This window comes from Ursus americanus, chromosome 37 (genome assembly GCF_024610735.1).
Source record: "Ursus americanus isolate L20-20 chromosome 37, mUrsAme1.1.p, whole genome shotgun sequence".
In the NCBI taxonomy this organism is placed as follows: Eukaryota; Metazoa; Chordata; class Mammalia; order Carnivora; family Ursidae; genus Ursus; species Ursus americanus.
In genome coordinates, this window is record NC_142163.1 from 10109528 (window position 1) to 10381694 (window position 272167).

General features: G+C 39.3%; 1 protein-coding gene across 3 annotated transcripts; it reads right to left on the reverse strand.

Moving 5' to 3' along the window:
* Nucleotides 1-30391: 30391 nt before the first annotated feature.
* On the reverse strand, nt 30392-213437 carry LOC123780130 (protein WWC3-like). 3 transcript variants are annotated; one of them, XM_087859330.1, is made up of 24 exons: nt 212787-213437; nt 196152-196238; nt 140255-140364; nt 133230-133433; nt 112835-112911; nt 111570-111649; nt 104808-104937; nt 94485-94634; nt 91807-91880; nt 89961-90203; nt 80680-80769; nt 77580-78145; nt 73509-73629; nt 72667-72741; nt 72136-72222; nt 70987-71179; nt 69595-69768; nt 69132-69283; nt 67685-67850; nt 53567-53722; nt 50776-50868; nt 34998-35225; nt 34408-34535; nt 30392-33353 (listed from the first exon to the last, which is right to left on the reverse strand). In XM_087859330.1, exons 1-24 carry the CDS (start codon nt 213038-213040, stop codon nt 33287-33289), a joined length of 3705 nt encoding a protein of 1234 aa, XP_087715456.1. In that variant the 5' UTR covers nt 213041-213437; the 3' UTR covers nt 30392-33286. The 3 variants fall into 3 exon arrangements, with proteins under 3 accessions (XP_087715456.1, XP_087715455.1, XP_087715457.1); XM_087859329.1 differs by having other exon boundaries at nt 53567-53731; nt 212787-213435; XM_087859331.1 differs by lacking the exon at nt 196152-196238 and having other exon boundaries at nt 53567-53731; nt 212787-213435.
* Between the last annotated feature and the right edge of the window lie 58730 nt (nt 213438-272167).

The following is a 272167-nucleotide window of genomic DNA, read 5'->3' on the forward strand; positions in this document are numbered from 1 at the left end:
ACTGAGACCGGTGAGCCGGGAGCTCGCGCCACCAGGCTTCTCATGGAACTCCGGAATCCCGGTGTGCTCACCAGAAATAGACTGAGACCGGGAGATCTCGGAGTGCGCGGGGGCGGCTGGCAGCTGGCGGTGTTAGAAACGCAAAGGACAGAGACACGCCAGCCCTGGAAGTGAGGGCTGGGACACCGGGTGTGGGGCGCACATCCCAGGACGCGGCAGAGTTGAGCAGCACCAACAGAAACAGAGTTAAAGTGGCCAGAACATCAGTGGAGAATGGGCCGCAATCCCTCTGTTCTGTGACAGAGGCTGAAATTCGGCCGCTGCTGCTCTGACTCTCAGAAGAGGCATAGTAGACTGCCAGGGAAAGCTGCCAGAGGACAAAAGCCTGGAAACACCGGCTCACAGGGTGCCCATCCCCATCCCCTCTCGCAGGGGACATGGAGACTCTACCCAAACAGGGTTGCCTAAGTATCGGCGCAGCAGGCCCCTCCCCCAGAACACAGAAGGCAGGCTGAAAATTCAAGAAGCCCACAACCCGGGTGCCTGGGTGGTGCAGTCATTGAGCGCTGTCTTCGGCTTAGGGCGTGATCCCGGTATTCCAGAAAGGAGTCCCTCATCGGGCTCCTCCGATGGGAGCCTGCTTCTTCCTCTCCCACTCCCCTGCTTCTGTTCCCATTCTTGCTGACTGTCTCTCTCTGTCTCTCTCAGATAAGTAAATAAATAAAATCTAAAGAAGAAGCCCACATCCCTAAGATCCCTATAAAACAAGGGGCACGGCCTGGGACCCAGTTAATAATTTCGGCTCTGGACAACCCCGCAACCTCTCCTCATCAGAATGACAAGAAGGAAAAGCCCCCTCCGCCCACCAAAAAAAAGACAGTGAGTCTGTGGCCTCTGCCACAGAAATAATGGATATGGATGTAACCAAAGTATCAGAAATGGAATTCAGAGTAATGATGGTCAAAATGATGAGTAGAATTGAAAAAACTATTAACGAAAAGGTTACTGAGAATATAGAATCCCTAAGGACAGAAATGAGAGCGAATCTCACAGAAATTAAAAATTCTATGAGCCAAATGCAGGCAAAACTAGAGGCTCTGACGGCCAGGGTCATCGAAGCAGAGGAAAGGGTTAGTGAATTGGAGGATGGGTTAATAGAGGAAAAAACCAAAATAGAAGCTCTCTTAAAAAAATCCAAGCCCACGAATGTAGGTTATGGGAGATTACTGACTCAGTGAAACAATCCAATGTTAAAATCATCGCCATCCCCGAGGGGGTGGAGGAAAACAGAGGTCTAGAAGAGATATTTGAACAAATTGTAGCTGAAAACTTCCCTAATCTAGCAAGGGAAACAAACATTTGTGTCCAAGAGGCAGAGAGGACCCCTCCCAAGCTCAACCACGACAAACCTACGCCATGTCACGTCATAGTGCAACTCGCAAATATTAGATCCAAGGATACAGTATTGAAAGTGGCCAGGGCAAAGAAATTTCTCACGTACCAAGGCAAAGGCATCAGAATTACGTCAGACCTGTCTACACAGACCTGGAATGAGAGAAAGGGTTGGGGGAGCATATTTAAAGCTCTTTCAGAGAAAAACATGCAGCCAAGGATCCTTTATCCAGCAAGGCTGCCATTCAGAATTGATGGAGAAATAAAGACATTTCAGAATTGCCAGTCACTAACCAATTTTGTAACCACAAAACCAGCCCTACAGGAGATTTTAGGGGTTCTATAAAAGTAAAAAGGCCCCAAAAGTGATACAGAACAGAAAGTCACAGCCAATACAAACAAAGACTTTACTGGCAACATGGCATCATTAAAATCATATCTCTCAGTACTCAGTCTTAATGTTAGTGACTCAAATTCTCCCATAAAATGACACAGGGTTGCAGATTGGATAAAAAGAAATGACCCATCAATTTGCTGTCTACAAGAGACTCATTTTGAACCCAAAGATGCATTCAGACTGAGAGTAAGGGGATGGAGTACCATCTTTCACGCAAATGGATCTCAAAAGAAAGCTGGGGTAGAAATTCTCTATCAGATAGCTGGATTTTAAACTAGAGACTACAGTTAGAGACGCAAAAGGGCACTATATTATTCTTAAAGGAAGTATTCAACAAGTGGATATGACAATTATAAATATATATGCCCCCAACAGGGGAGCAGCAAGATACACAAGCCAACTCTTAACCACAATAAAGAGACATATAGATAAAAATACACTAATAGTAGGGGACCTCAACACTCCACTATCAGAAATAGACAGAACACCCTGGCAAAGACTAAGCAAAGAATCAAAGGCTTTGAATGCCATACTCGATGAGTTGGACCTCATAGATATATATAGAACACTACACCCCAGAACCAAAGAATACTCATTCTATTCTAATGCCCATGGAACATTCTCAAGAATAGACCATGTTCTGGGACACAAAACAGGTCTCAACCGATACCAAAAGATTGAAATTATCCCCTGCATATTCTCAGACCACAACGCTCTGAAATTGGAACTCAACCACAAGGAAAAATTTGGAAGAAACTCAAACACTTGGAGACTAAAAACCATCCTGCTCACTAATGACTCGATAAGCCAGGAAATCAAAAATCAAATTAAACAATTTATGGAGACCAACGAGAATGAAAACACAACAGTCCAAAACCTATGGGATACTGCAAAGGCAGTCCTAAGGGGGAAATACATAGCCATTCAAGCCTCACTCAAAAGAATAGAAAAATCTAAAATGCAGTTTTTATATTCTCACCTCAAGAAGCTGGAACAGCAACAGAAGGAGAAGACTAATCCACGCACGAGGAAGCAGTTGACCAAAATTAGAGCTGAAATCAATCAAGCAGAAACCAGAAGTACAGTAGAACAGATCAACAGGACTAGAAGCTGGTTCTTGGAGAGAATCAATAAAATTGACAGACCACTACCAAGACTTATCCAAAAGAAAAGAGAAAGGACCCAAATTATTAAAATTAATAATGAAAAAGGAGAGTCACGACCAATACCATTGAAATTGGAAGGACTATTAGAAATTTTTATCCACAGCTATATGCCAATAAACTAAGCAATCTGGAAGAGATGGAATCCTTCCTGGAAACTATAAACTACCAAGAAGTAAACAGGAAGAAATTGATTTCTTAAACAGACCAATTAATAATGAAGATATTGAAACAGTGATAAACAACCTTCCAAATAACAAAACCCCAGGCCCGGACGGTTTTCCTGGGGAATTCTACCAAACATTCAAAGAAGAAATAATACCTATTCTCCTAAAGCTATTTCAAAAAATAGAAAAGAAGGAAAGCTACCAAACTCATTCTATGAGGCCAATATTACCTTGATCCCCAAACGAGGCAAAGACCCCCTCAAAAAGGAGAATTACGACCGATTTCCCTAATGAATATGGATGCCAAAATCCTCAACAAGATACTTGCTAATAGAATCCAACAGTACATTAAAAGGATTATCCATCATGATCAAGTGGGATTCATACCTGGGATGCAAGCTTGGTTCAACATTCGCAAATCAATCAGCGTGATACATCATATCAACAAGAAAAGACTCAGGAACCATATGATCCTCTCAATTGATGCAGAAAAAGCATTTGACAAAATACAGCATCCTCTCCTGATTAAACCCTTCAGAGTGTAGGAATAGAAGGTACATTTCTCAGTCTCATAAAAGCCATCTCTGAAAAGCCTACTGCAAATATTATTCTCAATGGGGAAAAGCTGGAAGCCTTTCCCTTAAGATCAGAAACACGACAAGGATGCCCACTCTCACCACTATTATTCAACATAGTACTAGAAGTCCTTGCAACAGCAATCAGACAACAAAAAGGGATCAAAGGTATTCAAATCGGCAAAGAAGAAGTAAAAATGTCTCTCTTCGCAGATGACATGATACTCTATATGGAAACCCCAAAAGAAGCCACTCCCAAACTGTTAGAAGTTATAGAGCAATTCAGTAATGTGGCGGGATACAAAATCAATGCTCAGAAATCAGTTGCATTTCTGTACACGAATAACGAGAACGAAGAAAGAGAAATTAGGGAATCCATCCCATTTACAATAGCACCAAAAACCATACGTTACCTTGGAATTAACTTAACCAGAGACGTAAAGGACCTTTATTCTAGAAACTATAAATCACTCTTAAAAGACATTGAGAAAGACATAAAAAGATGGAAAGATATTCCATGGTCATGGATCGGAAGAATTAACATAGTTAAAATGTCCCTGCTACCCAGAGCAATCTACACTTTCAATGCTATCCCGATCAAAATACCGAGAACGTTTTTCAAAGAACTGGAACAAATTAGTCCTTAAATTTGTATGGAACCAGAAAAGACCCCGAATCTCCAAGGAACTGTTGAAAAGGAAAAACAAAGCTGGGGGCATCACAATGCCGGATTTCGAGCTGTACTACAAAGCTGTGATCACAAAGACAGCATGGTACTGGCACAAAAACAGACACATAGACCAATGGAACAGAATAGAGAGCCCAGAAATGGACCCTCAGCTCTTTGGGCAACTAATATTTGATAAAGCAGGAAAAAACATCCGGTGGGAAAAAGACAGTCTCTTCAATAAATGGTCCTGGGAAAATTGGACAGCTACATGCAAAAGAATGAAACTTGACCACTATCTCACACCATACACAAAAATAAACTCCAAATGGATGAAAGACCTCGATGTGAGACAGGAATCAATCAAAATTCTAGAGGAGAACATAGGCAGCAACCTCTACGACATCGGCCAAAGCAACCTTTTTCATGATACATCCCCAAAGGCAAGAGAAACAAAAGATAAAATGAATTTATGGGACTTCATCAAGATTAAAAGTTTCTGCACAGCCAAGGAAACAGTCAAAAAAACTAAGAGGCAGCCCACGGAATGGGAGAAGATATTTGCAAATGACACTACAGATAAAGGACTGGTATCCAAGATCTACAAAGAACTTCTCAGACTCAATAAACGAGAAACAAATAAACAAATCAAAAAATGGGCAGAAGATATGAACAGACACTTTTCCAATGAAGACATACAAATGGCTAACAGACACATGAAAAAATGTTCAAAATCATTAGCCATCAAGGAAATTCAAATCAAAACCACACTGAGATACCACCTTACGCCAGTTAGAATGGCAAAAATAGACAAGGCAAGAAACAACAATTGTTGGAGAGGATGTGGAGAAAGGGGATCCCTCCTACATTGTTGGTGGGAATGCAAGTTGGTACAGCCACTCTGGAAAACAGTGTGGGGGTCCCTTAAAAAGTTAAAAATTGAGCTACCCTATGATCCAGCCATTGCACTACTGGGTGTTTACCCCAAAGATACAGACGTAGTGAAGAGAAGGGCCATATGCACCCCAATGTTCATAGCAGCAATGTCCACAATAGCTAAATCGTGGAAGGAGCCGAGATGCCCTGCAACAGATGACTGGATTAAGAAGTTGTGGTCCATATATACAATGGAATATTACTCAGCAATCAGAAAGAATGAGTTCTCAACATTTGCTACAACATGGACGGCACTGGAGGAGATAATGCTTAGTGAAATAAGTCAAGCAGAGAAAGACAACTATCATATGATTTCTCTCATCTATGGAACATAAGAACTAGAATGATCAGTAGGGGAAGAAAGGGTTAAAGAAAGGGGGGGTAATCAGAAAGGGGAATGGAGCATGAGAGACTATGGACTATGAGAAACAAACTGAGGGCTACAGAGGGGAGGGGGGTGGGGGAATGGGATAGACCGGTGATGGGTAGTAAGGAGGGCACATATTGCATGGTGCACTGGGTGTTATACACAACTAATGAATCATCGAGCCTTACATTGAAAACCGGGGATGTACTGTATGGTGACTAACATAATATAATAAAAAATCATTATTAAAAAAAAACAGATGAATACGTGGATAGGAAGAAAAATGAGTGGCTGGCTGGATGGGTGGTTGGATGGATGAATGGATAACTTGATGAACGGGAGGACGGACATCAACAATTCTTAACTGCAGATAGAACAGAAATTCTGTATAGTGCCAACTTCACAATAAAATTTCAATAAAACTCACTATGCTCTTAAGTTGGACTCTGGGCTATGAATTCAATCCCAAATATAAGAAAAAAAGTGCGGGGAGGATGAACGGGAAAAATGGAAAGAAAAGAGTTCCCATTCACTTCTGAACCACCCAGTATTTAGAAACACAAACACAACAGTTCTTGTGTTCTCTTCTCCCAAGATCACCAGGAAGGAAATGACCTCTCTAAGCTTGGCCACCATATTTGGACTCAAGCTGCTTCACAAGCAGAATTTATCAAAGAATCGAGAGTCGAGAGTTTGGTACAGGCTGAGGAGAGCACAGCTATCATCACAGTGGTGCAGAAAATGATTGCAAATTATGAAGTTCATGGCAGGTGGCCCTTCTTTAGGAAAACATCCTGGGGAATTGCCTATCACTTACCACATGGTGGCTTAATGAAGCTCAAGCAGACTATCTTCTTGTCTGACTTCTTTGGAAGGTAGGCAGTCTCAGTAGGAATAGAAATTTCAATACACTGGAGTTTATTAGAATTATGTGACTCCACTCTTCCACAAACATACCAAGATTATAAATTCCATTTTCTTGTCTCCTAAACAATGATCACTTTTTGGAGTCATTTAATTATTCATATAGCAGTGTGCTTGCTCAAAATATTGAAGAAATCCTTCAAAAGGGATTATATCTGTGACCCTCATGTACTCTCATAAGCATACTCAGGCCAGGCATCTCCTCTAGAGTCAATATTGACATTTTATGTTCTGCATAAAGCTTTATGCATTTTTCTTGCATTCTTTCCATGTTACTTTTCATGTTATTTTTCTGTCCCTTCAAGCCAATGAACTTGATCTTTTTACTGATATTTACCTTATTTGACATTACATGATAGTCATTAAGACAAATTCCTCTAATAGACTGAAAGCATATTTGAAACAAAAGCTCAGCCCTTATACGGTCCTCTGTGTATCCTTGTTAACTTCTTGAAGGGCCTTTGCCTGTCAGGTATGCAATATTTTTTTGTTTGTGTTGAAGTACTAGTGCCTGGTTTCCTAGGTAACACTGTATGACTTGATCCAGCTTCATTTGAAATATCAGAACGAATTAGAACAACTCTCCTCTAATTCTTTTCACTACCCAAACTGCATGTCAAAATCTTCAGAAACTCTCTATGTTCACTTCTCCATTTCTCCTGTCAGTTGGCAAACACGGCAAATCCTATCTATATAGAATATTTGAACCTTCTGTGACTTCATGCACTAGGAGGACGACTGGTTCCTTTCCTTGGTTTTCTTAATATCCCATCTATATTGGTCAAATGTCTTGCATTAGATTTATTTTCATATTAGTGTTACATCAACTAGTGTTTGTAAATTTGAGAATTAGTGATTTAGAATCCTTACTCTGTCCTACATACGTGGTAATAATCAACTCAGTATTCAATAAGTAACATTTTCAGTTTCTATGAAATAGACAAAATAATCACCATTCACAGTGCGGCTACCAGAGTGGTCTGACATGTGAAATCTTTGTATCAACAGTACAATTCTAACAACAGTTAATTAATAGCTACATTAGTACGAACATAAGCAACCTCAAATTTAAGTGCTTCAACACAACAATCAAAAATGTCTCCTCAGGGGCTCCTGGGTGGCACAGCGGTTGAGCTTCTGCCTTCAGCTCAGGGCGTGATCCCGGCATTATGGGATCGAGCCCCACATCAGGCTTCTCCGCTATGAGCCTGCTTCTTCCTCTCCCACTCCCCCTGCTTGTGTTCCCTCTCTTGCTGGCTGTCTCTATCTCTGTCGAATAAATAAATAAAATCTTTTAAAAAAAATGTCTCCTTGACATACAATCAATGGTGAGTGAACAGCCTTCTTGGTCCTGATTAAGGATCTTATCTTGCACCTTGAGGAACTGCTGTTGTGATTTTCTAGATCAAACCTAGAAAGAGAATCCACTGCTCAAGTCTTATTAGCCAGAATTCAACCACAGAGAGGCTGGGGAATGTATTCGTCCTGGATGCCTGGAGAGAAGAAAATGAATTTACCACAGGAAAAATTTCACTGAAATGCAGCCATGTTTTCCTTCTGTCTGCGAAGTTGTGTCTGTGTGTTGCATAGAACATGCTCTCAAGAAATGTTGATTTAACTCTAAAATTTTCCTAATTCGGACAAAAGCTTCATGGGTGACTCTGAACTTCTCAAAATTTTAATCAAGTTTTCAGTCACATATCATTTTGTGAAGTAGTCTTGACATTATTTCATGCTTTCTCACCTTTTAGCAACAAAAGTAACTGTCCGTTTGTGATTCTGTTCTCAAATTCTGTGTTCTAAGTACTCCTGTGTATGCAACTACAAGTCACCAGGCACACCTTTTCACCTCTGATACTAACCATTTTTCTCTGCTTTCTACAAAGTACAGCTGCCACCATCTTAGTTGTGACATTCTTCTTTCCATTTCTACTACCTAGATCACTAAGAATATCTGTAGGACATCAGTTTTCCTACTTCACCACAGAGGCCCAGCAGGGACCTAAAATTTTTGTGAGTATTTTAACATTGTTCATTTCCTGATGTTGAGTTGCCTCTCCCAAGTGGGTCAGTATTTGAGTTAATGGAAATGGACAGAAAAGAGCTTGCGTGATGTTCAGAAGAGGTAATTAGATTCGTAGTCTGACACAGAGTAGAAGAGTCTGGATCACATAGCTTTTTATATTGCTTTTTTGCATTTATTGTTTGCTTTTCAGGCATGGGTTTGGAGACCCTAGAACTGAAAATCTATCATAATAACAGCCATTTGTGATCACTGTATTGAAAAATCAGACAGCAGATTATAATAGTCATTCTCAAACTTGAGGTTACAGCAAAGTTGCAAGGAAATTTGTCAGACATTCAAATTGTGACAAATGGTGGCAGGGCGGGTGGCGGTGAGGGCATAGTCAATACAATAAGACTGAGGAGCACTGGCATGGGGTCTAAGAATCTTACTTTGTAATGAACATTTCCTGGGCTTTCTGGTAGTTTGCTAACTGGTGGCAGAAAAAGGAACAAAGGTAGGAGTTTGCTGCATCTTGTAGGCAGGCTTCCTAAGGCAAACAGATTGTATCAACTCCTATAGCTCTCTCAAGGACTTCCTTTAATGTTTTACCACTATAGCTTTGCTCTGATTACTGTTATCTCATTCCTTGATATAAAAATGAGCCTTCTTAAAGTTTCTTTGCACACAAAGTCAAAAGAAGTCAAGCAGTAACCCTTGTCATCAAAGAAAATACCACTCCTACCAACCTATCCAGATAATTAGACATGATTTCCGTTTCCTTTTTTATATAGTAAAATTATCCACTATTACATGCTGGTTGTTGGGATAGTAATCACATATATCAACAGCTTATGTCAAATTCATCACTGGTTCAAGAGGACCAAACTGTATTCCTTTGCCCCAGGAATGCAGCAATTCAGTCTATTAGTTTTACAGTGTGATGATTTCCCACTCAAAAGAAAAGGCACTTCTGTGTGGCATTTCAGATACAGAGTCAGGGAGAAACAAAGACAAGAATTATTTAGCCAGTCTGAAAGTGAGGAACAAAGGAGTCATTTGACCATGTAATCCCTGCTGATTAATCATAGCACCAATCTGAGTGATTTTAAGGCCAGCAGATAGGTGCAAGAGCCTGATGGCGCTTGCTCACACCAATTCTATCTGTAATGGAATGTGTGTAGTTGACATCATACACAGGTAAAGGGGAGAGGAAGCATATTATACTTCAGCCATTTGCACTTCCTTTTTCCGAGGTTACTGAAAAAATACTACTACTTTCTTTATTTTCCTTACCTGAGTCATCTCCAAACATATCTCCAACAGCCCTGGCCTTACAACTTCTTCTCAGTATTGCCCCCATTGCTAAAAATATCACTTGGCATGTACTTCAACTATTTAATGCATCTTGAACTTAACGCATCTTGGCGCTCCAAATTCAAGTGGACCCCTTTAAATTATTAAGCACTCATCAAAACAGAGGCACTCCTACAAAAATTTCTGGTCTGGGCCTGCCCTTTTTTGAACTTTAACTTCCATGAACAGTAAAAGTTATTTCTTTCAGTGTCTGTGTAATCTTAAAAATATCAGCATGACTTCCAGTGATATTTACTTATCCTAAAGCGTTAGAGTTTTAAATGCCAAAAATCAGTATGCTTAGTAAAATGTGGAGGACTAGTTTGCAATACTCAATGGCAGATACTGGCACTGCTACATGTGTGAATTGGTATTCAAGAAGCTCTTAATTGCTTGTTACAGCAATAACTTTGTATTTCCCTCTATGTGTTTTGTGTAATAACTCCATTGTAGCACTTACTATCTTAGGCAATCATTAAATCTTCTCTAAATTTAAAAGAATGTATTGAAATTGTGACAGTTGTAGTTTTCATAAAAACTGTTTATATATGTATATGTTATATATTTTTATGCACACACACACACATATATATGTATATATATATATACAGTAACAAATATATATATAACATTATATATATATATATATATATATATATATATATATATATATATACACACACAGTAGAACAGAACATTATTCTTTTGAAACAGCATTATGCTTTCAAGAAACACACTGAAATGTATAGAGTTAAGTATATAGATATATCATCCATAAATTGTGTCCTTCAAAAACATCTAAAATTATGCAATTGCTGCCAAGTCCCAGTGTATACATTGATGTGAAAAATTCAACTTTAGCAAAGTAGACTTTGGGCTGCGTTTAACATGTGGAATTACTTCTTGGAAAGTAGTACTAAATGACATCACAAAGATGGCAGACTCAGAAGATCGAAGCTATATTCCCTATGTATAGTCATATAAATTAAATATATATATTTTACACACACACACACACACACACACACACACACACACACAGGAGTTTCTTGTGATTTAGTCACCCTTCTTTTCCTGGAACAGAGAGTACAAATGGAGATTTCCTTTTAAATGTAAATATTCCTTAAAAAAGGGTAACTTCTACTCTGTTTTTACAGCTTCTGCTGTCTGAAGTTTCTTAAAAATAAGTTTAAATAAACCTTATGTAAAACAGGTGTATTTTGAGATGTGTGTTCTCATACTGTTCACTTAAAATTTATAAATAAGCCTATACATGTAAGGTCAGTTGATTTTTGACAAGGTGCAATGACCATTTAATGAAGTAAGAGAGTCTCTTCATAGACAATGTTGGGAAATGGGCTCTTCACATTTTAAAAAAATCAATTTGGAGCTTGCTGTCACATCATATACAAATTAAGCCATCCTATTGGATGGCTATAATTTCTAAAAAGATAATGGCAAGTGTTGGTAAGGATATGGATAAATTGGAACATTGCTGTTGGGAACAGAAGATAGTACAGCAACTATGAAAATACTTTGGCAGTTAAACAAATATTTAAACATAAAAATACCATATGACTCAAAAATTACCCTCCTAGGTAAACATTTCATATAAGGAAACACATGTTCAAACCAATGTTTACATAGGAATGTTCATGGCATTTTCAGACTAGCAAAAGGATGAAAATAATTCAAATGCTCATTAACAGATGAGTAGATAAACAAAATGTGGTACATCTATACAATGGAGTATTATTTAGTCATAAAAAGGAATGTGTACTGATAAATACCACAGTGTGAATGAACCATGAAAACATTATTCTAAGAGAAATAAGTCAGATTAAAAAGCCACATATCTCATGATTCCATTTGTATGAAATATTGAGAAGAGGAAACTCCCTGGGGTCAAAAAGCAGATGAATGGTTGTCAGAGGCTACAGAAAAGAGAGAAGGAGACAGACTGTTTAATGAGCACTGGGTGTCCTCTGGGGTGATAAAAATATATTAGAATTAGAAAGGTAATGGTCACACAATATTACAAATACACTAAGGACCACTGAATTGTTCACATTTTAAAAATAAGTAGGTTCCAGGGGTCGTTACAAATTTCCTACCCTAATTTGCCCACTAGCCCCAATTTCCTGAAGCATTGCTTCACTTGCAAAAAAAGGGTGGAAGGTAAGGAAAAATAAAATAAGGTGAAACCAGAGAGGGAGACAGACCATGAGAGACTCTTTAAGTCTAGGAAACAAACTGAGGGTTGCTGGAGTGCAGGATGCTAGGGGGTAGGGGTAACCGGGTGACGGGTATTAAGGAAGGCACGGGATGGGATGAGCACTGGGTGTGATATGCAGTTGATGGGTCATTGAACTCTACCTCTGAAACTAATAATACTCTATATGTTAATTAATTGATTTTAAGTTTAAAAAATTAGGGCTACAGGTGGGCTGATGAAGGGGAAAGAAGAGAGAAAAAGGAAAAACCAGTTTTATGATAAAGTTTTTTTAAAAATTGGGTGTAGTTGACACACAATGTTACATTAGTTTCAGCTGTACAATTCACAGATTTGACAAGTATTACAGGTACTTGCTCACCACAGCAGTACCTACCACCTGTTACCATGAAATACTATTACAATACTATTGACTATATTCCTTATGCTGTGCCTTTTTTTTGCACTATTTTATTTATTTTAATGTTTTTTTATTATATTATGTTAGTCACCATACAGTACATCCCTGGTTTCTGATGTAAAGATCAATGATTCATTACTTGCGAGTAACACCCAGTGAACCATGCAATACGTGCCCTCCTTACTATCCATCACCGGTCTATCCCATTCCCCCCCCCCCAAAGCCCTCAGTTTGTTTCTCAGAGTCCATAGTCTCTCATGCTTCATTTCCCCTTCTGATTACCCCCCTTTCTTTATCACTTTCTTCCCTTACCAATCTTCCTAGTTCTTATGTTCCATAGATGAGAGAAATCATATGATAGTTGTCTTTCTCTGCTTGACTTATTTCACTTAGCATTATCTCCTCCAGTGCCGTCCATGTTGCAGCAAATGTTGAGAACTCGTTCTTTCTGATAGCTGAGTAATATTCCATTGTATATATGGACCACAGCTTCTTAATCCAGTCATCTGTTGCAGGGCATCTCGGCTCCTTCCATGATTTAGCTATTGTGGAGATTGCTGCTATGAACATTGGGGTGCATATGGCCCTTCTCTTCACTACGTCTGTATCTTTGGGGTAAATACCCAATAGTGCACTGGCTGGATCATAGGGTAGCTCAAATTTTAGCTTTAAGGGACCTCAACACTGTTTTCCAGAGTGGCTGTACTAACTTGCATTCCCACCAACAATGTAGGAGGGATCCCCTTTCTCCACATCCTCTCCAGCAATTGTTGTCTCTTGCCTTGTCTATTTTTGCCATTCTAACTGGCGTATGGTGGTATCCCAGTGTGGTTTTGATTTGAATTTCCCTGATGGCTAATGATTTTGAACATTTTTTCATGTGTCTGTTAGCCATTTGTATGTCTTCATTGGAAAAGTGTCTGTTCATATCTTCTGCTCATTATATGATTTATTTGTTTCTCATGTATTGAGTTTGAGAAGTTCTTTGTACATCTTGGATACCAGTCTTTTATCTGTAGCATCATTTGCAAATATCTACTCCAATTCCATGGGCTGCCTCTTAGTTTTTTGATTCTTTCCTTGGCCGCGCAGAAGATTTTTCTCTTGATGAAGTCCCACAAGTTCATTTTATCTTTTGTTTCTCTTGCCTCTGGAGATGTGTCATTAAAAGATTGCTTTGGCCGATGTCATAGAGGTTGCTGACTATGTTCTTCTCTAGAATTTTCATGGATTCCTGTCTCACATTGAGGTCTTTCATCCATTTGGAGTTTATCTTTGTGTATGGTGTGAGAGAGTGGTCAAGTTTCATTCTTTTGCATGTAGCTGTCCAATTTTCCCAGCACTATTTATTGAAGAGACTATCTTTTTTCCACTGGAAGTTTTGTCCTGCTTTATCAAAGATTAGTTGCCCAAAGGGCCGAGGGTCCATTTCTGGGCTCTCTATTCTGTTCCATTGGTCTATGTGTCTGCTTTTGTGCCAGTACCATGCTGTCTTTGTGATCACAGCTTTTTAGTACAGCTCGAAATCCGGCACTGTGATGCCCCCAGCTTTGTTTTTCCTTTTCAACAATTCCTTGGCGATTTGGGGCCTTTTCTGGTTCCATACAAATTTAAGAACTACTTGTTCCAATTCTTTGAAAACTGTCATCGGTATTTTGACTGGGGTAGCATTGAAAGTGTAGATTGCTCTGGGTGGCATGGACATTTTAACTATGTTAATTCTTCCGATCCATGAGCATGGAATATTTTTCCATCTTTTTGTGTCTTCCTCAATGTCTTTCAAGAGTGATTTATAGTTTCTAGAATATAGGTCCTTTACATCTCTGGTTAAGTTAATTCCAAGGTAACATATGGTTTTTGGTGCTATTGTAAATGGGATGGATTCCCTAATTTCTCTTTCTTCAGTCTCATTATTCGCGTATAGAAATGCAACTAATTTCTGAGCATTGATTTTGTATCCCGCCACCTTACTGAATTGCTCTATAACTTCTAATAGTTTGGGAGTGGCTTCTTTTGGGTTTTCCATATAGAGTATCATGTCATCTGCAAAGAGAGACATTTTGACTTCTTCTTTGCCAATTTGGATACCTTTTATCCCTTTTTGTCATCTGATTGCTGTTGCAAGGACTTCTAGTTCTATGTTGAATATTAGTGGCAAGAGTGGGCGTCCTTGTCGTGTTCCTGATCTTGAGGGAAAGACTTCCAGCTTCTCCCCATTGAGAATGGTATTTGCTGTAGGCTTTTCATACATGGTTTTTATGAGATTGAGAAATGTACCCTCTATCCCTGCACTCTGAAGGGTTTTAATCAGGAAAGGATGCTGTATTTTGTCAAATGCTTTTTCTGCATCAATTGAGAGAATCATATGGTTCCTGAGTCTTTTCTTGTTGATATGATGTATCACGCTGATCGATATGCGAATGTTGAACCATGCTCGCATCCCAGGTATGAATCCCACTTGGTCATGATGGATAATCCTTTAATGTACTGTTGAATTCTATTAGCCAGGATCTTGCTGAGGATTTCGGCATCCATATTAATTAGGAAAATCGGACTGTAATTCTCCTTTTTGAGGGGGTCTTTGCCTCGTTTGGGGATCAAGGTAATAATGGCCTCATCTATGAGTTTGGTAGCTTTCCTTCTGTTTCTATTTTTTGAAATAGCTTTAGGAGAATAGTATTATTTCTTTTTTGAATGTTTCGTAGAATTCCCCAGGAAAACCGTCCGGGCCTGGAGTTTTGTTATTTGGAAGGTTGTTTATCACTGACTCAATCTCTTCATAATTAATTGGTCTGTTTAAAAAATCAATTTCTTCCTGTTTCAGTTGGTAATTTATAGGTTTCCAGGAACACCTCCATCTCTTCCAGATTGTTTAGTTTATTGGCATATAGCTGTTGATAAAAGTTTCTAATGAACCTTCCAATTTCATTGGTGTTGGTTGTGACCTCTCCTGTTTCATTTATAATTTTATTAATTTGGGTCCTTTCTCTATTCTTTTGGTTAAGTCTTGCCAGCGATTTGTCAATTTTGTTGATTCTCTCAAACAACCAGCTTCTAGTTCTGTTGTTCTGCTCTACTGTACTTCTGGTTTCTAATTCATTGATTTCTGCTCTAATCTGGTCAACTGCTTCCTTGTGCATGGATTAGGCCTGTCCCTCTGTTGCTGCTCCAGCTTCTTGAGGTGAGAATATAAAAACTGCATTTTAGATTTTTCTGTTTTTTTGAGTGAGGCTACCCCAGCTTTCTTTTCAGGTCCATTGGTGTGAAAGTTGTTGTTCTATCCCTTTACGTTCGGTCTGGATGTATCTTTAGGTTCAAAATGAGTCTCTTGTAGACAGCAAATGGATGGGTCATGTCTTTTTATCTATCTGCAACCCTGTGGCATATTATGGGAGCATTTAGGCCATTTACATTGAGACTTAATATTGAGAGATATGGTCTTAATGATGCCATGTTGCCAGTAAATCTTTGTTTCTACCGATTGTGACTTTCTGCTCTATAAAACTCTTGGGGCCCTTTTACCTTTATAGAACCTCCCCCTTAATATCTCCTGTAGGCCTGATTTCATGGTTATGAAGTTGGACAATGACCGGCGATTCTGGAAGGTCTTTATTTCTCCATCCATTCTGAATGACAGTCTTGCTGGATAAAGGATCCTTGGCTGCATGTTTTTCTCTGAAAGAGCTTTCAAAATGCCCCCCTACCCTTTTCTCTCATTCCAGGTCTGTGTAGAGAGGTCTGACGTAATTCTGATACCCTTGCCTTGGTACGTGAGAAATTTCTTTGCCCTGGCCGCTTTCAATACTGTATCCTTGGATCTAATATTTGCGAATTGCACTATGACGTGAGATGGCGTAGGTTTGTCATGGTTGAGCTTGGGAGGGGTCCTCTCTGCCTCTTGGACACGAATGTTTGTTTCCCTTGCTAGATTAGGTAAGTTTTCAGTTACAATTGGTTCAAATATCTCTTCTAGACCTCTCTTTTTCTCCACCCCCTCGGGGATGCTGATGATTCTGACATTGGAACGTTTCATTGAATCAGTAATCTCCCATAACCTACATTCCTGAGCATGGATTTTTTTGAGTCCAGATTCTATTTTTGCTTTCTTTTCTACTAACCCATCCTCCAAAATCTGATACGTCTTCTGCCTCATTCACTCTGGCCGTCAGAGCCTCTAGTTTTGACTGCATTTGGCTCATAGAATTTTTAATTTTGCCAGATTCACTCTCCTTTCCGCCCTTAGAGATTCTATATTCTCATTAATGTTTTTGTTAATACTTTTTTCAAGTCTACACATCATCTTGACCATTGTTACTCTGAATTCCATTTCTGATAATTTGGTTACATCCATATCCATTAGTTCTGTGGCAGAGGCCACAGACTCATTGTCTTTTCTTTGCTGGGGGGGGGGGGCTTTCTCCTTCTTGTCATCCTGATGAGGAGAGGTTGCGGGGTTGTCCAGAACCCAAATTATTGACCAGGACCCAGGCCATGTGCCCTTGTTTTATAGGGATCTTAGGGATGTGGGCTTCTTGATTTTCCAGCCTGCCTTATGGGGGAGGGGCCTGCCGCACCGATACTCGGGCAACCCTGTTTGTGTCCCCTGCGAGTGGGGATGGGGATGGGCACACTGTGAGCCGGTGTTTCTAGGCTTTTGTTCTCTGGCAGCCTTCCCTGGTAGTTTGCTGTGCCTCTTCTGAGAGTCAGAGCAGCAGTGGCCGAATCTCAGCCTCCTTCTCAGAACAGAGTGATCGCGGACCGTTCTCCACTGATGTTCTGGCCACTTTAACTCTGTTACTGTTGGTGCTACTCAACCCTGCAGCCTCCCGGGATGTGCGCCCCACACCCAGCGTCCCAGCCCTCACTTCCAGGGCTGGCGCATCTCTGTCCTTTGTGTTTCTAATATCACCAGCCGCCAGAGGTCAGCCACCCCCGTGCTCCAAAGCTCCGGCCCTCAGTCTGGTCAGGCGTGTTCCCCGGCTCAGGGTCTCAGTCTGCTCTCTCGCAGGTGCAGGTCCATGAGTCCGCCCGCTCCCCCGTACAGGTGGCTACCGCTTCCCGGTGCCTGAACGTGGCGGCTCCCCCCTTCCGTTTATCTTCTGATATCTGTGCATGGTTTCAGGGCTCCCCGCTTCGTACCTCAATACTCAGCACTGGAGATGTTCATTTGTAGAGATCCAGATGTATCTTCCTGGGTCTCAGGCTCATTCCTTGGATGTTCAGGCTGGTCTGGTACCTATCCAGCTCGACTCAGGGGACCGACTGAAAAAGGGGTCCCCTACTCCTCCGCCTTAACTCTATGCTGTGCCTTTTATCCCCATGGCTTACTCATTCCAAAACTAAAAGGCTGTACTTCCCACTCCCTTCACCCCTTTTCCCCAAGCCCCTACCTCCCTTCCGTCAGCGTGTTCTCTGTATTTATAGGTGTATTGCTGCTTTTCAGTTTTGTTTTTTAGATTTCACCTATGAGTGAAATCACATGGTATTTGTCTTTCTCTGTCTGATCTATTTCACATTGCATAATGCCCTCTAGGTCCATACATGCCCATGCATGTTGTCACAAATGGCAAGATCTCATTCTCTTTTTTTTTTTATAAACATATATACCAAGGTACACATCTTCTCTATCCATTCACATGGACACTTAGCACAGATGTCAGATGGTTCTTACATTTCCATATGATACTTTCAGATGTACATCAATAAATCAGATATACAATTTAATAAGCTAAAATACGACTTCTTGAATATCTGTTATATGGTCCAACCAGGAAGTGGAAAACCGTGGTTCATAGGCCAAATCCAGACCTCTGTCCATTTTTTTTGTGACCTGCAGACATTGCTGGAGCACGCTGGCACTGTGAGCCAGGAAACAAGCCAGAGCCTCATACCACCATACCACTCTCTGTGCCCAGGAACTTTCCTCTAGGGCCAGTATTGTTGTTCAGGGCTGCTACTGATCACCACCTACACACTGGGGCCTCCGCTACTGGCATCTGCTGGCCAGGGAACAGCGTGGAACCCTCCATCTGCCCAGATGGCTTCACTCTTCAGGAGGAGAGGGAGTGGTCTAAGATGTGGGGGTCACTGAAGCAGGGAGTGAAACTGACCAAGGTAGCATGACTCTCTCACCACAACTCCACCCCTGCTCCACGTGGTACCAGGCCCCACCCCTAAAGGGAAAAGGTCTGCAACAGGTGAGGAGTGCGCACTAGGTTGCCCACCACCCTAGCCCAGTCACCCAGGACAAATGGGACAAGGTACAGCATGAGTTCTTCCTCTTGTTATTTCAGAACCCACATAATATCCTCAATTTCACCTCCTGCCTTGAAAAACCTAAAATATTTACTATCTAGCCCTTTACAAATTAAGTTTGAGGTCTCTGGTATAAATTCTCGTAAATACTTTCTCCAGGAGCTGAATCATAAAGGTGAAGAGGGGGTTGGAGAAGGGTGAAGCCTCCTGTAGAGCCTATGTTGGGAAATCAGAAGTTCTTACCATGCATTCAAAAGACAGACACAAACCGTATCTTCACGTACTGAGTACACACATTTCAGAGTATTTCATTTATTTCTTAGGTTGTGTGTCATTTGCTCACCAACCGTGGAATTTGAATGCCACCTACTGGTCATGAATTGCCTCTACTCATTGAAAACAAGCAATCACATTCCACACCAGGCAGTGATACAGTGCTGGGTCTCACTGTATGTGACAGCTGGCAGAGGATTTGAAGTACACCGAAGGATATTATGTGCCACAATTCATTTTCTCACTCACAGCAGATCAGAATTTCTCAACTAGTTTGGGGTTGCAGCTGTCCTGTGCACTTTAGAATGTTTCTTGGCATCCCTCTGGCCTCAACACACATTAAGTGGCAGTACTTACTACTTCCCAGTCACCAAAAACATCTTCAAGTATTGCCAAATGTCCCCCGAGGAGCACAATCATGCCTGGTTGAGAATCACTGTGTTAGCATCACACCCCCTAAAATCTGTAGAAAAGGAACCTTCCAATCCAAAAGGAAAGAATTCCTGAGTCCATAAATGCTATCCTATAAACTGAACCTAGGTTAGGAGCATTGACATGTTAGTCAAATGGGGGAAGCAGTTGAATTGAGGAAGCTGAAGTGCAGAAATAACCAGTACCTTTCTTTTTGTTGGGTAGACATCTTCTCTGAACTTCCATTGGACACAAGCAGGAACTCTTTCTAATGCATTTTGATCCCTAAAACAGTAAGAGAGCTATCATCTGCAGTTCTTTGTGAGATGGGAGTGAATCCAGCATCCTGGAAACAGAGAGGAGGCCAGCATCCACCACTCACCCAAAGACTCTCCCTTCCCAGAAGACTGTTTCCAGGAAAAAGTACGACAGTTCACAGATGGACTGTTTTTGTGAAAAAGAGTTCTCAACTCTTGCCTTTTCCACTAGCAGTAGAAGGGAAATGGTGACTTCATCTCTGTTTCTGGAAACAAACTTGGGCCATTTCCAAAAAGAAAGTGAGCATCATTACCGGTGAGAAGCATGGGCTCAAGAATCAGGCATCGTGTTTTCAGAGTAGAGCTCTGTGGTGCACTAGCTCGGTGAACTCCCTCAAACTGTCAGCCCTCCGCAACCCTCCTGGCCTCATGTGTACAATCTGTATGTGGTATACTCAGCTCACAGTGAGTATCCAAAAGCATAATGAACTTAGAGAGTGCTCACTTGCAGTTTGACTGTCATAGTAAAGTATTCAGGAAGTATTTGCTATTATTATCCAGATTGAAGCAGGTTCTTGAATAAACAAACCAATTTCCTGGGAACATAAAAATTTATCCATGCATTGAAGGCAGTACCAGAGGTGCAGAGCTGCAAAACCTTCACGTTCTGAATGGTCCAAAACAGAGTGCGCTCAGGCAGAGGCTTTTCAATTATCTGGGTGGGGCATTATCTGCAAATAGCATGAATAATCAAAAGCAGCAATATCTTGAGAGTTAAGATGGCGGAGGAGTAGGGGACCCCTTTTACAGCCGATCCCCTGAGTCGAGCTGGATAGGTACCAGACCAGCCTAAACAACCACAGAATCAGCCTGAGACACAGGAAGATGCATCTGGATCTCTACAAATGAACATCTCCAGCACTGAGTATTGAGATACTAAGCAGGGAGCCATGAAACCGCGCATAAATAGCGGAAGATAAACGGAAGGAGGAGGGAGCCGCTGCCTTCGGGCGCCGGGAAGCGGTAGACACCTGCACGAGGGAGCGGGCAGACTCACGGAAAGCACCCACGAGAGAGTGGACTGAGACCAGTGAGCCGGTGAGCCGGGAGCTCGCGCCACCGGGTATCTTGGGGAACAACGGAATCCCGGTGTGCTCACCAGAAATAGACTGAGACCCGGAGATCCGGAGATCTGGGAGCACGCGGGGGCAGCTGGCGGTATTAGAAACACAAAGGACAGAGATGCGCCGGCCCTGGAAGTGAGGGCTGGGACCCCGGGTGTGGGGCACACATCCCAGAACGCTGCAGGGTTGAGCAGCACCAACAGTAACGGAGTTAAAGTGGCCAGAACATCAGTGGAGAATAGGCCACAATCCCTCTGTTCTGTGACAGAGGCTGAGATTCGGCCACTGCTGCTCTGACTCTCAGAAGAGGCACAGCAGACCACCAAGGAAAGCCACCAGAGAACAAAAGCCTGGAAATACTGGTTCACAGCGTGCCCATCCCCATCCCCCCTCACAGGGGACAGGGAGACACTACCCAAACAGGGTTGCCTGAGTTTCGGCGCGGCAGGCCTCTCCCCACAAACACAGAAGGCAGGCTGAAAAATCAGAAGCCCAAAACCTGGGGGGCCTGGGTGGCGCAGTCACTGAGCGCCTGTCTTCGGCTTAGGGCATGATCCTGGCGTTCCAGAAAGGAGTCCCTCATCAGGCTCCTCTGCTGGGAGCCTGCTTCTTCCTCTCCCACTCCCCTGCTTCTGTTCCCGTTCTTGCTGACTGTCTGTCTCTCTCTCATAAATAAATAAATAAATAAATAAATAAATAAATAAATAAATAAATAAAATCTTTAAAGAAGAGGCCCACATCCCCAGGATCCCTATAAAACAAGGGCACGGCCTGGGACCCAGTCAATATTTGGGCTCTGGACAACCCTGCAACTTCTCCTCATCAGAATGACAAGAAGGAGAAGCCCCCTCCGCCCAGCAAAGAAAAGACAGTGAATCAGAAATAATGGATATGGATGTAACCAAATTACCAGAAATGGAATTCAGAGTAACGATGGTCAAAATGATGAGTAGAATTGAAAAATGTATTAAAAAAAGGTTACTGAGAATATAGAATCCCTAAGGACAGAAATGAGAGCGAATCTGACAGAAATTAAGAATTCTATGAGCCAAATGCAGGCAAAACTAGAGGCTCTGACGGCCAGGGTAACAGAAGCAGAGGAACGGGTTAGTGAATAGGAGGATGGGTTAATACAAGAAAAAAATAAAATAGAAGATGGTCTTAAAAAAATACAAGCCCACGAATGTAGGTTACGGGACTGACTCAATGAAACGATCCAATGTCAGAATCATCGGCATCCCCGAGGGGGTGGAGAAAAAGAGAGGTCTAGAAGAGATATTTGAACCAAAGTAGCTGAGAACTTCCCTAATCTAGTGAGGGAAACAAACATTTGTGTCCAAGAGGCAGAGAGGACACCTCCCAAGCTCAACCACGACAAGCCTACACCACGTCACGTCATAGTGCAATTCGCAAATATTAGATCCAAGGATACAGTATTGAAAGCGGCCAGGGCAAAGAAATTTCTCACGTACCAAGGCAAAGGTATCAGAATTACGTCAGACCTGTCTACACAGACCTGGAATGAGAGAAAGGGTTGGGGGAGCATTTTGAAAGTTCTTTCAGAGAAAAACATGCAGCCAAGGATCCTTTATCCAGCAAGGCCGTCATTCAGAATTGATGGAGAAATAAAGACATTTCAGAATCGCCAGTCATTAACCAATTTCGTAACCATGAAACCAGCGCTACAGGAGATATTACGGGGGCTTCTATAGAAGTAAAAAACCCCAAGAGTGATACAGAACAGAAAATCACAGCCAATACAAACAAAGACTTTACTGGCAACATGGCATCATTAAAACCATATCTCTCAATATTCAGTCTCAATGTGAATGGCTTAAATGCTCCCATAAAGTACCACAGGGTTGCAGATTGGATAAAAAGAAATGACCCATCCATTTGCTGTCTACAAGAGACTCATTTCGAACCCAAAGATGCGTTCAGACTGAGAGTAAGGGGATGGAGTACCATCTTTCACGCAAATGGACCTCAAAAGAAAGCTGGGGTAGAAATTCTCATATCAGATAGATTGGATTTTAAACTACAGACTATAGTTAGAGACGCAGAAGGGCACTATATTATTCTTAAAGGAAGTATTCAACAAGTGGATATGACAATTATAAATATATATGCCCCCAACAGGGGAGCAGCAAGATACACAAGCCAACTCTTAACCAGAATAAAGAGACATATAGATAAAAATACACTAATAGTAGGGGACCTCAACACTCCACTCTCAGAAATAGACAGAACACCGTGGCAAAAACTAAGCAAAGAATCAAAGGCTTTGAATGCCATACTCAACGAGTTGGACCTCTTAGATATATATAGAACACTACACCCCAGAACCAAAGAATACTCATTCTATTCTAATGCCCATGGAATTCTCAAGAATAGACCATGTTCTGGGACACAAAACAGGTCTCAACCGATACCAAAAGATTGAAATTATCCCCTGCATTTTCTCAGACCACAACACTTTGAAATTGGAACTCAACCACAAGGAAAAATTTGGAAGAAACTCAAACACTTGGAGACTAAGAACCATCCTGCTCAGGATTGACTCGATAAACCAGGAAATCAAAAATCAAATTAAACAATTTATGGAGACCAATGAGCATGAAAATACAACAGTCCAAAACCTATGGGATACTGCAAAGGCAGTCCTAAGGGGGAAATACATAGCCATTCAAGCCTCACTCAAAAGAATAGAAAAATCTAAAATGCAGTTTTTATATTCTCACCTCAAGAAGCTGGAACAGCAACAGAGGGACAGGCCTAATCCACGCACGAGGAAGCAGTTGACCAAAATTAGAGCTGAAATCAATCAATCAGAAACCAGAAGTACCGTAGAGCAGATCAACAGGACTAGAAGCTGGTTCTTTGAGAGAATCAATAAAATTGACAGACCACTACCAAGACTTATCCAAAAGAAAAGAGAAAGGACCCAAATTATTAAAATTATGAATGAAAAAGGTGAGGTCATGACCAACACCATTGAAATTGGAAGGACTATTAGAAATTTTTATCCACAGCTATATGCCAATAAACTAAGCAATCTGGAAGAGATGGAATCCTTCCTGGAAACCTATAAACTACCAAGAAGGAAACAGGAAGAAATTGATTTCTTAAACAGGGCAATTAATTATGATGATATTGAAACAGTGATAAAAAACCTTCCAAAAACCAAAACTCCAGGACTGGCTGGCTTCCCGGGGAATTCTACCAAACATTCAAAGAAGAAATAATACCTATTCTCCTAAAGCTATTTCAAAAAATAGAAAAGAAGGAAAGCTACCAAACTCAATCTATGAGGCCAATATTACCTTGATCCCCAAACCAGGCAAAGACCCCATCAAAAAGGAGAACTACAGACCGATTTCCCTAATGAATATGGACGCAAAATTCTCAACACCATCCTGGCTAATAGAATCCAACAGTACATTAAAAGGATTATCCATCACGATCAAGTGGGATTCATACCTGGGATGCAAGCGTGGTTCAATATTCACAAATCAATCAGCGTGATACATCATATCAACAAGAAAATACTCAGGACCCATAAGATCCTCTCAATCGATGAAGAAAAAGCATTTGACTAAATACAGCATCCTTTCCTGATTAAAACCCTTCAGAATGTAGGAATAGAGGGTACATTTCTCAATCTCATAAAAGCCATCTCTGAAAAGCCTACTGCAAATATTATTCTCAATGGGGAAAAGTTGGAAGCCTTTCCCTTAAGATCAGGAACTCGACAAGGATGCCCACTCTCACCACTATTATTCAACATAGTACTAGAAGTCCTTGCAACAGCAATCAGACAACAAAAAGGGATCAAAGGTATTCAAATCGGCAAAGAAGAAGTCATAATGTCTCTCTTCGCAGATGCCATGATACTCTGTATGGAAACCCAAAAGAATCCACTCCCAAACTATTAGAAGTTATAGAGCAATTCAGTAAGGTAGCGGGATACAAAATCAATGCTCAGAAATCAGTTGCATTTCTGTACACGAATAACGAGACTGAAGAAAGAGAAATTAGGGAATCCATCCCATTTACAATAGCACCAAAAACCATACGTTACCTTGGAATTAACATAACCAGAGACGTAAAGACCTATATTCTAGAAACTATAAATCACTCTTGAAAGACATTGAGGAAGACATAAAAAGATGGAAAGATATTCCATGCTCATGGATCGGGAGAATTAACATAGTTAAAATGTCCATGCTACACAGAGCAATCTACACTTTCAATGCTATCCCGATCAAAATACCGAGGACAGTTTTCAAATAACCAGAACAGATAGTCCTTAAATTTGTATGGAACCAGAAAAGGCCCCGAATTGCCAAGGAACTGTTGAAAAGGAAGAAAAAAAAAAAAAAAAAAAACACTGGAGGCATCACAATACTGGATTTCAAGCTGTACTACAAAGCTGTGATCACAAAGACAGCATGGTACTGGCACAAAAGCAGACACATAGACCAATGGAACAGAATAGAGAGCCCAGAAATGGACCCTCAGCTCTTTGGGCAACTACTCTTTGATAAAGCAGGAAAAAACATCCGGTGGAAAAAAGACAGTCTCTTCAATAAATGGTCCTGGGAAAATTGGACAGCTACATGCAAAAGATGAAACTTGACCACTCTCTCACACCATACACAAAGATAAACTCCAAATGGATGAAAGACCTCGATGTGAGACAGGAATCCATCAAAATCCTAGAGGAGAACATAGGCAGCAACCTCTTCGACATCGGCCACATCAACATTTTTCATGACACATCTCCAAAGGCAAGAGAAACAAAAGATAAAATGAACTTGTGGGATTTCATCAAGATAAAAAGCTTCTGCACAGCCAAGGAAATAGTCAAAAAAACTAAGAGGCAGCCCACGGAATGGGAGAATATATTTGTAAAGGACACTACAGATAAAGGACTGGTATCCAAGATCTACAAAGAACTTCTCAAACTCAATACGCAAGAAACAAATAAACAAATCATAAAATGGGCACAAGATATGAACAGACACGTTTCCAATGAAGAGATACAAATGGCTAATAGACACATGAAAAAATGTTCAAAATCATTAGCCATCAGAGAAATTCAAATCAAAACCACACTGAGATACCACCTTACGCCAGTTAGAATGGCACAAATAGACAAGGCAAGAAACAACAAATGTTGGAGAGGATGTGGAGAAAGGGGATCCCTCCTACTTGTTGGTGGGAATGCAAGTTGGTACAGCCACTCTGGAAAACAGCGTGGAGGTCCCTTAAAAAGTTAAAAATTGAGCTACCCTATGATCCAGCCATTGCACTACTGGGTATTTACCCCAAAGATACAGACGTAGTGAAGAGAAGGGCCATATGCACCGCAATGTTCATAGCAGCAATGTCCACAATAGCTAAATCGTGGAAGGAGCCGAATTGCCCTTCAACAGATGACTGGATTAAGAAGCTGTGGTCCATGTATAAAATGGAATATTACTCAGCTATCAGAACAAACGAGTTCTCAACATTTGCTGCAACGTGGACAGCACTGGAGGAGATAATGCTAAGTGAAATAAGTCAAGCAGAGAAAGACAATTATCATATGATTTCTCTCATCTATGGATCATAAGAACTAGGATGATCAGTAGGGGAAGAAAGGGATAAAGAAAGGGGGGGTAATCAGAAGGGGGAATGTAGCACGAGAGACTATGGACTATGAGAAACAAACTGAGGGGCTCAGAGGGGTGGGGGGTGGTGGATTGGGATAGACTGGTGATGGGTAGTAAGGAGGGCACATATTGCATGGTGCACTGGGTGTTATACGCAACTAATGAAGCATCGAACTTTACATCGGAATCTGGGGATGTACTATATGGTGACTAACACAATATAATAAAAAATCATTAAAAAATAAAAATAAAAAAGAATATTTAAAGGAAAAAAGGACATCTATGTAAACCAGAAGAAAACAGAAAAAAACAGTATTTCACAAACTATAAAATAGAGTACAGTTAAAACCAAATGCTGATTATCTTTAATAAGAACACTAATTGAATATATAATACCTAGTTTAATGAAGAAAAAGGAAAGGGAGAAAAGTAAATGTACACAGTTAAATTAAAAAGGAGAAAATAATCATGAAAATGAAATTATAAAAGATGTTAACCTGTGTGACTCTATACAAATAAATTTTAAGACACAGATGAAATAGTTTTAAAACAAATGAACTACCAAAAAAACCTTAAGACACAAGTATAAAAAGATCAATTTCCACACAAGAAATATAGTAGAAAAGAACTCCTTTTAATTTTATAACACTTAATAAAATAGAAATTGATGGATTGTTTCCTGAACATCATGAATCTATTTGTAATTCACTCCTAAATCCAACACCTGGCTTAATGTGAAACCCTAGCATTTTCACTGAAGTCAGGAAATGGTAAAATAGCTTTGCAGGTATATGGTGTTTATGTATATCTTTGTTTTCTAGCTTACATGTACAAATGTAATACATATTACATATATAAATATACACATATGTGTATAAAGGTAGAAAATAAAACAGGAATAAATCTACAAAGAAATATCCAAAGCTCTTATGAATCTGCAAAACATTCTAGAAAGACATGAAATTTGACTTGAACAAATAGGAAGGCATAATCCTAAACGTATCCGTTCACCTGAATGAAGCTGAACCCCCTACTTTACATCACAAACAAAAATTAACTTTAAAGGGACAAAAGACCTAAATATAAAGGTAAAACCACAAAATCCATAGAAGCAGTAAAATCTTCATGACCTTGATTTCCCATGATTTCTTAGTAGAAAACTATCAAAAGCATAAGCAACAAAAGAAAAATACATAAAATGAACTTTGTCTAAATAAAAAAACCTTTCATGCATCAAAGGCCACCTATATGAGTAAAAAGAGAACCCAAGGAATGAGAAAAAATATTTGCAAATCATATATTTGGTGTTTAATATTCAAAAGATATAAAACACATATGTACAAATGGCAGCTTAATCACACATAAAAAATACTCCTTAAGAACTTTAAAATTCAGCAATATTACTACACATTCCTGGTGGCATTTACCTTAAACACTAAAATAGGAAACTATTATGTATATGTGTGATGAGGAATTAAGGAAATTAGTAATTACGTCATATTGTATCATTCAACTTTAATTCTAGAAGAGCCAAAGGTTTATAGTAGTCAACCTAACCCTTCATCAGGAGTAATGTGATGTGAAAGTGGATTAGTTACGATTCTCTGAAGAAATAGAATCAATAACATCTGTATTTATTATTATTTATTATTTGGTATTAGATCATGTGATTGTGTAGGCTGAACAGTCTCAAAATCTGCAGCCATCAAGCTAGAGGTCCAGGAGAAACAGTTGGTGTCTTAGTCCAAAAGCTGGCCAGCTTGAGATCCAAGAAAGCCAATATTTCGATTGTAGTTGGAAGGGTGGAAGAGACCAAAGTTCCAGGTCAAGTGATCAAGCAAGAGGAGTTCCCAGATTTGCAGAAGGATGAGACTTTTTCTTTCATTTAGCCTTCAACAATTGGAAGCCCACCACATGGGGGAGGGCTATCACTTAGTGTCCAAGTCAGATGTCAATCTTATTCAGAAATACCAATAGACACATTCAGAACATTGTTTGCCCAAATGTCTGGGCACCCTGTGTCCCAGTCAAGCTGACATACAAAATTAACCACCACAAATACACATTGAACATGACATCCATAAGACTCTTCTTAAACCATACTAAATTTCCAAAAAAAAAAAAAAAACAATAATGAGGGTGTAATTCTAACTAACTACCCAATGTGCAACTGGAAAAACACTAATGCCTTCCCCTGAAAAGAAAGTAAAGTCTTGAGTGGTATTTACTCTTCTTGAAATCCCATTAACTTAAATAAATATGATGTAAAATTAATAGTACTTAAACATTATGTTAAAAGTGAATAATACATCTAATGTTAGATGATAAGAGATAGAGGAAAACACAACACATACTTATTTCACCAGGAAAGGCCACGTGGCACACAGCTAGAAAGCAGGCAGCTACAGAAAGAAAGAGCCCTCATCCAAATTCTATTACACTGGTCTCCAGAACTGTGAAAAAATAAATTTCTGTTTAAGCCACCCAGTCTGTGGTGTTTTGTTACAGCAGCCTGAACTGAGCCAGCTTCCTAAAAGCAAGGGTTCCTGAAGTCCCCAAAATGAGGAAAATAAGAACAACACTGGAACTTTCATATTTCCCAATTTCAAAATTTACTACAAAGCTACAGTTATCAAAATAGTGTGCTTATGTCATAAAGGTAAGTATGGAATAGAGAGCCTAGAACTAAACCCATTCAACTATGTTAATTGATTTTCAACAAGGATGCCATTTGGAAAAATATGAATAACCTCTTCAAGAAATGGTGGATGGACAACTGGATATCTATATGCATAAGGATAAAGTTAGATTCCTATTACACATTATATGCAAAAACTACCTCAAAATGGATTACCAATAAACTAAACCACAACACTCATGGAAGAAAAGGGTATAAATCTTCATGACTTTGGGTTTGCAAATGGTCTCTTCATAGCAAAAGCAAGAACCACATACACACACAAAAAAGATAAATTGGACTCAAAGAAAATTGAAACTTTTGTGCAATAAAGAATACAATTAAGAGAAATAAAAAAGAGTGCATAAAAGGGGAGAAAATATTTGCAATCACATACCCAGTGTCTAATACACCGTATATATAAAGAACTCATACAATTCAATGACAATTAAAATAACTCAGTTAAAAAGTTGCCAAAGGACTTTATGACATTTCTATTTATATTAAGAAATATATTGGTGCTTGTTCAAGGTTCTTCCTGACACAGAATTCCAATAAGAACTATAGAAGCATCTTTTGTTCTAACACATACCTTTTATTAATGATGACTTTTTTTTAAAGATTTTATTTATTTTTGTGAGAGAGAGGGAGGGAGAGAAGGAGGGAAAGAGCATGAGCAGGGGGAGGACAGAGGCAGAGGGAGAAGCAGGCTCCTCGCTGAGCAGGGAAACCGATGTGGGTGTCAATCCCAGGACCCTGAGATCATGACCTGAGGTGAAGACAGACGCTTAAGTAACTGAGTCACGCAGGCACCCTGCTGCTGACTTCTGAAATACTTCAAGAAAAAAAATGAAACCAGTATCTTTTGCTTTTCAAAAGTTTGTCGTGAAGTTTCTTTAAGTTTCTGTTAATGATGGCAACCTTAGAAAGCCCTAGATAACCACAGGATGGAAAGCAGAAATATTTACAGATGAAATATCATGTAGGGACTGCTTCAAATATGAGAAATGGATGGAAGTGCAGGTGAAAGAAGGTTGGCTATGATTGATTCATGTTGATATTGGTTTAGAGGACCACAGGGATTGATTTTGGTACTGTATTTTTAGACATTAGTCTCCATAACTTAAAAAAAATAATAAACATATTTCCACTCTGTTCTTAGAACTATAGTGTTTAATTTTAAGAATTTCAAGCAATACAAATGACACAGAGAAAATGGTGACAAAAACAGAAATACTGATGATAACTTATTCCTACAACACAGAGATATTTAAGACAGAGGCAGCTGTAGATGCCTGCTTTCTAGCTCTGTTTTTTTTAAGCATATTTATTTAACCAAAGTTTCACAATGCAGTGATCAGGTGAAGTAAAAAACAAATTTTCTTCTACATGAAGTATTATTTTTGGAGAAGCTCGGGGTAGAACTGTGACAGTTTCTTGAAAAGGGATATAAACATTAGCAATTTCACGTCCGCTCACCTTGAGTAGAACTGCTAATAAGGCACTTTTACTTCAGAAAGCACAGCATATGAGCACATTATAAGTCATATAATTTATGACACTTCCATGAGGGCAGCAATTTGTGTTTTATAGTGTTTAGAATACTGCCTCGTATGTAGAAGGTACTCAGCGAATACTTGTTTTATGCATAAAATTAATTTACGTAAAAATATATGAATGACTGGTTTTAAATCATAACTGAAGATATTTTATGCCACCTTATGACGGCATCATTAAACTTAAGGGCATATAAAAAATAAACATAAAGAAATAGGACTTTACTTTTCTGACAGTGTAAGATAAACTCTTGGTAGTTTTAACTGTTCAGAAGCTGCAAGATGATGAGCTCCTATCTATCAAAGCTTCTTAACAACAACTACCTCTCTTTTCCAGCATGGATAATGAACACTCAAGGTGGGGACCCTTCATGGGTAACATAAAAGTTATCTTCACTTGTCTTAAGTTTACTTCCTTAGTATGATGCCATTTGGCTACAAAAGCAATCATACGTAGGTTATAGTAGGGTGAAATAAAACAGGGGTGGTAAATCTGAGAGGTCACTGAACTGCCACTGAAGTGGGCCTTTATTTATGTTTGGTAAAGGTGGGGTTAAAGACAACAACAACAAAAGAGCCTGAAGTCTACAAAACAAAAACACTTTCAAATAAAACTCTGTGGGAATCTGGGATGGATAGGGAGGGATTTTGTAAGCAGTGAAATTTACTGAGGAACGGTTGTTTTGAGGATTTTTATATTGGTACAGATGCTAAAAAGGAGCTGATAGACAATGCATCCCAATTAGTCTCTCTGCATTAAGGGCCATGCACCTAAGACATAATTTGGCAACTTCATGCTCTAGCAACCAATAGCAAAGTTTTTTGTTACATTTTAAAGTTTTAGCAGTTGTGGGGAGTTAGAGAGCGTGTTACCATCTTCAACTAATTAATCATGTTGTCTGCTTAGCTTCTAGTTGTGATAAAATTGCTTTTTGAGTGTGTACATACATTATGAGTACATGTACAAAGAAACTGACCTCAAAGAAGGGGGTGGGGGGAGAAGAGCAGACATACAAAGAGATAGCAATAGATTCAACTGTTAAAAGGATGAACCTTTGGTCATAGTATTACTGCAAACTACATTGTTATGATAACTCAATTATTAATGAAATGCTTTCACAAAATTTATTTTTAATGCAATTTAAAAGGAAGGTAGGTTATACAGAGATTCTAGACCAATGAAAGAGATGTGCAGGGATTAGAAGAGACATTTCCAAGGGAAAAGAGAAGGAAGAAAAGTATACACGATGAGTTGTATTTTCTTCTACATTTTGTATGACTCCAGCTTGTTTAGTCATGCAGAGCCTCACAAAGGAGAGTGTATTTCATATATAATAAATATGCAATCGACAAAATAGATCATTTGACATTTTAAAGGAATATTGGTATATTTTTATTACATAAAAATTTTTTGTCCTCATGAACTACTTCTAAGATTTCTTAAAAAATACTGGGTAGACTCCAGTATAGGGGGAGGGGGGATTCCGATTTAAATCAAATACTCTCCTGTAAGTGACTCACTGGGTACCGGTCGTTACCCACGCACGCTTGCTTCCTTCCGCAAACAAGCGCCTTCCGAGGCCGTCCCGCCTGCGTCCTCACCGCCGTGTCCATCCGTGCACTCACGGATTCTCTGCAAACTCGCGCGCCTCGTGCTCGTCACTTCCCTTCATGACAGTCGTCGTGCCGGAGTTCCACGCCGCCTCGTTGGTCAAGGTCGGGTGCAGCCGCCTCGGGGGGCTGCGTGTGGTCGGCTGAGGGCAGGCAGTGCGGACAGCATCCCGGCCAGGCAGGCGGAAGGCCGGGGCCTGCCCCCCAGGCGCGGGGTGCACAGGACGGCGCACCGCCGGACAACGCAAGCAGAGGCCGTGCGCGCGCAGCCCGCAGCGGAGCAGCTCGGCACCGCGCACGGACGCCGGCCGGCCCGGAGCCGCCGCGCTTGGCAGCGCACGAGCACGCGGCAGCGGCGCGCACACGACACGTGCTCCGCGCACACAGCGGACACGCGCACGAGTGACGAGGGCAGCGCGGACGGTCTGCGGTTTCGGTGTCCGGAACAAAACCGGCCCCAAACTTCCGTTCTACGGCATGACGAACACTGAAGCACAACACTTTAATCTTAAAATACATCTTAGACTCAGTATTTTCCTTCGAGGAAAAAAAAGTACTATAAATAAATTACAATACAGTGAATTTGCCTGAACTCACTTTGTTTCTTTCTTCCAGCCTTTAAGTCAAACAAAACAGCGTAAAAACTGTACACTCTTAAAACGACAGTTGATCTTTTACAAAATAACATGTTTTGAGATGTTAATTTCACAAGGAAAAGTTAAACCCCGCGACTGTCACTTATAAAATACATATTTATATAATTTTAAAAACAAAATGCTATTAATACCTTTGCATAAACATTTTAAACACAAATTTAGCTAGTCAAAGAACGTCATGAAAATGAAACAGGCAGATAAATACTTCACGTGTACAAGGCACCATATCAAACATCATCGACCGGCAGAGGAGGTATGTAAACTCTTGGTCTTGTAAAAAATGCTATCTTCTCCCTGGGTTTGAAGAGAATTACAAATTACAGAAAATATGAACACACTGAAAGCTATCACGACGCTTTCATATTAATAATCACTCTTCCTACTTATAGAACAAGCATTATTTGGTCATAATACACATGTTTACATACAAATTTTAAAAACTGTATTATAAGTCATGATACTCTGATTAGTATAGGTATTTATCTGCACTACCTAGAACAATGCCTGCTATGTAGTAAATTCTCAGTAAATGTTTGTTTTATTAACAATTGACTACATTTCAATATACGATTTCTAAATTACTTGAACATAACATAATAAAAAATTGTAAAATTAAAAAAATAAAAATAATTTACTTGAAGGAAGACTAATACAATATCTTATGTTATTTCATAATACACACATAAATTTAAAAGTCCAGAAAAAAGTAAAGGCAAAAATCAATCACAAAAGACTACAACTATAACTTTAATTCCACTTACATAAAAAAACAAAACCACACAAAGCTAATATATATTACTAAGATGATTAATAGTGGTTAACAGAATATGTTCAGGATCTTGGAATGCTGTTAATGTTTTAATTCTTGTAACGTTTACTTTATGATAATTCAGTAAACTATATTCATAAAATAAACACACTTTCCTGTATGTATGATACATTCAATCAAAAGTTGATTTAAAAATGCAAAGGTGACACATATATGTACATATGTAAATCAGTTACATACAGTAGCAAACATTTGGAAAGAAGTAGCATGTTATTAAAGTCGATAATATATTTACTGCATGAAACTACAGTCATGAGAAAGATAACAGATCATGTAGCAACATCTAGTATTTTCATTCTTAAAAGCTAACTGCAAAATTAAACAGAAGTGATAACAAATGGTATTTTTAAAAAGTTTATACAAAAAGATCAGAAGAAAAACCAAATGCTAATAGGAATGAAAATTCTTGTTCTATTCTTAACTTACTATTCTTTTTTTCTTACTTACTTTACTTCTTACGATGACAAAGGTATGACAGTCCAAAGCAAGCAGGGAGGTGGGGCCTGCGGCCTTGCCTACCTGAAGGTCTGCACCTGGATGGGCTCCTTGTGGTTCTGCCCCCGCAGCCGGCAGACCCCTCTGGAGGCCTTCTTCAGCATCTTCTCAGCTGCCTGTTCTTGATGAAGGTCAAGTTTGGTCTGTCTTGTCTGGAACGGCAACATGGGATGGATAAGACATTTTTACTTCTAGTTCTAAGGAAGAGTGAGTAAAGCCACTCCCAGCCCTGGGGCCCCAGAGGGGAGAAAGGCCTGCCCCATGCACACACAGCCCTGCAACAGGGACTCTTCAAAGGAGCTACCGGGGTCCTTGGGGTGATGCCTTGCAGACGGCGGACCCGGAACACTCCGCTACAAAGCAGAGGGTGCCGAAGCCAGCGGGAGGGTCTGGGGAGCCTTCCTTCTAGCAGCCGTGGACCTGAGGCAGCTCTTGGTGCCACGGAACACTGGCTGCTGGCCCACAGAGGGAGAAACCCAGCTCCTTCAGACGAGCACTTGGAGTGTTTCAAGTATAGTTTCATCATCATGACCAGGCAGGCCCAGGACGCCAAAGGGACTCCGCAGCAGGCCCCTCGAAGCAGGCCCCCCCAGGCAGAGCCCGTGACCTCTTACCTGCCTCTCTGCTTCCTTCAGCAGGCTCCGGAATCGCTCGTCCCGCAGCACCCAGTGTGGGAGGTCGGTCTGACCTCGGAGCTGCGCGTCTTCTAACCGCTGCCTCAGTTCACGCAGGGTGCAGATCTCCTCGTTCAGCTGCCTCTGCCGCGTTCTGGAGGCCTGGAGATCCAGCTCCAGGTCCAGGGAGGTGCGGGCCATGAGCTCGGCCAGGGAGGACCTGCAGGGCTGCGGGAGACGGCAGCTGTGAGCACACATGCTCAGCCGGCACCGGGGCGCCGCGCAGCCGCAGCCGGGCAGCACGGACCGACTGTGAGGCCCTTCTACAACGAACAGGTACAGGTGAAGCGCAGCTACGGGACAGGTGTTTCTGTAGTCACGGCCAATTTGAAACAAACATAGGATCTGGGCAAGATTAAGTCTCTAGTTCAATATCAAGGTAGTGATGGAAATGGTCTGCCTTAATGAAGACCTATACATTTGAGAGACAGATTCTTACCTGACACTGGGAGAATTAAAAATGGGTACAATCTAAGTGTTACTGATTATACATTAAATGCCTAAAAATCTCCATCTTCTGTTATTTTTATTCAGAAATTTAATTTTGCACAAAGATACTCTGTATGTAAAGGTGATTCAGTTGTTTTACAATATCAAAAACACCTTGTATACAACAGGTAATTAAATATGTTATAAAGCTAGCATAAAATATGGCCACTGTACAAAGTCGGAAAAAAAAAAATAAACGAGCATGGGGATTCCCACTGTTGCTTCCAGCAGATAGTAAGAAGTTCTCCTTGCCAAGCTTGGGTCATGGTGGGCGCAAATTTGCAGCTAGGCTGTTATGGCACATGCAGTCCAAGTTATACAAACAACACAACTCCAGCACTACCTGCCCATTTCAATCAAGAGGAGAGTCAGGGCTGGGATACTTTCCAGATCGAAATACAAAATATGTCAAGAGTATCATCCCAGTGATTTTCCACAATAGCCAGCCACAGCACTCAGAGCACCAGTAGCTGGAGGACCCACAGTAGAGACGCTCGGGGAACTAAATCCTGGATATTCCACTCTCTGTTTGTATCTTGGACCCCAGCGCTAGCCTGATCCAGCTGAACACAGACAAATGTTGTAGGACACTTGGAAGAGAGCCCCACAATTCATTCAAGTGCACTGTATCAGCACAGAGTTAACCCTAAGGAAGCTGGGTGGTGAGAAGGCAGTGCCTTTCCCAGTACAGACTGACACATTTCAGCAGAAGAATGAGGAGTATACAGAGCACTTACACTAGGCCCAGCTGCTAGATCAAGGTGTTGTAACCTAAAGGAGCTCTAGTAATAATTACACTGATACAACAGGTATAGTGTTCCCACAGAGTAAAACAAGCTCCTCATTCCTGTTTTGTTTTCGGAGGATGGGGGAATAGGGAATGCCTTTATTGAGATATCATTCACCTACCCCACATTTTACCCATTTGTATACTATAAATGGTTTTTAGTAAATTCACAGAATCAGCACATTCAGTTCTGGAACATTTTCCTTACCTTCAAAGGAAACCCTGTTTTCTTTAGCAGTCACCTCCCACTCCCTCCCCCCCTCGCCCCCAATTCCTCTAGTCCTAGGCAACCATGAATCTATTTTCCATATAGCTTTACCTATTCTGGACATATCATGTGCACAAAATCACAGTAATCTTTTCTTACTGGATTTTTTTACTAGCATAATAATTCCTAGGGTCATCCATGCTGAACATGTATTAGTACTTCAATCCATTTTATAGGTGAATATTACTTCATTCTGTTGGACATATGTAGCACATTTTATTTATCCATTCATCAATTATATAGGAGTTTGACTTCTTTGGCTATTATGAATAATGTTGCTATAACATTGTATATTTGTACAAGTTTTTGCATGTGCATGTTTTCATTTCTTTTGACTATATATCTATGAGTAGAAATGCTGGGTCATATAGTAAGTCTTTTGTTTTTTGAGAAACTGCCAGACTGTCTTCCAAAGCAGCTGCCCCATTTTACATTCCACTCGCAGCATATGAGGGTTCCAGTTTCTGTACATCCTCACCAACACTTACTATATTATCTGTCTTTTTAATTACAGTATTCTAGTAGCTCTGGGGTAGTCTCTCATTGTAGTTTTGATTTATATTTCCCTGATTATCAGTAATGTGGAGCATCTTTTCATGTGTCTTTGGCCATCTGGATGTCTTCTTTGGAAAAATGTCTATTCAAATCCTTTGTCCATTTCTTTTCTTTTTTTTTTTTTTTAAGATTTTATTTATTTATTTGAGAGAAAGAGGACAATCAGCAGAAGCAGAGGGAGAGGGAGAAGCAGGCTCCCCTCTGAGCAGGGAGCCCCACATGGAACTTGATCCAAACACACTGAGGTTATGACCTGAGCTGAAGTCAGACACTTAAGTGACTGAGCCACCTAGGTGTCCCCAATCCTTTATCCATGTCTAATTGGCTTGTCTTTTTATTACTGAGTGGATGAGTTCTTTGTATATTCTAGATGCAGGTCCTTTACAATAGATATGATCTCCCAATTCTGTGGATTGGCTTCACTTTATGATGTCTTTCAAATGCACAAAAGTTTTTAATTTTGATGATGTGGAAGAAACCTATTTTTTCTTTTTGCTTGTACTTTGTGAGCCATATCTGAAAAACCATTGCATAATCAAAGGTCAAGAAGATTTATGCCTATACTTCCTTCTAAAATTTTTCATTTTAGCTCTCCAAAGGCCCTTGATTCATTTCAAGTTAATTTTTGTATATGATATGAGAGAGAGTTTCAATATCATTGATCTTTTATACATGGATACTCAGTTGTTCCAGGACTAGTTGTTGCTCCTTGCTAAAGGCTTCCAATTGTTACCAGATCTTTTCTTCTAGAACATGCTCTGTCATTGGGAAACTCACCATTTTTTCTTCTCTTTTTTTAATGATTATTTATTTTTTTGAGTGAATATTATTTAAATTTTTTATTTTTTATTTTTATTTTTTTTATTTTTTAATTTTTTTTTCACTTTTTTTTTTTTATTAATAATGATTTTTTATTATATTATGTTAGTCACCATACAGTACATCCCCGGATTCCGATGAAAGTTTGATGATTCATTAGTTGCGTATAACACCCAGTGCACCATGCAATACGTACCCTCCTTACTACCCATCACCAGCCTATCCATTCCCCCACCCCCCTCCCTCTGAGGCCCTCAGTTTGTTTCTCATAATCCATAGTCTCTCATGTTTCATTCCCCCTTCTGATTACCCCCCCTTTCTTTATCCCTTTCTTCCCCTACTGATCTTCCTAGTTCTTATATTCCATAGATGAGAGAAATCATATGATAATTGTCTTTCTCTGCTTGACTTATTTCACTTAGCATTATCTCCTCCAGTGCCGTCCATGTTGCAGCAAATGTTGAGAAATTGTTCTTTTTGATAGCTGAGTAATATTCCATTGTATATATGGACCACAACTTCTTAATCCAGTCATCTGTTGAAGGGCATCTCGGTTCCTTCCATGATTTAGCTATTGTGGACAATGCTGCTATGAACATTGGGGTGCATATGGCCCTTCTCTTCACTACATCTGTAACTTTGGGGTAAATACCCAGTAGTGCAATGGCTGGGTTGTAAGTACCTTTATTTTTAATGTCTTGAGGAACCTCCATACTGCTTTCAAGAGTGGCTGCACCAGCTTGCATTCCCACCAACATTGTAAGTGGGATTCCCTTTCTCCAAATCCTCACCAACATCTGCCATTTCCTGTCTTGTTAATTTTAGCCATTCTGACTGCTGTGAGGTGGTATCTCATTGCGGCTTTGATTTGTATTTCCCTGACGCCGAGTGATGTTGAATATTTTTTCATGTATCTGTTATCCACTTCTACATCATCTTTGGAGAAATACCTGTTCATATCTTCTGCCCATTTATTGACTGGATTATTTGTTTTTGGGTGTTGAGTTTGAGAAGTTCCTTATAGATCTTGGATACCAGTCTTTTATCTGTAGTGTCATTTGCAAATATCCTCTTCCATTCCATGGGCTGCCTCTTAGTTTTTTTTGACTGTTTCCTTGGCTGTGCAGAAGCTTTTTATCTTGATGAAGTCCCCCAAGTTCATTTTTTCTTTTGTTTCTCTTGCCTTTGGAGATGTGTCATGAAAAAAGTTGCCGTGGCTGATGTCAAAGAGGTTGCTGCCTATGTTCTCCTCTAGGATTTTGATGGATTCCTGTCTCATATTGAGGTCTTTCATCCATTTAGAGTTTAATCTTTCTGTATGGTGTGAGAGTAGTCAAGTTTCATTCTTTTGTATATGGCTGTCCAATTTTCCCAGCCCCATTTATTGAAGAAACTGTCTTTTTTCCATTGGATGTTTTTTCCTGCTTTGTCAAAGATTAGTTGACCAAAGTGCTGAGGGTCCATTTCTGGGTTCTCTATTACTTTCCACTGATCTATGTGTCTGTTTTTGCACCAGTGCCATGCTGTCTTGGTGATCACAGCTTTGTAGTATACCTTGAAGTCAGGCATTGTGATGCCCCAAGCTTTAGTTTTCTTTTTGAAAATTCCCTTGGTGATTCAGGGTCTTTTCTGCTTCCATGAATTTTAGGATTGTTTGTTCCAGCTCTGTGAGAAATGTCAACGCTATTTTGATCCGGATAGCACTGAAAGTGTAGCTTGCTCTGGGTAGCATGGACATTTTAACTATGTTAATTCTTCTGATCCATGAGCATGGAATATCTTTCCATCTTTTTGTGTCTTCCTCAATGTCTTTCAAGAGTGATTTATAGTTTCTAGAATATAGCTCCTTTACGTATCTGGTTAAGTTAATTCCAAGGTAACGTATGGTTTTTGGTGCTATTGTAAATGGGATGGATTCCCTAGTTTCTCTTTCTTCAGTCTCATTTTTCACGTATAGAAATGTAACTGATTTCTGAGCATTGATTTTGTATCCCGCCACGTTACTGAATTGCTCTATAACGTCTAATAGATTGAGCGTGGATTCTTTTGGGTTTTCCATATAGAGTATCACGTCATCTGCAAAGAGAGACATTTTGACTTCTTCTTTGCCGATTTGGATACCTTTTATCCCTTTTTGTTGTCTGATTGCTGTTGCAAGGACTTCTAGTTCTATGGTGAATAGAGTGGAGAGAGTGGGCATCCTTGTCTTGTACCTGATCTTAAGGGAAAGGCTTCCAGCTTTGCCCCATTGAGAATTATATTTGCAGTAGGCTTTTCACAGATGGTTTTTATGAGATTGAGGAATATATCCTCTATCCCTACACTCTGAAGGGTTTTAATCAGGAAAGGATGCTGTATTTTGTCAAATGCTTTTTCTGCTTCAATTGAGAGGATCATATGGTTCCTGAGTCTTTTCTTGTTGATATGATGTATCACGCTGATCGATTTGCGAATGTTGAACCTTGCTTGCATCCAAAGGGATGAATCCCACTTGGTCATGATGTATAATCCTTTTAATGTACTGTTGGATTCTATTAGCCAGGATATTGTTGAGGATTTTGGCGTCCATATTCATTAGGGAGATTGGTCTATAATTCTCCTTTTTGATGGGGTCTTTTCCTGGTTTGGGGATCAAGGTAATATTGGCCTCATAGAATGAGTTTCGTAGCTTTCCTTCAGTTTCTATTTTTTGAAATAGCCTTAGGAGAATAGGTATTATTTCTTCTTTGAATGTTTGGTAGAATTCCCAAGGAAAACCATCCGGGCCTGGAGTTTTGTTATTTGGAAGGTTGTTTATCACTGACTCAATCTCTTCATAATTAATTGGCCTGTTTAAAAAATCAATTTCTTCCTGTTTCAGTCTTGGTAGTTTATAGGTTTCCAGGAAGGCCTCCATCTCTTCCAGATTGCTTAATTTATTAGCATATAGCTGTTGATAAAAGTTTCTAATGAACCTTCCAATTTCATTGTTGTTGGTCGTGACCTCTCCTTTTTCATTCATAATTTTAATAGTCTGGGTCCTTTTCTATTCTTTTGGATAAGTCTTGCCAGCGGTTTGTCAATTTTGTTGATTCTCTCAAAGTACCAGCTACTAGTTCTGTTGATCTGCTCTACTGTACTCCTGGTTTCTAATTCATTGATTTCTGCTCTAATCTTGGTCAACTGCTTCATTGTGAATGGATTAGGCCTGTCCCTCTGTTGCTGTTCCAGCTTCTTGAGGTGAGAATATAAAAACTGCATTTTAGATTTTTCTATTCTTTTGAGTGAGGCTTGGATGGCTATGTATTTCCCCCTTAGGACTGCCTTTGCAGTATCCCATACGTTTTGGACCATTGTGTTTTCATTCTTGTTGGTCTCCATAAATTATTTAAATTCATTTTTGATTTCCTGATTTATCCAATCATTATTGAGCAGGATGGTTCTTAGTCTCCAAGTGTTTGAGTTTCTTCCAAATTTTTCCTTGTGGTTGAGTTCCAATTTCAGAGCGTTGTGGTCTGAGAATATGCAGGGGATAATTTCAGTCTTTTAGTATCAGATGAGACCTGTTTTGTGTCCCAGAACATAGTCTATTCTTGAGACTGTTCCATGGGCATTAGAATAGAATGAGTATTCTTTGGTTCTGGGGTGTAGTGTTCTATATATATCTATGAGGTCCAACTCGTCAAGTATGGCATTCAAAGCCCTTGTTTCTTTGTTGATTTCCTGCATGGGTGCTCTGTCAAAATCTGATAGTGGAGTGTTGAGGTCCCCTACTATTAACGTATTTTATCTATATGTCTCTTTATTGTGGTTAAGAGTTGGCTTGTGTATCTTGCTGCTCACTGGTTGGGGGCATATATATTTATAATTTTCATATCGACTGTTTTGATACATTCTTTAAGAATAATATAGTGCCCTTCTGTGTCTCTAACTGTAGTCTTTATTTTAAAATCCAATCTGTCTGATGTGAGAATTGCTACGCTAGCTTTCTATTGAGGTCCACTGGTGTGAAAGATGGTATTCCATCCCTTTATTTTCAGTCTGAATGTATCTTTAGGTTCAAAATGAGTCTCTTGTATACAGCAAATGGATGGATCATGTCTTTTTATCCAATCTGCGACCCTATGGCTTTATGGGAGAATTTAGGCCATTTACATTGAGACTGATTATTGAGAGATATGATTTTAATGATGCCATGTTGCCAATAAAGACTTTGTTTCTATAGATTGTGACTTTCTGTTCTGTATCACTCTTGGGGCCTTTTTACCTTTAGGGAACCCCCTTAATATCTCCTGTAGGGCTGGTTTCATGGTTATGAAATTGAACAATGACCGGCGATTCTGGATGGTCTCTATTTCTCCATCCATTCTGAATGACAGCCTTGCTGGATAAAGGAGCATTGGCTGCATGTTTTTCTCTGAAAGAGCTTTAAATATGCTCCCCCAACCCTTTCTCTCATTCCAGGTCTGTGTAGACAGGTCTGACGTAATTCTGATGCCTTTGCCTTGGTACGTGAGAAATTTCTTTGCCCTGGCCGCTTTCAATACTGTATCCTTGGATCTCATATTTGCGAGTTGCACTATGACGTGACCTGGTGTAGGTCTGTCATGGTTGAGCTTGGGAGGGGTCCTCTCTGCCTCTTGGACACGAATGCTTGTTTCCCTTGCTAGATTAGGGAACTTTTGAGCTACAATTTGTTCAAATATCTCTTCTAGACCTCTGTTTTTCTCCACCCCCTCGGGGATGCCGATGATTCTGACATTGGAACGTTTCATTGATTCAGTCATCTCCCGTAACCTACATTCCTGAGCGCGGATTTTTAGAGTCCAGATTCTATTTTAGCTTTCTCTTATACTGACCCATCCTCCAATTCGCTGATACGTTCTTCACCTCATTCACCCTGGCGATCAGAGCCTCTAGCTTTGACTGCATTTGGCTCATAGAATTTTTAATTTCTGCCAGATTCGTTCTCATCTACCCCCTTAGAGATTCTATATTCTCATTAACATTTTCTTTAGCTTAACCAGTGGCTTTGGATGGGATATGCTGCAATAAGAATATCTTCCGTGGAGAAGAGTTACGATGGCGGAGGAGTAGAGGACCCTTTTTCAGCAGGTCTCCTGAATCGAGCTGGATAGGTACCAGACCAGCCTAAATAACCACGGAATCAGCCTGAGACGCAGGAAGATACATCTGGATCTCTACAAATGAACATCTCCAGCGCTGAGTATTAAGATACTAAGCAGGGAGCCATGAAACCGCGCACAGATAACGGAAGATAAACGGAAAGGGGAGGGAGCCGCCGGTTCCGGGCGCCGGGAAGCGGCAGCCGCCTGCACGGGGAGCGGGCTGACTTATGGAAGGCACCCCCAAGAGAGCGGACTGGTACCGGTCAGCCGAGAGCCGAGAGCGCGGTCCAAGAGGCATCTCACGGAACACCGGAATCCCGGTGTGCTCACGGGATCCAGACTGAGACCGGGAGCTCCCAGAGTGCGCGCAGGCGGCTGGCGGCGTTAGAAACACAAAGGACAGAGACGCGCCGGCCCTGGAAGGGAGGGCAGGGACCCCGGGTGTGGGGCGCACATCCAGGGACGCTGCAGGGTTGAGCAGCACCAACAGTAAGAGAGTTAAAGTGGCCAGAACATCAGTGGAGAACGGGCCGCAATCCCTCTGTTCTGTGACAAATCAGCCTCTGCTGCTATGACTCTCAGAAGAGGTATAGCAGACCGCCAGGGAAAGCCGCCAGAGAACAAAAGCCTGGAAATACCGGCTCACAGCGTGCCCATCCCATCCCCCCTAGCAGGGGACACGGAGACTCTACCCAAGGAGGGTTGCCTGAGTATCGGCGAGCAGGCCCCTCCCACAGAACACAGAGGCAGGCTGAAAAATCATGAAGCCCACAACCCAGGGCGCCTGGGTGGCGCAGTCATTGAGCGCCTGTCTCTGGCTAAGGGAGTGATGCCGGCGTTCCGAAAAGGAGTCCCTCATCGGACTCCTCCGCTGGGAGCCTGCTTCTTCCTCTCCCACTCCCCTGCTTCTGTGCCATTCTTGCTGACTGTCTCTCTCTCTCTCTCAGATAAATAAATAAATTAAATCTTTAAAGAAGAAGCCCACATCCCCAAGATCCCTATAAAACAAGGGGCACGGCCTGTGACCCAGTCAATAATTTCGACTCTGGACAACCCCGCAACCTCTCCTCATCAGAATGACAAGAAGGAGAAGCCCCTGCCCCAGCAAAGAAAAGACAGTGAGTCTGTGGCCTCTGCCACAGAACTAATGGATATGGATGTAACCAAATTATCAGAAATGGAATTAGAGTCACGAAGGTCAGAATGATGAGTAGAATTGATAAAAGTATTAACGAAAATGTTACTGAGAATATAGAATCCCTAAGACAGAAATGAGAGCGAATCTCACAGAAATTAAAAATTCTATGAGCCAAATGCAGGCAAAACTAGAGGCTCTGACGGCCAGGGTCGCAGAAGCAGAGGAACGGGTTAGTGAATTGGAGGATGGGTTAATAGAGGAAAAAACTAAAATAGAAGCTGCTCTTAAAAAAATCCAAGCCCACGAATGTATGTTACGGGAGATTACTGACTCAATGAAACGATCCAATGTTAGAATCATCGTCATCTGCGAGGGAGTGAGGAAAAACAGAGGTCTAGAAGAGATATTTGAACAAATTGTAGCTGAAAACTTCCCTAACCTAGCGAGGGAAACAAACATTTGTGTCCAAGAGGCAGAGAGGACACCTCCCAAGCTCAACCACGACAAACCTACGCCACGACACGTCACATGCAATTCGCAAATATTAGATGCAAGGATACAGTATTGAAAGCGGCCAGGGCAAAGAAATTTCTCACGTACCAAGGCAAAGGCATCAGAATTACGTCAGACCTGTCTACACAGACCTGGAATGAGAGAAAGGGTTGGGGTAGCATATTTAAAGCTCTTTCAGAGAAAAACATGCAGCCAAGGATCCTTTATCCAGCAAGGCTGTCATTCAGAATTGATGGAGAAATAAAGACATTTCAGAATCGCCAGTCACTAACCAATTTCGTAACCACAAAACCAGCCCTGCAGGAGATATTACGGGGGGGTTCTATAAAGGTAAAAAGGCCCCAAGAGTGATACAAAACAGAAAATCACAGCCAATACAAAGACTTTACTGGCAACATGGCATCATTAAAATCATATCTCTCAGTATTTAGTCTTAATGTGAATGGTTTGAACTTTCCCGTAAGATGCCACAGGGTTGCAGATTGGATAAAAAGAAATGACCCATCCATTTGCTATCTACAAGAGACTCATTTCGAACCCAAAGATGCATTCAGACTGAGAGTAAGGGGATGGAGTACCATCTTTCACGCAAATGGACCTCAAAAGAAAGCTGGGGTAGAAATTCTCATATAAGATAAATTGGATTTATAACTACAGACTATAGTTAGAGACTTAGAAGGGCACTATATTATTCTTAAAGGAAGTATTCAACAAGTGTATATGACAATTATAAATATATATGCCCCCAACAGGGGAGCAGCAAGATACACAAAAGCCAACTCTTAACCAGAATAAAGAGACATATAGATAAAAATACACTAATAGTAGGGGACCTCAACACTCCACTATCAGAAATAGACAGAACACCGTGGCAAAAACTAAGCAAAGAATCAAAGGCTTTGAATGCCATACTCGACGAGTTGGACCTCACAGATATATATAGAACACTACACCCCAGAACCAAAGAATACTCATTCTATTCTAATCCCATGGAACATTCTCAAGAATAGACCATGTTCTGGGACACAAAACAGGTCTCAACCGATACCAAAAGATTGAAATTATCCCCTGCATATTCTCAGACCACAACGCTCTGAAATTGGAACTCAACCACAAGGAGAAATTTGGAAGAAACTCAAACACTTGGAGACTAAGAACCATCCTGCTCAGGATTGACTCGATAAACCAGGAAATCAAAAATCAAATTAAACAATTTATGGAGACCAATGAGTATGAAAATACAACATTCCAAAACCTATGGGATGCTGCAAAGGCGGTCCTAAGGGGGAAATACATAGCCATCCAAGCCTCACTCAAAAGAATAGAAAAATCTAAAATGCAGTTTTTATATTCTCACCTCAAGAAGCTGGAACAGCAACAAAGGGACAGGCCTAATCCACGCACAAGGAAGCAGTTGACCAAAATTAGAGCTGAAATCAATCAATCAGAAACCAGAAGTACCGTAGAGCAGATCAACAGGACTAGAAGCTGGTTCTTGGAGAGAATCAATAAAATTGACAGACCACTGGCAAGACTTATCCAAAAGAAAAGAGAAAGGACCCAAATTATTAAAATTATGAATGAAAAGGAGAGATCAGGACGAACACCATTGAAATTGGAAGGATTATTAGAAATTTTTATCAACAGCTATATTCCAATAAACTAAGCAATCTGGAAGAGATGGAATCCTTCCTGGAAACCTATAAACTACCAAGATTGAAACAGGAAGAAACTGATTTCTTAAACAGGCCAATTAATTATGAAAAAATTGAGTCAGTGATAAACAACCTTCCAAATAACAAAACTCCAGGCCCGGACGGTTTTCCTGGGGAATTCTACCAAACATTCAAAGAAGAAATAATACCTATTCTCCTAAAGCTATTTCAAAAAATAGAAACAGAAGGAAAGCTACCAAACTCATTCTATGAGGCCAATATTACCTTGATCCCCAAACCAGGCAAAGACCCCATCAAAAAGGAGAATTACAGACCGATCTCCCTAATGAATATGGACACCAAAATCCTCAACAAGATACTTGCTAATAGAATCCAACAGTACATTAAAAGGATTATCCATCACGATCAAGTGGGATTCATACCTGGGATGCAAGCGTGGTTCAACATTCGCAAATCAATCAGTGTGATACATCATATCAACAAGAAAATACTCAGGAACCATATGATCCTCTCAATTGATGCAGAAAAAGCATTTGACAAAATACAGCATCCTTTCCTGATTAAAACCCTTCAGAGTGTAGGAATAGAGGGTACATTTCTCAATCTCATGAAAGCCATCTGAAAAGCCTACTGCAAATATTATTCTCAATGGGGAAAAGCTGGAAGCCTTTCCCTTAAGATCAGGAACTCGACAAGGATGCCCACTCTCGCCACTATTATTCAACATAGTACTAGAAGTCCTTGCAACAGCAATCAGATGACAAAAAGGGATCAAAGGTATTCAAATCGGCAAAGAAGAAGTCAAAATGTCTCTCTTCGCAGATGACATGATACTCTATATGGAAAACCCAAAAGAATCCACTCCCAAACTATTAGAAGTTATAGAGCAATTCAGTAAGGTGGCCGGATACAAAATCAATGCTCAGAAATCAGTTGCATTTCTATACACGAATAACGAGACCGAAGAAAGAGAAATTAGGGAATCCATCCCATTTACAATAGCACCAAAAACCATACGTTACCCTGGAATTAACCAGAGACATAAAGGACCTATATTCTAGAAACTATAAATCATTCTTGAAAGACATTGAGGAAGACATAAAAAGATGGAAAGATATTCCATACTCATGGATCGGAAGAATTAACATAGTTAAAATGTCCATGCTACACAGAGCAATCTATACTTTCAATGCTATCCCGATCAAAATACCGAGGACATTTTTCAAAGAATGGAGCAAATAGTCCTTAAAATTGTATAGAAACAGAAAAGGCCCCGAATCTCCAAGGAACTGTTGAACAGCAAAAACAAAGGTGGGGGCATCACAATACTGGATTTCAAGCTGTACTACAAAGCTATGATCACAAAGACAGCATGGTACTGGCACAAAAACAGACACATAGATCAATGGAACAGAATAGAGAGCCCAGAAATGGACCCTCGGCTCTTTCAGCAACTAATATTTGATAAAGCAGGAAAAAACATCCGGTGGGAAAAAGACAGTCTCTTCATAAATGGTGCTGGGAAAACTGGACAGCTACATGCAAAAGAATGAAACTTGACCACTCTCTCACACCATACACAAAAATAAACTCCAGATGGATGAAAGACCTCGATGTGAGACAGGAATCCATCAAAATTCTAGAGGAGAACATAGGCAGCAACCTCTACGACATCGGCCAAAGCAACCTTTTTCATGATACATCCCCAAAGGCAAGAGAAACAAAAGATAAAATGAATTTATGGGACTTCATCAAGATTAAAAGTTTCTGCACAGCCAAGGAAATAGTCAGAAAAACGAAGAGGCTGCCCATGGAATGGGAGAATATATTTGCAAATGACACTACAGATAAAAGACTGGTATCCAAGGTCTACAAAGAACTTCTCAAACTCAGTACATGAGAAACAAATAAACAAATCATAAAAAAGGGCAGAAGATATGAACAGACACTTTTCCAATGAAGACATACAAATGGCTAACAGACACTTGAAAAAATGTTCAAAATCATTAGCCATCAAGGAAATTCAAATCAAAAGCACACTGAGATACCACCTTACGCCAGTTAGAATGGCAAAAATAGACAAGGCAAGAAACAACAATTGTTGGAGAAAAATGTTCTAAATCATTAGCCATCAGAGAAATTCAAATCAAAATCACACTAAGAAACCACCTTACGCCAGTTAGAATGGCAAAACTGAGAGGCAAGAAACAAAATTGTTGGAGAGGATGTGGAGAAAGGGGATTCCTCCTACATTGTTGGTGGGAATGCAAGTTGGTACAGCCACTCTGGAAAACAGTGTGGAGGTCCCTTAAAAAGTTAATAATTGAGCTACCCTATGATCCAGCCACTGCACTACTGGGTGTTTACCCCAAAGATACAGACGTAGTGAAGAGAAGGGCCATATGCACCCCAATGTTCATAGCAGCGATGTCCACAATAGCTAAATCGTGGAAGGAGCCGAGATGCCCTGCAACAGATGACTGGATTAAGAAGTTGTGGTCCATATATACAATGGAATATTACTCAGCTATCAGAAAGAACGAGTTCTCAACATTTGCTGCAACATGGACGGCACTGGAGGAGATAATGCTAAGTGAAATAAGTCAAGCAGAGAAAGACAACTATCATGATTTCTCTCATCTATGGAACATAAAAACTAGGAAGATCTGTAGGAGAAGAAAGGGATAAAGAAAGGGGGGGTAATCAGAAGGGCGAATGAAACATGAGAGACTATGGACTATGAGAAACAAACTGAGGGCCTCAGAGGGAGGGGGGTGGGGGAATGGGATAGACCGGTGACGGGTAGTAAGGAGGGTACGTATTGCATGGTGCACTGGGTGTTATACGCAACTAATGAATCATCGAACTTTCATCGGAATCCGCGGATGTACTGTATGGTGACTAACATAATATAATAAAAAATCATTATTAATAAAAAAAAAAGTGAAAAAAAATAAAAAAATAAAAAAAATAAAAATAAAAAATAAAAAATTTAAATAATATTCACTCAAAAAAATAAATAATCATTAAAAAAAGAGAAGAAAAAATGGTGAGTTTCCCAATGACAGAGCATGTTCTAGAAGAAAAGATCTGGTAACAATTGGAAGCCTTTAGCAAGGAGCAACAACTAGTCCTGGAACAACTGAGTATCCATGTATAAAAGATCAATGATATTGAAACTCTCTCTCATATCATATACAAAAATTAACTTGAAATGAATCAAGGGCCTTTGGAGAGCTAAAATGAAAAATTTTAGAAGGAAGTATAGGCATAAATCTTCTTGACCTTTGATTATGCAATGGTTTTTCAGATATGGCTCACAAAGTACAAGCAAAAAGAAAAAATAGGTTTCTTCCACATCATCAAAATTAAAAACTTTTGTGCATTTGAAAGACATCATAAAGTGAAGCCAATCCACAGAATTGGGAGATCATATCTATTGTAAAGGACCTGCATCTAGAATATACAAAGAACTCATCCACTCAGTAATAAAAAGACAAGCCAATTAGACATGGATAAAGGATTGGGGACACCTAGGTGGCTCAGTCACTTAAGTGTCTGACTTCAGCTCAGGTCATAACCTCAGTGTGTTTGGATCAAGTTCCATGTGGGGCTCCCTGCTCAGAGGGGAGCCTGCTTCTCCCTCTCCCTCTGCTTCTGCTGATTGTCCTCTTTCTCTCAAATAAATAAATAAAATCTTAAAAAAAAAAAAAAAAGAAAAGAAATGGACAAAGGATTTGAATAGACATTTTTCCAAAGAAGACATCCAGATGGCCAAAGACACATGAAAAGATGCTCCACATTACTGATAATCAGGGAAATATAAATCAAAACTACAATGAGAGACTACCCCAGAGCTACTAGAATACTGTAATTAAAAAGACAGATAATATAGTAAGTGTTGGTGAGGATGTACAGAAACTGGAACCCTCATATGCTGCGAGTGGAATGTAAAATGGGGCAGCTGCTTTGGAAGACAGTCTGGCAGTTTCTCAAAAAACAAAAGACTTACTATATGACCCAGCATTTCTACTCATAGATATATAGTCAAAAGAAATGAAAACATGCACATGCAAAAACTTGTACAAATATACAATGTTATAGCAACATTATTCATAATAGCCAAAGAAGTCAAAAAGGTCTGCAGTGAAACTAAATACTATAAATAAAGAGAACAATTGTTCTAATGTTTAGTAATATTATGATACATATGTTTTCAAAACTTACATTTGTGAAATAAATAAGGAAATTAATATATTACCTTTTAATCAATATTACCTTAAAAATATTTAAGATATTACTTTTTAAGATATTTAAAAATTGGTACCAGAGAAATTTAGACTCATTAGTTTGCGGGGCACGTACCTGCTTATAGCGAAGGGTCCGTCTTTCCAAAGATTTTCGGACAAAGGTGGACTTCCGGGGCAATGTTGAACTGTCGCTGTCACTACGATAAAGCTGTGCCAAAAAGAATGTTCAGAGGTACTTTCTTAGAAATTTAATATTCATTCTCTTGATGTATTATGAACTGAATTATTTCATTTTTTTCTTGCAGACACTGAAATCTGCTTGAGTACTGGTACTTTTATTAGGTCTTTGGGTTACAGTTAAAAGCTACCCAAGAGTTAAAATTAAAACAAAAACAAAAGAAAAGCAAATCCAACCTCGACTCTTTTTCAATGGAAAAACATGAAGTTTCTAGAGTGACAGAGTCAATAAAATTTCTGTCCCATCAATCTCAACACTGACTGAATATTATGTGTGAAGCTCATGAAGCCAGTACAGACCTCTCCATTTCACTTTTTTTTTAAAGTGTACTCCACACCAAATGTGGGTCTTGAACTGATAACCCTGAGATAAAGAGTTGCATGTTCCACCTACTGAGCCAACCAGACACCCCATTTTTCACTTTTTATCATTCTCATTTTTTGTATTTCAGGCTCCTGTTAAGAAGCTGGGGTAAAAACAGCTTTCCAAAAAAAAGAGACTTGTTTCTGTAGTAAGAGAAGCTAATCAATAACTCCCATTCTGTCAAACAAGAGAAAACCTCTCTTTCTTAAAAGAAAAATAAATAATGCCTTCTTCAAGGGAGCCAAGATACTATATATTTCATTTGGTGGCAGGTTCTTGCTTCAGGATCAGTTTGTATCTCTATGAAAGCCCAAGTTTTTGTCTTCATGACAAGTCCATGTGAATTAACCGAAAATACTCAGGAAATGCCATGGCACAGCAATATGTATGCCCACCCCCACCCCTGCCTCAATCATTTCAAACAGACAAAAACAAGCCTTCAAAAGCATCACCTGCAAATGCATGCTTTCCAGAAGGGCACAGAGCCCAGCATAGGAGCTGCAAACCTTTCCCTGCGGAAGTAGAGGACTTCCTCCTCCGCCACATTGCCCTTCTCACGGAGCAGACCCGAGCCCGCTCTGCGGTGGGGCGGCGACAGCCTGCCATGATAAAGAGATGTAAGGCCAGCCTTGGCTCTAGCGCCTCCAGGAGGGTGGCTGCAGTCTGATGGGGAAGGAGTGCCCGAGCCTGACCCCGTGCAACCCAGGGCAGCCACGACCAGACACCTTGCTTCTGTGGGGAGAAGTGCGGCAGGTCTTGCAAATGACCCAGGGGCAGCTAGGGCCACCCGGTTCCAACCCCCTGATGTTCACTCCCCCAACCCCCGCCATGGGGTAAAGGATTAACTCTGCTCCAGGAAAGGTTTGGTCCTTGCCCAGCTCCTGGGAACTGACCCATAATCCCTTGGAATGTCCTGCCTGAGTGTCTCTGTTTACCTGGAGACCTCTGGCCAGGCCACCCAGTTTCTGCTAACTATGTGATTTATAGTAGGGGTCTTACACCATCAGCTTGACCTTTGGAGGGGCTGGAGATGAAGGTCAGGCATGCAGGCAATCAGCTCTGCCTATGTGACCAAACTCCTCCAAAACCCCCAACTGGCATACTCCATGCATGTGGTCTCTCCCAGCAGTGACAGGTGACCAGAGCCACCCGCACAATCCTGCTGGAAGAGACCTGGAAGGTTGCATCAGCTCTCTCCTGAGTGCTGTCCGATGTGCTTCTTCCCTCTGCTGACCTTGGTCTATATCCTTTCACCATAATAAACCATAATTGTGAATATAATAGCTTTGCTGAGTTCTGTGGGTCCTAGCAAGTTACTGAACCTGAGCATGGGCCAGGGGACTCCTAAACCATACCCCCGGTGTCTGTGGCACACGTCTGAGGCCGTTTCTCTTGTATGACTGAACTTTGGTTTTGCCCAAACAGAGCCAGCTCCTTGGCAGTCCCCGTCAAGGGAAGGTGCTTTACTTCAATGAGCCCAGTTCAGAGGCGGGAAGGGTCAAAGTTCTCCTCGATCCAAAAAGCTCCTTCAGGTCACTGTGTTATGACCATTTATCCTTCAAATTCCCTTCTCTTTCCTAATCCTTCCTGTCACTGTCACACCACCACCACCCACGAACCTCAAACACGCGGTCCTATCTTCAAGGACCGCAGCAGATTGGGTCCCCCATCTTGAGGTTCTCAACATCAGAATCATGACCCAAGTTTTGGTGTCCAGGCCCCATCATGACCCATGATGGATCCTGGGGGTGGAACCCAGGCACCAGCATTTTGTGAAGCTCCCACCTCCACCCCCAACTGTGCTGACAATGCTTCACTGCATGGTGCAGCCAAGGAACCACACCGTGCCTCCTGGATCACCCTAGGGATGAGAACTGTCATGCAGGGATGGGTCAGTTTCCCGAGTCTCCAAGGCTGCCATCCACCCTGGAACCCCACTAAGCTACACTTTAAGACTTCCAACCACTCAGTGGCCTGACTTTCCAATCTCTACCCAATTCAGGATACTCCCTTTCCAACCTGTTACTCCTTAGAAATGGTTTGCCCGGCTTCCTGCTGATGAGTTTATATACATACAAACTGAAAATCTGGGAGAAATGTATTAGAATCTTGAAGAAATCTAGAGTTAGATGGGCAAGGGTGAGGGGGAGATGAACCCACCATACTGATGACTGCATCCCCCCACACGTGTGGTGTTCATTTATTTGTGAGAACACACATGTCTTTTAACATGAATAGTAAAAATAAAACACAAAGCAGGAGGACAATGTTCCAGACAGGTGGTGGCAAAGGAATTTCAACTTACTCTGCAAACATACTGGCTTCGTGCTCCAGGGGAGAAAGTCTGTGAACGGACAACTGGGCTACTCCGAACAAAATGTGACCCAAAGGCTCTGCGGCTGGTCCTTTCCTTTGGAAGACTCACAATTTCTTCTGGGAAGATATCTTCTGTGTTCGTTTCCTTATCAACCTATATATTAGTTAATTTACTTTTTCTATAATAGAAGCAATAAATTAGCATAGTCACCAAACAACTGTCTCCTTGCCATCTCCACTTTGAGGTCCTTGCTGGCATTTTACATTTAATGAGTCTAAAACCGAATTTCTGACATTCTATCCCCGAAAAATCTTAGGACCAAAAGTTTGTTCCATTTGTTCATGCAAAAAATCTTAGTTGTCATCTTGGACTCCTCTCTTTCTGTCACACTACACACGTGGCCAAAGAGATTCCTGGTGGCTCAATGTTGAAAATTTGGTGTATTTTGACACTTGTCACCAACACTTCATCCAAGTCAGTATCATCTACCCAGATCAGAATTAGTGCAATAAGCCTACCTCTGTCTTCAACTCTGCTATCATGGAAATCCTAGTAAAACTGATGTCAAATCATGTTACCCGTGAACTCAAAGTTACCCACCAGTTTCCTACCCCCTTTCAGAAAAAAGCAAAAGTCCTGAATGGGCCTATATATTCTGGTCCCTTATTCACAATGCTCTGAGCTGTCACAACTGCTTCTGCTGCTCTTGCCAACCCATGCCAACTTCCTTATGATTCTCTTACTATGCTGGGTCTCCCATTTCAGTCTTTGGGCACATACTCCTCCATCTGCCTGAATGCCCTTCCCAATACTATAGAAGTCTCCTATACTTTCTTTTGTACAGTCGGTACCGAAAATTCAACTTTTTAATTATGCCTTCAATATGACCATGTGAAAAGCTAAACCTTCCTTATTTTTTATATTATTCTTCATTAGCTCTTCTGACTAATAGAAGTTTTAAAAAGGGAAGTGATGTCAGCAAAATGGTGAACCAGAAAGCTGTATGCCCTTATCTCTGTAAGATCACATCAAAAAACAATGGGATACTGATAAATAGACTTACAATTATGCAAAACAGTCAAGTTCTTCAGTAAAATGAATGGTAATAAAGAAGAATATTCAAACAGTAGGAAATATTATATTGTTTACATGTTTTTGACCTACCCTCTCCCCAGGGCAACACACTAAGAAGACTACAGCATAGTTCCCAATTCCCTCCCTTGCACTGGAGGAAGTGGAGTAATCTCATTTGAACATTTTAACATTAACCCTTCCTGAAAGATTGATCTCTGTTTTCCCTAAAGTGCTATGAAAGCAGAATGGCCTACATCACAGCAACAGAAAAATAAGAGAAGCAGCAGGCATCACTACTGAAAGCTAATGGGGGACCCAACTCACTGGTATACACATACAATAAACCACATAATGCCACTGGAGAGCCTCTGTGGGAAATTAAGTATCCAAAAGCAGGTGTATATATGGAGGAATTGAGAAAGCAAAAAAAGGTCCTCAGTCAACACATGAGAAGGAAGAAACATGGAAAGATTCCAGGCTTTCACAACAAGCTGATACTAGGCTCACAGCATGTGCAGCTTATTCAGTGAAAGACTATGCTGGTGCACAGACTGAGCCACCAGAGTCAATCTGCTAAGCTTGGGAAAACTGGCCATTTTTTTTTTTTTTCAGATGAACAGTTTTCAAAAACAACAACAACAAAAAAATCACAAACCATAATGAGAAACATGGAAGAAGAACCCATTCAAATAAAGAAAATAAAGGGACAGTTATCATCCCAAAAGAAGCATGGATATTAGATCTACTAAAAGATTTTTAAATAACTCTATGTCCAAAAGCTATGTCCAAAGAGCAAGAGGAGGAAAAAAAGACAAGAAAACTATGGAAACCAGGAAACGATGAGCAAAATGATAATAACAAGAGAAAAACAGGAATTCCAAAAAAGAAACACACCTGTAGGTGAAAAATAAGTGGAAAAATTCACTAATGAGGTAAAACAACACATCTAAGTAGATATAAGAAACAATCAGCAATCTTGAAGACAGAACAACTAAAATTTAAAAGTCCAGGAAACAGGGTGCCTGGGCAGCTCAGTTGGTTAAGTCCGTCATTAGCTCAGGTCATGATCCCAGGGTCCAGTCATACATCGGGCTCCCTGCTCAGTGAGGAGTCACTTTTCCCACTGCCCCCTCCCCCCTGCTTGTCTTCTCTTTCTCTCTCTCAAATAAATAAAATCTTAAGAATAACTCTTTAAAAAATAAAAATTAAGTAAATAAATAAACAAAAATTTAAAACCTAGGAAATGGAGGGGAAAAGAAAAGACTGAAGGTAAGTTGAACAGGATCGTCATGAAGAGAAAAGAGAGTGGTGAAGAGATTAGTTGAAGAAATATAGATGAAACCTTACCAAATTCCAAGGAATAAATGGACATATAAATCCAAGAAGACTAATGACTCCAAGTAAGATAAACTCAAAGTGATCCATATTAAAACACATTATAGCCAAACTGGCCAAATTAAAGAGAGAATAGTGAAAGCAGTAAGAGAGATGACATGACACATAAAGGAAACCACATAAAAATATAAACTGATTTCTCACTGGAAACTTGGGAGTCCCAAGCAATAAAATGTTATATTTAAATTTCTCCGGAAAAAAATAAAATTAAAAAAAATTTTAAATACTGTCAATAGAAATTCTATATCCATTTATCTGGTGATATTCAACCACCTTTGCATTCCAGTGATAAAACTCACTTGATGTGTAATCCTTTTAAGGTTCTGTTGGATTCTGTTAGTTGTTTTGTTGGGGGTTTCTGTATCAATATCATTAGAGATGTTGGTCTGTAGTGTCTGTCAGTTTGGAAATATTCCCTTCAGTTCAATTTTCTGGAAGAGTTTGATGAGACTGGTGTTAAATCTTAAAAATTTTGGTAGAATTCACTGGTGAAAACTTCCGGTCCTGAGGTTTTTTATTTGTTTGTTTGTAAGTTTCTGTATCTGCCTATATATTTACCTTTACCAGAACTTTATATTTTATAAGAGTTTAAGTTACCATCTACTATCCTTTTATTACTTGATGAACTCCCTTAGCGTTTCTTTTATACGAACCCTACTGATAATGAACTTTTAGCTTGTTTATCTGAGAATGTTTTGATTTCTCCCTTATTTTTGAGGGACAATTTTGTCAGATATAATATTCCCTGTTCACAAAGTTTTTTTTTTCTCTCTCAGCACTTGAAAATAAAATTTCCCAATGCCTTCTCACCTGCAAGTTCTCTACTGAGAAATCCATGGATTATCTTACAGAAGTTCCACTGTAAAAGAGATGAGTTGCATTTCTTTGCTATTTTCAAGATTCGTTCTTTGTCTCTCACTTCCAACATTTTGATTATAATGTTTCCTGCTGTAGGTCTTTGCAGATTCACTCTCCTTGGAAATGAGTTTCTAATATTTGAATTTCCATTTCTTTTCTCAAATTTGGGAAGTTTTTCACCATTACTTCTTCATAACTCTTCTGATCCTTTCTCTCTTTCTTTTTCCCTTGTGTTATGACTTTGATACATATATTGGTTCATGGAGATATTATTTAAATCCCTTAAGCCCTGTTCATGTGTCTTTATTCTTTCTGTTCTACAGACGGTAATTTCAAATGACCTGTATTCAAGTAAGCTAATTATTTCTTCTGCCTGTTGAAAGACTTTAGTCAGTTTTTCAACTCAATTATTATAATTTGAAGCTCCCGGTTTGGGGGGAGAGGGCTTTAAAAAGATAATTTCATTTTTTAGACATTTTCATTTTGTTCTTAAATCATTTTCTTGAATTCTTTCATTGTATTGTGCAGTTGTCTGCTGAAGTAATTTCGTAGCTCACAGAATATATGTAGGACAGGTGTATTAAATTCTTTACCAAGTAAGTCAGAGATCTGTGTTTATTTGCAGTGAGTTTCTGGAGATTTATTTTGTGCCTGTGAACGGGACATTTTCCTCCTTCTTTCGTATGCATTGTAATTTTTTTTTTTTTTTGGAAACATCATAGCTAAACATTTCCCTAATTTAGGAAAGGAAACAATCATCCAAATGCAGGACACATAAACTTCCACCATATTAAACAAAAGCTGGCCCATACCAAGATGTATCGTAGTATATTTGCAAAATATAGAGATGAGGAAAACATCCTCAAAGCAGCAAGGGAAAAGAAATACCTAGCCTACAAAGTAAGACAAATAACATTCCTAAGAGATCTCTCAAATAGAAACCTAGAAAGGCAGAAAGGACTGACATGATATATTCAACATGCTGAAGAAATATTAAAGTGAACTGTAGGCAAAAAAGACCAAAAGCAATGAAGGATAGAAATGACCAGAGAACATCAGCAGACAACAACTCTATAAGTAACGCAATGGAACTAAATTCATATCAATAATCACTCCAAATGTAAATTCTCCTATTAAAAGACATAGTGTATCAGAATGGATAAAAAAAACAAGACTCATCCGTATGGTGCCTAATATACACATTTCAGACCTAATGGTACCTGCAGATGGAAAGTGAAGGGGTGGATATATACATCTATCATGCAAATGGATGTCAGAAGAAAGACGCAGTATTCATAATTATATCTGACAAATTAGACTTTAAACCAAAGACAGTAATAAGAGATGAAGAAGTGCACTACACATCATAATTAAGGAGTCTATCCAAGAAGAGGATCTAACAGTTGTAAATGTTTATGTTGCCAACGTTGGAGCAGCCAAATATATACTGAATTAATAACAAAGATTAAAAAACTCATTGATTATAATATAATAACAACAGTGGACATTAACATCCCATTTATAGCAATTGACAGGTCATCTATGCAAAAAATCATTAAGTAAACAATGGCTTTCCTGACACCCTGGGCCAAATGGAATGAACAGATATATTCAGAACATTTCATTCTAAGGCAGCAGAATACATATTCTTTTTGAGTGCACATGAGACATTCTCCAGAAGAGATCACATACTGGGTCACAAATCAGCCCTCAACAAGCACAAAAAAGACTGAGATCATACCAGGCATATTTTCTGACCACAACACTATGAAACTTAAAGTCTATCACAAGAGAGGGGCGCCTGGGTTGCACAGCGGTTGAGCGTCTGCCTTCGGCTCAGGGCGTGATCCTGGCGTTACGGGATCGAGCCCCACATCAGGCTCCTCCGCTATGAGCCTGCTTCTTCCTCTCGCACTCCCCCTGCTTGTGTTCCCTCTCTCGAGGGCTGTCTCTCTCTCTGTCAAATAAATAAATAAAATCTTTAAAAAAAAAAAAAGTCTATCACAAGAGAAAATCAGCAAAGACTGCAAACAGATGGAGTTTAAAGAACATATTACTAAAGAATAAATGGGTCAACAAGGAAATTAAAGAAGAATTAAGGAGCACCTGGGTGGCTCAGTCAAGAAGGATAGGTATTAGTTCTTCCTTAAATGTTTGGTGTAATTCCACTGGGAGGGCATCTGGTCCTGAACTCTAGTTTGCTGGGAGATTTTTGAATACTGCTTCAATTTCTCTTCTACTGGATTTAGGCTTTACTTGCTGTTCTTTTTCCAGCTACTTAGGTGTAAGGTTAGCTTGTGTATTTGAGACTTTTCTTGTTACTTGAGAAAGGCCTGTACTGCTATATACTTACTCTTCCTCCCTGGAAGCAAATGAAAATGACAGTTCAAAACCTTACAGATGCAGCAGAGGCGGTCCTAAGAGGAAGTAATCCTCCCCAAGTTTTTTTTTAATTTTAATGTTTTTTTATTAGATTACAGTAGTCACCATACAGTACATCCCTGGTTTCCGATGTAAAGTTCGGTGATTCATTAGTTGTGTATAACACCCAGTGCACGATGCAATACGTGCCCTCCTTACTACCCATCACCAGCCTATCCCATTCCCCCACCCCCTCCCCTCTGAGGACCTCAGTTTGTTTCTCAGAGTCCATAGTCTCTCATGCTTCATTCCCCCTTCTGATTACCCCCCCTTTCTTTATCCCTTCCTTCTCTTACCGATCTTCCTAGTTCTTATGTTCCATAACTGTGTGAAACCATATGATAATCGTATTTCTCTGCTTAACTTACTTCGCTTAGCATAATCTCAAGTTTCATCTTTGAAGGGCTGTTGAACCACAAAGGTATTTTGTATGTGAACTCTGTACTAGATATCCCTGCCATATTTTCGGACTATAACTGTATCGTATTTAAGTGGGAAAACATGGTTGTTCTTAGATTTGTGCAGAATTGTTGAGGAAGAATGTGTTATGATCTTTAATTACTGTCAAATGGCTCAGGAAAGAAAGTGGTATGCACCTAAGTCCTTGAAAATACACTGTGCTAATAAACCTGTCCTTCAAGTAACATCTTTTTGTCATTAAATAAAGTGTAATTAACTAATGCATGGAAACAAAGCAAAAAGCCATGTTTATTTGGTAGAAATTACACTCTGTATAAAGTGTCCTTAAGTATTATCTTCCTTTTACTTAGATTTATTAAACTTCCATGCAGAAGCAGTAGGGAAATGTCATATGCTTAATATTTGAAAATTCCCTGTGATTAAACCATGCTTTTGGTAACAACTTTTCTTTAACATATAAGTTTTTAAATTTATGTGTAGAAACATTAGGGAAAAGCCATATATTTGGCTCCTTGTTTATACCATATGCTTAACCTGTAGTTCAACTAACATATTCCTTTTACCTGTGTTTTTTTACTAATGAGTAAAATCCTTAGGGAAAAGGAATGTGTTTATCCCCTTGACAATACTATGCTTAAACACTCCTGCCATTACCATCCTCCTTATATATGTTGTTTTTTTTATGTGTACAAGTAATAAGAAAATGCTGTATTCTTGATTACTTGTAACTGCACTGTGTATAATGTGTCCTTATAGTAATTTCTTCCTTTTTTCAAGATATAAGCGATTTTGAACTTATGTGTAGGGGTGCCTGGGTGGCTCAGTCATTAAGCGTCTGCCTTCGGCTCAGGGCGTGATCCCAGGGTCCCAGGATCGAGCGCCACATCCACTGGGAGCCTGCTTCTTCCTCTCCCACTCCCCCTGCTTGTGTTGCCTCGGTTGCTGGCTGTCTCTCTGTCAAATAAATAAATAAAATCTTTAAAAAAATAAAATAGGATAGAGGAGTTAAGATGGCAGAGGAGTAGGAGACACCGTTTTCAGCCGGTCCTCCGAGTCGAGCTGGATAGGTACCAGACCAGCCTAAACAACCACGGAACCAGCCTGAGACGCAGGAAGACGCATCGGGATCTCTACAAATGAACATCTCCAGCGCTGAGTATTGAGGTACAAAGCGGGGAGCCATGAAACTGTGCACAGATATCAGAAGATAAAAGGAAAGGGGAGGGAGCAGCCGCGTTCGGGTGCCGGGAAGTGGTAGCCACTTGCACGGGGGAGTGGGCGGACTCACAGAGGGCACCCACGAGAGAGCGGACTGAGACCAGTGAGCCATGAATGCGCGCCACCAGGCATCTCGCGGAACACCGGAATCCCGGTGCGCTCACTGGATCCAGACGGAGACCTGGAGATCCAGGAGCATGCGCGGGGCGGCTGGCGGCTGGTGGCATTAGAAACACAAAGGACAGAGACGCGCCGGCCCTGGAAGTGAGGGCTGGGACACCGGGTGTGGGGCGCACATCCCGGGACGCTGCAGGGTTGAGCAGCACCAACAGAAACAGAGTTAAAGTGGCCAGAACATTAGTAGAGAACGGGCCGCAATCCTTCTGTTCCGTGACAGAGGCTGAAATTTGGCCGCTGCTGCTCTGACTCTCAGAAGAGGCACAGCAAACCGCCAGGGAAAGCCGCCAGAGAACAAAAGCCTGGAAATACCGGCATAGGGAGTGCCCATCCCCATCCCCCCTCCCAGGGGACGCCGAGACTCTACCCAAACAGGGCTGCCTGAGTATTGGCGCGGCAGGCCCCTCCCCAGAAGGCAGGCTGAAAAATCAAGAAGCCCACAACCCGGGCGCCTGGGTGGCGCACTCATTGAGCGCCTGCCTTCGGTTTAGGGCGTGATCCCGGCGTTTCGGAAAGGAGTCCCTCATTGGGCTCCTCCGCTGGGAGCCTGCTTCTTCCTCTCCCACTCCCCTGCTTCTGTTCCCTCTCTCGCTGGTTGGCTGCGGCATAAATAAATAAATAAAATCTTTAAAGAAGAAGCCCACATCCCTAAGATCCCTATAAAACAAGGGGCATGGCCTGGGACCCAGTCAATAATTTGGGCTCAGGAAACCCCGCAACCTCTCTTGATCAGAATGACAAGAAGGAGAAGCACCCCCCCCAGCAAAGAAAAGACAGTGAGTCTGTGGCCTCTGCGACAGAAATAATGGACATGGATGTAACCAAATTATCAGAAATGGAATTCAGAGTAACGATGGTCAAAATGATGAGTAGAATTGAAAAAACTATTAACGAAAAGGTTACTGAGAATATAGAATCCCTAAGGACAGAAATGAGAGCGAATCTCACAGAAATTAAAAATTCTATGAGCCAAATGCAGGCAAAACTAGAGGCTCTGACGGCCAGGGTCGCAGAAGCAGAGGAACGGGTTAGTGAATTGGAGGATGGGTTAATAGAGGAAAAAATAAAAATAGAAGATGGTCTTAAAAAAATCCACGCCCACGAATGTTGGCTACGGGAGATTACTGACTCAATGAAACGATCCAATGTTAGAATCATCGGCATCCCCGAGGGGATGGAGAAAAACAGAGGTCTAGAAGAGATATTTGAACAAACTGTAGCTGAAAACTTCCCTAATCTAGCAAGGGAAACAAACATTCGTGTCCAAGAGGCAGAGAGGACCCCTCCCAAACTCAACCACGACAAACCTACACCACGTCACATCATAGTGCATTTCGCAAATATTAGATGCAAGGATACAGTATTGAAAGCGGCCAGGGCAAAGAAATTTCTCACGTACCAAGGCAAAGGCATCAGAATTACGTCAGACCTGTCTACACAGACCTGGAATGAGAGAAAGGGTTGGGGGAGCATTTTTAAAGCTCTTTCAGAGAAAAACATGCAGCCAAGGATCCTTTATCCAGCAAGGCTGTCATCCAGAATTGATGGAGAAATAAAGACATTTCAGAATCGCCAGTCACTAACCAATTTTGTAACCACGAAACCAGCCCTACAGGAGATATTACGGGGGGTTCTATAAAAGTAAAAAGGCCCCAAAGTGATACAGAACAGAAAGTCACAGCCAATACAAACAAAGACTTTACTGGCAACATGGCAACATTAAAATCATATCTCTCAATAATCAGTCTTAATGTAAATGGTTTGAACCATCCCGTAAAAGGCCACAGGGTTGCGGATTGGATAAAAAGAAATGACCCATCCGGTAGTAAGGAGGGCACATATTGCATGGTGCACTGGGTGTTATACACAACTAATGAATCATCGAGCCTTACATCGAAAACCGTGGATGTACTGTATGGTGACTAACATAATATAATAAAAAATCATTATTAAAAAAATAAATAAAATAAAACACTTCAAAAAAAAAAAAAAAAAAAGAAATGACCCATCAATTTGCTGTCTACAAGAGACTCATTTTGAACCCAAAGATGCATTCAGACTGAGAGTAAGGGGATGGAGTACCATCTTTCACGCAAATGGACCTCAAAAGAAAGCTGGGGTAGAAATTCTCATATCAGATAAATTGGATTTTAAACTACAGTCTATAGTAAGAGACGCAGAAGGGCACTATATTATTCTTAAGGGAAGTATTCAACAAGTGGATATGACAATTGTAAATATATATGCCCCCAACAGGGGAGCAGCAAGATACACAAGCCAACTCTTAACCAGAATAAAGAGACATATAAATAAAAATACATTAATAGTAGGGGACCTCAACACTCCACTATCAGAAATAGACAGAACACCCTGGCAAAAACTAAGCAAAGAATCAAAGGCTTTGAATGCCATACTCGACGAGTTGGACCTCACAGATATATATAGAACACTACACCCCAGAACCAAAGAATACTCATTCTATTCTAATGCCCATGGAACATTCTCAAGAATAGACCATGTTCTGGGACACAAAACAGGTCTCAACCGATACCAAAAGATTGAAATTATCCCCTGCATATTCTCAGACCACAACGCTCTGAAATTGGAACTCAACCACAAGGAGAAATTTGGAAGAAACTCAAACACTTGGAGACTAAGAACCATCCTGCTCAGGAATGACTCGATAAACCAGGAAATCAAAAATCAAATTAAACAATTTATGGAGACCAATGAGAATGAAAATACAACAGTCCAAAACCTATGGGACACTGCAAAGGCAGTCCTAAGGGGGAAATACATAGCCATCCAAGCCTCACTCAAAAGAATAGAAAAATCTAAAATGCAGTTTTTATATTCTCACCTCAAGAAGCTGGAACAGCAACAGAGAGACAGGCCTAATCCACGCACGAGGAAGCAGTTGACCAAAATTAAAGCTAAAATCAATCAAGCAGAAACCAGAAGTACAGTAGAGCAGATCAACAGGACTAGAAGCTGGTTCTTGGAGAGAATCAATAAAATTGACAGACCACTGGCAAGACTTATCCAAAAGAAAAGAGAAAGGACCCAGATTATTAAAATTATGAATGAAAAAGGAGAGGTCACGACGAGCACCATTGAAATTGGAAGGATTATTAGAAATTTTTATCCACAGCTATATGCCAATAAACTAAGCAATCTGGAAGAGATGGAATCCTTCCTGGAAACCTATAAACTACCAAGATTGAAACCGGAAGAAATTGATTCCTTAAACAGGCCAATTAATTATGAAGAAATTGAGTCAGTGATAAACAACCTTCCAAATAACAAAACTCCAGGCCCGGACGGTTTTCCTGGGGAATTCTACCAAACATTCAAAGAAGAAATAATACCTATTCTCCTAAAGCTATTTCAAAAAATAGAAAAGAAGGAAAGCTACCAAACTCATTCTATGAGGCCAATATTACCTTGATCCCCAAACGAGGCAAAGACCCCCTCAAAAAGGAGAATTACAGACCGATTTCCCTAATGAATATGGACGCCAAAATCCTCAACAAGATACTTGCTAATAGAATCCAACAGTACATTAAAAGGATTATCCACCACGATCAAGTGGGATTCATACCTGGGATGCAAGCGTGGTTCAACATTCGCAAATCAATCAGTGTGATACATCATATCAACAAGAAAAGACTCAGGAACCATATGATTCTCTCAATCGATGCCGAAAAAGCATTTGACAAAATACAGCATCCTTTCCTGATTAAAACCCTTCAGAGTGTAGGAATAGAAGGTACATTTCTCAATCTCATACAAGCCATCTATGAAAAGCCTACTGCAAATATTATTCTCAATGGGGAAAAGCTGGAAGCCTTTCCCTTAAGATCAGGAACTCGACAAGGATGCCCACTCTCGCCACTATTATTCAACATAGTACTAGAAGTCCTTGCAACAGCAATCAGACAACAAAAAGGGATCAAAGGTATTCAAATCGGCAAAGAAGAAGTCAAAATGTCTCTCTTTGCAGATGACATGATACTCTATATGGAAAACCCAAAAGAATCCACTCCCAAACTATTAGAAGTTACAGAGCAATTCAGTAATGTGGCAGGATACAAAATAAATGCTCAGAAATCAGTTGCATTTCTATACATGAATAACGAGACTGAAGAAAGAGAAATTAGGGAATCCATCCCATTTACAATAGCACCAAAAACCATACGTTACCTTGGAATTAACTTAACCAGAGACGTAAAGGACCTATATTCTAGAAACTATAAATCACTCTTGAAAGACATTGAGGAAGACACAAAAAGATGGAAAGATATTCCATGGTCATGGATCGGAAGAATTAACATAGTTAAAATGTCCATGCTACCCAGAGCAATCTACACTTTCAATGCTATCCCGATCAAAATACCGAGGATATTTTTCAAAGAACTGGAACAAACAGTCCTTAAATTTGTATGGAAACAGAAAAGGCCCCGAATCTCCAAGGAACTGTCGAACAGCAAAAACAAAGCTGGGGGCATCACAATGCCGGATTTTGAGCTGTACTACAAAGCTGTGATCACAAAGACAGCATGGTACTGGCACAAAAACAGACACATAGACCAATGGAACAGAATAGAGAGCCCAGAAATGGACCCTCGGCTCTCTGGGCAACTAATATTTGATAAAACAGGAAAAAACATCCGGTGGGAAAAAGACAGTCTCTTCAATAAATGGTGCTGGGAAAATTGGACAGCTACATGCAAGAGAATGAAACTTGACCACTATCTCACACCATACACAAAAATAAACTCCAAATGAATGAAAGACCTCGATGTGAGACAGGAATCCATCAAAATTCTAGAGGAGAACATAGGCAACAACCTCTATGACATCGGCCAAAGCAACCTTTTTCATGACACATCCCCAAAGGCAAGAGAAACAAAAGATAAAATGAATTTATGGGACTTCATCAAGATTAAAAATTTCTGCACAGCCAAGGAAACAGTCAGAAAAACTAAGAGGCAGCCCACGGAATGGGAGAAGATATTTGCAAATGACACTACAGATAAAGGACTGGTATCCAAGGTCTTCAAAGAACTTCTCAAACTCAATACACGAGAAACAAATAAACAAATCAAAAAATGGGCAGAAGATATGAACAGACGCTTTTCCAATGAAGACATACAGATGGCTAACAGACACATGAAAAAGTGTTCAAAATCATTAGCCATCAAGGAAATTCAAATCAAAACCACACTGAGATACCACCTTACGCCAGTTAGAATGGCAAAAATAGACAAGGCAAGAAACAACAATTGTTGGAGAGGATGTGGAGAAAGGGGATCCCTCCTACATTGTTGGTGGGAATGCAAGTTGGTACAGCCACTCTGGAAAACAGTGTGGAGGTCTCTTAAAAAGTTAAAAATTGAGCTACCCTATGATCCAGCCATTGCACTACTGGGTATTTACCCCAAAGATACAGACGTAGTGAAGAGAAGGGCCATATGCACCCCAATGTTCATAGCAGCAATGTCCACAATAGCTAAATTGTGGAAGGAGCCGAGATGCCCTTCAACAGATGACTGGATTATGAAGTTGTGGTCCATATATACAATGGAATATTACTCCGCTATCAGAAAGAACGAGTTCTCAACATTTGCTGCAACATGGACGGCACTGGAGGAGATAATGCTAAGTGAAATAAGTCAAGCAGAGAAAGACAACTATCATATGATTTCTCTCATCTATGGAACATAAGAACTAGGATGATCGGTAGAGGAAGAAAGGGATAAAGAAGGGGGGTAATCAGAAGGGGGAATGAAACATGAGAGACTATGGACTATGAGAAACAAACTGAGGACTTCAGAGGGGAGGGGGGTGGGGGAATGGGATAGACCGGTGATGGGTAGTAAGGAGGGCACGTATTGCATGGTGCACTGGGTGTTATACACAACTAATGAATCATCGAAAACCGGGGATGTACTGTATGGTGACTAACATAATATAATAAAAAATCATTAAAAAAAATAAAATAAAATAAAATAAAATAAAATAAAATAAAATAAAATAAAAAAATAAAATAAAATTAATTTATGTGTAGGCAAAAATAAATTCAAAATGGATGGAAGACCTAAATGTGAGACATGAAACCATCAAAATTGTAGAGAAGAATACAGGCAGTAATTTCTCTGACATTGTTTATAATAATATGTTTCTGGATATCCTCCTAAATCAAGAGAAATAAAAGCATAAATAAACTCTTGGGGCTACTTCTTTTCCTCCGCTGTCTGTGAAATACCCCCTTGGTATAGCCCCCCTTCCCAATCCAACAGCTTGGTCCATTTCACAGCACACCGTCCCCATGGCCCCTGTCACGGGCAGTGTCTGCAGGTAAGCCTATTCCACTCCCGCATCGCAGAGTCTGTCGGCTTTTTGTCATCCATCTCCTCCACCCACCCCCTCCCATTTCACGTGCGGGGTGCAGGCACACATGCCTTCCTTCCAGGGCTGTGCCTGGGCTTGTACGGCAGAACATCGGGGAGCCCCAGCAGTCCCCTGACCTTGCCCACCTACCTTCAGAGGCGGAGGCTGAAGTTTCTCGGGGCTGTAAGGATCGGCCTGGCCAGCAAATGTGTGTCCATGGAGTGGGTCGATGCCAACGCAGCAGGGCTCCGGGTGTGGGGGGCTGGTCTGGGCGCAGCTGCTGCAGCCGCTATCCACCGAGTCGGCTTGCCAACTCCTAAAGCAGACGTTGCAAAAGCCCACAGCACGTGTGTCAACGTGGTCTTCCTTCCCTTCATCTTTTCTTCCCCAACTCCCTTGTGCACCCTGCCTTCTGCTCTTTATCAGGAATTCTCCAGTGAATTTTACTAGCGTGGAGTGGAACCAATGCTAACAGCTCTCCAGGATTTCCTGTTCGTTTTGCAGTTTGTGGATCCTTCCCTTTCCTCCCCATCCCATACATAAAACATTCTGAATTTGGTAAAAACCCCTTGCTAGAGCTGTAGTGTCAACCACCAGATCCAAGTGCTGCCGGCGATCGCATACGGGCACTCTTCTCTGCAAGTCAAAGGGTCTGCTGTCCCAGGGACACACATGACAAGGCCTTTCAGTAAGAGGGTCTGTGTGTCTCTAGCTTCACAGCTTCCCGCCAGTCCCCGAACACAATACCCTGCCCCTCGGCCCTGCACTTTCCCTCCCTATGGTAAATTCAGCCATAGCTGTTCAGAAGCAGCAGGCAGCCTTGGAAATGGGACTTTGTTGTGGAAAAACATGGAAGTAAAGTAGCACGAAAGTGCCTCTAGGAGGGCTCGACAGAAATCCACTCTACTGCAGAGCAGCTTCTACTGAGTGAAGGGTTTGCCAATAGGCAACTTCAGGTACAAGGTAGACAGTGCATGACTGCCTTTAAGTAAAATGCCCAGAACAGGCCAATCCATGGGGACAAAAAGGAGATGAGCAGTGGTGAAAGCCAAGGTAAAGGAAAGCAAGCACTATTATGAGCAAGCAGTATTATGAGGGTGGGTTTTTTTTCTGATGTGAGGGAAGTGACTGAAATGAATTGTGGTGAAGGTAGCATACCTGTGTGATTCTACCCAACACCACTGATTTGTATACCTGAAATGGGTGAATTCTATGTAGAGAAATTAGGCCTCCATAAAGTTGTTTAAAAACAACTTATAGGGACCTTATATTAATCATGGCAGAGCAGAGTCGCTAGTAGTCACTCCCACTCTTCCAGAGACATTGCACAAGGGTACAAAAAGGTGAAAAGCCTGCAGGGGGAGTTGGGGTCAAGGGGTCAAGGCACTGCGTCCTCTGGAAGAGCATGAAACTCCCAGTGAGCATCCCAACTTTGGGATGATACCAAATGTATCCAGCACATTGTACAGAGGTGCAGAAGAGAAAAGCCACTTGTACCGAAGTCCTCTGCCAGGGCCACGGCTGCCAAGTACTAGGCCTCAGTGGCCCGAGAAAGCACGCTTCATATTCCAGATGGGAGAAAGGGGTTTCGCCCTACCTCTCGGACATGGCCTCAGCTAGGTCCTCCTTCTGCTCCATCTCGAGCATCTCGTCCTCCGTGTATTCCAGCTTTGCCCGCTCCTCGGCCAGCTCGCGCTCTACGGCCTGCAGCTGGGCTGTGGTTCTGGCCAGCAGCGTTGTCACTGCATCCTGCCATGGGTGGGGGGTGGGCAGGGGTTGGAGTAGGGGGTGTGGGGACACGACACGGACAGGGACACTCCTGAGCCGTGGCTGGCCGCTCCCAATGACTAGCAGGTCTGCATTAAAGCCATGGTCACGGACAGCCATATATACCAACACCTCCCATCTGCGTGCCTTCCCTTGAACCTGCCCCTTGGGCAGCGCTATGCTCCCACACTAAGCGTGCAGAGACGCTCGTGGGAGATGAAGCCCCCGTGACAGTGGGTGTCGGCAGCGGGACAGCGGTGGTGCTCTGCAGCACAAGAGGCAGGCACACGTACCATCTTCCCAGCAGTGGCGGTGGCGGCTTGTGCGGGGTCCCCGGTGGCACCCCCCGCTCGCTCTCTCTCCCTGTTCCTGCGCGGCCCGCAACTGCTGAACACCTGCACAACGTACCAGCGCAGCTGCATTTCGCTGGACCCGTCGTAGTCAGCCAGGTTGATTTGAGCAATGCCCTGCACGAGTGTCCCCGGAAAAAAAAAAAAAAAAAAAAGGCAGAACAGGCACTGAGTGATTTCACCTTAACAACCAAGGGGAATCTTGTAAAACATCAAGTTGCCCTTTGATCCTAACCAGAAAGGCAGAATGTGTCATTGCTCTTCGAAGGACTACAGTGAAATGAAAGTGGCAGAGAGGCTCTTGAGGGAGGCTCCCGGACCCCTACCTCAGCCCCATGGAGAAGTGCCAGGAGGGGGACAGGGGTACAGAGTGGACAAGCTGCAATGAAGGGGGAGCGGTCAGGCTCAGGGTCTGCCCACTGAGGAGCTGCGGAGTCGCTCAGGTATTTCTGAAGCAAGAGAGAGCTGGCTGAACCGGGGATGTACTGTATGGTGACTAACATAATATAATAAAAAATCATTAAAAAAAAAAAAAAAAGAGAGCTGGCTGAACTCCACCATCGAATTCTCCTGCTGAGGGGTGAGACCAAGGGGAAAAATTCCAATTTCACAAAGAAATCATCTGCCTGCTGAGTCACAGCCCCGGCCAGTGCACGGCTGGGGTACTGAACACAGGCTGCTCGTGCTCTTAGTTCAAGGAGTACCAGATAAAACAGAGATCAGCCAGTAAATGCGAATTGCAAATAAACAACGGATTTTGTTAAAGTATAAATATGTCCAAATAGTGCATGGGAGTAATATACTTATATTAAAAAAGAAATCCACAGTTTATTTGAAATTCACGTTTAACTGCCCATTCTACATTTCCCAAATCTGCCAATCCTACTCAGTTTCCTCAACTGAAAATGGGAATAAATATAGAATTTTTGCAAGTATTAGCTGACATAATATATTCGAAGTACAAGGCACCTGACAAGATAAATGGTTTTATCATCTGATTCTGTACTTCTACCTACAAAGATCACTTAATGTTATAACAATTCCTGAACAACACACCATAGGAAAAAAAGATGGAGGGGAGAAAGACAGGGAAACGAATGAAGGGACAGAAACTGAGAAAAAAGTTACAGACAGGCAGAAAGACAAAGGAGTACAGACCAAAAAAAAAAAGAAAGAAGAAAAAGATTGGTGAGAAAACAAAAAATGTGAAAGAAAGGCAAAAAGATAAGAACAGAGAGGGTGGGAAACAGATTAAGAGAGGCTGAACACAAAGAAAGGAAGGAGGGAATGGGAAAGAAGATCACCAGGGAAAAGGGGGATGGTGCAGGGACATACCAGCAGTTCTTCCTGCATCTGCTGATTCAGTGAACATACATATAATTGAAGTGACTTCAACGTCAACATGCTTGAATGCACGGGGATTCTGAAAATTTCATTAAATACCAGGGGGGCCTGGAATTCCAGAGCCTTTGAGCAGTAAGTGTTCGGGGTGCCAGAGTCAATCGACGGCAAATAGACTCGGATGTGTCTGAAACCAGAAAGAGGGAAGAAAAATCAGAGAGGTGACACTTACTGACAGATTCGTGCGATGAAATGCATGAACCACACACGTATACACATGTATGTTTCCCTATTCGGATGCCCACGGGCAGAATTTTAAAGTCTTTTCAAAAAGGTTCTTTGCTCAACTAAGAGTAAACCCAAAGAATTTACGTGACCCTGGAGATTACTGGGAAAAACACAAAGAGAAAGGCTTACAAGTCAGTCGTTAAGACTTTGGAAGGAGTTAGAGGTCCTGCTTTCACCAGCTTTTTGGGAAGCCACCTGTACTGATCTCTCCATGGCCTCTTGGCTCCCTCTTCAAGCTGTGCCTGTCTCCAAGACAGTTCACACCAGCCTGGACTTCCTGCCCTGTCCACCCTCAGCATGGAACAAACGAGAAGCTCAAACACTGGCTGCAAAGTACACCATCAGGGTGAGCAAAATCCCAGGGCGAGCTCTCAGCCACTTACAACAGGGTTGCTCCCAAGGCCTTTAGAAGACAAGTGTAAAGACTCGTGGAAGGAAAGGGCACCCCTGGGCTTGAACGGACCATGACCAGTATGCTCCACAGCCTGTTAAGTGGGACCCGCCTGGCAGCCATCTGGGGCCACAGAGCTCACAGAGGTCGCGCCCTCCAACGGCAGCTACGCGTTTTTCCTTCTCCTTTGCTCAGACAAGGGCCCCTGGTCCCGGCCAGAAGCCTTTCCATTCACTTTGCAGGAGCACAGAGCTGGGCGCCACTACATCACCCACTCTTCTCAGAATTTCTAAGCCTTTCTATTCAGACATTGCCTGGTATTTCATTAGGAATAAGCTTTGGAACTCAGGTTCCCGAACGGCCTTTTCCCGCCCCAAAGTGCCGAGCAGAACAGGGGAGCTGCCAGCGCCGGCAGGGGTGTCCCCGGGGCCCCGCAGCACAGTGCTGCCGACAAGCCAGCTTACACTTTGCAGTCTTCCTTCGTGAGCAGCCCCGCAAAATTCTTTAGTTGGAGCACGTTCACAAGAAGACACTCGCTGGCACTGTCGAGCCTGGGAAATGGAACAGAAGCTCGTAGGCTGCCACCCGCCACCCTGGGACCCTCCCGCTGACTGGCCCCGGGCAGCAGCCTTCAGCAGCGGGTGGCCTGTGCAGCCACCGACGCAGGCCGCTCCGGGCATGACGGCTGGCCGCTTCCCAGGGCGTCCGTGCCCCCTGCTGACGGTCCCGGGACCCCCCGTTCCAGAACGTGACAGCAGCCGTGACCCCCAGTGTTGGAGGACGGCGGTGGAGCCGCTCTCCCCCATCCCTCCTTCCCGCCACCTCTGTCCCCCAACATGAGCCACTGAAACGGACTGCAGGCGTCCAGGCCGCGAGCACCAACCAGACGGCGGAGGTCCCTGCGTCCCTCCCGGCCTGGAAGTGTGGGTCACTGGGTGGGCCTCGATCTACAGGCCCTCTATAGGAGCGACAGGGTAGGAGTGTCCTGTACTCACACAAATCCAACGTGGATCTGGGGCCCTTCACTACCACAAGCGTCTCCGTGTGCAGACTCTTCAGCATCTTCACTCCTGAACAAAACAGAAATCACCGGGGTTACTCCCCAGGGAACCATCACTGGTTTGCCAGAAGCTCTCGTGCTGGGGCGCTTCTTACCGAGAAGGGCTTTCTTAAGTTGTGACTTCACTAAATTCTTTATGTAACTGAAAGGACACAGGAGGCCCACGACATACCTCCGTGGGTACCTGCCTACAAAGTGCTGTTGTTTTTGAGAAAATAACTTGGGATATCTTTCAATACCACATGTGCCATTCAGGGCAAACTTCCAAACTAACTCTTAAGCCATTTGCTGTAAGTGAAATGTCTGACAGACACCTGAAAGGAACAATGACATCAAACATATCAAATCAAAATAAAGCCCAGAATCCCAAAGGTGTTTTGTTGTCACAAAGTGATTCCTCTAGCCTAGGAAAGAGGGAAAGGAGGGAGAACATTCATTTCTAATGAATGCTTTCGAGAAAGGCAGGTCTCTCTTGTACAATGGCTCTCCTGTTCTAGCTCTCAGAGGCTTAGGCCTTCCACGGACCAGAGCCAGAGAGGAGGAAGTCATCCTCGAACCACGGAAGGAGGGCCAACCTCCAGAAGGCACACAGAAGCCAGAAGAGTTTTCTTTGCGGGTTGCTAAGGCCCAGCCTACCAAAGTTGAGAGAAGCCCGGAAGAGATTCTAGCCTTGGAGACACACGCAGTTTCAATATGCACAAGTCCCAGTATGCATACATTTTGTGCTTAACAGTAACACTGTGGGAAGTCTGCTGAGGGAGAAGATCAGCTTCTAACCTTTTGGTTGGAGGGTCAAATACCCCACTATCACTTGCTAGCGAATAATCCGACAGGCATGCAGACACTTGGCGCGCTCTCCTCTCCAACCTCTTGGCGCTGTCTTCTCGAAGAGTCACTGCTATAAACAAGAGACATACCTGCGGTCAGGAGGTGACAGCATGGGAGGCCAGGGACTGTGATGCCAAGAAATGAACACTCTAAGTTAGGGCACATGAGAGTTACTAAGTGCTCCAAAGACATGCCATTACAGATACATATATCATATATACATACGTATTTAAATATGTTCCACTCTTTTTTTTTTTTTTTTTCAGTTACAAGAGTGTGTAAGCAGGAACGGAGGAAAGGGAGAGAGAAAATCTTAAGCAGGCTCCATGTTGAGTGCAGAGCCTGATGTAGGGCTCAACGTCATAACCCACAGATCATGGCCTGAACTGAAATCAATAGTTGGAGACTAACTGTCTGAGCTACCCAGGCATCCTGGTGCAGTAAATTTTTTTAGCTATTGAAAACTGAAGTAGACTTCTGGCTGTTTCTTTAAAAGCTGTAAGCTGTTTGGAAAAACATTTGGTATGTTAAAGTTCTTTTCAACTCCTTAATGAGCATACAGAACATAAGATGATAGTGGGAATCCCCTTCCCACTCTCAGAAGTCCTATCTGAAATCCCAGAAAGAAATGTTACCCCAAATTACAATAGCAATTGCACTGGATGCATCACAAAGGAAGTGTTTATGGGACTCACACACTTTGGCCTCTAACTGCAATATTTTTCCCCAGTAGTTCTGAGGTCAAAATTGCTTTTTCATGGTTAGAATGTTACTTATAAAACAGTTTATTTTTTAAGTTTCATATCTACTATATGAAGATGCAAAGATAAGCACTGAAACTTTTCCTTTCAGTAATTCACCTATTGTTTCTACTCCTTTACTCACGTTTTGGTTTAATTTAACGAAAATTTAAAAAAATAACAAATGAAGGAAAACAATCTTCCTATAATAAACATGAAGATGTACATACATTTCATAGAGGCATGCTTAACGAGAAAACAGAAGATATGAATATCACTGGTAGTATGATAGTTCTTATCAAAAACACCCGTCTCTCTTCTATCTTTGTGTTTTTTATTACATTAGCTCTATAAATTGCAAATGTAGATGAGTCCGCAACCCTTAAGCAAGAGAAATGGCTAAGTCTACCAATGACCATTCCTCTTTTCAATCAATTTATTATTCAGCCAATTAAACCCAAACCTGTTAAACAGCACACAACACTTTGGAGCTGTATGGCCTCTCGTCTGAGGGTCTCAACTGCAGGCAAAAGTTGACCTTTCAAAGGTCTGCAATGCCAACCCTAGGGTACTACCAACCCCTTCGCAGTCTGGGACAGAAGTCAGCCTCATTCTGCGGTGGCCGGAGACACCAACTCCCAATGTCTAGATAAGACTCCTGAAGCTCTACTCATCAGCCCTGCAACAGAAAGGGACCCCAAATTCCAGGCTCTGAATTACAAACAGAACTCCTCAGTTTGCTGCATTGACCCCCAGCAAACAAAACTGCTCACAATCTTCATTCCCAGCCCACCCGGATACTCACAGCATGGCTCCTGCATTACTTTATATATGGCCTTATGTTACTTTAAGGAAACAGCACAATGAAACAAAGTTAACACCAAGTAACTGACAAAATAGGTAGTATCCTCAAGAGAGAAAATCACAGGGCAGATCCCAGCAAACCATTTTCAGCCTTCAAAACAATAAGACTGATCATGGGAAACAATGTTGATGAAGTAAGAAATGTCCCAAATATTCATTTTGCAAGATATCTGACCTTTCTAATCATCAAAGACAGAAAGAAACTGAGACATCAAGAACAGCAACACTGCTTGACATAAAGGAAGAAAATACAATGAGAACCACATTATGGGCAAATATGCCAGCTGGCATATTAAAATACCAAAAGCCAGTAAGTTCCGGGGGGAAAAACAGAGGAATAAATGCATCAAGCTTTTATAAAAATCTTAACCAACCTTAGTCATAAAAATTAATGTGAAATAATAATAATGGTAACTACTAAGCTACATTAAAGTACAATTATAAGATATGCCTTTCTTGGCCACACCCCTCCCATCCTAAATACACTGGTTCATTGCACAAAGATATGCCTACAGCCTGACTAACAAGGTGAAGAATTCCAAGGTCACTTACAGTGAACACTTCTGTCCAGCCTCATAAGGAAAAAGATACACAAACACAAAGCACAAAGTGAGAAACTGCAGAATTTAAATACAGTATGAATGTGATAAAAATGTTAAGAGATTAACAAAAACCAAGTTTTTATGGATTTAGATTAGCAAATTGCAATGGCAAATGAAACTAGAAAAGGATTTCAAAATCATCACATTATTTGGCTTTTAAAATCACAGGAAGTTAAAACCTTAGTAAAAATGTAAAATATGTTAAAGCTTACAGTCTATTACTCCACTCCTCTAGCCACCCTTCAGCCCCCTCACATTCATTTAAAACACAATGGAAGAAATTATTCATAGAGTTTAGGCAATTTCAAATTTTACCTTACTAAAATTGGATCTTGCTTGAGTTCAAACTTAGATTGTACTGCTCCTAGACCAACTGAAAGTTGGAGAAATCTACATGACTTTGGGCATCATAAATGAGGGGTAGCATAACACAAAGTGTACTAACATCCTTGGAAAATTTACGAACCTACAGTGACTCTGGGGTCAAGCTTCCCACAGCCCTCCACAGAAGTGGGAAGTAGGAAGTCACCTTGTGTGCATACCTGAAGCTGGTTAATCACCACTTCTCTGTGAGCACCCTCCACAATTCATTCACTGAATTAATTATTCTGAGTTTATAAGGGTTTAAGTTAAAGGACATCATCATGCAAGCTTCCACCAATCGGGGGCAGTGTCTTAGCACAGGCCAGTAAGTCCCTTTTACCAAGTTTGAACAATTACAAAATTGGCCAGCAAATGGGAAGGAAACATAAAGGAATCAGGATTAGAAATTAAGACAGCTCACCACTTCCCATCCTCTCTTTCCCTGGCCCAAAGAGGCCCTAAGGCTTTTGCTGATTTTCTGTACAATCAGATAGAAACTCCTGTATATCAACCTTTGGAGGAAAGCTGGGAAGGGGGACAAAAAAGAATAAGAAAAAAAAATAAGCTTAGACAATGAATGAAAATGGAAAAGTCAATGTTTCCCTTAAAACAAACAAACAACAAAAAAAGACACAAAGTGAATGAAATTTTCGTGAACACATGAATTACAGAAACACTGTAACTGTGGATATTGGAGTTATGTTTGAGGGAAATCTGGGAACATGGAGAGATAACAAAATAATGGAGACGCTAAATAACCAAGGGACCACTTCTGAACATAACTGGCATATGATTAAATACATAAATTTAACAGGGACTGGTATGGTAGATGTAAGTCATGAATAGAATGGTGGTGAATTTAAGGGAGTATAAAGATCAACCATGGTGAAGAGCAATGAAGCAAGGATGTGGTCAAAGACACAGAGTTGGTAGTTAATTGCGCAGGGATTTGAAGATCACCAGACAAAGTGATTGACAGAAATGACTAATGTTTACTGTCACATTGTTTTGAAATCACACGGGATTTTCCATTTGATAGAATTAAGTCCTTGAAAATCCAAGAAGAAAGGATAAAGATACGAAATCAAAGCAACAAAGGAAGTAGAAATTTCTGGTGGGCTACAGTGTGCATGTGCTGGTCTTTTGTGGAAGATTTGTGCTTTTTACCTTTTTTTTTTTTTTTTTTTTTTTTAACAAATAAGCACACCCTGGAAAAGTACTTTGAGTGAAAGACTACTCTGCCCATTTTAATTATCTTTTCACAGCAGGCACTAAGCACAGTTGCAGATGTAGAAACATCCACTGTAATACTGTGCAAACCAAATTAGGTTTGGACATTCCTACTTGTATCAATAGTCTTAAAGTGTACCATTGCACACGATTTCTTCCTGGAACCAGAAACCCTTCTTTCCCCAGCACTGAGAAAACCAGCAACACTCCTCAATACTTACTTGCAACCGTGGCAGCGGCGGGCACTTGGGGTCCTCGCTCGCGAGGTCCTTCCCCATCCCCGGGGAGCCCATGCGGCTGAAGGGAGGCCGTGCCCTGCAAGTCCTCATCCCCCAGAGCAGAGGCCTGAGCCCGCAGTCTGTCGAGGGTGCCCAGGCCGGGCACCTCGAAACTGTCCCCCAGTTGGGCCAAGGGCGAGTCACGCGAGGCCGGGAGGAAGGGCGTGTCCAAGGGCGAACTCGGGGGAGACAGAGAGGACAGGGATGAGCGGGAGGACAGGGATGCCAAGGACTGCGGCGTGTCCAGGGAGCGCCTCTGCTTGTGGAAGCCCGAGGGGACCGGGAGATCTAAGAAGGGGGCATCTCGTCCCAGGGAGTCGAAGGGAAGGAGATCGAAGCGCAGAAGCCGGCCACACTCGGCATCGGGTTTCTCGTACTGTGGGAGGCCGTAGATGTCGGTGAAGCTGACGGAGCTCAAGGACCCGCGGCTGGAGGCGAGTGAGCCCCGGCTGGAGGCCAGGGACCCACGACTGCTCCCTGAAGACACAGTCAGGGTGCTGGTGGACAGGCTGAAACGAGAGATACTTCTATTGTAATAATATTGTATGGTGACAGATGGTGACTACATTTATCACAGTGAATCCTGAATAATGCACAGAATTATCAAATCATGTTTGTCACCTGAAATTAATATAACATTGAGTCAACTATACTAAAAATAAATAAAATAAAATAATAAAATAAAATATCTGCCAAGTAGAAAAAAAAGTAGAAAAAAAAAACCAAAAAAAAAAAAAAACAACGAAAGAAAAGTAGCCTAACTGTGCTTGAGCCCTAGTGCTCTCCATTAATATTAATATTAACATATTTTTTTCTATTTTACGGACATCCAATAAGTAAGCTTAGAGACCAGGAATTGACTTACTTAACATGAACAATTTTTTTCATAATCTTTAAGAACACCTTTGTTGACTTCTGGGTGAAAATCTTTTAATTCTCTGATGAATACACAGTATAAAAAATACACATAAAAATGTTATCATTTGTTATTTTCCTTCATCATTTCCTTTGACATTTCTCCATTCTCTTGAAAGAGAGGCAATAAAGGGTTTTTCTTAATTTGTTTCAAATCGTGAAACTGTTTCTCATGGTAACCTGATGCGACTCTTATTTTCCTCTAGTTAATTCTATAATCATCATTTAGCATTAATATTACCTATAAAATATCTAATATAATTCATTAATACTATTGTTAGAGTACAAGATGATACATTATGCACTAAACTTCAGTAAAGATCCTAATAATTTGGTCATAAAAGAAAACTACAAGGAATTTGTTGAATCTACAACAATCTAGAGCATATTCTTTGTTTTGTTTTTAGTAAACTCTACCCCCAAAGTGGGGCTTGAGCCCAAGACCCCAAGATCAAGAGTTACATGCAAGTAATTTCTCTTCACAATGAGGAAATTTGGGTTTAAAAACATTAAGTGAATGCCTACAGCCATTTTGCTAAGTATTTGGAGACAACAAACTTTCCTGCATCTTGTCAGGGCACAGTGATTTCAATGAAGTAACTTACCTATGAAAGACACATAGACTTCTTTGCATTTACATTAGGCAGTCATTCCTTTAAGTATGAACTGCACCTAAGAGTTTCTTGTAACCAAATATAATATAGCAAAGGTGATGGAATGTCACTTCACAAATTAGGTTCCCAAAATACTGGCTTCCCTCTGAGATATTCTGTGGCACTATTATTTCCTTTTGCTGCCACTTTTGAGGACATTGCTCAGACCATACAGTCCTACAAGATGACAAGTGGAGAATAACAACCCTGTGAGTTCATTTAGAAATGGATTTTCTAAGCTCGTCTCACTTCTCTGACAAAGCAATGACAAGATAATGAATGAATGTTTCTTGTTTTAAGCAGGTAAACTCTGGGGTATTTTGTTATATCACATAAGTAATACAACTTTCCACTATTTTTTTAATGTTTAAGAATATACCTATTATAGAAAAAACTAAGTTCAAACATAATGTGATTAGTCTTCATCACTAGTATTCAGAGCCCCAATTTCATTATACTTAGCAGTTTTTGATCAACTGCATTTTTTTAAGAAAATAGCTAATTTATTAATAAATCCATCAAACCGTATTGTGCTTTAGAGAAATATTAACATTCCAGGCTGGTACCAAAATATATTGATTGCCAATAAAATGCTGAATGCCATCCCTTTCCTATTTCAAAATTAAAAGATGAAAAATGTTTGTTACTCAGCAACTTGTAATAAAACTGAAAAAACTGAAGACATTACTGAATTGGGAAAAACAGAAGCCAACCTTTCCTTGCTGTTGCCTAATTCCACACAAAACCATTTATCCCTACTGTTGGAAAAAAAAACACACTAAATTTTACTAATTCCTTAAATTACTTAGACTTTAGGGTCTGTGACCCCAAAAATAACATGTTTAGCACATAGCACATTTTCAATTACAGCAATGATTAAAATGAAGAACTCTAGAATATTACTGCCTAATTTGAATTCCTGACTCAAACATGTACTAGCTAATGACATTTGGCCATTATTTGACCTCTGGAGATCCTATTTTCTCACTGGTCCCTAGAATAATAACAGTTCCTATCTCCTGGCATTAAGAGTATATTCTGAAAAAATATATATATAAGCTCTTAATATGCCTCAGAATACAGTATTTGAAAACGTAGCCTTTAATGGTGCATCCAAACCCTACTTACATTTAAAATATTCATATCATTTTTAAAATAAAAAATAAGAATGTACCTGTGCATAGATTTAGATGCATGTCATACTTCTTTAGCTGTTACCTAATTATAAAAATCTTTAGAGAAATGTGACTTCACATTTGTTATTGTAAAGCGAAATTCAGTTCATGTTCCTTTAATCATACCTTAACAGTTTGTTCTAAAAATATAATGTATCCACTTTGACATTTTGTGTTCATACGACTTCAGTTCCCAAGTTATGGTACAATAAAATCTAAACTAAAGGGAATTACGAATTTCATGGACTTGTCTTTATAACAGTGAAATTAAATATACCTTTCTCTTTGAAAGTAATCTACCTTTTTAACTGAGACTGGAGATAGGATGTTAAGCGGGAAGCCTCTTCCAGCTGTATAAGCAGACAATTTTTTTTTTCCCGAAGTAGAATCCTGTAGGTAAGAAAACAGTCCATTGGTGGATTTCAAAGGTAGTGAGTATATTTTTCCATAACAAGAAATTCAAGTATAAATTCCCCAAAAGTGATTGAAGTTTGAATGACTATCAATCCTAAAACAATGTACAGGTCATAAACTCAGAGATAACAGAGACTGTTTATGTCGTGTTTCAGACTATATCCCTATAATCCTGAACAGTGATATCTGATCCACTATATAAGTTAGTTGGGTGGTGAATGGCTGGATAGAGGATGGATGAGTGCAGATGGATGAGTGGTAAGTAGATGAAGACAGAATGGACAGACAGAGGTGGACAGAGATGTGGATGGGAACCTAGAAGGTGAGTCCAAATGGAGAACATATATAAATCTACTGAACTTCCTTGGAACAAATCTTATTTTCTTGTCCTTGTTTCTTGTCTAGGCAAAAATAAATGCAGTGCTAATACCGAAAGTCAACAGAATTTTAAAAACTGCAATCAAATAAAACAAAATAGCAACTACACCTGTCCCCTGGGGCGTGAATTTGGAGGTAATTTTTTTCTTCTACTTTTTTCCACTTTATGATTCTCTAAAATGACATATTTCCTCCACTGTGGAAAATGCATCGCCTAGAGTCCAGCACATATAGGCATTCAAGAAATAATTGCTGGATGGCATAGAATGAATGAATGCTCTTGCCTTTACAATAAAACACTCAAAATTCAAAATGATGGTATTTTGAATATGGCCAGTGGTAAGAATCCTTAAAACAGTAGCTTTCTGTATCCCCAGTGAGAGGAAACCAGAAGAAGATGGACTCTGGCAGAAGCCAGAGTTTCAAAAAATTTTGGCTATTACTGATATGCAAAGTAATAGACAACCAATGTAGAATATGGAAGACATAACCACTGCGAGGTACTTTAAAGCTTAAACAATATACATAAATTCTATCATTTCTCTGTTTCTCTTAGATGCAAACACAATTTCAAAATGTTTCCATGCAGAACTCCTTTTGTCTTTAATGAAACACAGTACTCTGTTACAAAAATTAGTCAGGGAGGAACCACCTTTTTTACTTTTAGCTAGTAAAACACCTCTTTAACAAGATACAGTACATGACGAATTTTAAATTTGAATAGCATATATTACAACAGTGGTTTTCCAAGTGTGACCAAGGACCACACTTGGATCCCGGAGACCATTACAGGCACACACCAAGGCTCAATATCTCACCAACATATCTGTATGGAGCCAGATTGTGTTCGTATATTAATCAAAATGATATATCATTAACAACTGCTCAACAGCTGTCTTCCCGTAAGTCAGACATTAAACATAAAACTGTAAAACAATACCACTCTTCTTAATATGCTTTTTAGAAGGAGAGGAGTTAAGATGGCAGAGGAGCGGGGGTCCCCTTTTTCAGCCGGTCCCCTGAGTCGAGCTGGATAGGTACCAGACCATCCTAAACACCCACAGAATCAGCCTGAGACGCAGGAAGATACATCTGGATCTCTACAAATGAACATCTCCAGTGCTGAGTATTGAGGTACGAAGCGGGAAGCCATGAAGCTGCACTCAGATATCGGAACATAAATGGAAGGGGGAGGGAGCCGCTGTGTTCGGGTGCCAGGAAGCGGTAGCCACCTGCACTGGGGAATGGGAGGACTGGAGGACCTGAACCAGGGAGAGAGCAGACTGAGACTGTGACCCAGGGAACGTGCGCAACCAGTCTAAAAACCAGAGCTCTGGAGTGCGCATGAACCACACTGAAACGGAGCTCCGGAGCTCGCGGGGGTGGATGGCAGCTGGGGGTGTTAGAAACACAAAGGACAGAGAGGCGCCGGCCCTGGAAGTGAGGGCTGGGGTGCGAGCTGTGGGGCACACACATCCTGGGACGCTGTAGGGTTTAGCAGCACCAACAGAAACAGAGTTAAAAAGGCCAGAAGAGCTCAGGGGAGAGCGAACTGCGATATCTCTGCTCTGAGACAGAGGCTGGGATTCAGCCACTGCTGCTCTGACTCTCAGAAGAGCCACAGAAAACTGCCAGGGAAAGCCGCCAGAAAACAAAAGCCTGGAAATACCAGCTCACAGTGTTCCCATCCCCATCCCCCCTCGCAGGGGACAGGAGACTCTACCCAAACAGGGTTGCCTGAGTATCGGTGTGGCAGGCCCCTCCCCCAGAAGGCAGGTTGAAAAATAAAGAAGCCCACATCCCTACAGTCCCTATAAAACACGAGCACACTGCATGAGTCCTGGTCAATAATTTGGGCTCTGGACAACCCCGCAACCTCTCCTCATCAGAGAAATCCCCCTAGCAAAAAAAAGACAATGAGTCTGTCGCATCTGCCACAAAACTAATGGATATGGATATAATCAAATATTCAGAAATGGAATTCAGAGTAACAATGGTCAAGTAGATGTGTAGACTTGAAAAAAATATTAAGGAAAATGATAATGAGAAAATAACATCTCTAAGGGGAAAAATGAGAGCGAATCTGGCAGAAATGAAAAATGCTATGAATCAAATGCAATCAAAACTAGATGCTCTGACGGCCAGGGTGAATGAGGCAGAAGAACGAATTAATGAATTGGAGGATGTGTTAGTAGAAGAGAAAGCTAAAATAGGAACTTGGCTCAAAAAAATCCAATCTCGAGAATGTACATTACGGGAGATTACAGACTCAATGAAACGTTCCAATGTCAGAATCATCGGCATCCCCGAGGGGGTTGAGAAAAAGAGAGGTCTAGAAGAGATATTTGAACAAATTGTAGCTGAAAACTTCCCTAATCTAGCAAAGGAAACAAGCATTCGTGTCCAAGAGGCAGAGAGGACCTCCCCCAAGCTCAACCACGACAAACCTAGGCCACCTCACATCTTAGTGCAAAGCGCAAATATCAGATCCAAGGATACAGTGTTGAAAGCAGCCAGGGCAAAGAAATTTCTCACGTACCAAGGCAAAGGTATCAGAATTACATCAGACCTGTCTACACAGACCTGAAATGAGAGAAAGGGTTGGGGGGCATTTTAAAAGCTCTTTCAGAGAAAAACATGCAGCCAAGGATCCTTTATCCAGCAAGGCTGTCATTCAGAATGGATGGAGAAATAAAGAACTTCCAGAATTGCCAGTCATTGACCAATTTCATAACCACAAAACCAGCCCTACAGGAGATATTAAGGGGGGTTCTATAAAAGTAAAAAGGACCCAAGAGTGATACAGAACAGAAAGTCACAATGTATAGAAACAAAGACTTTACTGGCAACATGGCATCATTAAAATTCTATCTCTGAATAATCAGTCTCAATGTAAATGGCTTAAATGCTCCCATAAAACAAAACAGGGTTGCAGATTGGATAAAAAGATATGACCCATCCATTTGCTGTCTACAAGAGACTCATTTTGAACCTAAAGATACATTCAGACTGAAAGTAAAGGGATGGAATACCATCTTTTATGCCAATGGACCTCAAAAGAAACCTGGGGTAGCATTTCTCATATCAGACAGATTGGATTTTAAACTAAAGACTATAGTTAGACACAGAAGGGCACTATATTATTCTTCAAGGATGTATCCAACAAGTGGATATGACAATTATAAATATATATGTCCCCAACAGGGAAGCAGGAAGATACACAAGCCAACTCTTAACCACATAAACAGACATATAGATAAAAATACACTAAATAGTAGGGGACATCAACAGTCCACTATCAGCAATAGACAGATCACCTAAGCAGAAAATGAACAAAGAAACAAGAGCTTTGAATGCCGTACTAGACGAGTTGGACCTCATAGATACATATAGCACACTACACCCCAGGACAAAAGAATACTCATTCTATTCTAATGCCCATGGAACACTCTCAAGAATAGACCATGTTCTGAGTCACAAAACAGGTCTCAACTGATACCAAAAGACTGTACTTATCCCCTGCATACTCTCAGACCACAACGCTCTGAAATTGGAACTCAACCACAAGGAAAAATTTGGAAGGAACTCAAACACTTGGAGACTAAGAACCATTCTGCTCAAGAATGATTGGATAAACCAGGAAATCAAAAATCAATTTAAACAATTTATGGAGACCAACGAGAATGAAAACACAATGGTCCAAAACCTATGGGACACTGCAAAGGCAGTCCTAAGGGGAAAATACATAGCCATCCAAGCCTCACTCAAAAGAATAGAAATATCTAAAATACAGTTTTTATATTCTCACCTCAAGAAGCTGGTGCTGAAACAGAAGAACAGGCCTAATCCATGCATGAGAAAGCAGTTTATCAAAATTAGAGCAGAGATCAACGAATTAGAAACAAGGAGCACAGTAGAGCAGATCAACAGATCTAGAAGCTGGTTATTTCAAAGAATAAATAAAATAGATAAACCGCTGGCAAGACTTATCCAAAAGAATAGAGAAAGGACCCAAATTAATAAAATTATGAATGAAAAGGGAGAGGTCACAACCAACATCATTGAAATAGGAAGGAATATTAGAAACATTTATCAACATCTTTATGCCAATAAATTAAGCAACCTGGGAGAGATGGAGGCCTTCCTGGAAACCTATAAACTACCAATTCTGAAACAGGAAGAAATTGATTTTTTAAATAGACCAATTAATGATGAAGATACTGAAACAGTGATTAAAATCCTTCCAAAAAACAAAACTCCAGGGCCAGTTGGATTCCCTGGGGAATTCTACCAAACATTCAAAGAAGAAATAATACTATTCTCCTAAAGCTATTTCAAAAAATAGAAACAGAAGGAAAACTACAAAACTCATTCTATGAGGCCAATATTACCTTGATCCCCAAACCAGGAAAAGACCCCATCAAAAAGGAGAATTTCAGACTGCTATCCCTCAAGAATATGGATGCCAAAATTCTCAACAAGATCCTAGCTAATAGAATCCAACAGTACATTAAAAGGATTGTCCTTCATAACCAAGTGGGATTCATCCCTGGGATGCAAGCGTGGTTCAACATTCGCAAATCGATCAGTGTGATAGATTATATCAACAAGAAAAAAGCCAAGAATCATATGATTCTCTCAATAGATGCAGAAAAAGCATTTGACAAAATACAGCATCCTTTCCTGATTAAAACCCTTCAGAGTGTAGGGATAGAGAGTACATTCCTCAATCTCATAAAAACCATCTATGAAAAGCCTACAGCAAATATCATTCTCAATGGGGAAAAGCTGGAAGTCTTTCCCTTAAGATCAGGAACACGACAAGGATGCCCACTCTCGCCACTATTATTCAACATAGTACTAGAAGTCATTGCAACAGCAATCAGACAACAAAAAGGGATAAAAGGTATCCAAATCGGCAAAGAAGAAGTCAAAATGTCTCTCTTCGCAGATGCCATGATACTCTATAGGGAAAACCCAAAAGAATCCACTCCCAAACTATTAGAAGTTACAGAGCAATTCAGTAATGTGGCGGGATACAAAATCAATGCTCAGAAATCAGTTGCATTTCTATACACGAACAATGAGACTGAAGAAAGAGAAATTAGGGAATCCACCCCATTTACAATAGCACCAAAAACCATACGTTACCTTGGAATTAATTTAACCAGAGACGTAAAGGACCTATATTCTAGAAACTATAAATCACTCTTGAAAGACATTGAGGAAGACACCAAAAGATGGAAAGATATTCCATGCTCATGGATCGGAAGAATTAACATAGTTAAAATGTCCATGCTACCCAGAGCAATCTACACTTTCAATGCTATCCCGATCAAAATACCAATAACATTTTTCAAAGATATGGTACAAATAGTCCTTAAATTGTATGGAACCAGAAAAGGCCCCGAATAGCCAAGGAACTGCTGAAAAGGAAAAACAAAGCTGGGGGCATCACAATGCCGGATTTCGAGCTGTACTACAAAGCTGTGATCACAAAGACAGCATGGTACTGGCACAAAAGCAGACACATAGACCAATGGAACAGAATAGAGAACCCAGAAAGGGACCCTCGGCTCTTTCGGCAACTAATCTTTGATAAAGCAGGAAAATACACACAGTGGAAAAAAGACAGTCTCTTCAATAAATGGTGCTGGGAAAATTCGACAGCTACATGCAAAGAATAAAACCTGACCACTCTCTCACACCATACACAAAGATAAACTCCAAATGGATGAAAGATGAAAGACCTTGATATGAGACAGGAATCCATCAAAATCCATAGGCAGCAACCTCTACGACATTGGCCAAAGCAACCTTTTTCATGATACATCCCCAAAGGCAAGAGAACCAAAGATAAAATGAACTTGTGGGACTTCATCAAGATAAAGAGCTTCTGCACAGCCAAGGAAACAGTCAAAAAAACTAAGAGGCAGCCCATGGAATGGGAGAAGATATTTGCAAAAGACATTACAGATAAAAGACTGGTATCTATGTTCTACAAAGAACTTCTCAGACTCAATAAACGAGAAACAAACAAATCAAAAAATTGGCAGAAGATATGAACAGACCATTTCCAATGAAGACATACAAATGGCTAACAGACACATGAAAAAATGTTCAAAATCATTAGCCATCAAGGAAATTCAAATCAAAACCACATTGAGATACCACCTTATACCAGTTAGAATGGCAAAAATTGACAAGGCAAGAAACAACCATTGTTGGAGAGGATGTGGAGAAAGGGGATCTCTCCTACATTGTTGGTGGGAATGCAAGTTAGTACAGTTTCCACTCTGGAAAACAGTGTGGAGGTCCCTTAAAAAGTTAAAAATTGAGCTACCCTATGATCCAGCCATTGCACTCCTGGGTATTTACCCCAAAGATACAGACGTAGTGAAGAGAAGGGCCATATGCACCCCAATGTTCACAGCAGCTCTGTCCACAATAGCTAAATCATGGAAGGAGCCGAGATGCCCTGCAACAGATGACTGGATTAAGAAGTTGTGGTCCATATATACAATGGAATATTACTCAGCTATCAGAAAGAACGAATTCTCAACATTTGCTGCAACATGGACGGCACTGGAGGAGATAATGCTAAGTGAAATAAGTCAAACAGAGAAAGACAATTATCTTATGGTTTGTCTCATCTATGGAACATAAGAACTAGGAAGATTGGTAGGAGAACAATGGGATAAAGAAAGGGGGGGTAATCAGAAAGGGGAATGAAGCATGAGAGACTATGGACTCTGAGAAACAAACTGAGGGCTTCAGAGGGAGGGAGGTGGGGGAATGGGATAGGCCAGTGATGGGTAGTAAGGAGGGCACGTATTGCATGGTGCACTGGGTGTTATACGCAACTAATGAATCAGTAAACATCAACCAGCATCAAAATGTTTTTTTATAGGGAATTTACTTAAACTCAATGTAACTGCTTTTTTTCTAGACACTTTTGTATATATACCTATCCAACCTTTTCTATTGTCTGAAGTTGCAAGTTAACAGATTCTAAATTCAGTTCTAATTGAAGGGGCAGTATTGTTGATTGCAGGGTAGGATTTTCAATCCCTATTATGGAATTCATCAATTTACTCCATTTCTCTCCATTTACATACACACATACATGTTTATATATGTGTATACATATACATATACGTATACATTCACATTTGTATGTGCAGCACAATTTTAGATTGTCTTTAATTGTGTTTAGATTTTCAGACTATTTTACTATTAGTGGAAAAAATTTAGAAGACTTTACCTATTGTATATATATGTTACACTTATCACTCTATTGAGCAGGTCCATTTCAGAAAGAGAGAGACATCTAAATGTATGCTAGTTAATCTAAAAATTGTACAGGCTAAAATGTAAATTCATTACAAAATATAGGTGGGAAGTATCACATAAAGTCAGTCCAAGAATTGAAAGAGATAAAAACTGTCTGAAATGTAAGCCATTTACATTTTACTAGTACATACACAGACTATAATTTCTAGTCCACTGTTCTATTAAAAATTGAAATCTTAAATATTTGCCGCACTTCTTCACACATTTTTTTTCAGTAGAAAGAGAAAGACATATGATGTACAGGCAGAAAAGTGGCCAGCCAGGTCTGAACCATAGAAATAGATGACTCATGTCCTATTTCAAAGGGACAGCACTTCAAAAAATTCTGAGAACCACTGGTAAGAAACGGAGTATTTTAAAAGGTAGCAGATTAAGAACACAAAGTCTAATATACCGTTTTTATTTACCTTAAATAGTATAATTCAAAAAAATGTCTTTAAATTGTGGCTGAAAGCAAAAAGTATTTCAATGTTTAAGAAATTTCTTTTTGATAGCTCTGGGTATTTTTTACCAGCCTTTTTATAATAGTTAGCTTTAGGGAATATTTTGTAGGATAAACTCTCACAATACAGCCCTGGAGTTCTCTCTCGAATATTAGCATTTCACATAAATGCCTGCAACAACCTAACATGAGTGTCGTACAAAAAAAAAAAAAGTATGCCATTAAGTCTTAACAGAACAGATACTGAAAGACCACCTAGGGTATGAGTTCTCCACCTGGTGCACATTCTCATTTTTGTGGGAGATGTGAACTCTTCAGCATCACTAGTTCCCAGCAACTAGAATGCTTGTAGAGTGTCATCAGCCAGTAGCAGACTGCAGGACAAGGATCTATATGCCTAACTCCAACTTTGCACTTGACAATGAGGGCACTGAAGTGGAGATATGCAATGACTGAGGCTAGTCATGCAACTGGCACATCTCAGCCCTAAGATGTCTACCTTGGTCACTTTCTTCTGGCTACCCTGCAGGTCTCTCTAATAGCCCTCAGCCTATCCCCAGGGAATACCTCCTACCTTAGGGCCCCATACTTCTTTTCTTCAAGCAGGCATCAAATGAATGGAGGTGCACAGAGAAACAGGCCTGCCTCCATCAGGCCAAGAACATCACAGCTGCAGCAGCCCCCTATACTAGGAAGGAATAGGGATTCCTATCTTCCCTCAATCCATCCCCTCCTGCTTCTGAACACAAAGTAGGAACCTCAGAAGCCCTGGGCAGAGCTACACCTCCCACAGAAGGAAAGGCACATGTTCCCTTCACATTCTGCCTTCTTTCTATGTGGCAAGGAAACATTCCAGGCAACAGATGCCCTGAATAAAAATAAGACCCAGGACCAATCTGAAATCTTGTGCAAATTCTCCCAGTTAGCTTTCCCAGTTGGTTCTTCCCCCGAAGCTGAGTCCTGTTTGCTCCTGAAACCTCACAAGCTGGCCCACCTTTCCGTGGTGCCCTGCACCGACGTGGCCTGGGCTCGCTGGATCTCCTCCTCCAGGCGCCTCCTCTCCTCCTCCAGCCGGGCCACGTCTTCCACCGGCCTCCTCTGCTGAATGATGAGCTGCAGCTCTTGAAGCAGGGTTTCCTTCTCCTTGATGAGCTGCAGCCGGTCCTTGTCGGCCTCGGCCAGGCCTGGCCACGACTCGTTCTCAAGCTGGGCTAGCTGCTGCTGGATTGCCGAGACTCTGCAAGACATAGAAATAAAAACCACAAACTTAAACAAAATTATCTTCAGAATACTGAGCAAAAATCCTCAGTTAAGTATTAGGAAACTGAATTCAATATAGTACATAAAGAACTGCACAACAATAACCGAGTTTACCCCAGGTATGCAAGGCAGGTTTAGTATTAGAAAATCAATTAATGGAATCCACATATGACCAGACTGAAAATAAATATCATGTTATTATATCCATAGATACAGAAAAGCATCTGACAAAATTCAATACTCATTTAATAGTCATAAAAACTGTCATTAAACTAGGAATAGAGGGAAACTTCCTCTATTTGATAAAGAACATATACAAAAATGTAGAAAATAGCTCTACCCTACAACCCAGCATTTGCACTACTAGGTATTTACCCCAAAGACACAAATGTAGTGATCTGAATGGACACATGCACCCCAATGTTCATAGCAGCAATGTCCACATTAGCCAAATTATGGAAAGAGCCCAGATGTTCATTGACAGATGAATGGATAAAGAAGATGTGGTCTATACACACACACACACACACACACAATGCAATATTGCCATCAGAAAGGATGAAATCTTACCATTTGCAATAACGTGAATGGAGGTAGAGGGTATTATGATAACTGAAAGAAGGCAGTCAGAGAAAGACAAATATCATACAATCTCACTCATATGTGCAATTTAAGAAACAAAACTAAGGATCATAGGGGAAGAGAGGAAAAAATAAAAGAAGATAAAACCAGACAGGGAGACAAACCATGTAAGAGACTTAATCACAGCAAACAAGCTGAGTGTTGCTGGAGAAGAGGGTGGTGAGGGGTAACTGGGTGAGAGGCACATGATGGAATGAGAAGTGGGTGTGATATGAGACTGATGAATCACAGACCTCTACCTCAGAAACCAGTAATACAGTATATGTTAAATAATTGAATTTAAATGTTATAAAACAGAACAATAAATACAGTTAAAAATAATGAATTTTTAAAAATGTAAAATAGGTAAATTCTCTAAATGAGGACTAGGAAAGCGAAAGTAGTTTGACAATGTAAGAATAAAGAGTCCTAAGCAAATTTCTCCTTATCCCTGTGGCTGGTTCAGAACTCCCTCTTTCCATCCCTACCTTCTCCCTTTCCTCCAAGAATCTCTCCTGAAGGATTGTTCAGTCCCTCAGACCAATTTAAATTAAACCATTTGCTTTTACATATGTGGCTCAATAGTTTAATGGAAAAAGCCACACAAATATTTTTGTTTAGAAGACATTTTAAATACTAGGTCAGAAGGGATAGCAGGAGATCTTGTTTCTTTTTGTTAGAAAGAATTAAATGTCACAAGCAAAGGTGAAAAGTCTGTATTCTTATTGAATGAAATCTTTACAATTGTTACCAATATTTTGAATTTCACATTTTAAATGCATTTCATATTTTGTCATATGTATGAAGTAGCTAAACACAAATGGCAATCCATTATTTTATATTATATCATACACTTCATTCTGATAAAACTTTAGGTAAACTATACCAAACTATGTTAAATTTCTCTCCATTGGAAAAAGTAAGTAAGCAGAAGGCAAAACGTTTAAAGTAATTCTTACCTCTTTCTGGCTTCCTCATATTGCCAACTAAGTCTGATTTGGTCTACAACATTTGTTTTGTCATCACTGCCAAACTTTCAGGAATAGAAGGAAGAATGAAAATGGAGATTAAAAAAAAAAGTTTTTCAAAATAATAAATTCAGTTAAATTTTTAGCAACAATTAAAAATATTCTTTTTATTTCTCTTTCAGTGTCGATTTTTGAAAGTTACAGAAGAAAAAGCACTAAATTATATCTGTTACAACCTCTGAGCTGAGGGGTTTGGAATAGGAGCTTTGTTTTACCTCAACAGTTGGATTTTTCCCCCAGTGGAAATATATTAATCTATTTCGGTATTCCGTAAAATAACAATTGAGTTTGAAGAGAAAGGAAATAATTTACTAAAAGTTGATACAAACATGAATAGAATCCTATTTTTTGGAACCTTCTTACACAGTTGGCGGGAATACAAGTTGGTACAGCCACTTTGGAAAACAGTGTGGAGGTTCCTCAAAAAGTTAAAAATTGAGCTACCCTATGATCCAGCCATTGCACTACTGGGTATTTATTCCAAAGATACAGACGTAGTGATGAGAAGGACCATATGCTCCCCAATATTCATAGTAGCACTGTCCACAATAGCTAAATTGTGGAAGGAGCTGAGATGCCCTTCAACAGACGAATGGATAAAGAAGATGTGGTCCAAATATATAATGGAATATTACTCAGCCGTCAAGAAATTACCCAACATTTGCAGCAACATGGATGAGACTGGAGGAGATTATGCTAAGTGAAATACGTCAAGCAGAGAAAGACAATTATCATATGGTTTCTCTCATTTGTGGAACATAAGAAATAGCAGGGAGATCAGTAGAAAAAAGGGATAAAGAAAGTGGGGGGTCAACAGGAGGGGGAATGAACCATGACAGACTATGGACTCTGGGAAACACTCTGAGGACTTCAGAGGGGAAGGGGGATGGGGATTGGGCTAGCCCAGTGACGGGTATTAAGTAGGGCACGTATTGCGTGGTGCACTGGGTGTTATACAAAAACAATGAATCATGGAACACTACATCAAAAACTAAGGATGTATTGGATGGTGACTAACATAACATAATAATAGTAAAAAAGAAAATAACTTTTAAGAAAGAAATTTAAAAAAAGATAATTTACTTCTGCAGTTATTACAACTGCATAACAAGCTTCACCCCACATATTTTTAGGACATTATATTTGAATCGTTACAGTGGTTTTGATGTTACCCACTTCTCCCCAAACTAGTTAGGAATATCTACATTCTAGTTCTAATCTTGTGACAAGAACCAATTATTTATTAAGAGAATTCAATCAGTCTTACTTCAAAAACTTTTGAAAAAATGCTGGACATACTTCTGAGTTACAGATTCTTCTCTATAGGCTACAAAGAATGACCATTTTCTTTATGTTTTTAAATTTTTATTTCTCTTTTTGTAAGAAAGAGAGAGTGAAGAAGGGTAGAGGGAAAGAAAAAAATCTTAACCAGTCTCCACAGCCAGCAAGGATGCCATCATGGAGCCCAACACAGGGCTCAATCTCATGACCCCATGATCGTGAACTGAGCCAAAACCAAGAGTTGGATGCTTAACTGACTGAGCCACCCAGGGGCCCTGATAATGATCATCTTCTTTAAATGTATGACTACATACGGTTGAAAACAAAAAGTGTATGTTTAAGAACAATATTGAGAAAAATGAAATTAGGTTGTTCCACCAAACGTAAGACATAGTCATTATTTACCATATTACATTTCCTAAAGAGCTAATATTTGGTAAAATTTCAAAATATTAGGTAATTATTTAAAACCCTAACTCTTCTTTCAATATTTTATCAAGATATTTTTTTTAATTTACTGATACCTCATGTTTATTTAATAACCCCTACAAAGAAGGGGAGGAAGGCAGTGCCACTGGCTTTCCATTTGGCAATAAATAGCAAATTTCATTTGGTGATACTACAGAAGTAATATTTTTAAATATAATCCTGTTTTAAATGGTGATGATGAATTGTTGGTTAACTCAAGGGTTCACAAATTATGAAAAGGGATTTTGGCAATTTTTCCAAGTCTGGAACAAAATTAATTTTAATTCAGGTCTATATCCTGACATTCTTTTAGAATAATAATAAATGCTATGAAAGTACAAACTAGAGTGTCACAGCTATCACTGTTCTAAGTCAATGATCAATCAATCATGGCCAAGTTGCAAAATGGAATCTGCCACCTATTTTTAAAGTTTTATAGGAAAATAGCCACAAATGTTTATCTAGTATATATATCCACTTTTAGACTTGAACAGTTGACAGAAACTGCATCTGTACAAAGCCTAAAATATTTATATCTGGTCCTTACAGAAAAAGCTTGCCAATCTGTCCATTGAAAAGTCATGTCCATTGAAAAGACACTTAAACTCAACTCTGAAAAGGATTCTGCCATTTTTTTAAAAATCCAATCGCAAGGATAAAGATGGTTAGCAATTCAATTGCATCCATATCACTGAACTTTCACAAGTGGCTATCAGATACAATACTTTGTTTTTGAACTTAAGTGCATAAGAAACAAAATATTTCTAAAATGAAAAATGAAACAAAATTACTTATGGCAAACACAAAATAAGCCCTTTTCTCTCTCAGCACACTCATTTCTTGTCCCTTACCAAGCATACCTGTCCAATGATGTCAGTCTGAGATCCAGCATCACAAAACTTTTGAGGCAAACAAGATTCTAAAAGTGGGCCAGCATTGTGAGGAAAATCTTGTAGAGGGTCAGTAATAAAGCAGTAATTCTTGAAACCATCGGTAAGCTTAGCCAGGCTCTGTAATATAGTGAAACAAACTATTTGAATAGATGTGCAATATTTCTCTTCAGCAGTCATTTCACTTCTGTTCTAGGTCTCCAACTTTATTGCTGGAGAGGTGACCCCCCACATTCCCCATTCTCATTAGATTTAAAAATAAGAAACGTTTTCCACTATCTCACCTTTAATAAAAAATTCCTAGTAATTTATTTAGTGATTGAATAAAGGTGGTAAATTGTGAGTAAAATGACAAGTAATTGTGGTAGCATTTTTACCAGTTTTTAAAACCTTTATGTTTCTTAGGGAAAACGGTGAATGACAATAGGAAAAAACTGCTAACACTAACATCCTCCCTGGAGATCTTCATAGAGAAACTAAAAAGAACTTGAAAACAACACAAGATTATGCTTATGTACTTTTATTTTTTATTTTTTTTTATTTTTTAAAGATTTTATTTATTTATTCGACAGGATAGAGACAGCCAGCGAGAGAGGGAACACAAGCAGGGGGAGTGGGAGAGGAAGAAGCAGGCTCATAGCAGAGGAGCCTGATGTGGGGCTCGATCCCATAACGCCGGGATCACGCCCTGAGCCGAAGGCAGATGCTGAACCACTGTGCCACCCAGGCGCCCCTGCTTATATACTTTTAAAAACTGAGTACAAATTCATATCATACATATGTAACAGTTTTAAACTGAGCCATTCTGTGGGTTCGTACAATAGCTATATTGTACTACTTCTAGCCAGTTGTAAAACATTTTCATCATCCCAAAATAAAATTCATAACTCTGAGTAGACCGTCTCATTCACCAATCCCCATCTTTAAACAACAACCAGTCCCCATTTTTGTCTGTTGATTAATTATTATGAATATTTCAGATAAATGTAGACACAAATTCAAACAACTTGCATCTGGCTCCTTTCAATTAGCATAATGTTTTTGAGGCATGTACACAGTAGCATGTAACAACACTTTGTTCCTTTTTATGAATGACTAATATTCCATTGTATGCATAAACCACATTTTATTTACACATTCATCATTTGGTGTACTCAAACTGTGTCTTTCACTATTGCAAATAAACCTACATGAGTATTCATCCATAAATATTTCTTTCAATACTTGTTTTCAATTCAGGGAAAATACTTAACCAGTAAAATTGCTACATCATACAGAAAAACTATGCTTAATTTTTTGAAACACTGTCAAACTGTTTTCCAGAATGGCTGTACCATTTTACATTCAACAACAATGTAAAAGATTTCTACATTCTTTATATATTTCACAGGATATTTTCTATTTTTTAAAGATTTTATTTGTTTGTTTGTTTATTTTAGAGAGCAAGCAAGCACAAGCAGGGGAGTGGCAAAGGAGAAGCAGACACCCTGCTGAGCTGGCTCAACTTTATTTTTTATGTGTGGAAATCCAGTTTTCCCAACATCATTTGTTGAACACGCTGTCTTTATATATAAAGTCTCACATAGTTAATTGATTTACAGTAAGAGAGCCAAGACCAGAGAGAAGGAGAGCCAAGACCAAGGAGAAAAGACAGCCTGTTCCACAAATGAAGTTGGGAAAACTGGATATCCACGCATAAAAAATAAAGTTGAGCTTATACCACTAGCACACAGTTTGGTAATACTAGCTTTGTAGTAAGCTTTGATATCAGGAAGTGTTAAGTTCTTCCATCTTTTTCTTTTTCAAAATGTTTTTGTTATTTTACAGTCCTTTGAAACTCCACATGAATTTAAAGACGGTTTTTTCTATTTCTGGAGGTTTGATAAAGACTGCATTGAATCTACACATCCTATGACTAATATAGTCCTCTTAATATTACCTCTTCAAATTCATAAACACAGGATAACCTTAATTATTAATGTGTTTTATTTTTCTCAACAATGTATTGTAGTTTTCATTTTTACCTCCAGAGTTAAACTTATTTGTAAATATCTTAAACTCTGACGCTATCATATGGAACTTTTTTCTCAATTTTATTTGCATACTTTTCATTCTTAGTATGTAATATTCTGTTATTCTTTTTATCATTTATCATAGTTCCTTTTTATCATTTCTATATGTCTGTCCACATTTTCATTTTGTTCATATATAGTTTTGTAGATTTGCTTTAGTTTTTCTTCAAATTTTTCCTTAGACTTTTTTTTATTATGTTCAGGTTAACCAACATATAGTACATCATTAGTTTTTGACGTAATGCTCAATAATTCATTAGTTGCATATAACACCCAGTGCTCATCACCACACGTGCCCTCCTTAATACCCATCACCTGGCGTTTCTATTTTTATTTTATTTTTTTTAATGATTTTTTTATTATATTATTTTAGTCACCATACAGTACATCCTAGGTTTCCGATGTAAGGCTCGATGATTCATTAGTTGCGTATAACACCCAGTGCACCATGCAATACGTGCCCTCCTTACTACCCATCACCGGTCTATCCCAATCCCCAACCCCCCTCCCCTCTGAGACCCTCAGATTGTTTCTCAGAGTCCATAGTCTCTCATGTTTCATTCCCCCTTCTGATTACCCCCCCTTTCTTTATCCCTTTCTTCCCCTACTGATCATCCTAGCTCTTTTGTTCCATAGATGAGAGAAATCATGATAGTTGTCTTTCTCTGCTTGACTTATTTCACTTAGCATTATCTCTTCCAGTGCCATCCATGTTGCAGCAAATGTTGAGAACTCATTCTTTCTGATAGCTGAGTAATATTCCATTGTAAATATGGACCACAAATTCTTAATCCAGTCATCTGTTGAAGGGCATCTCAGCTCCTTCCACGATTTAGCTATTATGGACAATGCTGCTATGAACATTGGGGTGCATATGGCCCTTCTCTTCACTACGTCTGTATCTTTAGGGTAAATACCCAGTAGTGCAATGGCTGGATCATAGGGTAGCTCAATTTTTAACTTTTTAAGGGACCTCCACACTGTTTTCCAGAGTGGCTGTACCAACTTGCATTCCAACCAACAATGTAGGAGGGATCCCCTTTCTCCACATCCTCTCCAACAATGGTTGTTTCTTGCCTTGTCTATTTTTGCCATTCTAACTGGCGTAAGGTGGTATCTCAGAGTGGTTTTCATTTGAATTTCACTGATGCCTAATGATTTTGAACATTTTTCCATGTGTCTGTTAGCCATTTGTATGTCTTCATTGGAAAAGCGTCTGTTCATATCTTCTGCCCACTTTTTGATTTGTTTATTTGTTTCTAGTGTATTGAGTTTGAGAAGTTCTTTGTAGATCTTGGATACCAGTCCTTTATCTGTAGTGTCATTTGAAAATATATTCTCCCATTCCGTGGGCTGCCTCTTAGTTTTTTTGACTGTTTCCTTGGCTGCGCAGAAGCTTTTATCTTGATGAAGTACATTAAGTTCATTTTTTCTTTTGTTTCTCTTGCCTTTGGGGATGTATCATGAAAAAGGTTGCTTTGGCCGATGTCGATGTCGTAGAGGTTGCTGCCTATGTTCTCCTCTAGAATTTTGATGGATTCCTGCCTCACATCTAGGTCTTTCATCCATTTGGAGTTTATTTTTGTGTATGGTGTGAGATAGTGGTCAAGTTTCATTCTTTTGCATGTAGCTGTCCAATTTTCCCAGCACCATTTATTGAAGAGACTGTCTTTTTCCGACCAGATGTTTTTTCCTGCTTTATCAATATTAGTTGCCAAAGAGCCGAGGGTCCATTTCTGGGTTCTCTATTCTGTTCCATTGGTCTATGTGTCTGCTTTTGTTCCAGTGCCATGCTGTCTTTGTGATCACAGCTTTGTAGTACAGCTCGAAATCCGGCATTGTGATGCCCCCAGCTTTGTTTCTCCTTTTCAACTGTTCCTTGAGGATTCGGGGCCTTTCTGTTTCCATACAAATTTAAGGACTACTTGTTCCAATTCTTTGAAAAATGTCATCGGTATTTTGATCGGGATAGCATTGAAAGTGTAGATTGCTCTGGGTAGCATGGACATTTTAACTATGTTAATTCTTCCGATCCATGAGCATGGAATATCTTTCCATCTTTTTGTGTCTTCCTCAATGTCTTTCAAGAGTGATTTATAGTTTCTAGAATATAGGTCCTTTACGTCTCTGGTTAAGTTAATTCCAAGGTAACATATGGTTTTTGGTGCTATTGTAAATGGGATGGATTCCCTAATTTCTCTTTCTTCGGTCTCGTTATTCGTGTATAGAAATGCAACTGATTTCTGAGCATTGATTTTGTATCCCACCACGTTACTGAATTGCTCTATAATGTTTAATAGATTGAGCGTGGATTCTTTTGGGTTTTCCATATAGAGTATCATGTCATCTGCAAAGAGAGACATTTTGACTTCTTCTTTGCCGATTTGGATACCTTTGAACACTTTTTGTCATCTGATTGCTGTTGCAAGGACTTCTAGTACTATGTTGAATAATAGTGGCGAGAGTGGGCATCCTTGTCGAGTTCCTGATCTTAAGGGAAAGGCTTCTAGCTTTTCCCCATTGAGAATAATATTTGCAGTAGGCTTTTCATAGATGGCTTTTATGAGATTGAGAAATGTACCCTCTATTCCTTCACTCTGAAGGGTTTTAATCAGGAAAGGATGCTGTATTTTGTCAAATGCTTTTTCGGCATCGATTGAGAGGATCATATGGTTCCTGAGTCTTTTCTTGTTGATATGATGTATCACACTGATTGATTTGCGAATGTTGAACCACGCTTGCATCCCAGGTATGAATCCCACTTGGTCATGATGGATAATCCTTTTAATGTACTGTTGAATTCTATTAGCAAGTATCTTGTTGAGGATTTTGGCATCCATATTCATTATGGAAATCGGTCTGTAATTCTCCTTTTTGATGGGGTCTTTGCCTGGTTTGGGGATCAAGGTAATATTGGCCTCATAGAATGAGTTTGGTAGCTTTCCTTCTGTTTCTATTTTTTGAAATAGCTTTAGGAGAATAGGTATTATTTCTTCTTTGAATGTTTGGTAGAATTCTCCAGGAAAACGGTCCGGGCCTGGAGTTTTGTTATTTGGAAGGTTGTTTATCACTGACTCAATCTCTTCATAATTAATTGGCTTGTTTAAGAAATCAGTTTCTTCCTGTTTCAGTCGTTGTAGTTTATAGGTTTCCAGGAGGGCCTCCATCTCTTCCAGATTGCTTAGTTTATTGGCATATAGCCGTTGATAAAAGTTTCTAATAATCCTTCCAATTAAATGGTGTTGGTCGTGACCTCTCCTTTTTCATTCATAATTTTAATAATTTGGGTCCTTTTCTATTCTTTGGATAAGTCTTGCCAGTGGTCTGTCAATTTTATTGATTTTCTCAAGGAACCAGCTTTTAGTCCTATTGATCTGCTCTACTGTAGTTCTGGTTTCTAATTCACCGATTTCTGCTGTAATCTTGGTCAACTGCTTCCTTGTGCGTGGATTAGGCCTGTCCCTCTCTTGCTGTTCCAGCTTCTTGAGGTGAGAATATAAAAACTGTATTTTAGATTTTTCTATTCTTTTGAGTGAGGCTTGGATGGCTATGTATTTCCCCCTTAGGACTGCCTTTGCAGTATCCCATAGGTTTTGGACCATTGTGTTTTCATTCCTGTTGGTCTCCATAAATTGTTTAAATTGATTTTTGATTTCCTGGTTTTTCAAGTCATTCCTGAGCAGGATGGTTCTTAGTCTCCAAGTGTTTGAGTTTCTTCCAAATTTTTCCTTGTGGTTGAGTTCCAATTTCAGAGCGTTGTGGTCTGAGAATATGCAGGGGATAATTTCAATCTTTTGGTATCGGTTGAGACCTGTTTTGTGTCCCAGAACATGGTCTATTCTTGAGAATGTTCCATGGGCATTAGAATAGAATGAGTATTCTTTGGTTCTGGGGTGTAGTGTTCTATATATATCTGTGAGGTCCAACTCGTCGAGTATGGCATTCAAAGCCTTTGATTCTTTGCTTAGTCTCTGCCAGGGTGTTCTATTTCTGATAGTGGAGTGTTGATGTCCCCTACTATTAATTTATTTTTATCTATATGTCTCTTTATTCTGGTTAAGAGTTGGCTTGTGTATCTTGCTGCTCCCCTGTTGGGGGCATATATATTTATAATTGTCATATCCACTTGTTGAATACTTCCCTTAAGAATAATATAGTGCCCTTTTGCGTCTCTAACTGTAGTCTCTAGTTTAAAATCCAATCTATCTGATATGAGAATTTCTACCCCAGCTTTCTTTTGAGGTCCATTTGCGTGAAAGATGGTACTCCATCCCCTTACTCTCAGTCTGAATGCATCTTTGGGTTCGAAATGAGTCTCTTGTAGACAGCAAATGGATGGGTCATTTCTTTTTATCCAATCTGCAACCCTGTGGCCTCTTATGGGAAGGTTCAATCCATTTACGTTGGCACTAAGAACTGAGAGAGAGAATTTTAATGATGCCATGTTGCCAGTAAAGTCTTTGTTTGTACTGGTTGTGACTTTCTGTTCTGTATCACTTTGGGGCCTTTTTACCTTTATAGAACCCCCCTTAATATCTCCTGTAGGGCTGGTTTCGTGGTTACGAAACTGGTTAATGACTGGCGATTCTGAAATGTCTTTATTTCTCCATCCATTCTGAATGACAGCCTTGCTGGATAAAGGATCCTCGGCTGCATGTTTTTCTCTGAAAGAGCTTTAAATATGCTCCCCCAACCCTTTCTCTCATTCCAGGTCTGTGTAGACAAGTCTGACGTAATTCTGATGCCTTTGCCTTGGTACGTGAGAAATTTCTTTGCCCTGGCCGCTTTCAATACTGTATCCTTGCATCTAATATTTGCGAAATGCACTATGACGTGACGTGGTGTAGGTTTGTTGTGGTTGAGAATGGGAGGGGTCCTCTCTGCCTCTTGACACGAATGTTTGTTTCCCTCGTTAGATTACGGAAGTTTTCAGCTACAATTTGTTCAAATATCTCTTCTAGACCTCTGTTTTTCTCCACCCCCTCAGGGATGCCGATGATTCTAACATTGGATCGTTTCATTGAGTCAGTAATCTCCCGTAACCTACATTCGTGGGCATGGATTTTTTTAAGAGCAGCTTTTATTTTGGTTTTTTCCTCTATTAACCCATTCCCCAATTCACTAACACGTTCCTCTGCTTCGGAGACCCTGGCCGTCAGAGCCTCTAGTTTTGCCTGCATTTGGCTCTTAGAATTCTTAATTTCTGTCAGATTCGCTCTCATTTCTGTCCTTAGGGATTCTATATTCTCAGTAACCTTTTCGTTAATACTTTTTTCAATTCTACTCATCATTTTGACCATCATTACTCTGAATTCCATTTCTGATAATTTGGTTATATCCATATCCATTATTTCTGTGGCAGAGGCCACAGACTCACTGTCTTTTCTTTGCTGGGGGGGGGGGTGCTTCTCCTTCTTGTCATTCTGATGAGGAGAGGTTGCAGGGTTGTCCAGAGCTCAAATTATTGACTGGGTCACAGGCTGTGCCCCTTGTTTTATAGGGATCTTAGCAATGTGGGCTTCTTCTTTAAAGATTTTATTTATTTATTTATCTGCTTATAATCACGCCATTTTCCCAGATAATTTTCATATATTTCATCACTGCACGTCATTCTCCCCTCAGCAACTTCCATGATGATCCAGTATCAGCAGTCAGCATAGCCCTTGGAACCTCAAAGGAGTAGCCCTCCACCAGCGGGATATCTTGCTCATCTATCAGCATGTACTTGGTCTGCCACGCACCACCGCCACGCGCTGCCGCCGGCGCCTCGCCCCCGCCTGACCTGCCACTCGCGGCTGCCACTTTGGGCCGCCGGCGTCTCACGCCCACCGGACCTGCCACGTTCTGCTGCCGCCTCATCTGCCGCCGCCACACTCACCACCTTCGGCTTTTCTTTTTTAAAGATTTTATTTATTTATTTCTCAGAGAGAGAGACCACGAGCAGGTCTGGGGGGAGGGGGTACAGAGGGCATTAGAGGGAGAAGCAGGCTCATCCGCTGAGCAAGGAGCCTGAATGGGGCTCGATCCCAGGACACTGAGATCATGACCTGAGCTGAAGGCAGATGCTTCACTGACTGAGCCACATAGGTGCCCCCTTCCTTAGACTTTTTGATCATACTTTAGACATTGGTTTTAAAATCTTTGTATTGTATGTTTGGTATCTGAAATTCCTTATGGACAGTTTTTATCAATCTACCTTGCTCTTAATAATGTACCATGTTTTCCTGTTGAAAACTGAACATTTAACACTCATAATGTGGTAACTCTAGAAAACAAATTAGCATTCTTCCCCAGGGGATTTTTTTTTAAGGACACACAGACAGTCCATTTCTTTGAGATTTCTGTAAATTATTTTGAAAAGCCTTATTCATTATCATCATTGTAATCATTAAGATGTGTTCCTTTAGTTTATGCTCAAATTCTTCACTGCTGACTTCCTTGAGTGCAAGGAGATGAAGAAAACAAAAACTGAACACCTGTCTGGCTTTCACAGATTAGCTCTGTTCTCAGGCACTCTTTCACAATTTAGCTATACTTGCCCTGAGGCTAGACATCAGTCTGCGGTAAAAGCTTAAGGTTACTGAGGGCTTTTCTGAGGATATCTTTTGCCTCTGGAAAGGCTTTTTAATTCCTCATTATATATGGCAGCTCGAAACTGCCTTAATATCCCACCGTCTCACCCTAACTTCTCATCAGGGCTTTAAATGATCTCTTGTGTGTCTCCACTGATAATCTATTGTTCCAAGCACATCTATGTTTACAGTCTGCCCTGTAATTTTTAGCACACTATCTAATGCTTTTCCCACATGGGTTCTCCAAATTGAGCAAAATGAACAACTCACATCACTTTTTTTAGATAACCGCAAAACAGGTTGGAAAGGAATTATGTAATCTTTTGCAAATAAAGTCTCCTGTGATCCCTCTGATTTAGGTATATGGGGAACTAGATTAGTGCTTGATCAAAACTAGGGCAGTAGTACACAGGGAAGTGATGGGCAAGGCTAAGTAAAAATGCCACGAAATTTCCTACTGTTTAAAAGATAACTTTTTAAGTTAAGATGGCTTCTCATTGCTTTTTCTTTGTTTCTGTGGTGACACAAGTATTTGGAGGTCCTGGGTCAGGCAACTTGGTAGCTTATCAAGTGCTATACATTGTACAGCTCACCTAAACCAATGTCTGCTTATCTCTTTTGTGAAAAACATGTGATTCCTTCCGGAATTTTATCTACAATTATGTGGGTAATGCAAACAGAATACCTTGTTCAACCCCACAGCTTCCCTGTTACATATCAGAATAAATTTAACAAAATTTATATTTACTTATCATGAGCTGGAGAGGTGATTTAAAAATAAATTCTATTCAGCAATCTGGGGTAAGGCCAAGATATGCATTTTTACCAGCACCCAGGGAATTCTACGTAGTTCATTCATCCTAAAGTTCCTTGACTTTGGGAAGCACTGCTATATATTCCAGTTATATGTTTAAGTGTCTCATCTTGCCTAGGACTTTGATCTTTGCCTATACGTTTTACATTATGTAGAATCTAGATAACTGTCTATGAGGCATTAGGTCACAGTCTATTCAATAAATGAAGTAAAACTGAAAAAAAAAACTACAAAAGAAACAAGTGAATGCATTTCCACATCAAGAAAAAAAGACCATCATACATTCATTTACAAAAGTTCATCTTTTTAGAAAAATAAGTTGCATGAGTTAAAAGGACAAAAATAAACAAGTAAACAAATAAATAAAACAAAATAAAACTAAAAAGATCTCACATGCATATTTTTAAAACATCCACATCAACAGAATACTATGTAGCTATAACACAAGCTTGAAGCTCTTTGTATAAACAAATGGAAAAAGTATAGGATATTACTATTATTACACCAGTAAGATAACACAAAACAAATAGTATACATGTAAATAACTAGATTTTGTGTGAAATAAGTTTACTAGCTTGTTTGTGTGTGTCTTTATAAACATTAGAAAAGTAACTTATGAGCAATGAGGACATCAGGTGACCGTAAGACTTACATACCTTTTGAATTATTCTGGCTACTAAACAACATGAATGTATAAAAAAATGTATACAATTATATATTCATACATGATAAACCCATTAAGTTGGTTTAATGTGTGTAAAATACATGTGTGTATTTTCTTTAATAAAATAAAGACAAGCAGACAGACATGTAAATGAGCAACTGGGTCCCTTACCTGCATCAAGTCCCGCCTCTCCTTCTCACCAGTGCAAATGGCTTTCTTAATAGTGCGGAGCTCACTCATTATAGCCTGTGCCTCATCCAGTTTGTAAGTGGTGTGAGCACTTGACATCTTACGATCAATCCTTGTTAACAAGGAAAAATAAGAGTCACTCTGCACTAAATCACATTAAAGAAACAAAAAATTGCAAAAGCTCCGTAGAAAAGTGACACAGTAGGGAAAAAGCCTTCTTTCCTTTTGGGACAATAAAGAGAACTGAGACAGCTGCAGAGATGAACTCCTTCATTATCTGAGCAATTTATAGAACTGAGAATGTTCGTGTCCTCTGCTACTGATTAGCAGTGACGAGTTTCCCAAGTGCAGGCCCTTAGAGCAGAACCACATCTTTATTTATCTCCAATATGTAGGTGAGTGGTCAAAAATGTTTATTAAATACACATGAGATCTCTGTGCAAGCAGAATATTTGGGAAACACCTAAAAGTAGTAAATTTTCAGTAACAGGGCATTGGCCAAAAGTTGGAAAACTGTCTATTTCCTCTGTATATCTCTTTTATTTCTGATTCCGTGTCACTGTGTCTCCTAATCACCTGCTCCATCTTTCTTTCCTTCAATCCAAATATACACAGAGTGTATATTTTTTTCAGTTTTTTTATTCTTTCTTTTTTCCTTTCTTCCTCCCTTCTCCATCATTCACTCCTCCTTTCTTTCAGTTGTTTGTTTATATCTGTCCATGCACACTCATGCACACATCCTTCTTTCCTTCCACTCATTCACACAGACATCTATTCAAACTAGTTTACCTTGTCCCTTTCTTCTTTCTCTTCCTACATTACTTCCTTTCCTTACTTCTCTCTCTCTCTCCCTCCCACCCACCCCTCCCTCCTTCCCGAATCCTTTCCTCCTCCTCTTTCCATCATTCCTTCCCTCTTCCTCCAGCCAGTCCGTCTTGTGCACAAAAAGGCCTGGTCTGGTGGTGGAAGCAGAGTGCTGACCAAGCCAAGGCTCGGCTCTGGCCTTCACGGAGCAGGCAGTCTCCTACAGCGCACCCTTCATCTCATCTCCCCTACCTAGGTCTTGGGCCTTAGAAGGCCTCAGGGCTAAAGAGGCTGGAATACTTTGGTCCAGAAACGGTATGAACTCCTCTGGAAAGCCATGAGCAGGCCTCTCAGATTCCAGACCCACCACCACACAGGTCCTGGGGCTAAACTGTCTCCCCCAGGTGACCGGGGAATCTGGATCCTTAATAGCCAGCCCAAACTCCCCAATTTTCCACTCACGAAAGCATCCTGGCAGGCTGGTGAGTACCAATGACACTTGAGCATTACAGCAGGACCCTGGGCAAGTCACTTCAACTCTTCGCACCTCAGTTTAATGCCTCCCCCGTTTAATGAGAAAATGTCAGGGAAAGGCTTCCTTGGCAGGGCGCCAGGCACACAGTGTTTGCGGGGATTATGCTGATTATCAGCCTAACGCTGCATCTGCACACTCACGGTGAAGACTTCGCCAACTCTGCCACTTTAGGCCCGGAGTTGGTCTGAGCTATCAGCACCCTTGGAATAAGAGAAGGACAAACAGAACAGGTGGGAACCCAGTCCCTCCCTCTGGAATCAGGCCTCAGGGCTCAACAGCATTGCTGTGATTGCCTCAGCTCAAATGATGTATTTATGAAAAGTGGTCCTGAGTCATCTTCCATGAAGTGGATGGAGGCGCATCATGGGTCCCCACACATTCAATATTGACACTCTTAGATCCCAATATGGCCCAACCATGTGGGTATTTTTCCATACGAGTCAGTTATAAACTTAAATGTTTCTGAAATACATGTTACTTTGACTGCTCCTACAAAGCAGAAGGCTTTACTTACACATTTTTATTAAAAAGTACATGTATTTTTAGGTATAGACTGTTCCACACAAACAGAATGAGTGAGCATGAACAAAAACTTGTACTCGGGACATATTTTTTCTTTTTTCACTAAGTCCCAACTTCAGCCGTTTCATTCAATAGTTCACGTAAATGAATGAGGTGGTAAGTTTGACACTACATTACCTTTGTATCATCATCACAAGAGTCCCTGGCACAGAACCAGCACTTGTGCCTATGGAAAATTGGAAGCCAATAGTAAGGATGGCAGCAGCGGGCATTCCAGCCCTTAACCATTTTGAAAACTTTTATGTGGTCCCTCAAAACCACACTCACTTCCACCAAAATGAATTTGGTCCTCACTACCAAGCAGTCGTCCCTTACAGACTTGTACAAGTCAGCTGCAATATCTATAAGGTGTCCACCCTCTACTTTCTTACCCAGCACAACCTCACAACAAAATCAATGTAACTCATGCCAATTCTACATACAGATCACCTGTGTAACTGAGCAGAATGACAAAAAAGAATGGAACCAAAAGTATGGAAAGAACTCCTAGTCCTAGATGTCATGCAAGTTAACTGTGTCACTTGGAGAAGTATCTGAATTCCTAGGACCTTGATGACTTCATGAAGATGCTAGGCTTGCTGATAACCTAAACTATCTGAGTTCCTGATGGATATACAATTCCTACTCTCTGTAGGTGCAACTAGGATATTTACTAATCTACCAACTAAGTCACAGAACCACTAGGTTAGAAGAGCCTCTTCATACACTAATTATTTTGATCTGGTCCACATTAAAAAACAGTTATAACTGGACTGATCTCCATACTGTTAACACACTTCCAAATACCCAGACAACTTAGTTCTGTGAAAACAGAGTTTTGTGTCCCTTTGTTCTGTGAAACAGAACTATTCTTTATACAAGGACAAAGCAACACCAGAAATAAATAGATGGATCTGCTCCATCTCCAATCTAGAGGTCAGGCTGGGAGTGAGATCTCTTGTACAGGGCTATTAACCCAAGGAATCTGGAACACAAAGACAAATGATGTAGGAAAACATAAAAATAAAAGGAGACAACATGCAGTTTTCCATTTGTGCTGCTCCACAGAAAATAGAGGAGTCCCTAATGCAAGGCAGAAATAAAAGAGCATCACCTCATAGAAATAGATCTCCAAAGAAGTGGTCCAAAATTTCTTCATGAACTTATTTATATAATAATGTCTTTTATTTAACCTCTGATAAAAACATACACACACAAACACACACAGGTGGGTGTAATCTAATTTTATTTAATTTTTATAGTTTAATTTCATTAATCTAATGAAGTCGGTAAGACTTCCATATAGAACACCCAAAGCCAAGGAAATCTGATTTTTAATCAAATAGCCACAGAAGTACAGACACACACAGCCAGTGTTAAGGGTATAATGCGAATCACTATGCATGTCAGCTCCAGCTTCATACTTAAATGTTGTGACTTCCTTATGGTTTTTAGAGCAATAAAGCCTAAGTGTGGCCATCAGTAAACCCATGGATTGAGACATCAGGTTCTACGATCGGAATGGCTATCAAGAGGCCAGGTCAAGGCACCCTGTCAAGGCACCAGGTTTTACCAGGGTAATGGTTGTCACAGAGAGAAAACAGGACCCAAGTTCCTTCAGGGAGACGGAATCAGGAGCCCCATAATTCATCCCCCTGGCAGACACTGCAGAGCACCTCGGAGAATGACAGCTCAACTTCAAGGCCATGGATTTGCACTTTGGCCTTAATTCTATCCAAGTGGCTCTGAGACCTTGAAGAGAACGAAGATTTGCCTAATACAGTTGTTTCCACTCAGTTCCAAGGGATGTCCTGGCATATGGAGCAGAGCAGCTGAAGGAGAGCCTGTCTAGGGCTTAGGGACCACACCTCTGTTTCAGCAAGCACCTTCTCTTTGCTCTGTCTCAGACATTCTGCCCTTAGAAAATGTCTTTGCAGGAAAAGGAAAGGAAGGAGATTCCACTGTTTAAAAAGTGTGAAAGCTACCAGGGAACATGATCCTGAAGTCCTAGTATTTAATAGAGAATACTGTTATTTTAAAATATATTATTACCTAGGAATAAAGCTCAATGAAGAGATCAAAGATGTATGCTCTGAAAACTTTACAATACTTATGAGAGAAACTGAGGAAGACACCAAGAATTGGAAGCCCTTTCCATGCTCATGGATTGGAAGAACAAATGCGATTCATATGGTGAAGTCACAACCCAAAGTCCTCTCCACACATAAGGCAATCACTATCAAAATCACAGCAGCATTTTCATGAAACAAATGCTTCTCAAATGTGGAGTGACCCAGAAAAGACCCCAAGGAGCCAAGGGAATGTGGAGAAAGAACAGCAAAGCCGGAGGCATCCCAATTCTGGACTTCAGGCTGTATGACCAAGCTGTCATTGTCATTATGGTCCTGTCACAAAGACACACATATGGAGCAAGGGAATAGAATAGAGAACCTAGAGATGGACCCTCCGCTAGATGGTCAGGTAATCTTGGACAGAGCAGGAGAGAATATCCAATGGACAAAAGACAGTCTCCTCCACAAACGGTGGTGGGAATGCTGGACCAACAGCCACATCCAGAAGAAGGACACTGGATCCCTCTCTTACGCCATACACAGAACTCAACTCAAATGGATGAAAGACCTATGTGGTAGACAGGAAACAGCAGCATCCTAGAGGAGAATGCAGGCAGCACCCGCTTTGACCTGGGCTGCAGCAACTTCTTGCTCCACATATCTCCAGAGGCAAGGAAAGCAAAGGTGCAACTGAACGATTGGGACATCATCGGCATAAAACACTTAGGCACAGCCAAGGAAGCAATCTCTCTGGAACAGAAGACACATACGATCAAAGGTTAGTATCCAAAACCTGTAGGGACCTTCTCCAACTCGACACCCAAAACACCAAAACTCCAGCCAAGAAAGGGGCAGAAGACATGGACAGACATTGCTCCAAAGAAGATTCGAATGGCTAACAAACACATGAAGGAATGTTCCACCTCCCTCATCATCGCAGGAATAGAAATCCACACCACAGGGAAATGCCACCTCACACTGCTCAGAGAGTCTCAAATGAACAACTCAGGAAACAAAAGATATGGGCCAGGATGTGGAGAAAGGGGAGCCTTCTTGCAGTCTTGGTGAGAATGCGAAGTGGTGTGGCCACCCCAACAAACATTAAGGAGGTGCTTCAGAAAGTTGAAAATAGAGCTATCCTACAACTCAGCAATTCTACTAGTAGGTGTTTACCCGAAGGATACAAATACACAGATTCAAAGGTGTACATGCACCCTGGATTTTTACAGCAGCCAAACTACAGAAAGAGCCCAGATGTCCATCAACAGATGAATGGATAAAGAAGATGTGGTCCATATACACAATGGAATATTACTCAGCCATCAGAATGAATGAAATCTTGCCATTTGCAATGACATGCACAGACCTAGAGGGCATTATGCTGAGTGAAATAAATCAGTCAGAAAAAGACAAATACCATATGATTTTACTCATATGTGGAATTTACAAAAGAAATGAACCAAGAAAAAAAACAACATACGAAAAAAACCCTAAAAAACAAAACAAACAAACAAAAAAAAAACAAAAAAGAAGAGAAAGAAAAGAAAAGAAAAAAGAAAAGAGAAAAACCAGATTCCTAACTCTACAGAACAGTATGATGGTTGCCAGCGGGGATGTGGGTGGGGATGGGTGAGACAGGTGATGGCAATAAAGAGTACACTTACCATGATGAGAACTGAGTAATGTATGGAAGTGTTGGATCACTGTATTATATATGTGAAATGAACCCAACAGTGTACATTCATGTACTTAAAAAAAAAAAGAAAAAAGAATAGTAACCACATGGATTACTACCATTATTTCAAGGCTGACTATGTATAATACTCTAGACAAGTCAGCACAAGTCAGTATTTACAAATGGAGGAGAAAAGATGGCACAAAAATGTAAAGCATGTAAAGCATGATCCCATGTTCAGATAGTGAATACAGGCTAGAAATAGAGAGTGACAGCATTTAATTTTCTGAAGAACAATGTTATCATTTGTAAAATAACTTGTGTCCATTAAATTTGCTAATTTAGTATAACTCACAAACTATAACAAAGTCATTCCCAAACTCTTAGTAAGGATAAAGATTCAAACAGGAGGAAGACTGATAGACCATACTATCCAACAGAATGTTGTGTGATGATGTAGTTATAGTATCTGTGCTGTCCAGTTCAGTGGCCCCTAGCACCATGGTTCTCAACTGCGCTGAAATGTGCCTGCCCAGGTGATATGTCGTTGCTGGTGTATATTTTTGGTTGTCACCATCAGAGAGGCACTAACTGGCATCTAGTGGGGAGAAGCTAGAAATACTGTGAAAATTCCTACAGTGCACAGGGCAGCCAGAACAAACTATCACAGGACAGCTTAATATCTCAATTATGCTGAGCTGAACAAAGGCTGGATTAACCACATGTAGGTATTGAGCACTTGAGATATGGTTTATGAAAACGGAGAACTTCATTTTAAATTTTAATTTAAAATAACTTAAGCTTAATTTAATAATGATTATACAGCTTTATTTACATATACATAAACTATAATGTTATAGAGAATAAGCATAAATATAAAAATAAGAATCTTTTTTCCCTAATATTTCCATTTAAAGTAATGAACATCTTTAAGGAAAGGAAAGATTCTGAGGCTTAGGATTGTGGGAAAATGAGCATAAATAAAAGCATAAGAGGGAAAGCCATGCAGCTCGAGGACAGAGGCCCAGGCATCACACAGGTGAGCACAAGAGGAAATCACAGGAAAAGCGCCCCTTCCAGAATCACAGGCAACTCACTCTTGCAGGGTCTCCACCCCCTTCTCCTTGTGCTGCAGCTCTTGCTTCATCTGGGTCAGCTCTCGTTTTAATCTGGAAAGCTAAAGACAAATTACATTTTTTTTTCCAAAAAAAAGCTGCGGTGAAAATGATTTCCACAGTTGTTAGCATTGTCATCTAAGTTCCTGATTAGCTTACAACCCACTGGATCATCTATCCTGTCCGTGAATTTCCAACCACGGGCACACACAGCAGCCATCCTGGAAGAAGTGCCTCGCTTAGACACAAAAATCCCAGATCACTGGCAGGTTCCTGGCTCTGTGGAACCCGCAACTGTTTTCTTTTTCAAGACAGTGATTTACACATTACAATCGGCACACTCCGTAATACTTTTGTCATCTTCCCTCTACTTACTATTTAGATCCCACACGTGAAACGCTGTTGCTAAAAGCACGCTGTCCCACTAGGCTAAGTCAATCCCCTGGAGTGCTTACTTCAGCACATTCTGCCCCCACTTCAGGCCTGTGTAAGACTCAGGGGCTGGGCCTGGCAGCTCATGTGTTTCATCAACTCCCCAGGTGTTTTCTCAGGTGTGCTCGACTTTGAGAACCACTGCACTAAAACAGACACCTTTTTCGGGAAGGAGACACTGGAAGAGGAGGCTTCGTTTCCAAGCTGTCTCCCGTGCTTTGCTGCAAATGCAACAAAACCGTCCCCCTCTCATACAACCAAGACGGGGGCTGAGGGGTGAAACAGGGTGGCACATAAAGAATTCCAGGGTCACTGGGAAGGAGCATCAGAACCTTCTGGTCCAATGCCACTTCAGGAAGGACTTCCCTGGGAATACGGCCACCAGGGAAGGCCAGCAGATGCTAAAGCTGCCAAGGGTCAAGGCTGGCAACCCACTAATAGAGGGAAGCAGTCCTTTGAGATCAGGGCCTAGAGTCGCCAAATCTTCCCAAATTGGGCGGGAAGAGTCTAGCTCTATGGAAAACACAGAAGGATACAGGCCATTTTTTGTTAGATGAGCTAAGGTTTTAACATGAAACATTTTTCTTCCTATTAAAGGAATTAAATAAACCATGTTTAGTGATATTACACAAAAAAATACACATGGTCATTCCCCAACATATTAAGAATCTCCTGACCTCCATAGGTTCCCAGACCCCCTGAAGAAGGTGAGGAGCTTGAGAGCCCTTCCTTATCATGTATCGTCAATAAAAACTATACTGTATCAAGCGAAACAAAACAAAACAAAAATGGTTCTAGTTGTGATAAACACTCACCCTATCCCGATGACTTGCTATTTCCGCTTTAATTTGAAGTGGGTTGTACTTAGTATTTGTTGAATATCCTGAAAAGGCTACATAAATAGAAAGAAATATTTTATTCTACAAAAAATCCTTTAAAATAAATAGACACATTTAGACAAAAAAAAAAAAAAAGACTCATCTTATTAAAAAATTAGTCCTTAGTCTCAGACATACAACGTATAAATAGCACTGGCAACAAAAGAACTGATGTTTCACAGACTCAAACTTCCTTAATAGTTGATTTTTGGGTGATATTTTGTTGGCAGATGACATGATTCTAACTATATAAAAAATCTGAAAGAACCAACCAAAAAAACAAGAAGAGCCCTTACAGGGCACCTGGGTGGCTCAGTCAGTGAAGCGTCTGCCTTTGGCTCAGGTCATGATTCCAGGGTCCTAGGATCAAGTTCTGTGTCAGGCTCCCTGCGTTCTTCTCCCTCTGACTGCTGCTCCCCCTGTTCATGCTATGTCTGTGTCTCTCTCTATCAAATAAATGAGTAAAATCTTAAAAAAAAAAAAAAAAAAAGGGAAAAAAAGAAAAGCCCCTACAAATCAAAGAACCAATAAGTGATTACAAGAAGGCTGCATGATAAAATGTTAGTAGACAAGAATTAAATGCTTCCCTATATGCTATTAATAAATAAGTGGTACTTGACTCATTTAAAAGTAAATTATCATTTATAAATTAAATTATTTATAATTATAATTTATAAATTTATATTATAATACAGAATAATTTAAGTATAAATTTATATTATAATTTATTTATAAATTAAATTTATACATTAAAGTAAAATGTCATTTACATGATACCACAAAATATGAAATACTTAGGAATACATCTAACAAAATGTATACAAATCTACAAGGATTTTGTAGGACAATTATAAAACTCTGCTGAACAGAACCAAACCACTAAGCAAATAGAAGTATTTCATGCTCATGAACTGTCAAGATGTCAGTTCTTTACAGCATGATTTATACATATTCAGTGTTATCCCAATCAAAATCCCAGAAACTCAACAAACTGATCTGAAGTTTATACGTAGAAGCAAAAGACCCCTAATAACCAACGCAACGTTAAAGGACAGGAAAAAGCCAGGGGACTGACGCTACCAGACTCCCAGACTTATTATCAAACTACAGTAATGAAGATAGTGCGGTATTGGTGAAAGAAACAGACAGCTCAATGAAGCAAAATAGAGAGTCCAGGAACACATCTTTACAGATACAGTTAACTGATCACTGGCAAAGACAACAGACAATTTTTTCAACAAATAGTGTGGGAACTACTGGACATCCACATGCAAAAAAAAAAAAAAAATCTAGTCCGAAACTTTACATCTTTCACAAAAATTAACTCAAAATGAATCCCAGATCTAAGTTTCAAGTGTAGGGACATCTGCGTGGCTCAGTTGTTAACCGTCTGCTTCAGTTCAGGTAATGATCTCAGGGTCCTGGGATTAAGTTTTGCATTGGGCTCTCTGCTCAATGGGGAGTCTCCTTCTCCCTCTCCCTATCTCTCTGATAAAGAGATGGATTAGATAGATTATAAATGATGATAGATGATGGTTAGATAGATGACAGATGATGGATAGATGATAGATAATTCAGAGACGACAGATAGATGATAGATTATGATGATAGATGACATGATGGATAGATAGATAGATGATAGATGATAGATAATAGATGATAGATGATAGATAGATGATAGATAATTCATAGATGACAGATAATAGATACATAGATAGATAGATAGATAGATAGATAGATAGATAGATAGATAGATAGATGATAGATAGATGACAGATAGATGATAGATAGATAGATAGATACATAAATAGATAGATGATAGACAGATGATAGATAGATAATAGATAGATAGATGATAGATAGATAGATAGATAATAGATAGATGATAGATAATAGATAATAGATGATAGATAGATAGATAGATAATAGATAGATGATAGATAGGTAGTAGATACACAGATATATAGATAGATGATGGATAAAAATAAATATCAAATGCAAAGTGTAAACTCCTAGAAGATAATATAGGAGAAAACCTAGATGACCTCGGGCATGATGATTTTTTAGGTACAACACTAAGGGCACAATGCAGGAAAGAAATCATGGAACAGCTCAACTTCATTAATATTAGAAACTTCTGCTTCTCCACAGTCAGTGGAAGGAGAAGACAAACCTCAGACAGAGAGAAAATGTGTATAAGACACATTTGATAGGAGGAGTTAAGATGGTGGAGGAGTAGGGGACCCCTTTTTCAGCTGGTCCCCTGAGTCGAGCTGGATAGGTACCAGACCAGCCTGAACATCCACGGAATCAGCCTGAGACGCAGGAAGATACATCTGGATCTCAACAAATGAACATCTCCAGCGCTGAGTATTGAAGTACAAAGCACGGAGCCGTGAAACCGCGCACGGATATCGGAAGATAAACGGAAGGGGGGAGGGAACCGACGTGTTTGGGTACCGGGAAGTGGTAGCCACAGACACTGGGGAGCGGGTGGACCCAACGACGGCTCCCATGAGACAGCAGACTGAGAACATGAGCCAGAAGCCTGCGTCACCAGACTTCTCACGGACCTACGGTGTGCTCACTGGATCCAGACTGAGACCGGGAGCTCCATGAGCGTGCATGGGGTGGCTGGCGCCTGGCAGGCCACCTGCACAGGGGGAGTGGGCGGACTCGCGGACGGCACCCTTGAGACAGCGGACTGAGACTGTGAGCCGGGAGCGCACGCCACCAGACTTTTCATGGAACTCCAGAACTCCGGTGTGCTCACTGGAAACAGACTGAGACCGGGAGCTCCAGGAGCGCGTCGGGGGGGGGGGGGGGGGCGCTGGCGGCTGGCAGTGTTAGAAACACAAAGGACAGAGACACACCAGCCCTGGAAGTGAGGGCTGGGACACCGGGTGTGGGGCGCACATCCCGGGAGGCTCCAGGGTTGGGCAGCACCAACAGTAACAGAGTTAAAGTGGCCAGAACATCAGTGGAGAACTGAGGCTGAGATTCGGCCGCTACTGCCCTGACTCTCAGAATAGGCACAGGAGACTGCCAGGGAAAGCTACCAGAGAACAAAAGCGTGGAACAAAAGCCGGCTCACAGCGTTCCCATCCCCATCCCCCCTCACAGGGGACACGGAGACTCTACCCAAACAGGGTTGCCTGAGTATCGGCGCGGCAGGCCCCTCCCCCAGAAGGCAAGCTGAAAAATCCAGAAGCCCACAACCCAGGGCGCCTGGGTGGCACAGTCATTGGGCGCCTGGGTGGCGCAGTCATTAAGCGCCTATCTTAGGCTTAGGGCATGATCCCGGCATTCAGGAAAGGAGTCCCTCATCAGGCTCCTCCGCTGGGAGCTTGCTTCTTCCTCTCCCACTACCCTGCTTGTGTTCCCTCTCTCGCTGGTTGGCTCTCTGCCACATAAATAAATAAAATCTTTAAAGAAGAAGCCCACATCCCTAAGATCCCTATAAAACAAGGGCGCACGTCCTGGGTCCCAGTCAATACTTTGGGATCTGGACAACCCCGCAACCTCTCCTCATCAGAATGACGAGAAGGAGAAGTCCCCCCCAGCAAAGAAAAGACAATGAGTCTGTGGCCTCTGCCACAGAAATAATGGATATGAATATAACCAAATTATCAGAAATGGAATTCAGAGTAACGATGGTCAAAATGAGGAGTAGAACTGAAAAAACTATTAACGAAAAGGTTACTAAGAATATAAAATCCCTAAGGACAGAAATGAGAGCGAATCTCACAGAAATTAAAAATTCTATGAGCCAAATGCAGGCAAAACTACAGGCTCTGACGGCCAGGGTCACAGAAGCAGAGGAAAGGGTTAGTGAATTGGAGGATGGGTTAATAGAGGAAAAAGCCAAAATAGAAGCTGCTCTTAAAAAAATCCACGCCCACGAATGTAGGTTACGGGAGATTACTGACTCAATGAAACGATCCAATGTTAGAATCATCACCATCCCCGAGGGGGTGGAGAAAAACAGAGGTCTAGAAGAGATATTTGAACAAACTGTAGGTGAAAACTTCCCTAATCTAGCAAAGGAAACAAGCATTCGTGTCCAAGAGGAAGAGAGGACCCCTCCCAAGCTCAACCACGACAAACCTATCCCACGTCACGTCATAGTGCATTTCACAAATATTAGATGCAAGGATACAGTATTGAAAGCGGCCAGGGCAAAGAAATTTCTCACGTACCAAGGCAAAGGCATCAGAATTACGTCAGACCTGTCTACACAGACCTGGAATGAGAGAAAGGGTTGGGGCGGGGCATTTTGAAAACTCTTTCAGAGAAAAACACGCAGCCAATGATCCTTTATCCAGCAAGGCTGTCATTCAGAATTGATGGAGAAATAAAGATGTTCCAGAATTGCCAGTCATTAACCAATTTCGTAACCATGAAACCAGCCCTACAGGAGATATTAAGGGGGGTTCTATAAAGTTAAAAAGGCCCCAAGAGTGATACAGCACAGAAAGTAACAATCTATAGAAACAAAGACTTTACTGGCAACATGGCATCATTAAAATCATATCTCTCAGTATTCAGTCTTAATGTGATGGCTTAAATGCTCCCATAAAGTACCACAGGGTTGCAGATGGATAAAAAGAAATGACCCATCCATTTGCTGTCTAAAAGAGACTCATTTTGAACCCAAAGATGCGTTCAGACCTGAAAGTAAAGGGATGGAATACCATCCTTCATGCAAATGGACCTCAAAAGAAAGCTGGGGTAGAAATTCTCATATCAGACAGATTGGATTTTAAACTAAAGACTATAGTTAGAGACGCAGAAGGACACTATATTATTCTTAAAGGATGTGTCCAACAAGTGGATATGACAATTATAAATATCTATGCCCCCACAGGAGAACAGCATGATACACAAGACAACTCTTAACCACAATAAAGAGACATATAGATAAAAATACATTAATAGTAGGGGACCTCAATACCCCACTATCAGAATTAGACGGAACCCATGGCAAAAACTAAGCAAAGAATCAAAGGCTTTGAATGCCATACTCGACGAGTTGGACCTCACAGATATATATAGAACACTACACCCCAGAACCAAAGAATACTCATTCTATTCTAATGCCCATGGAACATTCTCAAGAATAGACCATGTTCTGGGACACAAAACAGGTCTCAACCGATACCAAAAGATTGAAATTATCCCCTGCATATTCTCAGACCACAACGCTCTGAAATTGGAACTCAACCACAAGGAAAAATTTGGAAGAAACTCAAACACTTGGAGACTAAGAACCATCCTGCTCAGGAATGACTTGAAAAACCAGGAAATCAAAAATCAATTTAAACAATTTATGGAGACCAACAGGAATGAAAACACAATGGTCCAAAACCTATGGGATACTGCAAAGGCAGTCCTAAGGGGGAAATACATAGCCATCCAAGCCTCACTCAAAAGAATAGAAAAATCTAAAATACAGTTTTTATATTCTCACCTCAAGAAGCTGGAACAGCAAGAGAGGGACAGGCCTAATCCACGCACAAGGAAGCAGTTGACCAAGATTACAGCAGAAATCGGTGAATTAGAAACCAGAACTACAGTAGAGCAGATCAATAGGACTAAAAGCTGGTTCCTTGAGAAAATCAATAAAATTGACAGACCACTGGCAAGACTTATCCAAAGAATAGAAAAGGACCCAAATTATTAAAATTATGAATGAAAAAGGAGAGGTCACGACCAACACCAATGAAATTGGAAGGATTATTAGAAACTTTTATCAACGGCTATATGCCAATAAACTAAGCAATCTGGAAGAGATGGAATCCTTCCTGGAAACCTATAAACTACAACGACTGAAACAGGAAGAAACTGATTTCTTAAACAAGCCAATTAATTATGAAGAGATTGAGTCAGTGATAAACAACCTTCCAAATAACAAAACTCCAGGCCCGGACCGTTTTCCTGGAGAATTCTACCAAACATTCAAAGAAGAAATAATACCTATTCTCCTAAAGCTATTTCAAAAAATAGAAACAGAAGGAAAGCTACCAAACTCATTCTATGAGGCCAATATTACCTTGATCCCCAAACCAGGCAAAGACCCCATCAAAAAGGAGAATTGCAGTCCGATTTCCCTAATGAATATGGACACCAAAATCCTCAACAAGATACTTGCTAATAGAATTCAACAGTACATTAAAGGATTATCCATCATGACCAAGTGGGATTCATACCTGGGATGCAAGCGTGGTTCAACATTCGTGAATTGATCAGCGTGATACATCATATCAACAAGAAAAGACTCAGGAACCATATGATCCTCTCAATCGATGCCGAAAAAGCATTTGACAAAATACAGCATCCTTTCCTGATTAAAACCCTTCACAGTGTAGGAATAGAGGGTACATTTCTCAATCTCATAAAAACCACCTATGAAAAAGCCTACAGCAAATATCATTCTCAATGGGGAAAAGCTGGAAGTCTTTCCCTTAAGATCAGGAACACGACAAGGATGCCCACTCTCGCCACTATTATTCAACATAGTACTAGAAGTTCTTGCAACAGCAATCAGACAACAAAAAGAGATAAAAGGTATCCAAATCGGCAAAGAAGAAGTCAAAATGTCTCTCTTCGCAGATGCCATGATACCCTATATGGAAAACCCAAAAGAATCCACTCCCAAACTATTAGAAGTTACAGAGCAATTCAGTAAGGTGGCGGGATACAAAATCAATGCTCAGAAATCAGTTGCATTTCTATACACGAACAATGAGACTGAAGAAAGAGAAATTAGGGAATCCATCCCATTTATAATAGCACCAAAAACCATATGTTACCTTGGAATTAACTTAACCAGAGACGTAAAGGACCTATATTCTAGAAACTATAAATCACTCTTGAAAGACATTGAGGAAGACACCAAAAGATGGAAAGATATTCCATGCTCATGGATCGGAAGAATTAACATAGTTAAAATGTCCATGCTACCCAGAGCAATCTACACTTTCAATGCTATCCCGATCAAAATACCGAGGACATTTTTCAAAGAACTGGAACAAGTAGTCCTTAAATTTGTATGGAAACAGAAAAGGCCCCGAATCTCCAGGGAACTGTTGAAAAGGAAAAACAAAGCTGGGGGCATCACAATGCCGGATTTTGAGCTGTACTACAAAGCTGTGATCACAAAGACAGCATGGTACTGGCACAAAAACAGACACATAGACCAATGGAACAGAATAGAGAACCCAGAAATGCACCCTCGGCTCTTTGGGCAACTAATCTTTGGTAAAGCAGGAAAAAAACATCCGGTGGAAAAAAGACAGTCTCTTCAATAAATGGTGCTGGGAAAATTGGACAGCTACATGCAAAAGAATGAAACTGGACCACTCTCTCACACCACACACAAAAATAAAGTCCAAACGGATGAAAGACCTCGATGTGAGGCAGGAATCCATCAAAATTCTAGGGGAGAACATAGGCAGTAACCTCTACGACATCTGCCACAGCAACCTTTTTCATGACACATCCCCAAAGGCAAGAGAAACAAAAGATAAAATGAACTTGTGGGACTTCATCAAGATAAACAGCTTCTGCACAGCCAAGGAAACAGTCAAAAAAACTAAGAGGCAGCCCACGGAATGGGAGAATATATTTTCAAATGACACTACAGATAAAGGACTGGTATCCAAGATCTACAAAGAACTTCTCAAACTCAATACACGAGAAACATATAAACAAATCAAAAAGTGGGCAGAAGATATGAACACACGCTTTTCCAATGAAGACATACAATTGGCTAACAGACACATGAAAAAATGTTCAAAATCATTAGCCATCAGGGAAATTCAAATCAAAACCACACTGAGATACCACCTTACGCCAGTTAGAATGGCAAAAACTGACAAGGCAAGAAACAACAATTGCTGGAGAGGACGTGGAGAAAGGGGATCCCTCGTACACTGTTGGTGGGAATGCAAGTTAGTACAGTTTCCACTCTGGAAAACAGTGTGGAGGTCCCTTAAAAAGTTAAAAATTGAGCTACCCTATGATCCAGCCATTGCACTACTGGGTATTTACCCTAAAGATACAGACGTAGTGAAGAGAAGGGCCATATGCACCCCAATGTTCACAGCAGCATTGTCCACAATAGCTAAATCGTGGAGGGAACCAAGATGCCCTTCAACAGATGACTGGATTAAGAAGATGTGGTCCATATTTACAATGGAATATTCCTCAGCTATCAGAAAGAACAAATTCTCAACATTTGCTGCAACATGGACGGCACTGGAGGAGATAATGCTAAGTGAAATAAGTCAAACAGAGAAAGACAATTATCTTATGATTTCTCTCATCTATGGAACATAAGAACTAGGAAGACTGGTAGGGAAGAAAGGGTAAAGAAAGGGGGGTAATCAGAAGGGGGAATGAAACATGAGAGACTATGGATTATGAGAAACAAACTGAGGGCCTCAGAGGGTGGGGGGTGGGGGAATGGGATAGGCTGGTGATGGGTAGTAAAGAGGGCACGTATTGCATGGTGTACTGGGTGTTATATGCAATGAATGAATCATCGAACTTTACATCGGAAACCGGGGTTGTAGTGTATGGTGACTAACATAATATAATAAAAAATCATTAAAAAAAAAAAAAAGACACGTCTGATAAAGGACTGTCACTTAGGTATACCAAGGTCACTTAAGACCCAAAAATTAAAAAACAACTCAAACAAAGCAGAAGCCTTAACAGACACCTCACTGTAGAAGATGTACAGATGGCAAATAAGCACATACATAGGTGTTTCATATCCCGTATCATCAAGGAAATGCAAATGAAACAATGAGATACAACAACAAACCAAATAGAAGGGCTAAATCCATAAAAATGGCACCACCAAATGCTGGGGAGGAGGTGGAGCATAAGAAACTATCTTTCATTGCTGGTGGGACTGTCACAAAATGGAACATATTCTTAACATGTGATCCAGCAGCTGTTCTCATTGGTATTTACCCATAGAAGCAGAAAATTTATGGTCACATAAAAACCTGGCAACTCAAAAAACAAACCAACCAACAAAAAAAACCTCTGCAAACTCTACTGTGAATACACCATGGTTCATCCAGACAATAAAATATTAATCATTGTTAAAAAGAAATTAGTAGTCTTGAAAAGACATGAGAAAACCTTAAATGTAAAGAACTCAATCTAAAAAGACTACACTCTACCTGCTTCAAAGTCCGTGACATTCTGGAAGTGGATAAACTATGGAGACAGTTAAAAGCTCAGTGGTTACCAACGGTTAGGGGGAGGTAATAAATAGGAAGAGTATAGTAGATTTTTGGAACAGTGACAATTTTGTAATGATGGATTCTTGCCATTATACAGCTGTCCAAACCTATACAATATACAACACCATAATGAACCCTAAAATTAAAGTGTGGGCTTTGGATGATAATGACATGCTAATGTAGGTTCATGAATTGTCACCCATGTGCCAATCTAGACCATGATGTTTATATGTGAGAAGACATTCATGTGTAGGGGCAATCAGATATGTGAACTTTCTGTTGAATTTTGCTGTGAACATGAAACTTATATAAAATATAAAGTTTTTTGTTAAGACACTTCTAGATTAATATGTCAGTATCCAGGAGGACTGAGAAAAGATAATTCCTTCAAAGATTTTTCCACATAGAAACTGAACTGAAGGACCCACACTTTTAAAATTTTATTCCAATTTCTTTGTGTTGTTGTTGCTGTTTTTAAAAATTTTATTTTTAAGTAATCTTACATCCAACATGGGGTTTGAATCCACAACCCTGAGATCAAAAGTCACATACTCCACAAACTGAGCCACCAACATGCCTCTATTCTGACTTGTTGTTGACTGATATCTAGCTAAAACATGACACATGACCTAATTCTTTCTTATTTATTATTTAATTTAAATGACAGCATAGTACCACACAGTTACATTAGTTTCAGGTGGACTACATAGTGATTCAACAATTCTATACATTACTCAGTAACTGCTCATCGCAGTAAATGTACTCTTCATTCCTCTGTTTCACTCATCTGTCCTCATCCTCACCTGATGACCTTGGTACTTCTATAGTTGAGTCTTTTTTGCGTTGTCTACTTTATTCCTTTTTTCGTTTTTTTCCTTAAATTCCACATATGAGTGAAATCATATGGTATTTGTCTTTCTCTGACTACTTTACTTTGCTTAGCATAATACTCTCTAGTTCCAACCACATGTAAAAATGGCAAAATCTTGTTCTTTTTCATTGCTGAATATTATTCCACTTTATTTATATATTACAAAACTTTAGCCACCACTATTAATGAACACTTGAGCTACTTCCAGAATTAGGCAATTCTAAATAATGCTGCAATAAACACTGGGGTGCATGCTCCCCTTTGGATCACTATGTTTGTACCATTGAGTAAATACCCAGTAGTGCAACTGCTGGAATGTAAGCTATTTCTATTTTTTAAAAATTTTGGAAGATGCTACATTCTGTCTTCCACAGTGCCTGCACCAGTTTACATTCCCATCAGCAATGCACGAGGGTTCCCCTTTCTACAACATCCTTGCCAATATTGGCTGTTCGTATTTTTTGTTTTAGCATTCTGACAAGTATGAGTTGATACGTGACTGTTTTGATTTGCATTTTCCTGATGATCAGTGAAGCTGAACATCTTTTCATATGTCCACTGGCCATACATGTCCAGATGTACTCTTTGAAGAAATGTCTATTCACATCTTCTGCCCATTTTTAAGTTGGATTTATTTGTTTTATTTGTGTTGAGTTGCATAAAGTCTTATATATTTTGGATATTAATCCTTTATTGCATATGTCATTTCAATATCTTCTTCCATTCATGATGTTACCCCTTAGTTTTGTTGATTGTTTTCTTTGCTGTGCAGAAGCTTTTTATTTTGATGTAGTCACAACAGATTATTTTTGCTCTTGGTTCCCTAGCCTCAGGAGACATTTACAAAGAGGTTGGTACATCAAAGATCAGAGAAATAGCCTGTTCTTTCTTCTAGGATTTTTTTGGCTTCCTGTCTCAAACTTAGGCCCTTAGCCCATTTTGAGTTTATTTTCTGGTGTAAGAAAGTGGTCCATTTTCATTCTTCTGCATGTAACTGTCCAGTTTCCCCAACACTATCTGTTCAGGGACTGTCTTTTTTCCATTGGATATTGTTTCCTGCTTTGTCTAACATTAATTGACCTTATAGCTGAGGGTCCATTTCTGGAGTCTCTATCCTGTTCCACTGATCTATGTGTCTGTTTTGTGCCAGTACCATATTGTCTTGATCATTAATAGAGCTTTTAATAGAGCTTGAAATCCAGAATTGTGATAACCTCCAGGTTTTTTCTTCTTTCTCAAGACTGCTTTCACTATTTAGGGTCTTTACAGTTCCATATAAATTTTAGAATTCTTTGGGGGCACCTGGGTAGCTCAGTCTGATACACGTCTGGCTATGGCTCAGGTCGTGATCTCAAGTTCCTGAGATCGAGTCCCACATGGGGCTCCTTGCTCAGCAGGGGATCTGCTTCTCCCTTTCCCTTTGCCCTTTCTCCACTCTGCTGCTCTCTCTCGCTCCCTCGCACTTGTTCCCTCTCAAATAAATAAGTAAAATCTTTTAAAAAAATTTTTAGAGTCGTTTGTTCTAGCTCTGTGAAAAATGCCGTAGTTATTCTGATACTAATCAGAATAAATCTGTAGATTGCTATGAATGATATGGGCTTTTTAACAATGTTTGTTTTTCTAATCCATGAGCGTGGAATATTTTTCCATTTCTTTGTGTCTTCCTCAGTTTCTTTCATAAGTGTTCTGTAGTTTTCAGAGTACAGGTCTTTCACCCCTTCAGTTAGGTTTATTCCTAGATATCTTATGGTTTTTGGTGCAATGTAAATAGGACTGTTTCCTTAATTTCTTTCTACTGCTTCATTATTAGTAATAGAAATGCAATGCATATCTGCTCACTGATTTTGTATCCTGCAATCTTATGAATTCGTTTATCAGTTCCAGTAGTTTTTTAGTGGTGTCCTTAGGGTTTTCTATATATAGTATCATGTCATCTGCAAACAGTGAAAGTTTTACTTCTTCCATACCAGTTTAGGTGCCTTTTATTTCTTTTGCTGGTCTGATTGCTGAGGCTAGGGCTTCCAGTACTATGTTGATCAACAGTAGTGAGAGTGGACATCCCTGTCTCATTCCCAACAGTAGGAGAAAAGCTCTCAGTTTTGCCCCAGTGAGTAAGATATTAGTTATTTTTCATAGATGGCCTTTATTATTTTGAGGTATGTTCCTTCTAATCTCACTTTGTTGAGGGTTTTTATCAATGAATAGACGTTGTACTTTGTCATAAGCTTTTTCTGCATCTACTGAAATATGGTTTTTATTCTTTATTTTATTGATGTGATGATCACTCTGACTGATATGCGAATACTGAACCACACACACTCTTATTCTAGGAATAAATCCTCATTGATTGTGGTAAATAATTTTTTTAATGTATTGTTGAATTCAGCTTGGTAATATTTTGGGGGGATTTTTGATGTAGGTTCATCAGAGATAATGGCCTGTAGTTCTCTCTCCCGTTTTTTCTTCTTCGGTGTCTTTACCTGGTTTTGGTATCAGGTAATGCTGACGTCATGGAATGAATTTGTAATCTTTCCTTTTTTCTATATATCTTTCCTTCTTTTTCTTTATTTTGGAATAATTTGAGAAGGACAGGTATTAACTCTTCTGTAAATATTTGGCAGAACTCAGCTGGGAAGGATTTTTGAATTATCAATTCAGTTTCACTGCTGGTAGTTCATATGTTTTTAGGAATGCATCCATTTCTTCCACATTGTCCAATTTGTTGGCATACAAGTTTTCATAACATTCTCTTAAAATCCATTGTATTTCTCTTGTGTTATTTGCTTTTTTTACCTCTTTCATCTCTGATTTTATTTAACTCTTTTTGCTTTTTAGATGAGTCTGGTTAAAAGTTTATCAATTCTGTTGATCTTTTCAGAGAATCCACTCCTGCTTTCAATGATCTGTTCTATTGATTTTTGTGGTTTCTGTAACATTTATTTCTGCTCTAATTTCAATATTTCCTTATTTCTGCTGGCTTTAGGCTTCATTTGTTCTTCTTTTTTAGCTCCTTTAGGTGTTAAGGTTAGGTTGTTCCTTTGAGACTTCTTGCTTATGATGTAGGCCCAAACTACTACACACTTCCATTTTAGGGCAATTTATTGTATCCCAAAGGTTTTGGACTGTCATGTCTTCATCTTCATTGATCTCCATGTATTTTTGTATTTCTTCTTTGATTTCCTGGCCGGCCCATTCATCGTTTAATAGCATGTTGTTTAGCCTCCAAGTAATTGTGGTCTTTCCAGATTTTTTCCTGTGGTTAATTTCTAGTTTCATATCATTGTGGTCTGAAAAGATGCATGGTATGACTTCAATCTTGAATTTTGGGGGGTTTGTTTTGTGGGCTAATATGTAGTGTTTTCTGGAGAATGTTCCATGTGCACTTGAAAAGAACGTGTGTTCTACTATTTTCAGATGGAATGTTCCGAAAATAGCTGTTAACTCCATCTGGTCCAAAGTGTAATTCAAAGCCATTGTTTCCTTCTTGATTTTGTTTAGATAATCTTCCCATTGATGTAAGTTGGGTGTTAAGGTTCCCTAATATTATTGTATTACTATCCATTATGTCCTTTATGTTTATCGTTAATTGTTTTATGTATTTGCCTATTCACACATTGGGTGCATAATATTTATAATTGTTATGTCTTTTTGTTGGATTGTCCATTACATAGTGTCCTTTGTTTCTTATACAGTCTTTGTTTCAAAGTCTATTTTGTCTGATATAAATATTGGTACCCCAGCTTTTTCTTCACATCCATTTGCATAATAAGGAAGCATTCAATTTGTGTGTATCTTTAGGTCTGAAATGAATGTCTTATAGGCAGGATATAGGTGGGTCTTGTTTTCTTATCCATTCTGACACCATATGTCTTTTGAATGCAGTATTTAGTCCATTTATATTCAAAGTAATTATTGATGGTTACATATTCACTGCCATTTTGTTACTTGTTTCATGGTTGTTTTTATTGTATTCTCTGTTCCTTTCTGTCTTGTTCTCCTCTCTCACAGTAAGTTGGCTTTTTTTGGTGATATACTTGGATTCCTTTATTTTTACTTCCTGAATATCTATTACTGGTTTTTGATATATGGTTATCAATAGATTTATATATACATTCTGAATGTAACAGTCTATATTTAGTTGACGATCATTTAAGTTTGAACCCAGTTTTCGCTCTTCCCCCATGTTTTAGGGATATGACATCATATTTAACATCTTTTTTTATTTTGTGAGTTCTCTGACTGATTTTTACAAATATATTTATTTTTATGGCTTTTCTATTTCCTACTTTTCTTACTCCTGTTTATGGTCTATCTTTACCACTCAGAGGCCCCTACCATTTCTAACAGAGCTGGTGTCATGGTGATGAATTCCTTTAACTTTTGTTTGTCTGGTAGAAGCTTTATCTCTCCTATTTTGAATGACAGCCCTGCTGGATAGAGTATTCTCTGTTGTAGATTGTTCCCTTTTAGCACTTTAATATATCATGCCACTCTCTTCTGGTGTGCGAAGTTTCTGCTGAAAATTCAGGTGATAGCTTTATTGGTTTACCTAGTATGTTACTGTCTTCTTTTCTCTTGTTGCTTTAAAAATTCTCTCTTTAGGGATGCCTGGGTGGCTCAGTCAGTTAAATGTCTGCCTTCGGCTCCGGTCATGATCCCAGGGTCCTGGCATCGAGTCCCGCATCAGGCTCTCTGCTCAGCAGGAAGCCTGCTTCTCCCTCTGTATGCCACTCCACCTGCCTGTACTCTCTGACAAATAAATAAATAAATAAATGAAATCTTTTAAAAAATTTAAAAATAAAAATTATCTTTTTATCACTATTTTTTGCCATTTTATTTACTATATGTGAATAGTGTGGATCTCCTCAGGTTGATTTTGTTGGCAGGATCTCTGTGCCTCTTAGATCTGAAGTTGTTTTCTTCCCCAGATTTGGGGTGTTTTCAACTATTCTTTCTTCAAATAAATTTTCTGCCTCCATTACTCTCTCCTCACCTTCAGAATCCTTAAAATGAAAATGTTATTATGGTTGATGATATTGCTGAGCTCTCAAAGTCTATTCTCATTTTGCATAAATTCTTTTCTCTCACCTGCTCAGGTTGATCACTTTCCATTACTCTGTCCTCCAAATCACTGATCCATTGTTCTGCTTCTTTTAGCCTACTATTTAGTCCCTCTAGGATATTGCTAAATTTCATTTATTGTTTCTTCATCTGTGGTTCTTTTTTTATCTCTTTTTTGAGGGTCTCACTGAAGTCCTCCACTCTTTTCTCAAGTTCAGTGACTATACTTATGACCTTTACTTTAAATTCTCTATCAGGCATATTGCTTATCCCTGTTTGGTTTTTTGTTTTTTGGTGTCTTGCTGTGATTTTGTGCTATTTTTTCATTTCGGACATATTCCCCTGTCTCATTTTGTCTAACTCTCTAGGTCTGTTTCAGTGTTTTAGGAAAGTCAACTATGTCTCCTGCTGTTGCAAATAGTCACCTTATGAAGATGAGGTCCTGTATTGCCCCGTGGTGTGATATGCCTGTTCACCAGAACCTGGTGCTTCAAGGGAGTCTGCTAGCATTTTGTGTTCCTCTTACTTTTATGGTTGAGTTGTGTCTGCCTTCACTGCAGTCATCAGCAATAGCTCATGGCCTGTTTTGGGCAGGGTTGGTCCCTGTGTTGTTCATGGGCCACTCTGGGGCTGCCTTTAGCTTGAGTTGAGTCAGACCAGGAATTTGTCAGAGACGCAGTAGCACCTAATTGCAGGGCACACTCCCTGTGTTGTTCCCCAAGGAGTTTTGTTGGTGAGTAAAGTCTGCAGTCAGTCAAATCAGATATATGCTCCCAGACCACTGTTATGGCCGGTTGTTCTGGTGTTTATTGTTATCTTTCCCTTTCCTTGGGACAGGAGTCATTTTGGAGGGGTTCTGGTTCCTGTTGGGGCTACTTACACACTTGCACACTGCTTTGGATGGGTTCCAGCTAAAGATGTATCAAAAGAGGCATAACCCAAAAGTGCTAGGAGGTGGGGAGCACAATTTTAACAAGGTTTGCACACTGCTCCTGCTGCAACTCAGGCCAGACAGGGTAGATCTTTAACACGGGTGGGTTAAGGGGTGCAGTTTCAGCAAGGTTTACTTGTCTGTCTTTCGTGAGGTGACCTACTGCTGCCCCTGCCAGGACCAAGGCCCCACAAAGGGTATGGGGTCAAAAGATGTGCTGTTGGCAAGGTTTGCACATGTCTTCTGGGGGAGGATACCCACAGCACTGGGATAAAGCAAGCCTGGCTAGAGGGAGCAGAGATTTGAAATACATAGAAGAAGTATCGTGAATACTGTTAGTCATCAAGGGAGTAAACTTACTGCCTTTTTAAAAGAGAAGGAAAGGGGAATTGTCACTGAGATGGACTTGTAACCTTAGAAAAAAATGCTGACAGAACAGTAATTGATAAATTCCATTCTTACCATCACCTAACACAAGAATTCAGGGTAAATTCCCCAGCACTTTCTCAACTAAGCTAAGGTAAGAATCTTTTTCATTCACCCAGAGGCTTTCAGTGTAGGACCTATCCATGTAGCTCCTACAAGTCAGGAAAACAAAGTCATATTCCTGCCGCTAGATGAGTCTTTTGCGGTCAGACTAGGCCACTGGATCTCACTCCTGGGAATCACCTACAGAGCTTTAAAAAACAAAAAAGCTAACCACACCCAAGATCAATTAAATTAAAACCTCCAGGAATGGGATTCAGGTATCATTATTTTTTAAAACTGTGGTAAAATATACGTAATATAAAATTTACCATTTTAACCAGTTTTAAGTGTACAGCTCTCTGATATTAACTCTGTTCTGTGTAACCATCACTGCCATACATCTTCAGAAGTTTTTCCATCTTGCAACACTAAAGTTCTGTATCCACTGAACAAGAACTTTCCATTCACCATAATGCATCTAATAATATTCTGTATCCTGTTGCTTTTTCTAGACATTGCTACCAGCAGCTTCCAACAAAGATCTAATATGTCTGGTATATCAAAAACACCTGTTATATCAAGACAATTCAAGCTGAAAGAATCATTATACTGAACTTCCTCCTATCCCCCAAAATAATTCATATGATCATGTCTTAGATGTAGAGTTTTCCTCAACCACAGCTCAAGTTAACTGACAGGTCAGATTAAGAGGCAAGCTGAAACAGCTTGGTGAGAAGCCCAGCAACCTGATAAACCACCTGCATTAATTCCTAGATTCCATTCCTAGTCTTTTCCCTAATGAGCTAATTGGCCCCAGCAAGATCCACTAGCATTTCCTGCCCTTCATAACAATAGGCAGGCCCAAATGGGCCTTCAAGACCACCTACACAAGTAGATAGAGATATGTTGTCTTTGCAAGAAATGGGTCAGGAAGTGGAATCTGCTGGATACGTTAAACTATTAAGTCAACACTACAGTCATCAGATAGCTGTAGTGAAGGAACAGCCAATACAAAGCCAGCAACTTTGGTGTTTCTTTTCACTGGGCATTAATTAAATTCCATGGAACACTGAAAAGAAAGTAATTTGTTCTTTGCTCAATTATCAAGGGAGTGAAAGTCTCACAAAAATACAAAAACTTCACGTGTGGAATGTGCCAATCCCAAATGACCATAACTACAGAATATGCTTCACCTACAGGCTCAGCATTGTTCCGTATCTAAGGGGATCCTAACCTAGTTAGGCCAAACACTGGGATTCCTCCCCACATTATTATACAGAATGGGTCTGGAAGTAGACAACCTGTTCTAATGTCCTCCTATATTTGCACACTCAAAATCACAGATTCTACTACAAGTAGTGACTGAGTAGTATAGTAGTAGCCAGTACATAATACAAAGTTGTCTTTGTATGTTGTTTTTCTTTTAAACCACTAGCAAGAAATGTACCATCAAGTATTTCTGATACAATTTTTTTCAACACCATTCTTTAAAAGACAGATCTGAGGGGCACCTGGGTGGTTCACTCAGTTAAGTGTCTGCCTTCAACTCAGGTCATGATCCTGGGGTCCTGCGATCCAGCCCTGCAATGAACTCGCTGCTCAGTGGGGGGTCTGCTTCTCTCTCTGCCTCTGCCCCTGTCTCTGCCCTTGCTTGTGCTCTCTCTCTTGCTCATTCTGTCAAATAAATAAAATCTTTTTTAAAAAATGGATTTGAGCACTTCTTCAATAAACTTTAACTACAGGCTCCTAGAAGGAAACACACTATTAGATTGAATGACATGAAATTATTAACATTGTGTTTTTTTATTACCTACAAAAATAATAATATGATGTGATGAAATATCACTTTAACCAAGTGGCTTTCTGAAAGGTTTACAATCAATAAATGCTTAGAACCAGTTATAAGCCAATGTTTCTGTTACACATGTGACCTCAAATCAAAAGTCTATGGGCTTCTAGTCTTATGAGTATACCAAAAGGAGTGCACTCATTTATATGCTTGGCTATAAAAGCTGTCTCAATAGATTTCCAAATATCAAATTCTTACATAGTATATTTTCTTACCATAAAGGAATCAAACTGGAAATAAGCAACAAGGCATCTTAAAATGTCCCAACAATGTACTTCTAAAGAACTCACGGGTCAAAAATAAATCACAAAGAAATTAGAAAATACTCAGAAAAAAATTTGAAAGGGAGATGAAAATGTGGCATAGCAACATTTGCGTAGTTTAAAAAATGTTTAAAGAAAAATGTAATCCTTAAATGCTACGTGAGAAAAAAAAGTTCCAAATTCAATGATCTAACTTTAGGGATGTCTACTTTAGGAAGCTAGAAAAGGAATAAATTAAAACCAAACTAAATGGTAAAAAGAAATAATAAACAACAGAAATCAATAAAATACAGAGCAAAAAAAGAAATATGAGAAATAAATAAGATTAAAAGACAGTATTATTGAAAGGATTAATAAAATTAATAAAACTGTAACTATATTGATTAAGAAAAATACAGAAGACAGAAATTATTATTAGGAATAAAATAAACCACTAAGAACCTACAGAAATTGAAAGGATATAGGTGTTCTATAAACATTATAAATTTGACAGCTTAGATCAAAGAGTAGCAAATTTCCCTGAGAGCAGCAAATTTCTATTTCCCTAAATAGAGCTTACTGCCTGTGCTTGTACTTATACTAGAATATAACCGCACACATTCAATAGAAATTGTCTATGGCTATGTTTGCACTATACCAACAGGGTATAACTATAACCAAGGCTCTCAAAGTTTAAAATCTTTGCTATTAGAAGTTCTATAGAAAAGTCTGCAGGCTTTTGGATTAGACTAAATAGATAAATTCCTTGAAAAAAACAAAATGCCAAAGTTGATTCAAAGAGAAATAGAACACCTTGTATCTGTTAAAGATACTGAATTTGTAGTTTAAATCATTTCTACAAAGACCCTGAAGTATAGACCATTTTTGTGGTGAATTCCATCAAACATCTCAGAAACATTTAACACCAATTTTACAAAACTGTTTCAGAAAGGAAAGAGGAACACTCTCCAATAATTCAAAATTACAGACAAAGACATTACAAGGAAAGTTAACTATAGAGATTAAAAAACTGATCTATAAAATTTAGTAGTGATCTGACCATTGTGATTCAGAACTTAAAAAAAAAGAAAGTAGTATTTACCCACATGTGAAGAAGAGGTTTCAGATGACCTGGAAACAAGAAACGATTATCCCTGAACCCTCTGCATTCTCTTACGGCATATGGTTATAGAAATATTTTAAAGTCAAGTCACAGAGGAAAGTCCTTCATTCTCGGAAGCTTGTATGGCTTATTCACCTTGAAAAACAACTGCAATATCAAAGGAAACAAAATAAAAAAAAAAGTAGTAGCATAAGAAATATGTCTCCTTTGTGTCTGTAAGTTGTTTCATGATTCTTCCTTGAAATTTGATTTTCTCCCTTCCCCACCTGAACGGAAGGTCTTGAGGGCAGGGACGTCTGCACTCTTGGGCTCTACTGCCTCATGGTGCCTGGCCACAAGGCAGGCACTTGATAAATACTCGCTAAAGGAAGACACCTGACTCCAGAGCAAAACACTGACTCCTAACAGTACGCAGTTAGAAACTAGGAAGCGGGCTTGCCTGAGTCAAGTTCAGTGTTTGCAGGTAACCTAGTGGAGAGCTGGCTTCTAAAGTCATGCGTGTGAACCCCGGGAGGCAGTGAACTCACAGCTAGCGTAGGAGCGGCTGTCGTCCTCGCACATTCTGTGCAGCTGCTGGTACTCCTCCTGAGCCAGCTCGAACCGCTGCTGCTTAATCTGGTAGATCTCTTTCTTGGCATTGAGAGCCTCCTGGGCCACAACTAAATATTCCTTCAGCATCCGTTCCTGCTCCCGCCGCCACTGTTCTCTGGGATCCTCAATCTGGGTAAGCTCTGAAATGAAAAGAGTAAGAACGTAAGGGGCTTAGAAGTAAACTCTTTAGGCTGACCAACAGTCATGCACTTATGCGACTAGTCAATGTGAAAATTAATTAATTGCCAGGATGCACATTATGGAAGCATCGATGTAACGAAGCTTCCTGTAGCGCGGAACACCTTCTGTTCACATAGCCACAGTCGAGATGAGAAGAAAACTCTCGGGACATGAAAAGGCTGGCTGGAGGGGGCTGAAGACGATGCCACACAATTTTTCACACTGGTGGAGACGTAACCAAATGCGCTCGTCAGAGTCAACCCGACGGCTCTTCCCAACCTCCTTCTCGCTGACTTCTTTGGCTCAGGATGCCCTCTGCTCCGGCTTGCTTGCCTTCCCCTTGCCTCCGCACCACACCTGCGGCCCTTCCGCGATGCTTGTGAACTTCCTCATCTCCCACCTATAAATTCTCCCCTTTTCCACTCCGGCTTTCTCACTCTACAAGGGAGGCTCATGCCTCCCTCTGGCTCCAGCCTCTCTCCTGGGCTTCCATTTTTCTTCCAACTGTCCCCTAAATGCATCTCCACCTGGACGGACCCAGAGTAATTCTGAGTTGTTCGTCCAAAGCAGAACTCACTGTCACACGGTGTCCTTTTACTACCCAAACCAGAAGCACACAGTGACACTGCAATCACGTGCTTCTCCTTCTGCCTCCGCTCTCAAAGTGAGAGGCATCAGCTGGATCTACCCACTTAGCCACCCTGGGACTCACCCTCAGAGAATGCCTGCTCTTCTCCCTCACCCAGAATATTCCATGTGTCATCAAGAACTGGTGATTCCTGCCCCTAGATATAATAATGACTGAGAACATATTCTTCTCCTCTATCCTCTTAGTCCATCAGCATAATAATGTCTTTTCAAACATATAGAACATACGTATCTAATCGCACCAAAAATGCATGTCCATGTGCTATTTTTTTATTTATTTACTTAATTTTTTTTTTTTAAGTGCCTAGCATGCAGCCAAACGTGGGACTTTAACTCATAACCCTGAGATCAAGACCTAAGCTGAGATCAAGAATCCGTGTCTTAGCAACTAAGGCACCCAGGCTCCCCAATGTGCTAGTTCTTAAAAGCACAAAGTCCAGGCTTAACATGACATTACAGTTGCCAAACTAATGTGCCAATTTCATTTCTATGTTCTGTAACTTTTTGCTACCAATATGCCCCAGAATGACTGAAATTTCCAAAGCCCCCCAATATGCCAGGTTGGCTCATCTATGCATTTCTTTATCCTGCTTCTGTCTAGCAGGAAATCCTACTATCTTCAAAGATTCACTGAAAGGCACCTCTTTCTTAAAGCTTTCTTTGTCCCTCTGCCTGGAACTTCCTGACATTTAGTCAGGTGCTACAGCACACCAATATTCTTCACACACTGTCCAGATAACTGGAGAGTATTAGGAACCTCAAAGCAGTCACACAGGGCTTTTGGGGCCCCTTATACCACTGTCCACCAGGAGGGTTCCAATTTTGATTTTCTGATTTTTACTTATTATTATGGAAATATAGTTGACAAAAAATTTTATATTAGTTTCAGGTATATAATATCATGATTCACTACTCAGTGCTCACCATGCTAAAGTGTACTTATAATCTGCATCATACAATTTTATTACAATAATATTGACTATATTCCCTGTGCTATACTTTTTATCTTCAGGACTTACGTATCTTGTAACTGAGAGTTTGTACTTCTAAATCCCCCTCACTTATATCTCTCATCCCCCTACCCATCTCCCATCTGGCAATCTGTTCTCTGCATTTAAAATGTTTTCTTTATTTGTCCACTTACAAAAAAAAAAAAAAAAAGTCCATTTGCTGTGTTTTTTACAACACACATATGAACAAAATCATATGGTATTTGTCTTAGACTGGCTTATTTCACGTAGTATAATATACTCTACAGTATTCTTGTCATTGTAAATACCAAGGTTACTCCTTCTTTATGTTCAGATAATAACCTATTGTGTTTATGTATATGTGTAGATATATACACATGCCACATTTTCTTCATCTATTTATCGCTTAAACTTGCTTCCATGTTTTTGTTTTTTATAAGCAGTTCTGCAATGAACATTGAGGTGCATTTTTTTTTTACTATATTTGTTTCCTTGAGATAAGTATCAACAAATGTAAAGATGGGTCATAAGGTTTTAACTTTTTGAGGGACCTCCATACTGTTTTCCACAGTGGCTGCACCAGTTTGCATTCCCACCAACAGTGTAAAAAGGCTCAACTTTCTCCACATCCTTACAAACACCTAGTATTTCTTATGTTGTTAATTTTAGCCATTCTGACAGATGTGAGGTGGTATCGCATTGTTGTTTTGATTTGTATTTCCCTGATGATCAGTGATGTTGAACATCTTTTTATTTGTTCATTGAAACTCTTCATGTCTTTTTTGGAAATACATTTATTCAAATCCTCTGCCAATTATAAATCAGATATATTTCCTGCTTTTGAGTTGTATAAATTCTTTATTATTTTGGCTATTAACTCCTTATGGGATATAGTATTAGCAAAAATCTCTCATTATGTTCCATTTTAATAGTATACTTTGCTGTGTACAAGATTTTTTTATTTTGATGTTGTCCTAACAGTTTTTTTTTTTGCTTTATTCTTTTGCCTCAAGACATATATTAATAAATATGTTGCCAAGGGCAATGTCTAAGAGATTACTGCCTATGTTTTCTTCTAGGACTTTCGTGGTTTCAGGTTTGACATTTAGGTTTTCAATCCATTTTGAATGTATTTTTGTGTATTAGTGTAAGAATATGGTCCAGTTTCATTCTTTTACATTTAGCTGTCCAGTTTTGCCACACCATTTATTAAAAAGAGTACCTTTTCCACATTGCATATTCTTGCATCCTTTGTTATAGATTAATTGACGATATAGTCATGAGTTTATTTCAAGACTCTCTATTCTGCTTCTGCTGATTTACGGGTCTATATTTCTGCAAGTACCATACTTTTTTTAATTACTACAGCTTGTATTATATCCTAACTCTGGAATTTTAATAGCTCCAGTTTTGTTCTTCTTTCTAAAGACTGCTTTAACTATTTGGATTCTTGTGGTTCCATGCAAATTTTAGGATTATTTGTTCTAGTTTTGTGAAAAACGCTGTTGGTATTTTGATAGGGATTGCATTAAATCTATAGATTGTTTTGGGTGGTATGGATATTTTAACATTATTATTTCTCCAATCGATGAGCATGACATATGTTTCCATTTGTGTTTACTTCAAATTCTTCCATCAATGTCTTTCAGTTTTCAGAGTATAGGCTTTAACCTCCTTGCTTAAATCTTTTGTAACTATATTATTCCCATTGCTGATATTGTAAATAAAACTGTTTTCTTAATCTTTCTTCTATTTTATTATTAGTATATATATACATGACAGATTTTCTATACATTATTGAATATCCTACAACTTTACTGAATGTATTTATCACTTCTAATAGGTTTTTGATGAAGTGTTTCAGGTTTTCTAAATAGACAATCATGTCGGCTGCAAACAGTGATCATGTGATTTCTTCTTTGCCGATTCGGATGCCTTTGATTTCTTTCGGTGGCCTGATTGCTGAAGCTATGACTTTGGGGACTAAGCTGAACAACAGTGGTGAGAGTGGACATCCCTGTCATGGTCCTGTCCTTTTCCTTAAGGAAAAAACTCTCAATTGTGCCCCACTGAGGATGGTATTAGTTGTGGGTCTTTCATATGTGGCCTTTATGATGTTGAGTTATGAGCTGCCTACTCCTACATTGTTGAGAGTTTTTATCAAGGAAGGATGCTGTATTTGGTCAAATGCTTTTTCTGCATCTATTGAGAGGGCCATATGGTGCTTCTCTTTCCTTTCAGTAATGGGGTGTATAGCACATGAATGGATTTGTGGATGTTGAGCCACCTCTGCAGCCCAGGAATAAATCCTGCTTGATCATGGTGAATGATTTTCTAAGGTATTGTTGGTTCAATTTGCTAATATTTTGTTTAAGATTTTTGCATTTCTGTTCATCAAAAACGTGTCGTTTTCTTTTTTGTAGTGTCTCTGTCAGATTTAGGTGTCAGGGTAATAATGCTAGACCTACAAAATAAATTTGGAAGTTTTCCTTCTATTTTTTGGAATAGTTTGAGAAGAATAGATAAACACAAACTTTTTAAATATTTGCAGAACTCACTTGTGAGGACACCTCGTTCTGGACTCCTGTTCACTGGGAAGTGGTTTGGGGTTTTTTTGTGGTGTTTTTTGTTCGTTTGTTTGTTTGTTGTTGTTTTGGATTGCTGATTGAATTTCCTTACTAGTAATTGGTCTGTTTAAATTTTCTATTTTCTTCCTGATTCAATGTTGGAAGATTGTACATTTCTAGGAATTTATCCATTTCTTCCTACTGTCCAATTTGTTGGTATACACTTTCTCATAATCCTCTCATAATCCTTTGAATTTCTTTGGTCAGTGTTACTTATTTTGTTGCTGACTTTATTTATTTAGATTCTCTATCTTTTTTATTCATAAGTCTGGCTAAAGTTTTATCAATTTTGTTCATCTTTTTAGTGAATGAGCTCTAGCTTTCATTGAATTTTTTTCTTTTTTTTATTCTTTATTTCATTTAATTCTGCTCTTATATTTATCATTTCCTTTCTTGTACTAACTCCAGGCTATGTACATTGTTCTTTTTCTAGCTGATTAGGTGTGAGGTTACACTGTGATTATTCTTGTTTCTTGTGATTGGCCTACATTGAGATAAAATTCCCTTTTAGAACAGCTTCTGCTGCATCCCAAAGGTTTGAAACATTGTATTTTAATTTGCAGTTCTATGTGTTCTTTAATTTCCTCTTTCATTTCCTTATTGATCCATGGGTTGTTTAGTAGCGTGTTAGTTACCCTCCACATATCTGGGTTTTTCCCAATATTCTTATAATTGATTTCTAGTTTCTTAGGATTTCATCATAAAAGATGCTTGATGTGATTTCAATATTTTTAAACATACTGTGACTTGATTCGCATGTTAACATCTGGTATATCTTGGGGACAATCCCATGTGCACTTGAAAAAAATGTGTATTTTTCTGGTTTTGGATAGAATATTTATCTGGTCAAATGTGTCATTCCATATTAATTTTCCATCCAGTTAACTAACCACTGAAATAACTGGGTGTTAAAGTCTGCTCCTATTATTGTGTTACTGTCAATTTCTCCTTTCGTCTGTTAAAATTTGATATAACTATATGGGTGCTCCCATGTTGGGTGCACAGATATTTACAACTGTAAAGTACAATTTACTTCTTCGGCTTTTATCATTATGTAGTGTCCTTCTTTGCCTCTTGTTACAGTCTTTGTTTAAAAGTCAGGGTTGTCTGAAATAAATACTGTTGTTGCAGCTTTTTTGGTTTTGTTTTTTCACTTCCATTTACACAGAATATCTTCATAAACTCTCATTATAAGGATCCCAGAAGGTGAGGAGAGAGAAAAGGGGGCCGAAAATTTATTTGAAGAAATAATAGCCAAAAACTTCCGTAATCTGGGGAATAAAACAGACATCCAGATCCAGGAGGCAAGAGAGCTCTTAACACCTAGCCAGGACACATAATTAAAAAGGCAAAGATTAAAGATAAAGAGAGAATTTTAAAAGCAGCAAAAGAAAAGAAAACAATTACCTACTAGGGAAACCCCATAAGGCTGTCAGTGGGTATTTTTCAGCAGAAACTTTGCAAGGCAGAAAGGAGTAACACAATACATTCAAAGGGCTGAAAGAGAACAACGTATAGCCAAGAATACTCTATCCAGCAAGGCTATCATTCAGAATAGAAGGAGACATAGAGTTCCTCTGACAAAAACTAAAGGAATTCGTGACCACAAAACCAGTATTACAAGAATTGACAAAGGGACTTCCTTAACTGGAAAGAAAAAGTCATAGGTAGAAAAAAAAATTATGAAAGGAGAAAAAAATCACAGGTAAAAGGAAACATAGTAAAAGTAGAAGAATCACTTTAAAGCCACTTTGGACATTAAAACAAAAAAGTAAAACAATCAGTTATATCTACAAAAATAAGCTAAGGAATCCAAAGATGTAAAATATGACATCATATGTATAAAATATGAGTGTAAAAACTTAGTGCCTTAGCATTTGTTCAAACCTAAGTAACTGTCAACTTAATATAGACTGATGAATACACAGAATATTACATATGAACCACTGAATCAAACAATAATAGATACAGAAAAAATGAAAAGAAATGGATCCAAGCATAACACTAAAGAAAGTCATCAAGCCAAGGAGAGTGGGAGAGAAGAAGAAAGGAACAGAGAAGAATTACAAAAATAACCAGAAAACAATTAACAAAATGGTTGTAAGTGCCTTTCTGTCAATAACTACTTTAAATGTAAATGGACTAAATGCTCCAATCAAAAGACATAGGATAACAATAATAAGAAACAAGACCCATCTACATGCTGCAGAGAAGAGACTCATTTTAGTTGTAAAGACCCTTGCAGACATAAAGTAAAGGACTGGGAAAGAAAATATTCTGTGTAAATGGAAGTGAAAAAACAAAAACAAAAAAAGATGCAACATAATACATTTGTTCTTTAGCAAGACAAAAGCAAGGTACATCTAAACAACTGCTTTACTTTTGGAAGAATTCAGCTAATGAAAATTTTACATTAACAGAACTAGTTTAATAATACCTTACATATAAACTGTTTACAAGAAAGTTTCTGTCATCTTTGAAATTCAGTACGAACACTCATTGACATATAATCCTCAAATGTGACACTTTTCTTACTTTTTATGTGATCCATGTAATAAATTCCAATTTGTTTATCATATACAGTTTCCCATCCTAAAGGAAGTTCATCCCCAACACAATCAGCAAAGGTCAGTGGCTTTGTTATCCTGAAAAATAACACAATGAAAAAGGAATTGAAATTAGAGACAATTGTAGATAGGTTTACTGAATCAATTCTAAAATTAAATCTTAGTATAAAATTATTTTATCTAATACAGTTGATTGTTCTAATCCAATTATTTGGTTGAAGGACTAATTCACAATATTTCCCATTAATAGTTAATAACTATATAAGTAGTCATAATAAAAAGATTAAAATCTCAAAACCCAATTCTAAAGAGCAGTGAAAATATATACTCACAGTTACTAAAAAACAAAAAAACAAAACAAAACAAAAAAAAAACTGATAAAACAAGCATTTTCTCAAAGAATAATATCTAATGCAATGAAAGGGATATAGTTCATGTACAACAATAAAATACTTATCTTGTCTTTTGATTTCCTGATTAATTTTTACCTCCAAAACTGTTAGTTTCAACAATGGCATAACTCTATATGAAATATGATGGGTTTTTAAAAAGACTGATTGATTGATTGATTGATTTTAGAGAGTGTGTGCACATGAGTGTGGGGGAGGGGCAAAGAGAGGGAGAGAAGCAGACTCCTCACTGAGCACAGAGCCTAATGTGGGGCTCAATCTTAGACCCAAAGATCATGACCTGGGCTGAAATCAAGAGCTGGCTGCTTAACCAATTGAGGCACCCAGGGACCCCTAAATGTGATCCTGATAAGAATCAATTTATTTAATGAATTCAATGTTAACCATTAGCCAATTACAAAAAGCAAAACACAGTATATTAGAAAACTGTATTCAGCAGCATATTAAAAACCCACAAAAAGAAAATCAGAGCTGGTAAATTCTGCGAAGTCTGTATGATCAACATGCAAAAATTAATGGGTTCTATATACCAGAATAAAGAACCCAAAATGAAGTTAAAGAAAATTCTATTTATAAAGTGCACCACCAAAGAATTAAATACTTAAGAATAAATTTGGTGAAGGCAGTTTAAGATTTATATACTGAAGTATATAAGACATCGGTGAAAGAAAATAAAGAGGTAAAGAAATGGAAAGATAAATTGCCTACGTGGATTAAAAATTTTAACATTGTAAAAATAGCAATATTCTTGAAAGTGACCCCCATGCAACAACAAAAAAATTAAATATAAAATAATCCCTCTCAAGGAAATGTAAAGCCAAACTTTGAAATCATATGGAGGGAGTGATATCAGAAACATGGCACATTAAGTTACAAGGCCTTGTCTGCCCACAGAAGTATTGAAAGTATACTAGAAAATAACTAAGCTAACTTTATAGGAGATCTGGAAGCCAGACAATGAGCTACAGCAACCAAACAAATGTCAAATCAAGAAAATACTGTGTTCAAAATAGTAAGTAATTTTGTGCCCTTTTTTTTTTTTTATAAGCCATTTTGCATCCCATCAACAGAGCTGTGGAATTGGAAGAAATCAGACTGATTCCCAATACCTTTCTACAGGCCAGAAAGAGAAAAGGTATTATTTAGAAAGTACTAACCTGTCTATGATTTCCATGGGAGACTCACTTTACCCTCACATGACTTGGAGCCCTTCTGAAGAATGACAATCTAACTCTCAAGGAAAATGGAAGGCACAGTGACGTGGTACACTTGTAGGGTGAATACAAAACTGTGGACTTCTAAAGCAAAAGACTAAAAGCATTTGAGCAACTAGAAGAAGCTTCAGAAGCAACTGGGTTCACAATCAGGAACATTAAGACATTTAAATCAAACATACATTTGAGATAGATTAGAAGGGAAAAGGCACACAAAGGCCAAATTTCCAGAAAAGACATAAGATTTTAAGCCTTTGCCCTGGACTGACAGCAAGTTTGAAGACATGCCCTGCTACTCAGAAAATATACTACAGAATTAACTGCAAAGACTAGAACTCATGGGTGTTTATCATATGCCCCATTTCCAAGGAAAGATCAATAGGCATACAAAGAAACAAACAAAAGAACCATTAAAACATACAAAAATGAATCCCCAGAACCCATTACTAAAGGAATTCAGTTGACAGAGTTACTGAATACTTTTAAACAATAAACTTAAATTGGCTTAAAAGATAACAAAAACAAAGAACTAAATGAAAAAAATATGTAAATAAATTCTCAATATCAACCAAGAGATAAAATCATTGAAATAGTACCAAACAGAAATTCTGAAGCTCAAATATATAATATAACTGAAGTAAAGAACTCACTAAGAGGTTCAAAAGCACACACAAACATGCAGAAAATAGAATCAGAAAATTTGAAGACAGGCCGTTTAGTAATATTGAATCTGATAGGCAAGGGAAAAAGTAAACAGAGAATAAGGGGCATATATAGCACCACTAAGCAAGCCTTATGAAAGTCCTACCAGAAGAAAGAGAAAAGGGAAAGAGATCAGTTAAAGAAATAACAGCCAGAAACTTCACAAATATGAGGAAAGACAAGGAACTATAAACATGAGAAACTCAATAAAGCAAAAGCACAAATAACCTAAAGATATCACCACCAACATACACTGTAATCAAACTATCAAAAGCCAAACACAATGAGAGAATCTGGAGAGCAGCAACAGAAAAGGAATTTATAACCAAGGAAATGTCACTATTATTATAAGCTAATTTATGAGCAGGGACATTGCTGGCCAGGATAGAGTGGGACGATATATTTGAAATTCAAAAGAATAATTATCTATGGAAAATTTAACACCTAAAAAATAAATAAAACTATCTTTTAAAAATAAAGTTAAGACATTCTCAGATAAAAATTCAGGGAATTCACTATCAATAGACCTGCCTTGCCTAAAATTCTAATGAGATTTCTTTAATCTGATATAAAAGATGCAAACGTGTAATTTGACATCACACAGTTGTCAGAATAACTAGTATCAAAAAGAGCAGAATCAACAGATGTTGGCAAAGATATGAAGAAAAACGAAACTTCATGAACCACAGTTGGTAGAAAGTAAACTGGTGCAGCCACTGTGGAAAACCGTATGAAGGTTCTTCAATAAATCAAAATACAATTATCATATGATCCAGAATTTTCTTTTTAAAGATTGATTGATTGATCGATTATTTATTTCTTTGTCAGAGAGAGAGGCAGAGGGAGACAGAGCATGAACAGGGGAAGCAGCAGGCAGAGGGAGAAACACACTACCCACTGAGCAGGGAGCCTGATGGGCTCAATCCCAGGACTCTGAGATCATGACCTGAGCCGAAGACAGATGCTTAACCAACTGAGCCACCCAGGCATCCCTGATCCAGCGATTCCACAACTGGGTATTCACCCTAAGAAAATGAAAAAACATTATTGTAAAAGATATATACACCCCTGTTTATTGCAGTATTACTACAAGAGCCAAGATATGAAAACAATGTAAGTGCCCGTCAACTGAGGAATGGATAAAAGACGTGATGTGCACACACACACACACACACACACACACAGTCTACATACATACATCCATACTCACACACACACACACACAATGGAATATTACCCAGACATAAAAGGGAATGAGATCTTGATTTTGACATTTGCAACAACCTGGATGGGTCCAGTGCATATAATGCTAAGTGAAGTAAGTCACACAGAGAATGACAAACTTATGAATACAGTTAAATGTGGAATTAAAAAAAACACATCAGTAGATACAGAAAACAGACTCAGAGATACAGAGAACAAAGTGTGGTTGTCAAAGGGGAGGTGGGTAGAGGAATGGGCAAAATAGGTGATGGGGATTAAGGGAGTACAGACTTCCATATAAAATAAATTAGTCACAGGAATGAAAAGTATAGCACAAGGAATAGAATCAAAAATGCTGTAGTAACTTTGTACAGTGGTAAGTGATGTACAGAATTATTGAATCACTATATTCTACTCTTGAAAGTTATAAAACATTGTATTGTCAACTAGTGAAGGTCTTCTCCTGTACAAAGCCAGTCTTTTAGGCCAGAAGAGGTGATTTCTTTTTTTTAATGAGCAAAACACAGCAAAAAAACAAAGGATCCACAGAAACATAATAGTTACACATTAAGCCACAAAATAAGATTCAACAAATTAAAGAACACAGAAATCATACCAACTACCTTTTCTTTTATCCCACTGGAATAATAGGAATCAATAGCAAAAGGACAGCTAAAAAAAGAAAAAAGAAAAAAAAAGAAACAACTCTGAAATATTTGTAAATTATCAGTCTTCGACAACCTTTATGTCAAAGAAAATGTCACAAGGAAACAGAAAATATCTGAAGACAAATGAAAATAAACAATATACCAAACCTTATGGGATGTAGCAAAAGAGTGATGAGAGGAAAGAAAGTTAGAGTGCCAAATGCCTACATTAGAAAAAGAAGAAAGATCTCAAATCAAAAACTTAATTCTACACCTCAATGAACTGGCAAAAGAACAAGTTAAACCCAAGACTGGCAGAAGAAAACAAAGATTAGAGCAGAGATAATAAAATAAAGATTAGGGGAGGGTTCCAAGATGGCAACATAAGAAGACCCTGAACACCTCTCTGTCCCACTGAATCTATACCTACATATAGAGCAATTCTCCTGGAAGAAGACAGAGCTGAAGAACAGCTTCGGGGATAGAAAAAGAATAGAGAGGGCACAGAAACAACAGGAGGAAAGACAAGGATAGGGTAATTACAGGAACCCCATGCCCTACACCACAAATGGCAGTGCAGAAGGATAATACTGAATGAAGAATAGGATAAGATTCATCCCCAGTGTGGTGTGGGGGGAAAAAAGTCATTATTTAAAAGGGCAACTAGAATACAAAGGATCCAGTCCCAGAACTCTGCCCAAAGGTGGGAGAGCTGCTGGAACTCTCTCTGAGGTCCAAGGGGTAAGGGAAAACAGTATTATGCTCCCCATTCATCTCTATAGCATATGTCAGAGTAGGGTCTGGACACCCTATTCAGCCTGCCACCTCCCAGAGCCAAGGGCCCCTAACCCACACCAGCCCTAGCTGTACTACCAAGGTGGTCCCCACCACAGTAGGCACTGGAACATCACTAGACAGTACCCATTATAGCCAAAGTGACACAGGTGCAAAGCTTCTGGGAAAACTCCAAGCCTGCGTAGCTTCTGTTCCAGATGGCTTGCCAGGGCATCCACTGCTGGGAGAACCCCCAAGATCTTTCAGCCACCATCCACTTCAGCGGCACCTAGGATGTCCCAACTTGCCCCTGTTCATCTCTAGGAATCCTGCCAGATCATCCCTTAGGCAAAGAGCACTGGGATCCCCCAGCCTGAACCAATGTCAACTATAGGTGTTTTACTAGGGCATCCTTTACATGAAGAGCCACAGAAATTCCGGCCCTACCAACTTCAGCTCTTGGCCACCCTACGCGGGTGGCCTTAGCACAGTACCCCAAGGTAGCCAGAGCCCTACTAGAGCTTTAGCCAGGAGGTCAGCTAAAGCCACTAGGAACACACAGTGTACACTAGGGACATTCAGATACAAGGGCATTCATCAAGGTCAGAAGAAGTAGCCATTTTACCTAATTCATAGTCACAAACAGCAACTCAGTCAAAATCAGAGACAGAGGAATATGCTCCAAGCAAAGGAAGACAAAAGTTCAGAAAAATAACTAAATGGAAAAGATATAAGCAATCTACCTGATAAACAGTTCAAAGTAACAGTCATGAAAATGCTTACTGAACTGGAGAGAGGTGGGGAAGAACTCAGAACTTCAAATATGAGATAGAAAATATAAAAGAACCAATCAGAGTTGAAGAAAACAGTAACTAAGATGAAAAATGCACTAAGGGAAATCAACAGCAGACTAGAGGATGCAAAAGAACAGATCAGTCTCCTGGAAGACAAAGTAGTTAGAAAGCACCCAAGTTGAAAGGTAAAAGGAAAAAAAATTGCAGAAAGTAGAGGATAACTTAAATGATATATGGGACATATGCATGGGGGGGTGGGTTCTCAGGAGGAGAGGAGAGAAAGGAGGAGGAAGAAAATTTGAGGAAATACAGCTAAAAACTTCCCTAATCTGGAAGAGGAAACAAAAATACTGATCCAGGAGGCACAGAAAGCTCCTAACAATGTGACAGAAAGGAGGTCCACACTAAGACATAATAATTAAAAAGGCAAAAATTTAAGATAAGAGAGAATGTTTAAAGAAGCAAGAAGCAACAAAGTACACAGAAGGGAAATCCAATGAGGCTATCAGCTGATTTATCAGCAAAAACGTAGCAGGCCAGAAGAGAATAGCATGATATATTCAAAGTGCTGAATGAGAAAAATCTGCAGCCGAGAATTATTTGGAATAGGAGAGATAAAGAATTTCCCAAATAAAAGATAAAGTAGTTTATCACCACCAAGTCATCCTAAACTGCTAGAAGTACCTTTTTAAAAAAGATTTTATTTATTTATTTGAGAGAGAAAGAGAAAGAAAGAGATCACAAGCTGGGGGAGGGGCCAAGGAAGAGGGAACAGCAGATTCTCCACTGAGCAGGAAGCCTGATGCAAGGCTGGATCCCAGGACCCTAGGACCATGACCTGAGCCAAAGGCACAGGTTTAACCTACTGAGCACCCAGATGCCCCAAAAGTACCTCTTATGTAGAAAAGGCCATAATTAGAAATGAGAAAATTATGAAGGGAAAAAACCTTTTTAAATACGTTCTTAATTTTAATTCAAATATTGTTAACATACTGTGCTATATTAGTTTTAGGTGTACAATAAAGCAACTCAGCACTTCCATACAATACCACGTGATCTTCACAAGTGCCCTCCTTAATCCTTTTCACTCATTAACCCATCCCCCTACCCACTTCCCCTCTGGTGACCATTTATAGTTAAGAGTCTGTTTCTTGGTTTGCCTCCCTTTTTTTCCCCATGATCATTTGTTTGTTTCTTTTTTCTTTTTTTTTTTTTTAAAGATTTTATTTATTTATTTGACAGCGATAGAGACAGCCAGCGAGAGAGGGAACACAGCAGGGGGAGTGGGAGAGGAAGAAGCAGGCTCATAGTGGAGGAGCCTGATGTGGGGCTCGATCCCAGATCGCCAGGATCACACCCTGAGTCGAAGGCAGACGCTTAACGACTGCGCTACCCAGGCGCCCCCTGTTTGTTTGTTTCTTAAATTCCCCACAGGAGTGAAATCATATGCTATGTGTCTCTCTCTGTCTGATTAATTTATTTCATTTAGCATAATACTCTTTAGCTCCATCCACACTGTTGCAAATGGCAAGATTTCATTCTTTTTTGATAGCTAAGTAATATTCCAGTGTGTGTCTGTATACACACATACCACATCTTCTTTATCCATTCATTAGTCGATGGAGACTTGGGTACTTTCCACAGTTTGGCTTATAGTGGACAGTGCTACTGTAAACACTGGGGTGCATGTGCCCCTCAGAATCACTATTTTTGTATCCATTGGGTAAATATCCAGCAATTGCTGGACACGGGGTATTCTATTGTAACTTTTTGAGGAACCTCTATACTGTTTGAAAGGAAAAAAACTTCAAGAATAAAATTAAACTTCCAGTAAACATAGTAACATGATCACTGATAAAGCTAGTATGGTTAAAAAGATGAAAAGTAAAGTCGATTATAGAAAGAAAAAAAAAAGAGGAATCGTAAAATAAAAACACATTAAAAATGACAATATATAAAAATGACATTACCTAAACCATGAAGGAGGGAGAAAAAATGTTTTCTTTTATTTTTCTTAATTTTTTAAAGTAAATTTTTAAAGTAAATTCAACATGGGGCTCAAACTCATGGCCTTGAGATCAAGGGTTGATGCTCTACAAACTGAGCCAGCCAGGGACCCCAAAAATGAAGTTCTTTTAGAATTTGTTCAAACTCAAAGTGACTATCACCTTAATTTAAACTCCTATATACTTAGGATATTGTATATGAACATAATGATAACCATAAACCCAAAACCTATGATTGATACAGAAAAAAAAAAGGACAGAAGCCTAGCATAACACTACAGAAAATCATCAATCACAAAGTGGAAGAACAACAGAAGAATAGAGAAAGAAAGAACTACAAAAATAACCAGAAAACAGTTAACACGATGGCAATAACTACTTTAACCGTAAATGCAGCTAATGCTCCAATCAAAACACATGGTGTTTCTACTCAGGTGACTGAGTAGATAAAAAAACAAGACACATCTGTATGCTATCTACAAGCAACTCACTTCAGACCTGAGCACCCATACAGCCTGACAGTGAGGATGGAAAAACATACCATGCAAATAATGGAAGAGGGGAAAAAAAAAAAAGTGGGGTGGCATTACTTTTATCACACAATATAATGATGAGGGGATCAGTTCAACAAGAGTATATAACAATTGTAACTATCTATGCACCCAATAAAGGATCATCTAAATACATAAACCAAATATTAGCAGACACGAAAGGATATATTGACAACAATATAATAAGAATAAAGAACTTTAGCATCTCACTTATATTAATGGATAGGTCATCCAGAAAGAAAATCTACATCCAAAATCCTTGGGATGCATTTAAATGAGTTCTAAGATGAGAGTTTACAGCTATACACACCGAACTCAGAAAACAAGAAAAATCGCAAGTAAACAACATAAACTTATACCTACAGGAGCTAAAAAGAGAAGAAAACTAAAGGCCAAAATTAGTAGAAGGCAGGAAATAATAAAGATCAGAACAGAAAGAAGTTACTGTGGCCAATGTTGAAGAGGTCACTGCCTATGTTCTCCTCTAGGATTCAGAGAGATTCCTGTCTCACATTGAGGTCTTTGATCCATTTTGATTTTATCTTTGTGTATGGTGTAAGAAAAGAGCCAAGAGTTTCATTCTTCTGTATGTAGCAGTCCATGCTGTCTTGGTGATCACAGCTTTGTAATATAGCTTGAAATCAGGCAACGTGATGCCCCTGGCTTTGTTTTTCTTTTTAACATTTCCTTGGTGATTCGGGGTCTTTTCTGGTTCCATACGAATTTTAGAATTGTTTGTCCCAGCACTTTGAAAAATGGCATTGTTTTTTGATCAGGATGGCATTGAAAGTATAGATTACTCTGGGCAGCATAGACATCAAGATAAAAAGCTTCTGGACAGCAAAGGAAACAGTCAACAAAAATAAGAGGCAACCCATGGGGCGCCTGGGTGGCACAGCGGTTAAGCGTCTGCGCTGGCTCAGGGCGTGATCCCGGCGTTCCAGGATCGAGCCCCACATCAGGCTCCTCTGCTATGAGCCTGCTTCTTCCTCTCCCACTCCCCCTGCTTGTGTTCCCTCTCGCTGGCTGTCTCTGTCTCTGTCAAATAAATAAATAAAATCTTTAAAAAAAAATGGGACAAGATATCTGCAAATGACAATACAGATAAAAGGCTAGTATCCAATATCTATAAAGAACTTCTCAGGGGCGCCTGGGTGGCACAGCGGTTAAGCGTCTGCCTTTGGCTCAGGGCGTGGTCCCGGCATTATGGGATCGAGCCCCACGTCAGGCTCCTCCACTGGGACCCTGCTTCTTCCTCTCCCACTCCTCCTGCTTGTGTTCCCTCTCTCACTGGCTGTCTCTATCTCTGTCAAATAAATAAATAAAATCTTTAAAAAAAAAAAAAAAAGAACTTCTCAAACTCAACACCCAAAAAACATAATCAAATCAAAAAATGGGCAGAAGATATGAACAGACACTTTTCCAAAGAGTATATATAAATGGCTAACAGACACATGAAAAAATGTTCATCATTAGCCATTAGGGAAATTCAAATCAAAACCACATTGAGATACCACCTTACACCAGTTGGAATGGCAAAAATTGACAAGGCAAGAAACAACAAAGGAGAGAGGATATTGGAGAGGATGTGGAGAAAGGGGATCCCTCTTACACTGTTGGTGGGAATACAAGTTGGTACAGCGACTTTGGAAATCAGTGTGGAGGTTCCTCAAAAAGTTAAAAATAGCTCTACCCTATGATCCAGCTTTGCACTTCCCCAAGATATTTACCCCAAAGATACCGATACAGTGAAAAGAAGGGCCATATACACCCCAAAGTTCATAGCAGCAATGTCCACAATAACCAAACTATGGAAGGAGCTGAGATGCCCCTCAACAGACGAATAGATAAAGAAGATGTGGTCCATATATACAATGGAATATTACTCAGCCATCAGAATGGATGATTACGCACCATTTGCATCGACATGGATGGAACTGGAGGAGATTATACTAAGTGAAATAAGTCAGGCAGAGAAAGACAATTATCATATGGTTTCCCTCATTTGTGGAACATAAGGAATAGCAGGGAGGACATTACAAGAAGGAAGGAAAAAATGAAGGGGGTGAAATCAGATGGGGAGACGAACCAAGAGAAACTATAAACTCCAGGAAACAAACTGAGGGTTTCAGAGGGGAAGGGGTGGGAGGATGGGTTAGCCCAGTGATGGGTATTAAGGAGGGCACGTATTGCATGGAGCACCGGGTGTTATACGCAAACAATGAATCATGGAACACTACATCAAAAACTAACGATGTACTGTACAGTGACTAACATAACATAATAAAAAAAATATAAAAGAACAGAAATAAATGAAACAGAAATAAATGAAACAGAAATAAAAGAAATGAAAAAAAAAAAAAAAGACCAGGGAAAGCAAGAGCTGGTTTGGTGAAAAAGAAACAAAACTGATATACATTAAGCCAAACTCATTACAAAGAAAACAGAGAGGACTCAAGTAAATAAAATCAGAAATAAAAGAGAAGTAACAGACACCACAGAAATACAAAGGATTATTAGAGGACAATGAAAATTTGTATGCCAGTGAATTGACAACTTGAAAAAATGAATAAATTCCTAGAAACATACAATCTTCCAATACTGAATCAGAACAAAATAGAAAATTTGAACATTAGTTCAAATAACCAATAAGGAAAATCAAACAGTAATCAAAACTCCCAAGCAACAAGAGTCCAGGAGCAGGTGCTATGACAGGCAAGTTCTACCAAACATGTAAAGAAGAGATAATTAACCTATTCTTCTCAAACTCATCCCAAAAGATGGAGGAGGAAGGAAAACTTCCAAATTCATTCTCCAAGGCCAGGATTTCTCGGATATCAAAACTAGAGAAACTTACTACAAAACAGAAAACTATTCTGGCCAATACATCTAATAAACACAGATGCCATAATCCTCAAGGAAATACAGCAAACTGAATTCAACAATACATTTAAAAATAAAAAATCCTTCTCCACAATCTCGTGCGATTTAATCCTGGGATGCAAAAATGGTTTATTATTCACAAATCAATTAACATAATATACCACATCAATAGAAAAAAGGACAAAAACCATATGATCTTTTCAACAGAGGCAGAAAAAGCCTTTGACAAAGTACAACATCCATTCATGATGAAAACTCTCAATAAAGTAAGTGTAGAAGGAACATACCTCAAGCTAACAGAGGCCATTCAAGAAAAACCCACATCATCCTCGATGATGAAAAACTGAGAGCTTTTCTTCTAAGATAAGGAAGAAGACAGGGATGCCAGGTTCACCAATGTTATTCAACATAGTACTAGAAGTTCTAGTTACAGCCATCAGAAACAAAAAGCAATAAAAGCATCCAAATTGGTAATGAAGAAGTAAAACACTCACTATTTGCAGATGATATGATAATATATGCAGAAAACTGGTAGGGCTAGTAAGTGCTTTCAGTAAAGTCACAGGATACAAAATGAGTACACAGAAACCTTTTGCACTTCTATACACTAACCATGAAATAGCAAAAACAGGAATTAAGAGAACAATCCCATTTACAATTGAACTAAACAGAATAAATACCTAGGAATAAATTTATCAAAGGAGGTGATACAACTGTATTCTCAAAACTATAAGACATTAATGTAAAAAATTCAAATTCAAGATGACACAAACAAAAGGAAAGATATACTATACCAGTGGACTGGAAGAATTAATACAGTCAAACTGTCCATACTCCTCAAAGCCATCTAGAGATCCAATGCAATTCCAATCAAAATGTAAATAAGCGTTTTTCACAGAACCAGAGTAAATAATCGTGTGTGTGTGTGTGTGTGTGTGTGTAACCACAGAAGACACTAAATACCAAATCAATCTTGTAAAAACAGAACAAAGCCAGAGGCATCACAAATCCAGACTTCCAGATTTCTGGAGATAATATAAAGCTATAGCAATCAAAACATGGTACTGGCATAAAAACACACTATCTTTTCAATAAATAGTGTTGGAAAAACCAGACATCTAAAAACAAAGAATGGAACTGAACTACTTTCTTACACTGTGTACAAAGATAAGCTCGACAAAGATTAAGACCTAAGTGTGAAACCTGAAATAAAACTCCTTGAGAAAACACAGATAATAATCTCTTGCACATTGCCCTTACCAACATTTTTCGATATGTTTCCTCAGATCAAGAAACAAAAGAAAAATAATATTGGGTCTATAACAAGATAAAAAGCTTTTGCACAGCAAAGAAAACCATCAACAAAATGAAAAGGCAATCTACTGAATGGAAAAATATTATTTGCAAATGATAACACATACAATGGGATACTATCCAAAATATATAAAGAACTCATACAACTCAACACACACACACACACACACACACACACACACACACACACACACAAAGAATGAGAGAGGGAGGGAATGAATCAATTTAAAATATGGACAGAGTATAAACAGCCCTTTCTCCAAAGTACAAAAAGATGGCCAACAGACACATGAAAAGATGCTCAATATCACTAATAATCAGCGAAATCCAAATCAAAACCAAAGTGAGATACCACCTCACATCTATCAGAATGGCTAGCAACAAAAGACAAGAAACAAGTGCTTATAAGGATGGGGAGAAAAAGGAACCTCTGTGCACTACTGGTGGGAATACAAATTGGTGCAGCCACCGTGAAAAAGTTCTTTTCTTCAAAAAATTAAAAACCATATGATCCAGTAATTACATTACTGGCTATTTACCCAAAGAAAATGAAAACATTAATTCCTAAAGATATATGAAACCATATGTTTATTGCAGCTTTTACAACATTTACAACAGCAAAGATACGGAAGCAACCCAAGTGTCCATCAATAGATGAATCCACAAGGAAGATGTAGTGTGTATATGCATATTGTGTATATACATGCATGTATGTCATATATATATGTATATATTGCATATGTGTATATATACATATTTACATAACAGATAAATATATACATGAATTATATATTATGTAAATATGTATATACATAGATACGATGGAATACTACTAAGTCATAAGAAAGAATGTGATCTTGCCACTGGCAAAAGCAGAGGTGGCCCGGAGGGCATTATGCTGAGTAAAAGGAGTCAGAGAAAGACAAATACAATACGAGTTCACTTATGTTTGGAATCTAAAAACAAAACAAATGAATAAATAAATAAAACAACAGAAACAGATCATAAATATAGACAATAAACTGTGGGTTGCCAGTGGGCGGGTGGGGAGGAGGACTGGTGAAATAAGTGAAGGGGAGTGGGAGGTACAGGCTTCCAGTTATGGAATGAGTAAGTCACAGAAATGAAAGGTACGGCATCATATTCAATGGTATTGTGAAGCACTATGTGGTGAAAGATGTTAGCTACACTTGTGGTCAGCATCCGCAGAGTTATGGAATCAGTATGTTGTACACCTGCAACTAATATAACATTCTGTGTCAACTGTAATTCAATAAGAAAAGAAAAGAAAAACCTTGGGGGAAAAAAAAGGAAAAAGGAAAGAGACAAAAACAAAAGAGATACAAAAATACCCACAGATATTTTTTGAGATAAAAAAAAAAGATAAACTCTTACCTAGAGTAAATAAAAAAAGAGAGAGACAGAGAGAGAGACAGAAAGAAAAGAAAAAGAATAATTAAATAACTATAATCAGAAATTAAAAAGGAGACATTAAAACTGTTGTCAAAGAAATGAAATTATAAGAGACTACAATGAACTGCCATCAACAAATTAAATAATCTAGAAGACACAGAGAGATTCCCAAAAATATGCAGCCTAAAAAGACTGAACCATGATAAAATAAATAATTTGAACACACCCATAGCCATTTACCATAATAAAACATAGAATGAATTATTCCCTTTCTATCTAGACCTGAGTTTTCTAAACTAAAATGGAGATAATTATATGGATTTCAAATGATCAAGTTAGTTCCGTGAGGCCTTGTTAGTTATAGCATGAAGACGAGCCCCCTTCCAATCCCTTCTTAACCTCCCTCTCATTTCCCTATTAGTTTGTTGCTTCAGATTATATTTGTTTCCTATTCCTAACAAATTACCACAAATTTGAGGGCTTAAAACAGTACAAGTAGGACTTCCACTTTTTGTCCCTGTGTAAGGAGCTTGGAAGTCAACACTCCATCATGACAAGAAAAAGCAGAACAAACTGAAAATCAAAGTTCTGCTTAGATTCATAAGAGAGGAAAGGGCACACAGCAAACCACTGTTACCATGATGAGAGAAATATACAGCTGAATACAGGAAACCACGTTTTACCTAAGAGAAACTTGTATTTAGAAACCACTATGGTAGCCAGTGCCAGGGCAGAAAAACCTAAAATGTAATTAACAAGTTGCTGGACACTCAGTGCAGACAATTCTGAGAGTTAAAAACTCCAAGGAAACCAAGTTCATACAAGGGCCCTCAAAATATTGTGAAATTTGCCTACAGGAGCTCAATTAGGTTCTCACAAAAAATATCAATGAAATATTTGCTCGTGCTTCTAGCACAAGGAGAGTGAAAAGCAATCATCTTAAAATACACCCCTAACAAGACCTGTCCTCAAGAGAGACTAGTTAAACAGACCCTAACGTGATGGAGTATTATCAGAGACTAACTGACCTGAAGGAAAAGAACTACTCAACTCCAGAACCCTTTAGATATCTAGTCCAAATAAGGGTGGGAAAAAGAAAGACTCAGAAGTTGAGTCCAGAGACACAGGTTCACTAAAATACTGAGACCTTATTATAGGACTATAAAATACTTCCCTCCCACCACCACATTACTAAAGCCCTATATTTATAATAGTTCCTTCTTACCCAGTACATCACCTACACACACACACCCCAGAAAACAAAACAGAACAAGAAACCCAAATAAACAAAAATTTACAGAATATACCAAAAGGCAAAAAACAGAATTTCAAAAGACAGGGCAAGCAAGCCTTAGAACCAGACATGGCAGGGATGTGGAAACTCGCAGAAGTCAGAAACTTAAAACTACTATGATTTATATGCCAAGGACTCTAATGGATAGAGGAGAAAGTATGGGAGAACAGATGGCAGTGTATACGCAGAGATGAAAATCTTAACAATTAATGAAAAAGAAACACTACAATTTAAGAAAGAACTAAGAAGACATTAAGAAGAATGTTGTTGATGGGCTTATTAGATGGCAGGGTTGAGGAGAAAATTTTTAAGGGTGAAAATATCTTAATAGAAATCTTCAAAACTAAAAAAGAAAACAAAGGTTGAAATGGGAGCAGAATACTGAAGGACAGAGGGACAAGTACAGATGGAATAACATATAGAGCTAGGTCCTGTCTATGGATCTAGAAGTGGTCTGTTAAGCCAGCTCCCACCCTTTTAGTCATGGTATAAGAGTCCAACAAAGTCAATCAGCCTGTAGGTTGTAAAAGAGCCCTATAATTGGGCCAGTAGGTCAAAGAAAAAATCAAAAGGGAAATCAAAGTATTTAGAGACAAACAAAAATGAAAAGATACCAAAAACTTATGAATTACAACAAAAGCACTACTTAGAGTGAAGTTTATGGTGATAATTGCATATTAAGAAACAAGAAAGAGCTCAAAAAACAACCTAACTTTACATCTTAAGAAAGAACTAGGGAAAGAACAATCTAAGCCCATAATTAGCAGAAAGAAGGAAATAATAAGTTTTAGAACAGAGATAAATGAAAGAGAGAATAGAAAGATAACAGGAAAAAAATAAATGAAACTAAATACTGGTTTCTGGAAAAGATAAACAAAATACCCCATGCTTTTGCCTAGGTTCACCAAGAAAAAAAAGAAAGAGGAGTCAAAGAAAATTATAAATGAAAGGGAAGAAATTAAATTGATACCACAGAAATACAAAGGATCGTAAGAGACTATTACTAGGTATGTTAACATGCCAACAAATTACAACCTAGAAGAAGAGAACAAAGTGGTAATCAAAATTCTCCCAATATAGAAAAGCCCAGACCAGTTGATTCATTGCTAAATTGTACCAAACATATAAGGAGAATTAATACCAATCTTTCTCAAACTCTCCCAAAAAATTAAAGAGGAAGGAAAATGCCTAAGTTCATTTTTGTGAAGCCAGCATTACCCTGATTCCAAAACCAGTTAAGTACAACTAAGAAGTCTATAGGCCAACATCCCTGATGAATACAGATGCAGAAATTTCCAACAAAATATAGGCAAATAAAATACAACAACACATTAAAAATTACATACCATGATCCCTAGGATGCAATGATGACCTAACAGACAAATCAATAATGTGATGCACAGCACTAATAGCACGAAGACTAAAAATCATAGCTTCCTCTCAATACATACAACAATAGCACTTGAAATGTTTAGCATCCAATCATTATAAAAACTCTCAAACTGGATATCTCAAATTGGATATAGAAGGCCTAGAAGGACTCATACGGGAAAATACCTTCAAAGGCCTTAAATGAGAAAAACACCACTAACATAATACTCAATAGTGAAGACTTGAGAGCTTTTCACCTAGGATCAGGAACAAGAAAAAAGTACCCACTCTCACCACCCCTAGTACATAACACAGTACTGAAAGTACTAGATGCAAAATGATCTCTATATACAAAGTAATGATTTTATATATATAAAATAAAGACTCCTATAATCCATTAAAACTAATAAATGAAATCAATAAAACGGCAAGAAACAAAATCAACATACAAAAATCACCTGCATTTCTACACCAAAAGAACAAAATGTCTGAAAAGATGGAGACAAAACAAACTCATTTCAATAGCATCAAAAACAACATAAAACCCTGAGGATATAAAGATCTGTGTACTGAAAATCATAAGATACTGCTGAAAAAAACTTAAGAAGACTCAAAGAAACAATACCCTGCATTCACAAATTGGAAGAATCAGTGTTAGAATGACCATGCTGAATAAACTCACTGACTGGTTCAATATAATCCCTAACAAAATCCCAATGGCATTTTCCCATAGAAATAGAATCTTAAATACAAATCTTAAATAGAAATCTTGTAAAGAAATGTGTATAGAACCACAAACAACCCTGAGTAGCCAAAGCATTCTTTATAAGTAAAAACAAAGCTGGAAGCATCATACTTCCTCATTTCAAAGTATAATTCAAATCTAGAGTAATCAAAACAGTTTGTGGTTCTGACATAAAAACAGACACAAAGACTAATGAAAAATAAAAAAGCCTAGAAAAAAATACATGTCAACTGATACATGACAAGAGGACTTGATGGGGAAAATGACAGTCTCATCAAAAAGTTTTTGGTTAAAAGGATATTGAGATATAAAAGAATGAAACTGGATCATTGTATTACACAACTCACAAATTTAACTGGAAATGTATTAAGACTTCAGTGTAAACCCAAACAGCACACAATTCCATGAAGAAAATACAGGGGGAAGTCTTGACATAGGTGTTGGCAACAATTTTTTGGATATGATACAAATAGTTCTGCAACATGAGAAAATATCTGTGAACCACATATTAAATAAGGAGTTGTTTTTCCAAAATAAAAAAGGAACTCATACAACTCTATAGCAAAAAAAACAACAATTCAATTTAAAAATGGGAAATAGCACTGAATACACATTTCCACAAAGGAGACACCAAAATGACCAACAGACACATGAGAAGATGCTCAACATCACTAATCATCAGGGTAATGCAAATCAAAACCACAATGAGATGTCATCTTACATGGGCAGGAATGGCAATAATCATCAAGAAGACAGAAAAGGAAGTGCTGGGGAGGGTATGGACATAAGGGCATCCTAGCACACTGCTGGTTAAAATGTAATTTGGTACAGTTATTATGGTAAATAGCACAAAGTTTCCTCAAAAAGATAGAAACAAAACTACCATATAATCCAACAATCCCACTTCTGGGTATTCATGGAAACAACTAAAATTTGATTAATGAACACTGGTTAAAGAAAATTTGGTGTGTGTATGTAAACAACCAAAAAAAGTAAGTAAGCAAATATGTAAATAAATGAAATACATATCTTATATATTATACATATAACAGAATACTACCCAGCCATAAAAAGAAAGAAATCCTGCTATTTGCAACAACATGAATAACAATGAGGACATTATGCTAGGCGAAATAAGTCAAACAGAGAAAGACAAATATGGTATGGTATTCACATATATTTGGAAACTATGAAACCAAATTCATAGAAACAAAGAATAGCATGGTAGTTAACAGTGACTGAAGGATGGAGAAAATGGGGAGTTGTTGTCACAGGGAAAAAAATTCCAGTTATACTATAAATAAGTTCCAGGACCTGAACTATAATATGGTGAATATAATTAACAATACAGGGGCAACTGGGTGGCTTAGTTGGTTAGACTGCCTTCGGCTCAGTTCATGAATCTCAGAGTCTTGCTTCTCCCTCTCCCTCTGCATTTGCAACGGTGCATGTGTGCTCTCCCTCTCTTTCTTAAAATAAATAAATAAAATCTTAAAAAATAAAATAAAATATTTTTTAAAGACCAATATGTCCAGCTGTCTTCTATTAAGCCACACATCAAAGAGATTTGCAAAACTGAAACAGTGCCACACTTCTCATTAAATTATCTTCTTTGGGAAAACATGGCTATGTTTATTAAAATATGTTACATAAAATATGTTAGCATGAAACGGAGTTACGGTGGTGTTTAAATAAGTTAATAATGGTTTAAAGATTTTTTAATTCCTAATACAATAAATATTATAAATATAACTCAAAAAAACCACCAAAAAACAAAAAACAAAACAAAACAAAAAGACCAATATGATACTGTATATATAAAACATGGTAATAAGGTAGATTTCAAATGTTCTCATCACACACAAAAAAAATTTAAAATGATATGAGGTGATGTTTTAACTAATATTCTTATGATAATTTGTATTATGATAATATAAATGTATCAAATCATTACCCTATACCTTAAACATAATGTTATATGTCAATTATATTTCAATTGAGATGGGGGGTTTGGAAAAGAACTTCTTTAGAGAGGGAAACTTATATCACTCAGAAATCTGCATCTACATTAAAAAAAATCACTGAAGGAATATGCAAAAGTAAATAAAACTTTTTTAACCTTTTAAACACATTGTTTAAAAAATAATAGAAACAATATTAAGTATTATTTATGAATATATATATGTCAGGTTTATGCAAATGTATGTTTAAAAAAAAGTGAAATGTAAAAAGAATGGCAACAATGATAACTGGAAAATTGCAAAATATGTGGAGATTGAAGAACACTTTCTAAATGTACAGTTACAGATGAAATCTCGAGAAAAATTTTTAAATATTTTGAAATAAATGTAAATGAAAACACATCTTTATTAAAAGTTGTTGGATGCAGCAAAAGTGCTGGGAGAGAAAGTTATAGTAGTGAATGCATGTACTAGGAAAGAAGATCTAGTAGGAGCCCAATATGGCAGAGGAGTAGAAAACCTCATTTCGTCTGGTCCCAGGAATTCAGCTGGATACCTATCAAGTCATTCTGAACATGCATGAACTAAACAAGACATCAAAGAAAAGAATAGCTGCAACTCGACCACTTTCTGCAAGGCAGGAGGTGGAGAGAACTGAATCCAAAGTCATATAAGGAAAGACAGACCGCGGTAGCCAGTGAGGCTCCATCAGCTGGCTACGGGAAAGTGATGAAGCATCTGAGCCCAAAATTTAAACCTTTAGAGGCTGTCCGGTGAGGGATGTCCCTGCCTGAAAGGTGCTCAGGCGGCCAAACAGGGCATCATTCCTGGTGGGGCAGTGTCGTCTCGGGATCCCTGGGGTCTCAGGAACAATGAGCGTGCCTGAGTGTATGCTGCAGGAGTCTGCAGGGTTTGGAGACTTGAAACGGGGTCGTGTGCCCGAGAGAGAAACGCTCGGTCGCAGGCTGGGTGAGCATGGAGTGCAGACAGAGACCAGGCAGACAGGAGAGACTGACTCCTTCTCTTGGAGGGCGCACTGAGGAGTGGGGCCTGAGCTTTCAGCTCTAGGGCTGGAGGAAGATGCCATTTTCATTCTCATCCTCTAAAGGGCACTGAAAGCCCTAAGGAACAAAAGCCACATAGAGCGATCTGGAGCTGCTTACACTTAGCCTGGCTACCTGGCAAGGGGGGTGCAATTCCACCCTGGGGCAAGGACACTTGAGAATCAAAGCAACAGGCCCCTCCCGCAGAAGAGCTGCAAGAACATCCAGCAAAGACCAAGTTGGCTGCTGATCACACAGAACTGCAAAGCTCCAGTGCTAGGGGAAAATGCTATATAGAATTCATGTTTTTTTTCCTCAAAATGCTTCAGTCTTTCAATTTCAATTTTTTATCCTCTTTCCTTTCTCAACCAATTTCTTATCTTATCAAGTCTTTACGTCTTTTTGAATTTTCATCTTTATAGCTACATTCTATCCTTTCACTGTACGTAATTTTATTTTCATATACATGTAAATTCCTCTTTCTTTACAATTTTGGGATGTAGTTTCTTCTAACAAACAGACCAAAATACACCTAGAATCTAGGGTATTGCTCTGTTTTGTTCACCTGTCTGAATATATTCTTACTTTTTCTTGAAGTCTTTTTTCTTTTACCGATTTTATTTATTTGTTTGTTTGTTTATTTATTTATTTATTTATTTGCCAGAAAGAGAAAGAGAGACAGCGAGACAGGGAACGCAAGCGGGGAGGGGGGTAAACTGGAAAGGGAGAAGCAGGCTCCCCACTGAGCAGAGAGCCCGACGCGGGGCTCGAACCCAGGACTGTGGGATCATTACCCAAGCTGAAGGCAGACACTTAACCAACTGAGACACCCACACATCCCTACTGCTCTGTTCTGTTCACCTGTCTGATTATATTCCCTCTCTCTCTCTCTCTCTCTTTTTAATTTTCTTTGTGGTTTCAGGTCTCTCCTGATTTGTTTACTGTATAATTCTCTGCGGTCGTTGTTGCTATTTTGGTATCTTGTTCTCTCGTTCATCTAGTCTTCTCTGGACAGAATGACAAGATGGAAAAACTCACCTCAAAAAAGAGAAACAAGAGGCAGGGACCAAATCAATATGGACTTAAGTAAGATGTTGGAACTAGAGTTCAGAATAAAGGTTATAAAGATACTAGCTGGGCTTGAAAAGAGCATAGAAGTCACTAAGGAATCCCTTTCTGGAGAAATAAAAAGAACTAACATCTAGCCAAGTTGAAATCAATATGCTGTCTGCAAGAGACTCATGTTAGACTCAAAGACACCTCCAGACTGATAGTGAGGGGCTGGAGAAACATTTATCACACTAATAGACATCAAAAGAAAGCTGGGGTGGCAATTCTTATATCAGACAAATTAGATTTTAAAACAAAGAGAGGAGGAAGGACACTGTATCATAATTAAAAGGTCTATCCAAAATGAAGATCTAACAATTGTAAATATTTACTCCCCTAACATGGGACCAGCCAATTATATAAGCCAATTAATAACAAAATTAAAGAAACACATTGATAATAATACAATAATAGCAGGGGACTTTAACAGCTCCCCCCTCCCCCACTGACACGGACAGATCATCTATGCAGAAGATCAACAAGGAAACAAGCGCTTTGAATGACACGCTGCACCAGATGGACTTAACACATACATTCAGAGTATTTCTTCATAAAGCAGCAGAATACGCATTCTTTTCCAGTGCACATGGAATATTCTCCAGAATAGGTCACATCCTGGGTCACAAATCAAGTCTCAACCAGTACCAAAAGACTGGGATCACTCCCTGCATATTTTGAGACCACAACACTTCCAGTGGAACTCAATCACAAGAGGAAATTTGGAAAAACTCAAACACATGGAAATGAAAGTGCATCCGACTAAAGAATGAATGGGTCAACCAGGAAATTAAAGAAGAATTCAACAAATTCATGGAAACAAATGAAAATGAAAACACAACCATTCAAACCCTTTGGGATGAGGCAAAGGGGGTCCTAAGAGGAAGTATATAGCAATACAAGCCTTTCTCAAGAAACAAGAAAGGTCTCAAATACACAAGATAACCTTACACCTAATGGAGTTGGAGAAAGAATAGTAAATACAGCCTAAACTCAGCAGAAGAGAAATAATAAAGACTGGAGCAGACATCAATGAACTAGAAACCAAAAGAACAGTAGAACAGATCGATGAAACTAGGAGTTGATTGTTTGAAAGAATTAATAAGATCGATAAACCCTTGGCCAGACTTATCAAAAAGAGGAAGGGCCCAAGTTAATAAAATCATGAATTAGAGAAGAGAGATCTCAACCAACGGCAAAGAAATACAAACGATTAGAAGGACATGTAAGAGTAATCATATACTAACAAATTAGGCAATCTGGGAGAAATGGATGCATTCCTAGAAACATATAAACGACCAAAACAGGAAAATATAGAAAACCTGAACAGACCCATAACCAGCAAAGAAATTAAAGCAGTAATCAAAAATCTCCCAACAAACCAGAGCCCAGGGCTGGATGGCTTCCTGGGGGGAACTCTACCAAACACTTAAAGAAGAACTAATACATATTCTTCTGAAGCCGTTTCAAAATAGAAAAGGAAGGAAAACTTCCAAACTCCTTCTACGAGGCCAGCATTGCCTTGATCCCAAAACCAGACAAAGACCCCACAGACCAGTATCTCTGAAGAACATGATGCAAAAATTCACACCAAGACACTAGCCAATAGGATCCAACAGTCCATTAAAAGGATTATTCACCACGACCAGGTGGGATTTATCCTGGGCTGCAAGGGTGGTTCAACACTGACAAATCAATCAATGTGATACACCACATAAATAAAAGAAAGGACAAGAACCATAGGATCTTCTCAACAGATGCAGAAAAAAGCATCTGACAAAGCACAGCATCCTTTCTTGACTAAAAACTCTTCGCATTGTAGGGATAGAGAGAACATACCGCAATATCATAAAAGCCATATAGGAAAAGCCCACAGCGAATGTCATTCTCAAGGCGGAAAAACTGAGAGGTTTTCTCCTAAGGTCAGGAACACGACAAGGATGCCCACTCTCACCTCTATTGTTCAACACAGTTCTAGAAATCTTAGCCTCAGCAATTAGACAACAAAAAGAAATAAAAGGCATCCAAATCGGCAAATAAGAAGTCAAACTCTCACTCTTTGCAGATGACATGATACTCTATGTGGAAAACACAAAAGACTCCATCCCATAATTGCTAGAACTCATACAGCAATTCAGCCATGTGGCAGGATATAAAACCAATGCACCGAAGTCAGCTGCATTTCTATACACTAACAATGAGACACAAGAAAGAGAACACCAACAATGAAACAGAAGAAAGAGAAATTAAGGAATCGATTCCATTTACCATTGCATCCAAAACTGTAAGATACCTCGGATTAAACCTAACCAAAGAGGCAAAGGATCTGTACTCAGAAAACTACAGAACACTCATGAAAGAAAGTGAGGAAAATGCAAAGATGTGGAAAAACGTCCCATGCTCATGGACTGGAAGAACAAATATTTTTGAAACGTCACACTACCCAAAGCAATCTACACATTCCGTGGAATCCCTATCAATATACCATCAATGTTTTTCAGAGTTGAAACAAACAATCCTAAAATTTGTATGGATCCAGAAAAGACCCCAAAGAGCCAACGCAATCTTGAAAAGGAAAACCAAAGCTGGTGGCATCACAATTCCGGACTTCAAGCTCTATTACAAGGCCGTTATCATCAAGACAGTACGGTCCTGGAACAAAAACAGATGCATAGATCAATGGAACAGAACAGAGAACCCAGAAATGGACCCTCAACCCTACGGTCAACTAATCTTCAACAAAGCAGGAAAGACTATCCAATGGAAAAAAAGACAGTCTCTTCAACAAATGGTGTTGGGAAAACTGGACAGCCACATGCAGAAGAAAGAAACTAGACCATTTCCTTACACTATATACAAAAATAGACTCAAAATGGATGAAAGACCTAAATGTGAGACTGGAATCTAGCAACCTCCTAGAGGCAGCAACCTCTGTGACCTCCGCCACAGGAACTTCTTGCTAGACACATCTCCAGAGGCAAGGGAAACAAAAGCAAAACTGAGCCATTGGGATTCCATCAGGATAGAAAGTTTCTGCACACAGTGAAGGAAACAATCAACAAAACTAAAAGGCAGCCTACAGAATGGGAGAAGATATTTGCCAGGGACATATGTGATAAAGGGCCAGTACCCAAAATCTATAAAGAACTCATCAAACTCAACACCCAAAGAACAAATAATCTAACCAAGAAATGGACAGAAGGGGGCGCCTGGGTGGGTGGCACAGAGGTTAAGCGTCTGCCTTCGGCTCAGGGCGTGATCCCGGCGTTCTGGGATCGAGCCCCACATCAGGCTCCTCCGCTATGAGCCTGCTTCTTCCTCTCCCACTCCCCCTGCTTGTGTTCCCTCTCTCGCTGGCTGTCTCTATCTCTGTCAAATAAATAAATAAAATCTTAAAAAAAAAAAAAAAAAAAAAAGAAATGGACAGAAGACTTGAAGAACCATTTCTCCAAAGAAGACACACAAAAGGCTAACAGGCACATGAAAAAGTGTTCAACATCATTAGCCTTCACAGAAATTCAAATCAAGACCACAATGAGATACGACCTCACAGCAGTCAGAATGGCTAAAATTAACTAGTCAGGAAATGAAGGATGTTGGTGAGGATGTGGAGAAGGGGGAGCCTCTTACACTGTTGGTGGGAACGCAAGCTGGGGCAGCCACTCTGGAGCACAGTTTGGAGGTTCCTCAGAAAGTTAAAACTAGAGCTACCCTATGATCCAGCAATTGCACTACTTTGGGGACATTTACCCCAAAGATACAAAGGTAGTGATCCGAAGGGGCACCTGCACCCCAATGTCTATAGCAGCAATGTCCACATTAGCCAAGCTGTGGGAAGAGCCCAGATGTCCACTGAAAGATGAATGGATAAAGAAGACGTGGTATATATTTACAATGGAATACTGCTCGGCCATCACAAAAAGGAATGAAATCTTGCAACAACGTGGATGGAACTATAGGATATTATGCTATGCAAAATAAGTCAATCAGAGAAAAACAGTTATCTTATGATCTCACTCATATGTGGAGTTTAAGAAAGAAAACAGGTTCACAGCAGAAGAGAGGGAAAAAGCAAAACAAGATGAAACCAGAGAGGGAGACAAAGCATAACAGACCCTTAATCATAAGAAACAAACTGAGGATTGCTGGATGGGAGAGGGGTAGAGGGTCTCATAGAAGACTGTTGAATCACAGACCTGTATCTTTGAAACATATATTATATGTTAATTAATTGAATAAATTTTCTTAAAAAATAGTATTGGCATGCAAAAAAAAAATAAATATAATGCAAAAATAAGGGAAAAATCGATCAATCAAAATCCACTAAGAACTAGCACAAATGTTAGAAATTTCATATAAGACAGTATATATACATAATTTATAACAGTATTAGATAAATATAATGCAAAAATAAGGGGAAAATTGATCAAAATCCACTAAGAACTATCTCAAATATTAAGAAATTTCATATAAGACGGTATATTTACATAATTTATAACAGTATTAAACATGTTTTAAAAGGTAAAAATAGAGACACATGAACTATATAAAAACTAGAGATGCAAACTACAGTGCTTGAAGAGAAAGTATCCACGTCTCTGCTAAAATTCTCATGTATCTTTCTTGTACATGTTATCTACCTTCTTTTCCACTAGATCCCTTTTTCTGTTCATGACTGTGGGTCACAGTTTATTACATTTTTATGTATTATGATTCTTAACTGAGTGCTGGGTATTTTTTTTTTTTTTAAGATTTTATTTATTTATGTGACAGAGAGACAGCCAGCGAGAGAGGGAACACAGCAGGGGGAGTGGGAGAGGAAGAAGCAGGCTCATAGCGGAAGAGCCTGATGTGGGACTCGATCCCTGATCGCCAGGATCACTCCCTGAGCCGAAGGCAGACGCTTTAACGACTGCGCTACCCAGGCGCCCCGAGTGCTGGGTATTTTTATTACAACTCAGTAGATATTGATGTAAATATTTCAATTCTCAAAAAAAATAGAAAATAAGATCTAAAATCAATTAGATAAGCTTCTCCATTAGAAAACTCAGAGCAAACGATGACAAACTAGGCAGAAGAAAGTAAAAGAAAAATTAGAGCAGTAATTAATGAAAATGACAACAGGAAATTAATAGAGAAAATCAACAAAACAAAATGTTGTTTCTCTGAAAAGATCTGTAAAATCAGTAAAGCTATAGCGAGGTTACATAAGAAAAAAGAGGAGGAGGACACAAATTACTAATATCAAAAATTATAAGACATCACTACAGAGTCCATGGATAGGTAAAGAATAATAAAGGAGTACTATGCACAACTCTATGCTCATAAATATAATCACCTAGATGAAAGAGAACAATTCCTTGAAAAAGTCTGCTAAGATTCATGCAAAAAAATGGACAAGTTGAATACATCTGTATCTATTAAAGAAATTGAATCAATAATTAATAATCTTCTGAAACAGAACTCACCAGGACCAGACTGAATAATGGGTAATGTAATTCTACCCAACATTTAAGGAAACAATTATACAATTGTTGTTTAATTGTTATAATTACACAAATATACAATTCTCTACACTCCAAAAAAACAAAAAAGACATTACAAAAAAGAAAACTAAAGACCCATCTGTCTCATGATTATAGATGCAAAATCATCAACCACAAATTAGCAATCAAATCAAAATACATATAAAAAGTATTATATATCAAAGCAAGTCATTTTTATCCTGGGTATGCATTCTGGTTCACCAGAAATCAATTAATATAATCCATTAGTTCAACAGACCAAAAAAGAAATATCACATGATCAAATCAATAAATGTTTAGAAAACACCTGACAATCCACCACCCATTCCTTTTTTTTTTTTTTTAAAGATTTTATTTATTTATTTGACAGAGATAGAGACAGCCAGAGAGAGAGGAAACACAAGCAGGGGGAGTGGGACAGGAAGAAGCTGGCTCCCAGTGGAGGACCCTGATGTGGGGCTCGATCCCAGAATGCCAGGATCACACCCTGAGCTTAAGGCAGACGCTTAATTCTCACTGAAGTAGATATAGAAGCAATGTCTACAACTTCATAACAATTATCTATAAAACACCCTGCGGCTAACATCATCCTCAATGAGCATCTTGAAACTTTCCCAATGAGATCAGGAACAAGTTGAAGATGTCCTCTCTCACCATGTTTTTCAACACTTTAGTGGAAGTCCTTGTTAATGCAGTAAGAAGAAAATAAAATAAAAGGTATACAGGTAAGGCAGGAAGAAATAAAACAGTGTTTGGTTGCAAATGACATGACCATCTTTATAGAAAACACTGAAGATTTGATCAAAAATAAAAACCAAAAAAATCCCGGAACAAGTAAGTTATTATAACAAACTTATAGGATACAAGGTTAATTAATATAGAAAGGTCAGTTGCTTTCCTATAAAGCAGCAATTAATAAGTAATTTGAAGTTACAAACAAAATACCATTTGCATTAGTAATTCTACCGCAACAGAAATACCTAGGTAAAATACTTAGGTAAAATATGTATGCAGCCTATTGGAGGAAAATACAAAACTCTGATGAAAGAAATCAAAGAAAAATGAAATAAATGGAGAGACATTCCATATTCATGGCTAAGAAGATTCTTCTTAGTTCTTCTAAATTTGGCCTATAGATTCAACAAAATCTGAATCAAAATTCCAGCAAGTTATTTTGTGAATATTGACTAATTTCTGCGAAAATTTATGTGAAGAGGAAAACAAAAACAATCAAACAAAACAACAAGACAGCCAACATAATATTAAACAACAAAACTAGAGGACTGACACTACTCATCTTTAGGACTTACTATAAAGTTACTGTAATCAAGACAGCTTGGTATTGCTGCAAGAATAGAGAAGTCTATCAATGGAACAGACTAGAGAGCCCACAGACTTCCATAAACACAGTCAACTGATCTTTGACAAGATGCCGGAACAACTGAATATTCACATTAAAAAAAAGAAGAAGAATCTATAGACACATACTTTATACCCTTCACAAAAGCAACTTAAAATGGATCACAGATCTAAATGGAAGAGACAGAAGCAAAAAACTCTTAGAAAAGAACATTAGGAAAAATACTAGATGACCTTTATGGTGACACTGTCATATTAGGTACAACAACAAAGGCAAATCTATGAAAGTCATAATGGATGAACTCAACTTCATTAATATTCATTTATAAAAATTTCTGTGTTGTGAAAGGTAGTGTCAATCGAATAAGATAAGCCACATACCTTGGGAAATATTTGCAAACAACACATCTGATAAAGGGCTATTATCCCAAATGTATCAAAAGTGCACTTAAAACTCTTAAAACTCAACAATGAGAAAACAAAAATGTGATTTAAAAATGAACTTAAGACTTTAATAGGAATCTCACCAAAGGACATAAAGATGGCAAATAATTACATGAAAATTACATTGAAAGACAGTTTGGTGGTTTCTTAAAAAACTTAATATATTCTTACCTTGTGATCCAGGGTTTGTGCATTCAGTGTTTACCCAAAGGAGTTGAAAATATGTCCACATAAAAACCTGCACACAGATGTATAGTAGCTTTCCTTCATAACTGACAAAACATAAATTTATCACCTTATAATACTGGACATCAGGAGTCTGAAATAGGTTTCACTGAGCTAACATCAATACATGGACAGAATTGTATCCTTTTGGAGGCTATAAGGGAGAATCAGTTTCTTTGGTCTTTTTGCCCACATTCCTTGCTTGACTCATGGTTCTTTCCTCCATTTTCAAAGCCTCAAATACGTCATTCACACCTCCTTTATCACATTTTCTTGTTGACTGTGACCCTGTTGCTCTTAGAAGAATGCTGTAATTACATTAGGCCTTCCGGATAATCAAAGATAGTGTTCCCTATCTGAAAATCCTTAACTTAATCACACGTGCAAAGTCTCTTTTGCTATGAGGGGTAGCATATTCACAGATTCCAGGGATTAGGAACTGGATGGATATCTGGGAGCCGCGAGGGTTGCATTACTCTGCCAAACACACACAGCCCATTGTAGAGATTATTAAATCAGCCCAACTGAGCAGTCAGTGACATTTAGTGTCAGAAAGAGCACATACTCTGGCAGGTGCAGGTGACTAGGGATATCTGACAGAAAGTATACCAAACTGCAGAAAATCAGGGGTCGATAACAGAAGGTAGGAACAGAGAGAAAAGTACAAACATTGATTACTAACACTTCTTAATTAAAAAAAAAAAATGCCAAGATAATTCTGTAGCACTTGTACTATTGTTTTCAGCATACTAGAACAAGATAATCTTTATATTTCCAATTGCATGCTTGCCTTTAATATGCTACTTAGAGAACACACTATTCATATCAATTTCAGTTCTTAGCCAATCCTCAAGAAACTATAATGACTTACTTCAATTTTTCTGACATACGTGGCTCACAGAGAGTTTCAAAGCCTACTGGAACAGGGACTCCACCATGTTTATGGTGAGTTATGTGGTAAATTACACCCTGCTTCCTGTGTTATTTCCTTCTCGAACTTTAATGGCAATAACACTGACACCCAAAAACTGGGTTTGTCCCAATTCTAGAATTTAGAGTAAAGTGTAATAAAATCTAGATCTGAGTCTTAACATTGTAACTGACACTTCACTGTACTAATATACTATGAGTGGCCTGGGTATTAGTGATAGAGAAATAGCATCAATCATTCTTAAATAATTGCATGAAAATGTTTCCTTGAGAATGAAACATATACAGCCATGCATACCTTTATAAACATATATGTTTTACAGAGCGTTTTCATTATCTCCAATACAAACTAACCATCATGGTTCATGGATAAAGTCTCAAACGAATCTGAAGAGCAAACTTATCAGCAAACTTACTAAAGAGCAAATCTTCTCAAACTTACTTTAAGGAGAAAGAGGTTCAGAGATTCTGTGAATGGCAGTGAATCAGTAAGACAATAATGACATTAGAGGATGGAATACAGATGAACCCATTTCCCCTACCAGTGTAAAACTGCATTTGCAGATCTTCAGTCTCATGTTTTCAACTAGAAAAACAAAGACCCAGCACCAGACTCACTGCTTTAGGTACTGACAAGTTGTTTATCCCTATATGTTGTGTCTCAACCAGGCACATCCAGCTGAGATTTCTGTCTCATTCCTAGGAACAAAACATCTTTTAGGGATGCATTTGTCCTCCTGAACCTCCACATGCTGAGCCAGATACCAGCTATGTTGCACAGGGCACAGACTTTCACAAAGAAACTTTGTGGGAGAAAACTTCCCACTGAAGAACCTAGATGCTAATGTCCACAATAGCTAAATTGTGGAAGGAGCCGAGATGCCCTTCAACAGATGACTGGATTAAGAAGTTGTGGTCCATATATACAATGGAATATTACTCAGCCATCAGAAAGAACGAGTTCTCAACATTTGCTACAACATGGACAGCACTGGAGGAGATAATGCTAAGTGAAATAAGTCAAGCAGAGAAAGACAACTATCATATGATTTCTCTCATCTATGGAACATAAGAACTAGGATGATCGGTAGAGGAAGAAAGGGATAAAGAAGGAGGGGTAATCAGAAGGGGGAATGAAACATGAGAGACTATGGACTATGAGAAACAAACTGAGGACTTCAGAGGGGAGGGGGGTGGGGGAATGGGATAGACCGGTGATGGGTAGTAAGGAGGGCACGTATTGCATGGTGCACTGGGTGTTATACACAACTAATGAATCACCGAGCCTTACATCGGAAACCAGGGATGTACTGTATGGTGACTAACATAATATAATAAAAAATCATTAAAAAAAAAAAAAAAAAAAGAACCTAGATGCTAAACACTTGCTAGTGGGGATGAGCCTGGAAAACGTCCGTTTTCTCATCTTCACAATAGGGTGGTGAGGCTGAAAGGCTGTGACCATTATCATGGTTTCCGGAATTTACTACATATTCTATAAACGTTCCTGTTCCTTCCATTTAGTTTTTTTCCATCTAAAAACTGGACGACTGTCATTATTATTCTGATTTAGCAGCATAATACTGTACAAGTAAAAAATAATTGAAAAGCCTGGGATTCATGTGCTAGAACACTGAGCTGAGCAAACCAACCCCAAGCCAAGATGCAAGCTTAACACCCAGAGGAAACCACAGCCAGAGGACGCCGAAACGACAGCCAGAGGACGCCCAAGCGCAGCCGTCAGTCTGAGTACCTCAGCCAGCGTGGTCCTCTGACAAGAATTTCTCATCAAGCCCATTATCTGCACAGTCCTGACATAACTGAAAACGCTCTGTCCACCTCCATGTGTAAGCTCTAATGATACAACTTAAAATGAAATACAAACTCAGTCCAGTCAATAAAAAACAATTCTCCAGAGTGGCACTATCCAACACAAATAAAGAGCCACATACTTTCTTCAAACGTTTCTAGTGGCCACATTTAAAAGAGTAAAAAGATAAAACACGTAAAATTAAGTTTAATAATATATTTTATTAAACCCCAAAAATCAAAAAACATCCACTTAACATGCAATGATCATAAAGATCATGAACAGATATTTCACAGTTTGAACTGCAAAGTCCATGTTTTACACCCAGAGCCCAGCTGGTGTGCAATCTCCCACGCGGCTGTGGCTATGGGGCTGGACGGCACAGCTCTAGGGCCCCACCTCACTCTATCATCGTCTGATTCTATGAAAGATCACGGCAAAATCCACCCACTGAACTGAGAGCCTTTAAGAACTATCAAGCATGAAAAGTCATCTTCCACAAGCCCCTAGCAGGGATCTTGAAAGATTTCTAAGGTTTCTAAGACCACAAAACCGCATGCAGGGAACTCTTTGCTTCCCTCCAGCCTCTCGCTGTCCACCTGCATTCTCTGAACCCTCGGGAACTGCTATTTCTCAACTTGGTTTGTTCTTTCCCTTTGCCATGCTTCCCTCCCATCCCCCTTCTATTCAAATCCCAGTGCGTCTCCCAACACGGGGCCCAGATGCCTCCCGTCCAGACCCAGCCCGTCCCAGCAGGAAGCAAGCTGCCCTTTCTGTGGCCAGCCTCGGCACTTTCTCTCTCCTCCTGGGACATCTATTAAACCTACAAGCAAAACGTGGTTATTTGTTCACGTCGCATCTCCCCCCAAGCGTCTGTTCCTTCTGGCCAAGCACGCCATCTCCTCCCACTCTGACCTGCCCCACGGAGCTCCAGGGAGTGTCCCACACACAGGGGGAGTCACAGACTTGCCCTGATCAATGGTGAATGGAGTCTGCCACCACATACGTGTCTATGGTAGCTCTAGAGCTGTTCTGAGATGTCTCTGTGTCGACAGAATACGCTCAGGGGCAGGTGCGCAGATCTGAGGCCTGAGAGACTAGAGCCAAGGCAGTGGGCTGCAGTGAGGCGGGTGCGTCTCTTCCACTTGGGGACAGGAGTAAGGTGCTCAGGATCTGTTTTCCAGCGCAGTAGGAAACGCAGGCTTGCCGAGTTAGAAATGGCATCCTGGACCCATGGTGCTAACCAAGGGGAGCCGATGCAGACTGAGGGGCCTTACAAGGAGACCCAAAGTCAGCTCTGGGTCCTCCAATACTCCCCAGCTGCCTTAAAAGCCCATGTGCCCACCCCATGCCTGCACAGACCAGCCCTCGGTGCCCAACCCCTGCAGATGGACCCGGGCTGGTCCTCCTCCCTGGGCTCCAGACCAGGCAGCTGGTCACTGGGCAGAACCCCAGCCCCTGCAGGTCTCAGCAGGGAGGGTGGACAAACGATGACTTCCAGGAAAGTCTGACTTCTGGAATCTGTCTTTTCCAAAGAGGAACCAGAAAAGCAGGCATTCCAAAATACACACACAGACAGAAAGCAGATCCGTGGTTTTGAGGCATTGGAACAGGAAAGGGGAACATGCTGGGGATGGGGAACAATGGGAGATGGGTGGGGTGTATTCAAAAACTAACTCATAGCAATGCTCACACAGCTGTATACATTTACTAAAACACATCGCACGACACTGAAATGGGTGAAATTTGTGGTATATAAATTATACCTCACTAAAAGTGTGTTAGAAGTCTACACACACACATTGAGATTCCTCCTAAGTAAGTCATTCACAGTAGGAAGAAACAACTTCAAGATCCAAGTCCTATGAACACTGTGGCTATACCTAGCTTCACTGTCATTTCACTCAGTTAAGTTGTTACACCCATCTGGCAATTTTGATCTGCAAATTCCAAGTTATCACTCATCAATGTCCCAGAATATGTTCCAAACAGCTGGAGAGCTACTGAAACATTCTCTAAACAAGTCATTTTTTCAATCCTCTATTTTCATTTATCATATTACTCTGTATCAGGCTCTCTTGCTATCGTTATAACCCATTAATAAGTGGTGAAATTGACTGATGAAGTCCCAGTGTTTTAGTTCAAAAAATATATATTGGAACACATCTCTCTTCATAAAAGCACTGTTATGAAACTTCTTTTGCACGTGCATGTGATACAAAATAGTTTCCTTCCTTTCCATAGCAGTCAACGGTAGCTGGAAAGGCAGTGGTCCAGGATATACCTGTAAGTAGATGTATGCAGCACTTCGGTGGTACGACTACTGCCTACCTCCTCATGTGTTTTCCAGACACAACTGAATTTGTACAGCCACACTCACCAGATCCAGGCCAAACCCACACTGTGCTCTGGCCAGAAAGGGAGAATCTTCTTTCATCAGTACACAGTTTTAAGAGGTAGGTCCAGTATCACCACCCCCATTTCACCTAAGAGGAAACTGAACAGGGTATGCACTTAAGACATGGCCAGACTAGTTTTGAACTTCTAAAACACTTGCAACAGATCACTACCCAGCACACTTCCGCACACTTCCACTGAGCTCAGAGAAAGGGTTCCAAGCAAAAATGCACTAATTGCAAGAACTGATCAGACAGGAACCACCATCTTTGGAGAAGACACTAAAAATTAAGAAAACTAAAGAAAATATAGAAAAGCACAGGCCCCAATGTTATCACTTATGTTAAGGCCCCAAGTCAGTAAACCTAAATACCAAAACTACCTGAAGTTTCAAGCCCCCAGGAAGGGAGGACTTTAACCAGTCAACCTGGAATTTCCTGGTCAGCATTGGGAAGTTTATTGATGACCTCCTCCATTACACCTAGGGTGACCTTGCCTAAAACAATGGCTTCTTTGGGGCAAGTTCCTTTTTTGTCCTCCCTCTCTACCATAAAAACCTTTCCTTTTGTATAGCCCTTTGGAGCTCCCCTCTATTTGCCACATGGAATGTTGCCCAATTCAGGAATCATTTAATAAAGCTAATTAGATTTTCAAATTTACTCAGGTGGATTTTTATTATTTAACAGATTTGCTGGTAGTAGCAGGATTGAAGAGAACTTCCAGCAGCTTCTAGGACAATAAGAAACACAAGCATGGTCCCCACAAAGCCAGTGAGTTTACTCTTTTTCTTGCTGCTTCAAAGTGCTATACATAAGTTGCTGTCTTAGTCTGAGCTACTGTATTTTTGCCATTGAGTTTCTGCTCTAATTGCGTTTCCTTTACATGGCAGATCAGCTTGAGTGGCACGTAGTCATGTGCAAAGCCTAAGTGAGCTGGCATATTTGCATATTTGGGCTGCTTAGAGCCCATTTGATCTGGTATGTTTTACCCAGAACCCAGTTTAGCCGGCATGTTGGCCTGGAGCCCATTTGAGGTGGGATGTTAGACTACAGAAAGTTGAGTTGGCAGTTCTGCCTGGAACCCAGGTGAATGTGAGCTGGCAGTTTGCCAACAGCGTGTTTGACCTGGCTTTGCCTACTGCCCAGTTGAGCTGCCATATCTGCCTGGATCCCTGTTGAGCTGGCAGTTTTCTGTGAAGGTCAGTTGAGCTGGTATGTTTACCTGGAGTCCAGTCAAGCTGGTACTTCTACCCAGAAACCAGGTAAGCTGGCAGTTTGCTAGAAAAACTGTTTTTGTTCCCAGAAGCTTCAGATCTCCTCCCTCTGGATCCTCTGAACTGTTGCATCTAGATTTCATTCAACTGCCACCTAGTCTGGATTATCAATATGTTCTTGCTCTTGTCTGTTCATTTTTCAGATGGGTTGAAGCCTTTCCCTGTTGTTATAAGGCTGATGCCCTCATAGCGGCAAAGAAACTGTTAGAAAATCTGTTTCCCACTTAAGGTATACTTCCACTATCTCCAATGATTAAGGCATCTGGTTCACTGGGCATTATCACATGAGCCTTAATAAGAGACTTGCAAACTTCTTAGAATTCTATCATATACAACTTACTGGTGACCCAGAAAGATCCAGCTACTGAGTCTCTGTTGTCTCTGTCTCAAGATCAAGCCTGTCATCAACAGTTTAAAGTCGTCTTCCCAGATCTCAGTTAAAAAGATCCTATTCATCAGTCTAGATAGAGCCTGGTGATGGGTATTCTGGGAATATCATCAGAGGAAGAGAGTCCTTAAGCCCTTTTGGAAGCAACCTTACTAAGTGTTTCTCACAACTGATGCTGTTACAAAATTAGGAAGCATTGAGCCACAGCTAAAGAAAGGTCCACTTGAGAACCTCTCCTGTACCGACACTGGAGATTTCTCTGAATGAAAATGACAAGGAACAGAAGTAGCTGACATTGAGGTAGACTGCTTCTGCCCAGGACAATAAATCAAGACTTCATGCTTTCACTAAACATGAAACTCTTCCTCCTTCTTTCCCTTTCCTTTACTCTGACACTGCTGTGGAAAGATTATGTCCAGCCCACTGGTGGGGTGATAAAATCTGAAATTTAAAACAATTTATTGTTTCACTGCTTTGGATAAGGGTTAAAGAGGCTATAACCAGGAACTTAAAGAGTGACTTCTTCATCAAAGTCTTTCTTTGACTTTCTTGATTTTGATCAGTTTCAGTGTTGGGGACCGTAGCTCTGAAATGCACTCCTGATGTTGGGAATTATCCTGTTTAGAGTAATCATAATAATCTCTCTGGCGTATTATATTCTCTCAAAAGTTTTATATGCCTATTAACCAGCTGCCAACTGCCAGGCAAATGATCTCCCTAAGACTGTAATATCAAAAGAATAAAGAGAATGGCCAACTTAAAGAACATGAAACTGAAGAAGTATATTGTGAATATCACAGAGATTAAGCAAAAATGGCCTAAACTGCGAATACCATACAACAGATTAACAAAAGCTTTGAGAACTACACAGTGATAGCTAAGAGTGGTGCTAATGTCTTAAATTTTTACCACATCTCTCTGATCAAGTCTGATCAAGTGGACGTGGGGAATTTTAAGAAAAGCAGAGGCCCCAATGTTATCACTTATGTTAAGGCCCCAAGTCAGTAAACCTAAATACCAAAACTACCTGAAGTTTCAAGCCCCCAGGAAGGGAGGACTTTAACCAGTCAACCTGGAATTTCCTCATCAGCCTTGGGAAGTTTATTGATGACCTCCTCCATTACACCTAGGGTGACCTTCTCTACAACAATGGCTTCTTTGGAGCAAGTTCCTTTTTTGTCTTCCCTCTCCAACCTTAAAAACCTTTCCTTTCCTATAGTCCTTTGAAACTCCCCTCAACTTGCCACATGGAATGTTGCCCAATTCAGGAATCATTTAATAAAGCTCATTAGATTTTCAAGTTTATCTGGTTGAATTTTTGTTACTTAAACCATATCGTGCTTTTAAATAATTTTTATCTCCCTTACCCTACTGACAAATTTCTAATGATGATTACTCTACTAAGAATATAGTTAAAAAGGTTAATGACCAGCTTATCCCTCTGTGTGTCCTCCTCTCTCTCCCTCTCTCCCTCTCTCACCAAGTAAGTGAAAAATAAAACCTTAAAAGTAAAGATTAGGGAAAAAAGAAATATACAGTAATAACTGAAAAAAGAAATAAATTCAGCTGGAATAAAAGAGGAAAAAACCAGTGGTCAAGCCAAATGAAAAGGCCAAATAATAACATTCTGTAGAAATGGTGCGTCAATGGAGGGTGATGTAGGAAATGCTGGGGTTCAGAGATGACAGCAAAGAAAGAATTCTTAAGACTTGTTTGGTGCAAATTATATGGTTTTACTGGGGTTACCTGGGTGGCTCAGTCATTAAACATTTGCCCTCAGCTCAGGGTGTGATCCCAGAGTCCTGGGATAGAACCCCACATCAGGCTCCTCCACTGGGAGCCTGCTTCTTCCTCTCCCACTCCCCCTGCCTGTGTTCCCTCTCTCGCTGGCTGTCTCTCTCTCTGACAAATAAATAGATAAAATCTTTAAAATATATATGTGTGTGTGTGTGTGTGTGTATGTATACATACGGTTTTATTGAAGCAAGGGGACAGGGCCACTGGGCAGAAAGAGCTGCACTGGGGTCGTGAGGGGCGGCCTATTACACATACTCTCAAGTTGAGAGGGGGTTAGGGATAGCATAAGGGTCTAAGGAATCTGGAAGCAAGGTTTCCGGGACTTTGGGGAGGTCGCTGTTGTTAGGAAAACGTCATTTGTTATTGTCTGATAAAACCTTCAGATGTGTATCAGTGGGCCATATGCTTGGGGGATGATTACCCACATGTGTCTTGGGGGGTTTAGAGGTAAAGGACGTTTCCAAAGGAATTTTTGTATGTTAAAGTACTTTCAGGGTATCCTGAGTCAGGCTAAGTTGCCTCTGGCCCTTAGCAAAGTATTAACATGGAGGCAGTTGGGTTCCTAGAGGAATATCACTCTGCCTATTTCAAGGAGCTTGTGAACGAGCTGTAGGTTGTAAGGAAATTTAATAATTTTCCTTGTGCCTTTGTTCCCCACATCAATGGAGTGTTGAGAGTTGAAAGGTGCTTGTGACCTGCCACAGAGACCACAGTGGGCCACCAGAGTTGTGCAGGACAGTCCCAGGTGTGTGTGGATGGTTGTGGTGACAACAGGTATAATGAAAGGAAGCCTGTGCAACACAGCATGACCTGTGGTGATAAAGAACAGAGCCGGCATCTGCAAGTGGCTGGGACACCAGATTCTGTTTTGATGACACTTGTTAGTCATCAAACACTTAAATCTTGGTTCATCTTACTTGAAGAAGTGTTTCCTGGGGGTACTTTTATTTCTGTTTGTTCAGGGACTTTTACCAAAATCACCTGGGTAAGCTGACAGTACTGAGACTGTACTTTTACAAAAAGCTTCCCAGGTTTTTTTAAGGAGTCCTAAAAATCACAGGCCAAATCAAAAGTAGGTTTGCTATTTAAACTTACCAACAGCACATTTCAAAACTGCATACCAGGGTATTTCCTGTGTCCTGCTGAGCACAATCTCCTGATGATGGAGGGGTGTGTGTGTGTGTGTGTGTGTGTGTGTGTGTGTGTGTATGCACACACATGTGTGTATACAAAATACAAATATACAGTCCCCCAAATTAATCTTACACATATTACAACTAAAGGTACCAGGTTAGGATGTTGTACGTACAAACATAAACCTTAAATAAATATAAAAATATCTGTGATTAAGATGTCAGGATTTTACCTAATGCAACACTCATGCCTAAAAAGCGTGACACCTGTATGCCACCACTATGGGAACAAAAGTCTCTGTTTTAAAATAGAGGTGTTTAACACTCAGAAAAACAAGGTCATGACAAAATCACAGCTATGAGGCCCTCAAGAGCAACATAAGCAGAACAGTGTGTGGATTCAGAATCAGGCCCCCAGAACGGTGGGAGGACCCAGAGTTTCGTCTGCGTGGACGAACGCAAACTGGAGGGCACCCTCAAATAATCACCAAGGATGCTGTGCTCCTTATGAACACGAAATAAGGGCGAATGTTAATGGCTGTCCTGGGAAGCAAGCAGGACCCAAGGGGGTAGGTGAGACGGAAGTTGCAGCCCGGGCCAGCCCCACGAAAGACAGACTGCTCTCACCCCAAGCCGGCTAACCATCCGTGGCTGGAGATGGCGCCAGGCAGAAAAGGATGTGACCCCTTGACTGTCGATGGCGACACGCAATCTGAGATTCCAGAGGGAACCCAAGGAGCCACCTTGAAACAGAAATACGCCTGTGGCTTCAAGCCTAGGCTGCTCCAGTCCTGTGTACTGTAGGTAGTGCAGAAATCTTGTTCTACTAATACTGATCAGAGATGGTGAGACACTGTTTCATTACACAGTGCCACTAGCCGGGGAGGGAGTAACCGTGAAGGACCACTGCACAGAGTATTCGTTTGCTCCTTTATAAAAACAAGGTGCTACTATTTACGTGTCCCAAGCACCCTTTTCTTTCTTCTGAGTTTTTACTTTCATAAAGTAAACTTTTGTTAAAAGTTATGCCTTCTTGGGGCGCCTGGGTGGCACAGCGGTTAAGCGTCTGCCTTCGGCTCAGGGCATGATCCCGGCGTTATGGGATCGAGCCCCACATCAGGCTCCTCCGCTATGAGCCTGCTTCTTCCTCTCCCACTCCCCCTGTTTGTGTTCCCTCTCTCGCTGGCTGTCTCTATCTCTGTCAAATAAATAAATAAAATCTTTAAAAAAAAAAGTTATGCCTTTTTTATTTTTGATCAAGTCATGAAGATGAAAAAACTACTGAAGAACATCAGTTTTCTTATTTCAGAATTCCTCAGAACAAGAACTATAACTCAGTGTAAGGCTGTCTTTTCTGTGGAAAAAAAATCTCAACTACTTCTTACCCCATCTCTATACCCCAGCTTTGCAACCAGCCAAATGCTTCATGGACTCAGTTGTAGTACCTCAGGCTTCAGTACATTATGTCATTGGTTTGCCTCATGAAAAATTCTGTGATTTCTTATTTATATTGGCGATTTTAAATATGCCAAGGTAATTTCTTTAACTCCAGGGGAAAGGTAAAGTAACTAAGCAGTAAAACATAGACCACAGGAAAGAGAGGAAAGTCACACAATCAATGAAGAGGTCTCCTCTGAAATCTTATCTTTGAACTTTTGATACTGAGGTTAACAGGATTGGGCCAGATCAGTCACAGAAATATTTACCTTGGATGCCTTCTGAATCACTATGCCTAACAAAAACAAAATGAGACCAACCACTTTTTATCTTCCAAGACTTTCATTTGCAGTAATCGCTACACCCACATGTGCCTTGAATCTACAAACCCTGAGATCAAGAGTCACGTGCCCTACCAACTGAGTCAGCCAGGTGCTCCTATACCATAGTGGTCTTGAAGAAAACTCACAATGTACCCCCAGTCAGGAAACTCAAAACTCTGTCATCCTAAACCCTCAAAGCTTCACCCAACCAGCTAATAATCATGTCTACGTCTGCACTCATCACTGGTAGTTTCAAAAAAATAAAAAACTTTAAAAAGTAGACTCTAAAAGGGCAGTGGGAGAACAGAATTTTCAAATATACTGGATGTGAAATTCTGAACCAGTAATGAATAAAATTGTCAAATTCCACATGCAGTTACCCAACTGACAATATCCACCTGATTCCATTTTTCACTGTATTGAAGTGTATAATCATAATTATCAACAGGAATGTGCTTAAGACCCAGTAATGTGTCCATGTGGTAGGCGCAAGTAAGGTGAATAAAAACTTACATAAATCTATATTCAGGGAAAAGTGGTAGAGAAAAGGGGAAGAGAAAAAAAGGGAGGGAAAAAAAAGAAGATAGAAGGAAAATGGTTCTAAAATGTTCTTAGATTCATATCCATATACCATCCTATCCTGCTATTGTAACTTTTTCATTTAATTTATTTGAAAAGATAGCACAGTTGACCCTTAAAGAACACAAGTGGTTAGGGATGTCAAACCCCATGCAAATTGAAGATACATGTATAAGCTTTAATTCCCCAAAACTTTAACTACTAATATCATACTATCGATCACAAGCCTTGCCAACAACATAGATTAACACATATTTTGTGGGTTATACACATTATATACTATATTCTTACAAGAGAGTAAATAAGAAAAAAGAAAAGAATAAGAAAGAAAATATATTTGCAGTGCCACACTATAAAATATCTGCATTGAAGAGGAACCACGAAATTCGAACATGTGTCATTCAAGGGTCAACATACATCCACATGGCTCAAAACACAAAATGGATTAAAAGCAATGAACTATAAAGTCTTTCCTATCCCCCTCCCTATCTTCAGTTCTCAAAACCATTCTCCCTAACAGGTAAGCATTTTTAACAATTTCTTAAGTATCTTGGTAATCTTTACACATCTACAAAAAAGTCTGAACATTGACACTTATTCCTTCTCTGCACATTATACAAATGGTTATATTTACACTGACTCACGTTTTACATTTGCACATAACCTGGATGGCCAGAACACTAGGCCAGAACACTTAACGATTAGCACAACTTCTCACTCTCCTCAGATGATATGTAAGGAAATTGAAGCTCAAAGAGGTTATAAAACTTGCACAAGTGCTCTATGAGAATGTGGATTCCAAGAAACATTTGTATGACTAGCACACAGGACTGAAAGCTTGTTCTAAAACAGATAAAAGCCAACCTTTACAGAGAAAAAGCAATAAATAAACAACATCTCTCAATATTAACATTTTTTAAAAGATTTTATTTATTTATTTGACAGCAAGAGACAGAGAGGGAACACAAGCAGGCAGAGTGGGAGAGGGAGAAGCAGACTGCCCGCCGAGCAAGAAGCCTGACGCGGGGCTCCATCCCAGAATGCTGGGATGGTGACCTGAGCAGAAGGCAGACGCTTAACCACTGTGCCACCCAAGCGTGCCTCAATATTAACATTTTTATCACCAGGTTTATTTAACACTAGACCCTCCTAAATCACTTTTCTGCTAACCCTAGCACAAAACAGTTCTCACTTTTGGCTGCATTTTGCAATCCCTAGGGCAGCTCAAAATGTAGGGATAGCTGGGTCCCATTTCTCAATAGCCTAATATAATTAATCTAGGAAAGAGGGACACCTTAGCATCAGGCTTCTAAAGCTCCCTGATGAGTTCTAATATGTAACAAAAGTTGACAATCATAGTTCTTTCTACTTAGAAGAGTGGAAACAGTTGGGAAATCAACAACAAGGAAAAACAACATAAGACAAGTACCCCAATATCTCATGTACCAGCTCTGTACATGAGCTCATGGTTATAATATGACATGAAAACATATCAAGTCATTTTTTCTGCTTGAAGAATAGTACTCAGATGTCATATATCGTCTCGGAGTAGCTATTTCCTATGTTCTGCTTCAAGAAACATATTGACAAGGATCGTGAGCTTCAGAATGGCTTTGGGACATCATAAAGGTCTGTACCTGCACCTTTCCTTTAAACATAGGAGATAAACAAAATGAGGTCTATGTAGGGACATCAGTATCATGGTGACATAAGGTACCCTATGCTTTTGTCTCTCTTATTATCTAAATGTTTACATCTATGAACAAAAGTGCCTCTGTGGCAGTTATGGGATCCAACACCACAAGGTAAGGGACCCAGGAGGAGTCTTGCACACCTGAACATCAGATAACAGGCAAGCAGACCTTGGTATAGGCTGCGGAAGCACCAGAACACCATGAACTAGTCTCAACTCCTCTTGACTTAGTCAGGAATCTCCTGTAGAACACTGCCTTGTGCAGTCACCCATGCATGGGAGACATTCTATTCATCCAGATTTCTGGAAAAGTTCCAGTAGTCCATTACAGAAACACACACACACACACACACAGACACACACACACAGGCATACACACATGGACATCACACATGGACATACACACATGAAAAGCTGGTTGCATCAAAATGGACAGGAAGACCTTTGCCAGCATCATACCTCTCCTCAAGACAGCATAATTATGCCTAGAAGGCTAGCAATCTCAACTGATTGAGAGACATCTTAGGTAGACAAAGACTACAGGCAGAAAACAGGCCATGATCTGTAAACAAGAGGAAAATCACAACTTGAGCTGCATTTCATGAAAACAAAAACATATGCCTGGTATGTTAATAGATAAGGAAAAGACTCAAAACTTAAAAATTCTGCCACAAGACAGAGGAACAAGTGTGGAGATGGCCATGTATGGTTGAACAACGGCTGAGATACAAATGGGACCAACAAAAACTATGTCTACCAGAAGGCAGCTAGTAAACATTAGAGGAAAAATGTTACTTCTTTTTTAAAAAAATATTTTATTTATTTATTTGCCAGAGAGAGCATATAAGCAGGGGGATCAGCAGACAGAGAGGGAGAAGCACACTCCCCACTGAGCAAGGAGACTGATGTGGGACTCAATCCCAGGACCTGGGATCATGGCCTGAGCTGAAACCAGATGCTTCACCCACTGAGCCACCCAGGCGACCCAGCAATGTTATTTCAAATGTGACAATAGCAACATAAAACTCCAAGGATTTGATGAATCAAGAAAATGACTTCACTAATGATGACAATAATCCTCCAGTAAGCAAACCCAAAGACAAGAAAATCTGCAATCTACCTAATAAGAAATTTATAATAGCTACTTTAAGAAAATTCAATGAGCTACAACAAACACAGAAAGACAAGTCAGTGAAATCAGGAAAATAATACATGGTCAAATCAGAAACTTAATGAGAGTTAGAAAATCATTTAAAAATCAAATAGAAATGCTGGAGCTGAAAAATTCAATAAATGAAATGAAGAATGCAATAGAGCATCAACACAGGACAAGATCAGGGAAAAAAAAGAAAAGAAAAGAAATCAATAAGTTAGAAGAAAGGAATCTGAAACACCCAATCAAGAATAAAGAAAAAGGAATGAAAAAGAGTAAGGAAAATCCACATGGTTCATGGGAACTAAACAACAACAACAACAAAAAAATTATGTCAGAATCACTGGGGTTCCAGGAGAAGACAGGGGGAAAGGAGTAGAAACTTTATTTAAAAAAATAAATGACAGAGAACTTCCCAAATCTGGGACGAGATCTTCACAAAAGAACAAGAGGTAAGAACATACTACTATGGGAAACCACCAGTATATAAACAAACACAGCAGAGAAAGAAAGAAGAAAAAAATCATTACCATCTACAAAATAGCCAGGAAGCAATTAATAAGACAGCCATTTGTAACTCCTTACCTATCAATGATACTCTGAATGCAAACAGATTCAATTCACCAACCAAAAGGCGCAGAGCAACCAAACCAAATGAAAAAAAAAATTGAAAAAAAAAAAGCCAACTGTATGTTGCCTACAAGAACATTACTTCAGTTCTAAGGACATGCATAGGGATGCAAAATGATTCTCCATGCAAATGGAAACCAAAAGACAGAGGGGACAGCTATACTTAAATCAGTATAAGTAACTTTGGAAGCCAAAAATTGTAGTAAGAGACAAAGAAGGTCATGATATGATGACAAAGAGATCAAATCATTGAGAAGATACAACAATTAGAAATACATATGCACCCCACATCAGAGCACCTAAATGTATTAAGCAAACAGTAACAAGTCAGAAGGAAGAAAAAGGACAACAGAATAATTGCAGGGGAATTAAATACCCAACATTCAGTAATGGATAGATCACCCAAACTAAACTAGGAAAATTGGACTTGAACTATACTTTATAGAAAATGCACATTTATAGCATATTCCACCCACAGCAACACAATATATACTTCTCAAGTGTGCATAGAAGAGTCATTCTCAGGATAAATCACCTCAATACACCTCAAAACAAGTCTTAGCAAATTTAAGATGACTGAAATCATACCAAATATGCTTTCTGACAACGATGGTATGAAACAAAATAAACAACAAAGGAAAGCTGGAAAACTTACATATATGTGAAAATTAACACAATCCTGAATAACCAATGGGTCAAAGAAGAAGTCAAAAGGAAAAAAAAAAAATCCCAAACAAAAATCTAGACACAAAACCTAACCTGCACAAAAATTAACTCAGAAGGAATCAGATTTCAAGCAAAAAGGCAAAACTATAAAACTCCTAGAGATAAAAGAAAACCTAGGTGACCCTGGGTACAGAAGCATTTTAGATACAAAATTAAAGGCACGGGACACCTGGGTGGCTCAGCTGGTTAAGCGTCTGCCTTCAGTTCAGGTCATAATCCCAGGGTCTTGGGATTGAGTCCCACATCGGGCTCCCTGCTCCACAGCAAGCCTGTTTCTCCCTCTCCCTCTGTTCCCCCTGCTTGTAGTCTCTCTCTCTCTCTGACAAATAAATAAATAAAATCTTAAAAACAAAACAAACAAACAAGCAAAAAAAAAAACCAAAGGCACAATCCATGAAAAAAAAAAAAGAATAATATTGACCTTATTAAAATTAAAACTTCAGCTTTGTGAAAGACAATGTCAAGATAATGAGCAGACAAGCCACAGACTGGGGAAAATACTTGTAAAAGACATTCCTGATAAAAAAGCAACCCAAAGTATACAAAGGCATTTAAAACTCAACAGTAAGAAAACAAGCACTCAACTCACCTGCAGGCCTTAACAGACACTTCACCAAAGAAGAAACACAGGTGACAAAGCACATTTTCCATATGTCATCATGGAAATGTAAATTAAAACAACGAGGTATCACTGCACACCTACTAGAATGGCCAAAATTCAGAAAAATGACAACACCAAATGCTGGTGGATATGGAACAATAGAAACTCTCATTGATTGGTGGTAGTTACCCAAAGAGGTACCGCCACTTTAGAAGACAGTTTAGAGGGTTTTTACAAAACTAAACACTCATCATCCAAGATCCCTCTCTTTGGTATTTACCCCCACAGAACTGAAAACTTATATCCATACAAAATAATGCACACTGATGTTTACATAGCTCATAATTTCCAAAACCTAGAAGTAAACAAGGTATCTCCCAGTGAATGAATAGATAAGTTGTGGTATATTTAGACAAGGGGAAATTATTCATTGCTAAAAATAAATAAGCTATCAAGCCATAAAAAGACATGGAAGACCCTTAAATACATATTACTAAGTGGACGATGACAATCTGAAAAGGATACATATTATATGATTCCATTTATATGGCATTCTATTAAAAACCTAGGGAGACAGTGGCTTGGAAAGTTTTGAACAGAAGGAAAGAATGAATAGGTAAGCTGGGAGGGATTTTAGGAGAAATATTCCATATGATAAAATTGTAGATACATGAATGTCATTGTACATTTGTCTAAACCGATGTACAACACAAGAATGAACCCTGATGTAAACTACAGACTTTGAACGTTAAATTATGTGTCAATGTGGAATCAACCAATTGTAACAATATTCGCCTATGGTGAGGAATACTGACAGTGGGTTGGTAACATAGTGGAGGATGCTGATAATGTACCATTCCAGTGGAGATCCTGGTACATACATACATGGGTAGAGGAGGGGAAATATGAACAATCACTGTTACCCTCCCCTCAATTAAAAAAAAAAAAAAAAAGGCCAATTAGCTTCTACTTATGGAATTCATTACTGATGCTGTTTTAAATTACCACATTATTTATCTGATATTCTTAAGAATTTATTTTACTGAAATACATTTGACATATAACATTGTGTAAATTTAAGTTGTACAAGTTCATTGGATACATCATGTATTATACTATGATTGCTTTTGTAGTGATAATTAGCATGTCTATCATATCATTTAATTACATCTTTTTATTTACTTCTTTCTTAGCAAGTTTGGTGATGTTTATTTCTTAGCAAGTTTAGTGACTATAATACAAAATTATTGTCTATATTCATTATATGATGCATTAGATAGAACTTATTTACTACTCATTCCAAGTTTGTACCCTTATACAACATCTGTCCTATTGCCAGCTGCCCAGCCCCTGCTAGCCATTTTACTATTTTAACAAGTTTCACTTTTTAAGATTCCAGATATAAGTGAGATCACATGATATTTGTCTTTCTGTCTGACTCTTTTCACTCAGCATAATGACCTCAAGATCCATCCCAGTTGTTACAATGGCAAGATCTTTTTTTTGTCATGGTTGATAATCTATCAATCAATCATCTATCATTTATCTATCAATCATCTATATCATCTATCTTTTTTACATTTTATTTATTTGAGATAGAGAATGAAAGGGAGAGCACAAGTTGGGAGACAGACAGAGAGGCAGGTAGGCTCCTCATTGAGCAGGGAGCCTGATCCCAGGATCCTGGGATTGATGCAGGAAGGGTAGGTTCTTGTCCCACAGAGTCAAAGAAAGAATCTCTTGGACAACAGAGAGTGAGTAAAGCGATGGAAGTTTATTAAGTGAAGATACAGAAAAAGCTCTCAAGAGTGAAAGGGGTTCCAAAAGGGTTGCCAATGAGGGCCTTTAAGATTTAGAGAAAGCTAACCAGGAAACTTAAATCCTTTTAACATCTCTATTGGTAATCACTGTGCAAAGACTAGTGATAACACCTTCGAAGGCTTAGTTCCTTTTTAGGTCACAGGTGATTATCATAACATAACACCGTCAATGGCTTACTTCCTTTGTTGGTCACAGGTGATTATCATAAAAAAGACACCCTAGGGCAGGGTGCTCCTAGGGCAGGGCGGTCCAGTTTGTTCATTTATCTCTGGTTTTCCCGACACCTCCAAATTTTGGGGATTTCTGTGAGCCTAATCTCATAACCCCCTATCTCTCTCTCCCTACCTAGCCCCGGCTGTCCCTTACTCAGGATCATGACCTGGGCCAAAGTCAGATGCTTAACTGAGCACTCAGGCACCCCTCTATCTCTTTATCTATCACCTACACACACACACACACACACACACACACACACACACACACACACATCCTCCCATCTTCTTTATCCATTCATCTGCTGAGGAGTACTTAGGTTGTTTCTGTATCCTGGCCATTATGAATAATGCTTCAATAAACATGGAACTGAATATACCTTTTCAATATGTTGTTTTCAGATACTTTGCGTATATACCCAGAAGAGGAATTGTTTGATCATATGGCAATCTAAATTTTTTGAGGAACTTTCATGTTTTTACCCATAATGTCTTACATTTCTGCCAATGGTGTAAAAGAAGTCTCTTTTCTCTACATCCTGATGCATAGTTGTTATCTCTGGTCTTCCTGATAGCCATGCTAACAAGTACGAGGAGTTATCTTGTGGTTTGGATTTGCATTTGCCTAATAATTAGTGATGCTGACCATCTTCTCATATAACTGTTGGGTAAAATCTATGTAACTTTAGAAAAAAGTCTTAGTTCCTCTGCCCATTTTTTTAATCAGGTATTTCTGTTGTTACAGAGTTGCATGAATTCTTTATATATTTTGAATATTAACCACTTATCAATATATGGTTTGCAAAATTTTTCTCCCCTTCAATAGGTTGCCTTTTCATTTTGTTGTTTCTTTTCTTGTGCAGAAGCTTTTAAGTTCAGTGTGCTCCACTTGCTGATTTTGCTTTTGTTTTTGTGTTCTTCTAATGTTCAGGAGTTTTGCCCTACATCTTAGTCTAGTTTTATGGTATCAGGTCTTGTGTGTAAGACTTTGATCCATTCTGAGTTAGTGTGAGGAGTCCATTTATTGTTCTGAAAGTATTTATCCAATTTGCCTTCTGTTGAAAAGACCATCCTTTCCCCATTGGGTGTTCTTGGATCCCCTGTCAAATATTGAATGGCTGGATATGCATGGGTTTAATTCCGGACCCTTTACTCTGTCCCATTGGTCTGTGTGTCTATTTTTATGCCAGTATTCTTTCAATCTATGAACATAAGATGTCTTTCCATCTGTTTATGTCTTCCTTGATTTCTTTTAACAAAATCTTGTATTTTTCATCTCATGGATCTTTCACTTACTTAGTTAAACTAATAACCAAGCTGTTGTTTTTTCTTAATTTTTCATAATATTGTGAATGGGATAGTTTTGTTTCTTTTATAAAAATGTCATTACTAGTGTATGGAAATGCAACTGATTTGATGCATGTGAATTTTACATCTGGCAACTGTACAAAATCTATTGATTGGTTCCAACAGGTTTTTGGTTTAGTTTTGGGATTTTCGATATATACAAAATCATATCTGCAAATAATGACAAATTTTACTTCTTCCTTTCAAATCTGGATGACTTTTCTTTGTCTTGCCTCCTGTTCTATATTGAATAGGAATGGTAAGTATTTTTTATGTTGTTTGTGATATTAAAGGAAACCTTTCAATTTTTCTTCATTGAGTATAAGGTTAGCTGTGACTCTGTCATAGATGGCCTTTATCATTTTGAAATACATCTCTTCCATACCCAATCAGTTGAGGGTTTTTAAAATGAAAAAAAGAAGTTGTATTTTCTCAAATGCTTTTTTTACATGTATTGAGATGATGATTTTCATCTCTCATTCAATTAATGTGCTGTATTATAGTTATTTATTTGTGTATTTTAAATCATCCTTGCATACCAGGAATAAATCCCACCTTGTCATGGCATATGATCCTTTAAATGTGTTGTTCCATTAGGTTGCTAATATTTTGTTGAGGCTTTTTTCATTTATACTGATGAGGGATAATGGATATAGTTTTAAGATTTTATTTTTCAAGTAATCTCTACACCGAATGTGGCACTTGAATTCACAACCCCAAGATTAAGGGTCACATGCTCTACTGACTGAGAGCCCAGGTACCCCAGTTTTCTTTTCTTTCAGTGTCCTAACTTGGTTTTGGTGCCAGTGTGTGTTTCCAAGAACTTAATCATTTCCTATAAATTATATAATTTGGTAGCATATAATTCTTCATAGTTTCTAACAATCCCATGATTCTCTAGTATTGATTATGATACCTACTCTTTCATTTTTAACTTCATTTGAATCTTCTCTCTCTTTTTTTTTTACTTACTCTAGTTAGAAACTGCTTATCTTTTCAAAAAATCAGCTCTTAGTTTCACTGCTCTTCTCTGTTGTTTTCTGGTTGCTCTCATTTATTTCTGTTTCAATCTTTATTATTTCCTTCCTTCTGCCAACTTTGGGCTTAATCTGTTCCTTTTGTAGTTTCTTTAGATATAAAGTTAGATTGTTTGATGTACTTTTAGTATATGAATTATTGCTATAAAACTGCTTCTCAGAACACGTGCAAAATCCATAGGTTTTGGTATATTTTGTTCAATTTGTTTGCTATATTCTTTTTTTTATTATTATTTTTATTCACTTATTTGTCAGAGAGAGAGAAAGCACAAGGCGGGGGGGAGGTTCGAGAAGCTGGCTCCCCCGTCTGCAATATTCTTGACTTCCCTTTTTTTTTTTTTATTAATAATGATTTTTTATTATATTATGTTAGACACCATACAGTACATCCCCGGTTTTCGATGTAAGGCTCGATGATTCATTAGTTGTGTATAACACCCAGTGCACCATGCAATATGTGCCCTCCTTACTACCCATCACCGGTCTATCCCATTCCCCCACCCCCCTCCCCTCTGCAGCCCTCAGTTTGTTTCTCATAGTCCATAGTCTCTCATGTTTCATTCCCCCTTCTGATTACCCCCCCTTTCTTTATCCCTTTCTTCCCCTACTGATCATTCTAGTTCTTATGTTCCATAGATGAGAGAAATCATATGATAGTTGACTTCCCTTTTGATTTCTTCTTTGACCCATTAGTTGCTAAGAAGTATGTTGTTACTTTTCACATAAATGTTGGTTTTCCCAGTTTCCTTTTGTTGTTGATTTTTAGGTTCATACAATTATTGTCAGAGTAGACAGATGGGAGGGTGCCTGGGTGGCTCAGTCAGTTAAACACCTGTCTTCAGCTCAGGTCATGATCCTAGAGTCCCTGGCATTGAGCCCCAGTTGGACTCCCTGCTTAGAGGAGAGTCTGCTTCTCCCTTTCCCTCTGTCCTTCCCCCTGCTCTTGCTCTCTCTCTCTCTCAAATAAATAAGTAAAATCTTTACAAAATTTTTAAAATAAAAAAAAGAAAAATAAAAAACATATTATTATTTCAGTCTTCTTAAATTTGCTAAGATTGTTTTCCGTGTTATTATGTGATCTATTCTGGAAAATTAGTGTAAGTGGGCACTTAAGAAGAATGGGCATCCTTCTGATATTGGGTGGAAAGTTCAATATATGCCTGTTAATTTGGTCTAAAGTATGTGTCAGTTCCATACTTTATTGATTTCCATCTGGATGATCTATCCATTACTGATGTGTATGAAGTTCCCTACTATTACTGTATTGTTGTCCATTTCTCCCTTCACGTTTGTTGGTTCTCTGATGCTGAATACATATATATTTGATTGTTGTATCTTCATATCTCAATCCCTTCATCATTGTATAATGACCGTCATTGTCTTCTTTTACTGTTTTTACTTTGAAATCTATTTTTTCTGATATAAGTTGGCTGTTCCACTTTTGGTTTCCACCTCTGTGGAGTTTCTAATTCTATCCCTTCACTTTGAACACATGTGTGCATTTGGAACTTTTCTAAGTCTTCTGGAGGCAGCAAATAATTCAATCTTCTCCTTCTTCCTTTTTCCATTGCCCTTCTTCTCCTCCTCTCCTTCCTCTTCTCCTTCTTCTTTATTAAATCAATCCAGCCCATCTGTGGCTTCTGATTGGCAAATCCCATACACATATGCACAGTAATTATTCCCATGTAAGGACTTACTACTATCTTCTTCTCACTGCCTTCTGTATCTCCATTGTTTCTTCTCCCTCTGTTTCCATGGCTGTATGCTGTTTACATTTTTTTAATGTTTCATGAGTCTACTCTACGTTTTTGCTTTGAGGTTACCATAAGGCTTACAGAAAACGTCTCCTAGCCAAAAACATTCCATTCCTACTAAAAGCGACTTATCTACATTCACCTAGGAAGTCTCCACCCTTTTTTTTAATATATTTCTGTCACAATTTACTTCTTTTTCTGTTGTTTATTAACAAATTATAGGAACTATAGTAATTTTTAATACTTTTCCTATAGCCTTTACACTATAATTAGGTGGTCTAATAAACCATCTCAATATAAAGTTTTCTGAATCATCTGACTGTGCATTTTTCACCCTTTCCACCCTTTCTGTGTTGTGTACTTTCATATGTTTTCATGTCACTAATTAGCATCTTTCCATTTCAGCTTAAGAAACTCATTTTACCATTTTGTGCAATGCCGCTTCTATTTGTCTGAGAAAGCCTTTGTTTTTCCTCATGTCTGAATGATAACTTTGCCAGATAAATTATTCTTGGCTGGTGATGTTTATCTTTCAACCTTTTCAATAATGTCATTCCACTCTTTCCTAGCCTGTTAAATTTCTGCTGAGAGACATGTTGAGAGTTTAATGGGGACTGATTGATTGATTTCTCTGTCTCTCTCTTTCTCCTTTCTTTCCCTTTCCCTTCCTCTTTCCCTTCCTTCCTCCCTCCTTTCCTGTCCTGTTTACCTACCCCCCCTTCCTTACTTCTTTTCCTTCATTCCATCATTCTTTCCTTCCTTCTTTTCCTTTTTCCTGGATGCCTTTAAGATTCTTTATGTTAAACATTTTCATTATGCTGTGTTTCAGAAAAGGTCTTTTTTTCTTCTGGAATTCAAATTATTCTAATATTTGCTTCTCTGATCAAATACGATACCTCTCATAGAGTTTTTCTTCACTTAAAAAAAAAACAAAAAAACTTAGTTCCTTCTCTTTTCCTAACTGTATTATTTGCTATCCTCCAAGTCCCTACTCTTTTTTCTGTCTTTTCCCCTTGTTCCTGATGCTCTCTTCTGCATTTTTCATCTTTGTTTCTTGAGTTCTCATCTCTAGAATTTGTTTAGGTCTTTATTAGATTTTCAATCTTTGGTAAAGAACTGCTTCTGCTCATTAATTTTAGCTCTATATCCATTTATCAAATGCCTTTGAGTTTTTTGTTTTTGTTCTTGTTTTTTTGTAGCTCACTGAATTTGTTCCTAACAGCTATTTTGAATTTCCTATTCACTAGATCACAATATTCCATGCCTCTGAACTCGGCTGCTAGACAATTTTCACTTTATTTTTGTGATGCTACATTTCCTTGACTTGATTGTGTTTGAAGGTAGGAAATCTTTTTTAGTTAACATTTTCTGTCTTCTTTCTTACCAACTGGCTGGCTATTAGAAACCTTTCTTTTGTATTCCAAGAGGCATTGCTGTAGTTCAAATTTGTGGGTTCTCCCTTGCCCCCAACCTTGGCCTATAATCTGAGAACCTTTCCCATCTTCCAGAGGTCCCTCACAATGGACACACTTGGAAGTGTATACAGAGAGCACCAGCTGGGGCTTTAGGGGTGCCTCTGCCAGATGGTAATGGGGCATTCTCAGACTTTTGTGGGCAATCTGAATTTGCTGAATTCCTAAGCAGACAGCAGGAAATGCAACACTTTAATCCCCGCTGACATTCTTCTCTGCCTCCTTCTCTTCCCCGGTCCCCCTCAATCACAGAGTTTCATCTTCAGACATCCAGGTGCTGGAGAGAAAATAAGTTTCTCCAGTCACAATGGACACAACTCAAGAGAGACACGCAGTCATTCACAATTTCCCACCTCCTCTCACAGAGAGGTCACCACAAATCCTGCCAGTTTATCCCCCCTTGCAGTACCACCCTGGCAGGAAGAGGCTATGCCAAGTTCCTCCCTCTCCTCTGATTCCAAACTCTTCTCCCTCCACAGCAATGCTGTGCCAAATTCTCCCCCACCCAAAGGTAGGACCTCCACAACTCTCTTGCCTGTGGGTGTCCACCCAGTTTTGCTGTCCCAGGCCTCCCAATGCCACCATGGCAACTAGCAATGGGGAAGCCTCACCTACTGCCTTGGATCTATAGCCCCTACTGAAGTCCTATCTGCATACTTTCAGTTGCACAGGTCGGCTAGTAACTTCCTGGGATGCCTGGTGTAAGATGTAAGACACTTTGGTTTGCTTAGGGATGTCTAATTAGTTGCTGATCAAAGGGAGAGATAGGAGGAAAGGCTCATGCTCCCATGATGCTGATGTCATTCCTCATATTCTGCTCAATTCTGCCATAAATCTAAAACTGCTCTAAAAAACAAAACAAAACAAAGAACAAAAACAAAACAAAAAAACCTCACAAAGTACTACTTTTTTAAAAAGGGTGTCCATCGTTTTATATACTAGTATTAGCACTGCTATACAGTAAAAATAGCATTTCAAAGCTTTCCATATAAACACATTTAATATCCATTTTTCACCCAAACATAGAAATTAGTCTTCTGGGATATTACACTTGCTACACTGTATGTAAGATCGTGTTAATCTACATGAAACAAACAGCTCCAAGAGATGAAACATTTAAACAAGGTGCAAGTAGCATAATGGTTCTAAATTCTAGATGATTTCATTTTGCTATCTTCTCCTTCCAGGGACTTTTGGAAATGCTACAAACATTCTAGGCATCATAACTGAGGACATAGATGCTACTGGCATCTCGTGGCTAGAGGCCAAAAAGGCTCATGCACACTACAGTACGTAAGATAGTGAACACAACTGAAAATGGTGCAGTCCCAAAGTCAGTAGAGTCTGAGAAACTCTCATATAAAGTAACATTTTCTTTAGATACTGTTTAGAACTCTGCTCATTACCAATAATTTGCTGATGATAATAATAACTGAAACTTCTACACATGATCGAGCTCTTTGGTATAACACACATATACAACTAAAAACAACGTAAGGGATCTGGAATATGAGGGCTTACGAAAAAAGTAGCTTACTTTGGTGTCCTTCCTCTTGATATAACTTTGATGCCCCATTCTTTATGACTATCCTTCACCAACAGTCTCTCCTAGAAAAAGCACACCTTGGGCCTAAGAATGACTCAGGGGATGGCATGCCCCAAATTTCTCCTGTCCCACCCCAGAAGCTTGAGCTTTCTGGAATTCAGTCCTAGGTCAATGAGGTGTCTACCTACCCATCATTGGCACCCCACCATCCATGGTAACTCTGATTATTTGTAATTCACAATGCAGTCCATGGATGACACTACTTTGCAAACTTTAGCAGTCTGCAATGAGATAAGTACAGAAACTGACAAAATCACTTATGAAGTTTTATAATAATTTGGTAAGTAATTTTATTGAAACTGATGATAATGAAAAGGTCTTTGCATGCCTGTTTCACTTTATTTGCCTAGTAATTGATTTTTACAAAACAACCTACCCATGAACTAATTGGAAAGAAAAAAGAAGAAAAATAAAAGAACCGAGACAGTTTGAGAAGCACTAACGGTTTATCTTTATTTTTCTAGAACACTAGACAGGTTCTGGCACAAAAAAAGGCTTTGAATAAATGCAGGATGAACACATACATGAATGGAACTGACAAATTTCAGAGGCTCTAAGGTAGCAGAACAGACAGAAATTAGTACTGCTGGACTGATGCTGGGTAAGACAAGGAGTCATGGAGAACCCTCAGGTACTTACTTTGAGTTCTTGGGAAATTGAAGATAGTAGTCACTAAGATAGGGAAACACCAGTATATGAGCAGTTAAAGACATGTGTACAGATGATGAATTAGTTTTTGAGTGTGTTGATTTTAAGGTTACCTGTGAGATATCCAAATGGAGATGTCCGGGATGTTAGGTATATAGGTTGGAAGCTCAGGAATTTGACAGACGCTTTCTCTGTGTTCCCTGACGGTGTAAAGAATATATGGTCAAAGGATTGCATCATCGTGTGAAAAAAAATGTGGAAACAAACCAAACACCTACCAATAGGAGAATAAATTGTATCTTCAGGTAGAATGCATGAATTAGAATGCTATGTTATTATAAATCTTTTTTTTAAAAGATTTTATTTATTTATGTGACAGAGAGAGACAGCCAGCGAGAGAGGGAACACAGCAGGGGAGTGGGAGAGGAAGAAGCAGGCTCCCAGCGGAGGAGCCCGATGGGGGACTCCACCCCGGAACGCCAGGATCACGCCCTGAGCCAAAGGCAGACGCTTAATGACTGAGCTACCCAGGCGCCCTATCATTATAAATCTTGCAAATACAATCTGCTAAATGTGATGTGCTATCTTGGGCTGGATCCTGGAATAGGAGAAGGGCATTAGTGGAACAAATGGTGAGATCTGAATAAAGTCTACAGTCTACTTAGCAGGTCTGTACCAATATTTATTTCTTAGTTCTGACAATTCTTCCATGGTTATGTACATTAACATTAGGGCCAGCAGAGTTAAGGGTATAGAGTAACTCACTAAACTATTAAAACTACTCCCAAATAAAAGTTTATTTTTAAAAAAGGAAGATCAAATATAAAGAGTAAGTTACAAAGGAATTCATGAAATTCAACAGCACTGATAAACAGCTTCAGAACATGCAAAATAATAGTACATACATATACAATGGACATATAAATACATGCGTGGAAATGACAAATATCTAATTTAAGGTAGTAGTTACAAAGAACTGGAGGGAAGTGGGGAAGGAAGGAAGCATATCCAAGAGAAGCAGTCAGTGAATCTGAAGCATATCTGTAGTCTTCCCTTCTTTTTAAAAGAATCTGAGGCAAATACTAAGGGGATAATTCACCAGGATAAGTACTAGGGTCTGAAGAACATAGATGAAGTACAAAGATGTTCATTATTACATTATTGTTTATTTTTAAAAAGTGTTTATGGAAGGAGAGAAAAACTCTAAAGGTTTTCTGAACACTCAAATAATATTTAACTGCAGAGAATATCTCAATTTCCCAGTAATATCATTGTAGGCCTTAATCCCAAGGCTCATGTTAATTCCTATCAAAGAAGAATTTTTTAAAAATTAACATTTTTGAAAGATTTTATTTATTTATTTGACAGAGAGAGAGACAGCCAGAGAGGGAACACAAGCAGGGGGAGTGGGAAAGGAAGAAGCAGGCTCCTAGCAGAGAAGCCTGATGTGGGGCTTGATCCCGGAATGCTGGATCACGCCCTGAGCCGAAGGCAGACGCTTAACAACTGCGCCATCCAGGCGCCCCTAAAAATTAACTCATTAATGAAAAGGTTGGGAAGCTGATTCAAAGACTACTTGAGAAATAGAGATTTACATAATCAGGTGGAAAGGGATTGCTTAAATGAGTTTGCTAACTAAGAGGTAAGACCAGTTAATATCTTAGGGTAATAAAACTAACTATAAGCTTTAGGGCTATCTTCTCTACTGAACAGAAAGCACTTATATCTATACAAGGCAAAAACCTATAGGTCAACCTGAGCTTCAGAAAGTCTCAATAATAGAAAGGCAAAGAAAGGTAAATCCCTAGATAATTAACTAAGCCCTGTTGGATCATCTTCTACTGTAACATTCAAAGCACACAGTCATCCCTTTGCCTATCACTGATTTCACATACTTTTACTTTTTTAAAAAAGATTTTATTTATTTATTTGAGAGACACTGAAAGCTAGAGAGATCACAGAGGGAGAGGGAGAAGAAGACTCACTGATGAGCTGAGAGCCTGATGCAGGGCTCAATCCCAGGAAGGCAGACACCTTAACCAACTGAGCCACCCAGGTGCCCCTCATATAATTTTTCTTAATAGTCCTCCCTTAATATCCCCAATAATTATGCCTGATCTCTCTTTCTCTTTCATACACATACACACACACACACACACACACACACACACACATGCAGACTGGCCTGATTATGTTTTGGCCTGATTCACTTACTTCCTACAGCACGGTGAGCAAATATGGTATTGAGTTGCTACTTAAGCCAGAAAATTTTTTGTATACAGCTTTCATAAAGTCTTTAGAATTATACTTTTGAGACTTTATTACTTGCTTTTCAGTCTCATGGCTGTGAAACCTCCAAAATTTCTTACTACCATGTTTCACCTACAGTACCTACAAATATGGTAAACTGTGTCTCCTCGAGGTTCCCCAAATTTGCTAAGGTTTCTAGCACACCCCAAGGTGACCTTCCTTATACTTCCTGAAACGTTGCAACGCCATAAATCATAAAACAAATAATAAAAGTCCCACATCACAAAAGTACAAATACTGTACAAAGTGCTCTTATATGAACTACCCAGAGTAGGCAAGAATCCACAAAGCAGGTGATTCATACACTTGAAGTAGATCCAGCTTACACTGAAATCTAGTAACCCCAAATGATAATTCAAATCCACAGAAACCAAGACTACCAATAACGGTAATTATGTAATGTCTAAAGATACCATAAAGGGATATGTTGTTCTCCAGGACAAAACCCATATATGGGAGCAAAGCTGCAATGATCTGTAAGAAAATGGTCATAGAGTGTAAAATAATAATTATACCAATGTAGTGTGTTTTGTAACATTAGTGGATGTAATGAACATAATAATGCCACCAAAAGCAATAAGAAATAGAGACATATAGGAGAATTTTCTACACATTACTGAAATTAAGCTTCTGTAAATCTGAAGCTAATACTAATGTGTGTTAACAGATACATGGAAAACCCCACAGCAACTACTTAAACACTAAGCAAAAAAAAAAAAAAAAAAGGTAAAAAAATGAAATTAAAATGCTTTATTACAAAATATTTACTCGATGCAAAAGAAGGCAGCAAAGTAGAATATATGAAAAAAGAGGCATGAGACAGAAGACAAAATTCAGATTCAAAGAAGAGAGTGAAAATCAAACACGGAAAAAATGCAAAGAGCAACCACAACAAAGTGGAGTAGCTCTAACTCATACAAAACAAACTTGCAGAGGTGCGAGGGTGGCTAGGTTGATTAAACGTCTGCCTTCAGCTCAGGTTATGATACTGGGGTCCTCGGATGGAGTCCCACACATTGGGCTCCCTGCTCAACAATGTTGCTACATATTAAGAGAAATTTATAAATGAGAAAACGGAAAGTCCAAATTGGAAAATGTAACAATTTTATAATCATGTATGCACTTAATAACAGACTATCAAAATATACTAACTGACAGAAATAAATGGACAATTCAACAATAATAGTTGGAGACTTTGAAACCCCACTTTCAAGAAAAGACAGAATCAAAACAAGACAAAAGGACAAGGGAACAGAAGACTTAAACAATACTATAAACCTGAAACATATGGAAAACAACCCAGTATAATCTCTTGCAAATGCATTCAGACCATTCCCGGAGACAGATGAGCCATAAAACAAACTTCAGTTCATCTAAATAATAGAAATAATACAAAGTGTGCTTTCTAACCCTAACGGGATGAAAACAAAAAGCAATAACAGAAAATTTTTTTTAGATTCGAAGAGGTGGATACAAAAAACATACTCTACAAAACCAGTGGGCCAAGAAGAAATCAAAAGGGAAATCAGAATACTCTGAAATGAGTGAAAATGAAGATAAGTATATGTTATATAGGATGTAGCAAAAGCAATGCTTAGATGTAAATGTGTAGCAGTAAATGCCTATATTGAGAAGCTCTCAAGTCAATAACTTAAGCTTCCACACCCTAAGAAGCTAGAACAACAACAACAAAACAAACAAAAAAACACAAAGAACAAACTAAAGCAAAAGCAAGCAGAAGGAAGGAAGTGGTAAAATGAGAACAGAAATAAAGGGCATGGAGAATAAAAATTAGGGAAAATTAAGGATGCCAAATGCTAGCTGTTTATAAAGATCAGCATGAATGACAAACCATCTATTTACCTTGACCAAGAAAAAGAGAAGATCCAAATTACTGAAATCAAAATGATAGAGGATTCCAGTTGACCTTACAGAAATAATAACAATTATAAAGGAATAATGTGAAATTAATTTAATAATTTATTTAACTAATAACATTAACACCAACAATTTAGACCGCTTAGATGAATTAGAGGAATTCCTAGTGGTGGAGTGGCGGGGTAGGGAAACTAGCAGAACTGACCCAATAAGAAATAGACAATTTCAACAGAAATAGAGACTATCACTAAAAAAACCCCAAAAAACAGAATAGAACTATTGTGTGAAAACGTGACTCAATAATCAAGACAGCCCACAAAAAGCGGGAATCAGACAGCTTCATACACGAATGCTACCACACATTAAATGAAACATTAATACCAATTTTCATAAACTGCAAATATATATGTATATGTATATATACATAATGTATATATACATATATATACACACACACATATATATATGTATGCGAAACGAGGAAATATTTTCCAATTTATTTTATGAGGCCACTATTATCCTGATACCAAAACAATACTGTCTCATATGAATAGGGATGCAAAATATCCTGAACAAAACACTATCAAATGGTATCACATAAGAACTGGGTCAAAATTTTAAAGTAATAGAATTATACATGATTATCAAATGGGATTTAACCTCAGCATTCAAATATCAATTAAAAGAATATATCATATCAACAGAATAAAACACACAAAATCACATAATCATCTCAAGGACAGAAAAAAAAAAAAACATCTGACAAAGTCTAACAGTCATCCACAATAAAAACATGAACATTCAAATATGAATAGAAGGGAACTTCTTCAAACCAACAAAAGACATCTACAGAAACCTTACAGCCAACAGCACGCTTCATAAAATTGAATGCTTTCTCCTAATACCAGGAACAAGATAAGAACATCTGCTCTCACTGCTTCAATTCGACATTGTACTGCAGGTTCTAGGTTAGGAAATAAGGCAAGGAAAAGCAATAAAAGGTATCCCAATAGCAAATAATAATAATAATAATAACAAAAACAAAAATACACTTTACTCACATGACACGATTTTGTGTATCAAAAATCCGAAGAAGTCAACCAAATCACTATTAGAATGAATTAATTAGCTCAGACACATTGTAGTGTGATAATCTCCAATCTATATATATTGTACCTATATACTTGCAGTGAAAAACTCTAAAATAAAATGGAGAACACAATTCCATTCACAATAGCAATGCACATACAGAAGAAAGCTGGACCCCTACTATATACCACTTACAAAATTAACTAAAAATGGACTAATGGCTTAAATGTAAGGCCTGTATATATAAAACTCCTAAAAGAAAACACAAATGGAAAGCTCCTTGACATTGGTTTGGGCATTGGATTTGGCACCAAAAATAAAGCAAAAATCAAAGGAAACAACCACCAAAATAAAAAAGCAACCTATGGAATAGAACATCTCATGACACAACCAATAAAGGATTAGTATCTAAAATATATAGGGGCGAGGAAGGGAGTTAAGATGGCGGAGGAGTAGGGGACCCCTTTTTCAGCCGGTCCCCTGAGTCGAGCTGGATAGGTACCAGACCAGCCTAAATAACCACGGAATCAGCCTGAGACGCAGGATGATGCATCTGGATCTCTACAAATGAACATCTCCAGCGCTGAGTACTGAGGTACGAAGAGGGGAGCTGTAAACCGTGCACAGATATCGGAAGATAAACGGAAGGGGGAGGGAGCCGCCGCGTTTGGGCCCCGGGAAGCGGCAGCCACCTGCACGGGGGAGCGGGGGGACTCACAGAGGGCACCAGCGAGACAGCGGACTGACCGGTGAGCCGTGAACACGCGCCACCAGGCATCTCCCAGAACACCGGAATCCCGGTGTGCTCACGGGATCCAGACTGAACGGGGAGCTCCTGGACCGCGCGCGGGGCGGCTGGCGGGTGGCGGGCCACCTGCACGGGGGAGCGGGCAGACTCGTGGTCGGCACCCGCGAAACAGCAGACTGAGACCCTGAACCGGGTGCGCGCCACCAGGCTTCTCACGAAACTCCGGAATCGAGGTGTGCTCACCGGGCATAGACTGAGACCGGGAGACCCGGGGTGCGGGGCGGCCGGTGGCTGGCGGCATTAGAAACACAAAGGACAGAGACGCGCTGGCCCTGGAAGTAAGGGCAGGGACGCCGAGTTGGTGCGCACATCCCGGGACGCTGCAGGGTTGAGCAGCACCAACAGTAATAGAGTTAAAGTGGCCAGAACATCAGTGGAGAACGGGCCGCAATCCCTCTGTTCTGTGACAATGCAGCCTCTGCTGCTCTGACCCTCAGAAGAGGCATAGCCGGCCGCCAGGGAAAGCCGCCAGAAAACAAAAGCCTGGAAATACCGGCTCAGAGAGTGCCCATCCCCATCCTCCCTCGCAGGGGACACGGAGACTCTAACCAAACAGGGTTGCCTGAGTATCGGCGCGGCAGGCCCCTCCCCCAGAAGGCAGGCTGAAAAATCAAGAAGCCCACAACCCGAGGCGCCTGGGTGGCGCAGTCATTGAGCGCCTGTCTCCGGCTTAGGGCGTGATCCCAGAGTTCCGGAAAGGAGTCCCTCATCGGGCTCCTCCGCTGGGAGCCTGCTTCTTCCTCTCTCACTCCCCTGCTTCTGTTCCGTTCTTGCTGACTGTCTGTCTCCCTCTCTCAGATAAGTAAATAAATAAAATCTTTAAAAAAGAAGCCCACATCTCTAAGATCCCTATAAAACAAGGGGCACGGCCTGGGACCCAGTCAATAATTTTGGGCTCTGGACAACCCCGCAACCTCTCCTCATTAGAATGACAGGAAGGAGAAGCCCCCCTCAGCAAAGAAAAGACAGTGAGTCTGTGGCCTCTGCCACAGAAGTAACGGATATGGATGTAACCAAATTATCAGAAATGGAATTCAGAGTAACAATGGTCAAGATAATGAGTAGACTTGAAAAAAGTATTAAGGAAAATGTTACTGAGAATATAGAATCCCTAAGGGCGGAAATGAGAGCGAATTTGACAGAAATTAAAAATTCTATGAGCCAAATGCAGGCAACACTAGAGGCTCTGACGGCCAGGGTCACCAAAGCAGAGGAAAGGGTTAGTGAATTGGAGGATGGGTTAATAGAGGAAAAAATAAAAATAGAAGATGGTCATAAAAAAATCCACGCCCACGAATGTTGGCTACGGGAGATTACTGACTCAACGAAACGATCCAATGTTAGAATCATCGGCATCCCCGAGGGGGTGGAGAAAAACAGAGGTCTAGAAGAGATATTTGAACAAATTGTAGCTGAAAACTTCCCTAATCTAGCAAGGGAAACAAAAATTCCTGTCCAAGAGGCAGAGAGGACCCCTCCCAAGCTCAACCATGACAGAGCTACACCACGTCACGTCATAGTGCAACTCGCAAATATGAGATCCAAGGATACAGTATTGAAAGCGGCCAGGGCAAAGAAATTTCTCACGTACCAAGGCAAAGGCATCAGAATTACGTCAGACTTGTCTACACAGACCTGGAATGAGAGAAAGGGTTGGGGGAGCATTTTTAAAGCTCTTTCAGAGAAAAACATGCAGCCAAGGATCCTTTATCCAGCAAGGCTGTCATTCAGAATGGATGGAGAAATAAAGACATTTCAGAATCGACAGTCACTAGCCAATTTCGTAACCACGAAACCAGCCCTACAGGAGGTATTACGGGGGGTTCTATAAAAGTAAAAAGGCCCCAAGAGTGATACAAAACAGAAAGTCACAGCCAATACAAACAAAGACTTTACTGACAACATGGCAGAATTAAAAGCATATCTCTCAGTACTCAGTCTTAACATTAATGGTTTAAATTCTTGCTTTAAACGCCACAGGGTTGCAGATTGGATAAAAAGAAATGACCCATCCATTTGCTGTCTACAAGAGACTCATTTCGAACCCAAAGATGCATTCAGACTGAGAGTAAGGGGATGGAGTACCATCTTTCACGCAAATGGACCTCAAAAGAAAGCTGGGGTAGCAATTCTCATATCAGATAAACTGGATTTTAAACTACAGACTATAGTTAGAGACGCAGAAGGGCACTATATTATTCTTAAAGGAAGTATTCAACAAGTGGATATGACAATTATAAATATATATGCCCCCAACAGGGGAGCAGCAAGATACACAAGCCAACTCTTAACCAGAATAAAGAGACATATAAATAAAAATACATTAATAGTAGGGGACCTCAACACTCCACTCTCAGAAATACAGAACACCCTGGCAAAAACTAAGCAAAGAATCAAAGGCTTTGAATGCCATACTCGACGCGTTGGACCTCTTAGATATATATAGAACACTATACCCCAGAACCAAAGAATACTCATTCTATTCTAATGCCCATGGAACATTGTCAAGAATAGACCATGTTCTGGGACACAAAACAGGTCTCAGCCAATACCAAAAGATTGAAATTATCCCCTGCATATTCTCAGACCACAACGCTCTAAAACTGGAACTCAACCACAAGGAAAAATTTGGAAGAAACTCAAACACCTGGAGACAAAGAACCATCCTGCTCAGGAATGACTCGATAAACCAGGAAATCAAAAATCAAATTAAACAATTTATGGAGACCAATGAGAATGAAAATACAACAGTCCAAAACCTATGGGATACTGCAAAGGCGGTCCTAAGGGGGAAATAAATAGCCATCCAAGCCTCACTCAAAAGAATAGAAAAATCTAAAATGCAGTTTTTATATTCTCACCTCAAGAAGCTGGAACAGCAACAGAGGGACAGGCCTAATCCACGCACGAGGAAGCAGTTGACCAAAATTAAAGCTGAAATCAATCAAGCAGAAACCAGAAGTACAGTAGAGCAGATCAACAGGACTAGAAGCTGGTTCTTGGAGAGAATCAATAAAATTGACAGACCACTGGCAAGACTTATCCAAAAGAAAAGAGAAAGGACCCAGATTATTAAAATTATGAATGAAAAAGGAGAGGTCACGACGAACACCATTGAAATTGGAAGGATTATTAGAAATTTTTATCCACAGCTATATGCCAATAAACTAAGCAATCTGGAAGAGATGGAATCCTTCCTGGAAACCTATAAACTACCAAGATTGAAACCGGAAGAAATTGAGTCAGTGATAAACAACCTCCAAATAACAAAACTCCAGGCCCGGACGGTTTTCCTGGGGAATTCTACCAAACATTCAAAGAAGAAATAATACCTATTCTCCTAAAGCTATTTCAAAAAATAGAAACAGAAGGAAAGCTACCAAACTCATTCTATGAGGCCAATATTACCTTGATCCCCAAACCAGGCAAAGACCCCCTCAAAAAGGAGAATTACAGACCGATTTCCCTAATGAATATGGACGCCAAAATCCTCAACAAGATACTGCTAATAGAATCCAACAGTTCATTAAAAGGATTATCCACCATGATCAAGTGGGATTCATACCTGGGACCAAGCGTGGTTCAATATTCGCAAATCAATTAACGTGATACATCATATCAACAAGAAAAGACTCAAGAACCATATGATCCTCTCAATCGATGCCGAAAAAGCATTTGACAAAATACAGCATCCTTTTCTGTTTAAAACCCTTCAGAGTGTAGGAATAGAAGGTACATTTCTCAATCTCATAAAAGCCATCTATGAAAAGCCTACTGCAAATATTATTCTCAATGGGGAAAAGCTGGAAGCCTTTCCCTTAAGATCAGGAACTCGACAAGGATGCCCACGCTCGCCACTATTATTCAACATAGTACTAGAAGTCCTTGCAACAGCAATCAGACGACAAAAAGGGATCAAAGGTATTCAAATCGGCAAAGAAGAAGTCAAAATGTCTCTCTTCGCAGATGACATGATACTCTATATGGAAAACCCAAAAGAAGCCACTCCCAAACTATTAGAAGTTATAGAGCAATTCAGTAAGGTGGCGGGATACAAAATCAATGCTCAGAAATCAGTGGCATTTCTATACACGAATAATGAGACTGAAGAAAGAGAAATTAGGGAATCCATCCCATTTACAATAGCACCAAAAACCATACGTTACCTTGGAATTAACCAGAGACGTAAAGGACCTTTATTCTAGAAACTATAAATCACTCTTAAAAGACATTGAGGATGACACAAAAAGATGGAAAGATATTCAATGCTCATGGATCGGAAGAATTAACATAGTTAAAATGTCCATGCTACCCAGAGCAATCTACACTTTCAATGCTATCCCGATCAAAATACCGATGACATTTTTCAAAGAACTGGAACAAATAGTCCTTCAATTTGTATGGAACCAGAAAAGACCCCGAATCTCCAAGGAACTGCTGAACAGGAAAAACAAAGCTGGGGGCATCACAATGCTGGATTTCGAGCTGTACCACAAAGCTGTGATCACAAAGACAGCATGGTACTGGCACAAAAACAGACACATAGACCAATGGAACAGAATAGAGAGCCCAGAAATGGACCCTCAGCTCTTTGGGCAACTAATATTTGATAAAGCAGGAAAAAACATCCGGTGGGAAAAAGACAGTCTCTTCAATAGATGGTGCTGGGAAAATTGGACAGCTACATGCAGAAGAATGAAACTTGACCACTATCTCACACCATACACAAAAATAAACTCCAAATGGATCAAAGACCTTGATGTGAGACAGGAATCCATCAAAATTCTAGAGGAGAACATAGGCAGCAACCTCTACGACATCGGCCAAAGCAACCTTTTTCATGATACATCCCCAAAGGCAAGAGAAACAAAAGATAAAATGAATTTATGGGACTTCATCAAGATTAAAAGTTTCTGCACAGCCAAGGAAACAGTCAGAAAAACTAAGAGGCAGCCCACGGAATGGGAGAAGATATTTGCAAATGACACTACAGATAAAGGACTGGTATCCAAGATCTACAAAGAACTTCTCAAACTCAATACACGAGAAACAAATAAACAAATCAAAAAATGGGCAGAAGATATGAACAGACACTTTTCCAATGAAGACATACAAATGGCTAACAGACACATGAAAAAATGTTCAAAATCATTAGCCATCAAGGAAATTCAAATCAAAACCACACTGAGATACCACCTTACGCCAGTTAGAATGGCAAAAATAGACAAGGCAAGAAACAACCATTGTTGGAGAGGATGTGGAGAAAGGGGATCTCTCCTACATTGTTGGTGGGAATGCAAGTTGGTACAGCCACTCTGGAAAACAGTGTGGAGGTCCCTTAAAAAGTTAAAAATTGAGCTACCCTATGATCCAGCCATTGCACTACTGGGTGTTTACCCCAAAGATACAGACGTAGTGAAGAGAAGGGCCATATGCACCCCAATGTTCATAGCAGCAATGTCCACAATAGCTAAATCGTGGAAGGAGCCGAGATGCCCTGCAACAGATGACTGGATTAAGAAGTTGTGGTCCATATATACAATGGAATATTACTCAGCAATCAGAAAGAATGAGTTCTCAACATTTGCTACAACATGGACGGCACTGGAGGAGATAATGCTAAGTGAAATAAGTCAAGCATGAAAGACAACTATCATATGATTTCTCTCATCTATGGAACATAAGAACTAGAATGATCAGTAGGGGAAGAAAGGGATAAAGAAAGGGGGGGTAATCAGAAGGCGGAATGAAACATGAGAGACTATGGACTATGAGAAACAAACTGAGGGCTACAGAGGGGAGGGGGGTGGGGGAATGGGATAGGCCGGTGATGGGTAGTAAGGAGGGCACATATTGCATGGTGCACTGGGTGTTATACACAACTAATGAATCATCGAGCCTTACATCGAAAACCGGGGATGTACTGTATGGTGACTAATATAATAAAAAATAATTATAAAAAAAAATAAATAAATAAAATATATAGGGGCGCTTAGGTGGCTGAGTTGTTAAGCATCTGCCTTGGGCTCAGTGCATGATCTCAGGGTCCTGAGATCAGGCTCCCTGCTCGGCGGGGAGCCTGCTTCTCCCTCTCCCACTCTGTCTGCTTGTGTTCCCTCTCTCGCTGTGTCTCTCTGTCAAATAAATAAAATCTTTAAAAATAATAATATAAATAAATAGGTAGATAGATAGATGATAGATAGATAAAATATATAAAGCAGTCATAAAACTCAACAGCAACAAACCAAAACACAAAGAATCCAATTAAAAAATGGACTGGGAACCTGGGTGACATTTTTTCACAGAAAGACATACAGACAGCCTACAGGTCCATGAAAATGATATAGTGATGCTCAACATCGCTCATCATCAGGGAAATGAAAATCAAAACCACAATGAGATATCCCGTCAAAACTGTCGTAATGGCTAAAATCAACAACATGAGACACAAGAGGTTCTGGAGAGGATGTGGAGAAATGGGAGCCCTCTTACACTGTTGGTGGGAATGCAAACTGGTGCAGCCACTCTGGAAAACAGTGTGGAGGTTCCTCAATAGTTAAAAACAGATCTACCATATGACGCAAAAATCTCACTTCTGGCAATATATATATATATATATAGGAAATGAAACAGGTTCTCTATTGTGAAAGGCATTTGCAATGTATACATTCATCAAAGCATTAAGTTGTGCTCCTTAAACCTGCACAAACTTATGTCAGTCATATCTCAATAAAGTTGGTGCCCATCTATAAGCTAGTATCAAAACAACTCCACGGAAAGCATATATTTAAGCAAGTTGAAAGACACTGAATACTTCCAAAATAGGCAAAAATGTTTTTCCCTTATTTCCTTCCCTAAATACTTTTTTATAAAGTGCTCTTTATTTTTTTTTTAAGATTTTATTTATTCATCTGACAGAAAGAGACAGCCAGCCAGAGAGAGAACATAAGCAGGGGGAGTGGGAGAGGAAGACACAGGCTCCCAGCGGAGGAGCCTGATGTGGGGCTCGATCCCGTAATGCTGGGATCACGCCCTGAGCCAAAGGCAGACGCTTAACGACTGTGCCACCGAGGTGCCCCTATAAAGTGGTCTTTAAATCCTAAATCATAACATGCCCAATACATGTGTACCACTAATGTAAACCACACAAGACTCACCTACAGAAACCATAAGCCACAGAAATAGTAAATTAACCATATTTTTCAACCAGATTTCAGGTATCACTCCAAGCAGACTAACCACAAAAATTATATATATAGTACTGATTTACAGAAATAAACCTAAAGTAAGTTCACAATCAAAATTGAAAATACTGAGTTTTTAGCCACGTGTCTAAAGATATTTCTAAGGTTGATATCTCCTTTGATATAGCTTTTTTTTTTTTAAGATTTTATTCATTTGAGAGAGAGAACACGCAAGACAGCAACAGCTCCAGGGACCTGCAGAAGCAGGCTCCCCGCTGAGAAAGGAGCCCAGTGCCAGATTGGATCCCTCATGACCTGAGCCAAAGGCACCTGCTTAACTGACTAAGCCACCAAGAGCCCCAATATAGCTTTTCAAAAGCACTGTTACAGGGGTGCCTGGGTGGGGGTTGGGCATCCGCCTTGGGCTAGGGTAATAATTTCGGGGTTCTGAGATGGCCTCTCTGCCTGATGCTCCTTGCTCAGCGGAGAGCCTACTTCTCCCTCTGCCTGCTGCTCCCTCTGCTTGTGCTCTCTCTCTCTCAAATAAATAAAATCTTTTAAAAAATAAGAATAAAAGTACTGTTAGAGTAATCTGCCAATACTCCCTGGGCTGTAAATACCAGTGCTCTTGAACGTACTGTGAATGGAATTGCTCTAAAATTCTAGGTGAGATTTTGTTTAGAACTCTTAGCCTTGGGGCGCCTGGGTAGCACAGTTGTTAAGCGTCTGCCTTCGGCTCAGGGCATGATCCCAGCGTTCTGGGATCGAGCGCCGCATCAGGCTCCTCCGCTGGGAGCCTGCTTCTTCCTCTCCCACTCCCCCTGCTTGTGTTCCCTCTCTCGCTGGCTGTCTCTATGTCAAATAAATAAATTAAATATTTAAAAAAAAAAAAAAAAAAGAACTCTTAGCCTTAAATAACTTTGCTTAAAGTAGCATATTTTATGCTATTGTGATTTATATTAAAATATGTATAATAGTGTATTAAGTCAGCAATAATATACACATAACCTACTACATTCATTTATTTTCATTTCCTTAAAACACCATTAGCTACCTTCTTTCCTAACTGTTCTTGAATGTTGTCTGGTTAAAGTCGTCATTTTTTGAGCACAAGTTTCTGTGCAGATCATACATCACCCAAAAATGTCAGATGCAGATTGAAAAAACACTGAATTCAGAATCATACATTATTTCTATATAGTAATAACTAATTAAAAGTTTAAGGGAAAGTCACATACAAAAAATTGGATTGGTACTTTTTTTAAACCTGTCGTTCAAATGAAAATATAAATTGTGAAATTTAAAAAAATAAAATGTCTAAATATAACAATATGTCAATCAATAACAAACTAATTTTTATAAAAAGGAACATAGATAATGAGTATGAAGTACATGGAAATGATTCTACATTCTGATTTCTGTGGTAGTCTGCTCACCTATGTTGCTTGTTATATCACTAAAACAAAAATTAATACATTGATATTTTCATTATCAATTCCCATTCAAAATAATCAAACTGTTGTAAAATACTTTCATCAAATGAGCTTTATTCTGTTGTAAACAAAACAGTATTTTGAATTGGCTCATTTCTGGGGCACCTTGATGAATCAGTCACTTAAGGGTTGGACTCTTGATTTCAGCTCAGGTCATGATCTCAGGGTGGTCAGATCCAGCTCCTCACGAAGCCTGGGTATGGGATCTGCTTAAGATTCTCTCTCTCAGGACTCCTGGGTGGCTTAGTCATTAAGTGTCTGCCCTTGGCTCAGGATGTGATCACGGTGTTCTGGGATCAAGCCCCACATAAAGCCCCACATCGAGCCCCACATTGAGGCCCCACATCGGGCTCCTCCACTGGGAGCCTGCTTCTTCCTCTCCCACTTCCCCTGCTTGCGCTCCCTCTCTCGCTAGCTGTCTCTCTCTCTCTGAAATAAACAAATAAAATCTTAAAAAAAAAAAAAGATTCTCTCTCTCCTTTCTTTCTCCCTCCGCCGCCTCCTCCTCACTTGCTCTGTGTAAAAAAGCAAAAAAAGTTAAAAAATATTTTAATTAAAAAAAATGAATTGGCTTATTTTCCAGTTGTTTGTGTTTTAAAGGAGACATAGCATAAAATGGCCAAACCAGTTGTACTAATTCTATAGTCATGGAAGTCTCGGTCAAATAGTTGTGGCTATCCGCTTTGGTTAAAATTGTGTTATGTCATCTGATTTTCAAGTTTCTTATTTATAACATAAAATATTGTGCAAGGATTCTTATAAATTGTTCGGTCCAGAAGTCCGCAATGTTCAGAGAGAATGTTAGGGTACCAAAATCATTTTGCTTTCTTTTGTCTTTATATATCTTAACCTAGGCATATGTTGAAATAGTAATTCAGTAGCATTCCTCTTCCAGAGTTGATTTTCAAATGGCAGTGCTAGGCAGTGGTAAGGAGAAGGCAGAAGCAAGGTCATCACACTGTGCGTTTTTAGGTGTTAAAATTACTGGGAAGTCTGTAGTAGTTTCTTTCTGGCATATAGGCACAGCATGGAAAGAAATTCTTTAGATAGTAGAAGATATTAGATAATCACTGCGAATACTTGGTTTGAACGGAATTCTCCGTTACACAAGAATTGTATCCTTTCATATGCAGCTGAACCACTGATCTCACTTGACAATCAAATAGAAAGTTAAGGGGAAATGTGCTTACATGAACTTATTGAATTGCAATCTAGACTCCTTTTGGAAGAATTCGTTTTTAGTTTATGATATTTATTTACAGAAGTAAATGGCAATTTAAAGTCCTGTTCATATACTGTAGAAGAAAATCAAATTTAAGTGGTGTTATCTGTTTACTCCAAAAGCATATGGGTCTAATCACATTCCATTCTGGCTGCAGTGCACAAGGCTATTTCAATCAGAATTTTAGCCCAGTTTTTAAAAGGCGCTAAAGAGCAACCATCATAGTCTGGGAGCAGGCTCTCCCAACTCCAAAAGAACTGGGAATCCCTGAAGTGGCCCATCTGGCACCAGTTTTTGGATGGAAACTAGGTTGAGGCCGCCAGACAAGGAACGCACACCACGAAGCTGGAGCGCACGTTTATGCTCCAAGATGACAGCTCATCTGGCCACCGCGGGGGCCGGGGGCGGTGGGCCGCCGAGGCCCGGGAGGGATGGGCGAGGCCGCAGCGGAAAAAGGAAAAGAGAGCCATCCGTCAGCCCTGGGAGAGGAAATTCCAGGCGCCCAGCTTCCAGGCGCCGTCAGCGGGTGACGTGAGGGAACCAAGTCACTGTGTCGGCCCCGCAGAAGGAATGTTTGAGAAAGAATGAGCTCCGAGTTTAAGACTATTCCAAACTTGGAGAAGGAAAGACCCAATGAAGCCCTTAGCCGCTGGGGAGATGCCCCAACCTGGCCCAGGCCTGCTTACGTCGTCGGAGTATCTGGTGAGGAATCGGTAGTAGCGCTCTGTCCGGGTCTCATTACCCCCAACACTACTGCCTCTTACCGGTCGCGGGGGTCGATCCACGACGTCTGGCGCGTGTTGTGGTCGATGTAGAAGACGCGGCCGTCGTAGTCGCGCGCCTCCTCCCAGCCGGCGGGCAGGGGCAGCTCGGCGCTCTCCCTGGATGTGAGGGTCGAATGTAGAGGTGGCGGACGCTGCAGCTGCACCGAGGGCACAGGGATCGACGGCTGAGGCGGCTCCCTCGCAACCTCTCGCGTTTCTCTGCGCCGCCGCCGACCACCGTTCAGCCACGGCATGACCGCACGGCCCCCGCAGCCGCCCTTGCCTCCAAGATGAGCCTCCTCCTCAGCCAGTACTAAGGCCGGGAGCAAGGGACACTGGGGCGGCAGTAGGGAGCCGCCCGCCGCGCCCGGTGCATTCTTCGCCAAGCGCCGTAGCACCGACTAAAATAGACAACGTCCGACAATCGCTCCAAATTACAGATTCGAAACCTATGGCAGACCCTGTCGCGGCGTCCCTTCCATTCCTAAGGCAAACACGGCCATCTTCCCCCCTAGTCCCAGCCACACGGCGTGTGGGCGGGAATGTGGTAAAAGACCACACCTCCTTCCTGTACCCTCAACAACTCCTACAGTCTTCCTCGAGTATTACGAAACACTAGCTCCTGCTCAACTCCCTATTTTCACGCTCCGCCTTCTTTTACTGCTCTTCCTCCGCCCTCTGCTCCGCCTTCCAGTTTCCCCTACTTCCAGCCTTTAAACTCCTCCTCCACTGCTTCTCCCACCCTCTCCGTTTCGATTCCCCCACCCTTTCTACTCCTTAAACTGGTTGCTGGTCCTTCTCCGTCTATGCTTTCGCTGCAGCCTCATATCCCGCAGTTTTCTTTCTTCTCTTCCCTCATCCACTTCTTTCTTCTCATCTTCCCACTTCCCTGCCCCAGATAACGTCCTTCCACTTCTCTGTGAAACTGCACCAATGCCAGAATGCTCGCACAGACAAAAGGCCCTCTTCAGCCCAGCGCTACAACAAAATGGAAAAAGCCCAGGAGTACTCCCCAAAACTCAAACAACTCAAGAAAAAGAGCTATACCTCCCTTCACGCATCACACTGCTACCAAACACTAAAAGTCTGAATATAGGATAAGGAACAGCTAATATACAGAACATAGCCTGAGTACCAAACATAGCCACACAAAGGAGGGTAGAGTGTCTAAACATACCTACAAAAACAATCTCCACCACCACTATCTGTATCACAATATAACCATATTTTCAGGCAAACTCCTTTAAACAGTAATAAATTTACACGGCTTAATTCACCTGTTGTGAATAAAATCAAATAAAAACTATTTTATGTAATGTGTGATCTACAAAGTAAAAATTTTTTTAAACACAGGATGAGCACAAATGACATACAAAGAATAAAGGATGCTACAGTATACATAATCTCACATACTCTATTTTTTTGTTTTCTCTCTTTTCGCTTAAAATACAAATTCCATAAGTCAGGGATTTTTAAATCTCCTGAATGGAGACTTTTGCTGGCATCAAGAAGACACACAAATATTTTTCAAATGAATGAACACATGAATTTTAGACTTTTTATATATCACACTGGAAGTTTCGGTGGAAAGAGCCATTGTCATAAAAAAATTGGAGGTAAATTATCTGAAGTTCTGAATACTTATTCAAAACATTTGTATTTGCAAAAGATCTTGTGTAATGGTGTGATCATGTATCAGAAACATTTTCTGCTCACTTATTACCAGTGTACCTTCCCACATTTCCTAGCATGCAAGTACAGTCAAGAGATTTGCTTACCCAATGAAACCTTAAAAAAGTGACATGTAACTCCTTAGGACCACAGCATTCAGGAGCCAACACAAACTCTGTTTTCTTCTTGCACCTCGTTAATCATGAAGATCACCTATTTCCGATGGTGCAGCTACGAGATGTTGCAGTATCCTACAGCCTGGTCCTGAATGCCTATGAGGTCCTGAACGTCAAACCTACCTTGCCAACTAAGACACAAACTAGTCTGGCTTTATATGTCTGGCTTTATATACAGTTACATAGTTTCATCCATCCAGTACAGGCTCTTGTAAATATTCGATATTAATGTAAGTGGTTTTGTGATCTTAAATTGTATGTTGTTATTGCTACTAAAAAATCATGGAAACACAAACAGCAACTCAGATTTTTAATACTAAGATTTAGCTGAAATCTTAAGACAATCTAATCAGTCACCCATGAGAACTTCACTGAGCTATGCACATGTGTATGTGTAAACACACATGTAATAAGTTATGTTTAAATCATATATATTAAAACTATATATATAAAACCATCCTAACCATCCCTTTCCAGCAAACATGCTATATACCAGAATGGTGTAAAGGAACTTTTATACTGACCTGGATGCATGTTTTGATCAGACACGTGTGAACTGAAGATTTTTTCAAAAATAGTTTCTGTCCAGTTAGAAACTCTAGCGTAGGGGTGCCTGGGTGGTTCAGTCATTAAGCCCCTGCCTTTGGCTCAGGTCATGATCCCAGGGTCCCGGGATCGAGCCCCGCATCAGGCTCCCTGCTCAGAGGGAAGCCTGCTCTCCCTCTGCACTCCCCCTCCTGTGTTCCCTCTCTTGCTGCGTCTCTCTCTGTCAAATAAATAAATGAAGTCTTTAAAAAAAAAAAAAAAAGAAAGAAAAACAAACTCTAGCTTATGAACCGTCTCCCTTCTTGTCATAAAGTTGAGCTCCCAACTATATGAGTTTCAGAAGTAGTTCAGTGAGGAGAATCACAGTCTCAGATGCCTGGGGGGAGCAGGAGTTGGGGGAGAGAAGATAATCTTTACTGACACTTTTCATTGCTAACCTTCTTCAGGATGACCTTAGTTTTTGTTATTTTCTGAATAAATACAAATAACTAATATAAATATGTTATGATATGAGCAGAATATATGCATTATTCTCATAGAAAGTATTTTTTTCAATTGAAAATTAAACTTAGACTTTTCTACTTGATATTAAAAACTGAGCTGTATGTATCTTCATCATTCTCTTTTATACCATGCGAGAGCAATCTTTAATTACAAAATGGATTCTCCTTTCTTTAACTGAAGTACAGCTGACATAGATGTTCTATTATTTTAGGTGTACAACAGTGTGATTTCACAATTATAAACAAAATGCTTTCTGCAAGTGTAGTTACCATCTGTCACCCTACAACATTGACTATCTTCTCTATGCTGTACTTTTCATCCCTGTGACTTACTTATTTTGTAACTGGAAGTTTGTACTTCTTAATCCCTTTAGACTGTTTTCACCACACTTCCATCCCATCCCCTTGGACCACCACCCATTTGTTCACTATATTTATGAGTCTTACTGTGGTTGGTTGTTTGTTCATTTCTTTTGTTTTTTGGTTCCACATATAACTTAAATCATATGGTATTTGTCTTTTCCTCTCTGATTTACTAGAGCTTAACATCCTCTACATCCATTCATGTTGCTGCAAATGGCAAGATTTCATTCTAACGTGTTGCTGAAAAATATTCCATCCTACAAACATACCACATCTTTTTGTTTTTTAAGATTTTATTTATTTATTTGTCAGGGAGAGAGAGAGTACAAGCGGGGGAGAGGGGCAGCAGGCAGAGGGAGAAGCAGACTCCCCACTGAGCAGGGAGCCCAATGCAGGGCTCGATCCTAGGACCCCAGGATCACGACCTGAGCCGAAAGCAGATGCTTAACCAACTGAGCCACCCAGGCGCTCCAAACCACATCTTTCTTATTCATTCATCCCTCAATGGACACAGGTGGTTTGCATGTCTTGGCCATTGTAAATGATGCTGCTATAAACCCACAGGGGTGCATATGTTTTTTCAAATTGGTGTGTTTCGTTTTCCTTGGGTAAGTATCCAGAAGTGGAATTATTGGGTTGTGTGGTATTTCTATTTTCAAGTTTTTGAAGAAACTCCATGCTGTTTCCACAGTGGCTGCACCAATTTAAATTCTCACCAACAGTGCCAGAGGCTGCCATTCTCTCCATATCCTTGACAGCACTTCTAATTTCTTCCCATTTTGATACCTTCCTGACAGGTGTCAGGTGGTATCTCTTGGTGGTTTTGACTTGTATTTGCCTGGTGATCAGTGATTTAGATGTTTTCATGTATCCCCTTTGGCCATTTGCATGTCTTTTGGGGGGAAATGTCCATTCGGACATGTGTGTGTGTGTGTGTGTGTGTGTGTGTGTGTGTGTGTGTGTGTGTGTGTGTCTGTTTCTTTGTTTGGGACTACATGGAATCTTTAGATATTTTAGATATTAACCACTCATTGGAGATATCATTTGCAAACATTTTCTCCCATTCAATAGGTTGCCTTTTTATTTTGTTGACAGATTCCTTCACTGTGCAAAAGTTTTTTGTTTAGGTGGAGTCCCAATAGTTTATTTGCTTTTGTTTCCCTTGCCTGAGGAGACAGATCCAGAAAAATATTGCTAAGGCTGATGTCCAAGAGATTACTGCCTATGTTTTCTCATAAGAGTTTTATGGTTTCAATCTCAGATATTTAGATTTTTAAACTACTTGGAGGAGTTTGTTTTTGTGCATCATGTAAGAAGGTGTCCAGTTTTGTTGTTTTGCATGTAGCTGTCCAGTTTTCCTGGCACTCTTTCTTGAAGTAACTGTCCTTTCCCCATTGCGTATCGTTGCCTTCTCTTTTTGTAGATTTTGTAACTGTAAGTGTTTGTTTATTTCTGTGCTACTATTCTATTCCATCGATCTTCTGTCTATTTTTGTGCTTACGGTAGCTTTGTAGCATATCTTGAAATTTGGGATTGTGATACTTTCAGCTTTGTTCTTCCTTCTCGACTGATTCGACTATTTGAGGTTGTTGGTGGTTTCACACAATTTGTAGAATTATTTTTTCTAGTTCTGTGAAAAATAATGTTGGTATTTTGATAGAGATCACGTTGAGGCTGTAAATTGCATTGGATATAGATTGCATTTTAACAATATTAAATCTTCCAATCTAGGAACGTGGTATGCATTTCCTTTTATCTGTGTTATCTTTCATTTCCTTCATCAATATCTCATTGTGTTCAGGGTACAGGTCTTTACCTCTGGGGATGATGATGTTACTAGGTAATGTACTCTTTTTGGCGCAACTGTAAATGGGATTGGTGTCTCAATTTCTCTTTCTGGTACTTTGTTATTAGTGTATAGAAACAACAGATTTCTGGATATTAATATTGTATTCTGAAACTTTTTCAAATTCATCTATCAGTTCTAATAGCTTTTTGGTAGAGTCTTTACAGTTTTCTATATATACGATCATGTCATCTGCAGATAATGAAAGATTAACTTCTCTACCAATCTGGATGCCTTTTATTTCGTTTTCTTGTCTGACTGCTACAACTATGACCTCCAGTCCTATGTTGAGTAAGAGTGGTGAGAGTGGATATCCTTGTCTTGTTTCTGATTTTAGAGGAAAGCTCTCTTCAGCTTTCACCAGTGAACATGATGTTACCTATAGGTTTGTCACATGTGGCCTCTATTGTGCTCGGGTATGTTCCCTCTAAATTTGCTTTGTTCAAGGTTTTTATCAGGAACAAATGATGAATATTGTCAAAAGGCTTTTCTGCATCTATTGAGATAATCATGTGATTTCATCCCTCATTTTGTTAATGTGGTATATCACATTGATCGATTTGTGGATACTGCACCACGCTTCTGTCCCTGGAATAAATCCCACTTATCATGGTGCATGATTTTTTTAATGTACTGTTAAATTTGCCTTACTACCATTTTATTGAGGAGTTTTTGCATGTATATTCATATTGGCCCATAATTTTCCCTTTTTTCAGTGTCTTTGTCTGGTTTTGGTACCAGGGTAATGCTGGCCTCATAGAATGATTTTGGAAGTTTTCATTTCTCTTCTATCTATTGGCGTAGCATGAGAAGGGTAGGTATGAGCTCTTCTTTGAAATTTTGGTATAATTTATTCATGAAGCCATTTGGTCCTGGACAGTGATTTGTTAGTTTTTTAATTACCAAGTCAATTTTGTTACTACTGTTCAGAGTTTCTGCGTCTTCCTAATTCAGTTTTGGAAGATTGAGTGTTTCTAGGAATGTATTCTTTTCTTCTAGCTTGATCAATTTGTTGGCACGTAATTTTTCATTGTATTCTCTTAACATCCTTTGCATTTCCATGGTGCTGGTTTTGTCCCCTCTTCTTTCATTTCTGATTTTATTTATTTGAATAGTGTGTCTTTTTAAATTAATGAGTCTGCAGAAAGGTTTATAATTTTTACCTTTTCAAAGGCTCTTAGCCTCATTGATCTTTTTTATTGTCTTTTTAAATCTCTATTTCATTTTTTCCCCTAATCTTTACTATTACTTTCTTCCTTCTATTACCTTTTGGCTTGTTTGTTCTTCTTTTTCTTATTCCTTTAGATGCAAGGTAATAGATTGAGATTTTTCTTGCTTCTTGAGGTGTGCTTGATTGCTATAAGCTAGATTGCTAAAAGCTCTTAGAACAGCTTTTGCTGTATTTCCAAGATTTTGAACCACCGGGTTTCCATTTTCATTTGTCTCCATGTACATTTCATTTCCTCTTTAACTTCTGTATTGACCTATTAGTTGTTTAGCAGCACGTTGGTGTGTTCCATTTTTTTCCCCCTGTAATTGATTTTCAGTTTCATATCATCAGAAAAGATGTTACTTTAATGTTCTTAAATGTATTGAGACTTGTTTGGGGCCTGATATATGATCTATTTTAGATAATGTTCCATGTGCACTTGAAAAGAATCTGTATTCTGCTGTTTTTGAATAGAATGTTCTGTATGTATTTGTCAGGTCCATCTGGTTCAATGTGCCATTCAAAGCCACACTTTCTTTGTTGATTTTCCATCTCAATGATCTATCCATTCATATAGTTGTGTGTTTAAGTCCCTAGCTATTATTGTATTACACTTAATTTCTCCCTTTATGTCTATTAATACATACTTTATATTTAGTTGCTCCCATGGTTGGGGTAAAGATATTTACAATTGCTATGTTCTCTTGTTGGATTGATCCCCATAATCATTATATACTGCCCTTTTTTGTCTCTTGATATAGTCTTTGTTTTAAAATCTAGCTTGTCTGATATAAGCATTGCTACCCCTGCTTTTTTTCACTCTTATTTCCATGAAATATTTTTTTTCCCATCCTTTCACTTTTGCTCTGTCTATGTCTTTAGATCTGAAGAAAGTTACCTGTAAGCAGCATATAAATAGGTCTTATTTCTTTGTTTCTTAATTTATTCAGTCATCCTATGTTTTTTTATTGGAACAGTTAGGTCCTTTACATTTAAAGTAATCATTGATAGGTATGTACTTATTGAAATTGTGTTAATTGGTTTCTGTTTCTTCTGTAGTTCCTCTGTTTCTTCCTTCTTCTCTTGCTCTCCTTCCTTATGATTGATGATCTTCATTAGGTTGGATTCCTTTCTCTTTATTTCTTGTGTATCTATTATAGGTTTTTGGTTTGCGGTTACCATTAGGTTCATATGTAATATCTTAAGTATTTCAGTCTATATTAAGCTGATGGTTGGTTAAGTTCAAACACATTCTAAAGCACTACATTTTTACTCCTCCTCCATCTTTTATGTATACAATGTCATATTTTGTAGTTTTTATATTTTGTGAATTCCTTAACTAATTTTTTTAGTTACAATTGATTTTACTACTTTTGTCTTTTAGCCTTTATATTCGTTTGTTACCTTTACAATTTGTTTGCTTTTACCAGTGAAGTTTTTTCCTTTCATAACTTTCTTACCTCTAGTTATGGGATTTTCTTTTCCACTTAAAGAAGTCCCTTGAACATTTTTGTTAAGGTGGGTTGACAGGTAATGAACTGGTTTAACTTTTGTCTGGAAAACTCTTTATCTCTCCTTCAATTCTGAATGATGACTTTGCCAGAGGAGTATTCTTTCTTCTAGGATGTTTTCCTTTTAACTCTCTGAATATATCATGCCACTTTCTTCTGGCCTGCAAAGTTTCTCTGAAAGTCAGCTGAAAGCCTTATGGGGTTTCCTCTTGTATGTAACTAGGTGCTTTACTCTTGCTGCTTTTAAGATTCTCTCTTTGTCATTAACTTTGCCATTATAATTAAGATGTGTTTTGTTGTGGACTTTCTTGGATTTATCTTCTTTAGGACTTTCTATGCCTCCTGGATCTGGATGTCCTCAGGTTAGAGAAGCTTTCATCTATTATTTCTCCAGATAAATTTGTTGCCCCTTTCTCTCTCTCATCTCCTTCTGGGACCTCTGTAACGCAAACATTAGTAAGCTTGATGTCCCACAGATCCCTTAACTTATTGTCATTTTCTTTTCCTTTTTGCTGTTCAGCTTGTGTGCTTTCCATAGCCCTGTGTTCCAGATCATTGATCTGTTGTTCTGCATTTGCTAATCTGTTGTTGATTCCCTCTAGTGTACTTTAATTTCAGTTATGATATTAGTCAATTCTAATTGCTTCCTTTTTATATTTTCTATGTCTTTTTAAACTTCTCAGAGTTTATCCACTCTTCCCCCAAGTCCAGTGAGCATCTTTTTGACCATTACTTTGAACTCTTTATTGGGTATGTTGATTATCTCTATTTCAGTTAGTTCTTTTTCTGAAATTTTGTCTTCTTCTCTTGATTGGAATATATCCCTCTGTCTCCTCATTTATTTCCTCCTCTCTGTCTGTTTCTATAAACTACATAAAACAGCTACTTCTCCCAGTTTTGAAGATGTGGTTGTGTGTATGAACATCCTCTGTGTAGACTGTGTGTGCCTTGTCACTGTCTCTTCTGCCATTCTTTATGGCTCCTCCCTCCTTTGGGCAAAAGCTATTCAATTGGCTCTCAGTTCTTCTTCAGAAGGAACTGACCTATAGATATAGGTATAGATTCAGTGTGTCTATGGGAAAGGGTGAGTTCAGGGCCTCCCTACGTTGTAATTTTACACCCCTCTCTCCTTTGTCCTTTTTAAATAGTCAAGAGACAGTACTCACACAAAACACCAAAATGCAATTGTTTTTCTTCCTCTGTATTTAGTGGTCCTATGAAACAATTTTTTAGCCATTATGAGCCAATTTTTAGCTAAAGGAAGTTAAAAATTGAAGCAAAACCCCTCTAGAATTTAAAGTGCCTACTTCTGCTACTAGTTCACAGGGTGCCTTAGTCCACTGTAGAAAATGGTGCCACTCCAAGGAAATGGATTATTATCAGATGCTGCTTCAACACAGATAACAAGTCTGTGCCAAGAGTGGGACTTGGTGAGCTGAGTAGAGACTGTATTTCTCCTGCGGACCTTTTGTACAGCTTCACCTATCTTAATAATTCTTAGCAGCCCTGTGAGTGGCAAGCTCTGCTTCGGGCTTAAGGAGTTCAAAGCCTGTCAAGACCTAAGGTCCTGCCTTGCAACACTGATGTTACTGGAGGGCATATTTTAATAGAATTTCTGGGAAATTTAAACAAAAGGCTATGGAGACAATAGGGACTGAGCAACAACAACAAAAAACCTTAGTGTTTAGAAGTATTCACCTAGGACATTTGCCCTGTGGCAGCAATTCTCAATCATTTTGGCCTCAGTACTCTACATTCTAAAGGATTGTTGAGGAACCCAAGGAGTTCATGTTTATATGGGTTATGTCTATTGATATTTACTATATTAGAAAGCTAAGAAATTCAACTGTCATTCCCCCTACCACAGAACCAATATGCAATAAATAACAAACCAACAAAAATAGCTTTTAGAAAGTTCTGCATTATAATGAAGTAGCAACAGACACCCTCCAGAGCTTTTTGTTTGTGTGCTTTTGTTTTTAATATGAGAATAACTACACAGAAAAGTACAGGAGGTATTTTTCCTGCATCACCCTGTCACCTAGTCCAGAGCAATTTGATGTCCAGAGGAACTCCCTCAGAGGGATTTCACCCCATGGGATAAAGGAAAACAGGAGAATCCCAGGAGCCTTTGACAGCAAGGACCCCAGAGCCTTAACTAATGCTGAACCCAGCTGACAGAGCTTCTGGAGTCCCCAGTGCTGCATCTCCCCACTCTCTGAGTCTTGAGCTACTGCTACAGAGGGATCTGCCCCTAAGGGCCCCAGTTACCACTGTGGCTGACTCTCTAGGACTGGGATATAGTGTCTTGCTATATATGGGACTGGAGCTGTCATTGCTTTGAGCCCTTCTCCCAGATTGCAAGTAATAGCTCTGACCCAACAATACCAAAGCAGACCCACTGCTGTTCTGTATCCCACCCTGGGCCCCAGGTCACAGCTTTCACATGCCATTACTGAGTCTAAGTTGCCACTGATCTATGCTGTAGCCCTAAGGCCATTGGTCATGGATTTACCCGCCACTGCTGGAGCCACACTGCTGTTGCCCTAAATTCGACATCCAGGGGCCCAATATGTGGCTTCAATGAGCCATCACCAGAGATATACTGCTACTGTTCTGAAAATTCCCCCTGGGACAAAGTTGGGACTTTGACTCCCCACTCCCAGGCTGTATTGCAACTGTACCCTGCTCGCTGTGCCCAACCCACCACTGCATCCTGTCATCTCAGGCCCATACTACCGCTGCATCCCTGCTCTGTAACCAGAGGAAATTCTAGAAGGTCAGGACTCATTTCCACAAGAGATATGCATACTTCAACACCTCAGATACCACTGCCACTGAAGCAGCACCTATGCCTCCACTATCCAGGTGTTATGGTAGTTACCACAAGGTCCTGATCATAGGACTCTGGAGCTGCTATTGCTTTGAGTGCAGTGCCAGATCTGGCCCCAAGAAATTTCACCTTGGCTAAGACTTCGCCGAAAAAAAGAACAGGAGGACTCCATCAGCTTTCATTTCTGAGGATCCTTATGGTCCTATACAGCACTGCCACCTGCACAACCACTACACTGTTGGCCACAAAGAACACTTCAGTCTCGCCAGAATCAACCTGAGCTGATGGAGCTCCATGAAGACTTCATCTCTGTGCCCTCTCAGGAATCAGACATACTGCACACCATCCAGCTGGTACCCACATTCTTGGTGAGTGCGAAGATGAAATCCTTCCCACCAGTCTGAAAAGCCTGAAATAGGGGACTACCTCCTCAAATATGCAGACATCAATGCAAGGCAATCCAAAAAAGAAAGAAAAGAAAACAAAAGAAAAGAAAAGAAAAGAAAAGAAAAGAAAAGAAAAGAAAAGAAGGAAGGAAGGAAGGAAGGAAGGAAGGAAGGAAGGAAGGAAGGAAGGAAGGAAGGAAAGAAAAGGAAGGAAGGAAGGAAGGAAGGAAGGAAGGAAGGAAGGAAGGAAGGAAGGAAGGAAGGAAGGAAGGAAGGAAGGAGAGAGAGAGAGAGAGAAAGAAAGAAAGAGAAAGAAAGAAAGAAAGAAAGAAAGAAAGAAAGAAAGAAAGAAAGAAAGAAAGAGAAAGGGAAAGGGAAAGGGAAAGGAGGAAGGAAGGAAGGAAGGAAGGAAGGAAGGAAGGAAGGAAGGAAGGAAGGAAGGGAGGGAGGGAGGGAGGGAGGGAGGGAGGGAGGGGGGGAGGGAGGGGAAGAAAGAAAGAAAAAGAAAGAAAGAAAGAAAGAAAGAAAGAAAGAAAGAAAGAAAGAAAGAAAGAAAGAAAGAAAGAAAGAAAGAAGGAAAAAGAAAAGAAAGAAAGAGGGAGGGAGGGAGGGAGGGAGGGAGGGGAGGGGAGGGGAGGGGAGGAAGAAAGAAAGAGAGAAAAAGAAAAAGCAAGGAAACCTGATAACAGCAAAGGAACACAATAATTTCCCACTAATTGATCCCAAGGAAATAGATCTCTCTACATTACCCTGGAAAGGAATTCAAAAACAATTACTTAAAAGAAGCTCAGTCGGTTTTCAGAGAACTCATACAGAAAACCCTGAACTCAGAAAAACAGTCCTTACAAGGGGGCAAAATTTCATTCTTTTTATGGCTGAATAATATGCCATTCTATATATATACATCTTCTTTATCCATCATCTATTGATGGACATATATGGATGGAGCTAAAGAGTATACTGCTAAGTGAAATAAATCAGACAATGATTTCACTCATCTGTGGAATTTAGAGAGAGAAACCAAGAAACCAGTTCTTAATTCTAAAGAACAACCTAAACGTTTCCAGAGGGGAGGTAAATGATAAATAGAGTTCTTGAAGGAGAAATGAAAGGACACTAATTAGTAACATGAAAATACATAAGAATATAAAATTCACTGGTAAAGGTAAATACTCCAACAATGTAATGGTGCTTTGTAATCATGTTGACTTTCATATCAGTTAAAAAGACAGAAGTTTGAAATAACATACTAAAGTTAAAAATAAAATATTTTGTTAATGGATATAAAATATCTTTTAAAATGTAGATTGAAAAAACAACAACAAAAAATGGAGCAGTGGCCAAGTAAATGTGTGGAAATTATTAAAACGCAAATTGTGTGCAATTTCTCTTTTCAGGGGCACCCGCATGGTTCAGTCGCTTAAGCGTCTGCCTTCAGCTCAGGTCATGGTCTTCGGGTCCTGGGATTGAGTTCCACATTGGGCTCCCTGCTCAGCAGGAAGCCTACTCCTCCCTCTGCCTGCCGCTCCACCCTGCTTGTGCTCTCTCTCTTCTTCTCTCTCCCTCTCTCACTCCCTCTCCCTCTGTCAAATAAATAAATAAATCTTAAAAAACAAAAAACTTCTCTTTGCAATTGAAGTTAGGTTGTTATCAGGTTAAAATAGGCTGTTATAATCATAACATATTATAAAGTCCTCATGATAATAGCAAAGCAAAAATCTATAATAAATACACAAATGATAAAAATGAAAACAAAGTATGCCACAACAGAAAAAGCAACTCAAAGAAACGGAGCAATGGCAGGGGAAGGAGTAAAGGGACTAGAAAACAATTTTTTAAAATAGCAATACTAGGGGCGCCTGGGTGGCGCAGTCGTTAAAGCGTCTGCCTTCGGCTCAGGGCGAGATCCCGGCGTACCGGGATCGAGTCCCACATCGGGCTCCTCCGCTGGGAGCCTGCTTCTTCCTCTCTCACTCGCCTGCTGTGTTCCCTCTCTCGCTGGCTGTCTCTCTGTCACATAAATAAATAAAATCTTTAAAAAAAAAATAGCAATACTAAGTCTTTATCTATCAAGAATTATTCTAAATATAAATGATTTAAATTCTGTAATTAAAACTTAGGGTAACTGAATAAATAAAAATTTAAAAGAGACCCCATTATATGTTGCCTAGTGGCGATTCATTTCAGCAACAAAATCGCACATAAGCTCAAAGTGAAGAGATGGGGGAAAACTTTTATGAAAGTGAAAACCAAAAGGGAACAGGACTTGGTATACTTATATCAGACAAAATAGATTTTAAGTCAAAACATTTAACAAAAAACAAAGAAGGTCATTATATACTGACAAAGTTGTCAGAGTGTCAAAAAGGATTTTTAAATGTATATGCACTTAATACGGTAGCATATAAATATATTTTACAATTGCTAATAGCTTTGCAGGCACAAGGAAAGCAATTCAAAATAGTAGGGGGCCTCAATTCTCCACTTTACACAAGCGCTAGATCATCCAGACAGAAAATCAATTTAAAAAAATAATGGACATGAATTATACTTTAAACCAAAATGACTTAACAGAAACACCCAGAATATTCCATCCAATAGCAAAAGAAAACACACTTGTCTCAAACACGCATGGAACATTCTCCAGGAGAGATCTATGTTAGGTCACAAAACAGGTCTGAACAAATTTGAGAAGACTGACATTATATCAAGTCTCTTTTCTGGGGCACCTAGTTGGCTCAGTCGGTTGAGCAACTGCCTTCGGCTCAGGTCATGCTGCCAGGATCATGGGATCGAGCTGCGCATTGGGCTCCCTGCTCAGCGGGAAGCCTGCTTCTCCCTCTCCCTCTGCTGCTCCCTTCTGCTTGTTCTCTCTCTCAAATAAATAAATGAAATCTTTTTTTTAAGTATCCTTTCTGAAATAAGAAATCAACAACAGGAGAAAGCTGTAAATTCACAAGCATATACATCTGAATAACCAATGAACCAATAAATCAAAAGGAAATCAATAAATATATTGAAACAAATGAAAAAGGAAAACAATATACCTAAACTTTTGGTGTGCACCAAAAGTAGTTCCAAGAGGGAATTTTATTGTGATAAATATCTACATTAAGGAAATATCTCAGAAAAATTAAAAAGAAAAAAACCCACAACCAAATCTCACTCACCAAAGGTGGGGGGGGGGGAAGAGAGGAAGACCAAAGTAAGCCTAAAGTGAGCCAAAGGAAAGAAATAATAAAAGATTATAACCAAAATGGGGGTGGGGGGGTGTTAAGATGGCAGCACAGTAGGAGGTCCCTAGGCTCATCAGGTCTGCAACCACAGCTAGATAACTATCAATTCATTCTGAATACCTAACAAATCAACCTGAGAACAGACAGAACAAACTCCACAACTACAGGGAGAGAAGAAGTCACATTGAAGAAGGCAGAAGTGTGGAGACATGGTTTCAGAGAGGAGCAGATTGTGGGTGCTGTGGAGGGGAGTGAGCCATGGTCACAGAGAAGGGTGAGAGAGGGAGGGGAGCATACAGCGGAACACACAAGAACACTTCCCCAAAGTCATTGGCTGGGAAAATGAGAACAGCTGATCTTCATGAGTTTTTGCAACCAGTGGGGCTTGAAGACTGGAGTTTTAAAAGTCAGCAGGCTTGGTCGTGATGGAGGCCTGAGAACGTAGAACTACTGCTGTCGAGAAGACAGGCAACCAACCCAGGGTGGGCAGATGGCATGATCTGAGGAACAACTGGGGCACGCAGTGGGGGGAGATTATTCCCTCTTCTTGGAGTGTATCCAGGAGAGGTATTGTTTGTGGAGACAGCTCTCCAGAGACAAGGAAGCCAGAGGGTACCGTTTCCCTTCCCTGCCCCTCAGCATAAATGCAAACCACCTATGAAGGGCAGCTTTGCCCCAACCCTTGCTGCCCAGTCTGCATTCTCCAGGTCACACACTCCTGCACTATGGTGCAACTGCCCATCTCAGTCAAGCCCCTCTCAGTCCCAGTGCAGTGAGACCCTCCCCAGGAGGACCTTCGCACAGCGTGTACTTAGAGCCTGGAGTTTTGAAAGCTATGCCTGGCTGGGAGAGAGCCCAGAAGCACTTCACTGCTCTTAGAGACAAGACAGGCAAATAGTCCACAGGGAGACAGTGCAAAGGCACCTAGGGGTTGCCTGGGACGCACAGAGGCGAGATTGTATGCTCTTCTCCAGGAGCGTCCCAGAGAATGGCAAGCACAGAGACCACTCTCCAGGGTGGGAGAGTGCCATTTCCCTGCCCCACCCCTCAGCATAGATACAAAACCACGCTTGTCGTCATAGTGCCAACACAGGCTGCCTAACCTGCTTATACCAGGTCCCACCGCTGCACTCAACTGGTACTGCCCTTCATGATCAACCTTGACTGAGTCCCAGTGCAATGGTCCCCTTTTCCCAGAAGACCAGCGGGAACCAGTGCCCACACCACATCTACATACCAGAGAATCCTGCAAGACTTCAGTTCCAGTGGGAGTAGCGTCAGGTTTCATTTCACAAGCAGAGCAGAGCACACCTACTTAAAACTTGCCACCCTGTGGCCAAGGACAAAACACTGCCCACAGCAGGCAAGGAGAGCTTCTGCAGACAACTGGTCTGATGGACAGAGCAGCCAAAACATAGCAGCAGAGTGCACGCAGCACACAGCAGACCCATCTGACAGTGACAGTGGTCCTGGACACTACGTGACCTCTTCTTCATAAAGCCGTTACTCTCAGGAGCGGGAACTGTAACAGGCATTCTGAACACACAGAAGAATATGGCAACAGCCAAAATGCCGAGATGGATGAATTCACCCCATATGAAACTGCAAGATAAGGTTATAACCACAGGTCTAAGGGAAACAGATATAAGGAATATGCCTGATGGAGAATTTTAACCAATGATCATGAGGACACACCCTGGGCTTGAGAAAAGAATGGAAGATTTCAGGGAGGCTCTTACCACAGGGATAAAAGAGCTAAAAAGCAATCAGTCAGAAATGGAAAATGAAATAATTGAGACTGGAAACCGGCTGGATGGAATGACCACAGGATGGAAGAAGCAGAGGAACCACACGTGATATAAGAGATAAGTTAATGGAAAAGAATGGAGCTGAACAAAAGAGAGAAAGAAGAATTATGAATCAGAAGAATAGACTTAGGGAATTCAGTGTCTCCATTAAACATAAGAGCATTCGTATCATAGGTGTCCCAGAAGAAGAAGAGAAGGAAAAGGAGGCAGACAATTTATGTGAGGAAATATAGCTGACCATGTCAGCTAAATCTGGGGAAGGAAACAGGCATCCAGATCCAGGAGCCACAAAGAACTGCCACCAAAATCAACGAAAGCAGACCAACACCAAGACACATTGTAGGTTAAGTTTGCAAAATATAGCGCTGAAGAAAAAATCCCAAAAGCAGCAGGACAAAGTAGTCCTTAACTTACATGAGAAGACCCATAAGCCCAGTGGCAGGTCTCTCAACAGAAACCTCACAGACCAGGAGGGATCAGCGAGCTGAATGGGGAAAATCTGGAGCCAAGAATACTCTCTGCAGCAAGACTATCATTCTGAATATCACTCTGAATTTGTAGTTCCCACAAAACCAAAAACTAAAAGAGTTCTTGTTCACTAAAAGAGCCCTGCAAGAAATATGAAAGAGGACTCTGAGTGACAACATAGAAGGAACACAGAAAATCTCCAGAAACAATGAATAAACAAGCAATAAAAAAGGCACTAAATAATCAGTTCTCTCTCTCTCTCAATTAAAAAAAAAAAAGAAAATCCTTAAAAAAATAAAGACAAACAAACAAAAACAAAAAACCTCCCAACAAACAGGAGTCCAGGGCCAGATGGCTTCCCAGGGAAACCCTACCATGTATTTAAAGAAGAGTTAATACCTATTCTTCTGAAGTTGTTCCAAAAAAGTAAAAATGAAAGGAAAACATCCAAAGTCATTCTATAGAGGCCAGCATTGCTCTGATTCCAAAACCAGACAAAGATCCCACTAAAAAGTGGAATTACAGGCCAATATCCCTGATGCAAAAATTCTCCGTAAGATACTAGCTAATCAGATCCAACAGTACATTAAAAGGATAATTCACCATGACCAAGTGGCATTTATTCCTGAGCTGCAGGGGTGGTTTAACAGCTGCATGATACACTACATTAATTAAAGAAAGGATAAGAAACAGGATCCTCTCAATAAATGCAGAAGAAGCATTTGACAAAGTACAGTATCCTTTCTTGATGAAAACCCTCAACAAAGCAGGGATGGAGAGGACATACCCCCACCATCGTAAAGGCTGTACAAATGACCCACAGCTAATATCCTCAGTGGGAAAAAACTGAGAGCTATTTTTCTATGGTCATGAACCAGACAGGAATGTCCACTCTCACCACTGCTCTTTAACTGGAAGTCCGAGTTACAGCAATCACACAACACAAGGAAATAAAAAGCATCCAGACTGACAAGGAAGGAGACAAACTTTCACTCTTCACAGACAACATCATACTGTATTTAGAAAACCAGTAAGACTCCACCAAAATTTGCTAAAACTCATATACACGAATTCAGCAAAGTTGCAGGATATAAAAATCAATGTACAGAAATCTCTTACATTTCCATATACCAATAATGAAGCAGCAAAAAGAGAAATCAAGGAATTTACAGTTGCACCAAAACCCATCAGATACCTAGGAACAAACCTAACCAAAGCAGTAAAAGATCTGTACTCTGAAAATTATAAAACACTCCTGAAAGAAACTGAAGATGAAACAAATAAATGGAAAAACATTCCATGCTCATGAATTGGAAGAACAAACAGTGTTAAAATGTCTACACTACCCAAAGCAGTATACATATTTAATGCAATCCCTATCAAAATCGCCAGCATTTTTCACAGAGATACAACAAACAATCCTAAAATTTGTAAGGAACGGCAAAAGGCCTCAAACCTTTTTCAACAAGGAGAAGCAAAGCTGGAGGCGTCACAATTCTGGACCTCAAGCTGATCTACAAAGCTGTAGTGATCAACAGAGTATGGTACTGGCATAAAGGTATACACATGGGTCAATGGAACAGAACAGAGAACCCAAAAATGGACCCACACCTATATGGTCAAGTAATCTTTGACAAAGCAGGAAAGACTATTCAATGGAAAAAAGACAGACTCTTCAACAAATGGTATTGGGAAAACTGGATGGCAACATGCAGAAGAATCAATCTGGACTGCTTCCTTACACCATATATAAAAGTAACTTCAAAGTGGGAGAAAGACCTAAATGTGAGACAGGAACTACTTCTCAGCTATCAAAAGGAATGAGATCTTGCCATTTGCAATGATGTGATAAAGCCAGAGAGTACTTTGCTCAGCAAAAATAGACTCAGAGAAAGACAAATACCATGTGATTTCACTCATATGTGGAATTTAAGAAACAAAACAGATGAACATTGGGGGGGAAAATTAAAAAGAGAGAAAAACGATGAAGTGGACTCCTAACACTAGAGAATAAACTGAGGGTTTCTGGAGGGAGCTGGGCTGGGTGTTGGATTAAATGCGTGAAGGCTATTAAGCAGTGCACTTGTGATGAGCAGTGGGTTTATATGGAGGGGATGAATCACTAAATCATTGACCTGAAACTAATATTACCCTGTATGTAAGCTACCTGGAATAGAAATAAAAACTTGGAAGAAGAAAAAAAGAATCCAATGGGAGACATGTAAAGATATAAATAAATAAATTTAAGAAGTAAAACAAGATAAACAACAATGGGCAAAGGATCTGAGAGGACATTTCTCCTAAGAAAATATTCAAATGACCAAAGGGTACACGAAAAGGTTTTCAACATCACTAATCATCAGGGAAATGCAAAACAAAACCAGTGTGAGCTATCACCTCACACCAGTCAAAATGGCTAGTACTGAGAAAACAAGTGCTGGGAAGCATGAGGAGGAAAGGAATGCTTGTACACTGGGGTAACTGTTAAGTGCAAATGTAAATTGTTACAGGCATTCTAGAAAACAAAAAAATTAAAAACAGAACTGCTGTATGATCCAACAATCCCACTCCTAAGTATGTATCTGAAGGAAATGAAATCAGCATCTCAGAGAGATATCTGCACACTTCTGCTCACTGCAGCATTATTCACAGTAGCCAAAACATGCAAACAAACCTAATGTCCTCAAGTAGATAAACAGATAAGGAAATGTGCTATGTATCTGGAATATTACTCTGCCACGAACAAGAAAGAAATCTTGCCCTTTGTAAGAACATGGAGGAAACTGGATGACATCATGCTAAGTAAAATAAGCCAGAAAGAGAAAGACAAATATTGTATGTTGTCACTTACATATGGAGATTTTTTTTAAGCCTGTTTAATAAAAACAGAAAATAGAATGGTGGTTGGCATGACCTGAGAGAGGTACACCTGTTTCAGGTAGAAGAAAAATAAATTGATGGTGATTACAGTCCATTATTTGGTACTGCATACAAAAAGTTGCTGACACTACAGAAGAAGATGGCGGAGTAGTAGGAGGACCCCGGGCTTGCCTCATCCCTTGATCACAGCTGGATCAACATCAAATCATTTTGAACAACTAGGAAGGCGATCTGAGGATTAGGAAAACAATCTGCACGGTGGGAGGGAGAGAACGTGGCAGATGCAAGGTTCAGAGACATGAACTGAGGGAGAGAAAAGCCCTGTGGCTCCAATGGGGAGGGATCCCTTTACACCAAGAGAAGTCAGGGAGGGAGGGAGACAGTGGGAGAGAAAGTGGTGTGTAGGGTTTGCACAAGGTGCCCTGGTATACGGACCCACGGGGTTGCACTGGGAGAGAACATTTCCCTTCCTGGAGTACATTTGGAAGAGGGTATATTGCCTCTCCAAGGACAAAAGACCCAACGGGAGCTGCTGACTGGTCATTCAACAGCAGGGGACAGAGGCACACACAAAGGGCAGAGAACATGCTCACTGCTTTTCTCTGTGCTTCACCACACATTCCAGGCACCTGCTTGACTGTGTGACTGCTCTTCTGGGACAGAGCCATGCAGGGCAAAGTGCTGCAGGGCTCTCCTCCTCCAGGGGAGGGGAGCTGGTACCTTAAGAAATGGAGTTTTGAATGCCGGCTCCTGGCCAGAGATAAAACACAGGAGAAATGTGGTGCTGGGTGTACCAATGGCTGGGCACAGGCAGCTTGAGAGCAGGCATCTGACGAAAGCCTGGGACACAGGGACGGAGACTGTTCACTTTTCTGTGAACAGCAGAAGGCCTCCAGAACAGCAGTGGACATGGGTTCTCCTCCCCAGGATGAGAAGACAGGGTAATGCCATCTTCCATTCCACCACCCACACCCACCAACATGGTGGGACTTCAGAGAGAAATACAGAGCTTCCGGTAGAGGCTGCAGGTGCTTACACCAAACTCTGCCTCCCCTGCACCCTACAGGACAGGTCTGAGTGGGAGCCAGCACAAGGGACCTCTCCCCAAGATGACCAACTCAGGACCCTGACATGTACCAAGCCGACTGATCACAGAGCGTTCCAAAGTGTCAACGTCACTTCTGCTGGAAATTGGACTAGGCTTTGTTTTCTTTTTCTCTTTTTCCCCCCCCTTTGGAATCAGGATTATACTTTTTGTTCATTTGTTTTTCTCCTTTTCTCATTTTTTGGCTCAGGCTTCTTTTTGTTTTTCTGTACTTTTCTTTTCTCCTTTTTTTCTTCTTTGGGATCAGGCTTCTACTTTTTGTTTGTCCATTTGCTTTTTTGTTCCTTTCCCTTTTCCCTTTTCTCAGATCAGTCTCCCACTCCCACCCCACCCCACCTCCATCTTTATCAGGCTTACTTAACAAAACAATCATAGCACACCTAGATAAAGATCCAAACACTCCCCCTGGCAAGCAAGGAGGAACCCCCCAGAGGCCTGACCTGGGGAAAGAGCAGCTACAACACAACAGCAGAGTGCACACAGCATACACCACAAACATTTGAGTGTAGGACCCTTCTTAATGTAGCATTACTCTCAGGTGCAGGAAACACAACAAGCTTTCATAACTCACAAAAGATAGAAACTTAGTCAAAATGACAGGATGGAGGAATTCTCCCCCAAAGAAAGGTCAGGAAGAATCCACAGCCAGGGACTTGCTGAAAACAGATATAAGGAATTTTTATCAGAACAAGAATTTAGATTAAATTAACATTAAAATTTAGGTTAGTAGTCATAAGACAATGAGTTGGACTTGAAAGAAGCATAGAAAACACCACAGAAATCCTTGCTGCAGAGAGAAAAGACTTACCAACTAGTCAGGCTGAAATGAAAAATGCTATAACTGAGATGCAAAACATACTCGATATCATCACAACGAGGAACTGAAGAAGCCGAGGGCGAATTAGGTGAAACAGAAGACAAAATCATGGAAAATAATGAAGCTGAAAAACAGAAGGAAAGAAAACTGTTAGATCACAAAGATAGACTTAGGGAACTCAGTGATTTCGGAACACGAAATAATGTCCATTTCATAGGAGTCCCAGAAGATGAAGAGCAGGACAGAGGGGCAGAAGTGTCTATTTGAACAAATTATAGCTGAGAACTTCCCTAATCTGGGGAAGGACATAGGCATTCAATCCAAGAGACACAGAGAACCCCCTTAACTCAACAAAAAACAGGTGAACAGTATGCCGTATCATAGGGAAACTTGCAAAATACAAAGATAAAGAGAGAATCCTGAAAGCAGCTCAGGAGAAGAGGTCTGAACTGACAAAGGTAGACATAGAAGGCTTACAGCACACCTGTCTACAGAGACCTGGTGGGCCCGGAAAGGACTGGCATGATGGACTCAACGTGCTAAATGGGAAACATATGCAGCCAAGGATCCTCGATCCAGCAAGGCTCTCATTCAGAAGAGAAGGAGAGATCAAGAGTTTGCATGACCAACAAAAACGAAAGGAACGTGGGAACACTAAACCAGCCCTGAAAGAAATAGTAAAGGGGACCCTTTAAGTGGAAAGAGACACCAAAAGCATCAAAGCTGAGAAAGGAACAGAGACAATCTACAGACCCACTGACTTTACAGGTAATATAATGGCACTAAGTTCATATCTTTCCATCATTACTCTAAATGTAAATGGATTAAATGCTCCAGTGAAAAGACGTAAGGTATCAAAGGATAAATTTTTTAAAAAAAGACCCATCCATATGGTGCTTACAAGAGTCTCATTTCAGACCCAAAGACACCTCCACATTGACAGGGAGAAGCATTTGTCATGCTAACAGACATCAAAAGAAAACTGGAGCAGCCAGTTTCAGAAAACTACATTTTTAACCACAGACTGTAATAAGAGATGAAGAAGGACACTCTATCATAATAGAGGGGTCTGTCCAACAAGATCTAACAACTGTAAACATGTATGCTCCCAATTTGGGAGCTCCCAAATATACAAATCAACCAATAACACACTTAAAGAAACTCATTGATAATAATACAATAAGAGAAGGGGACTTTAATACCCACTCACAGCAATAGACAGATCATCTAAACAGAAGATCAACAAGGAAATAATATCTTTGAAAGACACACTGGACGAGATGGACTTCACAGATATACTCAAAGCATTTCATTCTAAAGCAGTAGAATACACATTCTTTTCCAGTGTACATGGAAGGTTCTCCTGAAGAGATCACATCCTGGGTCACAAATCAGACCTCAGTTAGTAAAAAATGATTGAGATCCTACCATGCATATTTTCAGACCACAATGCTATGAAACTTGAAGTCAACCACAAGAAAAAAATTAGAAAGACCACAAATACATGGACGTTCAAGAAAATCCTACTGAAGAATGAATGGGTTAACCAGAAAATTAAAGGAGAAATAAAAATACATGGAAGCAAATGAAAATGAAAACGTGACGGTACAAAACTTTGGGATACAGCAAAGGCCATCCTAAGCCAGAAGTATATAGCAATGCAGGCCTCCCTCAAGAAGCAAGAAAAGCCTCATGTACACAGTCTAACTTTACATCTAGAGCTAGATATAGAACAGCAAATAAAATCTAAAAACAGCAGAAAGGGGGAAATAAATAAAATTAGAGCAGATATAAATGATATAGAAATTTTTCTAAAAAGAAGAGTATAATAGATCGATAAGAGCTGGTTCTTTCAAAGACAACAAAATTGATAGAGCCCTAGCCAGACTTATCAAAAAGTAAAGAGAAAGGGCCTATTTATTTATTTATACAACCAATAGCACAGAAATACAAATAGAATATTACGAGCAATTATATGCCAACAAATTGGGCAATCTGGAAGGAATGGATGAACTCCTAGAAATATATAAACTACCAAAAAATGAAAGAAATAGAATATTTGAACAGATCCATAAACAGCAAAGAATTTTAAGCAGTAATCAAAAACCTCCCAACAATCAAAAGGCCAGGGCCAGATGGCCTTCCAGGGGAATTCTACCAAACATTTTAAAAAGAATTAATGCCTATTCTCAAGGTGTTCCAACAAATAGAAGTGGAAGGAAAATTTCCAAACTCATTCTATGAGGCCAGCATTACCTTGATTCCAAAACCAGACACACACCCACCTAAAAAGGAGAATTACAGGCCAATAACCCTGATAAACAAGGATGCAAAAATTTTCAACAACATACTAGATACCGACTCCAAAAGTATATTGAAAGGATCATTCACCATGATCGAGTGGAATTTATTCCTCACTTGTGGGGGGCAGGGACAGGTGGGGGGGGTTCAACATCTGCAAATGTATCAACATGATATAGCACATTAGTAAAAGAAAGGACAAGAAATATAAGATCCTCTCAATAGATGCAGAAAAAGCAATTGACAAAATATGACATCCTGTCTTGATAAAAACCCTCAACAAAGTAGAGGTACACAGCTAATACCATCCTCAATGGGGAAAAACGGAGCGTTTCCCCTATGGTCAGGAACACACCAGGGATGTCCATTCCCACCACTGTTGTTCAACAAAAAGAAACAAAACTCATCCAATGGGCAAGGAGGAAGTCAAACTTTCATTCTTCTCTGACGAGGTGATAGTCTATGTAGGAACCCTAAGAGACTCCACCAAAAAACTGCTAGAACTCGTACATGAATTCAGCAAAGTTGTGGGATATAAAATCAGTGCACAGAAATCTGTTGCATTTCTGTACACCAATAATGAAGCAGCAGAAAGAGAAATCTAGGAGTCAATCCCATTTAAATTGCAAAAAAACCAACAGATACCTAGGAATAAACCTAACCAAAGCAGTGAAAGATCTATACTCTGAAAACTATAGAACACGTATGAAAGAAACTGAAGAAGACACAAGGAAATGGAAAAGCATTCCATGCTCACGGGTTGGAAGAACAAATAGTGTTAAAATGCCTATCCTACCCAAGGCGATCTACGCATTCAATGCAATCCCTATCAAAACAAACAAACAAACAACAAACAAACCCAGCATTTTTCACAAAGCTAGAACAAAGAATTCTAAAATTGTATGGAAATAGAAAAGACCCCAAATAGCCAAAGTGATGTTGAAAAAGAAAAGCAAAGCTAGAAGTATCACGATTCCAGACTTCAAGCTATATTACAAAGCTGTAGTCATCAAGACAGTATGGTATTGGCACAAAAACAGACCTCTAGATCAATGGAATAGAACAGAGAGCCCAGAAACGGACCCTCAACTCTATGGTCAACTAATCTTCGACAAAGCAATATTCAATGGAAAGGAGACAGTCTCTTCAACAAATGGTGTGCAGAATACTGGACAGCCGCATGCAGAAGAATGAAACTGGAACATTTCCTTATACCATACACACACACACACACACACACACACACACACACACACACACCCTCAAAATGAATAAAATACCTAAATATGAGACAGGAATCCATCAAAATCCTAGAGGAGAACACTGGCACCAACCTCTTTGACCCCAGCCTGTAGCAACGTCTTACTAGACACATCACTGGAGGCAAGGGAAACGAAAGCAAAAATGAATTCTTGGGACTTCATCAGGATAAAAAGCTTCTGCACATCAAAGGAAACAATAAAACTAAAGGCAGCCTATGGAATGGGAGAAGATACTTGCAAATACATAATTGGAGAAAAGGGCTAGGATAAAGGGCTAGTACAGAACTTATCAAACTCAACACCCAGAAAGCAAATACTCCAGTTAAGAAGTGGGCAGAAGACTGAACAGACATTTCTGCAAAGAAGATATCCAGATGGCATCAGATACATGAAAAATTGCTCCACACCACTCATCGTCAGGGAAATATGAATCAAAACCCCCTATGACATATCATCATCTCACATCTGTCAGAATGGCTCAAATTAAGAGCTTAGGAAAAAACAGATGTTGGCAAGAATGCAGAGAAAAGGGAATCCTCTTACACTGTTGGTGGGAATGCAAACTGGTAAAACCACTCTGGAAAACAGCATGAAGGTCCCTCAAAAAGTTAAAAATAGAGGGGCTCCTGGGTGGTTCAGAGATTGTCTGTCTTTGGCTCCAGGTCCTGTGGTTGAGCCCCACGTTGGGACTCCCAGTGCAGTGGTAGACTGCTTCTCTCTCTCCCTCTGCCTCGCTCCCTGCTTGTGCTCTCTCTGACTCTCTCTTTCTCAAATGAATAAAAAATACCTTTAAAAAAATAGTTAAAAATAGAGCTACCCTACAACCCAGCAGTTGCACTACTAGATATTTATTCAATGGATACAAAACTACTGGTTGAAGGGATACTTGCACCCCAATGTTTATAACAGCATTATGAACAATAGCTAAATTATGGAAAGAGCCCAAATGTGTGTGGCTGTGTGTGTGTGTGTGTGTGTGTGTACACCGAAATATTACTCAGCCATCAAAAGAATGAAATCTTGCCATTTGCAACGAGGTGGGTGGAACTCTATTCAAAAATAGAGAAAGACAAATACCATATGATTTCACTCATATGTCAAATTTAAGAAACAAAACAGATGAACATAGAGGAATGGGGGGGGGAATTAGAGAGATTCTTCCACAAAACAGACTCTTACCCACAGAGAACAAACTGAGGGTTGCTTGAGGTGAGCTGGGTGGAGGGATGGGCTAGATGGGCATATGGAGGGCACCTACTGTGATGAGTACTAGGTGTTGTATGTAAGTGATAAATCACTAAATTCTACTCCTGAAACCAATACTACACTATTACATTAACAAAATTGAATTTTAATAAAATCTTAAAAGAAAAAAAAGTTGCTGAGAATTAGTCTTATGCAGTCTTACCAAAAAAAAAAAAGAGAGAGAGAGCGAGAGAGAGAGACAGAGAGGAATAGAAAGAAAGTTAACCATGTGAGGTGATACATGTGTTAATTATCTTGATCTTGGTAGTCATTTCAAAGTAAATATATACTAAATTGTCACACTGCACCACCTTAAGTATGTGCTGATATAATATATCCGTTTTCCCTCAGTGAAGTTTGTAGGGGGAGAAAATGAAAAAAATAAATGAAAGTACCAAAACACATTATCATTACCAATAGAATGATGAACTCATTACTCATTTTACCATCACTGTTTGAGTGTACACTTGTTTATGTATGTGTAAGAGATACAAAGAATGGGATTGTGAAAGACAAAGAGTATCTTAATACTACGAAAATACAGTTGATTTTCATTGTTAGTTATGTTCTATAAAGCACAGTGAACATTGCATTAATATATAGTGACTGATTCTTTGTAATGGAAATATGTGTCTGTGTCTGCTGGATCTAGTCCAATTAATTCACCAATTAATATCACATAGATTGTAATCTTTAGTCTTAAGAGGAAGGCATGTTGATAGGTTCTGTTTTATTTATTTTAGAAAAGAGGGTTCAGAAATGTTAGGCAACTTGTGTAAGGCCACCTGGCTAACATGTAATAGGTACGAGAATTGAGCTCATGAATCACATCCAAGTGGCCCCAGAGTTCTTGTACTATACTTCTGCGTCGTCTGGTCATCTCTGTATGAGAGCAGAAACTGGAAGACTGAGTGTTAAGCTTTTTCAACCTTAGCTGGGAACATGTGCTTCCAGATTCTGAACATTTTTGCTGCACTGTACATGCCCACAAATGACTCGGAAAGTGCCAGGAGCATTTATTGCAGGGTTACAAATAAATTGTAGGAACACTGAATTTGGTAATACTGAATCCATTTATAACAAACACCAACTGTAATTTTAAGCTCATAAATGCTTGAAAAGGTCTGATGGACTTCAGAGATCCCAGGTCACATTTTAAGAAGTGCTGCCTTCATTAAAACAAAGAAAGAGGCATTTCAATTAAAAAATCTATGGTGCAAAGACATGTTGTTGTGAATGAGGTTAGCGCGTCTGGGACAAGTTGAGTTATTTGGGATAAGTAATAGTTTGCGGGTGGAGTAAGATGTGAAGCTATATAGTTATGTTTGGGTCAACTTGTATGTACATGTTGTACATGAGGTGAATTAATTGGACTAGATCCAGCAGACAGCAAGGAACAGGCAGCAGTATTTAAATCAAGAGAGTTCTCAAAAATGAGTGTTAGAAAAGTAGTAATTACAGAAGTGTAGAAACAAACTGAGCAGAGACTGGCTCAAAGACTCATATGCAGGGTGTTCAGTTAATCTGGGAATGTAACAATACACTAAATTAATAGTATAGTGGCAGAAAAGGAGAGGAAGACATGGACTTATAGATCAGATCTAAGCTAGAATTGACCCAATACAGTTAACATACGGAAGTGGGTTATGAGTAAAAGTGAGAGAAGACAACCTTGAGGGTTACACTTTAAGGTGGTACTCTTACTGAGGATAAAGAATTCAGGTGGCCAATAAAGGTTCTGGTGTTTTATTTTGGTGATACTGTTGCAAGAGGAATAAAGAATCATATGTTCAGGTTTGCTATGTAATATGTGAACTGACTAAGGTGGAGATGCAAACCCCAAGGCCTGCCAGGTAATATAAATGGATGCAGTGGGGTAGGTCTACTTTGCAGGTTTGGATTGAGTGTGAGGAATGGTGAGGAATGGGGGACCCAGAGCTGCCAGCCTTTCCACCTTTTTCAAAAGTCTAAATATCCAGGTGGATATGTTAAGTCATCAAACTTTTGCTTTCAATCTCAGGCTTTTATAAAGCAGGGAGTTGGATATGGCCATTTGGCACCCACTCAACTAGTTCACTGAGTCTGTGTGTAGTGTGTGTGTGTGTGTGTGTGTGTGTGTGTGTGTGTGTAGCAGAATCAGAAGAGGTGTTTCCCCAGCAGACATGTACTAAGTCTTTTTCTTCATTTCACATCTTAGTGCACGTAATTTCTTCTCGAGTAGTGTTACCTTTACAGAGACCTGCAAGTGAAGGCATTGAAAAGGTTTAAATATTGATACCTTCCGCCGTATCCAGATACCCCTGCAGACTCACGCTGTCCACAACCATACATTTGCCTAGGGTATGGTTGTGGACAAGACTTTCGCATCTTCTTGTTTAACATCCAAGGATCTGGCAGGGTAGTCTAAATAACCCTCACAAATGGACATCCCTGCTTTACAAATAAATCTCATGATGCAGAGGCAAGATGACAGTAAAGAAGAGATTTCGGCTTCTCATCACAGATATCTGGGTTCAACTCCCAGCTACAATTCTCAAGGCAGAGCCAGCTTTTTAGGAAAGAGTTGGCCTTTGGGAAGAACTCCAGGTCCGCTGACTACCAGTCCTACAATTTTTGCACAATTTGGCTTAGTTCTTAGATGTCCAGACCCTTCAGCTTGCAAAATGAGTAAATCAAAAACCTGTGTCCGTGGATTGTATGTCGACCTGTATTAGGTTCCATAATATATGCAGAAATGACTCATGTCAATCCGGGTGAACACTTAGAGCTTGAAACTTGTTGTTGTTTTTACCTTTTGTCTGTAGTCTGTATTACACTGAGCACAATGATCCACACATATATCTGGTGTTTTACATCTTCTACCTCAAATAGACACCATGTTTTCCTCGGTGTAGCTCAGGTGGAGGTTAAGAGCACTGACTTTAACATTGGATGGTCCTGGGTACAAGTTCTAAAATTACCACAGACACATGGGGAAAAAAGTGCTCAGCATCAGTAATCGTCTGGGAAATGCAAATCAAAACCACAATGAGCTATCACCTCATGAGTCCAAGTGGCTACTTCTGAGGAGAAACTTTTTGATATGGAACAATTGTTGGAGAGGATGTGGAGAAAAAGGAACACTCATGCACTGTTGGTGGAAATGTAAATTTGTGAAACCACTGTACAAAACAATATGGAATTACCTCCAAAGCAGCACTATGTTTATTGCAGCATTGTTTACAACCACCAAAATGTGGAAACAAACTGAATTATCCATTGAGAGATGATATGTGGTATGCAGATATACACACTGTGGAATATTAATCAGCCTTATGAAAAAAATAAATTCTTGTGCTTTGTGACAACCTAGATGGTCCAAAAGGTATTATGCTAAGTCAGAATAAGATAAATACCATATGATTTCACTTACGTTAAATTTCACAAACCAACCAACCAAACAGACAAAAACAGAAATACATTTATAAACTCAGAGAATAAACTGATGGTTGCCAGGAAAGAGGTGTATGAAGAGACAGGCAAAATGGCTGAAGTAGATTTAGAGGTAGAAACTTGTAGTTGTAAAATATATGAGTCATGGGGATGAAAAATACCAAAGGGAATTCAATCAATAATATTGTAATCATATCACATCATAACAGACGATAACTTATCCTGGTCTATGCATGTGAATGTATAGAACTGTTGAATCACCATGTTGTATACCTGAAACTACTAGAACATTTAATGTCAGCTATACATACATACATACATAAACAAAAAGAAAATGAGTACACTAAAAGCATCACAAATTTTTTAAGTAATAAATAATATGTTAACTTTTAAGAAAATCAGATACTGCTAAGATGGCTATTTGGGAAAAAAAGAACAATAACAGGTGTATGATGGGGAAAACTTAGTATGAAGAATAGAACACATACATTCCTGCTGGAAATGTAAAATAGTGCAGGCATTGTGAAAAACAGTTTAGCATTTTCTCAAGAAGATAAACATAGAATCACCTTACTGCCGGCAACTCCACTAATACAGGTTTAAAATCAAAAGAATCAAGGACTAAAAACACTACATTTACACAGGCTTTAATCAAATACTACTGAAAAGGGTAAAAAAAGCAAATGACACATACAGTCCAAATGTACCTCAACATGGACATTGTTGCATTGATTCAAAAAAACAACTGTGGTATTCATAAAATGTAACATTAACCATGCACACACACATAAAATGAAGTACTGATAGTTGCTACAATATAGGTGAAGACTGAAAACAGTGAGAATTCAATCAACATGCTGCTGAATAACCAATGGGCCAAAGGAGAAGTAAAAAAATCTCTTGGATGAATGAAAATGGAAATACAGCATAGCAAAATATATAGTATGCACCAAAAGAACAAAATTCATGGCAATACATATCTGCACCAGGAAGCAAGAAAGACCTCAAATAAACAACCTAACTTTGTCTACAGAAACTAGAAAAAGAACAAACTAGGCCCAACATTAGAAGAAGGAAGAAAATTATCTGGAACAAAAGGAAATAAATACAATAGAAAATGAAAAGAAGGCAGAAAAGTTCAATCAGGCTAAGAGCTGCTTTTTGAAAAGATAGGCAAAATGTACAAATCTTTAGATCAACTCACCCAGAAAAAAAAAAATAGGAGAACCTAAACTAAATAATATGAGATATGAAAGAAGAGATACTATAACTGATACCACAGAAATACAAAGGACTTTAAGAGAATAATGTGAAAAATTATATACCACAAATTGGAAAATGTTAAAGAAATGGGGAAATACTTAGAACTAAACAATTGTAAGTGAATCATTAAGAAACAGAAAATCTAAATAGGATAATTACTAATAAGGAGATTAAATCAGTAACCAAAACCTACCAACACACATAGTGCAGGACCAGATGGCTAGACAATCTCTATCAAAATTCCAATGGAATTTGTTACAGAAATAGAATAAACAGGTTTTTTTTTAAAGATTTTATTTATTTATTTAACAGAGAGAGAGAGAGAGAGAGAGAGAGCCGCCCAGAGAGGGAACATAGGCAGGGGGAGTGGGAGAGGAAGAAGTAGGCTCCCAGAGGAGGAGCCCAATGTGGGGCTCGATCCCAGAATGCTGGGATCACGCCCTGAGCTAAAGGCAGACGCTTAACAACTGAGCCACCCAGGCGCCCCAGAATAAACAGTTCCCCCCCCCAAAAAAAGAATAAGCAGTTCTAAAACTTGTATGGAACCATAAAAATCCCTCAATAAGTAAGGAAAGCAATCTTAAGGAAGAAAAACAAAAATGAAAGGATCACGCTCTCTTATTTAAAACTATCTTATAAGGTTATAGTAATCAAAACAATATGGTATTGGCATAAAAATAGACCCATGGATAGATCAATGGAACTGAACAGAGAGCCCAGAATAATACACACATGTATGAACAAATAATTTAGGACAAATGAGCTAAGCAAATGCTATGGTAGAAAGACAGTCTCTCAATAAATGGTGTTGGGGCATGCAAGACTATGGACTATGAGAAACAAACTGAGGGCCTCAGAGGGGCGGGGGGTGGGGGAATGGGATAGACCGGTGATGGGCAGTAAGGAGGGCACGTATTGCATGGTGTGCTGGGTGTTATACGCAACTAATGAATCATTGAACTTTACACTGGAAACTGGGGATGTACTGTATGGTGACTCACATAATATAATAAAAAATCATTAAAAATAAATAAATAAATAAATAAATAAATAAATAAATAAATAAATAAATAAATAATTGGTGTTGGGGAAACCACACAGCCACACATGAAAGAATGAAACTGGAACACTGTCTTACATCACACACAAAAATTAATTCAAAATGAATTCGAGACATGAATGTAAGACCTGAAATCATAAAAAAAAAAAAAAAGCTTTATTTATTTATTTATTTACTTACTTACTTCCTCACTATTTGAGAGAGAGAATGAGAGAGCACGAGACAGTGGAGGGTCAGAGGAAGATGCAGATTCCCCACTGAGCAGGGAGCCCGATGCAGAACTCAATCCTGGGACTCTATCCCAGGACCCTGGGATCATGATCTGAGCTGAAGGCAGATGCTTAACCGACTGAGCCACCCAAGTGCCCCAGAAACGTAGGCTGTATTCTCCTTGACCCAAGTCATGGCAGTGAGTGTTTTGGATGTGATAAAAAGCCAAAATAACAAATGCAAAACTAAGCAAAAAAGATTACAGTCAAACTAAAATGCTTCTGCATAGCAAAACAAACTACGAACAAATGGAGATGGTAATCTATGGAATGAGAGAATATATTTTCAAGTCATATATATATGATAAGAGGTTAATATCCAAAATATAGAAAAACACATACACTCAAGAGCAAAACAATCTGATTTTTAAAAGGAAAGATGAGCTGTATAGATGTGTTTCCGGAGAATACATACAGATGACTCTAAGATCTCACATGTTAAATCTAACAAACACAGAAACCAAACTCATAGATGCTGAGTACAGATTGGTAGTTGCTGGAGGTGGGGGTGTAGGCAGTGAGAGAAATGGGTGAAAGTAGTCAGAAGATACAAATTTGCAGTTATAAAATAAACTATGGCAATGCAATATGCTGTCATTTAAGCATGCTGACTATACACAATTAACACTATTGCATATCTGAAAGTTGTTCAGAGTAGATCTTACAAGTTCTCATCATCAAAAAAAGTAAACTTGTAACCATGGTGATGGATGTTAATTCAATTTCTTGGTGATCATTTCACAATGTGTACAAATATTGAACCATTATGTTCTACACCTAAAATAATATAGTGTAACATGTCAACTATATCTCAATTTAGGCAACACAGTGAGAAGTAAGAAGTCAGATACAAAATCCACTTTTATATTACTCCATTTATGTGACATATCCAACTAGATAAATCACAAAAACAAAAATCAAGTTAATTGTTCCAGAAGCTAGGGTAAAAAGTGAATGATTATGCGGTTGATATTCGATCTCCTTGGGGGTAAGAAAATATTTGGAACTAGATTAGAGCAGTGGTACAAAATTGTGAATATACTAAATGCCACTGAAGAATTTACTTTAGTTTTTTTTTAATATCTGAATTCCAGTTAGTTTCAAGAAATAGTTTCAAATGCACATTATAGCGATTCAACACTTCCATACACACCCAGTGCTCATTACAAGTGCACTTCTTAATCCCCATCACCTGTTGCACCCATCCCCTCCCACCTTCCCTCAGGTAACAACCATTAGTTTGTTCTCTAGAGTTAAGAGTATTTCTTGGTTTGCCTCTCTCTCACTCTTTTTTTTTCTTCCATTTGCTCATTTGTTTTTTCTTAAATCCCATATGAGTAAAATTATATGCCTTTTGTGTTTCTCTGACTTATTTCACTTAGCAAAATACTGTCAAGCTCCATTCATGTTGTTGAAATGGCAAGATTTCATTCATTTTATGGCAGACACATATTCCCATGTATATATTATACCATTTATTATTTATCCATTCATCACTTGATGGACACTTGGGCTCCTTCCATAATTCAGCTATAATTCATAATGCTGCTATAAACATCAGGGTGCATGTATCCCTCTCAATCAGTATTTTTGTATTCTTAGGGTAAATATCTAGCAGTATGATAACTGGATCATAGGGTAATTCTATTTTTAACTATTTCAGGAACCTCATGATTTTCCATGGTGGGTGGGCCAATTTGCATTCCCACCAACAGTGCAAGAAGGTTTCTCTTTCTCCACATCCTGAGACCTGTTGTTACTTGAGTTGTTAATTTTAGCCATTTGACAAGGGTGAGGTAATATCTCATTCAAGTTTGATTTTCATTTCCCTCATGATGAATGATATTGAGCATCTTTTCATGTGTCTGATGGCCATCTGAACATCTTCTTCGGAAAAATGTCTGTTCATGTCTTCTGCCCATCTCTTAACTGAATTATTCATTTTTAGGTGTTGAGTAGTATAAGCTCTTTATATATTTTGGATACTAACTCTTTATTAAAATGTCATTTGCATACCTCTCTATAGGCTGCCTTTTAGTTTTGTTGATTGTTTCCTTCACTGTGCAGAAGCTTTTATTCTTGATAAAGTCCCAATAGTTCATTTTTGGTTTTGTTTCCCTTGCCTCAAGAGACATATCTAGGAAGAAGTTGCTATGACTAATATCAAAGAGGTTACTGCATGTGTTGTCCTCTGAAATTTTTATGCCTTCTTGTCTCACATTTATGTCTTTCATCTATTTTGTATGTATTTTTGTGTATGGTGTGAGAAAGTGGTCCAGTTTCATGCTTTTGCATGTTGCCCTCCAGTTTTCCTAACACCATATGAAACCAGCTCCTGGTCTCATTAATCTCTTTTATTGTATTTTTAGTTTTTATATCATTTATTTTATGATCTAACATGTGATCTATTCAGGAAAATGTCCCATGTACACTTGAAAAGAATGTGTATTCTGTGCAGTTTTAGGATGGAATGTTCTAAATATATGTGTTAAGCCATCCAGTCCAGTGTGTCATTCAAGGACATTATTTCAAGGCCATTATCTGTGCATTGATGTAAGTGAAGTGTTAATGCCATCTACTATTACTATATTATTATCAAATAGCTCCTTTATGTTTGTGTGTAAGTGTGTATGTCTATGTCTATGTGTATGTGTGTGTGTGTGTGCATGTGTGTGTTCAGGTGCTCACATGTTGGGCACATATTTACCATTGTTGATCTTCTTGTTGGACTGTCTGCTTTATGATCTTACAGTGCCCTTCTTTATTGATAGATATCCATTTATTCCCATTTTATCACTTATTTTGTGGTTGTTTCTGTAGATTTTCTCCGATTCTTTCTTGTCTTTGTCATTTTTGGTCTCTCCAAATAGTCCCCTTCAATATTTCTTGCAGGGCTGGTTTACTGGTCACAAACCGCTTCCGTTTTTGTTTGTCTGGTAAATTCTCTTTCTCTCTCCTTCTATTCTGAATGACAGCTTTACTGGATAGAGTATTCTTGGCTGCAGATTTTTCCCATTCTGTATGAATACTGAATATTTCATATTCACACCACTGCCTTATGGTTTGCAAATTTCTCTTAGGAAATCACCAGCTAGCCTTATGGGTCTTCTCTTTTAAGTTCAGGATTTCTTTTGTCTTGCTGCTTTTAACATTTTTTTTAATCTCTGTATTTTGCAAATTTAATTACAATGTGTTTGTGCTATCCTGCTTTTGTTGATGTGATTTCTCTGCGTCTCCTGAATTCTAGATGTCTGTTTCCTTCCCAAGATTAGGGAAGTTTTCAGCTACTATTTCTTCAAATAAATTTTCTGCCCCCTTTTCTCTCTTGTTCTGAGACTCTTATAACATTAATGTTATTATTTTTGATGGAGTCACTGAGTTCCCTTGGTCTATCACGGAATACTATTCAGTCATAAAAAGGAATGAAGTCTTGCCATTTGTGATAATATGGACCTAGAAGGTGTTAAAAGTGAAAGAGACTGGACATAGAAAGACAAATGCCATGTAATCTCACAATAGGGAAATTTAAAGAACAAATGAATGAAGACAAAGTGCAGAAGAAGACAACTATATAGAACTGATGGTTACAGAAGGGGGACAATGTGGGTAAGTGAAAAATCACTGAGGTGAAGTGGGAAGTACAGGCTTCCAGATATGGACCAAAAAGTCATGGCAATCAAAGGTATAGCATGAGGAATACAGTGAATGGCATTTTAAGTGTTGTATTGAGACAGATAGTAGCTATACCTGTGGTGAGGACAGCATAATGTGCATAAATATATATTTTTTTAAATTTATTTTTTAAGGTAACTCCATGCTAGCCGTTGAGCCCAATGCGGGTTTTTTTTGTGTTTTGTTTTTTTTTTTTTAAGGAATTTTATTTGAGAGAGAGTGTGAGTGAGAGAGATAACACTAACAGAGAGGGACAGAGGGAGAGGAGAAGCAGACTCCCCACTCAGCAAGGATTACTAGGCAAGGCTCTATCCCGAAACTCCAGGATCATCACCTGAGCCCAAGGCAGACGCTTAACAGACTGAGCCACTCAGGCACCCCAAGCCCAGTGCAGTCTTAAACTCACAATCCTGAGGTAAGGCCTGAACTGAGATGAAGAGCTGGACATTTAACTGACTGAGCCACCCACACAACCCAGATCTTCATTTATATTTTAAATTGCGATACAATTCATATAATATACAAGTTACAATTTTATAGCATATAAATCTGTGCTTTTAGAATATTCACAAGGTTATGAAAAATGTTATTTCTATTTCTATTACCATCATCTAATTGCAAACATTTCATCATCCCGTAAAGAACACCTTACCCATTAGTAGTCCTCCTCCTATTCCTCCCACCCCACAATCCCCAGCAACAACTATTCTACTGTCTGTATGGATATCTCTCTGTTGGATATAACATATAAAGAGGTCATACAGTATGTGGGTTGTTGTGACTGGGTTCTTTCACTCAGTATATTTGTTTTGGATGTCATGCTTGCCACAACATGTGTCAATACTTCATTACTTTTAAGGACTAATATTCCAGTGGATGCAATATGCCAGTTTGTTAATTCATTCAACAGGTAAAGGACATTTTAGTTTTTGCCACTTTTTGGTGATTATAAATGATGGTGTTAAGATCATTTGTGTACAGATTTTCTGTGGACATGTTTTCAATTTCCTTGGGGACAGACACACAGCAAGGAAGAGATTGTTAGATCATATGGCAATTCCATAGTTAGCTTTTTGGGAAACTGCAAAAAAATGGTTCCTACAGCAGCTGCACCATTTTACATACCACTAAGTAATATATCAGGATTCTACTTTCTTTACATCCTCCCTAACACTTGTATTTTAAAATATAAATGTTTTATAAAGTTTTGACTCAGTATGATTTTTGATTTGCATTTTCCTATGACTACATGTTGAACATCCCTTCATGTCACCTAGCCAACTATGCATCTTCTTTGGAGATATGTCTATTCAAATTTTTTACCTGTATTTTAATATAGTTCTTCTGGGGGTTGAGTTGTAACACTTATATGTTCTGGATACAAATTCCTCAGCAGATATGTGCTTTGCAAATATTTTCTTACATTACATGGGTTGTTCTTTATTTCTTGATAAGCAAAACAAGTTATTTCTTTGAAGTAACATAGATTTTAATTTAATGTAATTTATTTGGTTGTACTTTTGTTGTCACACTTAAGAAAGCATTACATAATTTAATGTCATGAATATTTGCAGCTTTGTTTTCCTCTCAGTTTAGGTCTGTATAAAATTTTAAGTTAATATTTGTGTATGATGGGTGGTAAGGACCCAGCTTCATTCTTTTGCATGTAGGTACACACTTGTGCCAGCACCATTCGCTTAAATACAGTATAAAGAATTTTGTTTAAGAGTCTTGTTGAAGAATGCAAGTATTTTTGTTGAAAATCAATGAACAATGTGTTTATTTCCAAAATGGAATTTTCTCAATTTTTAAAAATTAGAATCCTAAGTGTTTGAGTGAATTTTTATTGCAAAAGAAACCACAAGCCCAGTCATTTAAGTTTTAGACTCGTCTGACCTCTAACAGAATTCCTGTGATTTCAGTTCTGCACTCTGCATGATGCAGAGTAGAAAAGCCATTGTGTCCATAAGAAGGGTATATACCCTAATAGCCATTTCAGTTTTTCTCACACAGGATGATGAACAAGAAAGAATTTTTCAGAGGGAGAGACAGGAAATAGAGATGATAAAAGAAGTGGGAATGCCTCCCAGAAGGCACAATCAAGGCATGCTAGCTGGCCTAACAGATCCTAAGCACTCCCAGGATAGAGCACTTTCACAATTACTCCCCAGCACAACTTTATCATTGCTATGGACCCACATCATGTATTACTGACCCTTCTCTTTCCACTATTGGAGTTTTAATGCAATTCTATGGCCCCACTACAGGGATATATATTGGTTGGTTTGGAAATCAGAGATAATTTATATTTCAGTTTATGATATGAGGGTTTGATCCATATTGGATAGAAAAAAAAAAAACCCACCAATATCCACAGATACTGAATTTTGAGCTAGATGTAGTAATTCCATAAGACTTCGGGGTTTATTTCTTATAGATGAGAATATTCTATTGTGAAAATATTCTACAACTGTTCATGAACAGTTGCTTAAATACAGGAGTAGACTATGAGAAAAAACTGTTGCCTCTTAGTTGTCATGCCCTCATCTCACTAAGAAATAGAATCACAATTGTTGGCTAAGTACTATCTACTCAGAATAAAGTTCAAATATTGCCCATGCTGTTTTGAACCTAGGTACAGATATATGAAAAAGTCTGGATCAATTAAATGTTAGCAGACACAGTATATGAAACTTTGATTATTCCCTTAGGCTAAGGAAATGTCTTTTCCTTCTCCAGTCTCACTTCCCATTTCCTGGAATGTAGATATAAGTGGTATGAGCAATACCCTATATATGGTGGTGGAGCAAATTTACAAAATGAACATGGGTCCCTGGGGTGGTAGAGCTTCAGAACTAGCTATGAACTGAATATGCAAGACATTTCTTTCCTTTTCTTTTTAAGATTTATTTATTTCAGATAGAGAGGGAAAGGAGAGAGAAACAGAAAGAGCACGAGCCAGAGGGGAGGAACAAAGGGAGAAGGAAAAGCAGGCTCCCCAGTAAGCAAGGAGCCCAATGTGGGACTCGATCCCAGGACCCTGGGATCATGACCTGAGCTGAAGCCAAACTCTTAACCAACTGAACCACTCAGACGCCCCTTTACTTTTAAAGATTTTATTCATTTATTGTCAGAGAGAGAGAGCACAGCAGGGGGAGCAGCAGGCAGGGGGAGCAGCAGGCAGAGGGGGAAGCAGGCTTCCCGCCAAGCAGGGAGGCCGATGTGGGACTCGATTTCAGGACGCTGGGATCATGACCTGAGCCAAACGCAGTCGCTTAACTGACTAAGCTGCCCAGGCACCTCATACGTGAATTTTTAAAACACCCTGGAAATTTCCTCAAAAAGCTAGCTGGTATTCTAATACAACTGCAACGAATCAGTAGACCCCTCTTGGGAGTATGTGACAAATATTATATTTTTCAATCCATGAAATTTCAATCCATGAAATCCACAGGGTATCTTTCCATTTATTTGGATCATTGTATTTTTTCCAATTTTTACTTAAATTCTACCTAGTTTACATACAGTGCATTAGTTTCAGGTATAGGATTTACAGTTTCAACAGTCCCATATAACTTCCAGAACTCATCACAAGTGCCCTCCATAATGCCGATCATCTGTTTAACCCATCCTCCCAATCCCTCCCCTCTAGTGACCATCACTGCATTCTCTAGAGTTAGGAATCTGTTTCTTGCTTTGCCTCTTTTTTCTCTTCCCCCTATGTTCATTCGCTTTGTTTCTTAAATTCCACATTAAGTGAATTCATATGGTATTTGTCTTTCTCTGACTTACTTCACTTAGGATAATATACTCTAGCTCCATCTATGTCATTGCAACTGGCAAAATTTCATTTTTTATGGCCAATATTCCATTATAGATATGTATACATATATACATTTATATACACGTACACACCCACACCATCTTCTTTGTCCATTCATTAGCTGATGAACAACTAAGTTGACTGCTCCCAGTCTGGCTGTTGTTGATAATGTTGTTATAAACATCGGGTGCATGTATCCCTTCAAATCAGTATTTTCATATCCTTTGGGTAAATATCTAGTAGTGCAATTGCTGGATCAAAGAGTAATTCTATTTTTAACTTCTTGAAAAAACACATACTGTTTTCCAGAATAGGTTGCACCATTTGCATTCCCACCAACAGTGTAAGAGGGTTCCACTTTTTCTGCATATTTGGATCATCGTAAATTTCTTTCAGTGTTTCAAAGTATGTGGAGCCCAAGTCTTGAATGTCTTCACATTTTTTCCAACTATTTTATTTTGTGATGCTGTTGTAAATGAAAAAAAAATTTAATTTCATTTTCAGATTTATTGCTACTGCATACAAATACAAAAGATATTTGTATCTTTTGTAACCTTACTAAAGTCGTTTTTTGTAGCTCATGTATTAGCTCTCAGTTTTCTGCATGTGAATTCCTTATGATTTTCTACATATAAGGTCAGATAATTGGTAAATAGAGATGGTTTTTTAGGGACTCTTGGGTGGCTCAGTCGGTTAAGCATCTGCCTTCGGCTCAGGTCATGATTCCAGGGTCCTGGGACTGAGTCCGTGTCGGGCTCCGTGCTCAGCGGGGATCCTATTTCTCCCTCTGCCTGCCACTTCCACTGCTTGTGCTCTCTCTTTCTCTCTGCCAAATAAATAAAATCTTAAAAAAAAAAAGATGATTTTTTAAGGTCCTTCCCAATCTAAATGCTTTTTATTCTTTCTCTGCCATAATTATCCCTGCTAGAACATCTAGCACATTAAATAGTAGTGATGCAAATAGGTATTCTTCTCTTCCTCATGATCTGGGGAGAAAGGACTCACTTTTACTACTAAGTATGATTTAGGTGGGCCATTTCCATAGATACCTTCTATCAGGTTGAGGAACTTCCTCATTATTCATAGTTTGAGTATTTTACCATGTAAGTCTTTGGATTTTGTTAAACACTTTTTTTTGTGTGTATGTACATAAAGATGAACTTGTAGGGTTCTTTTCATTTATTCTAATAACTTTGTGTGTTACACAAAACCTATGATTTTCATAGGTTTGACCAACCTTGCATTCCTACCATATAGCACACTTCTTTGTGATATACAATCTTTTTTATATGTTTCTAGGTTTGCTTTGCCTGTGTTTTGATAGGATCTTTGCATCTATATTAGGAACGATATTAGTTGGGAGTCTTTCTGGTTTTAAAAAATATGTACACACACATTTTATACATTGGATATTTAGAGATTGAAGAAATGGGTTCATGAAGTTATGGCTTGCAAAGTTCAAATCAGATGGGATAGTCTAGCAGGCTGGAGGCTGGAGACTTAGGTACTAGCTGGACTGTGAATCCAAAGGCAATCTACTGGATAAAGAAAGACAGGTAGTATATCTTTTTACCTATATGTGAAATAAAAAAAACAAAAAACAAAACAAAAACAAGTAGACTTATAGAGAGAACTGATGGTTGCCAGAGGGACTGCGTTGGGGGATGAGAAAAGTAAATGAAGGTGATTAAAAACAAGCTTCAAGGAGAGGAAAAAGGATGGCGGAGGAGTAGGGGACGTCTTTTTCAGCTGGTCCCCTGAGTCGAGCTGGATATCTACCAGACCATCCTGAACACCCATGGAATCAGCCTGAGACGCAAGAAGATACATGTGGATCTCTAAAAATGAATATCTCCAGCGCTGAGTATTGAGGTATGAAGCGGGGAGCCGTGAATCTGCACACACATATCGGAAGATAAACGAAAGGGGGAGGAAGCCGCCACGCCTGGGCACTGGGAAGCAGTAGCCACCTGCACTGGGGAGCGGGCTGGCCTCGCGGGACCCGCACCCGCAAGAGAGCAGACTGAGACCGTGAGCCCAGGAGCGCGCGAGACCAGACAAAAGCCGTAGCTCCGGAGCTCTCACTGGAACCAGACTGATACCAAGAGAAAATTAACCGAGGAAATTAAAAATCAAATTAAACAATTTATGGAGACCAATGAGAATGAAAACACAATGGTCCAAAACCTATGGGATACTGCAAAGGCAGTCCTAAGGGGAAAATACACAGCCATACAAGCCTCACTCAAACGAATAGAAAAATCTAAAATGCCGTTTTTATATTCTCACCTCAAGAAGCTGGAACAGGAACAGAAGAACAAGCCTAACCCACGCACGAGAAAGCAGTTGATCAAGATTAGAGCAGAGATCAATGAATTAGAAACCAGGAGCACAGTAGAACAGATCAACAAAACTAAAGTTGGTTCTTTGAAAGAATAAATAAGATCGATAAGCCACTGGCAAGGCTTATTGAAAAGAATAGAGAAAGGACCCAAATTAATAAAATTATGAATGAAAAGGGAGAGGTTACAACCAACACCAAGGAAATAGGAAGGATCATTAGAAACTTTTATCAAGAGCTTTATGCCAATAGATTAAACAACCTGGAAGAAATGGATGCCTTCCTGGAAACCTATAAACTACCAAGACTGAAACGGGAAGAAATTGTTTTTTAAACAGACCGATTAATTATGAAGAGATTGAAGCCATGATCAAAACCCTTCCCAAACACAAGACTCCAGGGCCTGACGGATTCCCCGGGGAATTCTACCAAACATTCAAACAAGAAATAATACCTATACTCCTGGAGCTGTTTCAAAAAAGACAAACAGAAGGAAAACTACCAAACTCATTCTATGAGGCCAGTATTACCTTGATCCCCAAACCAGGCAAGGACCCCTTTAAAAAGGAGAATTACAGACCAATACCCATAATGACTATGGATGCCAAAATTCTAAACAAGATCCTAGCTAATGGGTCCAACAGTACATTAAAAGGATTATCCATCATGATCAAGTCGGAATCATCCCTGGGATGCAAGGGTGGTTCAACATTCACAAATCGATCACTGTGATAGATCATATCAACAAGAAAAGAGTCAAGAACCATATGATCCTCTCAATAGATGCAGAAAAAGCATTGACAAAATACAGCATCCTTTCCTGATTAATACCCTTCAGAGTGTAGGGATAGAGGGTACATTTCTCAATCTCATGAAAACTATCTATGAAAAGCCTACAGCAAATATCATTCTCAATGGGGAAAAGCTGGAAGCCTTTCCCTTAAGATCAGGAACACAAGAATGCCCACTCTCGCCACTATTATTCAACATAGTACTAGAAGTCCTTGCAACAGCAATCAGACGACAAAAAGGGATCAAAGGTATCCAAATCAGCAAAGAAGTCAAACTGTCTCTCGTCGCGGATGACATGATACTCTATATTGAAAACCCAAAAGACTCCACCCCCAAATTACTAGAACTTATAGAGCAATTCAGTAATGTGGTGGGATACAAAATCAATGCTCAGAAATCAGTTGCATTTCTATACACAAACAATGAGACTGAAGAGGAGAAACTAGGAAATCTATCCCATTTACAATAGCACCAAAAACCATACATTACCTTGGAATTAACTTAACCAGAGATGTAAAGGATCTATATTCTAGAAACTATAAATCACTCTTGAAAGGCATTGAAGAAGACACAAAAAGATGGAAAAATATTCCATGCTCATGTCGGAAGAATTAACATAGTTAAAATGTCCATGCTACCCAGAGCAATCTACACTTTCAAAGCCATCCCAATTAAAATACCAATGACATTTTTCAAAGAACTGGAACAAACAGCCCTTAAATTTGTGTGGAACCAGAAAAGGTTCCAAATGGCCAAGGAATTGTTGAAAAGGAAAAACAAACCTGGGGGCATCACATTGCCGGATTTCAAGCTGTACTAGAAAGCTGTGATCACCAAGACAACATGGTACTGGCACAAAAACAGACATATAGACCAATGGAACAGCATAGAGAACCCAGAAATGGACCCTCGGCTCTTTGGGCAACTAATCTTTGACAAAGCAGGAAGAAACATCCAGTGGAATAAAGACAGTCTCTTCAATAAATGGTGCTGGGAAAATTGGACAGCTACATGCAAAAGAATGAACCTTGACCACTCTCTCACACCATACACAAAGATAAACACCAAATGGATGAAAGACCTCGATGGGAGACCGGAATCCATCATAATCATAGAGGAGAACATAGGCAGAAACCTCTGACATCGGCCACAGCAACCTTTTTCATGACACATCTCCAAAGGCAAAAGAAACAAAAGAAAAAATGAACTTGTGGGACTTCATCAAGATAAAAATCTTCTGCACAGCCAAGGAAACAGTCAAAAAAACTAAGTGGCAGGCCACAGAATAGGAGAAGATATTTGCAAATGACACTCAGATAAAAGATTAGTATCCAAGATCTACATATAACTTCTCAAACTCAATACACGGGAAACAAATAATCAAATCAAAATATGGGGAGAAGACACACTGACGGTTTCAAAGGGGACAGGGGCGGGGCATTGGGATAGAAATGTGATGGGTATTAAGGGGGGGGCACGTATTGCATGAAGCATGGGGTGTTATACGCAAACAATGAATCATGGACACTACATCAAAAACTAATGATGTACTGTATGGTGACTAACATAACATAATAAAAAAACTAAACAAAAAAAAATGGGCAGAAGATATGAACAGACACTTTTCCAATGAAGACATACAAATGGCTAACAGACACATGAAAAAATGTTCAAAATCATTAGCCATCAGGGAAATTCAAATGAAAACCACTTTGAGATACCACCTTATGCCAGTTAGAACGGCAAAAACTGACAAGGCAGGAAACAACAAATGTTGGAGAGGATGTGGAGAAAGGGGATCCCTCTTACACTGTTGGTGGGAATGCAAGTTGGTACAGCCACTTTGGAGAACAGTGTGGAGGTCCCTTAAAAAGTTAAAAATTGAGCTACCCTATGATCCAACCATTGCACTACTGGGTGTTTACCCTAAAGATACAGACGTACTGAAGAAATGGGCCTTATGCACCCCAATGTTCATAGCAGCATTGTCCACAATAGCTAAATCGTGGAAGAAGCCGAGATGCCCTTCAACAGATGACTGGATTAAGAAGATGTGGTCCATATATACAATGGAATATTACTCAGCCATTAAAAAGAACGATTTCTCAACATTTGCTGCAACATGGACGGGACTGGAGGAGATAACGCTAAGCGAAATAAGTCAAGCAGAGAAAGACAATTATCATATGGTTTCACTTTTTTTTTTATGGAACATAAGAAGTAGGAAGATCGGTAGGAGAAGAAAGGGAAGAAGAAAGGGTGGGTAAACAGAAACGGGAATGAACCATGACAGACTATGGACTCTGAGAAACAACCTGAGGGCTTCAGAGGGGAGGGGGGTGAGGGAATGGGATAGGCCGGTGATGGGTATTAAGGAGGGCACGTATTGCACGGTGCACTGGGTGTTATAAGCAAGTAATGAATCATGGAACTTTACATCAAAAACTAGGGATGTACTGTATGGTGACTAACATATCATTTTAATAAATTATTATTAAAAAAAAGAAGAAGAAACTTCCAGTTATAAAATATGATACACAGGGATGAAAAGTCTAGCTGTACCCTATAAATAAAAAATTTTGACACTTTAAAAAAAGATTATTCATTTTAGAAAGACAGAGTGTATGCACGTGAAGCACGAGTAGGGGGAGAGGGAGAGGGAGCATCTCAATCAAACTCTACGCTGAGTGTGGAGCCCAACGGGGGCTCGATCCCAGGATCCTGGGATCATGACCAGAGCTGAAATCAAGAGTGTGACAGTCAACGACTGACCCACCCAGGGACCCCTACATGTTTTCATTTTCATTCCATTCAAAACAATTTCTAATTTCCTCATGTGATTTTTTTGTTACTCATAGATTAATTAGAAAGATCTTGTTTAGTTTCCAAATATTTGTGGTTTTCCAAAGTTCCTTCTATTATTCCTTTAAAAATAGGGACACCAGGGTGGCTCACCGGTTGAGCGGCTGCCTTCTGCTCATGTCATGATCCTGGAGTCTCAGCAGGGAATCTACTTCTCCCTCTTCCTGCTATCTCTCACTCAAATAAATAAAATCAAGGAAGGAGAGGGGAGGGGAGGGGAGGGAGAAAAAGGGAGAGAAAGAGAAAGAATTAGAGAGTGAGGGAGAGAGATAGGAAGGGGGGAGAAGGAGGGGGAGAGAGAGAGAAAAAGAGAGAAAGAAATTTTTCCATTCTTTTAATTTATTGAGACTTTTTAAAAAAAAATTTTATTCTGTTATGTTATCACCATACAGCATATCCTTAGTTTTTGATGCAATGTTCCATGACTCATTATTTGCATATAACACCCAGTGCTCCATGTAATATGGGCCCTCCTTAATACCGATCACTGGTCTATCCCAATCTCCCAGCCTCCTTCCCTCTGAAGTCCTTGGTTTGTCTCCCAGAGTCCACAGTCTCTCATGGTTCATCCCCCCTTCTGTTTACCCTCCTTCATTCTTCCCTTCCTTCTCCTACCGATCTTCCTACTATTTCTTATGTTCCATAAATGAGTGAAACCATATGATAATTAGTCCCATCCATGTTGCTGCAAATGTGGGGTAATGGTTCTTTCTGATGGCTGCGTATTGAGACTCTTTAATAATAAGCCCATGGTTTACCCTGAAGTATGTCCTAGAGGATCCAGATGATTAACTTAGTAGACAAAGACTTAAAAGCAGCTTTTATAAATATGTTCAAAGAAGTAAAGGAGATAAAGTTAAAGATTTAAGGAATATGAGCAATTACTCATCAAACAGAGTATTAACAAAGACAGAAGTTGTACACCAAAATAGGTATTATTGAAGTGAGGATTTCAATAAGTAAAATGAAAAATTCACACGATTCTCTCAATAATAGTTTTGAGGTGACCCAAGAAAATAAAAAAAGAAAAAGAAAAGAAAATAAAAAAAGAATAAGCAAATGAAAATAAGACATAATAGCAGATATTAAATTACGTTTAGCGGGGGCGCCTGGGTGGCTCAGTGGGGCGCCTGGGTGGCTCAATCGTTAAGTGTCTGCCTTCAGCTCAGGGCGTGATCCCGGCATTCTGGGATCGAGCCCCGCATCAGGCTCCTCTGCTGGGAGCCTGCTTCTTCCTCTCCCACTCCCCCTGCTTGTGTTCCCTATCTTGCTGGCTGTCTCTCTCTCTCTCTCTGTCAAATAAATAAATAAATAAAATCTTTTTTAAAAAATTACCTTTAGCAATCATTAAATAGATAAGTACCCCAAGAGCAGAGATAATCAGATTAGAGATTTTAAAAACACACATAAGAAATGTAAACATTTGTGTAAAAAAAAGGGAGGGAAGGCAAAGACTAATTTCACAAGATAGCTATTTGCTTAAAAATAGTATATCTAAAATATTTCCATTTGTATTAGGTAACCAATAAATGGAGTTACTCTAAGGGAAATAAACTGGTAACTGAGATAGTTTCTCGGTCAGATTCTTACAGAGTGAATCTGTCTAGAAAGCCAATCACAGACCAAGTCTCATATTTCCCTTTATAGTCCAACAAACAAATATCTGCTGGCAGCTGTTAGAGTAACTACTTCACCTGTCCTACCTGTAGGGGTTTCAGAAACATTCATGTTTAGATGTATTGTCCCCCACATATTGTAACAGGCTTAGAGAACTTGGGGGTCATGAGAACAAGATCAAAGAAGGGGGCTTAACTCAGCCATTGAAGTGTCAAAGACTGCTGCTTGCAGGTGAGTGTCTGTAAATTCAGTACAAAAGAAAGCCAGAGGAAAAAGATTGAGAAAAGGGCATAGCCAGAGAAGTGCATTCCAGTAGCAGGCGAGACAACAGAATACAGATAAGAGTGCAGAGGAAACAAGAGGAAGAACAAAAGATCAAGAAGGCCACTGAGTATAGAGTGTGACAGTCCTTTCACTTTTGTTGGCTCTCATTGTATGAATTATACTGATTAATATAGTCCTCTTCTGTGAATAGTTGCATTGTTTATTCATATTGGAATTTAATTATATAAATTGTTAATTTGTAATCTATGATAATTTACTTATTCATTCCAAGTACTTAGGAATTTACAAGACAAATGTGGATGTTAAAGCTGAGAAAACAGGTTTTATTCAGTAAGCAGTGACAAGAGAAAGAGTTGATCTCCATTTTGATTTGTGCAGACATGACTGCACATTTTAAAGGCAAAATGACAGAGCTGGGGAGGGGAACAAGTGCAAACAAACTAAAGCAGACTAAGGAAAGTGAAAAATTACAAAGGCTTGCTCATTGTAAATGTGATTAAGATCATGTTGTGAGGTAGCTGGCAATTATTAAAATTAGGATTCTATCCTCCCACAGACTATGGGAGACAGAGATCTTATTCCTGATGATTACATTTCAAAGGCATGGCTTTCTTGTGAAAGACACTCCTGGGTTGAAGATTCAAGTACACTGGAAAGAGAATTTGTTTTTTAGATTCACATATAAGTGAAATCCTATGGTATGTAATTAAACAAACAAAAAGCAGAATCACACCAATATGCACAAAGAACTGGTGGTTACCAGAGGGGATAGTGGGGGTTGGGCAAAATGGGGGAGGAGGGCACACAGGCTTCTAATGAAGGACAGTCACAAAAAGGGTAAGTGAGGACAAGGCCCCTGCCCTAAGAGGAAACCACTCTTAAAAGGATTTTATACCACCCTAGAAGGAGCCTCCAGGTAAACAGCTACCTGATACCTGATAGGTAGATGAGCATGTGGACAAAATCCTGACCGGATGACAGGCACATGGAGGGTTAATCAAATTAAAAGAGCCCATCAACAAGCCCATAAATACCCCCAGACTTAGAAACTCCAATGGCAACCCCCTCGGATCCCCTCTCTCTCTGGGAGCTTTGTACTCTTGCTCAATACACTTTGCTCTGCTGCCCACCACTCCTCGTCTGGTCTACCTCTCCCTTCCTTGAAGCCGCAAGACCAAGAACCTCGGAACTGAAGGAAAGCAAATCCTGAAACCCTTCCAGTTATGGAATCAATAAGTTACAGGAATAAAAGGTACAGCACAAGTAACATAGTTGATGGTGTTGTAAGTGTTGTATGGTGACAGATGGTAGCTACACTTGTGAGCACAGCATATGTACAGATCATTACTGTACACCCAAAACTAATGTTAACATTATATGTCAAATACACACACATGAAAATAATACAATAAAATATAAACATTTTTTTAAAAAATCAAAGGGACAGAGGAAGGATTCCAAACTGTACATAAACTGTTTTTCAGTGAATCCTCTAAGAAAACGTCAGGGATCTATTCTCAGGTACTGGCTGGAACAAGTGCTAAATCCTTTTCACAGCCCTGAACTTTCTAGACGGGAACTTAAAAGGCACTGAGGCTTCCCAGCAATGCAGGCTCAGAGTTCTAGAAGTAATCTTAAAGATTAAGTCTCTTAGTATAGGGCTTTCAATGAAGTGCTTGTAGGGACAGTTCGTACAGTGCTTACCTCTAAATAAGTAGACTGTAAATAGCCCCCAGTTGTCCTTACTTCATGATATTCAAATCTTATAATCATTTCCTTCCTCTGAGTATATTGGGGCTGTGACCATCTTGTTAAAAAAAGGAATGTGCTAATGTCCTTTCTGAAATTAGGATACAAAGACTATGATTTCTATCTTGTTGTCTTGTTTCTCAATCTCTCTGTGGCAAGCCAGCTGCTGTTATGTGTTGAATATAATACAACTTTGTTGTTGTCAACAGGAGCTCTTGATTTGAAAAGAGATTACTACTCAGAGGTACATTTGATACCATGCATAACAAAATCTTTTTAATCCTAAATGCAAAAAGTACTACACAGTTTGATCATTAAGACATTAGTTGGTAAGCAAACCTCACAAAACAGCTTCATGTAAACCACATTACAAGGAACTGATGTCTCTGACCAACAGTCACAAAGGAACTGAGGCCACTAATTCCTTAACAATGGAATTTAGACAAAGATGGAAGCAAGAAGAGGGTAAAGATGCTATGGCAACAATCAAGATGAGGCAAAAGTGACTACAGTGGAGAAAGTGAGAAGTGGTTTGACTTCATTAATATTCTGAAGGTAGAGCCATCAGGATTTTCCGGATGAAAGTAGAAGAGAAGGAAGAACTCAAGGATGAGAGCAAAATTTCTGGCTGACCAACTGTAAGGATGGAGTTGTCATTTTGTGAGATGAGAAAAACGGCAAGAGGAACAGAACCAAGGAGGCAGGGGAAATCACGCACTCATTTTAGGGTAAGTCAAGACTGAGATATGCATTGCCGTCTAGTAGGCATTTGGATAAATCAGTCAAAATATCAAGGCTGGAGATATAAGCCTTTGGGATTTACCAGGATAATGAAGAAATGGCCAAAGATTGATCATAACTAAAAGAAAAAAGTGCAAAGAATGAGCCTTGGCTTACACCAAATTCAGGGAGTAATCCTGGAAACTAGAGACAGACAAGATCACATGATGAAGGTGATATGACAAAAGCTAGAAAGATACTGTACATTACTTAACATCAACTATTACTAAAAAAAAAAGAATGGTACCATTTTAACTGAATAGATTTATTTTGAAACAATATGGACAATGTCTGTAAGTAAAGAAAAAAGAAATTCAAATGAAATCACTTTGTATTCTCTATAGACAATTAGAGGTAACATTATACTTAGGAAAAGTTAAGTGACAAACCAAGTACATGTGTACATATGCATCCACAGTTGCACACACATATTCTAAGTGTGAGTGCCTTAGAGCTGAAAGGAGTTGTGGCACTGAAAAGCTGTTACATACTACTTACAAGAAAGAAATGGAGAACAGCCTTTAGTAATTGCTGTTATCAGAAGTACAACTTTAGTGTTAGGACTATAATTAATGATAATTGTATTGAATTTAGGCTCTGTGGTTATTTATGGTTCTGTCATCCTGGAGACCCTTGGGCCCCCTAAACTCAGGACTGACCCCCTAAACAAGACCTCCTAAACATAAGAATGACCTCCTGAACTCAAGAACCTCCTAGAAACTTCTACATCTTAATTTCATCTTTTGGAAACTAATGAATTGCTGAGCCTGTGCAGATGTATCAGAATGTGCCCCAACAGTTCAGTCAGCTTCAGTACCATAAAATAAAGGAAATTTCCAACTTTTAATGTTTGTGAGCCCTGCTCCTGGTTCCCAGGGAAGGAAGCTATACTTTGTTTCTAAAGGTCAAAATGACTTGGCAAAACCTCAAAGCATGGTCTCTGTTTCTGTCCAGAGTACACATTGTATATCCGCTTTGTTTAAAAAAATAACAAAAAGGGTTCCAAACATAATGAGAAGAAAAACAGTTTCCTAATTCCCAAAAGATTAAAGTCATACAGCCCTGTATATACTAGAAACTTGATAAGCTGAGATGTCCCTTGTCTAACAACTTTTAAATTTTTATGTAAAAAATGTGTGTAACCAAGCACCTGGGTGGCTCAGTTGCATTTGGCTCAGGTCACAATCCTGGAGTCCCAGGACTGACTCCCACATTGGGCTCCTTGCTCAGCAGGTAGCCTGCTTCTCCCTCTGCCTTTTGTTCCGCCAGCTTGTGCTCTCTCTCTCTGTTAAATAAATAATAGAATCTTAAAAAAAAAAAAAAAAGATTTTATTTATTTATTTATTGAGAGAGAGAGAGAGCACACAAGCATGGGAAGCTGTGGGCAGAGAGGGAGAGGGAGGAGCAGACTCCCCACAGAGCAGGGAGGCCAACATGGGACTTGATCCCAAGACCCTGAGATCATGACCTGAACTGAAGACAGATACTTAACTGAGTGAGCCACCCAGGTGCCCTTGGATCTGCTCCTTCTGGTTGAACAGAATTTTCAGGCAACTAAAAGCCTACAAAAGTGCCTGAGGATACTCCTCCAAACATATTCCCCATCTTTCAAGGTAATTAAAAATTGGCTTGTACAGGGACATACTCACATAAGGATTGATAACTCAGTGTTCTGAACCCTCTTGATAGTTTCAGACCTTATTGGGAAAAAGTGAGACACATAAGGAAGTATATCGCAACAATGTGGAAGTGACACTAACAGCACCTTCTAAATTCACTACGCCCTTAGATTTTGCTCAAAGCTTATTCCCAAACTGAAACTAAAGGAATGAGGAATTGTGCTTTAAAATGCAAACAGCTCCTGGAAAACCAACAACCACCCAACAGAAACTCTGGCAGGTTCTATGCACAACACGTATGAGCCTCACCTTGCAAGTACTTACTTAAATGGGAAAATTTAAGGATAAGCTAAGTCTCAGATGGCCCAAATTGTTTTTTTTTGAAACATGTGAATTAGTTCCTTGCATGCACAATTACAGAGAGTAGGTGATAAGACTACCCAACCAGAAACCAGGAAGCCATTTGGTTCAGTCAATGAAGCCAACTTTTGAGGACAAATCAGTGCTCACAGAGACACTCTGGGCAACTGCAACTTTTGGTATCTTTGGGGAAAACTGGACATATTCTAATTTAAATTGGAAAGTAACTAATTAATCAATCCATAAATTATAACTGTAATTAGATTTGTTTTAATAAAAGGGAGATATTTGGAAATTAGGTCTTTCACGTCCCCTCCACAAATATGAAAGGAAAGGCAGATTTTGTTTGCATCCTGTTTTTACATATGTTGTCTATACCTATAAGAAATGTGAGATATTTTCTCTACCTCTGGATGATACTGCTAAAATTAATTTGTAAAGGAACTCTATTTATTTGGTTTAAAGGCAAGCACTTATAAAAAATGGGCATTCTAAAACTCAGATAGACAAGACTGGCCCAAATATTTTTCATGTTCATGGGTTTAATTAAAATACACATGTCCTGGGGCGCCTGCATGGCTCAGTCATTAAGCGTCTGCCTTCAACTCAGGTCATGATCCCAGTGTCCTGGGATGGAGCCCCACATCAGGCTCCCTGCTCAGTGGAGGGAGCCCTCCCACTCCCCCTGCTTGGGTTCCCTCTCTCTCTGCCTCTCTGTCAAATAAATAAAGTCTATCAAATAAAATAAGATATAAAATAAAATAAAATATAAAATAAAATAAATAAAATAAAATAAAATAAAATAAAATAAAATAAAATAAAATAAAATAAAATAAGACATGTCCTTAGTGTATCAGCATTAAATATAAAAGTTATTCTACCAAGGTTTAGTACAGGTCAAATACGCTCAGGTTACCTCTGATGCAATTTGTGAAAAAAGATTACTTTAAAATAATGATTGATTCTATGTCATTCATGAGTAATTGTTAAGAGCACAGAGAAATGAAAGGTTACTTTTAAATAGCTTCAAAAATCTTTGGTAACCTGAAACCTTGAAGTTTTATTAAGTTTTAAGATCTCAACTGGGTTAAGTTCATTGGACATCTAAGTCTTTTCCAAGTAAGATAAAATACTGAAACATTTAGTTAATTACTAACCATAGGTTTGTCTGTGATTGTCTTATTTAGAGAGAAATTAAAGATAAATTTGGGTGTGCTAGTAAATGTGTTTTTTACTTTATTGAAATTTGTGCTATGAAAAGACATGTTTCCACAAATCATTAAATATATTCATATATTTGACAATCCTAAGAATTCTGATGTAACAGACAGTTCACAATTGGTTACTGCTGAGGAAAAAAACAAAACAAAACAAAAACCCCAAAAACCTCTCTATAGTTCTGATATACAAGGGGAGCCATTTTAGAATTCTAAGTTAATATGACTGTACATAAGCTTTATTCAAACCAAGAGCCTGATTTATGACCCACCACACATGCATTGTACACCTGCTTTGTGAATGAGTAGCTTAAATAATTGGTTTCCTTATATCTGTAAGTACTCCTACTGCCTGCATTCCTTTATAACAAAACTGATGATCCCTGCCTATATGCTAATCTATATTTTTTTGAGCTTTCACAAGATGTTAAAAGTATATAACCCTGCAAAAACTCTTCTTTCTCTGCAGCTTGTTCCCTCTGAGGTGCGTTATTTCCTGGCAGCTTGCCTAACTTGGGCTTGAATAAAATTCTCATTCTTACTTTTAGACTCTAAAAGATTTGTTCATTTTGCATACCAAACAGGCTTTTAATTATCTTTAAGATCATAAAACTAAACTGGTTAAGATTTTCTGGAACTACTGGAAAAACTGCACTCAAACAGAGTAAGAATTAATAACATGAGATTAAATGGATTGAAAACAATGATTATAGGTTTTATGATACATGTTTGAAACATGGGGGATTCTGTTTGCTCTTTCAGATTTTTTTAAGATTTATTTATTTATTGGGACACCTGGGTGGCTCCGTTGGTTAAGCTTCTGCCTTCAGCTCAGGTCATGATCCCAGGTTCCTGGGATTGAGCCACTGCTACCCCTGCTTGTGCTCTCTCTCTCTTTCTCTGTCAAATAAATAAATATTTTTTAAAAGCCTTATTTATTTTAGAGAGAGAGTGAGGGAGTGGGATGAGGGACAGACAGAGAAAGGGAGAGAAACAGAATCCCTGCTGAGTGCAAGGCCAGAACTCAAGACCCTGAGATCATGACTTGAGTGGAAATCAAGAGTAGGCCGTTTAATCAACTGAGCCACCCAGGTGACCTTCCTCTTCAGATTTAAGGAAATCTCTTCTCTTAAGGAGCTAGCACTTGCAGAAATTTGATAAAATATTCCTTTGTAAACAACTTGAAGTATTTATGTTTTCTCCTTATCTGAATTCTCCAGAATTCAGAAACTGTCAATGAGTATTACTTCATGGCAATCACAGTCATTTGCATTAGTTCAATAAGAATCTGCTCTCCTTGTAAAAAGACACCACTGGGAACAGTGGTTATATTACCAAGGCTTTCACGGGAATGTCATATTTAAGAGACATGCACAGACTCAGATATGACTAGATGGCTTTAAGGAAGTTTAATTTATAGAGACAATAAAGCCCTTTCGAATGGTTGGCCTGATACCTTGCAGTCGTACCAGGTGAGTAAAGAATGTCACTTCCTGGCAGGTGCAGGAACCTCAGGATATTTTGAGGACCTTGAGAAGAAAGAAATTCACCCAAATTTACAGATACTGCTGGCAACTCTGATGAGAAGTATTTGGCTTGGCTTCTGGCCTTCTGAGGTGCTATTAAAAGTTTAATTTAAGACTACTTATTAAAAGTTCCAGCAAAGCATGTTTTAGAAAGCGTGTATGATCAATCACTATTCTTGTTGCATTTATATAAATAATTAGACCAAGTTTGTTTTACAAATTAAGTCTTGATTTGGGTATCTCACAGAAATGAGGATGATTTTATTTATTTTTAAAAGATTGATTGATTGATTGATTGATTGATTGATGGGAGAGACAGCACTCACCAGGGGAGGGGCACAGGCAGAGGGAGAAGGGGGAAGCATATTCTCCACTGAGCACAGAGCCTGACAGATGCTGAATCTCATAACTATGAGATCACAACCTGAGTCCGAAATCAGGAGTTAGATGCTCACCGAATGAACCACCCATGTGCCCCAGAAATGAGGATGACTTTAGAAAGAAATCAATTTTCAGTCTCCCTAATACACACAGAGCATGCGGGTACCCGCAAAGCAGTCTTGTACCGCTACCACCACTCCTGCCACTGCTGCAGTTGGTGCAGGTGGCTTCTCCAACTGCTCAGATCTGTGCCCAACCCAGGACTGCTAAGAACAGCCTCTAGCACAAGGGGCTTATCTTACTTGCTGTCCTGCTGCTGCTGACATGTCTAGGTCTGCTGTGTCCAGAAGTGCGCAGACACTCAGCCACACCTGTTACCAGGACTCAGCCTTGCTACCGGACAGTCAGCCGTATGGACAATGATAGCACCATGCACAGCACTGTGACTTCCTATGGTTCCATGCACTACCTACTAAACATGCACTCTACCTCTACCCCTTAGGGGCCTGGACCCTGACTCCATCACCTCCATTCCTACAGCCATATCCCAAGGTGACACCCTCCAATGAAGAGGCTGTCAAGATGACCAAACTCAAAAAAAGAGCCAGGCCAATTATAGTAACCCAGCCCTCTCTCTGGGGCCTGAGGCCTAGAGACCCCAACAGGGTTCAGGAGCCAGGCTCCAATGCCTAACACACCTGGCTATAGCCCTGGTGCTCCTCAAAGGCAGAAGAAAGCTCTCTCGAAACTCCCAATGCCAGCCACCCTGTGATCAATGGGAACCAGCTTGCACTGGGGACCCTCGAACATACTGCCACCATCCTTCCCAAGGAAAGGTCAGGTGTCCAGTACATTGCTGGAGCCCTGGCCACAGTTCTATGTAACACCAGGCAGCTAAGCCAGCTGATCCTGTGTTGGCCACACACATATACCCACAAACACTAGGGCATAAACACACAGACTGCTGCATTCAGCCCCTACCACATAGGCCTAAGTGTCAGGGCTAAGGACTGGCGGTGACAACACCAGCTTTTTGGAGAGAGAATAATGTTCATGTCTTTAAAAAAAAAAAAAAAGGTTCAATAATACACCTTTGTAGATGTTAGCTTCTAGTTCTGATGAATTATCTTTGTTTCTTGTTTACATTTAAAATTGGTCTGGATCCTGAATTCTTCTGGTTTCCTCAAGTGTCTGGCTGTGACTCCCCAAACTAAGGTTTCCAATTTGCTCTCATTCTACTGATATGGGATCATTAAAGACAAAAAGTGCCCTTTCTCCAGAAGCCCTGCAGGAGTGAAGCTGGACAACATGAGGTAAACTTTGGAGAAACTGCCGCAATAGCTCATGTATAAAGAACCTTGACGCCTCTGCCTCTTGCTCTATGGGACACTTAAAGGAGATCTGTAGAGAAATCTGAAATACAAACCAGAAAAACCCATCAGATTGCTGCTGCCTGCTCCCACTCCATCTGAGGATGCTTGGGGCCTGACATCTAGAAATCTCACTGTCAGAACTCAGGATTCAGACAATGGGTTTATAATTTGCTCCAACCATTAACCTGTGTTTTTCTTTTGTTTCCACAGAAATGCTCTTCTTGATTACCTGACTGCTTATACAACATAGGCCTAACTTTGAAAGCCTCCTTGCAGGGCCACCTCATTAAATAGGACTACTCTTTAACTAAACTACACTAAGTCTGCTTCACAAGATATGGAACAGCTTCTTACATAACGTCAAGAGAAAATAGTCAACTCCAAAACTGTGCCACATTTCAACAAGAAGTAGCCAAAGTAGTGATCATTCCAGTTTCTCAAGATTAAGAGATGATCATAACTCAAGGAAGAATTAGAACTGTGCCTGTACCATTAACGAGGTTGAAACTGATGAGGAGAACAAAGGCAAAAGAAACGTAGATAAAATTAAATTTCCTTACAACTTGCAGCTCACTGACGAATACTTCAGACACACAGGGTACGACCCTCCTCAAGGAGCTCACAAGCGCCTTTAAAGTTAATGCTTCGCCAGAGGCAAAAAGTACCCTTAGCCCGGTAACAGCCAGATCTCCAGGATCCTCTAAGTCTTCTTTAACCTGTGATAATCCTTTTAGAAACTCCCTTTATCTCTACTCTCCCACCCATGATATATGTTGCAATCATCCTTCAAACATACAGCCCAATGATATACACCAGAAGGATCTTATGACTAATGTTTTACTGTTTTACTAGACAGTAGTATGTAACTTTATCTTAGCAGCTAGCCCTTCAAGGGTCTTGGAAACCTTGCTTCCAAATTCCTCACGGATTTACCCTATCCTTATTAACTCCTCACTAATTAAAGTCACTCTTCATAATCCCAGTGCAGCTCTTTTTGCTCATGGGTTCTGTCCGTGTGCTTTATTAAAAACACCTTTTTGCACCAAAACATCTCAACCATTCGTTAACTGTTTGCTCCCTGTTTGCTCAGCATTCCATCAGAAACTAGTAGAAAGTTTAAAGCTTGTTTGTCAAAGAAACATTTCCCTCTATCAGCTACTGTGTCTTTTCAGATCCCACTAACAAAACCCACTAGCTGTCTCTGCCGAAGCCTGGACTCGAGATCAATGGATGTGGTTCCAGCCTATGAACTAGCAAAGACCTATATATAACAGATAACAAGTCCAAGACCCCAACCAAATTAATAGCAGCCCTCAGAGCATACCTATAGCCCTTTCCTTACCATTAAAAAAAACCTCCTGATGACAGGGACTGAATTTAGCCTCATTCTGATGTTAAGTCTCTAAGCATGAAATGTATGTTATGATTATGTTTACTATGCATGCTTCATCTTTCCTCATGAATAATCATGAATGTTCCTACCCTTTTATCAAGATGAATATAAAAGATTCTTTGGATTTTTCTCTAAGTTTATTTCAATATCACATCACATTAGTTCCTTCAAATTGTATTTACTGTAGTTTTACTGCCCGTGTATCTTTGTTACAAATGTTATATCAAATGTAAAACTATACAATCTAAACCAAGTACATGTACTATCTTTGCTTGTCAGTTAGACTTAATAGAAAATGTATCATTTTTAAGCTTCCCACAATTTACATCCCAGTAAGATCGCACAACAACGAGCTTAGGTAAAATATATATACACACACACAAATATATAATACATATAAAATATGTGTATAAAACATATACATGTGTGTGTATATATATATATATATTGTATATATTAACACAAAAAAAATAATATATATACAACAAGGACTTGATGGATACAGGGCACACAAGTCAGTAACCCTGGTACTAGGGGACATAAAACATATAATTGATCACCAATGCTTTCTGAGGAAAGATTATTGATCAAAAGGGGAATATGATAAAATAAGGGAAATTTTCAACTTTTAACATTTGTGAACTGTGCTCCTGGGATACAAGAGAAGCTATACTATAACGTTTACCAAAGTTAGAATGGCTCAGCAAAACCTGAAAGCATGGGCTCTACTTTTGCCCGGAGCACCACCGTACATAATACAGCACCACTGTATTTAAGGGAAATAAGCAAAAAGACCACTTTGAACACAGATATTTGAAAAAGGAAAGCAAGCTGCTTTCCTTAAGACTAATGTCATAGAGTGATGCATATACTAACAACTTAAGACAAGGTCTGAAACTTTCTGGAATTTCCTTTGCCTAACAACTTTTCAATTTTTATGTAAAAAATATATGTAACGCTCACAAAATGTTCCTTTTCAAAAGCATTTTGTTGTTTATGAAGATGGGAGTTTTCTGGGTAGTAAGTTGGGCCCAAATAAAACTTTCTATCAGAAATTCTAGTAAGACTGTTCAATTTCCAAAAACAATTATTATATTAAATTCCTCTGAATATTCATCTCAAGTCCTAATAAAAGGGTGATTGTTGAGGCAACTTCACCTGATGTAATCTGCCTATAGGTGAACAAGACACAGGATCCACAAGACGCAGGATCCACTTTGGTTCCCTAACAGTTCTAAAATTAAATTCTTAAAAAAAGACTGATCACCTATTAACCTTGGGAAGTCTGAGAAAACAGAACAGTGAAGAGCCTTAGGTAAGTCGATTCTGGCCTCCTCCAAGTATTTTTTTGTACAGAAGGGTGCAAAAATGCTGGAATACAAATATCAATCACAACTGAC

Excerpts from the sequence above, each read along its gene's own strand:
- LOC123780130 (XM_087859329.1), bottom strand. The coding sequence starts at position 213,040 with ATGCCGTGGCTGAACGGTGGTCGGCGGCGGCGCAGAGAAACGCGAGAG. Across the intron at positions 104,938-111,569 it reads GGGGTGGAGACCCTGCAAGA|GATTGATCGTAAGATGTCAA; the intron begins GTGAGTTGCCTG and ends CTTGTTAACAAG. Across the intron at positions 35,226-50,775 it reads GGACCCTTCGCTATAAGCAG|CCCTGCAGGTCCTCCCTGGC; the intron begins GTACGTGCCCCG and ends CGTCTCCCGCAG.